This window comes from Anser cygnoides, chromosome 19 (genome assembly GCF_040182565.1).
Source record: "Anser cygnoides isolate HZ-2024a breed goose chromosome 19, Taihu_goose_T2T_genome, whole genome shotgun sequence".
Lineage (NCBI taxonomy): Eukaryota > Metazoa > Chordata > Aves > Anseriformes > Anatidae > Anser > Anser cygnoides.
In genome coordinates this window covers 1837696-2104449 of record NC_089891.1, presented here as the reverse complement: position 1 = coordinate 2104449, position 266754 = coordinate 1837696, and the positions used below count along the sequence as shown (strand labels likewise).

Genomic DNA, 266754 nt, shown 5'->3' with positions numbered 1-266754 from the left:
TGAGCTGTGCTGTGGCCAGGCACCATGGGCAATGTCCCTGTGGGCAGGGTTTGCCCAGCAGTGGGATATTGGGTTTATTGCAGAGCCCTTCTACATCTTCAGGGATGCAGGCTTTGCAGATGAAGCCGCTGCTGCTGGCAGAGCTCTGAAATACAAAGTGGCACTTGCAAATATCCTGCTGTCTCAGAAGTCACCCTTCCCTTCCTGGGATATTCAAGGAGAGAGGCTTAGCTGGTAGGGGTGAGGGCCAGTGTGTTGTATGTGCATACACAACCAGGGAGAAGTCATGTCAGAACAGATAAGAATAACTTCTGCTAATCAGCACTTTGCTATGAATTACCTGTTTTTTTTTCACTGATTAGAGAACAGCAAAAGGTGTTTATTTTTTTTTTTTAAATCAAAGAGTGAAAAGAAGAGGGTCACTTGAAAAGACAAATAAAATTCAAACAGGAAATAATTTATTTTCCAAGCTGGAGTGATAATCTGCTTTTGTTTGTTCTCAACAACAGCAACAAAAAGCCCAAACCCTAAACCACAAATTCCCTTTTCTGTTCCTTCCTTTTTAAAGAAGAAAAAGTGGAAAGAGGAACATGCGTATTTAAACCCATAGCAAAAAGTTCTTTGTTCTAAGCAAGTTCATTATGAAAAGTTTGGGATCAGGGTCCAACTCTGATCCTTGTAGTGTCACACAGCTGGGGGGTTTGGTTTTGTACGTACAAAAGATTTGGCAAACACCTGCTGATGAAATAACCAAAGTTGGATTTTCCAGACTATCTGACAAACTTGGTTTTGCCTTTTGTAGACAGGTTCAAATCAGTCCAAAGGTGTTTTTTGTGACTCTTGCAGCATCACACCTGAGCTGGCCTGTGGTCCGATGGGAAGACGGTGGGTAAGGTGCGTTTGGTGTTTCAGCCTGAGAACACTAACTTATGCTTGCTCCCTAAATGAGATAGATTATACCAAAAATGTGTCTCGGGGTTTTGTTTTGTGTTAGTTCATCAAGGTGCAAAGGCAGCTTGAGCTGATGTCCCCACTCTGTCAGAGGTCGTCATCTCATGGTCACCTCAGCTGAAGCTGCTGTGCAGGATGTGCTCCACTGGCAGTGAGCTGGGACATGGCGAAGGGGTCTGGGAATGCATGGTGAGTTAACTTCTCATCACCCATCATAGGCGGTCACCCTCCATCCTCTGGTCTTTCTCCAATGGCACCTTGTGGACAGGTGCTCCTTATCTTTACCCGTGCGACCCCCCCGAGGTTTTCCCCCCAGCACCACGAGCACCAGCGCTCCGTGGGTGCCTGCATCAGGCACCCGCACATCACAGCAGCTGGTTGAGAGCCACGTCTGCTGCCCCAGGGCCTCCGTGGCTCAGCGCTGGATGGAGGCAGAGCAGAACGGATGCCGGCAATGTCAATCAGGCTGTTCAGCGTCCAGTCAACATTTGGATAGCTTCAGGGATGGAGATGTTATCTACAGCATGAAGTAGAGAGCAGCACTAGCTAACGCTCAGCTGAGAAGGGGTTCTTGAGTGGGTGTTTCTCAGCTGGTGGCTGATAAGCAACACAGAGTGAATTAGCATCAGTAGGCAGGAGTGAGCCTGCCTGTGTTGGAGCCACTATTACACAGATTAAGATATGCCCCTGAACAATGGAAAACACAGGTGCCATCCTCTTGGCAGATGTGGGCAATCAAACCACCTCCTGTGCTCTAAGCAGGCCATCAGCAGGTTGTCTGAATGGACACATTGCTGTAGGACATCAGGAATGCTCCCACACTGTGACAGTCGTATCCTGAAGCATCCTGGGTGAAGGAAAAATACATTTGTTCCAAAATACTGTGTTGGTTCAGCCTGACTTTCCTTAGCTCTACGGGCACGTTGGGCAACAAGTCTGTTTGCAAAGCTCCCGTGGTCTATCGGAGGTGAGCAGAGGTCTGCTCAGGATCGGGGCTGCCTGCAGAACCCAGAGCCTGTGTCTGGGCTTGGTGAGCTAGGACAGAAGCGGCCCAGGCACCGGGGTGGCCACAGGTCATGGTGCCCGGGTGTGGGGACTTGCCCATAGGTGTGTGCAGCTCAGCACCTCTAATCCCTTCCTCATGCTCATCGAGTTGTTTGTTGGAAGTGCCCGGGCAAACCTTCCTCTTGTACTTTTGCTTCCTGGTAGACAAATGTGCAATGCCAGGGGTGGCATCTGCAGCGTCCCCTGCACGAGGCCAGCAGCTGGGGAATGACAGGGGGTGAGGAAACCCACAGGGACCTCAGGACTTGGGTGGTGGGGCCTGAACTGGGATGTTTCCAAGGGCTCTTTTACAAGGAGGTATGTCAGAGGTGCTCGCCTGCTCTCTCAGCTGTAAGGAGAAATAGCGGAGAGCAGAGTCAGGCTTCCTGGCAGCTCTGTCCTTGCATGCCATTACAGGGGGGAGGTGGGGGGAGGATAAACATGCCCAGGCTGTCTCCTCAGTTAGAGGTCACAGCCCCAGCAGCGCTGTCCCCTCCTGCATCTCGAGTTACCCTCAGCCCTGCACCCCGAGCTGGGCTCGCTGCCACCTGAACCTCTTGTGACGGCCGGCATCGTCCTCCGCTGGGAGAGACCTGGGCAGCGGGAGGGTCTGCCTGACCCAGAGGGGTTTCTCAAGATAATTCAGCAACTTTTCGGAGGAAAAAGGAGAAGCAGAAGAAAATCCAGGGCATGTCTTCTGCCAAGCTCCCTGCCCTGGTTCCCTTCTGGGGCTGCGAGCTCCTGGGCTGGCAGAGCAGGTGGTTTTTAGTGCTCGTGATTCGGCTTTGTGCTTTCAGGCAGTTGTGAAGTAGAACAGATTGGAAGTTTTCTGCAAATTTCACTCATTTCTGAAGGACTTTGGCCACTGCCAGTGACTGACTCACTGTTTGCCTCGGGACAGACCTTTGCTCAGGACAAGCAAGAGCAAAGGTGGGCAAGCGAAGCGCTGGTGGCTGCAGGAGGCTGTTTATCTCTCCTGGCAATGCCTGCTGCTCCAGTGTCCTTATCTTATTGCGCTAATTAATGATCAATTAAAAGTTAACAAGGCTCCCTGTGCCTGTACGAGGAACAGTTTTCCTGGCAGGGAAAATTTACTCGAGAAGAGTAACAGTGTGCTGCCAATGGAAAGCTGCACAGTGAGCCATACGTTCAGGCGTAGCACAAGTCCTACATGGGCCTATGGGCCTGTACCGGTCAGTGCTGACAGTGTGAGAAATGGGGTGGGCTTTTCTGTGCCAGTCCCACACCCTTCTTCCACCAGTGTTCACCTCTGTGCCCCCGTAGTCCCCTCTCCTCTCTGCAGACACCTCTGCCGCAGCCCTTGCAGAAAGCCCCGTGAAGGCTGAGGGGTTGCAGCCAGAGCAAACACATCTCGACTGAAATCCAAATCAAAACAAGCATGAAGAATATTTTGTGGTGTTTACCCAGCCCTTGGTGAACCCAAGCAGGGTCTGACGGTGTGAAATGTTCTAGGCAGCAATGGGCCAGCGCAATGCAGCGTATTTAGCCGGTGTTCCCACACGTGGAGAGGAGCATGGGCAGGGCCGCTCCGACCCCCTCCATGCTCACCAGGACGGGTCCTGCTTCTGGACGCGTCCCCTCTTCTGCACCAGCGCTCGTGTCTGCTCACCCCATGGCCGAAGGAATTCACTTCTTGCTGAATCAGTCTCCTGCTGGCTTAGGAAGCTGAATGGCTCACGGAAAGGTCCAGACCTGGCGTGGCTGGGGATCGTGCACCCTGGCAGGTTGTACAAACATTGTCATTGCTGCTGAGATGTGAGTTGGCTCAGCGCACCTTGCCCATGCTCTGATGGTTGCAGCGTCTTTCTAGGAGGGATCTGTGGCCTGCAGGCTGAGACATTGCTCCTGTAATCAGAAAACAGTAGATGGACCTGTCAGGAGTCCCAGGGCTCTGGGTCCTCTGCTCTCATGTCTACTGGGAGACCTCTGGTGACCATGGGCTCTGCCCTACCTCCCAGGAGTGGGCCATTGGGCTCTGCTCCTCTGCACCCATGGGTACCGGCCAGTTGCTGACTCATGGGAAAAAACAAGACCCTGAATCACTGGGGCTTTTCCTGTATAATGGCATGTTTTTTCCTGTTGTTGGTTTCTGTGTTGACTTACCATCAACTGTGGGCCAGGTTAAGCCACCTGAGAACAGGACACTTTTATGAGAGGCTCCTAGAAGAAACTGTAAAAATTCAGCCCATCGAGAGTTTTCCTTCCCAGGAACCCATCTGAAATGTCATCCTAAAGGTGTTTACATTTTTGCTGCTCTTTTATGGGTAGTTTTAATGGTGCACTGGGCACTTCCATCAGCAGGAAGCGACGGGGTAGCTCCAGCTTTGCCCAATCTCCAGCAGCCAGTCCACAGGAGATTGGGCAAGGGATAAAGGAAGAGATGTGTCCTGTCTCTGCATGCTACAAGAGCACCATCAGGACCCCTCTCTGCTGCAGCCTGGGTGACCGAGAGGTGTGTGGCTCCTCTGAGATGGGGCATAATGGAAGGGGCACAAACAATCTGGGTACGGGAGAGACTGAGCCATGGCAGAGAGTCCTCCTCTGTTTAACTTCACAGCCATCACAAAAGGAAGGATGTGCTAATCTTTGGTGGGAAGCCAACTTCTGCCCATCGTAAGGAGCCATCTGTGCTTTATCATATGGCTCGAGCCTGTGTGCAACCGCGATGCTTCCAGTAGTTGTGCCAGTCCCTCAGGCCAAAGACCGCCCAGACAGGGAGGGGTGAAGCCTTCAGAAACTGGAGGGATGCTGGTGTTTGTCCTGCTGTCTCTGCTTCCTCACTGAAGGAAAAGCAGGAGAGGCACTTGTCCTGAGCAGAACTGCTCGAGGAAAGATGCTTTGGTGAGGAACAGTGCCCAGGTAGAGATGTCTGTCTTTTACCTCAACTCTACTCTTTCCTGGTAGTCATCAGTAAAGGCATGACAGTTTTTGTGGGACCAAGCCGAAGCCCTCCTGCAGCCTTCCCATGCTGTCCTCTGCTCCTGGGGAGCTCAGGATCAATGACCTCTGTTGCAGTGAGTGAGCAGCCTGGTGGGCTGCATGCTGGGGACTGGAGCCAAATGGAGCCCCCGGTCCCCTTCCAGCTTGGCCTTGGAGGCTGGGCTGAGCGGTGGTGTCCCCCTTTCCACGGCCATTGGGGTTGGAGGATCAGGGAGGGCCAACGCTGCCCTCCATGTCCCCGTCCTCCAGCACGGAGCTCGGTGGCCGTGCGGACGTGTAGCTGGAGCTGTGCCGGAGGCGGGTGGCCGCAGGGCGCCTGCAGCCCGTAACTGATGCTCCGCGCTGACGGGCAGAGTGGGCGTGGGTAACGGCTGCTGGTCGGTGACCATAAACCATGGCGAAAAGCAGGCTGTGACACCTTTGTCTTTCTCGTTTTCTGTTAGGATGTGTTTACAAATATTTTAAGACAGTGGGAGAGATGCTTTCTGAACTCTCTCAATATGACTGGGGTGTCTGAACGTGCAAGCAGTGGGGCTCCGGTTAGCATGCACTGAGCCGCGTTAGTCACCCCAACGCCTTCGGATACCCCTGGTGCATGCAACCGTGCCAGGAAATCCTCATAGCTGTACTGCTCCCTCTGCCTGCTTATCTCTGCCTATCGATGCATCACTGCTGTAACACGCACACGTTTGACCTGGGTGTACGTATATACGGGTATGATATATCTGCTGTGATATAAACGACACATCCAGCACAGATGTGGGCAGGTGGGTGGGAGTTCACCCACCCACTGCAGATTTCTAAAATGTCTACGTACTTTGTATGGTTAAAAAAAAAAAAAAAAAAAGTTTAGATGTGTGTGGGTCTGTGTGTAGCGTGAATCTTTCTTACTTTAAGAGATCCACCCTGCCTGAGCGTGTTATTAAGTACAGCAAGCAGTGCAATACGGGCACGGTTTGGGTGTTGACTTATGGCCGTGCAGAGCAGGGAGGTGCACGTGCACACGCGTGCTCTCACTGCAGAGTTTCTCTTTCAATAGGCGCATGAAAAACAAAGCAAAACAAAACCTCTGCAGCCTGTTGCTCTGCCCACAGCCAGGCCATGCCAACACGTGCAGCCCCCAACCGTGAACGTTTTGCTCCGGTGTGCTCAGGTCCCCCCGCGGCGGGGTGAGGATGGGGGCTGCATTCACCCTGCGGCACCCGCTGCCCCCAGGGGCTGCCCCGCAGGAGCTGCCTCATCCTGAGGGTGCTGGGTTGTTCCCATGGGACGAGGGGAAGGTGAATTTGGGCTGCCAGTGGCTGGAGGGGACTGAGGAACTGGGAAATGACCTCCAAATAGAGGCTGCATCATTGCAGTGTGGGGTGCTAGAAAGAGGAGCTTCAGCTATTCCTCCCAAATTCTTTTTTTTTTTTTTCCAATTGTCATTGTTTTTTTTTTGTTTGTATGTTTTTTTTTTTTTTCTCTGGGGAATTTCAAAGCTTCATTTATGATGTTTTTTTTCATTTCTCCTCTGTGGTTTACATCCATCTTTCTTCTTTCCAGAGCTCTCCATCCCTGGCTTTAAAAAGCTCCAATATATAAAATCCCAAAGGTGATGGGCAATAGGAAAAAGATGCCTGACAGTGAGGAGATGGGAAGAGAAAAAGGAAAGAGTAAATCAACAAAGTAGTTTGTCATGTTGTAATGCACACCAAACAAATCTGGCATTGCTCGTTGTGATGTCCCTGTATAGGAAATGCCGGTCTGGGCTGCGAAGCAGAGGCTGACCCAACAGAAACGTGTCGGTGCCAGCAAGGGGACTCCAGTGAGCGAATTCTTCAGGACCACAAAATTAGGAGAGAGCAGGTGGTATCAGCATGCACTTTTACTTCTGCAGGCAACACCTTTCTATATCTGATGGTGTCAGCGATCCTTCTGTCCCATCGGGTGACACCGGCAGGTCTCCCCATGTCTCACCTGAGAGGATGATGCCCCTTGCCCCATCCTACAAGTGCAGATGATCCCACTGTGGAGGAAAGAGGATGCACGGTGCTGGACCCATCTGGCAAGCTCCTTGCTGACCTGCCATGAGGAGGAAGGACATAGCCAAGGCACGCAGGTGACAAACAGCAGATGCGACGGAACACCTCAGCATTAAGAGAGGCAAAGGGGACACTGCGGGCCAGGAGCATGACAGCAGCCTGCACCCACCTTGTGCGTTAGGGGTGAGAGGTAGACAGGGAAAAGCTGGTCCCGTCTGTGCTGGGAGAGGAGGCCCCCAGGGATGCTGAAAGGTGTCAGAAGGGTGATGTTGGAAGTGCCAAAGCTGTTTTGGTATGAACTGTGAGGAGCCCAGCTGGGAGCTGGAGGCTTCTGTATGATTGTCAGCAGCAGGGCTAAGTGCACCCAGGTGGGCTAAGTGCTGTAAATCACCTGAGATGAAGAAATTCCTGCCCAGGTATTTTGGGAAAGAGCCACGGGATCCCTCTTGTGGGGCCTTTTGGGAATGGGTGGGGAATAAATGGTGTTGAGATTGGAGGACAAGTGAAGGACCAACTTCACCGGGGGGAAAGGAGCTGGAGAGCTTTCACCTTAATTCACCTGCTGGGAAAATGCCAGCGCAAACACACCAACCTTTTCAACAGACCTGGGAACAAGGGGAAATGAGGGATTGGTGGTGCTGCCTGTAAGGGAGCTGGGGAAACATGGACCTGGTGCAGCGACCACAGGCTGGGTGGGAGAGCGCTGCCCACGGCCTGAGAAAGGTGTCATTGCCAGGCTGGGGGGTGGAGGACGGAGGCACAGGGTGCCTCCCTCTGTGGCTTTCTGGTGTGTTCATTGATGAGCTGGAGGAGAAGACATCCGAGTTATCCTCCCAGGTGAGGCTGAGCAGAGGAGGATGGTGACTGTGCTGGAGAATCATGATTTAAAGTGAACTGAGCTGACAACACTTTATTTTATTTTTATTTTATTTTTTTACCTACCCATAGGGTGCTGTTCAATGGAGACCAGCACCAAGTTTCTCCCTGGGGCAAAAGTGGCACCTACACTGGTGTGGCCAGGGAGGTGGTGGTTCTGCTGGGAAGGCAGTGGGGACGCTGGGGTCACGGGCTGGCTCCGAGCTGCTGGGTCCCCACAGGGAGTGAAAGGCCACCAGGCTTGGCCAGAGGAGTACCACAGGCATGAGGCAGCCGTGCCCACCCTCCTTCCTCCAAGAGCTGCCAACCGATGGACGCGGTGGTCTCCAAGGGGAGGTGTGATGTTCAGACCCAGCTGGAGAAGGCCGGCAGGGGATGTTGCCAGGAGCGCTCAGGCCAGGTAGGGTGAGCGGGCAGAGCTGCTCGTCGCGCTCGTGTGGGCATTGGTGTGGGATGGCTTCTGGGGTCTGGCCTGGGGTTAAGCAATAACCTGCCACCTTCTCTGCCTCACCCAGCGGGCTGGAAGCTGCAGCGGTGTTTCGAAAGCCCTGCTCGTGCTGCCTGAAACACTGCCGTAAGAGCAGTGCTGCTGCCTGGCTTATCAGCTCGCCGAGTGAATTGGAACAGAGTGGCTGTGATTAAAAAGCGCTATTTCCTGCTGTGTGCTATCGCTGGCAGAGCTGATAAGCTCGAGGATTTGATCTCATTCCAGAACTGTCACCTTGGCACCCCCGGGAGAGCTGTAATTTCTGGGAAGAATCTGCTGGGAGGTGTGGGCAGCGGAAACGTACAGCCCTTGGCTTGTGGGCACGCAGCACTTAAGATCTGGACAAAAAGCCATCCAGTGTGGTTTCAAGCAGCTGATCTCTTCCGCGAAACAGGCAGTCACTGGCCGTGCATGCAGCCCGTTGGCACGAGGCAGCTGCAGCACCCGAACCCATCTCCTCCTCAAAATGTCCTGCTCACAAGCAGTGGCCTCGACCAGCGGTGGCTTCTCCATTGCTGGCACTGCTGGGTGCGTGCCCAACACATTGAATGGTGGAATGGAAAGGAAAAGCTTGCTGATTTCTTATCATCTGCCTGCTCAAGCTTATCACAGTCATTTTGCTTGGATTTTCAAACCCATAATTAACCTGTAGGTGAGCAGTTTTCTCTCCTGTTGCTATTATCTTTATCAGATAAGGCCCTTGCAGGACATGCCATGAGGCTCCCCAGATGTGAAAAGTCCATGGCTCATTATTATTGTCTTGTACTTGCTTCTGTTTTCTTAGCACAGACTTTTTCAAGACCAAAAAAAAAAAAAGGTGTTGAAGATGACTTAGTTTGGACAAATCAAAAAGGCAAGGAGGTAAGGACCACAAAACTGGCAGTTTGCTTGGCTTCCCCAGTCCCCCAAATACCCCCATCCTCTTTATTTGTTAAAGAGAGAGGAAAATCAGAATCAGGCTGGAAAATAGAGACGTGACACAAACATATCAGTTTGGTCTGTGACCTGCTCCCTTATAAACTGGAAGAAAAGCATCCCTTGACTAAAACATTGGTGATTCGGACATCTGCCAATGGAGCTTTCCCTGCAGGCTGGGTGGTTTGGGAGGAGCAGTGCTCAGACAGCGTCCTTTTCTTTGTGCAAATACCTTTGCTTCCCTCAGAAACCCAGTTGGCTCGCTAGGTCTGTTATTATAGCAGCCACGTAATGATAGAAAATTAAAGTGGGGAAAACTAAACTGTCCCTGAATAGAAAACAGGGCAGGAGGAGAGGTGCCCAGAGCTCCCATTTGACAAGGGAAGCTGCTTTGTGCTTTCGCTGGGTGTGAAGCAGGAACCAAGACGGGAACCAGACAGCAATAGGGAGGAGAAGCAGCTCCATCCCCAGCAGCCTCAGCACCACTGCTGGAGGTGGGCGCTGGGCCCTGCTGCAGCTGCGAGCACCGGAGCGTGACGGCCAGCACAGAGCGAGTCCCACCAGCACGTCACGGCCCGCTGGGTGTGTAGCACTGTGCCCTGGGTGTGCAGCACCGTGCCCCCAGGTTGTGCAGCACCATGCCCGCCAGCAGCAAGCTGCTGCTGCTGGTGTGGTTTCATGTGCTGGCGGCTGTCCCAGCTCAAGAGACGCAGGCTGTGTGCTGTTCCCCCCGCAGGAAAGCCCCAGGCTGGGCAGCAAGTTCCCCTCTGGGCTGGAAAACCCCTCTTGAATTAGTGCTTCAGGTGAGCTCTTCGTATTTGTTTTAGCTGGAAAGATTTCTTCCACAGAAGGAGGATTCAGGGATTCAGAAAGCACTTTGTATCCTGAGCATGCACAGAACTGTATAGGCATGGCCCTTTATGGTGCTCCTACAATACCTGTAAATCCCCGAGGATGATGTTGTGGGACAAACGGCTGTTTTGTACTGGGTCTGTGCTGTTTGCCACACAAGTTCTCTCTCTTCTCCCTCTCTTTCTTTTGGTTGTTTCCTGTTGTTTGTTTGTTTGTTTGTTTGAGCTAAATGAATTTTGGGTCGGGATCCCAGTGGTGACGGCACTGAGGAGGTTGCTTGGTGTGCACGGCAGAAATGGGCCAAGGGGAATGCCAAGCTCATGGCATCCTTCTGCTGTAGCTGTGTGGTGAGAGAGGGTCTGTCTGCAATGAAAATATGTCAGGGGTGAAGGTTTGGGTCCTTCAGAGGCTGACTGAGAGGGAAGGAGTAAAAATGTCCAGCAGCAATGGGAGATCCTGGCCTTGAAAGGTGCCTGTGCAGCATCACCAAAGCAGGAGCACGTCCAGTGAAGGGGTGTAAGGAACCCGGTGCCAGCCTTTGCCCCTCCTGTGCTACTGCATGGGGATAATCCCTGTCACGGTGTCAGTGTGCTGGCTTCACCCCTCTCTTTGCTTTGCAGTTTTCATGGAAACAGTTTCTGCATGGACACTTCTGCCTGCAGCAGGGGTTCGAACTGCATGGACCTTCTGCTGCAGGGGGTACCTCCTGCTGTAGGACAGACGCAATGTGGTGTCAGGACATACAGACAGGCATGGGAAAGTAAGGTATTTAACAGCACTGCCCAAACCTCAGCCACAGCATGCTGAAGAAGCTCCTCCTGATCCTAGTAGGGAAAACCCTTTGCAAACAGGACCCCACATGCACATGCCCCTGCCATGCTGCCCATGGGGCCGCTGGCACCACCCCTGCCACGGCCACCAGGACACATCCATGGGTCCTTCATCAATAGGAGCAAGTGTGAACGAAGCCAAGAGAGGGGAAATGTGGGCGTTATCATCCAGTGCTGCATGTGGCTGCTGCTTCCCCGGAGCCTTCCTGCCTGTGGGGCCATGTGGGGCAGCGAGCCCCCACTGCGGGGATGCCTTGGCACCAGCGCAACCAGTAGGGACTGGAAGCAAATCACACCGACAGCCAGCCGAACGGCCGCCTCCTGCTTTTCCCTCCTGGTCAGGAAGGAAGTAGGTTATTTTTAAATCAGGGGCCCAGGTATGTAACTGTACCTAATGCTTTTTCTCATGTAAAAGAAGATGGGAAGTGATACGGTGTCGGCTGCTGTTCTCACGCTCCTTCTCGGAGCGCGTTCCCCCACCCCAATCCCTTACCCCAGAGAAGCTCAGGGCCTCAAGCATCACTGCAGGTGACACTTGGGGGCTGAGCACACCCAGCAGGGCCCCAGACATGAGCGGGGACAGCCCTGGTTGTGGCAGTCCCCAGCTGGACTGATGCAGACGTGCAAATGGGCTGCGGTCCTAGTGGAGCGTGGGGCCCCGCAGCAGCCCTGAGCAGCCTCACCTGGGGCCCCCCCCCCCTCACATGGCCTCATTTCAGCTCAGCCCGGCTGCTGTGGCCCCGCCACCGAGTCACGAGTGGTGACAACGTGACGCCCCGCTGAGCACAACCAGGCCTGCTCTGGCCGAGGATGCTGCCAATGCGATGACGAATTTCCCCGTGACCCCTTCCCCGGAGGGGCCGGGTGTCCCCTGCCCCGTCTGCGTCCCCACGTTGGCACCGGGCAGCCAGGGGCTGCTGTGGGCACCCGTCCCCACGGCCGGGGCTTTGTGCAAAAGCAGATGTGCACGGCGTGCTCGGGGCTGGAAGAGCTGGCAGGGGCACAAAACTTCGTGCTGGAGCTGGAAAAGCCTCCCGCTTGGACAGACTCCTCCTTGTCTCTGTAGCAACCCTGTTTATTTCCCGGCGCGGGGTGTGCAGCGTCAGGCACTCTCGCTGCCCGGGCTGGGAGGCAGCAACCTCCACACCAGGAGGCCCGAGCCCTGGCTAGGCTGTGCCCCAGCAGCCCAACCTGCACGGCTGGTTTTTGGGGATTAGGGCAGGGCAGGGCTGGAGCCCTCTTCCACCCGCTCCTGCACGTCCGGAGAGTGCCGGGTGAGAGCGACCCACGCGGTGACAGCTTTCTCCTTAAGGGGCTTCTGTCTGAAAGAGGAAGTTGTCTTGAAATAACTTCAGCGCTTCCCTTTTCACTTTGCAGACTTCGAAGCGTGCAGCCGCCCCGGCGCTGCCCCTGCACCCGCTGGGCAGAGCGGAGCCCCCGATGGCTGCCCCCGGACCCTGCTGTGCCCCTCCGTGCTGGATGCGACCCCAGGTGCACGCCTGATGCTCCTGCTGCCTGCCCCACCAAGCAGGTAGGGTCCGGACGAAGAGCATCGGGTGGCTGTGCGTGCACGAAACGCTGCTCTCACCCTCCTGCCCTGTCCCTCTGCTGCTCCTCTGGGAGACCCCTGCTGCTCTGCTGCTCCCTGAGGAGGTCTGCTGTGCTGTGCTTTTACTGGGCAGCTCTGTATATATCAGAGGTTGGAAATGTGCGTGTGTGTGTGTAAATGCAGCATCACCCTGGCATCTTCCCTGGAAGACCCTGGGAAGCGCTTGAATGGGGTTAGTGTGGTTTTCTTGCCTGGGGCGAGGAAGGGGAGGGGGGCACTGATGGTGCTGGTGAAGGGGAACGTGCTGCTTATCTGCAGGAAAGGAGGATTTGTGCGAGCTAGCCCTGCCAGCCAGCGTGATCCTGGTGGGAAACAGCATTTGCCCTGGAGTTTGTCCCCTGAGGCTGCCAGCACCCTGGGGCGGTCCTGGGTGGGCTTGGTGTTGGTGGTGCTCTCGCTCCGGCACTCATCCGAGCCCCCCCATACACCCTCCTGGCAGCCGCTCAGCCCAGATGGAGCAAGCAGCTTACATCACTGATCTGGGGCTGTTTCAGCGCTAGCTCATGCTTATTCATTTTGCTCTGTGCGAAACAGCTCCCTCCCAGTTGCGAGGACCGGAGCCGCTCCCGGCTGTCACCCGCTGGTGGCCGAGCTCTGGCTGCTGCTTGCGGGTGGCTCGCGCCCGTGCTGGCCGCTCGTGCAGTCGTGTGGCCTCCCACCTGCCCCTGCCCTTGGCCCGCTGCCTCGGCCCTCCCTTGGGGGCCCCGAGCGCTGCGGCGGTGACAATGGCAATCAGCAGTGATGGCAGTGGCGATAACGCGGAGAGCTCAGCAGCCCCGGCTGGAAAGGAAACTAAAAAGTGAAGTGCTGGGGGCTTGGGTTTCAAAAACAAAGCAGATGAGTGAGCTGCGTACATGACGCAGGTTTTAGCTCTTCCTTTGCATCCTCTGGCAGTCTCTTTTGGCTGCCTCTGAGGTACCAAGCCCGAGTGGCTGCACTGTGACCACTCGCCTCCCGGAGATGCTGTTGCCCTCCCAGGGGAGCTCGCTGGGTGTCCATCCAGCCCTGTGGCCACGTTTCTTTTGTGCCCCTTGGCTACGCCTGAAGGAAACAATTTCCTCTGGGCATCAAGGGCTGACTGATCACCTCTGAGACTTGCACAAGCTTTTCCATGGGTGCGTCTTGTGCTCTGGTCCTGCAATAAGTGCATGGCTTCCAAGACTCTCAACCAGTATCCAAGTTCCTCTGTGGATGGTCCAAATCCACGGGACATTACTCAGCCTTTACAGCTGAGCATCCAGAAGCATGTCCTACATCTGCAATGGTAGAAAATAAGTGTCAGTCTGGTGAAATATATGGCATGAATCTGTTCTAACTATGCAGCTTTCTCCCAGGTTTGATCGGAGGAAAGAGCTTGGTACCACAAAGCCTCTGGGCTGTCCCGGTGAGACCTGAGCTCGCTGCATCGCAGGGCTCTGCCCTGCAGCCCCTGCCTCCAGCCCTGAGGTGCTGGGGCTCCAGCAGCTGGCACTGGGCTATCCTGACATCAAGTGGTTTTGGGTTGCTATAAACTTCATCTGGGATTGTGCTTCCACCCCAGCACATCCAACAGGCTGTTGGGATGGGGGCAGCAACATCCCTCCCCAGCAGTCCCGAGTGCCCAGCCTCGGGGGGATTTGACACAGAGGAGCTCTGATAGTCACAAGAGATGACAGCTGCTCTTCTCTTTCGGAGAGAGCTGGCCCAAGGATCCTCTTGGCTTGGTTGTGCTCAGCCTTACCAATGCTGACCATGTCACCTACCCAGAAGCGGGGGCTCTCGGGACTTTCTTCCAGTTGCTTTCTTGGTGTTTGAGTTTTGCTGGTGCTAATGGCTGTGCTGAAGGCAGATGCCGTGTTGGCTGAGTCACGTTGTTCTATTTTGAAGTGTGACATGCCTTGAAGACAGCACCGTCCATCAAACGTGGTTTGGGCAGGAGCTCTCCAAGGGAGCTGCTGCTGTGAGCGAGCTGTGCCCCATGGGTTTGGGTTGTTCAGTCCGGAGTGGCCTTACTGGGGGATGTTTACGGTCCTGCCGAAAGCAGGGGGTTCTGCTGTTGGCTGTACCATGTAATTAAACCTCGTTGTTGGGCTTGCCCTCATGGTTCCTCATTATATGCTTTCCCCTTCCTTGCTCTCCATGTCAGCCCTGTGGCAGGAGGCTGTTCCCCGCTGCCAGGGCAATGCCAGGAGCACCCCGTAGCCCTGTCCTCCACCGACACTGGGGCAAGGTGCCATCCCCAACGTGCTGGTGTCACTCTGGCTCTGGTCACCCTGCCCTGGTGGCCCCCTAAAGCCCCGTGCAACTCTTCCACCCCCCTGCAGCCCCAGCAGCTGCTTGTGCTGCACCACAAGACTCTGAATGTGCCCTGAAACTGCTGCTAAAGCCCCAGATGTCTTAGTAAGGGGTCTTAGCAAATCTTTAGCAAGGATTTGCTGTCAACACGCAGCTGCTTTATCCCAGCTGGTGATACAGAGTGTGTCTGTAGGGTGAAGGGACTGTGCCGTGCATTTATTTCCCCCCTCAGGCTGACAGCACTTGCCTGGGCTGTTTGTGTGAGCAAACCTGGCAGCAGTTTTCAGAAAGCGTTTATTTTTTCCCTCCGATTGTTTTTCCAAAGCCGACTCCGGGAATGGAAAGAGAGATGCTAAATCTAAAAAGCTGATGCTTCCGGAAAACTCGTTTCTTCCCTTAGAAAGAATGAAACGTGACGTTGGCGAGGAAGTCTCCAAAGAGCCGTTAGTGTCCAGGAAGCCGCTCCACTTCCACACCAGCTTTAGCAAAGGGGTTTGGGGCTCTTTTCATCCTGACGGGCAGATGAATATCCGCAGTGGTGCGGGCTGTGAAAGCGTTTTGTTACTGAAGAGCGTCCCTCTCGCCCCCTCGCTCCGCGGGCGTGAGCCTCCTGGCAGGGACGCGCCTACCAGAGCAGCCGGCAAGGAACCGGTGCAGCACAGTGTTGCTGGAAAGCAGAGGCTGAGCTCGAGACGCCTTTCCTTGGCAGGGAGAGCCTGAGGGAGAGCATCTGGTTTCGTATCAGAGCTGCCTGAAACCACAAGCCCTGCCAGATTTTGGAGCTGAAACTGAAAATGGGTCCAGAAGGGATCGTGCGTGATTCCCCTGCTTCTTCTGCAGGTCTCCTCCGCCCCGGCAGCCTGCTTGAGTGGGGACAGAAATAAGGCTCCTCAACAGACTCTCCCAGGTGATTTTTATGTGTTTTCTTGAGTTTCATAATGAGAGTTTGGCTTACTTTTCTCTTTAAATGTGGCACATTGTGCTCAGGTGGTTGGTGTAAGGTGAAATGGAGCTTGCCCTCAGTGTTCATCCTTGGCCATGGGTCGGGTCCTTGCTGGGGCCTGGAGCTGTTGTTACCCGGATGGTAAGGGGGGGTGCAGGCTGGGTTTGTTCCACGTTCCTACCCAAGCTGTGCAGTGGGGCTGGAGGTCAGGATCTGGCCCTAAAAGCAGCCGCTCCCCTGGCAGGTGGACATGGTCTAAGAGGAGGGCACAACCAGGAGGGCAGAGCTGCTGACAGACAGAGCTGGAAGCTCTTGCCGTGGCATCGGGTTGTCCCAGTGTAGGTGGTGACCCTGGGTCCCAGAGGAGCAATCACGTGGCATTTTGGGGCTGTTGGCTGCACTCTGGGCAGCCCAGGGGTTGTGATGTCAAACAGGCAGGTCGTCTTGGGGGAAAAGTCCCGCTCGGAGCTGCCTCCAGCTCCCGCAGGAGAAAACCGCCTTTGGCTCATGTTCGATCCTTCTGCTCCAGCCACTCTCGTCGGAGCTGGAAGGAAACGCGGGTTGGGAGCCGCCCCAGCGTGAGCGCTGTGTAACGTTAGACTTTCAGAGGTGCTGCTTCCATAAGCGAGCTGGCCTGGAGCCACCTGCAGGGAGCAGGGGGAGGGCAGTGTGAGGGGTGGCGGGTGCTGCTCTGCCCCGCAGGACGTCTGCCACTGCACGGCACTGCGCCGTGGGCGCTCTCGTGCCTCCCCTCCAGCTCTGCGCCTGCCGACTCTCCCTTCGGGACGCCCCGGTGCAGCACAGCTCGCTCACTGCTGCCGATGGTATTTGCATGATCTTTCCTTGCTCTGGCTCCTTTGGGGTGTCTGCTGTAGGATCGGGAAGGGCTGGTGCCTGGTTGGTGGCTGGCGGTGGGATGGGGAGAAGGGAGAGGAGGAGCATGTCCAGGGAACAGCTTTCCATAACCTGCTCCTGGGCAATGCACGGGTTTTTCTTTGCAAGCGTCTGTTATTGAGCTGATAAACTGGCACAGGAAACCTCAGACATACCCGTGTAGTGAGTTTGTAACCAAATACAGGGCTTCAGAAGGCGTGGAGAGACAGTCTTTGGAGCGGGACTAAATATATCTCGGAGAGAGCAAGCGTGTGTGCATGAGCTGTGCTTACCCTGCTTTGTCACTGATGTCCTTGGGCAAGCTGGGAGAGGGGACATCCCCCAGGACTGGGCATGGTCAGCAGGTGTCCAGGCAGTGATGCTCAGGACCCCAGCCAAGGTGTGCTGGGCAGTGGAGGATGCTTGAGTGTGAGGGCAGGATGGAGGGACCGAGCTTCCCACCTGGCTTTGGGTTTTCTTCCACAGCTTTAGGTATTTCTGCGTCACTCCTTCTGTCTTGTGTTTCACATAGTCTAGGGGGTTGTGTTTTTAGCAATTTCTGCCAGCTTTTGACAGTCTGAGCAGCAAGTCTTTTGGGGAGCTCGTGAATCCCCGTGTGGAAGGCCGCCAGGGGACGGCCTCTTCCCTGAGTGTGGTGGGGGCTGAGACGACTCACATGGATGGACACTTTTCCATCCATCTGCCGTGGCATTTCCAACCCCACCCCAGGCAGTGCCCTCCAAAAGCTGCCTACCTGGGCTGCGGCCAGCAGAGGCTCTCTGGTGCCAGGGCAGTTCTTACGGTGGCTGGAGGGGACCACGGGATGTGGGGGCTTTGTTGCTGAATGGGCTGGGGGAGCTGTGCTGCTGCAGGGTGGGACATGGCCTCCTGGGGCCGAGCTCTGTGGAGGCACTTGGGTGCTTGCTGGCAGTATGTTGGCAGCTCTTCCAAAACCCCTGGCAGCCTTGGTGGTGGCACCATGACTGTGCCGCGCCGTGCTCCAAGGGTCCCTGCTCAGGGCTGCGAGGAGCCTGGTGGGCAGGGGGTGCTCCAGCCACAGGTAGCACAGTGCTGAGCCCGGACCCGGGCCCTTTGGGACCATAGGTGACATGTCCTGACACTCACAGGGGCACTAACCCATGTTATAACTGAAACAATCCATCCCGGGCTATCTCAGTGGTGCGCGGAGGGTGGGCTGATGGATGCTGAGGAACAGGCTCTGCTCACACTTTCTCTGCCACCCTGGTAGCTTAGAAAAGGAAGACATAAAGACCTTTAACCTGTGATCTTATCTGTGTGTTTCTGGGGTGAATTGTGCTTTCACTGCCAAGTTCTTCATTTTCATGAATATAGCCAGATGCTGCCCATAACTACCCCAGCTCCTGGGAGAGGTGGCTTTGGAGTCACGTAGGTTTTATCACTAAAAGCCTCATGGCTATTGAGAACTGAAAGGAGGAATGTGGCTTCCCTTCTTCGTTCCCTTTCTTTTATTTTTTTTTTCCTGTAAACGAAATAAAATACAGCTGATGCCTTGGGTATTTTAAGAATTGCAGAGAGGAAGCAGGGAACTGCAGCTCTGCAAAGAAGTGGGATGAGCGCAGAGAAGCCTCTGGTCTTGCTGAGCTGGCAGACAGCAAAATAACCAGTTACGGGATGAAATGTGTCTCGTGTCTGCTGCAGGGAAGAGAAGAGATGCATGGGGAGGAGGGGGACAGAAAGCGGAGGAGTGGTGTGGTTCAGGGAACTGAGCAGCTTCTGCCTCTCGCCAACACTTTTGCAGGGCCAGCGTTTACGCCCCATGCCGCCGTATTTCCCCTTGGCTCCGCTCTCATCTCCCCACCGTCGTGTGTGCTGGCTGGGGCCTCTGAGCCCTTCCTGTTTCGGGGTAGAAAGCTTGTGGTCACCAGTGAGCAGCGGGCTCCGACACACGCACGCAGAGCAGAAGCGAGCCCCGGCAGGGTTCAACGTGGGCTGCCAGTGCCGGAGCTCAGGATTGCTGCTTCGCTGCTAGCTCCTGCCTGCATTGCCTCCTCCTCCTCCTCCTCGCCATGAGCCTGCCGGGACCATCCCGTGCCCTGCGGTGACGCTGGGAGCTGGAAGGACACAAGGGAAGGTGAGTGCAGCCCGGAGAGAGGTTGGGGATGCTCCTTCCTTGCGTGGTCCCCCCGCTCCCAGCGCAGCAGGGAAGACGTGGGGCTGGCATGAGGTGGGAGGTATGTCCCCAGCCTTCTGGGCACGACTCCTGGAAAGCATGTAGCCCTCTCTCTTGCAGGCTTGAGGTAGTCCACCAGGCGTTTTTTTTCCCAGAAATGGGAAAAATATCCACCTGTATTGACACAGGGGCCAGCAGCAGCCCCCCGCTGCTGGGTCTTGGGATGTGGCACCGTTGTTGCTGAGGGCCCCCTGAGGTCCCCTTGGCCACCCTGGCTGAGAATGTTCCTGTGTGAGACGCTGGGCCAGCTTGGGAGAGGGGACCTGGGTCAGAGAGGGGCTGCAGCACATCTCAGACACATCTCTGTGCCAGCTCTCCCCACTCAGCACCAGGGCTCACAGCATGTGTGGATCAGGGCTTGATGGGCTGTCACCAGGGCCTTCAGCCCCATGGTCTGCGAACAGAAGGGGTGGAGACGACAAAGGGGCCTTGGCTCTGTGTCCCCTGCATGCATCCTTTCCAGGTGAGAAGTGGTCCCAGCATTGCACAGTGTGTCACATCTGGTCCCTGTTTGTGGCTGCCACGTCCTGGGAAGAGCCTGGCTGGCAGAGAGGTGTTGGGGGCAGAGCCGTGGGTGATGGGGACAGATCCTGTTGCAGCCTCGCACGGCTCTGGGGATCCCATTACTGTACACCATCTCCCACTACCCTGCACCAGCACTGGCATCTCCATGTCTGCAGTTGTGCACACTGCTAAAATGCTTTTTCACCCAAATCAGTGGCTCTAAGTGTGGCATTGGTGCTTGAGATGGTTCCTGTGTCCCCCAGGGACGCTTGGCTTCTAGTGGTGGCCAGCGACCCCCTCCTACCCACATGGCCTTCCCCAGGACAGGGGCTAGCATCTCCTTCCCAGGGCTCCGAAGGTCTTTGCTCCCTGCCAAGCTGAGCTCAGCTGGTGGTGCCATGGCCATCTGGCACAGACCAGCCTGGCTTCATTAATGTCACCTGGGCAGCAGCCTCCAGCTGTAACGGCTGAGGGACCAGGGACATGGCTTTGGCAGCCAAAAGCTCTTCTGAAGAATGGCCGAGCCAGTACACTGTGTCGATGGAGGCTGGCGTCTCCGGCATTCCCCGTCAGCTGTGTTTGCTTTGTGAAGGCGAACGGAGGTGTCTCCCTGCTGCTGCTCCAAGCAGCAGCCCGAGCTCTGGTCTGAGAGTGCTCTGCACAAGGCTGAATTAGCCCTGGTAGCAGCACAGCCTCCTGCAGCTTCAAAGCCATCCTCGCCGTGTCACTGGGCTCAGGTTTGTGCTTGTTGCTGCCAGGGAAGCCCTGGTGAAGCCCAGGAGGGGAGGTGGGCACTGTGCCCACCCACGGGCTGATGCCATCCCTCTCCTGCCATCTTCAGCCCCACCTCCCCTCCCTGGGGGGAACTGGGCTGACCGTGACCTTTCTCACCAGCCTGCTTCTACCCATCTCCTTTTGCGCCTTGTACAAAATTTGTCCTCCTGCTGCACTCTGAATATGCCAGGGAGTAGTTTGGGGAATTTTATGTTGAATTTTCTTGGGAGACTCGAGTCCTTGGAGCAGACAGGCGGGCTGCTGGCCCCATCTCAGGTCTTTGCAGACAGCGAGGAGTGCCAGCACTTCTTAAGCAAGCAGGTGACTGAGAAGCAAAGTTTCTAGGGCCCGGAGCAGCTCACACCACCCCGAGTTCTTTTCTAAATCTGGAAAGCGAGCACCGGTGCGCCGGTTCCCTCCCACGCGCGGGTAGGTAGGATGCGGATGTGGAAAACCACCGACACAATTAGCAGCCGCCTGCCTTTCGCTTCGGCAGACGCCTCTGCTGGCCCCGAAGAGCCCGGCATGCACCCAGCCCCCTGAGGGGGCTTTTTCCCCGCAGGAAATATCACTTTGAGAGCCACGGTGCCGACCAGCCCACCAGTGATGTAACGCAGCTGTGTGGTGCTGGGCAAGGAAAGGATTAGAGCATCGCTCGCTCCTGTAGCCAGTGGCTGGGGATGGTACCGCCATCGAGGAAATAAACAAGCCAAGAGGAAGCCCTGAGCATGATGACATCCCTGAAATAGAGCAGCACCAAGGCAGCCCTGAGGTGTTAGACCCTCCTTGGCAGCCTCCTCGTCCCCTCGCCGCCGCCCCAGCAGGATCTGGCTGTGCTGTCCCAGGAGGTGGCAGGGGATGGGGACGCAGGGGCTGGCACCAGGTCGGGTGCTAAGGGTGTGCCGCAGGAAGGAAAACCCTGCGGGCATTCCCGCCACTCACCCACAGGAAAGAAATGGTTTTCTGAGCTTGGTAGTCCCTCCCCTGCCCCACCACATGTCCTGGGTCTGCAGACCGGGGTGTTGGTCTCGGAGGAAACCACACATCCATCCCCGCAGCGATGTCCACGTGCTGCAGGGACGCGACTCCCAGGTCAGCATCAGCTGAGCTGGGGGGTTGGAAGTGCCCCCTGCTCCCTGCCCTGCAGCAAGCCATGCAAGGAGAGGCAGGGGTCTCCTGTCATTAGCCCCGGGGCCACAGCAGTCCCTGTCCTTGCCTCCCTTGTCCTCGCCGCCTTCAGTTGCTTGAGGCTGGGAGCTGCCCAGCGGGTGGTGGAAATCTGCAGTGGTGGCTTGGAGCCAGCCCCAGCCACAGAAATAAAGTCCAGGCGGCTCTGGGGTGGGTGCTGAAAGCTTCACTTTCTTCAGGAAGCTTTTAGTGAGCATCTAGGAGCAGCTGAGAGCAGGATGCTCTTAAGCACGAGTTGTGTGTGGCTGGGAGAGTTCTCGCAAGTGTTTGTCCATCTCCTGCTACACTCGATGGGTTGGGTGGGGGATATGTACAGATTTAGGGCCTAAATGGGCAGAGATAGTTCTTAAATCTGTAAATTAAATTGAGAGATTCCTAAATAGAGCAAAGACATGAGCAGGAGTGTGGGCTGATGGTCTGACTGTGCTTGGAGGGACCCAGAGGACTGACGGGGTCCCATGGGTGGGGAAAGGGCAGCTGCGGGGACGCTGCCTCGCTGTGGGCACTGGGTGGCCCTGTCACTGGCAGATCTCCCTTCCTTCCTCCTCCGCTTTCTTTTTCCTCTTTCTTTGGAGAGAACAATGCTCGATGGCAAGGGAAGCTGTCTGGCTCCGGGCTGGCTTCCCTCTGGAGCGTAACCGGCTCCTGGGCTTTCCTCAGGTTTTGTTTCTCTGGGTGCTAGATGGGGATGGGAGCAGACCAAGGCAACAAATTAGAAACCTCGTGGAAGTTCAGCTTCTCTTCTTTATTTATTTTTATTCCTTTTGGACTTCACATTTTGGGCTCAGTTTGCCTTAACCTGAACATTTCTTCATAAATCCTGGGGAGGAGAGGGCTCCTGGTGCTGCCCTGCCTGGCAATGCCCATCCGCGGGGGCTTCTTGCAGCAGGTCCCGAGTGCAGAGCTGGGTTCAGCTGAACCTTTCTGCCCCAGAAACCCCAACATGGGACATGCCCTTGGGACTCTGCCTCACGATGTGCTCTTGCCATCCCCGCTGCCAGCCCCAGCTGACCGTGTCCCATGGTTTCTGCAGGCAAGACACCGGACCCGAGGCCATGCCCGAGCAGAGTGAGCAGCAGCCTCGCACTCGCCCATCGTTGCAGCCGTGCCCGTGCCCTGCTGCAGCCCCAGCCCGGCCATGGAGAGCACAGGTGGGTGATGCTGCTGCACGAACCCTTCCCCACCCCATTCCCTCCACTGCCCCAACAGCCCCCAGTAAATACTTGTCTATCTAACGAGGATTGATTGTCGCTGGGCAGAGCGATATCATGGGACCCTGCACTTTGCAAGGCATTGGTAAACCCTGATGGGTGGTGGCAACTGAGACATGAAACACCCAAGGAATGGCCAAAAGATTTGCTGTAGGGTGCCACCAGGTCTGGTAACCAGTCACAGTCAGATTTTAAAGCAATCTCACATTTTGTTATCAGTATATCAATGCTGAAATGTTTTATTCCATTTACAAGCCACTGCTGGCTGTTGCTAGTGGGCTGAGAGCATTTTTAGATCAAAGTGCCCCGTGTTTGTGTTGGAAGGGGTGTTCTGATGCTTCGCTCCCCACCAAGAGACCTCAGCGTATCACGACTGCAGTCGCTTTGATTTACAAAAAGAGGACACAGTATTTATACCAACGCTCAGGAAAAACTTCCCGTAGTCATTAAAAATATACACAAATGAAAAGAATGGGAAGTTTCATGTAGTCCATTACAGTGTGTAATCCCTCAGTGCAAAAACAATGAACATAGTAGTGAAAATGAGGAGCTTTACCAAATCACTGCAGGGAAAACAAAAAGGAGAGAAAATACAGATTTCTAAAGTAAAACTTTGACATTTCCTCAAATAACACTTCCAAAATGAGAAAGATCCCATTTCAAAGGACACTTCTGTGCTGTAACCATACTGTGTGGGTATGATGGCATCAGTATGCTGGCCAAGATGGGATTTTCCCCATGCATACATACAGCTTTGGCAGCACACGATGAACAATTCTGAACCCAAACGTGTGGTTGTCTTCTAACACAGCCTAGACTGCAGTCACAGCAGTAAGTGCTCCTCTGCAGAAGTTTGGATTCCATGGATCCCCTGCCCGAACATCCCTAACGGGGTGTGCTTCCCTGGGTAAACAGGATATTTTGGCTGTTGGGCTGTGTGCTCAGGAATGGGTCATTCCCCATACTTTAAAGTTTGCATTTCCCAGTCCAGTTTCATCCAGGGCTTGTGCCTGGTGCCCCTGGTCACCATCCTGTTGGAACCTTGTCATTGCAGCCCTGGGCTCGGGGAGGGCACGACTGGCTTGTCGTGGGTCTGGCCATGCTGCCTGCATGGGAGCTGAGGCTGAGGAGGCTGCAAGGATGTTGGGGCGGGCTAAGGGCTCCTGCCTCCCTGCTGTGCATAACTGGCAGGGAGGCTGGCGGCCCTGGGGTGCCACTCGATGCTGCTGAGAGATGCATCAGGAAGAGCCAAAAATCATCTCTGGTTCTTGCATCAGACCTGTCCTGAGATGGGGCATGGGTCTGCATGGGACAAGGGGGCAGATGCTCAGAGCTGCCCCGTCTGCCACACGATCATGTCCCTGCCCGCAGAAACCTCAGGTTGTGGCTCGCTGGAGATGCCTCTTGCAGCTCCCGTGTGGCTGAGTTTCCGGCTGAGCTGTGAAATCCCCCCAGGATTTTTTCCTTGTAGCTCCCAACCAATCTCCCTCAGGAAAGGGGTTACTGTGAATACTGAGGTCCTGCCCTGGATCAGGCCATGTTCTGGCTGCTGCAGCCTATGGAAGGAGCACATCATCTGATAATAGCCGACTTTATATAACGAGTTTCTTACTACAAAGGAGCAAAAGTCCTTTTGTTATGGGGGAAGAGAACCCAGAGCAAGGAGGGCCACAAAGCCTGGCCATGGTAGAATAAAGGGATCCTGCATCTCCCATCCGATCCCCAGCATGCCTTCAGGCCTTCCACATTTGGCTTTTATTTCACAGCTGCAATGTCCCAGCGCTGACATGCGAGCTCCCTCCTGATGGCAAGTCCCCACCCCACAGACGAGTCATGCCCCAGATCAGCTCTGAGGTTTTCAGATTTATTTTTGGCCGAGAGCAGGATGCTGCTCAGCTCTGACGTGCACAAAGAGCGGGTGGCAGTCACCAGGCTCAGTTCTTGCCTCGGGGTGCTCAGGGCCCATGGGTGGCAACTGTGGGCTGGGAGAAGCTGTGAGAGCTGGGTGGTGGGTGAGGGTGAGGCCGAGTCCACGTGGTGCCAAAAAGCAGAGGTGTTTCTGCTCTTGCACAGTGCCAAGCTGTGGTTTTCTTCCTTTAGCTTGTATATTTAATGTGCGATTTTGTAATTCAGCAAAGGGAGAGGGATTCTGAAGAGCCTGCGCAGAGCAGTCCTCTGCAGAGCATCTGTGCCACCATGTCCCCCCAGGAGGGCTTTGCTCCCCGGTATGGCTCCATGGGCCACTAGTCCATGGGGTGGCACTTGTCCCCCTGGCTCCAGTGGCCCTGGGGAGGGCTCTGACCTGTTGCCATCAGGGCTCGGCCAGGTCTGAAGCCTGCTGCTATACCCATCCTGAGGGACATGCACCCAAACCAGAGCATCATTCCCCCTGGGTGCCCTGGGTGCCGGTGTCCCAGGGGTGCCACCCAGGCTGCTCACGTCCTCTTTGTCCCCACAGAGGTGGAGTCGGACATCCTGCGCCGTGTCCGCACACTGCTGCGAGAGCTGGACGGCCACCACCCCGCCTGCCAGCGCGACCGAGGTGAGGTCCTGGGGACAGCACTGCTGCCACCCGCACTGCGCACCGGGCGCTGCGTGGCCCCAGCCCCACACTGGTCCCCTCTCAGATGACACCAGGGGACACGAGGTGACCTCACGTTCCTCTGCCCCTTCCAACCTGCTCTTAGAGGTGCCAACTTGCAGGTGCCTCCATGCACCAACCCCGGTGTTTTCCATCCCTCCTCCACGTGGTTCCTCACCCTAACCTCAGGCAGGGGTCCAGCACTGGGGCAGGACACGAAATGTCAGAGCCTGGGGCTCTGTTCCCAGCTCTGACACCAGCTCACCCCACAGCCCCTTCCAGCTCGCTGATACCTGAGTTTCCCAGTCCCTCCCTGCAGGGCTATTGCTTTGCCATGCACGGCTCAGCTCCGTGCTAGGGAGCCAGCTGAGATCCCTGCGTCACCGTAGGGGAGAGTAAAACTCTACTTGACCCAGCAATTGGACTGCTACAGCCCTGAGGAACTTAATTGATTTTGAAAAATTGATTTTACTTGGAGCATGCAGGATATTTTACAGTTAATTAAATCTGATTTTTGTCTGGAATGAGCCTCGACAAGTCTGCAGGGCTGAAAAGCTTTGTGGTCCTTGCTCCAAGTGCTTGGGGTCAGCAGCCACACCATGGCTCAGGTGTTGCATGCTGGGACCAGCAGGAACCCCAGATCCCTGGGGCAGGCAGTGAAAGCAAGCAGGGAGGGAACAGAAAAGAGACTTGATGTCATTTAGTCCATTTCCATGCCTTGCTTTTCGCCAGCTCCCCAGTCCCAGGTTTTTTTTGGGATGCTTTCCCAAGCGTTTTTCAGTGCTTGACATCAATGCTGCATCCAGAGTGAGGGCAGCGTGTGACTTGTCCCTGCAGAGGGTCACTGATTGAAGCAGAGGGTGGAGAAGCCTGGGTGAGCTGTGAGAGTGATCCCAGCGGTGCTTTCTGCAGCAGCAGTGGCCAGGTCGCCCCATTCCTCCACCACACACGGCTCCCCACCCATTGCGGCTCTGCGGGGCAGCCTCACCTCTTGTTTTTCCCTTCTCAGGGATGCTGCGATGGACACTGCACAAAAAAATTGACCAGAATCCCAGTAACAGCTCCATCCTGGTCAGGATCTTGGTGAAAGAGCTGGAAAGGGTGAGTGTCACCTCACAACCATCCCTTGGGAGGGGGTCTCACCTCCCCTGCGGGACTGTCTCCATCCTGTGGCATCCCCGCCTTGACGATCCCCTGGGTAAGGGGTTTTTAGGGAGTTTAGGGTTTTTGGAGTCTGGCTGGGGACTGTAGCTCACAGCCACAGGCGGACAGTGTTTGCAGCTTGCAGACTGCACGGTGCAAAACACTTCCAGCCACCCCCAGGTCCCCCGCAACCCTCTGGGCCATCTGCAGCCTCAGGTACAGTGGAAATTTCTCCTCCCTGTCACTCGTTTCCTTCCGAGCGGTGTCAGATCAGAGCCATCCAGCCCCGTATCCTGTCCCGAGAGCATCTGACGGAAACTGGGCGATGCATTTTTTGATTCATTGACTTGTCTCACTTTCTGAACTCGGGTGAACCTTTTGTACCCGCAGCAACCTGCGGCAACCAGTTTTGTGGTTTGATGCGATGCGACGTGACGAGCTCACACCTTTTCTTTACGAGCACACCTCAGTTCTTCCGGTGCCGAGAGGAAGAGCCCACTTCCCCCAGTCCCCCCCGTGTGCGGGGACACATACCCTGCCCTCCCCGGGCAAGGAGCCCCCTGCATCCCTACTGTCAAGTGGCTTCTGCACGTCCAGGTAGACAGGAATGCCCACATCGCCCTTGGCTAGGGATGCAGGAATTCCCCTGGTGGGGCTGAGGTCTGCTTTCCCCTGCAAAAGCCATCTCAGCCCCTCCCTGCTATGCTTTTATCCCTACGTTGCTCTTATTTTCATGTGCCCAGGAGGGATGTCAGGCCTCCTGGTCTGTAATTCCCTTTGTCTCCCTGAAGCTCCTGGAAATCAGTGCCATGTTATTGTATTTTTTTCAGCCTGCTGGTACTGCAGCAGCTCTGAGCAGGCAGTAGCAACCACTGATAACAATTCAGCAATTTCAAGCTTGAGCTCCTCTGGGGCTCTGCCCAGAGATCAGCTGGGCTCAGCAATTCCGTATTACTCATTTCATTGATCGTTTCAAAAGCTTTGCTGCCATCGGTTCAATTTAACTCGGATCCATCAGCACATCTTCCCTGAAAAGAGGTGCAGGGGAGGCTCCCCAGGCACCAGCAGCAGCACGGTGAGGAGCTGCAAGCTCTGCAATGCCTTCCTGTCTGTCCAGCAGGGCCACAAGAGCGAGGGAGAGCATCCAGCCCGGGGCACCTTCATGCTGAAGCCCCATTTCCATTAGGGCAAAACAAAGCTAGATAAGGCATTGCCCCCTCCCTGGCAATGAGGATCTGTGAGGTTTTTGGGGTGGAAATCCCTTTGTGAGGTTTATCTGAGGCTGTTCCTGCTGCTGGAGCAGTGCTAGAGCCGGGCCAGGCTGTGGGCACGTCCTGCTGGCTTCCCACAGCCTGGGACGGGGATGCACGAGCAGCTCTCCTCCTGCTCTGGTTCCACACCCACCAAACACAACAGGGGTTTTTCCCAGAGGTTTTATATTTCCATGCGAATTTTCACATCAGAAAGGCACTCCCTGGTGAGCTCAGATAGAAACTTTTGTTCTCCCTCTCCCACCACGGGTGCTGCTCCTGCTCTTGATGGTCAATCACACACCCATAGCAGCCCATGGCCAACTCAGGCAGCCTGCCAGGCAGGACCTGTCCACCCCAGAGACACCCTGCCCACCCTGATAGCCCGGGAAGAGATCCCAGACCTCACCCTGGTGCTGGGAGCATCCTCCTGCACCCAGAGCATGCCAGGAGCCACGGTGGATGCCCCAGCACTGACCGTGCCTTTTGGTCCCGCAGGCGGAGCGAAGCGACTACCGACATTATATCATCCCCCTGCTGCACACGCTGATGTACACCCTGATAAAGGTAACTGCTCACGGGCTTCACTGGGACAGAATCCTGGGGAATCAGAAAAAGGCATGTCCACAGCCCTACGGTGGGTACTGCTGGAGGCTTCTAGACCATCGCAGTGCCTGGTTCTGCTTCATAGATTGCATTTCAACCCAGGCTGAATGTGGTGTAGCTCTGCACCCCCTTTCTTGGGGTCTGTTGGGGGGAGAGCACCCTTCGGGATCTTTGCCTGTGGCATCTCCTTACCTGCCCCTTTCTTGCCGCAGGCTCCCTGTACCTCCGACGAGCTCTGCAGCAGAGTGTATGACTTCTGCAAGAAGCTGCTCACCCTGCCCAAGCCTTTCTGCACCATTGGTTTGGACTACGCTGTCAGGCTGAAGATGGAAAAGACAGCACCGGGTACTGCTCTACCCCTGGGTTTGGGGGTTTTCCTTTGCCTAATGCAATGAGCCATGGCAGGGATTTCTGCATGGGGCTGGCCAAACACCTGGGGTCTTCAGGATATGCTTGGGTGGGAGGGTTCCCCTCTCCTGATTTCGGGTGGTTTCAGCAGAAAACCTCCTGCTGTTGGTGGAAGCACCTCTGAAATCACATGGGGTTCCTGGGAGTCTGAGCCCAACTGCATCACCCTGACCACTGCTCCCTGCTACCTCCGGAGCTCCAAGGTCCCTCCCAGCAGAGGTTTAACCCAGCTAAGAAAAGAACTTCTCTGGGGAGCACCAGGAGGCTCGTGAGAAGGTTGCACACTGTATTGGGTGCCTGAACACAGCGGGGTGGGTGTGGACCCTTGGGTTGTCCCCACCCCAGGGCCAGGTGAGGGTGAAGCACATCGCTCCCCACTCTGAAATGTGTCGTGCCCTTCGTATCCTTCATATCCTCCGTATCCAGCGCTATCCCCCGATGTGGCCCCATGGCTGTGCCTGGAGCCAGGCTCTTCCTCCTGCTCCTGGCCCCCTCCTGAGCTCATAATCCACTAAACAAAGGAAGGGAAATACAGGAAATTATCCCTGAATAGAAGGGCTTTTCTTTTTCTGTTGCACAGCCTATCTTTGTCCTTGGCTATTTTTAACCCGGGGCCTGGCTCTCGGCTCTCACCTCGGCTCCCCAGCACCGGGTGCCGGCCACCTTGGCAGACTCTCCACGGCCCAGATCCCGGCTGCGTTGTTCTGCCTCTGCTCTGACTCCTGCCTCTTTGTCTTCTCACCTTCACTAGGTATGCTCTACCAAAGAATGGTGATTTCCGAACAAAGTCTAAAAAGCGACCCGTACCCTTACCAGGAAAAGTGAGTAGCATCTCTTGAAAGGTGTTGTGACTTCTAGCTCTTTTATCGCCTCGTCGTTCTGTAGTGAGTCCGTCCCTTTCCTGCACCCTGGGTCACAGTTGGATGCAGACACTTTGCATACAGACTGCATGGCAGGAGGCAGTCGTGGGGGATGCAATGTGGTGGCATCCAAACAAGCTTTGTGCCGGGAGGAGCATGTTCCTCCCACCTGCCCCCGTTTATTTCCATGGGCCTGGCAGGCATGCAGGGAGGGTGTATCTGCTGTGACCCTTCTCTGTGTGGGCAGAGGTGTGAGCTGCATGCACCAGCCCCAGCGTCAGTAACAGGGAGTTCTCATCTAACCTCATCTCACCTCCTCATCTCCCTCTGTTCCCACCCACCCACCCCACGCAGGATTTTCATCTTCGCCGACCCGGAGCTGCTCTCCGAAGCCATCTGCAACGCGCTGGTCACCGACACGCAGGCGGCTCGGCTCTCCCAGAGCCCGCGGGCGTGCATGTGCTACGTGATCATCCACGCCATGCAGGCAGCCCTGGGCGAGGGCTGCGACCTCAGCGGCTTGAGGATGAGCCTTCAGGTAACCAGCAGCACCAGCACGGCACCACGTATGGTTTTCTAATGGTCCCACTCTTGCTGGGCACTTTGGAGCTTATGGCAAGTGGGGAAACTGCCCCTGGCACCTGGGTGCTGGTCTCCATCCCGAGTACCCCCAGTGTTACTTGCTGGGCTGGGCAAGGTGAGGTGGCTGGGCAAGCAGAGGTGGAGATAAACTAAAAACCCTTTGAAATATGAAATAACAGCTGCAGCAAAAGCCAGAGGTCTTGAATCTTCAGGTTTTCACAGCAAAGACGGGCTCTGGGGCTGAAACATGGGCTCACCTGTGAGCACATCTTCACAGGGTGCATTTGCCCCCTCCTGACATCCTACCTGTGGAGCTTCTCCTCTTTTCACACCTCTGGGCTTTAACAGCATCTCTGTGGCAGGACATGTCCATGAGTGAGGTTGAGCACTGGTTCCAGCAAGTGGTGGCGGCTGTCGAGTGTGCAGGAAGTGAAGCGAGTGTGGACCGTGGACAGCACGTGGAGAGGCTGGAGAAGATTTACTGTGCCCTCCTCGGCTCCTTGCCACCAGGTGAGGCCCCTGCCCTGCTGCCTGTCCCCACCATTGTCCTGTTGTCCATCCCCAGCCCCCTCTGCCCCAACTTCAGCAGCATCCATCATTGGGACCAGTCCTCGCAGCCCAGCTCTGAGCTGCAGCCCCATGTCGGGGATGGGATTCAGCAGGCAGGGCTCTGTCGTTTGCAAAGGGAGCTGTGGGAAGTCCCTGTCAGCCAGGGTGCTTGGTCTGCAGTGCTCTGCTGGCGTAAGGTACCTCCTGGCATGATCCAGACTGGGGACACACCACACCCCAAAACCTCGCACCAATGCGGAGGGCAGTGGTGCTGCCTCCTGCCCCCACGACAGCAACGCTCTGTCCCAGCGTGGTGACACCGGGGCCACACGGACTGTGACAAACATCCCCATGTGCCCTGGCTGTTCCTGGTGCGAGGTCCCTGTGTCCTCCTCATCTCCCCAGAAAAAGCCAGAGGCTGTCCCACAGCTCAGAGATAGGAGCAGCAGCCAGTGGTGCAGGGAGAGGAGCAGGACCATCTCCTTTCAGTCTCACTGCTTCTCGCAGAGCCCTAATGGGGTAGAAACAGCCAGTGGTGGTGAGGTCAGAGGGTCCCTTCATCTCAGCTGAGATCACCAGGGAAGCTCCTGCCACCTGGGTTGGAGGCTCAGTGCTAGAAAAGGTGTTCTTTATTCTGCAATCCCTCTGCTGTCTGCAGCAAAGCAAGATCGTTCAATTGCCTGTGCCTCAGTTTCCCCATCTTCACTTCTCCCTTCCCCCAGATGTGCAGGTGCTTTCTCCTGGCACTCAGAGGGCTGGGATGGCATCCTCAGGTCTGCCCAGGGGGTAACCAGGGTGGGAGAACACCCAGGGATATGGCAGCCAGTGGCTGAAGCAGAGCACCTGTGGGGGTTCGTGCATGGCCTGCTCCCATGTGTTAAGAGCACCCTTGTGTCCCCCAGGTGATGCTCCCCTGGGGAGGCTGCAGGGCATCCCTCTGCCCAACCCCAACATCAGCTTCCACCTCTGGAAGGAAGATGACCAGCTCTGTAAGTGGGGCGTCAGGGCTGGATCAGGGGAGCTGGGGGGAAAGGGGTGAAGGAGATGAGGGGGGCACCCCTGTGAGATACCCTCAGAGCACCTAACGTGAGTGATGCTGAGCTGTTCATGGTGGAGTGGGAAATGGGGCTGAAGGGGGGACTTGGGCCAGCTGTGGTTGGTGTGAGAAGAGGGAAGATGAGGCAGGACGAGGGCTCAGCCTGGGTCTGGCTACATTTCCCTCCCTGAGCTCCCTTCTGCCCACAGGGAAGGAGCTGGTGCTGTTCATCCGCCCGCTGTCGCAGAGCTGCGAGCCCGACCGCCTGAGCCAGGACCTGGACAACTTCGAGATCCAGGACATCATTTCGGAGTGCGAGTGCTGCGAGCAGACCCGCTTCTCTGTGCTCTCCACCGACAGTGGCATCGAGCGGGACCTGCCGCTAGCGGCCGAGGAGCCCTTCGCCCCTTGCAGCGCCGACACGGAGCAATCCCGGCTCCAGAGGAAGGGCGGCATTAAAAAGAAGCCATCCCCACTGGAGAGCATGGCGTTCCTGCAGACCGGCTGCAACGGCCCCGGGGCGAAGCCCGCAGCCAAGGCGCAGAAGAGGACAGGCGTCCCCGCCAAGCCCCCGGCCCCACTCCAGAGGCTGCACACTGCGCGCGTCGTGCTGCTGGGGGATGACCGGGTCCTGGGGCGTCTGGCCCAAGCCTACCACTCCTTGAGGTGCCTAGCTGGCGGCCACAGCACTGTTGCGTGGGGGAATGGGGTCGGGGCTTCGCTCTGTTGCAGCAGCCAGGGTGGCTGGGGATGGGGTTGGGCTCCAGCGCTGCCTGGGACAGGATGGGACCTGGGCATTTTGCACCCAAGTGTGTCCATCGTAGAATGAGTCACAGAATGGGTTGGGTTGGAAGGGACCTTCAAAGGTCATCCATCCACCCCCCCACCATAGGCAGGGGAATCTCACAAGGTTGCTCAAAGCCGCTTCCAACCCAGCTTTGAACACCTTCAGGGATGGTGCACCCACAGCGTCTCTGGGCAGCCTGTGCCAGGGCCTCACTGCCCTTATGATGAAAAAATATTGTCACTGGCTGCACTGCCCAAATGATGACATGGGGAGTTTTTCCCCTCTGTGCATGAAATGGGTTAAAAAAAAAAAAAAAAAAAAAAGACCAGAACAAAACAATAAAACAAGACAAGACGTTTTCCAATGTACAAGGGGAGAACCCTAAATGAAAGCTCCTGGCCCAGGCTGGGGCTGGGCTGCAGTGCAGAGCTGGACACAAAGGGGTGGCTGGTCCCAGCCCAGAGCCCACCCATGGGACACCCCTTACCCCATCATCTCCCCTGGGAGGATTTGAGAAGCTGGGGGCTTTCCTGCCGCCTGTTGCATTGGGCACAGGAGACAAATGAGGAGGATGCGTGCTTGTGTTGCAGAGCTGCTGTTGGGAGCCGTTTTCTTCCCCTTCACCCCTGAGACACGGCTATTTCTTCTTTCCATGTCAAGGAAGCGAGAAACACGGCGTGTGTTCCTGACTCCGAGGCTGAACCTGCAGTTCTACTACATCCCGGTCGTGACGGGGCAGTCGAGCGTGCCGACAGCCGTGGTGAGTCCGGTCCTCCTGCTGCCAGGAGCTGCTGTGTTTTCTGGAGGGGGTTCCCGGGTTTCACACCGGTGAATGCCTGGTTCCTAAAACAAGGAGGGTGGGAACCAAGGTGGGACAGCTGGGCTGGGTTTGCAGGCTGCCTTTGGGGATCCATCAGCCTGGGAGATGTTTGGGTCGCTCCAGCCACCCACAGGGGTGATAACTCACAGCCCAGACATAGTACTGAGTTCTGCCGTTATGCTCCAGCTGTGCCCAGCTTTAGGGGGATAAAAGGAGCTTTGGCAAAGGACTGGTGCTCATCTCACCTCCCAGGCTCTCAGAGGAAGCAGTTGCCTCTTTCTGAGGGCTTTGTCTGCTTGGTGGGGCCCCAGCTTTTGTTTTGCAAGTCACCACATTGCAGTTTATCTTGGGCAAACTTTGAGCTTTGAGACAGTCGTACTTATTACGATATTTGAAGGTGGCCCGGAGCTGGCTGTGGGTCCTAATGGATTTGCCATTATAAAAATTAGTATTTCTTCTTTTAATTATTCACTGATTTTCTGTTCTTGAGCACCTGCTGAGTGAGTGCTGCAGGAAATGTTTTGCCATCTTCTTTGGATCAAGCAGAAAAGCGGGTCACAAGTGGAGGGCTGCCTACGGGCAATTTGCTTCCCCTCTGCCTCCTAGCATGGTTTCCCCAGGAAAAGCCCCCGCTTCTGTGGCTTCAGGTATTTTGAGCTGTGGTTGTGCCCTGAGCTGTGCATTTCTCCCACAGACCCATGATGCTGCCAGCCCCGAGGAGCTCTGCGAGGTGGCCGGGTACCTGGGCAGAGCCGACCCCTGGTACGAGAGCAACATCAACACGCTGTGCCACATGATCCCCAAGCTGGCCACCATGGTACGAGGAAACCTCCCCACTTCCCCGGTGCTGCCCGAGCCTGGCCCCTTCCCCAAACCCCTGCGGCACCCAGGGATGAGCTCCTGCCTGCAGAGCCCTTATGAGCTCTGGGTGGAGGCTTTCGTCCTGCCGGGGATGGTGCAAGTGGCTGACTGCCCCAGCCCACAAGGCCCCATTTGCTGCGATGTTCTTTTTTGGTCAAGGGACAGGAAATGGCAGATTTCAAGAAAGCAAATGTAAATGAGGCATTTGCTGAAATACCCCAGCTATCATTTCCTGGCAGTTTGAGCCACCATTGATAGCCTGCAGAAAAGGCTGGCAGTTGGGTGCAAGCCTTCGCCTCTTCCATTGGCTTTGGCTAAGTTGTGGCAGAGCGGCCGAGCTCATTGCTCAGTAATTAGTAGGAAGGTGTGCGGGTTTGTGGCAGTGTTTTTGCGAAGCGAACGTGGCTGATCCACAACATGATTTTCCCCCAGCCTTCCTCTCCGAGCAAACATCTTGTGACTGATCTCTTCATCACCGACGTGATCGCCTACTACGTCCGCATGGGTGCCCAGCCCGTCTGCTTCCAGGTCTACACAGTGAAGGTGGGTGCCCCATCTCTGGTGCTGCCCCGTGGCCCTGCGAGGCTTGTTCCCCCTTGCTAGAAGTGCTCTGCAAAGCCACTGGGGTCTTTGGGCAGCTCTGAGCCTGGATCTCTGTGCCCTCCAGCCCTTCACCTCCTTGCCAGGCTCCCAGGTCTGGTGGCTCCATGTAGCACAGCTCAGCTGGAGTCAGTGATCCTGGGAAGGCTATTTCAGGATCGTGAAGGTCAGCAAAGCAAACCTTGAAATCACCCCCCACACCCTTAGGTTTCTTGCTCTGCTCGACATGGGTTTGCTCAGGAGCTCTGCGCCTCCTTATGCTTTGGGTGCTGTGGTCAAATAGGATTTTTCTGGGTGGCTTTGCTAAAACCTTACTATACCTTGTAGGGGCTTTGCAGGGTTTCCTGAAATGCTGTTTTTCTTTGTTTCCTGCAAGCTTTTCTCTGAAATGGTATCAGAGTGAGACCTGGCACTTGGTACGAGAGCAAAGAACTACTCTATTTGGTCATGAAATACCAACCCCCCATCTCTGGCAGTTTTCCCCCTTCATAGCTTAAGGTGACACCAATGCACATATCTCCTTTTAATCTGACTGTGGCCAACCCGGTGATCTATTGCACCAAAGGAGCAGACATTGCACGGGCAAACTGGCACATGGCTTGCAAAGAGCTGGAAGACCTTTGGGAATTACTGGTAGAGCATCACCCAGACTTGATCTAATAACATGTAGCTTGTAAACACCCGGAGTACCTGGTTCTCAGCTTGTGTGGTGGGGGATTTCGTTCTCTCTGAATTTTTTTCTACTCATTTCTCCTCCAAGACAGAAATCAAGAGCAAGTGAGAGAGTGGGTGACTCAAGCAGGGGAAGAGGAACTGACTCTAGATGTGGTTTTCAGATAGAGGCACCTAAACTACCCTGCTGTCATACAGGGTATGATTCCGCCTCATCTGGAAGCACTGAGCCTGCTTCACCTTTTTGGTTAAGAACACGCTGTTCCTCTTCAGCTGCAGAGAACTTTCCTGGAAGTGAGGGTCAAGCCCCACAAGAGCTGGATGTAAGCAGAAGCTCTCCAGGACATTATCTATATGTTTTCTCAAAACAAGCCCATGAAAAGAAAAATAACACATAGGTCTTAAGTGACCAGTTGATTTAGGTGTATCGGAGAGAAATTACATGCCTTGAAGCTAAGCCAGAGTCTGTGGTCAGGCTCCCCTTGACCTGGGTTGCCTCTGGGTGCATGGCTGGGGACAGACTCATCCGTGAGCGTGCAGTGACACCCAGTGGCAAGGGACACTGCCCATGGCTCTGCCCGCTGCCTTGTACCCTGGCAAGGTCTGCCGTGCTCCTGGGCTTCAGAAATCAAAAATCAGATCTCTCCATCCCATATTCCCCTGGCCGCCATGGGGAGGTCATAGATTCCCTTTCACACCTGGGTGCTCTGGAGAACCTTCTGATGTCACGACCCCAGTGTGATGTCACAGGGTGACTGAGGACAAGGCGTTCTTTCCTCTCTTTTAGGTTTTCTTCAATGACCCAGCACTGGAGCCAGCTGAGGACGTCTTCCTCACTGAGCTGTGTGCCCAGGTGCAGGACAGCATCTCCCACAGAGGTGTGTGTTTCCTCCCCATGGAGCTCCACAGATGGGGCTGCCACCCTGGTGGGGTCCCACCTGCCCCAGCTCCCTTCCACCCAGTCCTGAGCCTGCAGCAACCAAGGCCATGCCATGCGATCATGGGGCTGCATCCATCATTCCTCAATGAGCAGGAGGTTCCCTCAACCCCTCTGTCTCCCTCCTGGGCAGGTGATGTCAGCCTAAATGAGACATCTTGTGGTCACTGGCTCCTGGTCAATCAGGTTTTGTAGGGGAGGCTTTGGTTGGATCCAGGAACCTCTGAGGTTGGACCAACATTTTATTCTGGCTGAAGGAACAAGCTGATAGCTTTAAAAACATCCCCTTTTCCAGATGTTTTCCCTGTTAGAAATTCTGCTTCCTTGAGTTATCGCTGATGGGACAAGGGCGCTTGAAGGCTGGTCGCATCCGGCACCCCAGTGTCTGATCCAATGGACGCTGGCCACCGTGGTTGGGCACAGACCCTCTAGTGAGTCCGTGGATCTCACTCACTGGTCCTTTTGAGGGCACAGAGCCCAGCAGCTGTAGGCAAGGACTGGGGCTGGTGTGTCCACCCTCAGCTGCTCTGTGATGGAGGGGTGGCTTGTCCCACGGGAGGACCTCTCTCCTCTGGCTGCAGACGGGTGGGATGAGGGAATCCTCAGTCCTTCCTGGTTCCTCCCTTGCAGAGTTAAACCTGACCAAGAAGAAAACGACCCTGGAGGGCCCTGGCATAGATCTTGCAGTAACGTACAAGAAGGTAAGTGGGGCTCTGGGCAGCCCAACATGCCCCTGCCCACACACCTGGCACAGATCTCCCCAGAGCAGTGATCAGGCTCTCCTCCTGTCCCCTGGAACTGCACTCCAGGAGAGGACAGAGAGGTCCCGATGAACTTTAAAAGTCTGTTAGCTAACCCTATATTTGTGAAAAACTGTCCCAATGCCCCCCAGGTGCAACTCTCTGCGTGGCTGAATTAACAGAGCCTTTCCCGCAGGTTGTGGTGAGCGACCGGGCAAAGGAGGTGTCAGCGTCCCTGCGCTCTACAGGCCTCGTGATGAAGGCCATCCCTGCTGATGAGGCCGAAGGTGGGTTCCTCCGGCTTAGGAGCAGGTGAAGGGGGTTTGCTGAGTTTTCTGGTGCTCCACAGAAAAAATCCGACCACAGTACTTAGTGCCAATCGTGCCTGGGCTGTGGGGTTAAATCCGTGACGTACACATACTGGTGTCACCACGGCCTGTGGTCGTGTTTTCTCGTGAATGCCGTGTGTGGGGCTCCCTGTAACCCGGGGTTCTGCTTAACTATAATCTGGTCTTGGCAGCACCTTCCTCTTGCTGCAGCCTTCCTCTTTCACCTTGCCTGGAGCACAGCCTTTGAGGTTTCACCCTGAGCATGACCCCATGCAAAACCCTGCGTGTAGAGCTTGCTGAAGTCCCCCTCTTCTGCCAGCCAGCACATCCCATGGCCCTCTCCCAGGGGACCTGGTATGGGACGAGGCACCGTCTCCACTTGAAGCTGAGCTGAGATCGTACCACTGTTCAAGGCTAACACACTGCTTCTGTTGCAGATCTGTTGTGTCTGAATGTGAACATCACTGAAATCATTAAGATCAACAACTTGTCGGGACGATCCTTCTCAGTAAGTGGCTGTGGATGCACCTGGCCCTGGAGGGGTCGGCCTTAAGGAAAGTCCTTAGAGCAATGGGAAAGGGGGAACTCACCATGGGGAGGGGAAGGTTCTGGGGCCATCCTGCGCTGAGAGGGTTTTCCATGGAAAAGTCCAGTTTTTCAAGTCAAAGCCCCGAGTACTGTCCCTGCTGCTTGATACCACATCAAATCCTGTGGACACCCTGAAGGACTGAACTGTCACCGAAATTCTGTGACCCCAGTGACAAAGTGGAGAAAAAAGGCTTAGCCCCAGACATCATGGCCCTGCTTGGGTAGGGGAGGGGATCTGTAGTTCTGAGATCAACCCCATTAGCTCCACAGCTCCAGCAGCAGAGTCCTCTCCAGACCACTTGTGTCAACCACTTCGGGGCCCACCAGAACTGAGGCTGTTGGGGAAATGCTGTACCAAAGCATAAAAGGGAAGCAGGAACTTCAATGAATCTAATCAGCACCTCAGAGAGATGGATATGCAAGAGATAAGACTGAAAAGCAGGGCTCCTGTCCCTCTCGTTTTACATGAGATGAGACGCTGTCCTGTGGGGGTGTGTCCCTGCAGTTTGGGTTGCAATATTATTGTATTTCTGTGCCTTGGACGTTTGGGGTTGCCCTGGAGCCTTCGGTTTCTCAGCTGGTGTTTCCAGATAGCCAGTACTCTCTTGCTTATTTTCACCTGGCTTTTGAAAACACCATGGTGCTGTGGCCCATGCTGCCCACCAAGGTGCACCAAGGCCCAGGAGAACTGGCCACGTGTCCTGTGAGACACCCCAAGCCTTGCAACCTGTGCAGATTTTGCCAGTTTGCAAAGTCTGCCCTAGCAAGCTTTGGCCAGGTTGTGATGTCAGAAAGTGGAAGAGAGAGACACTTCTATCTTTAATCAGCTACCTTGAGTCACCTCTGAGGTTAAAACTGAAAGAGAAAGGCATCATTTGTCCCTTTCATACCCAGCATGCACACACCACCAGTCACCGTGTGGCACAGGGCAGGGAAGTGAAGCACTCACTGGGCTCCTCCTCCTTTCTCAATCCAGGCTGTGGCAAACAGGTTGAAAACACGCGATATCAAAATCAGGAGCACAGAGCAGAGGCCCTTCACGGTGTGCCTGGACAAGGACAGCAGAAGAACTTACAGGAATGTGATCAGGTGAGGATGCCCCACGTGCCAGGCTCTGCACATCTCACCCGTTACCTTGCATCCCTCCCAGGAAGAAGGGCTTCCAACGTGGAAGAGCTTTTCCCCATGGAATCCTAGTCCTAATGTGGTTATATTTGATAAAAGACCCATGGGTAAATCCATTGCTTTTCCAGGGAAAGCAGGGCAGAGTGGTGCTCTCCTACCTTTGCATTGTGGGGTGGTAGTGTGAAAAAAAAAAATGTTTCCTCCATTTTAAGTAAGGCTCTGTCATTAAGATGGTAGAAGGAAAGGTAGATCTGAGATCTTAGATCTTCTAAATTGTTTTGTGGAGCTGATGTTCTCTACACTGACTGCAGTCCTCACTGGGGTATCTCAAGCATATGAAAGTGTGGGGAGAGTTCAGCCCTGCTAAAAGGGCAGGGATTGCTGTGGCTATAGTGGTGGCAGTGACATATGATGTGCTGGAAGTGAACAGTCAGGGTCTGCGGTTCATGTTCCATAAGCCACGTGGAGCATAGGTAAAATGTGAGTTTCTGAGAACTGAAGTGAGCCAGGCTAAGGCCACTGGTTTTGTGGTTAAATGCTAATATACAGCAGCCCATCTTCCCAGCCAAAACCAGTCTGAAAGCACAAAAGCAGCTGTGTCTCAGCATGACAGCCCTCCTCTGCAGTCAGCAGAGAGACTTGAGGTTTAGTCTGAGCTCAGACTCCGGCCCTCAAGGGCAGGTTTGCACGAGCGGTGAATGTGTTCTTGTACTCTTGCAGTGTGGAAGTGTCGCCCTGCCTAGAGCCCAGCTACTGCTTGCAAAAAACAAGGACAATGAAATCCAGCGTGCATGAAGCAGAGGATGTGGGCCTTGTGAAATACATGCCCAAGTCTCTGCTGTTGCCCATCAACACGTTTGCAGGAGTCATCCAATGAAGCAAATGAGAAAAAGCTGATGTGAAAGATGTGACATCTGGGTCCTCAAAGAAGAGATGGAAAAAGAAAACACACTAAGAAGCCACCAACAGTGATTTTATGACCATAATGGTGTTTCTAGAGCTGCAAAGGCAGAGGTGGAGAGGGCTCACGGAGGACAGCTGCGTGCTGGTGAATGGCAGTGGTGACCACAGCCAAGGACCCCTGCCAAGGGGCAGAGCTTTCCTCAAGAGCTGAGACTTTCAACCTTTTGCACAAATCAGGAAAAACCTTTGAGCTTTTTCATTTCAGGAAAAGGACTGAGGAAAATGCAGCTCAGGTGATGGTGTGTGCTGTGTTGTGGATCAAAGAGCAGTTACTATTAGTAATATTTATTACTGTGGTGTCTCCTGGCCTGGCAGAGGATCAGGGCTTGTTTTGCTGGGTTCTGCACAGCAAACTTAATTCTGGCACAGGATGATGTATTTAGGCAAACCGGCAATGGCTCCCCTGACTCAGCCAGGAAACCTCACTGCAAGCCTGACCACAACCGGGAGCGTGTGTGCGTGTGTGTGAGACTTCCACTGCAGGAAGCCAGTGGGAAACCTGCTGTTGTTTCAGAGGGGCTATAGAAGATAACAACAGATGGTGTGAAACAGGGATGTGGGAAATCTAGTGCAATATTTGACGGTGCTGAACTGGACTAGAACTGCTCAGGCTGCCGAGGGTTTGCTCTGAGAAGCAACCTCCTGTGATCGATGGAGAAGCAGAACACCTGGGAGACTTCTCTGTTCCTTTCCTCTGCTGCTATCATGGTGTAGAAACCCTCCCCTCGTTTGCAGATGGGCTCCAACTAACCCACTTTTATGGATGGTCATGTCAGAGGCCTTGTCTTCATTCCAGCTTGTGGCTGACTGAAATAATGGAAGAAACGAGGTGTGTATTTATTGACTCTCTGAATGTGGTCTGAGGTATCTGGGGCGTCTCCAGGGAGTCTTCCAGAAATTTGTGTTGGAAGGGATTTGGGATCAGTCCTTCTATGACACTATCAGTTTTTACTCTCTTGGCTCCCAGATAAATCCTTACCTGGGTTGCCTTCACTCAGAGGTGCTTGCTTGGATCTCCTGCCCTAAGGAAGTGTCCTTCGGCTTTGTCTGTGTGCGTAGCAGCTCCTCCAGCTCTGCCTGTCACCCATGGGGAGTCCCTGGGGCCAGCTCTGCAATATGAGGTGATGCTGACCCAGCTGCTGTGGCACTGGCAAACCCCTCTGTTAGCCCCGATGGCTTGTGCCAGCTGGAGAAATGCTGGTGTGGGCTCAGTTTTTGTAGCCAACCAGAAGTCAAAGCTGTAGTTTGAGGCTGTGGTTGCCAAGGGCAGACACGAACCTCCTGAGGACAGCTCAGTTCTTCCTTGGGAAAGCTGCTGAAGGTGAGAGAAGAGCCAACTATGGCAGGGCGAGTCCCAGCCAGCAACGACACGGGGGATACTGGGAAATGCTCCCCCCGAGCCATTTCACCCACGCCTGGAGCAAGGTGCCCACCTCTATCCAGGTGTCCAGGTCTGGAGATCCTTCCTCTGACCTGCCCCACACCTGTGGGTTGTCCTCCTGACTATATCTCACTGAATCCCCCAGCTGATGTCCCTCATGCTCACCTTGGCACAGGAGGCGTTTTGCCTCCTGTTCCCAAGCTCAGGGTTTATTCACTCTCATTCTGAATGCCCCATGCAGACCCAAATTAGCACTGAAATACATTACTGCGAGTAAAGCAACACCAGAGCTGTGGGTGGGTGATGCGTTATTTAGCAGTGTAAAGAGCCTCCTGGTCCCCAAAAGTATTAAACTGCCAAACAAGCACAAACACCTGAAAGATCATGTTAGGCAACAGCAACATGACCATTTCCCCAGCCCCCCAGCCTCAGAATCCCCCTGCAGGAGTCACAAACCTGCAAGAAGATCTCAGCAACCGTGTTTGGCTCTTCAGTACTGTTTTTCACCTCCACTCACTCACAAATCAAGAATTGTTGCTGCCCACCAATGCCAGGCTTAGTCAGCAAGCATTTTGGCCCTGAAGGGAGCTGAATTTGGAGAGGAGGCTTGGGAACGAGTCAAGAAACATACGCTTGCACCAACAGTCTTCCTCTGTGAGCTGCTGCATATGCTAACTTTGGGCTTAAGGGGGTGGCCAGTGGCTCTTCACACCTCTGCTCCCTTGGGGCTTCTTTTTGGGGGGGTCACACATCCCTGGCATGCCTGGCTACTACTTACAAAGCCATGAGGCCATGCTTTGGGTTGGAGCTTGGTCTGCGGTGTCCAGAGTTGACTCTGTACCGTTGTAAATGATGTAGATGGATTATAAGTTATTTGTACAGGTGTCAGAGATGATCTGTATCAGAAGATGCGATCCTTTTAATGCCAATTGAAAAAATATATATATATATATATATAAAAGCACAGCAGAACTGGACAGAATTGTTGGTGTTTATTTTTTATATTTGCATGCAGCTGGGGTGAGTGAGGAAAAAGTTGGTAAAAACTACTAAAAAAGAATAAAAGGACATTTGGCCCTCTATGGCTGATGTCTTCTCCTCCCCACCCTGGGGCTACCTGCTGTGTAGGTAAACGCTTCATTTCCATAGTGCTCTTTTGTGAAGGGACAGGCAGAAATGGGAAAAATGCAGAAATTTGGAAGCAGGAGTCTGTATCCCCCATGCTGGCTGCCCCTCGACTCCCTGCTGTGCTGCCGCAGTCTGTCCCCACAGCCTGGCCCCCTCCAGCTCTGTTTCCCCCCCATTTGAAACACCACCCTTCTCCAAGCATCCTCCAGAGCCCTTGTACTGATCGCCACTGCTTGTTGATAAAGCGGAAAACAATTCATGAACTTGTGTCAATGAATTAGCTCTGCTGTGAAAAAGTCTTTCACGGGTTGTTTTAATCATCCCTTGAAATCGCGGGCAGCTAACGCGGCTCACAGAGCTCCTTAGCACAGGGGCAGCGTTGGGGTCTCCCCTGTGCCCCAGGAGCTGCCAGCTTTGGGACAGCTCCATCTTCTGCACAGGGCCTGGGCGAAATGCCTGGAGGAGCATGGCAGTGTCTCAAGGGGATAAGGGGGGACATAACTGCCTGGGGACTTTTGGGGCTGTGGCAGCTCTATCTTCATCTCTTTGCACGCCCAGCATGATGCTGAGCAGACGCAAAGCTGTCTCCAGTGGGACGATGGGTGACACTGAGCTGGCTTGCCTGGAGCCTGTGTGTGTCCTGGTGTGGTGGCCTGCTGTGTCACCCCGTGGTCCCAGCAGTGTCACGCTGAGGCTGGCCCCCAGCATGAATCACTGCCTCCTCCTCCTCCTCCTGCATAAACCCGGAGCAGCCTGGGCAGCCAGCAGCACTTGCAGGTGCCAGCTGCCTGAGCTCTGCATCCTGACCAACCTCCCCCTTCCATCACTGCCTTGGACAACCCCAAAACACCCGCTGGCTATAAACTATTCAACACTTTGTGAAAAGGATAAAAATCATCTCTTTTCCAAGAGCATTCTGCACCAAAATGAAAAACTTTGGAGGCAGAATGAACCCAGCAACAAGAAATCCCAGTATAGATCACTTCATGTATGGAAAGGAACCCCGCAGCTGACTGAGGGGCAGGAGGATGCTGTGCAGGCACCATTAACGGTGGATGGATGTGTCTTCATCGCATGGCCTCCCTGCACCACTGCTGCAAGGTGCCAGGAGTAAATCAGCCCTAACAGCAGTGTTCAAAGCCCCATCCATCCATAATTCATATCCCACTGGGGTGATTTCGGAAGCTCTCTGCTCAGGTAGCTCTTCCCCTTTTTGGCCGCACTGTGACCCCCCTACCCCTGCCTCCCTGGGGGTGCCGTCTCCTCCCCTTGCCTGTGTAGGACTAAATCTGTGTCCTAAACTGAACCTGCTGAATCCAGGAATGTCCTCAAGCTGCCTTACCTGTTCCCTTAAACTCAACAGCACACAGATTTCATCACCTTGGCAAGATTGCTTACAAATGAAAATTTGCTGGGCTGCACTCATGAAGAGATCTGGGTCAGAACTTGAATGGGGTTGGGGACAAACCCCAATCCTTAGGGGCCTTTCAGCTGTCATCAAAAGCTGTTGTTAGTTTAGTAGGTGCTTCCCGGGTCACAGGGCTACATCACCCCGTTGCAGAGGGATCCATTTTAGTGACATCTCCCTGAAGTTTTACAAACCGGCTGCAAAACCCAGAATATTTGTCTAAATACATATTTAATGTGTAACATGCAAGTGGCATCGTGATCTCTCACCCTGCTGTGTCCTGGATTTGGTAGAAAGTTGTGGATAATCTCTTTCTGTGCATACATTGATTACAGATTATCTGTACATCAAATGCTTTCAGTGTAATCAGCTCCCCTTTTTCTGGCACAAATCCACTAGGCCATGCAGAATAACCTACCAGAGTGACTAAAGATAGACTTGTCCTCGAGCCAAGAATAGCTGGAACTCTTCATTAAGTCGCTGCTTTCTCCCAGGAATTCAAACTCAAGTTGGGAACGATTTTAGTGTCAAGAATTTATCCCAGCCTTATTACCATACAATACCTCAGGAACTCTAATTACGTGCTAGTAGAGTACGTGGCTGCAGCGCTGTGTGAGCAGCACACCCCGGAGCCCTGCGCACAACCGCGAGACGGGTGCTGCAAAAATAGCTGCGATGGTTTAAAATGCTGTGGCTCCTTCGGCTGGAAGTGACGGCCTTCGTTTGGGGCCAATTAAGGGGATTGCATGTGCTCTGTCTGTCTGATTCCATGAAAAATCAGACAGTGTGGTTCAAGCACCACAGGGGGAGGAGAAGCCTTGCAAGGAGGGGTGGTGCCAACCATGTGGCACCCATGGGGGTGTCCCCAGAGCCCCGACCTCCCTGGTCGGAGGTGTTCAGAGTTGTTCAGCCACCACAGACACCAGCAGTGAGCATTTAAGGTATAGCCCAAGGCTTCGTTTCAGTGTAATAATAATAATTAGTGGTTTATTATTATTGTTAAACCAAATAGCACATCTTGTCCTGATTCAGGGAAGGATCGTATTTATACAGCTCGAAATATGTTCTGAATTGCCAACCATTATGGAGGTGAGTGAGGCAGAGGGTTCATTTGCTGAAGAAACAGCACCAGTTTGGTTAAATTAGTCTCCACTGCGCTTTATGCTATTTGTGTGTGAGGACTGTACAACACAGGTGACCCAGTTTCTTCTCTGGTGGTCACAGACTCTGCAAGCCCCAAGGGTAAGGAGGGGGATGGACTTGAACTGGTCCGTGTGAGACAGCTTCGCCCCGAGCCGGTCTTGCTGAAGTAAGAAGGTGCCAGGGCATTTGATGTCACTGGGAATATGATGCAGCCCAGAAGAACCAAACTGCCTTTGGGGAAAAGATGATGTATTTTCAGCCACGTCAGTTGTTATTTTTGCATCACTGTGCAACAATTGGCCAAAAAAAAAAAAAAAAAGGTGTTGAAACCTCTGTTTCTGTAAGTTTTATTTTTACACAGCAAATTGTAAGGCGAAAAGTGATTATAAAATAATGTTAGATTTTTACTGTTTGGCTACCTGACGGTGAACATTAGCACATTTCAGATGCTTGTATAGAAATCCTTTTTCTTTTTTAGCCCCCCTGGTGTTAGTCCAAGGCCTGGGCTGGGCTGTGCACTTCTCCTCTGAATTCAATTTGATTTAATTGTGCTCAGGTGGAAAACCATCATTAGTGCTGGGGAACGTGTTGTGCACAATGACAGTCTTTGTAGCTCGTGCAGTTCAAATTCCACATGGATCCATGCGCACATACTCTGTGAGACGTTTCAATGGGTCCAAGTAAAGCAGTTGTAGTAGGTGAGGCACCATTTGCCAACAAACGCCAAAGGTCTCTGCTTTTAGTGACACAATGTGCAGGAGCGGCAGGTAGTTCTGTTGTACGGCTGCTGCAGATGGATGGGAACCCAAGCAACCCACTGAACCAAACACTTTATCTTGCATTCTTTTATTTTTGTTCCCAAGTTACAAGGAAGCTACTGAAGTCACAGATTCTATCTTTCTGGCAGTTATTTTATGCCAGGATATTGAAAATCTTTCCTTCAACTCCCATCCATGTGCATCTCACGTCTGCAATTGATTTAAGCAGTGTGGCTCTCTCGGAATATGGAATCAGGTGAAGCTCAGTGGGCACCGATCTCTAAATGTTCATTTTTCTTGTGGAGCTGATTAGAATAGTGAGATCCTCTCCAGCATTCTCCAAAGGTATCTGTAATTCAACAGCAACCACAGCATGCTGCTTCATGGACTGTACTGAAACCCATCCAGATGAATTTACACCTATTTTTTGTAATGAGTCTTTTCCCTAAATTGTAGCTAGATATTGTCCATTTACAGTAAGTCCATTTAGGTGTAATTTAACAAGATCAGGTGAGTGATGTTTTTGAGAACTGTGGAGTTATTCTGCATGTTCTGCATCTTAAAAGTGAGAGCTCCTGAGCGGTCTTTTCTTCTGTGATGGAACTTAATGCCTCTAGGGCATGGTTTGTGGTGTCGTGGTTGCCCCTAGTAAAAGTGCTCCTCATTTTGGCCACCTTTGAAGTACAGGCAAGACATTACCAGTCTGATTTGAACTCTTGGGTGAATTATGATTGCAGCACGATACAGAAATTCTGTGCCTGTAAAATATGGGTCCCATTTACACACCTGAAAGTATCAGGCAGCTCCCGACCATTGCTGGGGTGAACACTCAGTAGTGCTAATGTAAGGAATAAAAAAGGATTCTGTCATGAAATATCTTGGCACTCTCAGCTTGACATCTGTACTGCTGCATTTATCAAGAGGGAGCCAAAGCAGAGGAATCTCTGCTCCGTCTCTGCTAACTTAGATTGTACATTTCTCTGTGAACGGATACAGTTTTTGTGCATGGTTTCTCCCTGGGGCCACTGGTTTTGCTGTGATATAAATTACTTTTCCGGCCAAAGGCAATTTTTTTTTTCACTTGAAATTGGGTGTGTTGACACCATAAAACTGTGAACCCAGACATACAGCTGAGTATGAGGCAACTTTAAAATTAAGCTTTGCTTCACCTTTAATATTTAGAAACCCTGCCTGAAGAAATCAAGCAACAGAAAAAGTAGTTATCTCATACTGACCTTATCAGTACAACAGACCGGGAAGTTGTTGGTACCAGGGCTTTGGTTTTGAAACTTTGAAAACATTTCTAGCTCTCATCAGGTTGAAAGGTCAGAACTACGGAGGTAATTATAACACTGAGAATAGTAGGCTTGTTCTAACACGGGTTTTTATCAGCAGCAAAAGGAATTTTGAGCCAGGAAACACAACCACGTGCTGAAATGATTTTAATAGTCAAAGCATGAACTGAGAAATGTGAACATGAATTTTTGACAAATCCTACAGAAAATAAGCTCATTAAAAAACTCCAGACCAGTTATTCTGACAAGACATGGATGCTGCCCTGAAGCATTAGGCATTCAGGTCCTCGGGACCGACCTGAGGAAGTGCTTTCTCGAGAGGTGACGAATTGAAATTCTAAGCTTCCTTTTATCATCAAGACGTGACCAATTAAGCTGGCAGTGAAGGGCCCTGCTCACATCACTTGGAAGCGTTTTTGAATACTCCGACTTTGTTGCATGTGCCTTAGAGGCACCTGCTGTTTGCTGCTACCTGCTCAGGTTGTTTGAGGGGCTTCAACAAACCTGGTCCAGCCCAGCTTTCTCCAAGCTGCAGTTTCATGCTCTTTGTACTTGCCAGCACCTGCCCAGGGTCTGGGAGGTTGTATTACTGTTTCCTGATACTGGATAATGTTCTACTCAAAAAATTACAATGAATGTGCACTTTCTGTTATGCAGGCACTTGATTTCCACAGAAGTAACTATGTACAGGGAAATACTTTGTGTTTTTAAGAAATATTCTGCTAGTGCCATGAAAGCGTTGCTGTTAGTGACGCTCTTCTTATGAAGACCAAGGTGAAAATCAGCTCAGGATCCATTAAAACTTCTTTGCTGTGGATTTGAGGATGTAGAGCCTCTTCTGTATTTTCTCTGCAAAATGGATTTGTACGTAATGATTGCATTCAATACAGCAGACCAAGTAGTGTGCATTAATTGGATCACAACTCTTTCTATGACTCTGGACTGCTAAATGTAATCCCACGTTTTTAGGGAGAACAAAGCAAGCACATAGAGTGCTTTAAATTTAAAGTGCAGACCACAGCAGATCTGGCTACTCATGGCAAAGGTAATCCTGTAGAAAATTTGGCTGAAGAACCGATTAAAATATTTACACGTTCATTTTCACTGCATTGTGGAGCAATCAAAACAAGGTGAGTCACTTCAGATCTGAGTTCATAATTGCAGCAACAGTGGATGCTCATCATTTAATGAGCTGAGGAACAATCAGCTGGTGGGCTATTCTTACTTTTGACATGAAATAACAAAATAACAAAATTCTGTGGCTATATATGTGCAGGAAAAAATTTATCTCTGAGCTCAGCCTTGCCTGCCTGAGTGGGAGCCTAAGTTAAAAATGACAGCACAGCTCCTGTACATAGACCAGAAAACTCAGGGTGTTCCTAGAGAATTCACTCGAATCACAAAACGCAGTCTTTCTCAAAAAAACACTGTTTCAGCTCCTGCCAGGGTTACACACAGGTTCATGGCCTTGTGGCTCGGTGCTGCTCCTGCCTGAGAGCTGCTCCTGCATTTTCAAACAGTGGCTGGAGCAAGGTGCTGCTGTGGTTCCCCTGCTCTGAGGCGCTGCTGCTGCCTTCCTCGCCCAGAGCAGCAGCTCCCACATCCTTGGCTCATGCACAGACTCTAGATTTTTGTCTCCTTTCTTTGCTGCTGGGTTTATACGCCACAGTTCGCCTCAGTGAATGAGGCACTGCCTCCCTTGCAAGTGTTCTCTTTTAAAGTACTGGGGTGGAACAAAGCTAAACAGCTCTGACTGCATGAAGCAGAACACAGTTCTGTGGTTTTTGCACTTGGGAGTTCCAAGATTTGGCTCAGTTTATAACAGTGGCAGCAAGGACTAGCTCAGCAGCCTGTTTCATTTGGCGGGAGCAGTTCGACAGGAGGATGCTGCAAGGTGCCAAGAGCAGGTACCGCAGTAAAGGTTTTTCTCTGCAGGGTGTGATATTCGGACCCATCCCTTATGTTGCCATGCTTCTATTTTGCTTACTGGCAGCTCATTTTACTGCAGCCTGGGCTGCTCCCTGAACCAGCGACTTCATGTGTTTTCCAAGGGTGAAGGAATCCCCTCCGTGAACCCAGCCTAACCTCTTGCCTTGGACCCTGCTCCTGGGGACATCAGTGCCAGCTGCAGGCATGTCCTGGCAGAGCAATGTGTCCTAGCAGAGGGCCTGTGCCCCCTCTGTGTGCTTTGGGCAAGGTGGTGCTTAGCTGGGTGCCATCGCAGAGGACTGCAGGTTGTGGATCCCAAATGGAGCAGTTGCTTCTGCTGTCAGAGTCCCAGTGAACGGCATTCAATCCAGCTGGTGGCTGGCACCACCAAACACGAACACAAAACAGTTTTCTTTCACATTTTTATCAGTGATTTGGACGACGGGGTGGAGGACACCCTTAGTAAGCTGGCAGACGACAACAAGTTGGGTGCAAGCGTTGATCTCCTTGAGGGTAAGAGGGCTCTGCAGAGGGATCTGGATAGGCTGGACCGGTGGGCTGAGGGCAGCTGTATGGCCTGCAACACGGGTAAGTGTGGGGTGCTGCATCTGGGTCACAGCCACCCCGTGCAGCGACATGGGCTCAAGGATATGGCTGGAAAAGGTGCCCAGCAGAAAGGTGCCCTGGGGATGCTGGTCTGCAGCCAGCTGCCCACGGGCCAGCAGCGTGCCCAGGTGGCCAAGAAGGCCAGCACCACCCCGGCTGGCCTCAGGACCAGCGTGGGCAGCGGGGCTGGGAAGGTCTTGTACCCTCGTGCACAGCACCGGTGAGCCCGCACTTCCAGCACCACATTCAGATTTGGGCCCCTCAGCACCAGAAGGGCACTGAGCTGCTCGGGCCTGGGCAGAGGAGAGCTGCAAAGCCACGAAGGGGCTGGCAGAGAGGAGCTGGGGGGAGCCACTGAGAGAATTGGGGCGGCTCGGTCTGGAGAGGAGGCTGAGGGCAGGCCTCACCGCCCAGTGCAGCTGCCTGAGAGGAGGCTGCAGGTGCGTGCCGGTCTCTTTTCTCAGGCAGCGAGTGATGGGAAGCGAGGCCATTGTCTCCTACATCGGATATCAGGAAGGATTTCTTCATGGACAGCATGGGCAAGCACTGGAAGGGGCTGCCCAGGGAGGCGGTGAGGTCCCCATCCCTGGCAGTATTTACAAGACATTGTGTAGTGCTGGGACACGGTAGGTCAGGCTGATGATTGACTTGACAACCTTGAGGGCCTTTTCCAACCGAGGTGGTTCCATGACAGTATGACCAATGTGAAGCCCTGCAAGCGGGAGGGTTTTAAGCCCATGCCGGTTCCCCACCGTCCCAGTACTGCCGGACTGGGAGAAGGCACTGGGGTGGTGACACCTGTCCTTGCGGCATCCCACAGAAGAGCTCGGTGGCGGGAGGAGAGGAGCAGCTCTCACAGCCACGATCCCCGTTCCAGTGGGTGCTGCCAACAAACCTTTGACTTCCAGACCACCGCGTATTTTTGAACGTTTTTTAAACACTTTGCTGTTCTATTTTTCCCCAGGGGGAAGTTACTCTTGATGGGAAGTGCAGCCGCCCATGCCCACCTCCTCGCCCTGCTTTTAGGGGCCCCGCTGAACCCCGCATCCCCCCGCAGCACGCCCCATGCCGGCTCTGCACCCCCACATCCCCATTCCTGGCAGGAACCCCAAGCCCGGGGGCTCCACCAGGCAGCACCTTCCAGCCCCACTGCTGTGACGGGGGGGGGGGGGGGGGCTACTTTTATTATTTTATCCTTTATTTATTTATTTTACGGGCTGTTTCCGAGGCGGGAAGGGGAGAGGGGGAGCGCACAAAGGACGGACTGGGTGGGGGCCGGGCCTACCCCGCGGCCTTGTGAGGGGGGAGAGCCCCTGAGCGGTGGGGCCGAGGAGCGGGGCCGGGCCTGGCCGGGCCGCAGGGGCCGGGCCGGGGCCGGGGGGGCGGCGGCGGCCGGCAGGGGGCGCGGCGGCCCCGGCGGAGCGGAGCGGAGCGGGGGGGAGCGGCGGGAGCCCCCCCCCGTCCCCGCCCGGCGGAGCGGAGCGGAGCGGGCAGGGCAGGGCCGGGCAGGGCCGCGCCGTGCTGCGGCATGGAGGGGACGCGGACCCCCCCCCGGTACGGATCGCTCGAGTCCACCCGCTGGCCGGAGCCAGGTGAGCTCCAAACTTTCCCCCGGGTGGCTCCGGTGCTGCCCCCGGCACCCCTCCGGTTCCCCCCCCGGGCTCGGGTACCGGAGCCCCGCGGGGCGCCCCGCAGCGGTACCGGCCCTAAGGGGAGCGGGGCTCGGGCTGGGGGAGCCCCCAGGGAGCCACCGGGCATGGGGCGGGGGAGGAACGGGGCAGGGACGGGGGGACGGGGTGCACGGGGAGGGAGGGGAGCAGTGGGGGAAGGAGGCTGCAGGGAGGGAAGGGGCGGCTGGGGGAGAAGGGATGGACAGCAGGGGCTGGAGGGACGGGAGGACGGAGGGGAGAGAGGGTGGAGGGACCGAGGGCTGGCTGGAGGGGAGGAAGGACGGAGGGACAGAGGGCTGGCTGGAGGGGACGAAGGGTGGAGGGAGGAATGAGCCCCCCACCCGGCTGGTGCTGCCCAGAGAGGTGCGGAGCCGCCCTGCTGTCAGGCCCGGCTGTGGGCACGGCTGTGACCGGCAGGCTGGGTGCCCACGCTGCCCTTCGCTGCCTTTTCCCGTTCTGACCAGTTCCTCCAGAATGAAATGGGGTGGTCCTGGGGTGGGGGGGAGGGTCTGTCCAGGGGGATCACCCAAATCATAGAACCTGGCCTTGGGGTGGGAGGTGATATCCCGCACATCTGGGCTGTGGGCACCCTGCAGAAAGGAGGCTGCTGCAGCCCTCCTGCCAGGGCATCCTTCCAGCTGTAGTCCTAACCTATGGACAGCACAACCTCTGCCCTTCCCCGTCCCTTTCTGCTCCCCGTTAGCCCCTTGCACCCCGCAGGACAGGGGCAAGCAGCTGCAAAGTCATGGAGGGAGGCATGGAGCAAACTCCAGCACCTTGCTTGATGCTGCTGTGGGGTTGTTGCCCGTGAAGCTGCTCGGCTCCATGGAGAGCTACCTGAAGTGTCCATCATTCTCCTTTGTGCCTTCCAGAGCAGCAATATTTATCCCCGCCATCTCCTCCTGCCTGAGAAGAGTGTCTGGGCGAGGGCGTGCAGGGGTCTGAGCTTGTCCTGCAGGACTGGTGTGCTTGGCCATGCACTGCAGGTTCTTGAGGTTCATGTCCCTCTGCCGGGCACCCCAGGGGACAAGCACTGTGCCACCTCTGTAAACGCTGCCCCAGAGACGGGCAGCACGTTGCGGTTGCTCTTGTTATCAAACTTGCAGAGCAAGAGCTGATGTTGGTGGGCTGAGTGCCTCCTGCCCATGCTGCTTTCTATGGCAGGGAAAAACCCACAGCTGACTTAAAGGCCTCTTGGGATGTGGCCCAGGTAAAGGGCCCTGACCCCCCTCCTTGGGGCACTGTCGATCAGCCGCCCAACTTTAATCATGAAATAAATCGTTCGCAACTCAACCCTGAACTGGCTGCTGCTGTGACTCATCCCAGACTTGCTGCTGGCTGTCTAAATGTTTTCACCAAAGCCATACGGAGTGAAAGTCTCCAGCTATTATACTCCTCGTTAACGATACTGTCTTCCCCTGGGCCATGCGTGATGATCAGAGCATCCCCAAGCTGTGATCAAAGCTTTCTCCCCTTACTTGGTTTCCCAGCTGGAAATGCTGCCTGTTGGGGCACTTTGCTTGGGCAGCGTGGGGCAGATTTCCTTGTGTGGGGCTGATTTCTGTGTGTGGGGCTGATTTCTGTGCCTGGTGCCGCTGCCGGACCAAAGGGGCGCTGGGCAGCGTGGCTGCACACATGGTCATCCCGCTGCGCCCCTGAAGGGACACTCAGACTGTGAGCTTGGACACACGTTTAATGAATGCCCCTGCCGTAGCCCCTCGCTGGTGCCAGGCACTTAGAAATGGGTGTTAGAAACCCATTCTCAGCTTTGGCAAAACCACCTCTGGGGACATCTTTGTCTCAGCTGTCTGCAGGACATGCTGGCTTTCAGTCCCTCGTGAGCTCTGAGTGTCCACGCTTCCATCTGCGGTGGCTTTATGGAGTCGCTGCCATCACACAGGCTGCACGGGGCCCCAGGCTGCGCGGGGAGCTGTGGTGTGGCCTGTGCCTGTAGCTGGGGGGATCAGGGTCTTGGGATCCCCCGCGTCTGCCTGGGGAAAGCATCTCCTGCACTAGCAGAGAAGATCCATGCAAATCCCATTCGTTTGTCACAGACTTACGTCATCACATGGAATCACAGAGGAATTTGTGTCAGGAGGGAACTCTGGACATCTGGAGTCCAACTCCCTGCTCAAAGCAGGCTTATTTAGGTCAGGTCACTCACAGCCTTGTCCAGAAGGAATCTTGGACCAAGGATCAGATCCCTTGACCTCTCCAGTCCCAGTTCTTGTTTCCTGAAAGGGAAACATTTTCCTGCTGTCTAACTGGAACCTCCCATGTTCCAGCTTGTGCTCACCATCTCTTACCTGATCTTTGCACACCTCCAAAAGGAGTCTGTGTCCCTCTTCTCTGCTTCCTCCCGTTAGGTAGCTGAGGACAGCCATGAGATCCCCCTTCACCTTTTCTCCTTCAGGTTGGGCAAACCTGCTTCTGTCAGCCTCTCCTTGCCCATCTTGTGCTCCTGTCCCTGCCCTTGTTCAGATGTTCATCTCTTGGCAAGACCGCCTGTGGTCCTGGGCAGATGCTGGTGGATGGAAGGGGTCTCCACCAGCAAGCTAATCCTATCAGCCTCCTATAGGGTAGGGTATCCTATCACTAGCCCTTGGGTTGCTGCCTGTATGGATTCACTGGTTTCTAGTGAGGGTTGATGGATGTTTCTCGTGCAGAAGATTAGCTCTGTTTCCCATTGCCCAGGTGTTCCTGCACCCCACAGTGTCTCCGGTCCTGCTTCCCAAGCCCTTGTTTTTTCTTGGTGCCAAACAACGTGAAGGATTGGCTGATGTTGGGCAGGGCCTCACCCTTATGAAAAAGCCCAGCAACAGCAGCTTTGGGTTTCTGATCCCGAGGACTTTCTCCATTCCTCACTGAAAATAGAACGGGTGGGGAGAAGGTGCTTGGGGCAGATTTTAAGGAGGCAGAGGGAAGAGTTGGGGGCTGGCGGAGGCCCGAATGGCAGAGGCAGAGGGTGATCCTGCCAGAGGGTTGTGGGCTTCATTTTGCAGGAGCTCTCACCTGGGGCTGCCCTCCCTCCTGAATTAAGCAGCTCCAGGCACACGACTCCCTGCTTAGAGCTCTTCTCCAGGACTTACTGCTCCAGTGAGATCTTCCCTGCCGTGCTGAGGACACGTCTTGCCTTAGGGACACAGAGTGCCCCGTCCCAACCACACCACCAAGGGGAGCTTCCAGCTCAAATCCTGCAACAATTGCTCTGCTGCATGGCGTAGACCTGTCCCTTGTCCCCACCCCACGAGTCACTCCTGACCTGCAGCCTCCGCTGTCCTACAGAAATGTGACCGCGGGGTGCATGAGGGCAGCTCCTCCTGCGCACCGTGTCCCCAGCCACGCTGAATTCCCTTGTTGCTGATTTGAACCCAGCCCGAGCCGAGCCAGCAGCTCTCTCACCGCTGTGGGCAGCTGCCTGTGGGCTGACATCGCCCAGCACTGCCTCCTCCTCCCTTCGTGTGCACAGGCGAGGGTTCATTCCCGCAGCTGGGACGGCTGCGGCTAATGAGGTTCTGGGATGAGAAGGGAGAAGGAGCGATGCTGACACCTGTTTCAAGCCATTGTGCTCACCGCTGTGGGTGGGAAGCAGCTGGCTGATGACCTGAGCCACGAACTTCTGCCACCAGTGATCAGAGCTGTGCTGGGGGGTTCCCCCACCCACCCAGGCCAGCAGTGACAGTCCCGCTCCGCCGGGCCCACCCCTGTGCTCCGAGCAGGGCTCAGATCTGTCCTTGGCTAATGAGAGCTGCAGTCAGCTCGTGTCTTTGTTTACTGGAGCATCTGTAAAACAATCAGCCTTGTCATTTCAGCCTGGTCACTGAAGGGACTCTTGGAGCAATGCAGCTTTTCCCTGACAGGCCTAGAGCCGCACCGAAGTGCAGGGAGCTGCCCCAGGGAGCGGCTGCCTACAGGTGCACGGCGGCCGTTCGGTCTGCACCCTGTGTGTGTTACCTGCTTGTCCGCTGCCTTCTGCAGGGAGGTGTGAGCAGGGCACACATACAGGGAGGTGTGAGCAGGGCACATACAGGGAGGTGTGAGCAGGGCACACATACAGGGAGGTGTGAGCAGGGCACATATACAGGGAGGTGTGAGCAGGGCACACATACAGGGAGGTGTGAGCAGGGCACATACAGGGAGGTGTGAGCAGGGCACACATACAGGGAGGTGTGAGCAGGGCACATACAGGGAGGTGTGAGCAGGGCACACCTTCAGGGAGGTGTGAGCAGGGCACACATACAGGGAGGTGTGAGCAGGGCACATACAGGGAGGTGTGAGCAGGGCACACCTTCAGGGAGGTGTGAGCAGGGCACATACAGGGAGGTGTGAGCCGGGCACGCATACAGGGAGGTGTGAGCAGGGCACATATACAGGGAGGTGTGAGCAGGGCACACATACAGGGAGGTGTGAGCAGGGCACATATACAGGGAGGTGTGAGCAGGGCACACCTTCAGGGAGGTGTGAGCAGGGCACATACAGGGAGGTGTGAGCAGGGCACACATACAGGGAGGTGTGAGCAGGGCACATATACAGGGAGGTGTGAGCAGGGCACACCTTCAGGGAGGTGTGAGCAGGGCACATACAGGGAGGTGTGAGCAGGGCACGCATACAGGGAGGTGCGAGCAGGGCACATACAGGGAGGTGTGAGCAGGGCACGCATACAGGGAGGTGTGAGCAGGGCACGCATACAGGGAGGTGTGAGCAGGGCACATACAGGGAGGTGTGAGCAGGGCACATACAGGGAGGTGTGAGCAGGGCACACATACAGGGAGGTGTGAGCAGGGCACATACAGGGAGGTGTGAGCAGGGCACACATACAGGGAGGTGTGAGCAGGGCACACATACAGGGAGGTGTGAGCAGGGCACATATACAGGGAGGTGTGAGCAGGGCACACATACAGAGAGGTGTGAGCAGGGCACATACAGGGAGGTGTGAGCAGGGCACACATACAGGGAGGTGTGAGCAGGGCACACATACAGGGAGGTGTGAGCAGGGCACACATACAGGGAGGTGTGAGCAGGGCACATACAGGGAGGTGTGAGCAGGGCACGCATACAGGGAGGTGCGAGCAGGGCACATATACAGGGAGGTGCGAGCAGGGCACATATACAGGGAGGTGTGAGCAGGGCACGCATACAGGGAGGTGTGAGCAGGGCACATACAGGGAGGTGTGAGCAGGGCACATATACAGGGAGGTGTGAGCAGGGCACACATACAGGGAGGTGTGAGCAGGGCACACATACAGGGAGGTGTGAGCAGGGCACATACAGGGAGGTGTGAGCAGGGCACACATACAGGGAGGTGTGAGCAGGGCACACATACAGGGAGGTGTGAGCAGGGCACACATACAGGGAGGTGTGAGCAGGGCACATACAGGGAGGTGTGAGCAGGGCACATACAGGGAGGTGTGAGCAGGGCACACATACAGGGACGTGTGAGCAGGGCACACATACAGGGAGGTGTGAGCAGGGCACATATACAGGGAGGTGTGAGCAGGGCACACATACAGGGAGGTGTGAGCCGGGCACGCATACAGAGAGGTGTGAGCAGGGCACACCTTCAGGGAGGTGTGAGCAGGGCACACATACAGGGAGGTGTGAGCAGGGCACACCTGCAGGGAGGTGTGAGCAGGGTGCATATACAGGGAGGTGTGAGCAGGGTGCACATACAGGGAGGTGTGAGCAGGGCGCATACAGGGAGGTGTGAGCAGGGCACACATACAGGGAGGTGTGAGCAGGGCACATACAGGGAGGTGTGAGCAGGGCACACATACAGGGAGGTGTGAGCAGGGCACGCATACAGGGAGGTGTGAGCAGGGCGCATACAGGGAGGTGTGAGCAGGGCACACATACAGGGAGGTGTGAGCAGGGCACATACAGGGAGGTGTGAGCAGGGCGCATACAGGGAGGTGTGAGCAGGGCACATACAGGGAGCTGTGAGCAGGGTGCATATACAGGGACGTGTGAGCAGGGCACACATACAGGGAGGTGTGAGCACTGCCACCAGCCCCCTGCCCGTGCCCGGGTGCAGCCGCGAGGCGCTGCGGGGTGGCAGTGCAGCGGGATGCTCGGGATGGGAGCTCAGCATCCCGGTCCCTTAGCAACCGAGGTCCTGTCCCCTAGCAACAGCAGCCCGGTCCTGTAGCAACCACATCCCTGGTCCCGTAGCAACCCCAGTCCGGTCCCTTAGCAACCCCTTCAGGCCGATGGAAACCAGGCCGGGGACTTGGGGGGGGGTCCTGGGCTTGTTTGCAGCAGAGGCAAGAGCTGATGGGAGGCAGCGCATCCAGCCCCACGCTGTGTCCAGCTCACGTATCCTTTGGTCTGTCCTGAGCAGGCGCTGTCTCCTAGGAGCATCCCAAGAGTTTAGGATGGGGAATGACTGAGGATTTGTCATGCTGGTGTTGGCTGAAAGTGGCCTGGATGGCTGCTGGAGAGGGAGGCATTCTCCGAGTAATCCTCATTAGTTTCTAAGCCTGAAAGGGAAGAGAACTGTTCCCCAAGCCAGTTATGCTAACCTAAACTATTCATATTTCCACTATTAAACCTTCTCCACCAGCAGCCTTGGAAACATGCCTCACTCTGGGAACAATTTCTCCAGCAGTTTTGGGGGCAGAGGACCAGTGAGTGCGGGGTGCTTTGCCTTGTGCCTTTGTACTGATCTCTTCCTGCCCTGCATGGGCGAAGTCGCAGGGCTGCAGAAAGGCAAAGTCTCGCAGCAGAGATGTGCACTGTGGAGATCCAAAGGAAGCACAATTTTCCCCTGATGTGTATGATTGTTAATGTTGTCTCATAGCCTGGCCTTGCTGTAGCTGCTGAGCCCCCCCCTCCCTGACCTGTGCTGCGTGTACATCGCAGGAGAGCCAGATTAGCCTGCGTGTGATGAATGCGCTGCTGCACGTCACTGATAACAAGCTCGGTGACATGATGCTGAGAGCCAGACTGGCAGGGAGCTGGGAGCTGGCCTCATCTATCCCTTAAAACAGGCTGGGGGTTGATGCAGGCTGTGCAGGCTCGCAGGCACTGCGTGAATCAGTGGGACATCGGTGGGACATGGGTGGAGGCAGAGCTGGTGGTCAGAGCAGGATGATGCCTGCTGGACTCTCATCCTGCCCATCCCTCAGCTTGCCACCGCACTCTTCTAAAATATGAGAGCCTCTTTTTCCCACAATTTGCTGTGATGTTTTTGCCTCTTGTCCTGAGTCAGTGACATCCCTTTCCTGACTGTTTCCCCAAGTGCTCTTTCCATGAACATGTCGGGCTGTTTCCTCTTGCAGCAGCAACCTGGAAAAGAGCTTAAAACTGCACATGCTTACTGGTGATGCTGTCTGGTGTTTGCAGGGGGTCTGGGAAACCCCATCGTCCTCAGCACCTTAAATGTCAGCTGCTGGCTGATGTGGCTCTGTTTTCCTTTACAGAGGATGAAATTGTTTCCATGGCCGACTCCACCACCACCATCGATGACATTGAAGGGGAGCTCTTCAAAATCGAGAGGATCAGGGAGATCCTGGTGAGGAGGGAGTCGGAGCTGCGATACATGTGAGTGCTGGGAGCCAGCCTATTTCTATGCAAACCGAGTTGATGGCATGGGTTTAACCAAGCTAAAACATGCCTGTGTTCCACCATGAGCACCCCATCTTCTCAGCAGGTTCATGCTCAGCTCTTGGGCTGGGATTGGGAAGGGACCCGAGGTTTGGTGGCTCATTGCTGCTCTCTGAAGATACTGCTTTGCCCCAGCGCGCAGATCTCTGGCTGTTGAACAGCCATGCGCCCACAGTTTACTGTCCCCACGCTGCAGCGTTATGCATCCTCCCAGCTCCGATGTGTCTTCGGTCCCTCATTCCCAGCACAGCCTTTGCAGCCAAATGTGGAGGGAAGGGTTTTCTCCAGGGCTCACAGCAATAGTCAGAACAGTTTTGGAGTAAAATTTTGGATGCCTTTCATATTTAAGGCAATCAATAGTCACTGTGCTGCAGTGACTGAGGGTGATGAGGAACATTCTCTCAGGATATATATTGGTATCTGCTATGGTGTGGGAGGAGAAGGACTGACTTACCCACACTCCAGGTTATTGGCACAATGGTCTCCACTGAGCTCTTCCCTTTTGGAGTATCAACACAGAGAATCTGGGTGCACAGAGTGCCAAGATCAAAGTGACCCTGACAAAAAGAATCACAGAATCATGAATAACCGGAGTTGGAAGGGACCCATAAGGATCATCGAGTCCAGCTCCTGTCTACCCAGCAATTCAGACCATATGACTAAGAGCACAGTCCAAATGCTTCTTAAACTCCGACAGGCTTGGTGCCCTGACAGTGTCCCTGGGGAGCCTGTTCCACTGCGCAACAACCCTCTCGGTGAAGAACCTCTTCCTGATATCCAGCCTGAACCTCCCCTGTCGCAGCTTGACACCATTCCCGCGGGTCCTATTGCTGGTCACTAAAGAGAACAGATCGGTGCCTGCCCTTCCACTCCCCCTCGTGAGGAAGCTGTAGGCCACGATGAGGTCTCCCCTCAGCCTCCTCTTTTCGAGGCTGAACAGGCCAAGTGACCTCAGCCGCTCCTCATACTTCTTCCCCTCTAGGCCCTTCACCATCTTTGTAGCCCTCCTCTGGACGCTCTCCAATAGTTTCACATCCTTTTTGTACTGTGGTGCCCAGAACTGCACACAGTACTCGAGGTGAGGCCGCACCAGCGCAGAGTAGAGCTGGACAATCACTCCCCTCAACCGACTAACGATGCCGTGCTCGATGCACCCTGGGGTACGGTTGGCCCTCCTGGCTGCCAGGGCACACTGCTGGCTCATATTCAACTTGCTGTCACCCACAACCCCCAGATCCCTCTCTGCGGGGCTGCTCTCCAGCGTCTCGTCGCCCAGTCTGTACGTATAGCCAGGGTTGCCCCGTCCCATGTGCATGACCCGGCACTTGCTTTTGTTAAACTTCATGTGGTTGGTGATCGCCCAGCTCTCCAATCTGTCCAGATCTCTCTGCAAGGCCTTTCCACCCTCAAAAGAGTCCACAACTCCAAGTTTAGTGTCATCAGCAAATTTTCTCAAAACACCTTCCAGTCCTACATCCAAATCGTTTATAAAAGCATTGAAGAGGACTGGCCCTAAAATGGAGCCCTGGGGGACCCCACAGGTGACAGGCTGCCCATTTACCACAACCCTTTGAGCCCTGCCCGTCAGCCAGTTATTCACCCATCGTGTGATGTTTTTGTCTAGCTGCATGCTGGACATTTTGTCCAGTAGGATCTTATGAGAAACTGTGTCGAGAGCTTTACCGAAAAGGCAGAAATAAAGCCAGTTTGACGAAGAGAGTTGGCCACAAGAGAAAAGCTCATGAAGCAAAGCTGCGACAAAGCTGCACAGCCCCTCTGGGGCCACTGGGGTCTGCAGTCCTGACTCTGGCTTAGCGGGCAGAGGCGACTGGGAGGCAGCCGAGAAAAAAAGCAAAGATCCAAGGGGCTGGAAGGCTCACTGCAGCGTGAGATAAACAGTCGGCGCTCCCAGCACAGCTCTGCATATCATGCATGCGGTCTCCAGCTTGCAAAGACCTGCATGCCATCAGCGAGAGGTAAAGCAGGGCGCTTGGCCAAGACACCTCTGAGCCAGGAACATGATGGGGGCCATGCCCTGGGTCAGCTCAGGGCTGCAGAAAGCCGGGTCAGACCCATGGAAATGGGGCTCCCAGCTCCCTGCACTGCCCTGGGGCAACCCTCAAAGTCCTGGTGTGGGCAAAGAGCGAACATGCCACGCACATGGAAGTGAGATGTTATTTGTCGGCCTCATTAAAATCTCAATGATCCAAATCAAAATTCAACAAGCAGTTATGATTTGAATTGCAATGATACTGGCATTCGTGGTCTGAATTGATTATGTTTTTTTATATCACTAACTTGCTATAGTCAGCCCAGTTCTGAACTCCCATGCTGTCAGGTCAGCCCAAAACCTGGGATTTTTTGATGGTAATTGCAAAAAAACTGTATTTACTGGGCTGCAGCACTTGACATGCTGCTGTTTTAATGTGTTTGGGTCTCTGCTGGTGCCTGCACCACAAGGATGACAGGAGCCTGGCAGTGCCCGTGTAAACCCGCTGCCTGCGGTAGCCATGAGCTGGGCTGTGGTCTCGTGGCTCAGATTTGGAGTGATGACCTCTGTGAGGGATCAGCACAGTTCGTCCCAAATCTATTGCTGAAAAGGATTTTTGGAAGTCATAAAAAGTGAAGTACTTAAATGCTTTCCATGGCAACCAGTACCTAAATCTCACAGGTGCTGTCAAAACTCACAGCTCTTGGTTTTCCTTATCCCGTTATTTGTTTTCTATGTCCTGGGGTGGGTACAGCTGCAAAATTCATCACTGGGAAGTTTTTGGAGGCACCACAATTGCATGTCTGAGCAGCTGGGAGTCACTGCTGGGGACAAGGGAACTCCCAGGTCTGGCTTCTGCACGACGGGTTTAGACAGGATGGGGATGTGGGGCTGCAGTGGGGATTTTTTCCCAATGGGAGGAAAAAATAGGATCAGTTGGACTGCAGGGCTCAGGGAGACGGACATCTCCGTTGGTGTGCCACCAAGCAGAGATGTGACTCGTCTAGTCAGTCCGTAGGGATCACTGTTTTCTTCTTGCTGGAGATGTCAACCTAAAACGTTCCAACATTTCTGAGATGTCTGTGCTGAGGAAAACAATGACACTCCCGGTATTTCTCCCTTTACAGGGCAAAAGAAAGGTCTGAATTTCCTACGAGAGGTGCAGCTTCGCACCTCAACTACTCCGTGCAGGAGTGACCTGCTCCAATCCCAGAGCCAGGCGGGGCAGCACAACCGTGGCTGATGCTGCAACGTTATCTCAGGTGGCAGAAATAATCCCAGCTCCAGCAGCAGCCTCCTGGCTGCTTGGCTTTGCAATCTCTCCCAAGTTTTATTGAAATGACAATTTTTATTAGTGCCCGTTCATTACTTTTATTATCAGTTTTCAAATGATTTAATTCGATTTTAATTTTAATATTTCAGTTATCATTTGACTCTTTATTTTAATTTTAATAAGTCTATCACCGGCAATCAGCCAGTTGCCCATGTGTCTTCTGCAGCCCTCCTGCTCATGCTCTTCACACAAGCTCAGGGCTCAGCCACCAAGGCACGAGGAGCAGGTGATACGAGGACAGACAGACCCCCCTCTTCTCCCCACACAGCTGCCAGCCGTTGGCATTGGTGGACCTGCTCAGTGCAGTCTGCAAACAAATGAAGACACTGTCAGATGGGGCAAGGGAATAACAGAGCCAAGAGGAAAGACTTCCTCCGCCTGGGATATTCTCCTCCTACAGCGATATCACACGGGGTCCCTCTTCATCAGTCTGTTCGTTTTCCTTTCTCTAATTAATATTTCTGGTGTCCTCGGCACAGCTGACAAAGCTGCAGCTTCGAGTAGCTCCAGTGTGACTCATATCAGACTGGGTGGACGGCGTGACTCAGTGGAAGGGCCAGCAGGATTACTGAAGGTGCAGGCAGGGCTTTTAATAACGAAGGAACATCTGTTCAAGGTGGCACCAGCTCGTGAGTCGACTGTGTATTATCTGTAGACACAAATCGTGTTTTAGGGTTTCTCATCACTCACAGATGTGGAGCTTCCTAAAAATCTCAGCTGAGCTCTTCCAGGATGGATGTTTTGCCATGCGCCCTGCACAGCATCCATGGGGCGAGTTCTCCTGCCTTCAGGTCTTGGATGACCTTGCGAAGCTCATGCTAAGATGCTGGGGTGCTTGGTAGGGTTCAGGAGGACATACAGAGTCTCTGTCAAGGTAAAAAAAACAAATGGGTTGTCAGATTCCTTGATTTCAAATGAGCCAGTGGCCCAAATCCCCTGATTAGGGATCTTTGCTTCCTGGGTGCCTCAGTGCCGAGGAGAAGCTGCTTTAGCAGCTGCCAGCTGGGCAGACAGTGCTGAGGCTCGGGATGCAACTTTGACTTTTCCCAGTCCTCCCAGTGAGGGATAATGTGAGAGGTGTTCAGGGAGGGCTCAGAGCAGGAGCAGAAGTGTCAGATGGGTCAGTCTCATCATGCTTTTGTTGGAGATGTGGCTGGCCTTGGCCAGCCCCAGGCTGATGCAGTGCTGGAGACTGGAGGGAGGCAGATGGGGCTTGGTGGCCCTTGCATCACTGCTCACTCTCCGTATGAGCTGCTGGCAGAAGGCAGGAGGACTTGGAGGAAAGGACCTCGAACAAAGCAAGGAGAGCTCTAATGCTAGAGGCTGCTGGCAGGAGAGTGGTGGGGAGCACAGCGACGAACCAGGGGCAGCACTTGGTTATTGGGGTTGTGACTTCTCTCACCTTCCGGTGTCACCTACCCAGGGAGATGCTCGAGGGTGGCTTGATTCATGGTAGAGGGAGGTCTCAGCCATGAGCACTGTCAGCTGTTGGGATTTCCTTCACCGTTGGAGAGTGCACAAAACCCTTCAAACTGAGGCATTAAAGTTCACTGTGGCCAGACATCATCATTCCTCGATCTTGTCTAAGTGGGGCTTCAGTGAGGGCACAAGCATGTGATTCTTTTTGTGATAATGAGTAAACTGGGTTAAGCCTTCCCCACTAGCTGCACTCACACTGGTGTACCTTTGGGGATGGCTGAGCATCCATGGTGCTTCCTCCTCCTCCCCGGGCATCACCACGCTGCCCCAGCACAGTGTGTGCCACCCTGCCGCTGACACCTGAGCTAAGCTTGGTGCCTCCTTGGGCTTGTCCTTCTTGGTGTATTGCTGCTGGTGTGAGATGATTTCATTGCCCACGGCTTCAGCAGGTACCTTTTCTCTTGTTGAAATGACCTTGCTCCTCAGCGGGCACCTGCAAAGTTTGCACACTTTTCCCCTGTGTTGTATTTCATTTTTCTGACTCTTTTTTTTCATTTCTGCAGAAAGCCAGTATTAAAGTGTCAGACTTTTTTCGGTGGTGGCAGTTTCCCTTTGCTTTTGGATTTTGCTATTTAAGGAATGTAATTTTTTTTTTGGAGAAGAAACACAGCTGCTATTGCATGTGCCAGGTTTTAATAAGGTATCATTGTCATTAGAGTGACAAAACTTTTGCTTTGCCAACAGCCGGTGACACAACCCATTTAGCTGCAAAAGCAGCTCTGAGATGAAGTGGCTGCCGATTCCCATGGGAAGGCAGGTAGATCTGCGCTCCCCACCATGGGCACTGAGGGCATGTGTTGGGTTTTGCTCTGGATGTTTTACACCTTTCCTCTCCCAGCGTTTCCCTCAGTGGTTTCATTCGTGTCTCTGCAGGATGGATGACATTCAGCTTTGCAAAGAAATCAGTCGGCTGAAAAAGGAGCTTCAAAAACTGATAGCCCTTCCAGGTAAGGCTTTGTAAAACTTCAAAGAGCTGCACCCTGCCTCTGCACTCAGCAGAAAGATTGCCATGAAATGCAAGAAGCTTTTCACCAGGTCCTCCCTTGAGATGCTGCTGCTGCATAAGCAGCAGGAACGTGGCTCCTTGGGTCTGACCCGAGGTCTTTCTCGGGACAGGGAGACCTCGTCCAGGCCTGGGCGGACAGCAGAGGAAACACAAGGGGAAGAAATATGAGGCCTCTGAGGAGCAGCATGGGCCTGGTAGAGGGGGAAGACAGGGAAGGGTTGAGTTAAGTTCCAGTGAATGGTGGGACCTGCCGCATCCACCGAGAACATGGCTTGGGTGAGTTGAGGGGAGAAGCAGGGGACATTGTGAGACCGCACCTTGGAGGCAGCGGGATGAGAGAGGCCTTCAGAGGCCTCAAGAGCATGGAAAGCAATGAATTGATGCTGTGACCATGTCAGAGATGTCTGTCAGCAGCAGGGCAGAGGGCAACATCTGCCAGGGCAGGGCTTCTGGTTGCAGCCAGGGTAAGGTGGGTGCTGGGTGTCCCTGTCACAGCCAGACCTGCCCTGCCCTTCTGTGGCCAAATCTCAGCTCTCTAAAGGATCCCCTTCAGCCAAAATACTTTAATGAAAGCACACACCAAACAACTCCAGGTTCGAATGAGAAAGAACAAGAAGGGCTTCCCCACACGCTATTGCCATCGCTGTTCATAAAGCTGTGATACCGCCCAGGACACCCCCATGCAGCCCCAGGAAGGGCTCTGGCTGTGTTTTCAGGACCAGGTGGGAGTCAGGTCCCTGCTTATTTGTACTCATGCGAGCCTTAAGATCCGGACCTCGGTTACTTCCACCACAGGTACCTCGCTGAAGATGCTGTGCTCACTGAGACCACGGAGTGGGTAGCAGGGGGCGATGCCTGGGTCCAGCTCTGCACATCTGCTTCCCAGAGCAGCTCAGCTCAGCGGGTCTGCGCCCGAGGTTATCCCCAAGCCAAGGGTGGCAGAGACCTTCTCTGCTGCCGTAGTGTCGCTATGCTGTGTGTGTTTGTGAAACACCAGCACACAGACTGAGGCAGGTTAGAGCCCAACTGCTGCTTAATATGCAGGTCTTGGTCAGATTAATACAACCTGGCCGCATCAGAGGGAGGTTCAGGCTGGGGGGGGGGGGGAAGATTCTGCCATGAAGACAGGAGCTGCATGAGAAATGTAGACCCACATCTCGTAGGGATTTTTAATTCAAACAGCTTCTAGTTTGTAAATTAAGGCTTGACTTAAATGCTAGTTTAGGAACAGAATTAAACTTGTTGTTTTCTGAAGATTGAGGAATGTGGCTGGCTTTCCTTCATATGCTTTGGTCTTTAATTTTCAAGTCTTTTCAGTGTTCCCAGATTCAGCTGAAGCAGGAATGCTGCTTACATGAAGGATGCTCTTTTTGCCTTCTTTATAACTTGGCTCAGATCAGGCTGTGCTGGAAAAATCCTGCAAATTGCTGGCTTTGTGAGACTGTAGCAGCAGATCACTCATAAAAATGGGTGTTGAGGTTTGGTTCAGAGAAGGATTCAAAGACGTCAGTGCTTACTCAGAGCTCAGCCAGACCTGTGGCATGAAATCTCACCAGACCAAACTGCCTTTAATAATTCAGAGAGATACCGTGGTCATGATGGACTCTGACATCAGCAGGTTGGAAAAAAAGGTGCAGCGTTTGTACAGTGGGTTAACTCTGACATGCTCTAACTCAGGAATGCAGACTGCTAACGAACTCCAACTAAGCCGATATGTTTGTGGCCAGCCTGATGTTTCTGATTTTAACAGCATCCTAATGACACCATAAAGTGCTTCAATTCCTACCAGACAGGTGGGAGCTGCTGCCAGAGGCTGTGGCCATGGCCCTGTGACTTTCCATTAACTCTTCATGGTGAAGGACCTGTGTCTGTGTCCCAGATCAGGTTTTTCTGCCGGGGAGCTCGAGCTCACTCCCTGCACAAAACCACAATTGGAGGAGAAGCCTTTGTTTTCTGGGGGTGTTCCCAACAACATGATGATAATGAATTCCTTCTACTCAGACCCCCACAGCAGCACCTTCCATCAGTACATAGCAGACTTTAAACTACAAATCAATACACAGTTTATGTAACTGCTGAGACCCCGCTGACAGGGTTCGCTCCATACTGTGAATTTTGCTGCATTTTTATTTAGCTGAAGGAAAACTGGAGATTGATCCATCGTGTGCTGGATTGATTTTGGAGCTGGCTGCTGAATTCAGAAATGGTGTTAAATAGCTGCAGCACAGACAGTCACAATTTCCTCCCAAGGTAGCTCTCCATTTAGATTTAACACTCCTCTATCATCTTATAGAATCATAGAGTGGTTTGGGTTGGAAGGAACCTTTAAAGGTCATCTAGCCCAATCCCCAAAGATCTCCACATATCCTGCTTGCCAGTATGTACCAATTTATATAGAACATGACATCACAGTGATGTGAGAGTTTCCTGGGTCTTCACTAACTCACTGCCCAAAGATACGTGGCACAAGTGCTTAAGTTAGGTCAGTCTGGGGGTGCAGGTGACAACCAGGGCTAGGACATTCAAAATAGCCTGGCAGACACTTGCGGTCATCCTTGTCATTGGGGGTGGATGGAGCCCATGTAAGCTGACAGTGTTTTTAAAGGTCAGATACACTGGGTAAGATCACAGGGACGGTGCTCAGCAGGGAATAAGGCTATGAAAAGCAGTGGATCGTGTTTGTTTTCATGTCTTTCTCTATATGGGATAGTGGTGCAACATGTTCCCAGAGCACATGGGCATTGTTGATAATTCCCCCCTTCTGTTTTTGAGTCACTTGGATCCCTGGCTGGTTTCTCAAGGACCTGGCTGAGTGGCAGCCGGGTGGGGTCTCTGCAGGCTAAGACCATAGTTGGGTGTGCTGACAGGGGAAATGTGGGCTAAGCACATCCTGGCAGAAGGATGACATCTCCATCTGACATTTCTGTGCACCTTGGGACCAGGTGCCCACCCTCTTCAGCACTGACCCCTAGAGAGCCATGCTGTCCCACCAGTGAAGCCACTTTGCTTGGGGACCCTTCCTCTGCCTTGTGAAGCTCCCAGTTGCATCTTGCAATGCTCATCCCCGTGGAATTCTGGGGAGAAGCCCAAAATCCAAAGTTTGATGACACCAGACCCAGGTGGTTTGAGATGAGGTTGTCGCTTATTTAGCAGCCTGTATCTGGGTCCAGGCACTTTGGGTTGTTTTTTTCCCCCACTCTCATATCTGCTCCCAAGTGTAGCAGAGCAAGCTTGGCCTTGGCACGGGAGGGATGACTACCGCTGGTATGTGAAATGTGCTCCTTGTGCTGCAGAGACCGAGAAGTCCAACGAGGAGAAGCAGAGGGAGGAGGAGCTGGTGCAGCAGATACACAAGCTTGTGGAAACTCGGGATTTTCTGGTGGATGATGTGGAGTTTGAGAGGCTCAGGTAGCTGGGTACAATTTATTCCTTGCAATGAGGACGGTGCAATCTGTCCTTAGATCGGCGTTATGCCTTGCCAGATGCCTCGCTGCTCATTTCCCAGGTGCTCACCAATCTCTTTATCACAGGGAGAGAGAAGAAGACAAGGAAATGGCAGAATTCCTGCAAAGTAAGCTCTCCAAAAGCTACCTCCAGAAAGCAAGTAGGTGGCCGATGAGTTTTATTCCTCCCATTGAACCTCCCTGCCAGTTTCTCCCTTCACTAAGCACTTTGTTCACAAGATTTCATTGCTCTTTGTAGGGCGAGCTTATCTGGAGGCCGTCTGTTGCTGGAGGAGGGTGTGGGGAAATGGCAACTTTGGGGTGCTGGTGTTTGAGATCATATTGTGGAAATATCACAAATCAGTAGAGATGCTGTGCTTCCATATACCCTCCTGGCACTTCTCAGCCACCATGTCCTATGAGAGCTGGGACAAGTGGGTGTCCTTTCATGGTTCATGTACTTCATCTGACCTTTTCTAACCATCCCCTTCCATTTCATCACACAGTTAGCTGAGGTCACAAGTCACGGTATCCATCCAGCCGTCCTCTCTTCATGGCCTCTGGTGGCAGGCCACCCTTCCCTGTGCCTCCATCACTGCTGGAGGAACACCTCCCCAGCGTGGTGGGCATCTCCTGCCTGGGGTCCCAGTGCCTCTGCGTGAGGAGGGACAGCACCACAGCCCTGAGAGGAGCTCTCGGAAGAAGCAATGGGCCTGTGCCCTTGTCAGCAAGCACACACGAACCCTAAAGGTAACAATGCCTCTCTCCATAGCTCCTGTCAAAGAGAAAAAAATGACTTCCAGGGGGCAGCAAACCTCCGCTCCGTATATGACCAAGACAGGCCTCACGCTGCTCAAGGAGTGCTGTGGCTTCACCTGCTCCATCATGTAGCCAGTCCCCAGCTCCTCTGCACAGGACATGACCGTGGTAGTGTACGCCTCCCGGGCTGGGTGACAGGGGTTCCTTGGGGTACTGGGGCTGCCCGTACAGGGTGGGTGAGCGCTGATATATGGGACACAGGGCTCCTGGCACAGCAGGAACGGGGTGCGAGGGACCACCAGGCTGCAGCCCTGCTCTATGGGGCAGTCACTGGGGAAAGATGCCAGAGCCCCACTGTGTCCTGAAAGGGGCTGGAAGGGAGGCAGCAGTGGTGATGGCTGGGAGGAGGCCGAGGAGATGGAGAGAAGCATGAAGGGAATAATGTGGTTGCAACCCATGGTTTCCTGTTTCTTTCCTTTTCTCCCCAGGTCTCCAGCCAGAGTCCACTATCTGCTGTCCTCCGAGAGTTTCAACCTCCCGTCATTATTCATGCTTCCCACTGCAGCACCGCCACTGAAGAGACTTTCCAAGTGGGCTGGTGCAAGCTTGAATGATGGCATGTCTCCTTGGTGCCACGTCAATGGTCGTCTCCTCCATGACATCAACAAACACTGAATCCCACCTGAGCTCAGCTTGGCAGAGGTGTGTGCAGCAGTGAGCCCACAACAAAGAGGTTCTGCACCTGCCAGAGTAATAAAACAAGCACTCGGAGCTAACCTTTGGAGAACATTGTGCTCCACCATCCAAGACACGCTGTTGCCACAGATCTCATCCTTGGCCTTGTACCAACTTGTGAGTCTCTGTGGGATGGTTCCTAAGGACTCTTTGTGGGGAATGTCTCTGGTCTGGGGTTTGTTGTGTTTGCCTTGATGTTGTTGCCAAGTCCCCTGTGGCTCTGGGTAGATCTGTGGGAAGTGGGAAGGGCAGTCCCCTGAGCCAGCTGAATGAAGGGCTAATTCTTGTAGTTCTTGTGATGTTTTCACCTGAGTGCAGCTGTAGTGTGTTGAACTACAGGCAGATGATCTGCTTTCCCCACCTCGCTATTACTGGGTTCAGTTTCAGCTCCAAGGAAAAAGAGGAAATTAGAGAAAAAGAGGAAAGGAGACAAAATCAGAAGAACAGAGCAACATGCAAAGGAAGATGAATCCAAACGGGAGACTAGAAATGTGGCAGGGAAGGTGGAAAGAGCAGGTGAGAGACACCCTCACTGCCAAGAGGGCACTCAGCCCTGCCCTCCAGCACCCATCCAGTGCCCCTGGTCTTGGCACCATGAGCTAAGTCCTGTGTGAAGGGCTCACAGCACCCCGAGGTCACCCAGTGTCTCAGTCCTGCTGTCCCTTCTGAGCATCCCCATGTGGAGACGGCACAGCCAGAGCTGCTACACCCACTGCAGCAGGACAGGGGCTCTCCTCAGGGAGTGTGAAGGCCTCTCACATCTCCAGCCCTGCCTGCCCTGTAGGGTGGTGTGGTTTCACTGGGTGGCCTAGGGTGGCTTCCCCTTCGGGTGGCTGCCCAGGAGCTTGGGCTGCCCTCTGGCCAGAGTGCTGAGGCCTTCAGCTCAGCCCTGCTGCAGCTTGCCGGTGGGCCTGGAGGTGGTGGGTGCCTCTGCCTGGCCCAGGGGCCAGCGTGCCCATGCCAGAGAGGTCACAGCCCACCTGTCTCTTCTCATTGCACCTGAAAGCACATTCATCCCTATAAAACCACGCAGGTGGGACACTTCCTGGTGCAATGTCACAAGCAGGTCCAAGTTCCTCCTGCATTTCTCTATCAGCACTGCCAGAAATCCCAGTTCTCTAACCTTTGAAAGGGGGTTTCCACTCATTTGTCCTTCCTGCACAATCTCCTCTCCATGTGGTTCTTACCAGCAGCAATGAAAGTCCACGAGCTCTTAAGCAATCCCTTTGCACACTCACAGGCTGGGGTGCAGGGCCCCAGCAGGCTGTCACGGTACCTGGCCGTCTCTAGCAAACTTGACCCCGCTTTGGTTCAGGTCTCCTCTGAGCTGACCTCAATGGTCTCAGTCTGAAGCCTGCTTACATTTTGTGCTGCTTATTGTTAACGACCTGCTGCATCCTACAACCACCCCTTGCTGGTTCCTGGTGTTCCCCTTGCTTTGGGGAGGCTCCACTGCAGGCTGGAGGGAGGATCACAGAGGAGTGAGTGGGTCGCAGGGAGCTTCCCTCTGCTTTGCCAGCCTGGTGTAACAGCACGAGGTGCCTCCGCACCGCAATACACGGCTGAGGCTGTTGCTCAAGCAGCAGTGACAGGCCAGCATCAGTAGCATCCAGCCTGGAGCTGGTGGGACAGATCGGGCCTCTCTTGCTCTCTGCTCTTCCAGACCCTGTCCCGTGGCTGCTGTGCCTGGCAGCGCTGCAGCCAGACGTGGAGCAATGTGGGTGCTCACTGAGACCCACGCAGACCCATGGCTCAGGGCCTACAAGACCCCTCTCACTGTGCTTGCCTTTCCCCGGCCTTGGGAAGGGTGAATTCCTGAGCCAGGATGTTTTGTTGGGCCAAGAGGGAGCCAAAGGCCGGGAAGGGCCCTTGATCCACTGCTTGGTTCCCAAATTCATCCCTACCTCCACACCTCCAGGCCCCAGGAGCCAGACTTCAGCTGCTGTGCAGTGCTTGGGCAGGCAGGGAGGATGGCCAGGAAGGAGACGGGGAGGATCCTGACCTGTTTTGCTCTGTGTTTGCCGGCTGTGTTTGTGTGGCTGGTTGTGGAAGACAGGCTGCTGTCCTGGTCATACAATCCTATTTGGCCTGTGTTTTACCTGATGGCAAAGGTGCGCAGCACACGGGAGCGACACTCGTTCATGTGCATTGATTTCAACCCAAACAAATAAATGTCTGTTGGAAGCTTGGCTTGTAAATATCTTCTCCTGCTTGGGGCCTTTGCAGACATACTTTAGGCAGTGTTGCAGCAGGGCAGTTGGAGTGGAACAGGAAGAAGGTCCCGAAAAATCAGGCTGGGTTTTGGAGCTCCCTGGTATTGCAGGACAGAGCATCCCATGCCGCAGCAGTAAGATATCTGACCCTTCCCTTTCTGGCTGGTGACCTACCATTTCACTGTTGGGTCAGGCTGAAAAGTCTTTGGAAAGGCAGGAGACTTCCTTTCTGGGTGAATATCCTCACATCTCTGTGAGCACTCAGAACTCTGCACTGGGTTAATATCCTTTAGCATGCGGAGCTCTGCACTGTTTTGGTGTATTTATTCATTTATTCACTGACACAGGTCTTCTGTCCTCGCCAAGCCTCAGTGGTACCATTTGTGGATGGGTTGTGGCACATCAAGGGTCTCCTACACGTGATGCTTGGCTCAGTGGATCTCTGAAGGGATCTGGCTGCACCAGCTCTCCTCCTGGCCCCCAGCTTGTTCCCTCCTGCCTCCCCCCCAAGGTGCTCTCTGGAAGAGGAGAGGGCCTGCAAACTGTAGGTTCTCATGGATTTTGGTGTTTCCTGTCCTCAGTGAGTCAAGAACAGGAGAAGCACCTCGTAGTGGCCGTGCTGGGGAGGTGGGAGAGGGGCTGGGTGCAGAGAGCAGGACAGCCTCTGTGCATCGCTGCAGATGCGTAGCACCAGGGAAGCTCAGGGTCACCCACGGACACGACGTGTGCTTTGGTGCCAGCGACTGCTGAGAGGGGGCCAGGCAGCTCCGGCACCCACACCCTCTCTTGGATCAGGCAGCTGAAAACCGTATGTGCAGAAACAATGCTCTAATTTGTGTTTAATGGCTTTCACGTCTGCCACCTGGCACCCACTGGTGCTTGGCACGCCAAGTCCTGGGTGAGTGCTAATTAGGGGGTTAGCAAGCCAGTAACATCTTCTGAAGTCGCGGCTGAAGACAGCAGTCGGTGCTAGCACGGGGCTGTGTCCCTGCCTCCTTGCAGAGTGCCTAAGGGGAGGCAGCAGTCTGCGGGTGAGAGCACCAGGAGGGGGCTGGAGGTGACAGTGCCCCTCCGTACGGCCGTGTCGGAGCACATCCCGTCCCTCGGGCTCATGGTGGCAGCAGGCACTTCTGCTGCTCGGGGGCACAAGCCCCTACAGTGGAGATCCCACCATCAGTGGTGGGACGGGAGCAGTGGGGACCAGTATCTCCAGCTGCTGCCCACGCTGATGGAATAGCAGGCTGCTCCAGGGGAAATGCTGACAGAGTCCAGATTAAACCAGTAACAACATTGCAATGTGCTGGGGATTTTCCATCAACAAGAGGCAAAACAGACTGTGAATGTAGCCAATACTTTAATCATCTCTTCTCTGTGCCAAGAGAAAGAAATCTAACAAAAAACAAAACAAAACAAAACAAAACAAAACTACCCAAGCCCAAAAAAATACAATGCAAACAAACCCAAACCCTGCAATTCCCCAAGAAAAGGCAGGCTATTAATACAAAAAATCTGTTTATTATACACAGCATCACAGAACTTAAACTCTGATACCTGATTAGGTAATTTTAGTCTCTGCTTCCATTTCCCACGGCATCGTGAGTCACGTTGCTTTTGCTTCACCCCCCACAAGAACGCGGATGGGGCTGGTAGGAGTGCGTCTCTGTGATGTTCAGCACACTGTGCTCGGGGAGCAGTTCCTGCCATCTCCTTCGCTGGTGCTGAGGTCCCCAAGCCAGCAGGATGACTCCAGCGGGAAGGAGAAGGGGAGCACAGGGGATGGTGCAGGGAACCCTGCCAGCACTGATGGTCCCCTCTGCGGAGCAGGACTTAGGACTAGTGCAGCTCCAGCCTGGCATCTTCTGAAATCTCAGAAGTACTGAGAGCAGAGCTTGTCTTTTTGCTAGTTTGGGAATGCCTTGGCTGGCTTTGCCTTGGTGTAGCTGAAAGGATTTCCTTCCCTTCCAGATCCTCAGGGAAAGAGCAGAGGAAGGATGAAATGAATTTCCCAGGCTGGAGCAGCCAGTGCCTGTCCCCCACACCCGTTTGTTCTCTGGTTCCCCTTCCAGGCAAGCTCATCCAAGGATCCCTTCATTCCAGCCGTGGCAGCATCAGTGCACACCTGAGGTACCACCTCGTGCCCCTAGCCCTGGGGGCACCATCTCTTGCCAGGGCTTCTTGAAGAGGTGTCTTTGGGGGCTCCTAGTCATGAGAGGAGAGGATCTCAGCTTATTTGGACCTCTGGCAGTCATCCAGGGCGCAATCACCTGGCCAGAGCCCCTCCAGCAGACCCATCTGTACAGAGACCAAGTCATTTGGGGCTGGAAAGTAAAAAGGTGCTGTTGTGGGGGTCACAAATCTCTGAGTGCTGCTGGCTAGGCAGACCATCAGGCGTGGCTCAAGCAGGCATCAAACCTCCTCTGGAGTGCTCAGGGAAATACCCTCCCGTCATGCCTCAGCTTTGTCCCACCACCCTGCTCATGACAAAAACATCCAGCAGGTCCCTGGGGATAACTCCTTTCCCCTGCTGTGCCCACAGGTGGGGATCCCTGGGCAGATTCCTCTCTCCTCTAGCTTGTCTGCAGCCCCTGTAGTGCACAGCCTGCCCTTGTCTCTTTACAGGAGCTTTCTCAGCCGTTCAGAAGATCACAGTCTGTGTCCGAGGAGCAACACCATCTCTCTGGCTCCATGGAGGAAGGAGAGGAGAGGAGGAGGGATCTGGTCAGATCGGTGCCTCTTGTTCTCTTTCTTTCCCGATGCTGAAGGTTCCTCCAAAGAGCTCAGCTCAGGCATCCAGATACAGGACAAGTCACTGAACATGCCAGCACTCAGTGTCCAAAGGACTTCAGGAGACCAGGTCCATCCACCTTTGCTCTCCAGATGCCCAGCCTGGAACCAGCCATACCAGCAGGCCACCACGTGCAGAGCGGCAGGCTCAGAGCTGCAGCCCCCCATTTTCCTGGGCACAACCTCTCCTCTTCCATGGCCAAGTGGTGGCCACGGGGGAAGGAGAGGGGACAGCTGAGTCACCTTTCAGTGTGGGTATAAATGCTCCTGGTCCCTTTGGCTGTATCACTGCCAAGAGGAGATGCAAGGACACAAGCACACAACTTCATCTCTGCTGGGATGAGTCATAAGCTGACTTTTCCAGTGCAGGCAGCAGCTTTTTACATTGTCACCAGTGCCTTTACGAGACATTTGCCAACCTCTGGGCCCCTTGAGGGCATCAGCGAGATGTGCTCTCCTGCTTGTTTTTATCTCTCCCTTTGGCTGCTGGGTGCTTGGCCTCGCAGAAGAGCAAGAAAGGCCAGGATGAGAGGCAGTGCAAGATGGGGAGCTGCTGCTGACCGTGGGCTGAAGGCTCTCAGATCCAGCCCTGGCAAGGAGAGCTGCTATCCAAGGAAGTTTCCAGCAGAGCAGATTGCCATGGTCCCCACGAGACCCAGCCTGGGGTGAGCACTGGATCTCCTCATGCAAACAAAAAGGAAGATGTTTGCTTCCCATTGAGAAATTGATTTTCATTGGCCTCAAGTGCTCTGCACTGCTGGCTTCCCAAGGCAAACCCCGCGGTCCCACCCAGGGTAAGGTTTCTGCTTGCTGGAGAGAGAGGCCTGGGCATGGCAGCAGGCAGGGGCTGCCCTGTTATGGGTTTGCAGGACTTGCAGGTTCCTTGCACTGCAGACCCACAGCCCCATTTACCAAAGCGAAGGCCTCCCATTGTGCTTACCCCACCTCTGCTCAATCCCTCCCTGAGCACCCCTCGGGACGCTCCAGTCCCTAAGTCGTGCTCCACTCTGCTGAGGTGACAAGTAACTGCCCCCTCCTTCTGGCTGGCCTGTGGGTGGGAAACCGACCTCTTCCTCCTCCGTCCTTCACCTTCTGGGGGGCCACGGGCCCGCCGTGCTGCTTCTGCTCCCAGGCTGGGCTTCTCTTTCCTCCTTGCACCCTGGGGTCAAGGACTGGGTACACATACACCAAGCAGAAGAGAGCCCAGACCACAGTGCTGGTTTCACGGTGACTTTGGTAGGACATTGATCTGGGCTCCTGCCACAGGAAGGACTCTGCAGACTTCAGCACAGTGGGGCTGTGTTAACAGCAGGGCTCTCAGTGCACCCATAGGCTCTGCAGCCTCTTCCCCCATCCCAGGGCTCTGGTTGCCTGTGCTCAAGGCCAGCCCTGGTGTGGGACAGCCATGTAACCTGGGATCAGACTGCTGGAAAAACAGATAAGGTGTGAGGTGATGTGTGGAACCTTCACTGGAGATTCCCCCACCTTGCCTGGGAGCTGCATTTACATTTAGGCCCTTGCCCTTGGTCTTTACCTTGCCTGTGCCTGGCTGATTCTCATCTCGACTTGCCAACTTGGCTTTCTGGCTTGATCTTGGACCTGCCTCATCTCAACAGACCAGCCTGTTAATCGCTGGCCTTCAGCTGTGAACCTCTCCTGCTTTTGCTCACCTGCCATGGGGCACCATCCTGTTGGTGAGATACTCTCCTGCCTGCCTTGCTGTCACCTTCACTGCTTCCCTTGAGGAGCAGCCCACTCTCCTGCTCTTGCTCCTCCCTGACAGTTATTATCCCCATTTTACAGAATGAACATAATAAAATCATTAAAGTGTGGGCACATCGTGGCTGCATAAAGTTGTAACATCTTTTACTTTTCCTTGCCAGCTGAAATGCAAACTGCCACTCACCTCCCACCGCTCCGGTGATCTGCTCAGAAGAACACAGGGCACGTCTTGGCCCACACTGCATTTACACGTCAAGGCTTCAGAAATAAATGAGCTCTCTTTTCACATATAGCAGCTGAGAAGCAATTACTACCCTTGCCTCTGCAATGGAGGCTTTCGCTGTTGTGTTTTCTTCTGCATGTTGCACAAGGGCATTTTCTGCAGCTGGATGGTAGCTCTCTAAGCTTCGCTTGGCCCCACATGGGGCTGAGCTCAAGAGGTTTGAGGGAAATTGGGTTCCTGTATTGATCCTGTCAGTGCACACAGTGAGCAGCCAAACGCTTCCTGCAATGCCTTTGGTTGGTTTGTCCTTCACCTGTAACTATTCTCCACATTTTTCCTAACAGAAGTGTGGGGATGAGTTCTGGCACATAGTGCATGGCTGTGCAGGGAAATCTACATCCATGCATGTGCTGAGTGTGGTGGCTCTGAAGTTCTCCTGAAGCACAGTCCCACATGCCACTGCGATGTCCCTCTTGCATATCTCAGAGCTTAAAGTGGGTGGTAGGTCCAAATGTGAACACTAATCCCTAGCAGAGCCTGTATGCCGATATCCCAGCCTGCTCTTGCTATCTTGCACATTTTGCTGGGACGCTGTATCCTGCAACCAGAATCCCATCTGCTGGACAAGGCACCGTATTGCCTCTGGGCTGAAGCTGTGTGATGGAGTTGATCCGATGGTTCCAACCCTCCCAAGAAATGGAGGCTTATTAAAACATAGAACTATTTTTAATAGTATGAAAAGGTCTCAGTGACTGTAGAGGAAAGAAGAGCCAGAAAGGTGTGAAGCTTCATTGGCATAACCTATGGTGGAGTCTACAAGATCCGTGGGGCCCTCTGTCCTCTTGCCCTCCCACCCTGCTGGGCCTTTGCTGGCAGACCAGGTCAAGGTGGCACGTCCCTTATAGTTCCGTAGCCTTAGCTGCTTGTTGGTGTTTCTGTATGTCCTTCCTTTTCACCTCCATAGAGATGTCTGTGAGGTCTTGGATAAACTGCTGAACCTAGAGTGAGGAGGAGAGATGGGAGAGCTCAGAGCTGGGGAGTCTCCCTGCAGGGATGGAAACAGCAGGCCCTTTGCTGGTCCTTTTGGAAGGCAAATTTCACTGACCAGGCTGAGCAGGAGGATAAGGCCTTTGCCTTGCTGGATCTGCACCACCAGAATGGGCTTTTGGGGGTGAGTCTGAGTTCAGGGCAGAGGTGAATGGATCAAACCTTGGACATGGTTGATCTGTATCCCCTGCCCTGGCCTGCCTGGCTCCCCCCCCCTTGTGCCCCACAGGGCCCACACCCTTCTGGGCCTCCATGGACAAGACAGGCCTTCCTGAGGTCCTCTGCCCAAGAGGTGAAAAGGGAGGAACCTGCTGGGCAGCTGGAATTCCCTGGGCTCTCCCCTCCCTTGGGCAGCTGAGGGTTATAGCTGCTCCTCTTTCTAGCCAGGGAGAAAGGGTCTGGGCTGGCTCTACCATGTCCAGCTGCATGTGGTTGTCATCCACTGGCACGTTCAGGCTTCTTTTCATCTGCTTGCTAATGCACTGGAAGAGGTTGAGGATGGCCATCCTGATGGTCCCCAGCTCCAGGGTTCTCTGGGTAGCTATGTTCTGGATGTGGGCCCAGCGAGACTCCTGAGGGAAGAGGAGATGTGCAGCATGTGGACATACCCCACAAAGATGCTGCTTTCTGGGGACCCTGACTTGGAGATCTCAACTTCCACACTCACCTGGTTTGCTAGGGAGATCATGAACTTGCTGGAGGTGGTTCAGCTTGGCATGATACAAGCTGATTGAGGAACCACCACAGCTGCTCCTTGCCCCAGGAGCTTCTCCATCTCAGCCAGCCCCTGCAGTCCTTGTCTGGTGGGTCTCACCCCATGTGCAGTCCCCACAGCAGGGCACACTGAGAGCAGCACACCCCACTGCCACCCTCCCAACCAGGCTCTGCCCCAAGGGACGCAATTCCTGGAGCCTGGGATATCCAGCAGGGGGATTTGGCGAGGCCCTCTCTGAGCGATGCAGGTGAAGCTGAGGGCCTTTCTGTGCTCTGAGAGGGGACTACACGTCAATGTGCCTCGTTACAGCCCCATTCACCACGAGTCAGGTTATTTTTGGACTGGGTAAGGAGGGAGGAGAGGGGATGAGCCCTGTTGGGCAGATGTTGTGTGAAGTATGAATACAAATAGTAATAAAACCCAGCAAACCCGATTTCATTCCAAGTCCTGAGCCACCAGCAGTGGAGGCCATGAGATGTGCCACACTGAAGCCCCACCGTGAGGATGCTACTGCAAGGAATGGTGACTGGAGGTGGGTATGGAGGTCAGGTAAACTTGAGCAGCACGTGGCAGAGCATGCTTGGGTTTTGTGCCAAGCAGAGCTCCCCAAAGGCTGGCTCGCTTTTCTCTGCTGGCTGAACTCAGTGTGAGTTCAAGCAAGGACTGAAAGATTGTGATGGTTTTGTGAGAGCCTTGTTATAACCCTTGATGTAACCTGCCCCAGACCTGGCCTGGCTGTCTTCAGTCTACAGCCCCCTGGAGGGATGAAGCCCCATTACTAGGGGCCTTGCCATGATCCTATGGCTTTGTGATGAGCCATCAGCTGCTCCTGACACAGCCAGGCCTTGGAGATCTTCCCCTGCCCACCCCATGTTTCCTCACCCAGGTGAGAACATCACTGTGAGCCTCATCAAAGCGCAGTTTGAGCTGAGCCAGCTCGTTGTTGTACTGCAGGATCTCTTCATCTTTCTCTTCGGTGTACTGGGCCAGGAGCTCCTTGGCTTGCTCAGACGCTTCCCTGCGCCCCCGTTCTGCCTGCAGCAGGTCTTTGTGCATTCTCACCAGCGTTTTGTAGTGCCAAATGACTGTCTGGATCTCCTCAAACTGCAGAACAAGGCTTAGTAAACTGCAGGGTTTAGTAACCTCCCTGCCCTCCCCTCACTGTGAGCAGCAACACATCCCTGGTACGAGAACTTCCCACCGTACCAGTCCCAGAACTGCCATATTCAAGGTGTGCTATTGCACCTCTCCCCTGGGTGATCAGTGCTCTGATAAAACACAAAGCACTCCTGCAACTGCCTGCACCGAGCCACCTGGACGTGGGCAGGGGCCAGCTGGGGTTTCAGGAGTATGGGCAGTGCATGGCGGGGTGCCCAGGCACCCCTGAAAGAGCAGTTCCCCTTTGCAGGCAACCTCTTCCCAGCCCATCTGAGGTCTCTGGGTTTGACAACTGCTATGATTTCCTTGGCTGTGTCTTATCTCCTTTAGGTCTGACGCCAATGGAAGCCCCCCCACCCCCCTGAAGCCATGAGCTATCTTCTTCATCGCCAAACTCACGTGCGAGGCCTTCACCACATCCTCCAGGTACTTGCTGAAGATGGAGTACTTCTGCACTCTGTCGCTGAGTTTCTGGTGCTTATTTTTCAGGGCTTCCAGTTCCTTCTTAGCTCTCAAAAGCTCACTCTGCTTTTGCATCTTCATCTCTCTTTCCCTGCTGGCTTTCTTTAGAGCTTGGATTCGCATCTTATCATTTTCCTGGTGATACATCCTCCACCAGCACACACACACATAGGGAAAGAAGGAGCTGGGTCACTCAACAGCACTGGCAGCAGTGAGCTCCCCAGAGGAGAGCCCAGTGCTGGGGCACCCCTGGGAGCACGCTCACCCCCAGTTTAACAGGGCCATCTCTCTAGCACTGACACTTTGGTCTTGGAGACATGGCACTACAATTTTCAGACCTACTGGTATCTGTCCTTGGGTGCCAAAAGTGGAGACAGGATGAGACCCTCCTGGGGGTTGCTCGGGGCCCTCAGGGCATCCCACTGGTGCACAATGAGCTGCCTCCTGCACTGACCCTTCCAGGGCTTTCCATGTCTGTGGTGCAAAGCCCTGAGCTGCCCTGGTTCCCCTGCCCCCCCAGACCTGTTCCTTGCACCTCCAGCCTTAATGGAGATGTGGGCAGACAGGGGTGTCCCCAGGCTCTCTTCCCAAGGGAGGGCAGGAGCTGGTGGCGAAGCCTGGGGTGGTGCTGGCTACGCTGAGAAGGGGCAGCTGTACCTGTAGGACCTTCCCAGATTTCTTCATGTAAGCTTTGAGCTGAGCCTCCTTGATCTGCAGGTCCCTCCACCGGCAGGCGATGGCTTCCATCCTCTCCCTGAAGGCCTGGTAGGGCCAGAGAGAGCATGGCAGGGCTCCTGTGCTGCAGCCACCCTCCAAGAGGCCACCAGCTGGCCCAGCCGTCACCAGGACCCTGCCACCCTTCTCACCTCCTCCTTCTCCTCCAGAGTCTTTTGCATCTGTTGGGCTTGTTTCTTCTTCTCCTGGAGGCAGATAAATGGACTCAGAGAGTCCTCCTCCGTCAGTCTGAGTTTCCTGCAGCAGAAGTTTTCTCTGAGGTGACACGCTGGGGGTTGGCCTGCCCTGACCTGTCACCGCTCCCCAGACCCATCTCAGGTCTGGCCCAGCAGCATGAGTCTCCCAGGACCAGAGGGGATCCCACGGAGGGAGCAAGGGGGTGTTACAGAGAGGAACAGAGTGGGGAGGGAGGCGCAAGGGAGAGCAAGGTGGTGGAGATGAGGAGGAGAGATGAGTTCACTGTTGTGGAGATAAGGGATGGGAGTGTGCCATGGGGGGACAGGAGGGGGGGAGGAGACAGGGGAAGAGGATTGGGCAGGGTGGAGGAGATCCCTCACTTCAGCAGGGTCAGGAGATGCTGCTTGTACTGCACGCTGAAGTAGGCCGGCAGGTCCTCACTGCCCCTGGCAGCCATTGCTCCAGCCACCAGCAGCTCTCTGGGAGCCCAGGGCCTCCTGGTGCAGCTCGGCCCCGAGGCACGCCAGGCACAGCCCTGCCGGCCCACGGGCTCAGCGGTGTGTAGGAGACACCCCCAGGTAGGGCATGGACCAGGGGGCTCCTGCCTCTGCTCCCCCTGGGCCTTCCCTTTCCCCGGCTGTGCTGGTGGCCACTGGCTGCCGGTGGCCGGTTGGCCCAGAACAGCTTCCAGGGGCAGTTGGAAGGTGCTCGGGCAGTTACATGGCAACCGAAGCGGGGCTTTTTGTTACAAACCTGGAATTATTGTCAGGCAAACATCATCCTGTGCTCACTATGGACCAGTAAGCTGGGGAAGGGCTGCCAGATCTGTCCCCTTTAAACAGCAAGAAGAGGGATGGTGCAGGTGGGGACCACTAGGGATCCTCCCTGGGAAGGTGCTCCCCACCTCCTGCCGCGCGGACTGGAGGAGCTGGTGGTCCCCAGCAGAGCACGGGACCCTGCAGGGCGAGCAACCAGGAAGGGAGTCCCAGCACACCCAGCTTCATGCGCTTGCTGCAGAAGTGACGGTGATCTGCTCCGTCACACAGAGCTGCAGAGCCGTGCATGTCCTCATCCTCCTGCGTCTGAGCTGTGCTCTCTGAAATAAAAAATAAAATAAAATAAAATAAAATAAAATAAAATAAAATAAAATAAAATTAAATTAAATTAAATTAAATTAAATTAAATTAAATTAAATTAAATTAAATTAAATTAAAAAAAAAATTGGGGGAGAGCAGTCTGAGGCAGGTGCTGGGCACTATGGTCAGTAACTGAGGCAGTTAAAGTTCATTATCATTATGCATAATTGGAGACAGACATTTCCAAGGGGAAGCACTGGCTGACTTCCCAGCCTCACTGAGAATCCCCCATACGTGACACTGTCACATGCATGACAGGCAGGCTCTGGGGAGCAGGCACTGCCACCAGCCACCCTCCTGCCTGAAGGCATGTCTAGCACCAAGGACTGCCCCGAGCCTTTGGACTCACGTATTTCATTGTTCCCTTGGAGCTGCTGGTCTTCCACAGCAAGAGGAAAAAGTGCAGCCCATTATGAAATCTGTGGGGTTTTACTTCCCCCGATAGGTGGCTGTGGGATCCTTGAGCTTCACTCTGATGAGCAGCGCTACAGCTGCTTGCATGTTTGTGCAGGAAGAAGTCCCACTGGGTTTTGTTCTTGCTGGTCAGCAGAAGCTGTAGTGAGTCCAAGGGGTTCACTCAAATGGTAGCTGGGCTGGGGAAATCTGGGGACCTCCCAGTGCTCCTGTGGCCAGGGAAAGCCCCTTCCCATGCATCCATTTCTCCACGTGTTGGCAGTGGGGAGCTGATGATTTCCTCTGCTTCTGCCTCCACCGCCCCATTTCGGCAGGCAGCAGAGCTGCTGGGGCGGGAGGTCTGTGCGCCTCGTTTGTACAGCTCCTGGTGACGGTCACTCCTTGTGGTGGGCTCCATCACCACAATACCATAATGACGGGCATAAAACATGTGCATTGTGGCAAACAGTTCTGACAGCAAGGCCTGGTCGACCCAAAATGTTATTCGGGGGTCACCTGCGGGCTGAGAAAGCTGGCTGAGTGCAGGACTGGTACATCCAGAAGATGTGGGGGGAGATGCCCCGTGTACCTCAGGTGATGTCTGCTGGGGTGAGCCCACATTGTGCACCCTCTCCTGAGCACCCAGCTGTCCCGGGGGGTGTCAGAATGGCCAGGGAAAGCTGCCCCCGTGCCAGCTGTGGGGTGGGAGCTCACACATTTCATCCAGAAGATGCCGGCCCTGTGCCTGTTCTGCAGGGGCTGTGATGGCCAATGCCTTGTCCTGTCCTGATGGGAAACCCTGAGAAGGTGTTTCACCGCAGTGGAAGTGCCTGCAGACAGCTTTTTTTTTTTTTTTTTTTCTGTTTTAATGTTCCTAATCACTGTTTGCCGCTTTTATCCTCACACCGAGGTTTTATCTTTGACAAACGCTTTCCTCCTCAATAGGCTATGCATTAAAAAAGAGTTTCTTCCTATTATGCTCTCCATAGCAACTGCATCAGCTTGCCATGAATAAATTACCCCTGACTTGACATCCCTTATTAGAATATAGAAAATGCCATTTCTGAGTCATAGCTACCCAGTAGGAACCTTCTCTCTTCATCCCTTAGGTACATCCCCCATTTTTTACACTTTGAAGGAAACTATTTTCTTTTTTCTTTTAAATCTGCTGTGCTCCTGAAGACCCTGGAGTTGAAGCTTGATGGAAAGCTGATGCAGACTTTCCCTTCTGGCCATCAGAAGCTCCCAGTACAAAACACTTTTGGTGATTCCTCCAAATCACACCAAGCTCTGTATCAACATGACTTTGAACGATCACATTTCTTCCCAGCACCTTTCCCCAGTTCTTAGGTCCCCAAGGGATGTGCCGAAGGGAGGAGATGACCCTCCAGGGAGATTGTCCCTATGCCTTGGGGACGCAGACACCTTGGAGATGCTCGAACATGGCTCTCCATCAAGTGCTCTGCCCTGGACAACTCCAATCAGCCAAAAGCACTTGAATTTTCCATGGGACTGTGTAACCACAGCCCAGGAGAGGGAGCACTTACTAAACAAGTGTGCAGTCCCCGCAGCATCCCAGTCCTGCCCCGTTCCCCTGCCTCAGGACAACTGCAGGCAGCCTTCCCGAGGGTGGCAGGAGTCCGGCCCTCGGGCACAGCCCTTCCTCGGCCCCTGCCCCGGCCATGTGCATGCAGCCGGTGCTGGTGGCAAGGCAGGATGAATTTGCTGATCTATAAGGGAAGGGGTGGGGGAGCCTGACTCACCGCGCAGCGCCTCTCCCCACGTCGCTGTGCTCCCCTGCTACCTTCTCTGAGTCATCTGGTGGATTTCGGCTTAACCCTGCAAAGCCAGGGCTGTCGGAGGTGCCCATCTCCCCTGGGAACATCAGTGCCTCTTCTACAGGCTGGGCTTTGCTCTGCAGAGCAGAGGTTCTCCATCCCTAGGGTTTGCGGGCACTGATTTGTCCCAATATCTGTATCTGCACCCCAACCCGGGGGCACCTTGGGGTGCACCTCCCACGCCACGGGCTGGGAGGAGGCGCAGGCTTGGGGGCTGATGCAAGGAGCAGCAGGAGACAGAGCTAAGAAGTGGTTTCCAAACAGCAAGCTCTGCACCTGCTTGCAAGCCAGCACACCCTAAAACTGACGTAGTCATTTCCAGGCACCTGCGAGACAGCGCAGGCTGATGGGAGAGCGCAGGGCAGCTCTGCTCTGCCGTCAGACAGATGTGTGGACATGGAAAACCCTTCCTGGCCGCTGTCTCTCCCACCTGGGGCAGGGTGACCTTTTCTGATGCAGTTTCAGCTTCCAGCATCCGTCCTGGCCCCAAACCGGCCTTTGTGGTGTCTGCAGGGCAGCCGCTGCGGGTGGCCCTCTGAAGGTGACAGCAAGTCAGGAGCACCAGCCTTGCCAATGGGGTTGTGTCATTGCAGGATATGTCCCTGTTACATCAGGGTTTTGCTGCTGGTTCCTGTGTGTTTATGTAGGGACTTCTAAGCCCTGAGCTCCTGGAGTCACAGGATTATACAAGACTATTCAATCTCCATGAAACAGAAGTTTCCAGTTAAAGAAACCCCCCTGGAAACTCACAACCCCAAAGGTTTCTGCGTGCATCAGGCTCTGCGGTCAGGGCAGCAATTTGTCCAGCTCCCCTCTTGCAATGTCATCTCTGTTCTCATTTAGCTGGGTTGCAAAACTTAAACGTACTGCTGACCCCACTAATGGAACTGCACCTGGGTGTGTAGGCTTCATAGGAGAGGGTTGTTCCACACCTCCCTGCTGTGCCTGCTGCTTCAGCTGCTGGTCCCATCCTGGCCTGGTTCGGCCTGTGCAGAGGATGCAGAGGGCAGCAAAGCCAGGAGATGAAGAATATTTGCTGTGAGCTCTCAGCACAAGAGAACAGCAGCCTGGATATTTGGGTGAAGAAGGGAGAAAGGGAACGCTGTTTCCTGCTGCAGAAGACCAATTCAACTCAGGCATCTGGGGATGTTTCCATTTTAAGACTTCATTTGCTGAACACATCTTTATCGCAAGTGAATGAGACCAAAAAGGACAGTTTGCTCGTTTGTGTACAGAGAGGTCCATGAATCAAAAAAATAAGGGCGATGCAGCAGGGATGAGAAGCAAACTATGACTCAGTGTCCAGACACCCCCGCGGCAGAAGCGATCGCTGGACCATGTTATGATGGGTTTATTCAGTTGCTGTGTGATGGGGAGGGTGTGATGCCTGGCAGAGCGGGCTGGCTCTGCTTCCATCCTCCAGATGTTGCCTCTTCTCCCAGGCAGGTGCTTCTGCCCCTTCCCAGGGGTTTCTGGGCAGCAAACTGCCCCTTACACTTGTTCAATTCAAGCTGGAGTCTGGGTGTGTCTGCAAATGGCAAGTTTTAAGGGTAATTATCCAAAGTCATGGTAGATGCCTTCAGTGGAGACATCCCCATGGGACAGGGCACCCCAAGGTCCGTTTGTAGCTGGCGAGGGGGTAAGCGCTGCCAGGGAATAACCCTTCTGATGCCCAGATCACCTTCTGGAAGCTTCCGCTTCTCTCCAAGACCTATCCAGGGCACCTGCCATGACAATTGACATACCCAACATGGCCACCTTGAGCACCCTGGCTGGGCCCTGCAGCCCCTCACTTGACCTGGTGCCTGCTTAATCATTGGGTTCAGCCCCAAAGTGCCCGAGTTCATCTTTTGTGATGCAAGTCATCTCCAACCCAGAAGCACCAAGAGCATGGTCGTTTCCCAGGGAAGCTCTGACAAGCACAGCCAGCATTGTGGCAGCATCAGGAACGCAGAGGGAACATCGCTGTGAAAAGAAAGGGTCTCCTTTGTGTCTTAGAAGAGTTTTGCCTGGGTGAGTCAAGTCCCAGCCACAGCATCAGCCTGAGGCAGTTCTCAGGCTGCCCAGCATGGGGACAGGGATGGTGAACAGATCCTGAATGTTCCTCTGGGCAGAGAGACCCACCATGAATCAGTCCCCCAGCTCCAACGCTCGGCTGTTCTCCAGCACACCAAATTGCTGCAGAGATAATGAATTTCCTGTGCTCTTCCATCAGTCAAGGCTGCCTCTCCTACCACAGCTGCAGGAAAGGTCTTGCCCTCTTTTCTTCCCCAGCAAAGGTTTGGTCACAGTTCCACGGGAGCTCAGACACACAGCAGGATAACTGCAAGGCCACAGGTTCTTGGATCTCTTGGGCTGGGTTCAGCTCTTGGGTAACCAAGAGGAGCCCAAAGCCCTTTCCCAAGCACTCAGCCCCGGCTTAATTCTTTCTCTGGGGCTTTGAAAACCTTTCTGCCAGGCCTGGTGGCACCAGCTGACACCTGACTCCACTGAGCCCCAGAGGAGACGTGGGCACAGGTGGGACTGCGGAGGGACCGGTGAGCACCCCTCAGGGCACAGAGGTGCTGGCAGGAGGAGGAATAGGGCCCTGGTGTGGGCAGAGCCCAGCGACAGCCACAGCGGGGTGCCTGGGTGTCTCAGCTGTACCGCAGCTCCTGACGAGGCCCAGAGCTGAGATACGTGAAGTCCCTCTGGGGATGCTCAAAGCGTGGATGGAGGCTCAGGCTCCTCGCAGCGTTCAGAGCCACCTGGCCCTCGGTGTTGCAGCATGGCTCAGACCCAGAAGCAGACCAGATCTGGCCTGAATCACATCACCTAAACCCAGATGTGCAGGGCAGGACGTTTCCCTGAGCCACGAGGCTCCGCTGGTGCTCGCAGTTGCTGAGGAGGGCACATTTTTGTGTGCAGCTGGGGCTCTTCTGAGTGCTGACAAAGCACGCTACGTGGTCAGCCAGCAAAGCCCTGTCTATGGTGTTGCCTCATCCTCCGTTGCAGCCCAGATAGGTCTGACTGTCCCACCATGCTGGACATAAACCCCAGGGGAGGATGCAGTGATATGGGAGCTGTTTGCAGGCTGGGGTCACCTCTGGGAAGGGGATGCTCAGGGCCTGATACCTGCCAGGAGAACAGGCTTTCCCCACAAATCCCTACAATGGTGCAGAAGCCTTCTCAGGTCCTTTCATGCTGCTCTGTATTTGTGCACCAGTTCACTAGTGCACTAGTGCACCAGTGCACTAGTTCCCTTCTCACTCCTCAACACAAATCCTGCTGAAATCAGTCCCGAGTGAATGACAGAAGGATTTCAGAATTAGACCCTGCAAATGCACAGTTTTGCCCGATTTTGTTTTTAGGCACTGCAGACTCCTCTTCATCCTGTGACCCCCCCGAGCACCTCCCTGCACACACACAGGCAGTGCTGCCATCCCCAGGCTGTGTCCATGCAGTCCACATCACCTCCAGACCTGCATTTCTCACCCTGAGTGCATGCAACCCCACAAAGCCCAAATGCACATATACTCGCGCATTACAGCTGCGCCACCCAAACCAGGAGGGAAAATATAGCCCAGAAACACAGGGCCAGCCCCAGCAGCCTCCTCTGAGCTATCTCTGCAACCAAACCAGGTTTTGATGGATGTGTTAAGCTGCCATAATCCGTCCGTGATTCTCCTGCAGACACAGCCCAGCCCCTCGCCCTCAGCTGCTCATTCCCAGCCCTTCACACCCCCACGCTGGCACAAGTGTCTGGGTAGCCCTGACCTGGAACCGACTGCCTGGAAAACAACATGGCCAAAGTAAAAGAGCAGCTCTAGAACCCACAGAGCATTTGCATGGATGAAGATTGTGCCCAGGAGTGGGGCAGTGCTTGCAGAAGGGCAGGAGATGGCTCGTGCCCCAGTGGCCGTGCTTCAGGCTGCTGCCTCCAGCCTGGAGATCTGCCCCGAGCAGGGCTGAAGCTGGGGCTGAGCTTCCCGTGTGCTCTTTGGACATGCCCCGCAGCCCAACATGCTGATACAGCTTGCAGCATCACTTCTTCCTTTCTTCTGGGTCATCAGGCCTGAAAAATGAGGACATGAGTTTCATTTGGAGTGAACTGATCCATTTAGAAACCATTTAATAATTCCTCCTGACTTGGTCCAATGTCACTCTGATGATGGGTTCGTGGTCCCTCTCCTTCTTCTGGCCAGGTTCGCTGCTTTTCATCATGCCCACTTTGAAGCATTCCCCATGAGCTTCCCCAGGCCCCCAAAATGAGTACATCCCATGTATCCACCTGGTCTTTAATCCTACCTCTTCTCTTCTGCCTGTTTTCTCTCCTCCCCTTTCATTAACTCTCTGGTCACGTCTGGATTTCTATGAGGATTAAAGCTAAAAAAAGAAACCACCAAACTCTTCTGCATTCCCTGCATCCCCCTCTGTTAGTTCTCCTTCCCCACTGAGCAGCGAGCTGAAGCTCTTCTTCATCTTCCTCCCTGCAGGTGTTCTTCCTCCTGCCTGCGGTGCCCCTGCACGCAGCAGCCTCTGCTCTTCCATCACATCCCCCTCGCTTTTCTACCCCTCCACGTTCAGATTTGCTCGTGTGCAGTTCTTCCCCAGTGTTTGAGGGCTTGTGCAGCCCTCCGGCACCTCTCCCAGCACATCCTTCCGTGCTGCGATCAGTTCCCCTGGTGCTGAGCTGAAGTCATGCTCAGCACTGCCACCTCTCCTGCCCTCCGTGCCCCCCAGGCCCCCTTCCAGGAGGGTCCCTGCGAGCTGATGCCTGCCTGTTTCTTTTCTGTCCGTACCCCACAGCTCTTGTCCTTGGGTTTTGTATCCTCACATTTCAGTTGAAATTTGCCCATGTACCTTTCCCCTGCTCAGCCCTTATTTAAGCTGAAAATGATGAGTGAAGAGCTCTGATTTGGATGTGGCTCCTATTTTTTTTTTTTCCACCCAAACTGGCCCCATCCACACCTTCTCCCTCTCAGCAAGGTGCAGCAGGGCTGGTACAGAGGACAGGGAAAGCTGTGTGCATCCAGCTCCTCACCACGCCGCCACAACAGTGAGGAGGTGATGCCATCCCCAGGCTCGGGGAAAAATAGCAGAGGCTTTGAGCAGCGAGGAGGAGACGGGAGCCGAGGCACACACCCAGGGGCGGTGGGCGCTGGGGGTGAGGAACCAGCTCTGGTTTCCACATCTGTCTCCTCCAGCACACAGCCCTGGGGCTCAGCACCCCCCAGAATCTCACACGTGCTCTGCAGAGGGAGCAGTGCTGGTCTGCGGCGACACACGGCTCCTCTTGCACCAGCTAGCCCAGGCTTGTGCCCTCCCAGCACGTACTGGTATGTCACTGGGAGCCCCGAATCTCCCAAATCTCTCTGCAGAGCCTCTGAGCACAGGTCCTGCCACGCTGCAGGTGGAGGTGTGCCCTGCAGGGCTTCGTGCTGCCCTGGGGGTGGAGAGGGAAGGTGGGCTGATGTGCCGCGGTCCAGAGCGCTCAGGGAACATGCGGCTGCCCAGGCTGAGCCAGAGGATGGGTTTTACACACAGATCTGGGCTCTCAGAGCCCGGCAGGGAAGAATGTGTCCCAGATTGGGCAATTTGGATATCTTCAACTTCTTCCATCGGGCTCTGAGCCAGATGGACGAAGCTCAGCTGAGGGGGCTGCTGGGCAAAGGCACCTCTGTCCTTCCCTTGGTGGAGCTGAGGAAACTGGGGGCAGAGCAGGACACGGGTCTGATAGAGGGCTGCAGCCCTCCCTGCCCTCCTGTCCCTTTCCTTCCCCTCCTCCACTTCTGCTGAGTCCCCAGACCTTGCTCTCCCCTTGCCAGGGACCTTGGCAGTGAGGTGGCCAGGCTGTCCCTGGGGTCTGGGAGGTCCCATGGAGGGGTTGGGGCCAACCCTATAAACCAAGGCTGACTCCCTGGGTACTGGGGTCTCTTCTTCCCCCTGGTTCCTCACCCCATATTGGAAGGTGATTTCTCCATCCCCTCCTCTCTTGCTCTTCAACCCCCATCCTGTCCCAAAAGCAGTTGCCACCAAAATCCACAATGCCATGAAAATTAACTGGTAAGGGGGAGCCAGGAGGATCCCATGGAGCTGGGAGCTCAGTGCGTGGTCTGTGGGGAGAGCCTCCCTGGGAAGGGATGGAGACCTCCTGTCTCAAAGAAGTTCACACCCCAAAGTACCTGCGTTTGTGTAACTAATTCCCTGTCTGAGGGCCGCACAGTGACACCCCTGCAGGGGCTGTCACAGGGAAGGACCCCCAGGGCGAGGTGATGGGCGTTTCCTCCGGTCTGGTCCTTTTTGCAAAGTGTACAGCTGGAAGTCTACTAAGGCAGTTTTATGGGAGCTCACGCTGAGAGCTCAGATTAATTAGCTGGCAGCACTGCTAATGAACTCTGTTGTGATGAGATGTGCTGGGAAATGCACAACTCGGAGGCCTTTGGGAAGGGGGGTCTGGTGGTGGGCACAGTCCCTCTCCAGCCAGGCTGTGTCCTCGTGCACAGTCGTATCTGTTCCCTCCACCTGGACAGCCGCAGCCACATCCCTCTCTTTGTCTCTCCTCCATCCCGTCCATCTCCTGAGATCCTGCAGCAACCAGCTCAGACAGCCTGGGAGCATTTCCCTGCTCGCTGGCCCTGCGGTGCAGTAGCTTGGAGGCCGGGCTGAGGCTGGGGCTGCTCCCACCACTCCTTGGGTGGCAGCAAAAGGGGTCTGGGAGCATGAAGGATTCCTCCAGGCTCCTGTCTTGTCCTCTGGAAACAGCTGGGAGCCGCCAGGAACTTCACATGTCCCATTTGCTCCCCTTTCCAGTCCAGGTCTCCATGGCGGGGACAAAGGACACCATCAGCTCCTGGGTAGAAACTCGTCTGACTTGCATTTAATAGCACCACTGGCCTGAGGTTTGCAGGCTGCTTTTTTCTCACCTCTAAATTCGCACCCCACTGGTGTTATCAAAGCAGCACTCCCTCCAGGGCCACCTTCTCTGTACAGATGTTTGGAAAAAGGCAAGTTTCATTTGCACCAACAGTTTTGTACTTCTGCCTCAGGATAGGAAAGATGCCAGAAAAGCCCCGGGAGCGAAGCGGCATGTCTGGTGCTGGCAGGCACACGGCCGTCCCTGCTCTCCTTCCCCTCGTCCCCCAGGCTGTGGGGCAGGGACATGCTCCATCAGCAGCCCAGGTCCGTGGGTTCTTGTCCCAGCTGAGCATCCGTGGGGTAGAGAGAGAGACTGCAGCTCTTGGGCAAGTAACCCCCAGCCCATCGAGCCTGGATGCTAGCTGACGGCGCAGGGCTGGTCTGGGCTCTGCGATGTGTTTCCTACTCTTCTGAGCCCCAGCAGCCTCAGGACTGGGGTCCCAAAGGGCTGTGAGGATGCCAAGCCTCCTCTGTTGGCCACCTCCACGTTTCAGATCCCCACACTCATAAATAAACCGGGGCCACATTTGGAACCATGGGGTAGGCCCCTGGCCAGGGGCTCCCCACAGCTCCCCGGCTCCTTCCCTCCTCGGCCGCTCTCCGCTGGGAGGACGGACGTGTCTGGGAGATGTGAGCGCTTGAAATCCTGCCCGAAAACAAAACATTTCCCATGCTAGGGAGCCAAAAGAGACAAAATGGCCAGTGCTGAGCGCTGGTCCTCAGCCTGACAGGAAGGGGAAGGCAGGGGAGCACCCAGCCTGGCCAGCACGCCAGAAGCCACGTGGATGCAGGCAACCTGGGGGAGCTGCGAGGAGGAACTGGTGCCCAGTCCGTGCTCAGTGTCCCATCCCGAGGCACATCCTCCACATCCCAGCTGCTCGTCGCAGGAGCTGCTCTGGTCCAAGCTGGGGACAGCAAGATTTCAGGGGGCAGTGACTCCCACCCCATGGCAAGCAAGGGATGAGGTGGCAACCCAGCTGCTGCCTGTGCTGGGGAAGGGCAAATATGTTGGGTGGCAGCAGGGCTGGGACAGGGGGTGGGCATGGACGTGCCTCAGAGCTGCTGCCACCACCCTGCAGGAGATGCTGAGCCCTGCCAGCAGGCAGGGATGTGCTCCAGACCCCCAGGTCTCACTGGAGTGGCATCCCAAGGAGCTGGCCACCACCATGAAGAGCCCTGGGAAGCACCATGGGCACCCCTGGAGGGGTCTGTGTCCCCTGGGGGGGGCTAAGTGAAGGCAAGGAGCTTCTGTCCCACAGAGTTCAGTGTGTCCCTTGAATCACAGCAAGGAAATTCAAACTATGCGCAGGGCAGAAGAGTTCAGAACAAGCCCAAGTCCCCAGCCAGCCATAAAAGTCTGACCAAGATGAGGCAATGCAAAAAACTCATAATTCGGGCAAGCAACAGACCCCAAGCGGAGCACAGCAGCTCGTGGGGATGGTGTCAGCTCATCTCTGCCTCCAGGGTGAGGCTGGGGTCTCCGACGGTGGGTCTGCGTCAGGTCCTGGTGGGAACTTCAGCTCCTGGGGCAGCGCAGACAGCGAGGATCTCTGGGCACTGCTCAGCACCACCAAGGTTAGGCTAAGGCAAACGGAAGAGTGGGGGCCTGACCTGCTCTGCTAAGCTCTGGAAGATGCCGAGATGCAGCCGGCATCTCCCCTACAACTTGTGCTGAGACCAGGAGGGATGTGGAGCCCTGGGCTGATGCTGTCTGCGTGCTGCTTTGGCTTCCAATCCCCAGGCTTGCTGGAGGGGCTACAGGGGACATATCTCTAGGACACCCTGATCTTGGTGAAGGCTCTCAGGAAGAGCAAGAGGTGGCAAAGAGCTTGGCAGACCCAAGCTGAGGAGCAGGGCTAGGCACCAAGGCAATCCAATGTTGAAATGAAATCCCTCAAGCCCTCTGAATCCTTCAAGCAAGCCACAAAGCTGGCCAGGGTGGGACCTGCCCAGGAGCAAAGGGCAAAGGAGCATATTTTGCGTTTCGCTACCCTTAAATAGGGAAGCAAGAGCTGCCTGGAGCCCCTGCCCCTGGTAGCAGAGCGACCTTCGGCCCTGCAGGAGGCTGCGCACGCCGGGTGCGACCTTGCAAGAGAAGGCTGAAGGAAACCAAGCCAACCTTTCTCCAGGCACACAGGCTGCCAGGGCCTGTCCGGGAGGTCAGAAGCAGGAGGCCAGGAATTCAGGAGAAGAATGTATTTGTTGTTTGCTTTTTGGGTAATGCGTTCTGGGTTGTGGCTAAATCCTTCTTCCAAAGTGCTGAGCCTGTTGTGAGAGCTGGGAGTGACCCACAGATGCACGCAGGGGAAAACCCACAGCACATTCCTGTCTCTCCTGGGCAGGCAGCTCCGTGCCCCTTCTGCTCAACTTTCCAAACCGGGAGGAAAATTGCTCCAGGGACGCTGGTTGGACCCATCAGCCCCAGGACGTGGGGTCCCAGCAGGTCCCAGCAGGTCCCAACAGGTCCCAGCAGGTCCCAGCATGTCCCCCATACCGGGAAGCAGCCCCCCAGCTGGAGCGGAGCCCATTCCTTCCCAAGACATCACACCCCCGAGCCCAAGCTCCTCAGATCCCACTTTCATCAAACTCCCACTGATACGGGGAGCCCACCTGGAGGCACGGAGCCCACTCCCCAAGTCTCAGCAGGTGCTGAGCCCCGGCACCTGCAAAACCAGCGCTGCTGGGGCTGGGAGCCTGCACCGAGGGTGAGCAGGGGCAGGATGCGCCAGACGGATATGTTTCTGAGTGGGAATGCTGCTTACAAGTGTGCACAAACGCTCTTGCTTCCCTGGGGACCCCAGCAGTGACATTTACTGCACTTCTTTGGAAGGGGCCCAGACAGGCAGGAGGATGGGATCCAGCACAAGGTCCCTGCAGGCAGGCTGCGGAGCTGCAAGGCCCCCGGGGAGGAGGAGAGCTGAGCCCACGTCCCACAGCCTCGCCTGCTGCTGGGTCATCCCCAGAGCAGGAGCCCAAAGGGATGTGAAACCTCTGTTTTGGAAGGGGATCATTCAAGGGGGCTTAGACCCAGCCATGAACCTGATGAGGCTGTTGTGCCCCGCCACGTCTGCAGGACACGGAGGGGGCCCTGTGCAGCTCTGGCTTCTCCACAGCACTTCTCGTCCTCACTGGGGGGTCCTGGTGGAGAGGGGAGCACATACCTGGGTTCAGGACCTGCTGCTGCAGTGCTGCCACCCCGCTTCTGGCACATCCTGCCACAAGCAACCAGGCTTGCGTTTGCAGCTGGCCTTTTACCAGGGACACCCGCCACAGGGTGCAGCCCCGCATCATCCCCGTGTCCCCCAGCAGGAGCAGGGCAGCCCCGCGGCTCCCACCCGCCTGTCCCGTGGAAGCACCGGGGGAACAGGCGCGCGGAGCGGCCGCTTCCCAGCACCGCTCGGGGCCGTGCTCCCCGCTCGCCTCGCGCTGCCAGGCCTCTCGCCGTAAATCAGAGGATTTCCTCAGCGCAGCACTCCTGCTGCCAGACCACAGCTCTCGCCTTTGTCTCTCCTTCCCGACTTCCTCCCTCCCGTTCTCTTTGCCTTTGCTCCAGAGTCGAACCCCCTTTTTGTCAGGATGCGTTGGCAGAGCCCCGGCCCGTCGCTGCGTGTGTTTACTTGGCCCCACATGGGACATGAAGGCAGGGGCCAAATCCTTGCCCACCAGCATGGAGAGCTGGCTCTGAGCAAGCAGCTCCAGCAACAGTGGCTAAATTGTCCAGTTTTGGCTTCCATCCCCACAAATTTTTCACCTCCTGTGGTTTTGAGGCATTTGGGGCATCCTCCATGTCCAGCATGGTGTGTCTGCAGTGCCAGGGGAGGGTGCTGGTCTCTGCCCTGCTGCCGGGCAGGACGGACAGACAGACAGACAGCAGGGAGGGCTGGGGATCACAGATCTGCCCCACACCTTGGGTGGTAAAGGAGCGATGTAGGGTGCAATCCCAAAGTCATTTGGAGTAAAGTCAAGGGGTTTGCAGCCCCACAGCAATGCTGGAGCCCACGGTGCTCCCACCAAGTGGGAAGGATCCCAGGGCAGGGGTATCATCCTGGGCATTGAGGGACAGGGCAGTGAGGGAGAGGGCAGTGAGGGACAGGGGGACAGTCCTGTATCCCAGCCAGGGCCTGCAGAGACAGAGAGGGACAGGGAGATGAGGCACAAAATGGAGGGCAACAGAGGCAAGCTCCTCTGTGCCCAACCATGGCCTGAAGCTGTCCGCTGAATACGCAACGCATCTCCCCTGGGACTACCGGGGGCTGTCCTGCAGCTCACAGTACCTGTCCTGTGTCCTCCTGGGGCCGGGGCAAAGAGAGGTGGCACTGGGTCCTTCGGTGACAAGCCAGCCTTCCCTGGGGCCTCAGGGGAAGTTAGCTGGGGCTGCGCAGGGCTGAACCCGAGACACTTCAGTCTGCGGGGAGTGAACTTCCCTCCCTGCCTCCATGCTGGGAGGAAGGGAGTTCATCATGAAACAGCTCGGGCAGCAATCCTCGCTGAGGAGCCTTACCCAGAACCTGCCCCGGCATGGCAGCACATGAGACATCAGAGCAAATACTCGCTCCTGGCGCCGTGCGTTGCGCAAAGAGCCGCGGTCAGCCCTGGCAGGACCTGGCCGTGCCCGGACACCGCCCGCCCCAGGGGTCTGTCGCTGGGGACAGGAACCGGAGTCAGGAAGGCGATGGATGCTGCTCGAGGGGTGTGAGGAGGAAATCAGGAGCTGAAAATCTCTATCAGCCCCGAGCCTACTACTTCGTTAGCAGCGAGGCATGCAGATAAGGACAGACACGGCTCCAGGAGCTCCTCTGCAGGACAGCAGCTCCATCGGGCCGGGCTCTGCTGGCTGCACGGTGCCACGGCAGGGACCCAGTGCCACCATGTGCCCAGGTCGGTGGCGAAGGTGCCGTGACAGCAGCCAACCAACCTGCTGACTGAGATCCCTCCCATGAGAAGGAACAGGGAGAGATGTCTCCTGGCACTGCATTTTGTTTTCCTCCCTGGAGAAGGCTCTGACACAGCGTGACAGGAACCAGAAACCTGGCTCCTCGCCGCTCGCTCTGCCCAGTTCCAGTCCGGCAACAGGCGCCGTGCTCAGCAGAGGGGTTCAGCTCGTCCATCCACCCCTGCTCACTGACCAGTGACGTCCCAGCTGGGAGGTGGCTCGCAGGTGCCCTGGATTTCCATGCTTTGTCCTCTTGCGGTGGGTCGGCCCAGACTGGCACTCTGACCCAGGTCACACTATGCAGCATCCGAAGTGTCCGTGAGGGCGGCTGCTGCCGTCTTCCCATCCCCTAGGGCTGCAGGTGCCTGGCCCCCCTGCCCAGCTCACCGCTGTTCCTTGGGGGCTGACAAAAAGGGCCTCTCCTTCGCTGCAGCTCTGCAGTCCGCGTAAAGCCCAGGTGGCAACAGCCCAAGGCGCTGAGGAGGGGCCCTGTGCAGTGAGTTGGGTGGTCATGGTGGTGGGACCCTTCAGCAGAAGGGAAAATCCACCACGGGCTCCAGAACTGCTTCAGACTGCTGGAAGGCTGACAAGATGGAAAAAAAGGAGATGCAGGCAGAGGGAGTGCTAGGTTTTCGCTATTAAATTGCAAAGCAAAGCGAAACAGTCAGTGTTTCCACTCCATTTGGTGTCCTGCTCATTTGGCATTGCAAACTGAGACGAAAAATAGGGTTTTTTTTGCTGCAAGACTTTTCACACAATCCCATTTAGAGAACACTGGTGATATTGCACTGGTTGAAAGATAGCCGTCCTGGATGCCCTTCCTCAGGAGGTGGCTGCTGAGTGGCCTGTGCCATGGTCCCTTCCTTGTGCTCCTGTGGTCCCCAGAGGCTCCACACATGTAATTGAGGAAGACTGAAGAGCATCTTCTTACCTCCCTGGTACTTGCTGTCCTCTGCTGGGCGCTTGTGGTGCCATTTCCCAATTTGTGTGTGCAGTTTGGGGGCCCAGGAGCAGCCCTGACAAGCTGGAGAAGGCTGTGAGGTGGCTGGGGACCTGGAGCACAGGGCCCATGAGGACAGGCTGGGAGAACTGACTTTGTCCAGCCCAGAGAAGAGAAGGCGGAGGGGGATTTACAGCTAGCATCCATCTCCATCCATGCAGATATCCTGAACGCAGACTTCAGCCAGCTGAACTGTGTTGACCCCACTCAGAGCTGGGGTTGGACCAGAGGCCCTCTGGACATCAAGTCTTGTATTTAAAGAGGACTAGCCATGGGGCCTTGCTCAGGGCAGCACTAAAAGGACTTGGCTGCCTACCCACCTCCGTGGCCTGCGAGACTCAGAGAGCCCAGCTCTGTGGGAGGCACAGCGGGGTCCTCCCCGGGAGCTGCCACCAACAGCCCTGGGGTGGGAGAGCCCAGAGTGCCCGGGGACCTGGGCCCAACTCCCCCGGTCAGAGTCTGGCTAGACAGAGCTGCATCTCCAGACAAGATTCTGGTCCTGAGACTGGAAAAATAGTTGAATCTGTTCATGTAACTTGTCCTAGAGGAAAGGGATCAGCACCCAGGAGGCCCACTTGGCAGTTGCCTAGCTACTGGGCTATAGGAATGCTGTAGGAAGGGCTATAGGAAGGCTGTAGGAAGGTTGTAGGAAGGCTATAGGAAGGGTAGGAAGGGCTCTTCCTCAGTTTCCCAGTGGCATCGCCTAGTGCCTGTGCAGCTGCCCTTTGGTGTCTGTGGCACACTGGCTTGCTCAAACAAAGAAGGGGACAAGGCTGTCACCCAGCCTTGCCTGGAGGTTGTCCTCAGACAGAAGAGGACTTGAACCTTGAGCCTTATCTGCTTCCGAAACAGCTTTTAACCAGAAGAGGCATCAACACCAGACTCCAGGGGTCCAGGCTGCGGGGACAGAGGGCTGTCAGGCAGAGAAGGAACAGGCAGAGACTGCACAAGGGGGGTGGTGAGGAGGGTTGCATCCTCCCATCCTGCTCCCACCTGGGCTCTTCCTGCCTCCCTGCAGAGCACCACATCCTGCACGGCCCCGTCCCTCACCGGGAGGCTCACTCCCATTACAGCCCGGGCAGCCCAGCTCGTAGCAGCCTTTGGGCTCAGCTTTGCTCCCTGGGGATGCCCACGGATGGGCACCAACCCCAAGGGGCTGGGACGGTCCCTGCCCGCGCATGTCCCACGCGCTGGAGGTCGGCTGCTACCTCTGGTTGCAGGATTGAAGCCCCGATGCGCAGCTTCGTGGTGGGAACCACTTTTAGCCAGCAAATGGCTCTTTGCAGATGCAGAGAGACAGGAAACATCTGGATTGTCATAGCTGGCAGGTTCTCCGTAAACACAGGATACGTTCATTAAACAGCCGATTTCCCTTCCCCGCCTGCGGTGGGTGCCAAGAAGGCCCTTGCTGAGGTGGGGCGAGCCCCAGTGTGGTCTCCCCTTCAGCACCACACACCTCCTCCAAGGGCGGGGGGCAGGTTTGGGGGTGACAGGGCTTGGGGTGCCCCCAGTGACCCAGCTCTCAGCCCCACCGCACCCAGAATTTGGCAAGGTTTGGCTCTGCAGATGTCACCTGGGGGGTCATGGTTGGTGATGTGCTGTGGGTGACCACCAGGGCAGATGGCCACAGGTCCCCATTGCTCCTGCGTGGCCTCATCTCTTGGTGGCCCACACACCAAACCCCCAGCACTGCCTGGTTAGTACAGACTTTCCAAAAAGGAGGGCAGATTCTGATGCAACCACCCACAGTCCAGCCTGAAACACCACCTCAGGAGACGGCACGGTGTTGGCTTCCTTCTCTGGTCTTGTTTTGGTCTTTGAGGGAGCAGAAAAGGATTCCACGCCGAGCACTGTAACAGCTCCAGCAAGACCCAGCAGAGAGTTACTGCCATCTTTAATACCACCTGGGAATCCATCAGTGGGGAGAATTTTTTATGGAAACTTTATGGTTAGGGGGCGAAGGGATCAGGGAGTTGAACCTGGAAGTTTTAGTGAACTTTTCATGTTTCAGCCTCTGCTTTCCCCAGTGTTCCTGTAAGTTGTGCAAATGGCTGAAAGGACTCTTGAAGGAATCATTCAGGACAAAGCAAGGCTGGTGCATGCATCAAGCACGGCACTGTGGTACCACACCTTTGCCTTCCCTGGGTCAGGTTTCCCCCACGCTCCCTCGCAGCGGTCCCTGAGGATGCTCCAAATCGGATCTCCTGGCTCTGGAGGGTCTGCAGAGGGGAGATGCAGCATAGGGGTGGCTGCCTGGCAGGTACGGTTCGCCCTCTTTGGAGATAAATGGAGGACTCTTAGTGCTAAGCTAAATTAACCTTGAAAAATTCATGTCACAACTGACTGCAGCAATTAGTTGCTTTTAATGAGCTGCTTCACCCAGGCTGATGTGCGAAGGTCCTGGAGGAAATCAGCATTTTCTGCACATGCCCCGACGGCTGGTGGCTGATAGGAACTGGCAGCCCCCTCCCGCTTCCCGGTCAGGAATTCCCACGTTTCAGCTTTTGCACACAGGTTTGTAAGCACAAGCTCTGCGATGAAGGCTCCTGAGTCTTCATTGCTGGTGCAGCAGTGATTTTCAGGAGAAAGGTAAAGACATTAATTTATTAACAGATGCTAGGGAAGGACAAAGCGTGGCAGCATTTAGTGTCAGATCCCACCTACTGCACTGTCCCGGGGTCTCTGTCCTGCTGAGGCGTTTCTCTCTGCTGGCCAGCCCAGCTGAGGCACTGAAACAAAGCAGTAGCCTTGGTTCTGGAGGTAGGAGAGGCACCAGGTGTTGCTGGCTCTGTCTGGGGGCCCTGCAGAAGACATCTGCCTAACCCATTGCCCTTGCTTCCATTCCTGTGCTCTGCTCTCCCCCAGCAAGAGGAATGCAATGCACGGGAATGCTTTAGGGCCATGCAATGGTTTGGGGTTCCCTGGGGAAGCCAAGCTGTCCTGCCACCCTCCCAGGGGGCCATCACGTTGGGTGAGCTGCAAGCACCTCCAACCTTCCTCCATCCTGCAGGGGTCGGTGCCCCAGCATTGCCTTTTCGGGGAATTCATGAGCCCACACAGCTCCTGGCGAAGCTCCATGGCTCGTCTAAACCCGCTTGCAGGATCAGGAGCCGCTCTGACAGCTGCTGGACCAGATGTCTGGCTCGTCTTCCCCCGCCTGGCTCTGCAGGTCGCTGCTCCCACGTTGCATCTCCCTGCCTGCTCTCGGCACCCCGTTAGGGGCCCCGTGTGGCCCCTGAAGTTCACCACTATCTCCCGCAGACTCGCTTGGAGGCATGGCTCCTCTGAACCAAACCCTCTGTCCGAACCTGCCTTGGCTCCAGTCCCTGCCCCGAGTCCTGGTGCTCGGTGTTGGGCTCAGACACGCAGCAGCAGTGCTGCTAGGTGCCACGTGTGCCTTGGAGCTGCGAGATTTGCTCTCACAAAAGCACTGCATAACCCCCAACCTTACATTTAGCTGTTCACAGGTCCGGGTTGGAATAAAACATTTTCTAGAAATTCCTCTGAATATGGTGTAAAGTAAATACGAATAAATCTAACATGGAATTCTTTTAAGTGTAACCACGCCTGGTGCATGCCCTCTGTTTGGCATACAGACTCCCAGTTTTCTGTTTTAAAAGTTATAACCCCATAAAATATCTCCTGTACCAAAGATAAAAAACAGATTAATATCTACCCATTAGCCACTGGAAGAACACCAATGTTTTCTTTTATTTTTCCTGGTGCAGCTCAGAGAAGCCCCTGCTCATGCCTGCACCTAGGACAGTGGGTCCAGTGCGAGCTGGAAACTCACCTCAACACCTCGCAGCAGCAGCATTCTCTATCCCTACCAGACACTCCATGAGCAGAGGGGATGCGAGTGTGTAAGGTGTGTAGAAGAAAGCTTTTCACAAGCAGCAAGACTGTCCCCATCCCCAGGGTGTACATCCCCAGGGGTCAGGAGGCCACTGCAGCACAGCCCGAGGGTGAAAGCACCACATTCTGGGGGGAGCTGCTTCCTAAAATCACCATCTAGCTGCTGTCTGATAACCTTGGAAGTAGTGGCACCAAACCCAGATTCCTCAAGCATGGGGCAAACCTGGATGTAATTGAGCCTTGGAATCTGCTGCGGTGTCAGATTTTGGTGCCAGAAGTGTCAGAGAAACAAGAAGAGCCGTGGCAGGATGTTGTATGTTTTTGCTGTGATTCAGCAAGCCGCATGCAAAAAAAAAAAAAAAAAAAAGAAAAAATCTGTGCAACAACTTGAGATTCACCAAGCCAAACTCCAACCCGCTTGTTTCTCAAAAGCTTTGTCATTTCCTGGACGGTGTCATTAGAGGGGACTGAAGTGTTCAAGACTTGCTCCAAATGTGGCAGATGTTGCAATTGCAACGCACCCTGGAGCTCTTTCTAAGTACGCACGTGCTTTGCAAGCAGAGCACTCCAAAAAAGGGCAAATCCTTCTAGGTTCAGCGTTATTTGCTCAGATCTACTTTCAGGGAGTTGATTACCACACCTGGGCTGGAGCACCCAGGTCTGAATATCACCGATATCCCCCACCAAGACCTGGAGACACCTCTGCCCCTGTGCCTCGACATCCCCAGACCTACGTTTCTCCTGTCCCGAAGTGCTCCTGGACTGGGAACAAGCAGCTCTGGGTCAAGCCAAGGCTTGGTCCGGCACAGTCCCGGCAGGCCTGGCTTGCCGTAAGTCTAGGGAGGAGCCGGGACTGGCGGAGACCTGCTGGTGCCTTACACATGCACACACACGGGGAACGACTCCACCAAAGAAACCCCTGCCCCGTATCCCCACGGTGTCAGAGCCGGCCCCAAGGTTCTGGGCTACAAATCCCTTCTCCAGCCTCCTGGGGTGCAGAACAGTGGGGACCCCCCCGTCCCATCCCCACCTCGGCTCCACCAGCCCCACTGCTCAGACCCTACGGGCCCCCCGAGAGCCCAGGACAGGGCTCTGTCCCCAAATAACCTGCGGGGTGCCGGTCCTCTTCTGTGGCTTTTCGGTGTCTGGCAAGGGGGCTGAGCACGCTGAAGGTTTTCTCTTGGTGGCAGCCCAAGCGTGGGTCTCTCCCCCTTCACACATTTTCTTGCAAGAATAAAATTCTTTTTTTTTGGCATTTTAATGTCTCTGTTGAGACTAGTAGGAAGTGGTCAGCATGTTCTAGCTGACTGGAGACAGCAAACAGGCGGGCAGAGAGACAGCAGGACAGTTTAAGCCTCTGTGATAGAAGTGTTTGCTGCAAACACTAGCAAAGCAATTCCCCCTTACTTAAGTTCTTTTTTTTCTGGATTTTGCATTTTACTGCAAGAAAATAATATCGATTCGGAGTCGCTTTCTTTTAAACCAAACTGGAAACATTTATTTTCATATTAAATAATCCAGGTGAACTTCCCCCGCTTTAACTCTTCTCTGAAGACACAATTAATAGCAAATGACAGAAACAGTCTTTCCTGTAAAATTGGAATAAAGAAACAAAACATTGTCTTTAGAATTGTTTGTGTTGTCAAAACTGGAATAATTAAACCCAAATGGAAGTGAAATGTATCTATGATGAGAAAACTGTTACGGGAATCAGATAAAAGATTTAGAGGCCAAGTTTGAAACCCCGCGTTCATCTCGACGGATCTGTGACCGGAGCTGGTACGTGGCTGCCTGCCAGCAGGCTCGTGCAGCCCCCAAAATCCCAGGGCCCCATCTAAATCCAAGCCATAAACATTTGGGGGAAATATCCGTTCTGTTTTCTGAAGAGCCCGGTGCACTGGTGAATGTTGAACAGACACTAATGACAATAAATATGGCTTTATCTATGATTTAGACTTAAAGCTCCTGGAGGCAGAGCGCATTTCCTATTCAGGGAGTTTAGGACTAGGAAAAGGCAGTAAAACCCTTTGTTTGACCTCCTGTATATGCTCATTTTGACCCGTATTCAGCCTGCAGCTTCTCTCCTGGGTAAATCACAACCTCAGCAATGTCTGCAGAGCGGGGGACACCCCGAGGTGGAGCATCTGCCCCTGGTCCAGCTGGCTGTGACCAAGCCCCATGTCCTGGGGTATCCACCAGGGCTTCAGCAACCAGCAGAGCCTTCCCCAGGGCTGCCCCATGACCTGGGGACAAGACCCGCGCCAAGGCTTGCTCCATGGACTCCTCATTAGCGAGGTGGAGCTCGTTATCAGTGGGTCCAGCCCAGCAGGAGGTATGAGGAGCATCCAGCTGGGACGGGTGCAGCCCCATGGGGTGGGTGTCTGCCTGGTGGCACCCTGTGACTCAGGGGCTTGCAGCATCTCGACTGATACAACGGAGAGGATGAAAGGTGAATCTCGGGTGAATTCCTCCCACAGCAAATTTGTACCGAGCTGGAGACCCACCTGCTCCATCCATCAGGAGTGAGCCCCTCCTAAGCAGCCTCCTCTTGCTTTGCCCCAGGCTCTTCCACTCCTGTTTCTGGTTGGAGCAGCCCTCATCCAGGCACCAGGACATAGATCCAGCTATGAATACGTGTGTTTGCCCTGGGATTATCTGAAGACTTCTAGCCCAAGTCTCCTGGAAGCCTGAAGGACCACAAGACTTCTCCTCTCCTTGGCGCACCCCCAGGGCAGGCAGCTCCATGATGTGCTTCTTTGTCTCTGCTGCACATCCCTGTCTGCCTTCCTGACGGTCACCCATGCCTGATCCAGCGGGATCTCATCTGCCTGGTGTATCTGGCACGGGTCCCTGCTTTCTGGAGCAGGCTCCTGCTCTGACATCGCTCTGGAGGGACCAGGGCTGTGAAGGTTTTTGGCCCCTTGCAGGTGGGGGCAGGGAACAGGCAAAGCTTCTGCTCCTGGCACAGCACAAACCTTATGCAGGTTTAGTTCCCTGCATGACTCCAGAGGCCATGAGCACTGCTAAGGCTCTGCTGAAGCTGATTTCTCTGCCGACACAGAGGAAAACCTGAGGAGGTCACCCCCAAAACTGCAGAGATGGCTTCAGGGCCACCCTGGTGCATGCAGGAGGCTGGGTGCTGCTCCAGGTGGCTGTCCATGTCTGTTCCTGCTGCCGCTGGGTGCAGAGCACGGCCTGTGACATCCCAGACGGAGCAGGACTGGTCCCCACTGATGTGACAGCTCCAACAGCAACAGCTGAGTGGCACAGGGATGGTCACAGCAGGAAGCAGCACGGGGCTGAAGGTCTGCAGTGACCCGTTGTCCGTCCCTGGGGAGCCTGGTGTGGCATAGCAGGAAGAAGGGAAAGCTCGCAAAGGAGCTGCAGGGATGTCTGACCCCACAGAGGCCCCAAGCAAAGAGAGCGGGATGGGATGGGGTGGGGTGAGATGGAATAGGGTGGGGTAGGACAGGGTGGGATGGGATCATGTGTGATGTCCCAGGAGCACGCTGGGGACATCAACAAAGGGCTATGGCTGTGCCTGGGATACGCAGCTGGAGATAAGCCCCCTCCGGTATGCTGACTCCAGATAACTCCCACCATGCGTGCTCGATCAGCATCTCCTCCTGCCTGCAGAGCCCCAAGCACATTCCTCAGGGTTTAATCAGCCGGGTGATGGGGGCAGGTTCCCAGGGCAGGGAGGAGAGGAGAGGAGAGGAGAGGAGAGGAGAGGAGAGGAGAGGAGAGGAGAGGAGAGGAGAGGAGAGGAGAGGAGAGGAGAGGAGAGGAGAGGAGAGGAGAGGAGAGGAGAGGAGAGGAGAGGAGAGGAGAGGAGAGGAGAGGAGAGGAGAGGAGAGGAGAGGAGAGGAGAGGAGAGGAGAGGAGAGGAGAGGAGAGGAGAGGAGAGGAGAGGAGAGGAGAGGAGAGGAGAGGAGAGGAGAGGAGAGGAGAGGAGAGGAGAGGAGAGGAAGATGACTGCTCTGGGAGCAGAGGAGCCAAGCTGTTTTAGGTACTCTGCATGGCCCTGGTTGGGTTATTTATAAGGTCTGAGGTCAGGATCTCTGGATCGAAACGCGCTCATTTCTGCTGCATGTGCTAAGGGCTCCAGGGCTCCAGGGCCCTGAGATCAGCTTCCAAATACAGCCCGGTCCCCGCAGGCACCGAGCCACCCCGCCGGCCCAGATCACGTCCCTGCTGCTCCCCGGGCTCGTACACACGCTGCCCGCTCCCCCTCGCCCAGGAGAAGGCAGGTGTGGGGTGAGACGAAGCAGAACACAAACATCGCGTTCATGCTGGCTGGTGCTAATCAAAAGCTGATGCTGCACAGCCCGGCCTGCAAACATTGCTGGGGATCTGTGGGAAAAATGGGAGCCGCACGGCAATTCGCGCCCCAGCTGCTGCCTTATCTGCTGGAAACGTTATCTCGTGCAAACTGGAGCTGGAGCTATTTTATTTTCAGCTGAGTAAAAATGTGTCAGTTTTATATTTATATATGAGGCCACAATCCCATGGGAAATTAATTTGCCCAACGGCAGAAATTCTGTCATCATGGGCATCAGTCAGTCTGGGAATGGGGATCTCCAAACCAGGGCTTGAAATTGGGGGAACAGCTTAAAATAATAAGCACGGGAGGATGCAGAATAGTGAGCAATTTATGTGTTCCTTCCTAAATGTAAATGTATTTAAGGTGCATTTTGTCCCCACAGCCACCCCAGGCATCCATAGCAAACTGGGAACCTCCCTGGGGACACCCTCGGCTGCGCAACCCTGGGCACATCCCTGCAGAAAAGGGTGCAAGGCACAGCAAAGCCAAATCCTCACCTCTGCACGGGGCTGGGGGCAACCCAGTCCCCAAACCCTGCCTCCCTCCCTAGACGTTCACTGGGTGCAGAATATCCCTTGTTATATCCCCCCAGCCCACCAGCGGCCGTGGAGCCCCTGCAATTTGCCAACCTGGACAGAAAGACGGACGGACAGTGCCATGGCTGCCAAGTCACATAGAGGCATTTGCTGCCCAGACTGGGTGGCCGATGAAAGAGCCGTGGGGATGAGCAGGACATTTTGAGGATTTTCTCCTTGTTCTTGTCCTTGAGACAGCAAAGAACATGGGCTGTCGTGGAGGGAAGGGAAGGGAAGGGAAGGGAAGGGAAGGGAAGGGAAGGGGGAAGGGAAGGGAAGGGAAGGGAAGGGAAGGGAAGGGAAGGGAAGGGAAGGGAAGGGAAGGGAAGGGAAGGGAAGGGAAGGGGGAAGGGAAGGGAAGGGAAGGGAAGGGAAGGGGGAAGGGAAGGGAAGGGAAGGGAAGGGAAGGGAAGGGAAGGGAAGGGAAGGGAAGGGAAGGGAAGGGAAGGGAAGGGAAGGGAAGGGAAGGGAAGGGGGAAGGGAAGGGAAGGGAAGGGAAGGGAAGGGAAGGGAAGGGAAGGGAAGGGAAACACCAGTTCTGTGACAAAAATGGGAAAGACAACTTCTCCCCAGCCTCATGTCCCCATTCTGTGGCTTTGTACCTGTTCTCCCCAGCCTAAGCCCAATTTTTATATCTAAAAAGCCACCTCCAAGCACAAGACCTCCCTTCCTCAACAGCTGTGCAACCTCAATCATTTTCTCTAGCCACCTCTTCCCTTTTCACCCATCCTTAAACCCAAACACTCGCTAAGGGAGGGAGGGGGGCGGGTAAACCATCCCACCCTTCACTGGGGCTCCCAGTCCCAGTCCAGCTGGGACTGCTGGGATCAGCTGATGGATGGGAACAGGACCCATTCCCTTTGGACCCCATCACTGCCTTCCTCCACTTTCCTGCTTTGGCAGTTCTTTCTTCAAATCCACAAACTTCCTTTAAGCCTGCAAATGTTGCTGGGAGCTTTTATCCTTCCCTCTCTGCTCCATCCCGCATTGTGAGCCTGTATTTACAGACCTCACTGCGGCCGTGCAGAGTGCACAGGCTGGGCTCGGGCACTATTATCTAGCCAGTTAATAATGCAGCTGAATCCCTGAGGTTTAATGAATAAATCCAGGCTGTTTTCTCATGGAGACACTCCCACCATTGAGAGTACCCAAAGTGAGTCGGCGGCAGCCTGATTTATAGCCAAAAACACCACGGCCACGCCAAATGCTTTTTCTTCCCTTGTTTTTTTTTAAGGGGGAAGCCATTCTCAGGGATTGGCACAGAGGGAGATGCTCCTGCAAATAGCGGGGTTTGGTCAGACCCAGAAGTTCGAGTTTCACACGGTAAATGGAGACCGGCAGCAGCGCAATCCCGAGCAGCTCCAAGGCTGACGTAAGAGCAGCCCCGGAGCTGGCTTGCTCACCACATACCTAATTTTCCCATATAAGGCCAAGGAGAGCAATAACTCTCCTGGCAAGCAGATCAATAAAAACAGATGGTGGGCTTACAATTAGAGATTAAGCACATACCAATCCAGAACAAACAGGCCATAAATCATACGTGAAGGAGGGTATTTATAGTTTAGATCACATTCCTTAATTAATTCAAAATGGCCCAGAAAAGAAAATAATACAAAACTGCTCTTTTCTGCTTTGTTCTTGCCTTGGTTTTGCAAAGCTGCATTCTTTTCCTGGTGGGGGGCAGAAGGGGACGGGGCAGCCATGGGAGCTACAGCTGTGGGAGGAACCCGGCTGATGGCAAGAGGGCTGCAGAGCAGCACAGAGTGTGCAGGGAGAGGGCTGGAGCACAGCCGAGCCCTGAATTTACCTGCACACCCCAGGTTTGTGATGCACAACCCATACATGCACCTCAGAGCCAGGTCGAATTACTGGTGGGACACAGTGATGGATCCGTGGGAGGAGGCTGCAGCAGCTCCAGAGGCATTTCCATGATGGGCATGCTCTCAAGCCATAAGTAGGGATCTCCTGAAGGACAGTACAAGAGATCATCCATTAGTACAAGTCCCGCTAGCAGGGCTTTTGATCTTAATAGCAATTAATGAGCCCATTTTGCATTTCATTTCAATAGTTTTATACAGAAATTAGTCCACTAAACTAACTTGCACTACAAAATGATAACAAACACCTTGCTCTGGAGGGGAGTGCTAAGCTGGAGGCAAACAAACAGGACAGAGAAGAAATGCCAGCCAAAAGGGTATCAGCTCTGAAAATATACCTGCAGATGAAGGGTCCCAGGCTTTCTGAAGCACCTCTGTGATCCAGTCCAGACCTCCAGGATAGTTTGCAATTATTAATTTTAATGTGAATGAGGTGCCCAAAACCCTGCAGCAGTCCAGGCTTCAGCAGCCATGTCCTGCAACTTGTGCTCTTAGCTCCAAAATGACGCAGCTATCTCAGAAGTCTCCTGTGCACCCTCCTCCAATGTGCAGGGGCTGCCGGGGGCACTGTGCCCATTCCACCATGCAAATGATGGCTTTGCAGATTGCACAGGCGCCAAGATATTTGCGTTCTTGCCACAGCTCTGCATTTCATGGGTTTTGTGGGGGTTTTGTGGACTCGAAGACACAAGATGTGATCCCAGCCATGACACCTTCTCAAGATAGCCGTCATGCAGGCATTGACTGACAAGCAAGCCTAATCAGCATGCAGAAGAGCTCATCAGCTGCCCGCTATCAAAACCAATCTGATGACAGCCGAGGATGGTGTCATAAATCAGGAGTCCCGATCAGGAGGCTGTGGTGGGGCTCTGCACGCTGCCTGTGGGACGTGGGCCCAGCCCTGTGACCGCCCAGTGCATTGCCAGACAAGTGGGGACTGGGTGGGGGTGGGTGGCAGGTGACATCAGGGGCCACTGGAGGTGACACTGTTGGTCACATAATTGTCGGTCTGGGTGGGCTGCACAGACAAGAGGTTCCATCACAGGGCAGGGGGTGGATCCCCAAAGCATCACTGGGGGCTGTTTCATGGGCAGCCCAGCTGCAAGGACCATGATCTTCACCAGGCAATAATTAATTTACCAGCATTATAGAACTGTAGAATGTCCTGAGTTTGGAGGGACCCACAAGGATTATTGAGTATAACTCCTGGCTCCACACAGCACCACCCAGAAACAAACGCTTATGTCTGAGAGCGTTGTCCAAACACTTCCTGAACTCCGGCAGGCTCGGTGTTGTGACCTCTACCCTGGGGAGCCTGTCCAAGTGCCCGACCACCTCTGGGTGCAGAACCTTTCCCTAACCCCCAGCCTGACCCTCCCCTGTCCCAGCTCCATGCCGTTCCCTCGGGTCCTGTCGCTGTCCCCAGAGAGCAGAGCTCAGCGCCTGCCCCTCCGCTCCCTGTGAGGGAGCTGCAGGCCGCCATGAGGCCTCCCCTCGGCCTGCTCTGCTCTGGGCTGAACAAACCCAGGGACCTCAGCTGCTCCTCATACGTCTTCCCCTCTAGACCCCTCACCATCTTTGTAGACCTCCTTTGGAAGCTCTCCAAGAGTTTTGTGTCGTTCTTACATCGGGGTGCCCAGAACTGCACCCAGCACTCGAGGCGAGGCCGCAGCAGGCCGAGCAGAGTGGGACGACCCCTTCCCTCAGCCGGCTGCAGTGCCCTGAGGCACCCCAGGACATGGTCAGCCCTTCAGGCTGCCAGAGCCTGCTGATGGCTCAGATTTGACTTGCCATCAGCCACAATTCCCAGGTCCCGTTCTGGGGGCTGCTCTCCAGCCTCTCACCCCCCAGGCTGTACGTACAGCCGGGGCTGCCCCATCCCAGGTGCAGAATCCGGCACTTGCTCTTGTTAAACTTCATGTTGTTGGTGATTGCCCAGCCCTCTTATTTGTCATGATTTCTCTGCAAGGCCCCTCTTCCCTCAAGGGAGCCAACAGCTCCTCTTAATTTACATCCGTAAACTTACCTAATAAACATTCAAGTCCTGTGTCCAGATCATTTATAAGGCTGTAACCCGTGTACCACCCAGTCCATGAGCTGGCATCACTTTCTGGGGCTCTGTTCCAGCCAAGACAGGACCCATAACTACCACCAGTGTCCTGGTTCAGGCACCATTTGCTGCTTGCAGGGCGTTCGACCCCCGTGTGTCTCCAGCTTCCCCATCAGCACAGCCACCACTGCACATCTCACACACACCTCAGCTCCAGTGATATCTTTGTCCATGAAATACACCAAAAGATGCCTTTGTGTTTCTGCTGGATGGATGTGGAAGGAAACAGCCCCTTAAAAACTCTTTTTGGGGAAATGGTTTAACATTGTTTTTGCTCTTACCAAACCAAAAAAAAAATGTTTTTGCCCCTCTTCTGTACCCTGAACCATGTCTCCAACATTTCCATTCTTCTGTCCAAAGTAAAAATATGTTGATATTTTTTACACAGAGCGTTCACAAAATTTTGACCTACCAGAGGAGATTTTTCCCCTGACCAGCTGGAACAGTTCCCTGCATCCACTGGAGTCAGGTGTTCAGAGGCACAAAGTCCTTTTAGCCCTGAAGGAAACGCAGACCCTGGTTGTGCTTGGTGCTGGGAACCGCCTCTGACAGATGACCTGAGGAAGACCATGAAGCATTTTATAACAGGAAAGAAATGCCACAGGAGGTGCCCATAATTTAGCAGGGTGCCACACCCAGGAGCTGGACCAGGTTTGCTGAGACCCGGCAGAAATGGGTCTGCCTATTAGGAGATGTCCATAGGATCTGCCTGGGGTGATCAGAGGGATGGTGCCCCCCAGCTCTTCGCAAGCTGCTGCCATCCCAGCCCCGGTCCTGCTGCCTGAAGAGGTGGGGAACTGCAGAGCGAGGAGCTGTCGGCAATCCCCTCCAGGCAATATTTGGCAATTCCTGGCACTGGGGATGCAGACGGGCATGGCGCACAGTGACTGTATCTCCTCCTGCACCCCTGGAGCAAATGGGGCTGTGGTGCTGCTTCTGTGCTGGACTTGTTCCCTGCAAGCAGGTGAACGTCCCCAGTTTCAGCCCCCTCCACCTCCACAGAAGTCCCCTGTGTGGCTTTCACATGGGCAAACCACAGATGGAAATGCCTCCCGTCCCATCTCCATTAGTCACAGCTTTTGGGCAGTATCCACCATTTTGGGCATCTGCAGCTCACAGGCCCAGCCCAACACTTCCCCTGGGGACTTCTGGCAAGGAAAGGATGTTCTCAGTGGTGTCCTGGTCCCACAGCAGGTGGGATGGCTCGTGCTGGGACAGATCCAGACCACAGTGGAGAAAACAAATGCCCAGAGCTGTTGTTTTTGCCCATGACTCTTCCTGCTGTGACAGTCATCCCAGTGGCACATGATATCCCTGAACCTTTGCAGGATCTCAGCTATATTCACAGTCCCAACAGCAAGGTCCACTCTATCCTGGGGTGCAGCAGATCCTATCTGTCTGCTTTCATCTGCTATTAAATCACTCCAGGAATCCTCCTCTAGCAGTTAGGCAGCCTCCTCCTCCCTTCTGGAAAACAACAAAAAAGCTGTTTTGTCAGTAAATGCGATAAAAATCTTCCCTTCATCTAGATTCAAGGAGAAGCTAATCAAAATATTTTCACAAACCTCACAATACTGCACTTGCCAGGGTTTTTGTGGTGTCCTGATTGCAGCAGGTTCCCCTCGAGCATTGCCCCAGCCCAGGAAAGGAAAAACTGCAGCCCCCAGTGCCCAGGGACATCTCCCATTGTCCCCATGGCCATGTCCCCAAGCTCACCGTCACCATGAGGTGCAACTGTCGAGCAGCCAAAAGCCTTGCCCACCTGTGGGTGCAGGGCTGGGGAACAAGTTCACTCGCTCATCTGGCTGAGCTAGAGCAATTAAAAGAAAAGCAGGTTAAAACCTGCCGTTCTGCACAGCACCGGACAGGAGACAGCGTCTCAGGTGAACCCAGCCGTGGTCTGCCCGGTCCCATGCTGCCCACCCAGCTGTGGCTCTGCTCTTGCACATCCCTTGCCCTGCTGTGCCCCTGCCCATCCTGCCTGAGGCGTGTGGGTACCAGCAGCCAGCCCCTGCCTGGGTGGGTGTTGAAATTGTGCATTGCAGCATCCCATGGGTTGGCGCCCGGGCGTTTCTTCCACCTCTGTTCACACGGTGAGATTCAGAGTGATGCAAAGAGGCACGTCTCAGCCAGTGCCGCTGAAAGTTAGTATTCCCTGTGTCCCAGGTTGTGAGCAAGCTCGTGTAACAGACCCACAATCATATCAGGCTCAGATGACTGGGCAATGCCCAAGGGACACCCTTGTCACATGGATCTGCTTGTCCTCCCTGGGCTACCAGCCTCCCTGCAGTGCAGCAGCTCTGCTGCCATCCCCTCTGCTCCCACCATACCCAGCAGCTCTACATCCACCTCTCCTCCTCCCACCAAACCCAGCAGCTCTCTGTCCATCCTGCTTCATCCATAGCCAGCATCCCACCCCAGATGCTATGCTCCATCCATCCCACCTTGTCCTACCCACACATTCAGCTACTGTCTCCAGCTGTGGTTGTTGCCAGAGACTTCCCTGGATGAAATGCCCCTGGTGGCCCTTTCTTCTCAGATTTGCAGAAGGTCTTAGTAGTTTTCTGGGTCACCCCTTGCAGAATCGAAGGCAGGCTGCCTCCTGCAGCACCCTCAGGGCAAACATCATTGTCCACAGGCAGACACAACCAGAGAAGTTCACCAAGCTGCGGCAGGATGACTGAGATGAGACCGAGATCTTGGCGTGCTTTTATTGACAGCTCACACACCTCCATGTCCCCTTGGCACCAGGTTCTGATAACATCACCAGCAGACGGGAGCTGCCTTCCCTGGTACCGCTGTGCGCTTTCACTGTGCAGACTGCTACCTGCCTCCTCACTTTGCATCCGTTTATGAGGCTGCGGTAAAGAGGATGGGATGTTATGTTTCCATTTCCACCTTTCACTGCAATTTGCTTAAATGTATTAGCACCGACGTGTGGCCCAGCCCCTGCCTGGCCAGGTGAGCCACATCCGCCAGAAATGCATTTCATTTGCATCCTCTGTAGCTGTGGTGGATCTGGGAAGGCTGCTTTAAACACACAAGAATAAGGATCTATGACAAAGTCATATTTTTCGTTTGTTTTTCTAAACAGTATAAAGAAATCTGTGCTGCTTTGCTCCTGGAGATAATACACTTTTCCTGTGTATTGTTACAGGCTATTTTCCTTCATGTACTCTATTTTTGGCACATGCAATAAGCCTTAACATCCTCCCCTATCTCTACGTTCACTGGAGTCCAGTTTGAAACATTTCTGCCCTTTATCTTTGCTTTTCCAGTGCTGAAGCGATACCACATATCCTTTAGACTTTATTTTTGTCTTATGAATCACCAACCTTTAACCAGGATCCTAGTGGCTATAAAGAACCCCTGTTAAACAACAAACAGAGCAGGGGCAATACCGCAGCGACTCCCCGCAGTCTCCTCTCCAGCAGTAGCTCTGGCAGTAGTTTGCATCCTGCCGGAGTCTAGACAAGCCTGTTTGATCCAGCAGAGAAGTATTAGTTCAAGCTCTGGACTTTGCTCCCACACATTTTTATCAAACACTCTCGAGGTGCATTTGAAACCTCTAAATCTTCCCCTGTTAACAGCCCATTTGCAGATGGAAAAGGTATTTCTGCAGTCTTGCGGGGGCCATTTGTCAAGCAGGATTCACTAATATTGGCTTCCTGTAAACAAAGGTGTGAAATATTTGTGCCAGTTTCTCCTCCTATGGAAATTTTGATGCTCCAGCACCACACTGCTCTCTGGGTTCACCTGTGGCAGAGATGGGTATTGGTGTCCTGGGGTCTCACTGACTGACGGCCTGGGGAGGCATTTGGAAAATACCCAACTCTTGGGCAGCTCAGCTCTGCCATCATTCCTGCTGGAAATTGTGAGCTTCACCACCAAAGCCTTGTCCAGGGGTGGCAGGGGACTTTCCCTCCATGCAGACTTGAAGAGAGACCCCTGGGGGCTGCTCTTGCTGTTCCTTGCATGCTGAGCTTGTTGGGGTCCCTGGTTCCTAGGTGGGAACCTCTGCGCATGGGGTTCCTGCCCCGCACCAGGCAGGTGGGCCACTGGCGTCTTCACGGTCCAGGAGATGTCCTCCAAGCTTGCACCCCTTTGCAGTTTTGTGCTTGTCTTGTGTCTCCTGGGGAATAAGACATTTACCATACTGCATGGGCAGGCTGAGCTTCGTGCCTGTTGCACACCTGTGTGATCCAAGCCATTGGGCTGGCAACGTGGTTCCCAACACCGCTCACACTCTGAGGCTCTCCGTACCCCATCCTTCTACATCTTTTTGTAATAAACTCTCACTCAGGCCCTTTATTTCCATTATAGTTTATTTATTCCATCATCTTTGTGTTTTTTTGTTTGTTTGTTTGTTTTTGTGTTTTATTTATTTATTTTATTTTTGATTGAGACTTAGCCCAGTAGTTCCGGCTGCTTCAGAGTGCCAAAGACCCATGAATCGCACCCCTCTACTGCTTCTTTCCAACTCAAAACATCCCCTGTATAAAGTGAAATGCCCCCAACCCCAGTAAAAATGGTTTTATTTTGCTACGCAGCCCCCTGGTGCTGCCAGCCACCCAAACGGCAGTGAGGTCATTGTATCCTAAAGGAGAGCTCTTTGCTTGTGAGCTCACTCCTGTTTTTCCAAGCCTACCTGCCAGAGCCCTGCTAATGCATACAACGTAAAAATACTTGGCATAAGTCACCTCTCCCAGAATTTTTCCCCTTGAAAGCAGTGGAAATATTCCTCCTACATACGCAGTGCATCGGGTCTGGGTGTGAGTGGAGAGTTGTGTCAGCCGCTTTCCCGCGGTGATCAGTGCACACCTCCACCCCTGTGTGGGCGTCCAGAGTGATGTGATGCCTGGCTCTTCTCTTAGCCCTTCTCTGGGGACAAGCTGAGGCCCCGCTGGGCTTTTCCAGCTCCTTGCAAAGAGATGGGTGTTTCTCTGGCTGGGAGAAGGCATCTTCAGGCTCCTCCTCTACAGCCCTGGCCTCCTCTCCCTCCAGCTAGCAGTTGTTCTGCTAAGGAGTCTTTGCCCCTTGCACTTCTTGCTTACTTGCAAGAAATTGCGTATTTTTCTGTTTGTATCTACTTTTATGCTTAGATTGCACAACTCCTCCTCCACGGGGATGAGTCTTTGATGGCAAATCTAATGTTTCCCACGTGCCTACGTGTGTGCCTTTCAGTTCACTGCTTTGGAGTCTAACTTACAGACAAAAAATGTCCTGATTGCGGACAGCCTGCTGGTCTGCTTGTCCTCCTCACTGCTGATCACATCCCCAAGGATTTCCCAAGCTAGAAGATGCACTGTCTGTGCTGACACAGCCCTAAAAAGCAACAGGGTCCCAAGTAAATCCTAGATGTGTATGAGCTTTGTTTGTTGTGTCCCGGGTGGCCTAGGGGCAGAGATGGCAGAGCTTTCTGCCTTGGGTCCCCGTCCCTGCAGTGCTGGGGCCGCACTCAGTGCCAGGCTGGCACGAGCCCCACAGCTGGAGGGCTCGGTGTGGACCAGGTTTGTTTGCTTACCCAAAGCCAGCTCTGGGATTTTCACCCCTGGTCTCTGTTGCAGTTTGGTGTTGTGCTGAGGACTTGGTTTGCCTCCTTGCCAAATGGCACGACTGGCTCTCAGCTGCAGCCTGGTCCTCACCTCCTTGCATCTGCTGCTCTGACAGCATCTCCCCTGGTCTCATTCACCTGCTGAGCTAGGGATACCTGAGACTGCTCCAATAGCTTCGTTGTTGACTTTCACTGAGTTACACGAAAGCCGTGAAGTGTCAAGTGCTGAAACCTCGCTGCCCCACCTCTCCCTCGCCAGTGGCCTCCATAGGCTGCAGCTGCAGAGGGAAGCACTGCTAAAAGTGCTTCCCGCTGAGCTGGGAAGGGACCTCTGGGTCCATCTAGTCCAACCCCCTGCTCAAGCAGGGGCACCCAGAGCAGGGTGCCCAGGACCAAGCCCAGATGGCTTGTGGAGATCTCTGAGGAGGCATTATTAAACTGCTCCACTCTTACTCCAAGTGCTTACTTAGACCCCAGTGGAGGCTCAGCAGCCCAGGCTCACCAGGGCTGTGGCAGAGACCTGCTTTGGTCTGCTGGCTCTGCTCTGATGCATCCAGAGAGCACCTCCAGCAGCTCTGGGCACCATTTCTCCACCATGCAGTCCCACATGAGGAGCGAGGCTCTGTGCATGGGTCTCTCTGCACCACAAACACAGCAGGAGCAGCCTGGCAGCCACAGGGCTGGGTGAGCATCCCAGGCCTGCTGGGGTGCAGTGCTCATAATGTGGACATCCCTACAGCAATGCTGGTCTGTCCCACCCACTCGTGGGGCTCGGACCCAACACCTCCATGCCCCTTGGCCACAGCTGCAGAGCAGAGGGCGTCCAGACCTTGCCCTGCACACTTCAGAGCACAGCAGATCAGCTGGACCTGCTCCAGCAGCATCGCTGCCCCTTGGCAGAGGGTTTCGGTGCAGATTCCCAGACTCGCGATGAAATCACCCATCAAAAGGCAAGCAGCGGTGCTCCCGCCAGACATCTGCTGTGGGCTGCTGGGGAAGGAGCTGGGAAAATAAACACATCGTCCTGCACACGTCTCCTGTGGCTGGGAGGATGAAACCAAACCCATCCTCATGGCCCCAGCTATGAGCTAGGTCGCCTCAGCTCCTGGGCCATCAAACACACACGTGTCCCCAGTTAGCAGGTAAGAGATTCACCTCCTGGGCAGGGACTTCCAAGGCCACAGGCAGAACCTGCCTGGCCAAATTTTGAATGTATCCAAAACAGGAGGTTGTCAAGGGCTGAGTAGGAGCAGGATGGGGAATGAGAGAGGAAATCAGGAGAAATACCTGGTGAGAATGGCCAAAAAAAACACAGAGCACAGGGAGATGAAGTGGAGAAAGGAAAAAAAAAATTAAAAAAAAAGAAAAATAGAAAAAAAAAAAAAAGAAGGGTGAAGGAGTTACAAGATCTGACCCAGCACCACGCAGATGCCCCTCCTGGTGGCAAGGCCCAGGGCAGGTGAGACAGCTCCCCACTGCCTGTGCCTAGTCCCTTGGCATGGAGAGCCCAGGACAGCACCGCAGCAGGATGCAGGCAGGGGGCTTGTGCCTGCCTTGGCACGGCTCCTGGCAGCACCAGGGCCTGGAGCACGGTCACTGCCCCCTGCAGCCACTGTCACAGCAGTGACGTGACCAGCGAAGGCTCAGCCCCAGCGTGGACTCCCATGGGATGCTTTCTGCCAGGACACTGGGGAGGTGGTGGGGTCTGTGAGCAGAGGGATGGAGACAGCACAGGGCAAACCCCAGGAATAAAGAGCAAAACACTTCCTGGGGTGCTCCTTCCCGATGAAAATGGCGTTGCTCCTCTCATCCCAGCATAGCATTCGGGCTCCAGCTCTGTCCCTTCCCTCTCCTCTGCCCAAAGGCCACCCAGCTCCTAGCGCCCACCACATCCCACGATGTCTCTTTGTTCCAGGAAGAGTTTCAGCTTCTGGAAGACACGAGTCGGCTCCTTAATGTATTACAACGTAACAAGCTTGGACAAAGCAGCTTCAAGTTTCCCCCCGGGGGGATTCAGCGAAAGCTGTGATTTATCACGTTCTGCATGCAGCACTTCCCCAGGCCGAGCGCCAGCCCCGAACCATGCTAAAAATGTTCCTCCTGCCGTGGTCGCTGACCTGAGTGTGACTCAGTGAGCGGGGGGAGGACAGCAGCTTCTCGCAGGGGTTTTATCCCTTCGTGCAGGAACCCTTTGGAAATATTCATCGCCCCTCTGAGGCACTGGAACACCGCTGCTACTTCAGAGGAAAAAAGGAGTTAAGGATGATAAAGTGATCGTGCGTGCTCACGCTGGCATGGGTCCAGGAATTATGGGGGCCCCAATTCTGAAGAAAGAGATGAGTTTCGAGGAATTTGCTGCCATTCCCAAAGGTCTTCCAGTAATGGAGTACTCCCAACAAGGCAGAGAGCAAGAATCCAGTCGTGTTTGCAAACCAGAGAGTTGTCTGAAATCCCTGCCATCGCTTCCAGATATTTTTCTTGCTGATCCTGTACTTGTTGCAGAGCTCCCAGGATGCACTTGTGATCACAGCGAAATGTGCTAATTACTAACCGGGAACTGGTTATGTTTAGGATCATGAATTTATGCTGCAGGGTCCTTTCAAGTTAACTGTAACAGCCTCGATTAATCCTTTATTTACAGTGAGCCAACCCGAGTGGAAACAAGCAGAGGAGAAGAGGAGCTGGGACTCTCGGGTTCAGTTCCTTGCTCTTCAGCTCAGTCCCCGACCCTAGACACTGCTTGGCAGAAGAAGGCAGGCCTGGTGGTGAAGATACTAAACCGGGCTTTAGGAGATCTGCAGCCAATTCCTGGCTTTGTGGCAGATTCTCTGATGACTTTAAGTGAGTCTCCTAAGCCACCATCCCAGTCCCAGGGCACGCAGCAGGAGCAGGTGCGTGCAGCATCTCCAGCGTCGGGATGATGTCTCCTGTTGGGTGAGGTGAACGCTCTGCATCCCTGGCAGTAGGGTGGGGGGCCCGTGCCCAGCCAAGGAGCTCAGCACCGAGTGCCCACTGCGTGCCCACCCCCAGCACGGATGCCCTTTGGTTGAACATCCCATGCCCTGGCCACAGGAGGCAGAGCAGCACTGAGCTGCTGGAGCTCTCCCAGGGCTGCCACAAGGAGGAGACAATGTGGGTTTATGGCTACCTGGGTGGCGCATTCCCAGTGCCCAAGCAGCGGTTGGTACTGGTGAGAAGGTCTCGGCCATCTCCAGCTGCACAACCACAAATCCGTGTGTTCTGCCTCGGTCCCAGCCCATGCTGGAGCTGCAGCGTGCAAGCAGATCAGCCAGCAGCCTCGTCCCACATTAAAGCTGCTGCAAGTAAAACCAGAAAATACAGTTGTCTCGCCAGCAACCGACAAGGCAACGGCCAAACCAGCCAAGCGGGATAGAAACCGGTCAGGTAGCACCGCTCAGCCCAGTTAGGCTGGGCTGGGAGCAAGGCAACGGGCAGGTTTAGGAACCACTCATCAGGCTCCTTCCAGATGCCTCCGTTTGCACACCCAAAAGCCACTTTCGAAGGCATCAACTATGGACAAGGAGGAATGTGGGCGACCTCTCACTGCTGGCCCCAGTGGAACCGACCGCAGCCCTGGGGACACGGAAAGGCAAGGTTTCTCCATCTGAGAGCTGCCTGAGGTGGTGGTTAGATGTGATGGAGGAGTGGGTTTGGCTTGCTGGGCTGCACAATGAGGGGTAGGAGGAATCCACTATGCCCTAGATAAGGAGTGGGGCGCACACAGGAGTGTTGGTGTAGATGGCATCACTCGCAGGGCCTGCTCAAGCTCCACTTGGCTAAAGACCTCTTCCCCTTTTGGTGGGTGGTGACTTGACTTCAATTATTTGTTCCTTCAGCTCTTCTGTGGTGAATTCTGCAATAGGAGCAATGCCATCGGAGACATTCCTCCTGGACTGGAGTTCTGGAGAACTCAGAAACACCCCTCAGAATGGAGGGGGGCTGCCATCCTCTGCTACAGGAGCTAAGGGCCCCTGGTTGAGATAGCAGAAGCCAACCATGGGACAAATGCATGTGTGGTTCATCCTCTGAGGGCTGGTGGATCTGGGAAACTCCTTGCCAAAGGAAGCTGTGGCTGAAGAAGGTCTTCATGGATTCAAGGAGACACTGAATAGATGCTTGAGAAAGAGATCTGGTGAGATTTGCTAAACCAACAAACCACAGGAGGCTCAGGAAATCTTGCATGTTGAAAGAATCTGGAGGCTGGGAGAGTATCTATGGAACCAACTGCATCTGCTCAACCTAATCTTACTCTTCCCTGTTCACTTATGGCTGCTGTTTCTATTGGATTTCACCCGAGGGTTGGGTGTCAGCTCCTCCAGCAACTATGAAATCCTCTTCTTTTCCCTAAAGGGGGTCTTCAGAAAGGAAAAATTATGTGATTATGGAAGATGACCAAGGGAGAGAGAAATCAAATGATAAAAACTCTTAAACTGGGGACATGGGGTGGGGGACCCCAAGCTAAGCAGCCCCCAGGCTACATACCACCCTGAAAGGCTCTGCTTGGAGATGTGGTGGGAGAGGGATGGAAATAGGTCCCACTGTCAGTGAGATTGCTCTGTGAAGCTGTCTACTGCTCCAGGGAAAGGTCAGCTTGGCTGGGGCCGCAGAGGCAGAGTCACAGAATCACAGAATCATCTAGGTTGGAAGAGAACTCGGGTCCAATGGCACAGTGGGTGTGAGTAAGAAGGTGCAAAGAGCTGCCAGAACCTCATCAAGAGGCTCTGGAGGAGCCAGACCATTGCTGAAGACAAGCAAAGGGCAAAACAGATATTTGGTCCGAACCAATAGGAGGTTCAGGAGCTAAAAATCCTCCCATGTCTTCAATTATACCAGCAAAAAAAAAGGCACCTTGGACCTTCTTTATCTCAACTAAACACGTGGCAAGATCATGTCAAAAATATCTTCCCAGCCTGCCTGTGTCCTCCTGCAGAGATGGGTGTGCAAGGAGCCCCAGCCAGGCCCCAGCAGCAGGGCTGGGAGGCGTGAGCCCCGACCCCAAGCTCACTCCCTGCTGCGGGGAGCGTGCAGGGCTCGGCTGAGCCCTGTCCCGAGAACCTCCAGCACAGTGGCAGGGACCTCGGACAGGGAGCTGAAGCTCCACCAAAGTGGGCCTGCAAGCATCCAAGATGTGTTGGATGTGAACTCTTTCATCCTTAATTTATTTTGTCAGTGTGTGCCCGTGGCTTAATGGGAACCACCCATGAAAATCCCTCCTTCCCCTTTAATCGTTAGGGGGCTACTCAACGAAGAGTGTTGTGACCTGTAATGTATTACAGCAAAAAAAATCCCACGCATCTGGACACAATCAGCCCCATGCAGCCATCAAGGTGGGGAGTGGGACCCACTTGTCCCAGTGCCCTGGGCAGGAGCAGCACTGAAGGATCCGTACAGCAAAGGGGTAGAAGGGGCAAATCCCAGACTCGGGTCCGCAGCCTTTCCCCAGACAGTCTGCCAGGACATCAAGCAGTCAGAAACAGGAGTTTAATTTCCAGTTCAGCAGAAAATGAGGGCAAATCTGCCAGGTTACAGCCAAAGAAACCCCACCATCACTGTGTTTCCATGAGGCCATTTCTCTCGCACCAGTGCCCGATGGAGACGCAGGAGCTCAGCCTTCATTTCCAGCCCCAGAGCAATGACAGCACCGTGAGATGCTGGGCCGGGTGCAGGATGTACACACAGACATGGGGGCCCTGACCCAGGTGGTTTGGGAGGGTTTCTTTTTCTCCTTGAGGGATAATTTCACCTCTTGGTGTTTTTTGTTTTTACAAAAATCTGTAACTTGGAACATTTTCTGTAAAAGGAATCAAAAGCAAAAAATCCTGGTTTGGGGACAAAGCTATTTCCAGTGGAAAAGATTTTGCTCTGCTCATTCCTGGAGAAAATTGCAGACACAGCGTAACTGGAGGGAACGTGCTGATGGGGAGCAATGGGGAGAAGGGTGGGAGGTGGAAATATCTCCATCCAGCTGCAAATACCCTCAACCAGGGATCCTGGCTCCACCTCTGTGGCCACGTCCTGGACCAGAAGGATGCTGGAGCGAGCTGTGCTCCTTGGTCCCGTGGTGACTCAGTCTCCTGCCCTCTGCTGCTGGAGCTGGGAAAGCTCTCGAGAGCCGGCCCCCAGGCCTGCAGAGGAAATCAGCCCTGTCCAGTCACCTGGAGCTTGCTGACAGATGATTTACTTTTCTGACTTGGCTGCCACTGAGGGACCATCGGCTGCTGTGTGGTGTCCTGGCTGGGGGCTGACCTGCAGGAGAGCAGCTCTGCAGAGAGGGACCTGGCTCCTGGTGGACAGCAGGCAGAGCGGGAGGGAGGCAGCAATGTGCCCTTGTGGCCCAGAAGGCCGAGGGGATGCTGGGCTGCATTCGGAAGAGTGTTGCCAGCAGCTCAAGGGAGGCGATCCTCCCCAGCTGCTCGGCCCTGCTGAGGCCACACGTGGAGCATTGTGCCCAGTTCTGGGCTCCCCAGCACCAGAGGGACATAGAAGTACCGGAGAGAGTTCGGAGGAGGGCTCCTAAGATGATGAGAGGACTGGAGCGCCTGTCGCACAAGGACAGGCTGAGGGAACTGGGCCTGTTTAGCCTGGAGAAGAGGAGACCTCTCAGTAACGTATATATAAACACCTGAGGGGAGGGTGTCGAGAGGATGGGGCCAGTCTCTTTTCAGTTGTGCCCAGCGACAGGACGAGAGGCAGCGGGCACAAACTGAAGCACAGGAGGTTCCGGCTCAATGTGAGGGGGCACTTCTTTACTGGGAGGGTGACAGAGCACTACAACAGGCTGCCCAGAGAGGATGTGGAGTCTCCTTCTCTGGAGATGTTCAAAACCCGCCTGGGTGCCATCCTGCGCAAGGTGCTCTAGGTGATCCAGCTCAGCAGGGGGTTGGGCTGGATGATCTTCAGAGGTCCCTTCCAATCCTGCCCATTCGGGGATTCTGTGCCTCTGTGACCCTGCAGGCCTGGCTAGGAGGAGGCCGACACTGTCACTGAAGCATGGGGCCTGGAGGCCTCAACCACCAGCCAAGAGATGGGCCAGGGCGAAGCCGGCAGGGCCAGGCCGTGCTCAGGCTGAGGGGTCCCATCCTGGGAGCCGAGCACAGCTGGGGGGCTCAGCTGGGGGGGGGGGTCCATGGCACGGGGTTGGGGATGGAGCAGCCGGGCCGGGGGAGGCTGCAGACAGATGCTGGTGGGTGGCCACCGTAACACTGGGAACCCACGGAGGTTCCAGCGCAGCGTATCCAGGACCCCTCTTGCCCGGGTGGTCTTGCTAACCACAGGCACTCAAATAATCACCAGTTCAGCGTAAAAATAAACAGGAGCATCTCGACTATCTGGGCCTTCAGGGCGTACCCGATTCTCATTTTGAAGATGGTTTCTTCAAAGGGCTTTTTGCTGGGAGAGAGGAGAGGACCGTGGCACCACGGTGTTTCCCTGCAGAGTGGGTGATCGTCCTGGCACAGGTCAGCAGGGCAAGGGGCTGTCACCACCCACACACTGTCCTCGGCACAGAGCATCTCCCGATGTGTTCGTGGTGCTCAGTCCCTGCTGTCACCCCGGGATGATCCTGGAGGGGCTGGCGGTGCCGAGCCGCAGGTTGCAGCTGGCCCAGCCCCGCTTACCCCCAGAGGCCACCTCGGAGGCGAAGCGATGGTGGGGCTGATAGGGACGTGCTGAGCGAGCAGAGTCAGGGTGCGGGGCAGGTGGTGTCCTGCTCTGACTCATCCCCAGCCAGGCTCATATCGATGTTCCACCAAGGCTACACAGCCGAGCTCGCCGCAGTCACTGCTGGCACCGGAGAAGGGCAGGATTCAGCCCTGTGGTCCTGTCCTGGGGATGAAATGCAGCCTGGATCCAGCTGTTCCTTCTGCCACTGCGTGTGCCAAGCCAGAGAGGAGCCACCAGCTCCTCTCCCTCCCAGCCCAGGAACGGGGCTGGAGCACGCTATAAAACATACACAAACATTTGCCTTCAAGGCTTTCTACCCTTTACCCACCCGCCCTGAAATTACCACCATGAAAACAACTTTTTCCAGCAGCAGAATTGCAGCTGGAGCAAAGCAGCATCCCTCAGAGCAGCCTCCGGAGCTGCGCTGCTTCACTCAGGCCGGCAGCACGGCCGTGGGGCCCTGTTTCTGGCGGGCAGCGGGGCTCTGCACTGCAGCAGAAAGGCTGGTAGTCAGGTCCAGTGGGCACCTGGGGAAAGGCAAAAAAAGAAACAAAATCATTGTCCTGCAAAGGTATCCTGCACAAATGTGCAGGCTGCCGATGTGTGCTCCCAGCTATGGGATGAGGGGAAGGACTGCTTAGATGCATCCAGCAGCACAGCGTGTGTGTGAGAGGGAGAGATTTCTCATTAAAAGCAATCTTTTCCAAGTTACTTTGCCCTGAGATATCAGGTTTAAAAGATTTCATAGAAAAGGGAGAACTGAAAATCTTGAGGCAGCTTTGGCAGTCATAACAAACGTATATGTTACATGCACAGAACGGAATTAAGCTGGAGTTACGGGGAAGCTCAGATATCAGCAGTCTGGGGTGAATAATATTACAAGTTCATTGCTATTAACCTAAGCCCAAACATTAGAAATCCAGGAAATTCGGAGCTGAGGTTAAGCGTCAGGGAATTTCAGGCATGCCAGGAATGCAACGATCCGGCACAGAACACCTGTAGTGCAACCAGGGAGGGGAGAAATGAGGGGGGTTACATCTAACCCAGCCCAAGTGGGCGCGCGGCTCCCTGGTGTCACCGCAGAGCAGCAAAAGCACCTCCAGCTATGCAGAGAAAAGAGCGGGGGGGGGCATGGTTGTGAATTAACAAATGCATTTGCACACAGCTCCCGTGCATGATTTCGGGTGGTTTAGCCTGCCTGCACATGTTCCTCCCGCTACACGTGCAGGCTTTGGTTATCCTTAAGCAGAAGTCAGGATGTTTTAAAAGAACCAGAGAGCCAGGGGACTAAAAAGAGGGAAAATTGAATTTTTGTGCCTATGAAGGGAAGGTTGGAAATGTGAGCAGCTTGGCTGAGTTTGCAGAGAGCCAAACCAAAGCACGTGGCTTCAGACTGGGTAGATCCGCGCCCTTTCCCTCCCACTTTCCAGCCAGGGGTGCTGCCTGGATGCTTCTGCAGCAGGGGCACGTCTGGCCACTGCAGTGTTGGCAAAGCGGGGACCAGCCCAGTAAAAACCAGTGGGAACCAGGGCCAGGCAGCTCGCTTGGGAGGCTGAGACTGGAGGCTGGTTGGGAATGGGAAATCCCAGCTCTGCTCTGGACTCCTGCTGAGCTGCTTATTGCGGGGCACTGCCAAAACGCGTCGGGACCCCACAGTGATGCCAGAAGGGCCCGGTCGGGGCTGCAGACACAGCACCCGCCAGCAGCGCGCGATGAGGGGGCTTCGCTCGAGGCCACCTCTCCCTTCCAGCTGTCACTCGCTGTTTGCATCCAGGGCCTGCACCCGTGCAGCACCGCAGGAAGCCTTGGACTTGCGATTAATCCCCTGCGACAGCTCGCGGCAGGACGCAGGAGCGTTAACCCCTCTGGTGCTGGCGGCAGGCGCGCAGGGGTTAAGCAGGCAGAGCCATGCAGCGGTTAATCAGATCGGAATCCGGTTTAATTGCAGGTTGCCGTCAATCCTTGATGCCTGCTCTTACAAAGTGATGGAAAATGACAAATATTTATCCCTGCTGTGGCAGCAGCCCTTTATCTTCCCACACTGTCATCAGGCTTTTCCAGCCCGGCTTTCGGTAGGGAGCGTGTGAGCAGATACTATATAAGGGTAAAAGCTGGTTTGGGCAGCTGTCAGCGTTTGCATTCGCTGCATTCCTGGGAGGAGAGGCTGGGGGAGGAGGTGTGAGGTGAGAGGTAGCTCCTGGGCACCCAGGTGCTGCTGGAAGGGGACCCGCAGGTCCAGGGAGCAGAGCAGCATCAGCACCCTTGGTGGGCACAAAATGAGGGGTACGTGGGACCCTGGCCAGAGGAAAGGGGGTGCACCTGGTGTTAGGTGCCCCTCTGCAGCCCTTTTAGCTGCCTCCTTTGGAGAACCTGGGCTGGGAGCTGTGAAAGCATCTCCTGCTGAGCAGGACCTGCCTGGCCATCAGCAGATTATGGCTATTCGAAGCTCCCAGGAAAAGGGTTGTTTCCAAAAAAAAAAAAAAAAAGAAGAAGAAGAAGAAGAAGAAGAAGAAGAAGAAGAGTGGAGGATTATTTGAAATCTCTCCCTTCACCAGATGCCTTTGAGGCAGGGCATTTTTAAGTACTGGAAACAAATAAATCGGGTGCTCCTGCTAGGCTGCCGAGCGGTCCTTTGGCTGTGACACAGCTCATCAGCCTTGTGCTGCTCGTGCATTACCTTGCTACCGTGGGCAGCGATATGATCCCGAGCGGGTTTGTCTCCCAGACATCCTGCAATATCTCACCTCCCGTCAGGCGCTGCTTTCTTTCCTCCACAGCGATCTCGGTTTTGGGTGGCCGCCAGCGTTAAATGCTACCAGAAGGGCTGGCGGGCGCTCAGCCCGGACTCGCTGCAGGTCCCGGTCGGCTGGGGGTGAGGGCTGGCTTCGTGGGGACCCCGACAGAGAATTTACATTAAAAGGGGAGGAAAGAGGGGAAAGAACCCTACAGAAAAATGAAATTCCTGACAAGGATGTGTTTATTAAACCCCTCCATCAACCGCACCTCCTGTAGTGAACCGATAGCCCCGTCCCCTGCAGCACGGGCTGCCGCTGTTGAAAGCAGCCCTGTTAATTGCATGGACATGCTGATGGCTTGGTTATCCCACGTGTGCTCAAGCTGGGGGATAGGGGGCTCTTTATGCATCCTGAAATAGTGGCTTTGCCCCCTGGGGTCACTTCATTCCCCAGCTGAACTTGGGGGATGTCCTTCAATCGCCTCAGCTCTTCTCAGCTCTTCCGTCCTCTTTGGTGGCTGCACCACGCAGAGCCATCGTTCCTCCGTGAGCACTATTTAAACACAATGCCTGTGAGAGCACTCTCCCTCTGTGCTGACTTCCACGTGATTTTACCCTGAAAAATCTCTGAACTCAACCAAGCTCTCCTGGAGGCACAGCAGCCACGGTGGAGGTTGTCTGAGCAGAAAAAAAATGCAAAAAAGGGTTATTTTATTTCTCCCAGAATAAGGTTTAGTTTCCCCCCCAGTGATGAGACCTGTTGGTGCTGGAATAATAACACACATATAAAATCACAGCTAAGGAAGAATAAATAAATAAAGCAATGGAAACAAAATAAATAAAAAGAGCTACTTTTTAAAAAAAAAAAAGAGATGAGGATTCGATCAGCCTCCTCAAACCCTAGGGTGTAAATACAACACCCTCGGGGATGCCCCGTGTTTCCAGGCGGCATGGAGCTGGCTGGGCTCACCAGGCCGGTGCAGTTGGGTTACGGGGACACTTTTAAGCCGGTTGCAGATGGCTGAGTGCGGGTGGTTGCAACCGCTGCTGTGCTGCCGTGCCACGAGTTGCACCAGGGGCTGCGCCCGCTCGGCTGAACCCAGCAGGGTTCCTCCTGCAGCGAGAGCAGGCCTTCCTGCGGTGCCTTCCAGCAAAGTCAAACAAGACCAAGGTTAACATCCAGGATAATTAATAGCTGCGTGTTTGTTTTACAAACAACCTTTTCAGATGCTCAGACCAATCTCATCCATCTTAAACAGATGAGAAAAGGCACAAGTCCAATTAAATATAAAATCATCGCATCATTTGCAAATCACCTTTATCTTCTTCCTGAGGCTCTATAAAGGATTGCCACTGTGGTGCTTGGCCTCTCTCTGCACTGGTGAGCTGGGAGCAATTTCTGAGGAATGCCCATTAGCCCCTGGTTTCTCTGTGCCCCGACACAAGCTGCACCCACACCAAGGTGGGAAATGGGAACGCTGCCTGCAGGGGAGCAGGACGATGATCATGGGAACGGGCAACGATCACAGGAATGAAGAGATGATGACGGGAACGGGGCAATGATCACGGGAATGGGGCAGTGATCACAGGAAGAAGGAGATGGTCATGGGAATAGGAAGAGGACTGTGGAAATGGGGAGATGATCGAGGGAACAAGGTGATGCTCCTGGGAAGGAAATGGGGAGATGATCAGAGGAACAAGGCGATTCTCCTGGCAATGGAGTGACGGCCACGTTGGAAGAGCCCTACATACTGTGATGCTCTGCCCTTTCAGCCCCTGATGCCCCAGGGGACCAGGCCCCCAGCCGTGGTGTTTTGTACCTCTGGGCACCCTTTCTGTGGTACCCAAACCCCTCAGGCCCTTCCCTCTGCTTGTCTGCTGCCCTTCCTCTGCAGTACCACATTTTCTGAGCTCACAACAGGGCCGCTCAGAGGGTGGGCAAGCAAGGGGGGTGGTTTAAAACTCAAACCAAGACTGCACACAAGCTGAGTTTCCCCTGCTGAGGTGGACACGTGCCTTGGGTGCTCTGCTCCAGCCCTTTGCTGATGCTGAGCCCTCCCGTAGGGCATGGGGCAGGCTGGGTCTGTCCCCATTCATCCCAGGCACGTGGCTTTGGGCCCCCTGAAGCCTGCACCACACCTGCACCACAGGGACAAGCCGCAACAGTGATCACCCCGGCCTTAACGGTGCTGTGCAGACTCGTTTTCCCTCTGGGGCCAGGGGAAATGCTGGTGCCCAGCAGATGCTGGAGCTGACCTCCAGCAGGGCAATGTTCTGCGCAGCCCTGCCAGGGGCTAACTGCTCCTGGCCCTGCTCATCCTCACCCACCCGAGGGATTTCGGAGCAGGGACTGGTTCCCCCATCCCTTCTGCCCAGCGCAGGGAAGGGGTTGGCACATGGCCGAACGGTTCCCAAGTCAATGACCAGCTGATAGCTGAGTATTGGCTCGCTAATTAAACCGGTAGGGTTCAGTCAGTCATTAAATCGGATGGAATTAAATTGAATTAGATCGTGGCTGGGGGCTAGCATCCCAGGGTGAGCCTGGCTGCCAGGGCTGCGCTGGGAGCTCCCTGCACAGCGTATCCGACAGAGCCGGCATGCTGGAGGGCTGAGGTTTCCTGCAGTACGGATGTGATGGAGGATTGCCAACTGCTTCACCCGGCAGGAACATCCCCCGGGAATAACGCATCTCCCAGCCCGTGCTCTGGGCTTGGCTGCTGGGTTTCCAGGGGAGGGGGCTTCCCCGCTGGCCCTGAGCCTCCTGCTGGGAAGCCAAAGATGAAACAGGCACGGAGGAGGACTGTGAGGACCAGCTGGATTGTAAAGGCCAGGTCTTTGAACACGATATGATAAAAACAAACTGCACACTATAATGATAATGGAAGGAGAGCGCCTTTTCCCCCTTTCAGGCACCTTGTGCCTTGCAGTGGTGAACTGGCCGAGGACAGGGATCCTTCCTGCCTGTAGGACCCAGAAGCAACGCATCAGCATGACCAGAAAGGACTACTTGCAGCAGAAGATGTAACCTCCAGAAACTGGGTCTGCCTCAGCCCCTGCTGGACGCAGGAGGTGAGGGTGGCTGGGATGTGCTCCCCTGGCCCTGCCTCTGTGAGGTTCTGGTGAGGGAGCTGGGCAGCACGTCCTGCCCGCCCTGGGGCTCCTGTTTGACAGCAGAAGCCGCGGTTTGCACCCTGCAAGAAGCACTTACACGTCCATGCTGTAGCACTGCTCCCTTGCCCGCAAGGGGTGAAACCCTTGAGGCCGCCCAGGGGTGCCTGGGGCCACGCTCCCAGCTGGGCTGTCCCCAGGCACAGCCCCAAGCCTCCGGGATGGCAAAGGCACCGCCGAGCCAAGGTTGCTCCTGCAGCCTGACAGACAACAGCAGCAGGAGCCGCTGAGCAGGACGAGCATCTCCTGACTGCCCGTCCCCAACACCCGCACGTATTTGGGTCCTTTCACGGACACCTCGGTGCTGGCCCAGAGGGAGAGAATAATTTATTTGAAGACAGGAGAAAGGCCAGGGTGCCAGGACGCTCATGCGAGCAGGCGGCAGCTCCGCTATAAAAGGCCCCGCGATCGCCTTCCAGACTGGTGATTCAACAAATGCAAAAGTAATATTCAAGCTGCCTGCTGTGCCAACTGCTGGCTGTCGGCGGCAATAAAAATGCCATAAATCAGCTCCAATTAAAGGCAGGAGGCTCCGGCTGAAGCCGGGAAACTCCCCGACATGCCGAAATCGCCGAGGCAAACCCTGCACGCCGTTACTTGCCGCTTGCAGTGGGCGATGGTGCAGCGCTGCAGCTCTTTGGGTTTTTCAGGGTTAGGAGAGTCGGAAGAGACCATGCCTGAAGAGAAGGCAGGATTTGGGAATGCTTTCTGGGAATGCTTTTCCACGGTTTTCCAAGGAGATGCAAGCTCCTGGGGTCAGGTCTGGAGGAGGTGAAGTTGCTGCTAGCTGCCGAGAGTGCTGACGGCCCCATGGGACCTCCTGGCGCGCCCGCCGGCCCCAAGGAGCCCACACCCCCTGGCACAGCAGGGAGGCTGCCCAAGAGCAATATTCATCTCTGAAACAGGCCCAAGGCTCTCAAGCAGCCGTCAAATCTCTCCTTGGCAGGTCCGTCAGCTGCCTTCCCCACCTTGCTTTTCAGCCGTTTGCTCCTCAGAGTGGGCCCTGGAGAGTTTTTCTCCTCCGGGGTGCGCTGGGACATCTGACAAGCCTGAGGGGGCGGGTGGGAGGCCGGGTGCGGAGCTGGGACATGCGAGGGCAGGCTCGGTTTCCAGCATGGGTCCCATCCTGCCTGCCCGCCCTGCCCCTGCCTGAAGCCCAGGGGTGCCCATGCAGCCAAGGGCAGCCCCATCCCGATGTCCCCATGACTCTCGGCATCTCACCTGCCCCATCACGGCCACGAGGTCACCACGAGCCCTGCACGGAAAGGCCGCTTTTGTCCTGACTCTGATCCTCCACTTCCACGGAGGAGGGCTTTCACTGGGGGCGCTGGATGTGCCCCAATATGAACTTTTTACTTTTCTGTGTGTTTGTTTGTTTCTTTCTTTGGTGATCTTTTTTAGGGGTAAAAAGGAATGGTTTTAGTTGAATCTTGTCCAGAAAAAAAGCACTTGGAATGGAAGTTCTGGTCCCAGCAGCAGGATTTGTCCCCTTCAGAGCGGCCATGGGCCATCTTCTACCCCCCAGCTCCGTTCCCCCACAAGGGTTTCAGTACCGTGAATTATTTCAGGGGCAGCCCCCTGACTTCTGCCCAGCTCTTGGCCAGCCCAAACCTTGAGCCATGCGGGGAAATCACGTTCCTTGGCAGCACTTCCATATGTGACAGATCTTAAAACCATTGCTGGGTTTGCCCAGCTACAGTTGTGCACTTGTTTCATATCAGAAAATGTGCTGGCACCGTGGGTGGAGGGGTAGGTAGGACAGGGGATGGACAACCAGGGGATAAATAAGATTTCCAGCTGGGGTAGCCAAGGTGGCTGCTGTACAGGTGCAAAGGCAGGAGCCCTGCCTATGGGCAATGGAGACAGTGCATGCTGCAAACAAACGCACGCTACATCCGAAATATGCAGAGGGGAATCTTCCTCATCCTGTGAGAGCTGTGTGGCGTGTTCATCCTGCTGGCGGCCGAGCACCTAACCTTGCACTTGTGCTGGGTTCTGGATGAGGCAGATCTCCCCTGCTCAATGTGCCCTTCACAAGCGGATCTCTGGGAAAACACCACCATTTCCTTTATGGGTTTTGAAATCTACAAAGTGATGGCTGGGTTGGAGTGCTTGATCTTCTGAGGTCCGTTCCAGCTTGAAGTGCCCTATGGCCCTATGATGCCTGAGAAGTCTTCCTTCTGGCCTTTCCACTATCTAACGGCTGAATCATTTTCCCTTAAAAACAGTACAGCTAATGAGAAGTGTTTCTGCGATGCAAACTGTTATAAACTGGGAGGAATCACAGGCTCCCAGCCGGCCGGCCATGCAGGGGCAGCTCCCCAGACCTGCAGCACGCGGCTTTCCTGGGGACAATTTCCGATCCCAGGGCGTGGTGAGCCAGGCGGGGGAGGAAAGATCTCGCAGACAAGTTCCTGCTTCGAGGGGAACGGGAGGTTCAGATTTCGGGCTGTTTTTCACAGAGGCTTGTGAATGAGCTCTCCTTTTCCTTGAGGGAAGAGAAACGCATGCCAAACCCTGTGCAGAGGGTGGAAGGCATGGCTATGAAAATCCTGTTCTACCTTCCCAGCCTCTGCTCCTTGCCAGGGCGTTGGATGGAGGAAAAGGGAAGGAAGAGGGAAAGCAAGGAGCAGGCCAACACAGGTCCTGGTGCATGGCCGGGTCTCGCTCCTTGCAGGGTCGCAACAGGTTGATCCAAGCCAGATCTCATCCCACGTCCTCCGCATTGTCCCTTCGCGGTGCAGAGGCCAGCTGCCTTTCTGCGGAGCATCCCGCGTCCAGCACAACCCTCAGCACACAGCCCGCGGTGGGCAGGGGCTCGCAGGGAGGGAACGCAGACCTTTTGCTCTGCTGCTCGGATCTTGACTCAGCTGCTGCAGAGGTGGCTATTTTTGCTGATCTGACATCAGGTTCACAGCAGCCTGCCCAACGATCTGTTGTGCAATCCCCCTTTGTGAGTAAGAAGCAGACTTTCCATTCCTGATTTAGCTAACTTTTTAAACTATCCAGGGCTAAAATATATGATGGGTGAGACAATGAAGCTCATATTTGGTTCTGATCCCTGCGAGGCCCGGGAGAACACCTCCTGTTTCAGAACGTTTCCTATTGACATAGGAGATAAAAAAAAGGCATGGTCCTGGAGGACAGCACGCTTCAAGAAATAAGTGTAACCTCATGTTACTGTAATTTATTACATCTCGGAAGGCTTTGAAACTCAAGCATTAAGCATGAGGCTTAAATTTCCAATTCTTTTCAAGCTTCTGCCATAGAAATGTTTACTATACAGTCATTTTATTGTGGAATAATTTTTCTTTTATTCCTACACTTCTCTGTTTTGATCCCATGCAACAAAGCAGCCAGTTTTTTACATGAGCAATTCTGCCTTTCCCTCATGCCTTCTTTCTGAAGGTGTCAAAGCACATTATACATCAAAAGTGCTCTCACCTCTGAAATGGCCAAGGTGAGAATGAAACCTCTTCCTTTCCATGGTGAGCGAGGGCAGGGGAAGGCACCGTGCTGCCCGGAGTCACAGCAAGCCAGGATTTGAATTAGAAACCAGATCCACATGAATGTCGTCCACATGTCCCCTTGTCGCCACTAAGCACAGGCCAGGCCTGTGCATACAAAGCTCCTGTATTTAAATACTTCATTCCAGCTCGGTAATGTTTGGTGCTTGAAGTTACCGAGAACGATTTGACCCAGAAAGACGCTGAAATGTCCTGCTTAGCAGAGACACGGGCTCCTGAGGGAGGCCAGAGCTGGCTCTGTAAATCTTGGAGATGCGCCCAAAACCTGCCGCAGTCAGAAAGCAGGGCAGGCAGGGAGGGCGCCAGCCTCTGCAGGAAGCGAAGACGTCAAATAGTCCAGGGACGAGGGTTGTTTGGCTTATTTGTGGATGCCGGTAGGGACACGGGACCGAGCAAACAGCTGTTGCACGTCGGTTATGTGTTTTCTCCTTGCAGAAGTTTGTTTCCCCAGCAATGTCCAGAGCAGTGCTGGGATGTAAGCACCCATCTCCCGTAATGGAAATTAGTTTCTCGGTACATGCCAACAGCAGTAAAACGTCTACATTAAAAGTGAGTGAAAAGCATTTTTCCCTAAATCCTCCACATTGTCTCAAAAATCTCTAGCATTCCCTTAGACTTAAGTGGTATTTGTTTACCTGCTTTGGTTCCAGCTCTGGAAACACCCTGGGCGACATGCTTGGCTTTAAGTACGTGAATGCCCTAGTAGCAACAGTATCATTAGTCTCATGTTTAAAGGTAGGGAAGCAATTTTAGGATTAGGAAATAGCTGAGTTCCTATTTCAAACAAAAGCCCTTTAAAAATGTGTTTTGGTTTTTTTTTTCCCTGCTCTTTCCAGTCTCCCGAGGAAGATAAAAATATCATCTTTCCCTCCATGGGTTAAAAACATTCAGTGGATTTGGGGAATTCCTTCCTAACACTGGTCTGGATAAAAATAATTGTGTGATAAAAATAATAACTTAATGCTATAACCCTGACATGCTCCATGTGGCATCTATGGGATCCTCAAAGATTTTCCGTGGAAATCATTTTCTAAAAGAAACTAAAGTCTTCAGTGGCTCGTCACTAGAAAAGTGTTTTCTGCGTGATGCTTCTGTTTTTCCTTTACAAGATGTTGGATGCCTAAAAATGGAAGTTCTGTGACTGAAGCAGCAGGACGTGTGGGTGCTGCGTGTCCAGCGCCTCCCATGCTGCGGCCCGAGCTGCCCCGAAGGCGGTCGGCAGCGGCACACACCGCCCCGAAACGTGCTGCCGTGTGAGCGTGCGGCTTTTCCACAGGGAGCAAAGCACCCATTGGGATGCTCCATTGCAAAGAGGGGCTGGCACTGCTCGGTGAACGCCGGCCAAGCATCTCGTGGAGGCCTGCTGGCCGAGCAAGGGAGGGTGGCAGGTCCCGTGAGGTGCCACACACCAAATGCCTGTGTGGGCGCAACGCGACGTCCGCACGGCGCTGGCCTGTGGCTGCGCGGGGCGGCTCGCCACGCAGCTCCGCCGTGCTGGCCTCGGGAGTGGCAAGGCAAAAAACAGCTGGGGAGTAACCAGTTCAGCCTTTCGGCTTTCATCTACCTGCGTTTGCGAGTCAACACCCTTATTTTTCTGTGAAACAGGATGTACGAGACCTCCCACTGGAATGGTAATTAAGAGGGAGACTTTCATATAAATCCAGGTGCCAGGAGTTGCGCAGGAACTGATTTGTGTGCTGAGATGAGCAGAGATGACCGAATGATTTCTAGCTCTGTGCCAAGAGCCTGGCTCCCCGTGGCTCCCCTTATTGCCTCCCTTTCTGAACTGAGCAGTGAGCCCCCAAACGCTAAGCTGTACCGAAACGGCACGTGCTGCTCTGGAACATTTCCACAGCCATGCTTCCTAACCGCGGGAGACACCCTTCCTCCCCTCCCCGCTTGCTGCCCTGGTCAGGAGGATCTGCCACAAATCCCCTCCACCCAAATAGCTCCAATTCCTGAGCCACCCGCATTTGCATTTGGCCTGGGCGGAGAAGCGGACCTGCAGCTTGGGCGATGGAAACCCTCGGTGCCGCCAGCTACCTGCTGGCACGCGGGGCTGGCCGAGCTGCTGGGAGCAGAGCCTGTGCCCTTTTCCGGGCGGTTTAACGCACCACGTGCAACCCCAAAGAGCTCTCAGGAAAGGCTTGGCAAAAAATCGTGGTTTTGAGGTTCTCCATCTCGCAATCGCAGGGCCCATCCCAGAGCCAGCAGCCCCGAAGGCCACCGGCAGCGGTCACCGAAGGCTTTGGGAGCCCCCGGCCGTGGGTGCTGTCCCAGGGACACTGCCAGCAGCTTTTGTTTCCTGCCACAATTTTCGGCTCACCCGCTTCATTTGGAAAAGCCTTGGCAAGCGGGTGCGGGCAAAAATACCCCTCAGGGTTAGGTTTAAGGAGCCGGACGGCAGAGCCGGGAGCTGAGGGGAGTCCCAGAGGATTCTGTGACAGAGGAGTCGGGGACCCACGAAGGCTGGAAAAGCCCTCCGAGATGTTTTAAACTAGAAGAGGTTTGGGTTAGGCTTTAGGTGTAAATTGTTCACTGCGAGGGCGGTGAGGCGCTGGGGGGGCTGTGCAGAGGAGCCCGGCGGTGCCGACCCCGGCTGTGTGGGACCCGGCCCTCCTGAGGGGGAGGCGCGCGCCCGCCCCGCGCTGCGGCACCGCGCCCCCCCCCCCCCTCCGCTGCAGCGTCGGGAGCGCGCCGCGCCCCCCGCCGGGCGTGCTGCAGCGCGGGGCGGGGCGCCGCCGTGACAGACGCGTCGTGTGCCCAGTGAGAAGCGCGCCGCGAGCCGAGCGGCCAATCAGCACCGGGGAGGCGGTGCGAAGCGGGGAGGCGGGGCTTGGAGGGTAAGCGTGTGGAGGTTGCTATGGCCGTAACCGCGGAGCGGCCGCGCGGCGGACCAATGGGCGGCGGCGCTGCGCCGGACGGACGCGCGCGGCGCCCAATGGGAGCGCGGCGGCGGCGGGGGGCGGCGGCGGCGGCGGCGGGCGGGGGGCGGCGGGCTCGGTGTGGCGCTAAAGGCGCGCGGCGGGCGGGGGCGGGGCGGCGCGGGGCTGAGCGGCGGCGGCGGCGGGTGGCGCTGCTCAGGTGAGGGCGAGGCGGGGGCCGAGGGGGTCGGCGGCGGCCCCCGGGCTCCGGAGGGGGGCCCCGAGCTCCCGAGGCGGCCCCGGGGGTTCGGGGCTGAGGCGGCGGCGGCGGGGCCGCCACACAAAGCCCCCGTTGTGCGGGCCGCGCCCCGCTGAGGGCAGGGGAAGGGGCGGGCGGCGGTGGCCATTTTCTGCCGCCCGCAGCCCCCGGCCGCGCTCCCCCCGATCGTGGCCGACGGGGCCGGGCCCTGCGCGGGGGGCGCTGCCCGGGGTGGGGGGGGAGTGGGCGGCCGGGCCCCGCCGCTTTGTTCCGCCGAGCCCGGCGGGTTCCCGAATATTTTTTTTTTCCGTTTTTTTTTTTTTTTCTCCTCTCTTTTTCCCCTTCTCCGGGGAGCGCCGGGTGCCTGCGCGATAAATGTGCGCGGCTGCGTGCTGCGGCTGGGCGCTATTGTGAGGGGAAGAGCCCCGCGAAGGGCAGGGCAGGGCGGGCGGCGGCCGGGGGGGGCTGCAATTAAACACGGGGGGTGGGGAGAAATGATGGGGGGGGGCTGCAATTAAACACTGGGGGGAGTGATGGGGGAGGTCTGCAATTAAAACCCGGGGGGAAAAATGATGTGGGGGGCTCTGTGCGATTAAAAAACGAGGAGGGAAAATGCTGGGGGGGGGGGGGGCTCTGCAATTAAAAACCCAAAGGGGTAATTGCTGTGGGGGGGGTTCCGTGCGATTAAAACCCTGGGGGAGATGCGCACAGAGGCAGCCCCGATCCCCTGGACGTACCGCAGAAATGCTGCGGGGCCAGGCCGTGCCTCGCTTCAGCCCCCTGCCCGCAGCACCAGCGTCGCCGCTCCGGTTGTCACCCGCGGTGTCCCACCTCCAGGTCCCGCCGCAGCGCCCTGCAGAAGGACCAGAAGGACGGGGGCCGGGCGGTGAGACCCCCGGCTGGGGCTGGGAACAAAGCCATCCCCAGAGAGCTGTCCCCGCGAAGGGGAGCAGCCCTGGGCAAGTGCTGCTTGGTCTCCGCTGGACCATCAGTGGTAATCCAGCACAGGGGAGGCGAGCGGCTTTGTGAGCTGGGGTAGGAGGCTCAGGTATTACAGTGGTGGGCTTCTCGAGCTAAACGTAGCGTTCCTTGAGTAATTTCTAGTTGTTCCTGGCCAAGAAGCCCCTTTATTGCTTATGGGGTCCCTTTAGCGTTTTCATTTTTCTCCACCGGACTTTTCTCTCAGAGGCTCCTCTGAAATACTTTAAATGTTGAGTCATCACCTCTTGATTTGAATTAAGCAGTCTGTAGTAAACGGTCTGCTCCTCAGACCTCTGGAGGATTCAATGACTTCATGCTTACTTTACATTAAAGTTGGACAACGTAACAATCCTCCTTGCCATAGATGGAGACGCAACTATTGTATTTAATTACACGTTCTTCTGAGGGCGGGCGTGTTGCAAAACATCCAACAGCGCGCATACCGTAGCATGAAAGATGACCAACACAGTTTGCGAAATCTTCCTTGCTTTTGAAGCTAACCTCTAGGTTACCTGCTGGAAGAGGTTACCATTTGCTAATGGGACATTCTCCAGCAGAAAAGATCTAGTGTGTGAATAAGCAAGATCTTTAATGACCTGGGCAGAAGGTGTCTGGCTCGACCTTGTTGCTCTCGGGGCGGTTACAGATAAAAACTGCCGAGTCTGGGAGTCCTGGATGTGACGGTGTTATTAAGGAAGGATGCGGTGGCCTCTTCCTGATAGGTGCAGATTGGTAAAATGAGTGTGCGGGAGCCCTTGTCAGCAGCTTTTCATTCACCTTCAAATTACCTGTGAAGCTGCTGGAAAATCTAACTTTGGTAGTCTTTGTGCCTCGAGGTAAACCTGGGAGCTAGAGATGTTTTTTGGAACATGGCAATGCCAGTGTTCACAACTGCCAGCAGAAGCAGGCTGTAAAGGTACAAAGTCTTATGTCTTCAGGAGGAATATGAGCAAGGCTTAGCTAGGTGGAAGGCTTGCGGAACCCCCAGGTGTCAATGAAGTTCTCATCTGTAGCTGGAAGTTGGCTTTTACAAAGTAAATGTTCTGTTATCTCACATGCTGTAGGTTGCTGTGGTTAGCTCTGCGCTGAACACTCTGATATTCACTGTTTAGTGGAATTTAGTGTGCTGACTGGCTAGCTTATGTTAAAATTGCTCCTCTTCTTTATTTAAGCACAGAAGACAAGCATGTATTTTTCTTTTTTTTTACAGTTTCCACTTTTATTGCAACGTACGCCAGCTAGGAAGAGATGGCTAGGTTCAGTTTATACTGCTTTTTCTGCAGTGGGTCTGGGGGTCATATATGGAAGACCACTTTCATGTATACAGCGGTTTGATTGTTCTGAAGGCCCCTGTGTGTGCAGGGGCTCTCAGGTGCACAGCACCTTCTTCATACCATGGAAGACCTCCACAGTACATAGTCATCCGAGGGGAGATGCAGGTGTTGATGACGGGGCGTTTAATTGAGGGCATAGTTCCATTCCTCCGTAAGAACCCGGTGTGTAACGTGCTTCTTGCTTTTCTCCTTTCTAATTTGCAGGGTAACTGGTAGCGGACACCTTCACTTCCCACAATGGCACAGAGATCGGGACAGGAAGATCCGGAGAGATACCTCTTTGTGGACAGGGCTGTAATTTACAACCCTGCCACCCAGGCTGATTGGACTGCTAAAAAGTTGGTGTGGATTCCTTCGGAGCGCCACGGTTTTGAGGCAGCCAGCATCAAGGAGGAAAAGGGGGATGAAGTGTTGGTTGAACTGGCAGAGAATGGAAAGAAAGCACTAGTGAATAAAGATGATATTCAGAAGATGAATCCCCCCAAGTTCTCTAAAGTGGAAGACATGGCAGAATTAACCTGTTTAAATGAAGCCTCTGTATTGCATAATTTAAAGGATCGGTATTACTCTGGGCTCATCTATGTAAGTACTAATTACTAGATTCATTACGGTTGCTAATTCAGCTAAAGCTTATCTGATTCCCATTCCTTTACTTATTTGAAATGGAGGAAGTGGGTCTTGGCTCTGATTTTGATAACGTAAATACTTTGTGTCCTTTGCATTTAGATTAGTCCAGGGTCTTTTTCTGTGCTGTGTACAGGTCAGGAACTCTGTTGTCATAAAACAAATAATAAAAAATTCTCCGATGGAAATAATTCTGCAAGCATCTTTCAAAAATAGAATGCTAAATGGCAACTCTGGGTGCTTAGCTCATGCCGCTCGTTAGAGTGCTTGCCTCAGACATGCTTAACTGATACAGTGAATAGTATCAAATGGCTTGTTTGAACTGAGGGCAGATTACAAAACCTAACTTTGCTGAATTACTGCTGTTTAATTGCTCATATGAATAAGCATGTATCTTGTTTTAACTTGCTGTGCATTAAAAATGCTAATAAGAGGCTATGCTATTACTTAAAAGTTGAAGTTGGAAAGTGCTAGGAATGCAAAATGTCTCTTTGGAATCTAATATCAACTTAGTGGGCCAGGAAAGAATGTGTTCAAGTGCTTAAAATAAACCAATAAGATAAAGCTTTCTTTTTCAGTGGTTTTGAAGCGCTCGTTGGAACATCTGGTTTACTGCTATCGTTCTATCGAGTCAGAAATCACAAAGCCATTGATGCTGCTTTTGACCCCGTTCCTTCCTTGAACAATGTTGAATGAGTGTCTGTGGCATACAGTTAAGAGTAGCTCCTTGTCTCTTGGCAAACCGCTTGCATAGTGACTTGTTGAGTCAGAGTATCGCTGAGAGCTTCAAGTAGACTTTCTGTCTTAAAAGAAGCTGCAACATCTGCTTAAATACTTGGCTCATTTTAATAAACACTTGTCCTAAAGCTTAAATCCATCTTATTTAGTACCTCTAGTTAGTTGGCTTGTTTCCCCTTCCATCTAGGTACTAGTCGGGTATGTCTTTTGCTTGACCTTTGGTAATATTTGGGCGTAATAAAAAATCATACGCGATTTCAAAATATTCTTCATACCTGTGCTTTTGTGTTAGTTTCCTGTGTGGGCTTTTGTTTTTTAGTATTTCAAGGTCTTCCACCGAGAACCTTACAGCGCAGCTCAGCAAAAAATACTTCTGGAAACCTCCCTGCAAGCTTATAAGTAAACTAAATGGCTAATTAGCGAGGACTGGATTGAAAATTAAAAGTAAACAAGTTGATAGGTCAAGTCGTGAGTGTACGTGTGAATCATAGCACTAGCTATGAAATGCTAGTTACGATAGTTGTGTCAGTGTAACAAGAGTTAAAAGTTGCAGACCTTAAATGCCAAAGCAAGCCTTAATCTAAGGACTCCATACAGGAAGCGTAGCCACAGATGCTTCTGGAGGATGCTGCTGAGAACCGGTCACTCTTCTGTATATGCAGGTGTTACCCTGCTGGGACACTTTGGACCACTGACAAGTTAAAGCACTCTCTGTCTTGGAGGGAGGCTGGCTTATCGTGTATGTGGAGTTTCAGTGATCTCATACAGGTGGCTCACCTCTCTTTCCCCCCACTCCGCTTCCCAAAAAGGTGCTCTCTGTTTTCACGCTCTAAGTGCTTAGGCAGGCTCTAAAACTTGGTTCCTTGGCACCGACCGGCGGCTGTCACGTAGGAGGATTACTGCATCAGTATGTTACTCATGACCTCCCCGCCCCCAGGCTGGAAGAAGTTGGTTGGGATCAAGAAGCTAATGGACTTGTTGGCCTTAACTGGAGGTCTGAGTTCCAGCAGTGCTGCTGGAGGATGCTGCTATTACCAAGAATAGTTATGGCTTGTTTGAAGTAAAAACCCCACTTACTTTGGGGGTGCATGTGTAGGGGAAATCAGTTGTGAGCACTGTTAGAGTAGAAGCTGAATATTGGCAAAGATCAATAGGCCAGAGAGAAAGTTCATCGGCAGTTGGAGCTGATGGCAGTTTTAGCACAGTTCCCGTTCTTCTGTCCATCGGAGATCCCTGAACTCCTTCAGCCTTGAACTATTGCTGCTGCTGAGAGCACACCCAGCAGCGGTGGCTGCTGCCTATGTAACCTCCTGATGTACGCTTGGTACGGAGAGCCAGAGCTAACGGAGCTGGTGAAGTGGATTTTGGCCAGATATCCACAGCAAGGGGCAGCTGAAGGCATGTTTGTGTTTCCAGATAACGGTAATAACCAGACTGAAATCTTGCATTTTGGTGCTGGTCTTGAACAGTTAAGGTATAGAAACCGCATCAGATTCACCATCTCCTAATTCTTAATAGGTAGCTCACAACGTTGCCTTTCTAGGAAGTAGAAGGTGTCAACTGAAGTAGGCGCACGTTTTCTTTCAGTCCCTAGAAAGGAAACAGGAGCTGGGGAATTTGGCCAGCTGTCTAGTCATCTGTCTGCAATCTACCTCGTCAAGATGAGACTGCTGGAGGACCGGGAGGACTGACTAAAGCTAGCTCGTGCCAGTCGGCATGGCCCAACTGGTGGTGCTCATCTCATCGAGGAGAGTTTCACGTGACATCTGACGAGGGCTGGTGAGGAGCTCCTGGCACTTCTGATATCTGTCGCGTGCCGTGACCATGGCCTCCGAGTTGTGTTAGTAGTGTGCTGGGGGAGATGAATACAAATGGAGAACGGGAAGACCAGTGGCTTGCTGAAGGTTGTACATGCTTGGTTCTTTCTTTATTTCTCGTCTCCTCATGACAGCACAGAGGATGAAAGGAAGCAGGACTTGTACAGGAACTGCTGGGAAGAAAGGTTGGAGTATCAATGTTGGTGATCGCAGTTTTGCTTAGGAGATGAAATAACGTCATTTCTTGCTCCGTTTTTAACATCACCTACTCAGTTTCTTGCTGTAAGGTTTATTTTCAGCATAGCTGAAGAATCTTAAAACATCTTTCCTAGAGAAGGTGTATTATTTCGGCAAATTATTCTGAAGTATACTATATATCATCACCCTGAGGAGGGGGCAGGTCTGTCCTTATAGCCTATTGTGCTTGGACTTTGTCCTTCTCAGCCTGCTGATGACTAAGCACAATCCAGCCCAATCTCCCAAGTGATCTGTGCTCGTGCTCATGTTTAAGAGGTTTGGTCGTCGTGAAGTGTGAGTGTTGGTTCTATGGAGGCACAGCCCTCCAGCACACTTCTTCATTCCTGCTGCATTTGGTGGCAGTTTTCACTCTGGTTATTGCTACAATAACCAGGGTGAAAACTGCCACCAAACGAATTTTTCCAGACTTTGTGCTAGGGATATCAGCATTTCTTACGGCAAGGATGTATCACTTGAATCACCGATATTCTTCAGTGTATAATTAGCAATATTCTTCAGAGCAGTCAGAATCTGGGGGTATTGGAAAGGTTCCCAGGAGGACTGCCGAAAGGCTGGGGGTTATTCTGAATGTTTGGCATTAATATGCTTTGCTCAGGCTAGTCTTGTGGTCGTTCTTCAATATCCTTATGCCTGCTGAGCTGAGGTCTAGATGCCTTTCTGGGAGTGTTGCTGTAAGAAGCGGGGGTCAGAAGTTCTGGTTCATCCACTCAAGCTACAGACCTTGGGGACCATCTTTATTTTTACAAGACCTGCATGTGAGATGCCCCTGTGAAGGCTTCTAGGTATCAGCCCTAGATTGTAGTTTGTGGTGAAGTTGCGTCAGGTAGACAGGATCTTTAAATCAGACAACAAAATGGAGGCATCCCCTGGATTTTAAGGGTCCATCAGCCACGGATGCTGTGATGTTCTCCGGACCGCTTGCTTTAATGCTCTGTGGCAAGCTGCGAGGTTGCTCGCCTCGTCACTGCGTCATGAGGTTCTGGGTTCCTTGTGGGCCAGCTTCTGAACTCACAGCCCAACCGTGGGCGTGAACGTAGGAGATGGGTGCTGGGCTGGGGGCTGTCACTCGTGGCTCGGGTGGTGTGGTGTCACTTGGCTATTCTGGGGCCGGGGGGGTGAAGTCTGGCTGAAGCAGTGGCTTTGGGAGCTGTAGCTGTCGCCTCCAGCTGAATCCACGGGGAGAAGGGGGACATTAGAAACAGGCCTCTTGTTTTGGTGGGAAGGGATGGGGCTGGTGGTGGGGGGGTGTCACCAAGAAGGGAGGGTTTTGTCGGAAAGCAAAGCGCTGGGGGAGAGACGCTGCACCTCACGGTCCGGAGGGGCAGAAACTTTGCTGCTTTGATGGCGAGCTACAAATGAGGTCTGAAGGCTGCAAAGGAGCCTCTGGTGTAGGAGGAAGCATTTTCTCCATCTTGCTTTTCTCTGAGCATTTTGCTATCAGCAACATCACAGTCTATTCAGAAAGGTTATACATAGACATGTCAGTTATGTTCAAAATTAGGTTTCTGTGTGAAGTTTACTACCCAATTTGACTCATAGGGCTGATCTGAAGGAAAGAACTGAGGGAATATATATTTATTTTTTTTTACTGTTTTCTTCTCTCTGCACTTGGAAGAGAAAGAACTTGGCTTGATGGCTACTTACTGTGCGACTGAATCATTTGCTTTCACTTCAGAGCAATTTTTTTCTTCTAAACTGAATTGAAGTACATTTCAAGGGATGCTACACGGCTCCTAGGACTCTGAAACACAGAGGTCAGGAGTGTTGCTGGTCGCTAAGTGATGTCTCGGTGCTTTGTTAGGCAGCGTTTTAGATATAACTTTCTTAGTATCTTGAATTACGTCACTTCAGCGTTTCAGTTGGTCGAAATGCAACTGGCTGCCGAGATCAGGAATGTAAATACCTCATTTCTGCTAAATGGAAGGTGAGTTGTTCTCAATGTTGCAGATACTGGCAGCGATTGAAAAGGAAGAGCTAACGACTTACTATTTCTAAGATGGGGGGAGGAGGTAGGTGAAACTAAAGCTCCGCTTTTGTGTCAGTTCTTCCATTTTGATGGAAAATGGAAGGGTCTTCCTTGTCTTTTTAAGCATATTTTAAGCGTTCCTGTGTTGATACATGCTGTGTGAATGGAAAAAGAGAGCCTCGTGCCCATGTTGTGAACAAGCATTTTGTTAAAGCAAAATGGGTTTCGTTCTAAATACACCTGCAAACACGAATAGCATGGCTCCTGCATGGGCTTGGCACAGCTTCCTGCTTTTCCAGGAGAGCAGAAAGCTGAGGGTAATGTTTGAGCACACGACTGTATTTTAATGGTCTTGACGGATAAATGCAGTCTAATATCTGAAAAGCTCCTGGAAAGGTGGCTGAGTGTCTACCCAGGGGCTTTGTAAAAGTTCCAGAGTTTGATTTTGTGGTCTGATTGAAGGAAGATGCGACAGGACCAAAAGTATTGCGCTTGTGCAGTCAGAGGTTCCTGTCCCTGTACCCACTAAGGTGGGATGAAGGCGCACTACTCACTTAAACACGGAGTCTGATGAACTCAGTATCTTTTAGGCTTTATAAAAACCTATTTGGAAATATGTTGCTCCCTGTGTTCCATCCTAGTCCCAGCTCTCCTGGACGAGGAAGTCATTGCCCACAGTTGACTCCAGGGCTTTGGGATGCCCCCGTAAGTCAGTGCAATAACTGCTGAACAGCTTCCTGACCTTGTTCAGCCAAAAGGATTAAAATTAATAGAAGTCCTCCAGCGCTTGACTCCTCTTTAACCCGTGTCAGTATCTGTCTCACCTCTTGCACTGGTGTCACTGGGGGATGTTCCCTGGGTGCTGGCAGTCAGGGAGCCCGTGGCCGAGATGCAAAGAGCCCAGACCTAGCCCTGGGAAGGCTCAGCTGGGGACATGTGGCCGAGGCGCTGCAGGTGAGGTCGAGTTAGAGGTGAGCGGTTTTGCTGCCGTTTGAAGAAGAGCAGAAGGCTTGGGGAGCGGTGCTGAGGAAAGGGTTAGGTTCAACTCTGAAACCCTCCACGCTTGAACTATGGATTTTTACCACCCACCCCTCAGTTTTATTTTAGCAAAGACTCTTCCAAAAGGGTTGGAAAGTGTTCGTGTGGCTCTGAGAGCCTGTAGAACTCTACAGGGAGAGCAGTAATTAGCAGCATGTGCCCACTGGTTTTTGCCTACCAGCAACGAAGAAAATGTGCTTGCTGCTGTGCAGTTGCAAATACTTCAGCAGATATTTTTGATAATTACCACTATTATTTCTGTAATTGGTATGTAGCCCTGTGCTACTTCCATTTTTTTGCTGTACTTTCTATTTTATTGAGGCAGAAGGGGGGGGGAGGGTGAGAATTACGCTGCAGCCCCCAGTTCCAGGGTCTGCTGTGGGTGGAAGGTCTCATAAAACTGCACTTGAGGAGCAGCCTGTAACTGGTTTCTTCTCTTAAGCTCCTGTTCCTGTGAGGCCAGAACATAACCTAGAACAATCTGTGTTATTATATAAGCCTCTAATTGCTTTAATTTTTGTGCTGGTCCAGCTGGGAGTGCTTCACGGTACCGAATATTGCAGACTGGTAGTAACAGAGCCTGCAAGAATGTGGGTTTGTAACTTGCCTCAGCTTCTCCTCAGCACAAACCAGTTGCTGGCTCTGGTACCTCATATAATGCAGCAGAAACACCAGGGCTCAAATTGTAAGTGCTGCTTAAACTTCAGACCTTGTTTTTAGGTTAATTCTGACTTTTGGAACGTGATCAAGTTGAAAGAGTTCAGTGTAGCTTTCCCTTTGCTAGAAAAATCTGAGGGATTTCTAGGGGATATATTAATATCCCTTTTTGCCCCCGGGCAAGAAGAGATACAAAGAAGTGCGTGTTCTTGTCAGATATTCTCTGCTTCTATTAAAAACGGTGGCTTAGCAGCCTGAAAAGGTGCAATAATTTGGTTCCTGGTCTCTTGTTTAAGCGCCCAGCTGAAGGAACGCGCGGTGTTGAGGACACCCCCTCAGGCCACACGTCTGCATCAGCGCTCCCAGGTAGCCCGTGCCAGCCTTCTGCAGGGCAGTCAGGCTCCAGAAGGCCGTACAGAAGCCTTGTGAAGGGATATTAATACCCCTCTGGCCCGGGTGCAGCCCGGGATCATGTTTGCCCTCGTAGCGGCTGGTGTGGCTGAAGCAGCCGCGCTGTCGCGCACGGCGTCAGCCTCGGGGAGGGGGAGCTGCCGGAGCGGGAGCGTAGCCCGCACTGCTGGTTTAAACTTTGTTCTGTCTTTGAACAGATAACCCAGAGCCTGTAAACGTGACAGCACAGTACTGGTGAATGCCCTGTCTGCTGGGCCAGCTGTAGAAATCACCTGTAGAGAAGTCTCTTCCGCAGTTTGGGCTGCGCTTTTGCTTTAATGGCTCCTGGATGGGTTGTGCTCCGTCCCTTTCTCATCGCCCTGAAGCACAGGACTTGCACTTCAGCTGCCCTCAGTAGCATCCCGTGGCTGTCGTCCCCAGCCTTTGTCGCAGCTGAGGCTCCCACTGCCCTACAGCGTCCCCTCACCCTTGCTGGCATCCCTGACCCTACTCGTTGGGTGCCCTCAGGGCTGACTTAGTTTTTTTAGCCATGTGGGCCTGTTTGTACGGAGATGGCTGGGGTAGTTCTGGGGTTCCAGGTTGCTGACGGTGCTGGGGAGCACAGGCTTGGGGTGGTGATGGTGGTGTGGGGCTGGAGCAACCATGTGGCCTCCCCAGCCCTGTGGGGAGGAGCACGGTATCTGGCAGGGCTGCTGCTGGGCATGGTGGAGAAGGAAGGTGTTCTTCCTAGGCTACAGCCTTCGGCTTTCCTCCCCTGCGAGGCTGAAGAGCTGCCTCCCCTTCTGTGCAGCTTGAATTTAAGCTGGGGAGCTATATCATTGGGGTAGGGGGCGGTACGTGGGAAAACCGTGCCAAATTCGGAGGCTTTAGTGGGGCTTGGAGTGTGACAGGCACCTCCATAACATTAGGAGGTGAAACTAGGCAAGAATGATGTTATGGCAATGCAACTTCCCGGTCTGGAGAATGGGCTGTACGATCACGTACATGGGGTGCAGTTCTTCTTTTCCAGATAAGAAACTAGAGGTCCATAGGTCCATGCTGCAGTTAACTAGCTGTAGGAGATGCCTAGGTGCTTATTCCAGCTTGATTATACACGTAGCCATAGAGTAAGTCTGGCATTTCCTATATTCGAAGAACTGCAGGTAAATGTTGAGTCTGGATGCTCTCTGCTGAACTGATTGTTACAAAGTCAAAACAATGACCTGCATCTTGCAGATGCACTCTGAAATGACTCTTCAAAGAGGCTTTTTGGTGTTGCAGCAGAAGCTGCCAACCTAACGGCTGCAACAGCGTACTCCTTGGCGCAAGAGCTGCGGCCCACATGCGTGCATCTCTTTCTCGGGCTGCTTGCTGCTAGCAACATGCTGTCGTTTTCAAACGGGCCTCTGCAAGGAAGCTGAACTCTGCAGTCTGGGATAGCTTACCAAGATCTAAATTACTAAATGATATACTACTGGATAAAAGCTTGTAAGCATCTGGAAATATTCAAATGCAACAATTAGTGTCCTGAAGGAGAGTTTGTATAACAAAGCTCTGTCAGAGCGCTGCTTTACTATTTGTCTCTGGAGCCTTGCCTGGAGCGCGCGCATTCCAACGTGCCGAGCTGCTGCTGGTTGATGTTGTCTGCATCCTGTCCCTCTGCAAAGCAGAAGTGCCTTTCAAACTGTTAGCTTGTTTGCAGCTGATTGCCTGATCTTGAGCTGAAGAAGGATCAGTATATGTACCTACCCTGTCTGCTGAAACCTCCCGTCTGGTTCTTTGTCCAGACTGGCTGCTTTTCGGTGCTTGATTCTCACTGCAACTCAGGTTCCTGGCAGTCCAGGCAGAGTTCAGGTCCTGTAGGGCAGGGAGGAGGCTCAGGGCATCGCTGCCCCACCTGTGTGTCAGAGCTTTGGGCACCTGTAAGCAGCTGCCTGGTGGAATTCAGTAGGCAGGGTGTTTTTTTCTGTGGCTGGTCACCTTCTCAAGGTGTTTTAAACAATCTCAACTTTCTCATGCCTTCAGCTTGCATGCGGAAAGCCCATACCTTCTCTTTTCACGTTCTCAAACTTACTGTCTTATAACAATGCCCTGTGAAACTTGCAGTTACAAAATAGCTGGATAAAATACTTGGTGCCGTTTATCTCCCTCCCAATTAAATTTGACTCAATAAAAGCAACACCCTCCCTTCTCCCACTGTGCTTATATTGCCTAGCAAACCAAGAAAGCTGTCTTGCCTTCTGGAATAGATGACAGGAAATTTGGGACCCTTGTGGGAGATCTTGGTTCCATCTTGAATGAATGAAGGCTTTATCATATAGTGATGTTTTGACAAAAGTGTGACTCTAAATTCTGCAGGGAAACGGCTGGAGAGTGAACTGAGTGACAAATATGCAGGAAATCAGGATGCTGGAGTTAAAGGTGCTGCATGTGAAAGAGCTTTGTCATGGTAAAGACTTTAGTGGTCAGCGGTAAAAGCCTGTCATCTGGACCTCAAATAAACAAACCTCAGCATTGATGAAACTCTCAAATTGTTCATTTGCTTATTGCAATTGCTCCAGGTTCACTGATCCATCCAGTTACTGCACTGGGAGATAACCCAGAAGCCTTTCTAGACTAGATATCGTCCACAGAGCTCTGAAGAGTTGTTGAGCTTGCTGTTATAAAACACGTCCTCTATGCACCTGAACAGTGATAACGCTCCCTGTGATGGAGAAACAGAAGAAGCTAAAGCAAGCAGGGGAGAGGAGTCTTCAGATGGGTGTTCCTTCCTCTAGCGCTTCATATTTTTTCAAGCACTTTAAAAATTTTTGTTCGTTTTTATTTACAAGGTCGCTTTGTTCACATCTGGGGCAGGGCAGTGATACTGGAAAACTTCCTTAGGAATATAAAAGGACCAAAGCAACTAATAACGCTTCAGATGACTTTGGAGAGAACAGGGGTGTGACTGGAAGCCCCTGTAATGCAGCGAGCGCGGATCACACAGCTCAACCATCGGTTACTGTCCGAGAGCCGGCAGCCTCGGCAGGATGTAGCCCGCCGAGGTGAACTGCCAGCCTGCGAAGCTGGGTAGGGAAAAAGCAGAGCAGGGCTCAGAAGTGCTGCGGGGTGAAAGGGTCTGGAGTCCTCCTGGAGGAGGGAGGACCCCTGGCTCCTGGGAATTCGTGCTGCTGTGGTGGCCAGAGGATGTGCTGGGACAGAAGTGGAAGCAGGCTTTAGCTGCATGAATTCTGTTGCTCATGACCAGGCCTCATCTGTCGGCAGCAGTAAGCGAGCCTTTGTCATCAGGTGAGGCTGTAGTGCAGAAATAGGGCACGGCTGCTGCGCAGTGAGCTGGAGCTGGTGATCGCAGGGTGGCTTGCTGAATGTGTGCCTCTTCTAGCTATCCTTATCTGAAGGCTAGAGTGAAAATCAGGCTTGTGATTTTTCTGATGTCTTCAAGCCGCTGGTGCTACTTGTCGTTGAATGTGGGTGACCTCACCTGAGCCCAGCAGGGAGGCTGGCTGCCTGGGAATAGGCTCCGTATCGATCGGTTCCCCAGTCAGTTGTACCAGGCTATCAAAGCAGCCGTCCTGCCTTCCTTCGCCCTTATGATATCACCAGCAGCCATGAATGAGACCGGTCAGGAAGCTCATTCCATTACCAACCAATCCATTTTTGACACTTGCTCTCCATAAAGAGAAGTTGCCAGCCCCGTGAGTTACTGCAAGAGCAGCAGAGCTGGCAGGAGGGGCGATGGTAGGATGGTGTGCTTGGGAGGGAGGCCAGGGAGGAACTGCCCTCCCCAGCAGGCCCATGCTTACCTTGAGTTAATGACTGATAAGTTGTTCTTTGTGCTTGGGTCAGTTGACCTGATAACATCTGTTCCCTTTCTCTTGAGAAATAGATGTTATTACCCAAGATGTTTGGCTGGGTAAGGTGCTGCGGTGCTTATCATCCAGCAGATCTGACCACAGCAGAGAGATTCCTTTCCAGTAAGGGCATTTGACGTAAGATCAAATTCTTGTTCTTTATTGATAGCTCCTGACTCAACTCAGATCACCTTCTGTCTCTCTTTCCAGGATCCCTTTATGTGCAGAAAGAACAGGTTCCTTTTCTTCCAGATAAAATCATATGAATATATTATAAAAATAAATAGGGAATTTAAAATTCCTTGTTCGTACAAATGTACCAGAAAGAAAGATTCACAAATCAACAAATATAGGAAGAGTCTTGAGTTACGGCTCGGTGTTGTGTAGGCTCCCAGCAGCTGGTGATGCTGCCTGGCTGACTCTGTTCCTCCCTCCTCCGAGACTGCAAGGCAGGAGGAGAAAGTCTTTGTGGCTCCCAGAAGGATGCTCGCTGCTTCTGTCAAAAGAAAGCTGGTCTCTTGCTAACACTCCTCTGGTAGTAAAGATGTGAATGATATTAATGGCTAAAGTAACATACTGCCGTAACTTGCTCAATTTTTCCTTTCGTTTAAAAGAAAAAAAAAAACGCGTAATGGATTGAGAAGAGATGGGAGCCACTCTAGTGCTTTGGGTGCCTTGGTTCAGGGCGACACCATGACTTAACTAGTTTTTGGTATGGTGCGAGGCTGTCTTGCTGAGATCTTACCTTTGATACGTAGTAAAGCCCACGCAGCTGGACCAGATTCAGCTGTATCTCCTAGTTGACAAAATGAGTGGTTTGTTATGTTTTTCTTCCATCCCTCTAAACATAATAAATACCAGCAGCTTTATAGGTATATGTGTGTACATACCGCACACACGATAACTTCTGTAGAGCAGAGATTGAACTGTTCTCGAGTTATCTTTAATACTTAATTCTTACAGAAATGTGGTGCTCTATGTATCGCTTGCAACGCGTGCTGAATTTTATAAAAATTGATTTTTTTGTGCGTGCAGACAGAAATCCCTCAATAAGATGACATTACTCTTTGAAGTCAAAACTTGTTCTTTAATCTCTTGACGATAGAGCACTCCTGATAATGTTAAAGTTGATACTGAACAGAAAGCAGGTTATGAAACGCTGCCCGCAGTGCCAGCTGCCAGGCTATCCATCACCTGGGAGAGGGAAGTGGAAGGGATGATGTCTCCAGGAGGAGGTTGCTTTGGGATTGAAAGAGACCGAGCAGAAACGAGATGCAATAATAACAGGAAAAAAGTAGGATAGCAGAAATAATAGGCTTTTTCCTTATCTAAGTTACTTACTAGAATAATTACTTCTTAGTGCAAATAACTAGGGTTTGCTACTTGCAGAAGGCCTCTGTTCTCTGCTCTTATCGACCACTGGTAGTCCCAGCTGAAATTTTTTATGAAGAATATGTCGTCCTTCTACTTTTTGAAGTCTGGTTTTCCACACGTTATATTTCAATTTAATGTATATTTCTTTAACATTATGAAAAATTTTAAGGTATTTAGTAGTTGGCTTCTTTTTTCCCTCCTCCATACAATGTGATACAGAAAATGTCTGGCCCCTGTTGTAAGCTCTTTATCTTTGTTTAATTTAACAATTCATACAGGAAGATTATTGGATAAATCAAGAATATTGATTCCTCCAAATATGAAAACTGTGAACAGGCATTTTACTGAAAGAGTTGAACATCAAAAGATGTCCGTACTCCTGGAACATTACAGGTGGAAGGGAGATTTAAATAACAGTATGAAAGAGGTCATATGCTCTATTTCATACTTATTCACATTTATTATCTTTAAATTACTCTTTATGCAGGTAAAGAGCCTTTTAAGGGACCTAGAAACCAATAATTTGAATATAGCATGTATTAAAGTTGGTTAACAAAAGGGACCTTAATTCTGATGTAAGATAATTATTATAACCTGTGGAAAAGTGTCTTGCTCTTTATGGTTTTATTTCAGTACTGTGGTTACTAACAGAACCCTTTTTTTCTTTCTTTTTAAGACCTATTCAGGGCTGTTCTGCGTAGTTATAAATCCTTACAAGAACCTTCCGATTTATTCAGAAAACATCATCGAGATGTACAGGGGGAAGAAGCGCCATGAAATGCCACCGCACATTTATGCGATATCAGAATCTGCGTACAGATGCATGCTGCAAGGTAAGACTGGTAGATGTTAATTAGTTGATTGCTCTGAACTTAATGTACCTAAAACCCACGAGCTTTGTTTTCCAGCTGTGTAGTAGCTTCTAACACAATCAGAATTTCTTGTAGTATTCGAAGGAAAAGAAAATGCTTTCTATCTAGAACCTTAACGTTTCAGAATAGGAATGATTTGGAGCCTGACCCCCGTTGGCATGCTCCTCCGGCTTCCTGAGGCACAGGAGCAAAGTGATGCTAATAGGAAGTGTACTGTGCCAGCTGGGGGCACTGGAAGTTGTAAGAGAAATTCTTTCTCCTACAAGGAAAAGAGATAAGATTGATGTCAAGAGTTGTTAGTGTGCTGTCTTTGAAGTTTGAATGAAGTAAGAACGAAAAAGTGTGACTGGAAAAGGGAAAGCTTAAGTCTTAACAGCTTGTTTCTATACTGCTGTAAAAATGTTGACATTCTGGCCCCGACAGAACTAATCTGAAGTGACAATGAAACGGTGTGTTTTGAGTTCAAAGAAAGGTCAGTCAAATGCCTAGTGCCAAAGATTTTTTTTCCTCCAAGCGCTATGGATTTCGTCCATAGTAGAATAGTGTAACGTTATGGTGGGCACACGCTTTGGGTTGAAACTGAGAATTCTGATACTTACATGAATGTGTTGAAACAAAAACACGCTGGTCTTGTGCAGGTGCTGTTCTGATACGGTGTGTGGTGGAAACACAGCTAACACGGTCCCATATCGGTTCGTAGTTTGCTCTGGGGATGGCTGTCTGTGCTCGGGCTACCTTCCTGAGCTGAAAACATCTGCATACAGAATCTAGAAAAACATGTGTAATGAAGAGGCAGGCCTGAAAAATCTCCTGTGTTGTGCTGTAGGCCCATTACAGGCATCCTGGGAGTGGGTTAAAAGCTGCTTTGCCCAGACAAACTAAGAAAACTGCTTCTGCTACCAGCTTAACAAACCATTAATATGTAGCAGTTTTTAGACAGATATTTCCTGTCTTTAAATAAATCGTGTTAAGCCTTTGTTTCTTTAGTTGTGCCCCTGTTTGTAGGGCTGCTTAATAATAAACTGTCAGTTGTTTTTTTTGCTGGGTGCTGAGCACTTTTTCATCCTAGAAACAATTCTGCCATCACCACTGAGAGGGGAGATAAGGGGGCACGGGCAAGCAAGAGAACAGCAGCAAGCTGGGGTGGCCCAGACTTGTCATGCTTCTTAACGAATATTTTGGGCTGGGTTTTACATTACGCTGGGGGAGAAAAATGATGGCCTCTTGACCAGAACAACCTAACAGCTCAGATCAGAGGATCCCTAAAAGTACACATTTGTGACAGAACAGAACAAACTTAAAGATCATCTTAATGAGTTTGTTCACAGAAGTCTCAAAATTCAGTGGTTTGTGGATAAGGGCTTCCCAAACCAAAAGCACAGTGTCTTTTAAATTGACTTGCGCTGTACTAGATCAGATCTGTTTCAAGAACTTGCGCTGTCAGTAGTTATCAAACTTTAGATCCTCTCTCTTTGTTCACAGACCATGCTAGTACTGACTTATATCTCTGGAGATCTTGCCACGTGATATCTGGAGATCTTGCTATGTGTACAAATTTTACTGGTTTTGGAAGGTGAAGCAAAACTTTTTTTGCATACCTTGGGTTACAATCTTGTTTTCTTTCCACACTGATATATAGGATTTTGTTTTGTATCATCTCTATTCACATCTTTCTGCGCTTGCTTTCTTTTTGATTTTGGTAATGTGAATTGTTTTCACTTGAAAAAATGAGAACGTAGATTGGAATAAAAATAGCTGGAAACAATGCAACAGAAGCGTTTTATTATAGAATAATTTCTTCAAGGTTAACTAAATCTGTGTTTCTGGTGTCCTTCACCTGTTTGGAGCTGTTCCCTTTTTATTTTAGAAAGCGACTGAGATCAGCCAGGGAACTTTCCGTTGATGGCTTGCCTTCACAATTGCTTTGCTAAGGATAAGTAAAAGCTCTGGAATAGACGTGAGCAGTTCTGCACTTGGCAAATATGTTACTTAGCAAACTGTTCTTGCCTGAGCGGGTTAGTGTGGAAGAAGGGACCTCCAGAGGAGGGGGAAAAAGAATGCCTCTGATTTTTTCTAATGGACTTGGTGAAACTGTTCACAGACACTGCTTTACTTTGGAGGAAGGTGGGGCGCAGAGTTCTTCTGGACATGTTTGCCTGAAGTATGAGACACATTGCTGATTATATTGGTGATTTCCCTGGCTTCGTGTATTCTTGCGAAGCAGCGATGGGTGATGATGAGACTGCCTGGGGAATATTTAAAGTGGGATAAGTGGGAAGAGAGGTGTGGCACCACCATGCTCACTATTGGTCCTTCATTGCTTGCAGAGACTCTTGATGGGAGCTGGTGCAGAGGAACACAGCAGCACTTGAGGGAACAGGATTTAAGTCTTCAGATAATGGGAAAACTACACTTGTAATTATAACAGTGGAGGTTATTTGGAGCATCAAATAATACTTGTCTTAACAGTAGGAGATTATTACAATATTCAACTTAATTTCTGTCTATCATTTGCAGCACAAGGTCAAGTACTGAGTGTGCCTATAATTTGGTAGGGAGAGCTGGATTTTCCCTGCCAGCCAAGGATTTAACACAATACAGTGTCCTTCATCTTCTAATTTTTCCTTATCTTTTGCTAGACTCTCCTAAATGAATGAAACAGGAAAAAAAAATGTGTAGGAAACTTGGCTAGTAGAAATAAGTGTCTAACCAAGAACTAGTTGTTTTAATCACAGTGCTTCAGATTAAGTCATCAGCAGTCTCTGCTAACAAAGCTGTATTTGAAGCATAATCCTTGACAAAGATGCTTTTTCTGGGAAGTTACGAACATAAGTGGTTACAAAACTTTTTCTACAGTTCGCATCCATGTTAGTGCACGTAATTGCTTTGGGAGATGGGATGGTAGAGGGAGAGCGGGTTGGGGATTCAGTTCTTATTCCAGTTAGATTGCAAATCATTATTTTGCTACTGTAGCATATTTTAGTTTCTTTTGATATGGGCGACTACTGTGTTTCCAGTATTTGACTTCTAGAACTTAATTATTAGGATTCAGAACTGAGATTGAAACCATAGGAATGCAGTTTCTTTAGATAATATGACCATACCCTTACAGAAGTACTTTAACCATTAATTTAGTTGTTGGCTGCGTTTTCCTGGCCTGCTCAGTGGTATTTTGTTCAGTATAAAATCATGTTTACTTTCCTTCTAATCATAACTACTAATTTTGTAGGTGTTTGAGATGTGTTTACACTGATTACCAGGATAGCTGGACCTGAGCTCTGTGTCTAAACACCCTGACTTTTTAAAAGGCAATTTCTCTGTGCTGGTAGTCAAGGGCAGAAAGTAAACGTGCTCCTGCTGGGGCGGTTAAGGCTTTCATGCCTTTAATTCAGAGCCCAGATGATTAGAGATGAACTTCAAGTTTCTGCTAATCTGAACCTTGGTATGTTTAAGACAATATTAGGGCTTACCCTAAAGCAGAAAGCTTTATTTTGTTTGTGAAAACAAAAAGGCTGTTGGTCAGCAGAAACAGAACTGATGCATCTGAATAGTTACTCATCTGAAATGGTGCTGGGAATGCTCCATTTTGTCAAACTAGTGATACAAAGCTAGTCTGAAAGGGCTGTATGGGAGCTCTGCTGGCTGCCAGTCATCAAACTGCTGCTCTGTTCTTGTCCCCTGGAAGAATTTCTGCCGAGGACCTTCAGCACTGCAGGCATCCCAGGTCAGCTCTCATCTTGCCCTTCAGCGGGGAGGAGAATGGGCTGGAATCTGTTCTGGTATTTGTTAAGCAGGGAGGACAAAGGGTGGGGAGGGGAAGGAGCCAGAGAAACAGAATGTATTCAGGAAGCCCAGTTTCTCGTTTCTGAGAGCAAATAGTGTTCTGTGGGGAGATGTATCGCATTAGTGTAAGCTGTCACAAGAAGGAATGGGGTAGAAAACTGTTTTTAATGGCTGTGTTGCAGGTGGGCAGCTCAGTGGTGGTGCAGCCATGATGCGCGAAGGATTTGAGACGAGCTTTGCAAAGAAAAGCAAACCTCTGGTGACTGCTTCATCTCCTAAGCACTGACTGCTCTGCAAGCAAGCCTTGCAGTAACGATTGTGTGAACAGTCTGTTAGTACCAAGCAAGACTTTGGGTGCATTCTGATTATGACAGTCAGGATTTCCCTACTGGAAAGGGCTCATTACCTAGTGTCCTGACCTCAGAAGGTAACATGCGATGTAGCTTTACATACTGGGTTTCCCCTTTCTTTCCCCTAGTAATTATTTTTCAAAGTAGTGTGGTAGTAGGCTAAGTGTTGCTTCGCAGGTGGTTTAGTGGATTTCTCCTGTGCTTTCTCTTCATTTTCCTAATGTTATGTTGGAGCAGTGAGTGCACATAACCCAGGGGCTTGTAGGCACACTGGAATTGTTTAGCCCTAGACAGAAATCCTGTGCATTTATGCATAGGGTTGGAGTAGGCACGTTTCACAAAAGAATCCCAGACAGAGCTTTTCAAAGCTGCTGGACAGTTGACATGGTCATAAGGAACTGGTGTCCTAATCCCTGTGACAACATTGACCTTAATTCTGTTTGGTAATACAATTTGCAAGACTTGCTGATGTTCTTCTGTACTGCTAAAAATGACAGGCAATGAGAAGCAAACATTTTGACAGGGACTCGGATTTTCACTAAAAATCTGATGTCGTATGTCTGAGCGTTCCCTTAGGACTGTCTTTTTTTTCTGACTGACAATGGAGGCTTGACCTGATCACGTGAAAGCAGCGCTAACGTAAGTAGTAAAAGCACTAGAGAAAACTTGGCTTTCTCTTCTCCCCCTGTACTTCTAGAGGAAGCGTGGCATTGTTTTATTGGGTCTTTTTATTCATTGACTCTTAAAAATGCTTCGGAGGAAATACTAAGGGAAATTTGTTTGCTTTCGGTTGCCAAAGACCAGCTTGCCTACTGATATTACTCTTGTATAATTATACTTAGTCTCTCCTTTTTATCCTGTTTCCCCGAGGACGTCTTGATGAGCACTAAATTAGCGCTGATATTTTAGGACTGCCTTTAATCCTGTTCCAGGGAAGGTTTATCGGAAACTGCGTAATACGTGAAGTGAACACTCGGTGTTGGACAAGCTGGCACTGCCTGCAGGTGCAGTGTTCTGCTCTGTACAGCACCAGATTGACTTACATTTCTAGTTAATCTTGACTGAAGTCCTTCCTTTGGGGAACTGTTTCTTTTTTTTTAATGGAAGAAAATAATGTAAACTAAAATAAAGGGTGGCAACCCTCTTCTGTGAAGGACTACTAAATATTCAAATGGCAGGGGAAAAGATCACTATGAGATTGAAGAGCCTGGGAGCCATGACTAGCATTCTCATGTGAAGGGCACATAAAACCTGTTATATGTGCAATTAATATTCTTGGCATTTTCATAATAAATATTCTGATTTATCAGAAGATTCCCCAAAGCTTTTTAACAAGTCACAAGGTGCAGGGTGGCAGTCTCAGAAGAACCATCTGCTTGGTAAATGCAATGTGAAGGATTTGGAGGTCTCCTCATTGTTACGCTCATTTGTGTTTTCATTTTGTCTAATCAGGCTGGCACGGAATACAAATGCTTAGGTGACAAAGCAATCTTGGTTTTCCTGTTATTGTATGCCAATAGGGATGTGACACACAATGGTTTTAATGGCTGGAAGGAGGGAAGGAGAATCTTAAAGGAAGAAATCAAGTAGAATAACTGAAATCCATCATGCTGAAACTGTCTTCCGCCTCATTATTTCTGAAGTTGAAGCAAAATGAGAAATGCTTGTCAGCTGAACCCATTGAGCAGTACTTCATCTTTCTCCCCACTCTTCTGTTCCTTGGTGCCTGTCTACCTCAGTGACTCTGAGGTTATTGATAGCTTCATGCCTTATTAGACCATCTCTGAATGATATCAATAGCAATTATTTATTGAACAAACTCAGCTGAGCTTAGTTTCTAGGATGAGACTGTCACCACAGTCTTGTTTTTTTGTCAGTGTTGTTACTGTTTGAGAAGCTTTCAGTAGGGTAGTACTTGGGACAGCAGTTCTTAACCTTTGTCTTTGTGTCAGAATGTGTTTGGAGCCCTGCTCTAATTGGTGTTCAACTTCAGGGTTACAAACGTAATTAGGCATAATGGTATTTACAATAAACTACTCTTTTCTTAACCCTCAGTTGCTTAGAAGTATTACTTGGAGTGGTTAACTTAATTTGTGTGTGCGCAACTTCAAGAAGTAACTTTTGCATACTTAAAAATGAGAGAGGAGTGACAAAGCTTACGTGAGTGTTCTTAGTTTCTTCTATTCTTCGTTTCTTCAGTGCCTGGTGGCTTCCCCCCCTTCGGAGGTTGCGGCAGGTTAGCCAGCTCCACGGTCCTTTTAGTCTATCATCCGACCAAATGATGGTAACTTGACAATGTACTGTGCAAGCTGACCTCATAAGTGATTTGTGACTCTGCTAGCCTATAGACAGGAATTCAAGACCAAGTGCATATAACTTATGAAATCATTCATGCGATGAATCATTTCGTGCCTGTTCCTCAACCAGCACCCTCTGTTAGAGCCCTATTCCACAGTTCTACTTCAGTTTAAACTCCACCTATTTCTGGGTAGTTGTGAAATAAAAAAAAAAAAATCCTTTCTGCTTGTCTATTTGGTTTTATCCTTTAGATGCCATACTTACTCCTTGTGCAAAACTCATAAATGCGTTCTGATCTTGAGCACGTTGCGGTGTAACAGCGCTGCTAGCCGGTGCGTGGCTTTGCACGGTCGCTGGTTTTTGTCACTCACGTCTGCGTTCCCCTGGAGCGTTGAACTAAGAGTTTAGCTCCACTGTAACTGCTACCAAGCTCAACTGCAGGAGCTCCTTTTTCCTCCACCCTCCTAGTACTTAATTTCCTCGCTGTGTTCTGGTGAAGAAACAAGTAGGAGCAAATGGAGAGAAGTGGTGTGAGGGGCTGGTGGTGTGCTGCTCTTCGTCGTCAGTACTCCAAGGCTCACGTCACCAACACGGTTATCAACGTGTATCTCAGTGCAAGCTTCTGCTGCTTTCCTAGCTTCCTTAACTAGGAGCAATGGTATCATCTAGGATCCTTTGCTTGTCTGCCCCTGATGCTTTCAGGTATTTGGCTGCCTAGATACTCCTGGCAGCCTTGGTGCGTTTTCCTCAGTGGCTCAGAGTTGCAAGGTGGCGTGCATCTCTCTAGGCTGCAGTTTCAAAGAGCGAGCGAGGTGTTTTGCATGTGAATGGAAGGAAGCTCATGGCTTTCCAAACACTGGGGGCATTAGGATTCTTTTTATTCCAGGGCTTTTTTTTTTTTTAGCAGGGTGGTGGTAAGGCCATCAGCTGGTGTGTAGAAGGAAAATTCAGAAGAGAAAGCAAAGCAAAGTGATCCTAGCTTTGTCTTTGCTAGTAAGGAGCTTGGGGAAGTTCTCAGGCTGGGAAGTTTTTCTGTTTTTTGTTTTAGGAAGATGATGTCAGAATCATTCTGAAGTTGCAGGGTTAGTAAACAGAAAAATGATGGCAGCGCACTGCAGGAACCAGGTTCTCCATCTCGGAGATAGCCTCGCTGACCTGCGGCTGCACACAAACACGTGGCACACAGCTGCCGTGGTACCGAAGCACCCGGACGGTAGCCACGGGTCACCATCTCTTGGAGATTCCTTTTCAGATCCAGGAACCTGAAGAGCAGTACGTGTCATCTGCCAAACGTGTTGGTGGAAGCTGCTCCAAAGTACAAACCTAGCCTTTGCAGGAAGATATACGTACACGTGGTTATACGTGTATAAAGGCCCAGTCTGGCTTGTCTCAGGAGTCATTGTGCCTCTCAAATGCACTGACCTGTGAGTGGGTCTGCATGGACAAGAGGTCATCTAACACCACCTTATGTGGCTTTTCAGAAGGAGCTTGCTAATGATCCTTACAACAGGCTCTTGGGTAACTGCAACGTGGGGAAAGGCCATAGCACACCGAAAGGACTGGCTGAAGACCACCCAGTCCTATTCATTCTTTCCTGCTTTTTATGGCTTGGCAGGGTCGCTGCTGAAAATCCCACGGAACATATGCTTTTGTTCATGCTCCTTACAATTTTTTTTTCCTCTGGAAAAAGAAGGGGTTCCGTGATGAACCTTGGCTTACATTTATTTTTGGGGTAGCAAAAACAAGAGCCCAGTGTGAAGGACTGTATCTCAGAGCTTACAGCAGTCAAGTGGCACCCGGGATGTATTGCGAGGCATAAGCTTACCTTAGTAGTGTTGGAGCTGTTACTGCTTTAGTAGGAGCTCTTGGATGAACCAGAGCTGTAGCAATCTAAATTCATTGGTCAGCAATAATTACATCTCAGGTGGAGAATGGGATCAAACCAGGGAATGCTGTGCCCTAAACTTGAATACACTTGTATCTTCGGTGCTTTGTGCAGCTCTGGCCTTTCCCTGTCTTGGGAGGAGAGGAAATAAGACGGGAAAACATTCAAAGAACAACACGAGTTATCAAAATTGCATTCAGCATGGGAATGATAACTGAGGTCAGAAATAACAAGTCTAAATCTGAAATGGCACAGGGAGAGGGAACCGTGATCATGCCTCCCACCCATCTCTTCCTATGCAAGAACAAAGGGTCATTAATTGAAATTCACCAGCGACATGTACAAAACAACAAAAGCAATTTTTTAACAGCGTAGCTAAACCGTGGTAGTGTGTGCCTCAAGATACAGTGGCTGCTGAAAACCTATGCTTGTCAAAAAAGCAACTTGAAGAATTCATAAACTTAAAGCCTGAGGTTGACGGATCAGGAAGCTGCAGGAGGAATTGCTGGCTACTGGGAAAGTGTTCTGGGGAAACATCCTTACCTGTTAATTTTGGTTGTACATCCCTGCTTCTACCTGTTGTTGGAGTGCGATACTGATTCGGTCCTGGTATATCTGGCTAAATCAGGAAGCTTACCTGAAACCTGCATGCAGAAGTGCCCAAGGTTGGGGTGTAACAGCCCGCGCCTGCCTAACGCTGGTGGCTCTGGAGCATGGTGGGTGAGCGAGTGCCCCATTGAGCAGTGCCTGGGGTGGCAGGAGGCTGCTCGCAGCTGGCTCCAAGAGCTGGCGAGGCTGTCAGAAGCTGTAGTGCGGTTCTTAGTTTAATGCGATGGCACGGAGCTCAGTTACTTGTTCCTGGGGTCTTTCCGTAAGTATTATTTCTCACTACACTGAAGTGTTAAACTGGCCATGAAGAGGCAACTGGTGAAATGGCATTTTCTTTTCTTTAAATAGTTCTTCGTGATTGCATTCAACATCTCAAAGGAAATAGATCTAAAAGATTAGGTTGTTCTTTTTGCCTTTACAAAACCATAGGAAACGTCTTTAGTGTGGGGATGAAATCAGAGTTGTCAAAAATTATTTCAGTGTTATCAGTTTTTCTTTATCCTTGTTTTTTTCACTTCCCTTTCTTATTGAAGACTAATGCTGGAAGAAGCAGCATTAGGTGCTGGAACTGGGAGGAGAAAAGCTGTAGCTGAAGGGGAAATGCTGTTCTTTCCTGCCCTTCATAGGGGTGCACCAGGAGACTTCTTCCCCCCTTCGTCATGCATCAGATTGTTAGGTGGAAGCGGTATTAAGCAACATAAGCAGCATTCAAAGTTATTTTGTGACCGGTTCATGAGCATTTCTGATAGGGAAGTATTTTTTTTTTTTAACTTATCAGCAGATACAGAAGACTATCGGATGATCCTCTATTCTTCCAGAAGCAGCTGTTTGCATCAGGTCTGTGTGCTCGAGGGGGAGAGAGCAAGGGAAGGTTTCGAGGCTTTGCCCCCAGTGACTACCATAAGGAACACGCGTTGCTCGTGTGCAGTCAGTAGTCAAGGGAGAAGTGCCTGCACACGTGCATGTGAGTAAAAGCTCTTTTGGCCATAAAGAAATGAGCATCTTGGCAGTTGTTTCATCTGAAGGCAGGATTTAGATCGTGAAACTTCAAGTTGCTGAGGTGAAGAAGTTTGAGAACTTGCAGGTGATGTAGGTGGCGGGGGGGGTAAGTGTAGTGTTTGTCTTCAGCTTCTGGCTTTCTTTAAAAACTATCAAAACCTAGGCTTCAAGGAAATCTGTTTAGAATACAAGAAGGCAGCATTAACTCGTGTCCTTTGAGGAAAGGATGCCGATGTTTGGCATTAAAGACTACCCACCCACCCCTTACAATGTTAATTGGTGACAAAAGCAACGAATCGCTGCAGAACACTGGTGGGTGGTTGCCCTCTACCCTTCTGTACCTAGAAGATACCCTTTAAGCACCGCAGTAAGCACCGCAGTGCTGGGGTCTCAAGCTCTCAAGCTATTGTCTCTTGAAATTCCTTATGGGACAGTAACAGTGGCTCTTACAAGTTCCTTAGGACAGTGTTTTGGAATTTGGTAGTGTTTGGTGATTCAGAGGTACAACTCAAGTCCATTGCTGGAGAATGGAGATGTGGGAGGCCTGTGCACCAGGTCTGAGACTTCGGATGGTTTCAGTGAAACACATTCCTCAAGGGGCTGAGGACAAAAAGCCAAACCGCTGGCCACGTGGTGTTCAAGTCACAAAGCCTGGCTATGTCCTGTGATCATACTTGCTGTTTTTCTGAACTCGTGGAGTTCAGGCAGAATGAAATAGCTTAGGAAGAGCCCACTGGAGTGTGTGTTGGTTCGTAGCCAGTTTTGCTAAGTGGTTTGTGCCTGCTTAATTGTTTGGGAGGGAGAGGAGCAGAAGTAAATTAGCGAGCCTAAATGACAGATATGACTGCTCGAGGACCTCCTTGAATCATTGTTTCGGTTGACAATGTAACCTTTGTCTAGACAAAATTGTACTACATGGGAAACAACAATTTAAGCAGGGTTGATGGAGATTAGAAACCACTGCTATGCTGAGTACTCTACAGCCTAAATAAACCTTTTCCAGCTTGTGGTTGCCAACTACTACTAATCTTAGGTTACTTCTAAGCAGTATGCAAATATAACTGAAAAGTGAGCACAGGGATGGCCTGAGTCGGAGATTTAGGAGTTGCTCATTTCTACTGGGAAAGCTCGTTGGGAGCCACAAATCAGGCTGGGAACTGCTCATCTGTATCATCTGAGGAGCAATAAGCATAAACAAGTCCTTGCAGCTCTAGCTGGGGCAGTTCAGGAACTTGCTGCCTTACAGATCGTTAGTGCCCTTCAGCGAAGCTGCGTTAAACCCGTGTGTGAGAACCAGTCGTCGGCTTTGCTGGGGGTTCAGCGACAGGAGTTGCTCTGGCTGGCCCGACGGGCTCACTGCCACGGCGCTGGGAGCGCTGTCCCAGCTGAATTCGGGTGGTGCTGTGCCACCGGTACCGGCAGGGCCTTCCCCTGGGCCCTCCCGCAGCGCGATCAGCCCGCGGCACTGCGCCGCGTCCCTCGCCTTCCTCCGCGCTGAAGGCCGGTGCGCGTTCTCCGCTCGCCTCCTGACCTGCCGCAGCTGCCCTGTTCAAAAGCCCGAATAAACCTGGCGTTACCTTACAGGTCGGGGGGGTTTGCAAGCATTATAAACCCATAGCTGCTTGAATGGCTTTGTTGGGGAAGGAACATCTTCTTTCTTTTCACAGACATAGCAAATCTGCTCTCATTTCTAAGCTGGGCCTACCGAGCTTCTCTTGCAGTGCTAAATAAAGCAAGGGAAGGACTGACAGCGAAGGCACAATGTTTGAGCTTCTTCAGACTTAGAAATTGATTTTTATTTTTTCTGTCTAGTCCTCACTATCTGGTGTATAATGGAGAATCAACCCACGGTTTCATTAAGTGGGCAGGACGTAGTCTGACAGCTATTTGTTTTCTCCTTTTATGCTGATTAAGCCCTGGCTAGCAAGTCTGAAAACAAATGCCACGGTTTTTCTTTAGGAATTTGGGTAATTTCAAGCTAACGTTGCCAATGCCTAACACTCAACTTCTAAAATAGCTTCAATTCATAGCTTGCTTCATTCTTCCAGGATTTGATGATGCTGTGTTAGGTTGGCTGCTTGTGCGGCAGCCTGGGCTATCTGGGGTGAGGAATAATGAGTGTGGTCATGAACTCTGCTGCAGACGTGCGAGAAATACTTGTATGCAGCGTACGGTTTGCCATAAACAAGTTGTAGGGTAAACCATGGCTGGGGTTTGACTGACCTCTACCATGCTTCATTTAATAATAATTAACTTGAGGTACTTAGCAGTCAGTCAGCAAGCAAAACTGAAGCGTGGCTGGTGTGATTTATCTCAGACCTCACCTCTTCTAGAGCAGGGGATAGAACCACAGTTCTTCATGGCTTTTTTTTTTGAACTTCACAAATTGCAGGAACCTATGTGGTCTCTTCATCAGTGTGCCTGTCCCCGTAGTGATGAGGTGCTTTCTCAGCCCTTCACGAAAGGTTTGGATCTATTTGGAGCATGCCTTGGCGTAAGTGTATGAAGAACACAAGAGGCCGGACAGTTACTGGTCTGTCAAAAGTGGTTTGTGGCGGTTCCCTGCGACAGCTGCCTGGCTTGTAGGCAGAGGAAACGTAGCAGACACAGTCTCCCTGTCTTGTATCATGTTGTGTGGGAAAGAGTAGGTAAACAGCCATGGTTGGGAATTAGTAATTGATTTAAGTACAACAGTGCTGTTCGCTCCTGTCTTTGAAGTGGACGGCACTGGGCTGGAGGACGAGGTAGGGTGTAATTCTTTGTGGACTGGTGTCTGAGCCACTCTGGGGCTTTCCAGTGAGTTGTGTGGAAAAAGTAGGAGTGCTGATGAAACTAAACTATTAAGTACAATTATTCTAAATCTTTTAAAGCCACTGGGTAACAATGAGGAGTGGGAGTGCATCTGAATTTGATCTTCTGGTATAAACTGCAGCATTACACATTTTAGGACAATTAAGAGAAACTTGCAGAAATTCTTACTAGTTTCAAAGCAATTTGACTTAAAAGTAAGAACTTTCAAAATATGAATAAGCCAATGGTGACAAGAAAGAAAAAGGTAAATGCAGTTTCAGGGTGCAATAAGGGAGATACTTTTTCCCCTAAAGATAAAGGTGCCGGTGCCCTTGATCACTTTTAATCTCCAGCAGTTCCTCCCAGCTTGTAGAAGGTTAGTGCAACTGTCCTAGTTGCCTTTCTTGAAGATGGCTGTGGTATATCCCTGTGTCACCTGAACCTCCTGAAGAGAGAGAGTAACCTCCCAGTGACGTGGTCCAGCACCCTTAGCACTGGTGGATGCGTCCCGTCGGGTCCTTCGGGCATGTGTAGGCTCAGGTTCCTGAAGTTGGTAAGGGCTGATTAAATTTAGGTGCTATAGCTTGTAGCATCAGCTTCATAGTGTTAGCAAATTACATGCTTTCTAAAACATTCACTTGCATGCTTAATGGGTTATTGTTGGCAAAATACTGGGTTCCTATAAACTGCCTTTGTCTTTGTGGAGTTGCAGAATGTACACCGAAGAACGATGACTAAGCTGTACGTAGCAAAGGCTATTGCACAACTAAAGGTAGAGGTGAAATGTAGGATAAGCAGTGCTATGGCAGGAATCTCATGGGGAGCGTAAGTGTCGGGTATATTTGGTCTGCAGTAAGGTAGGTCCTCAGCAAACCAACTTGTGCCTGTCAGTCTTCCTGTTATGCTCTGGAGATGTTTGTTGCAAGTCGCTTCGTAGTGTTAAGTGTTTGATAGTTTATGGAGTAACTAGGCAACATTTTAAAGATCAACACAAAATATAAAGGCATGCTTCATCTCTGTAACCAGATCTTTTTCCATGCTTATCAGTCCAGTGGGACTCTTTTTGATTTTAAAAAAGTTATTCAAAGCTTGAAGTCCGAGAATGGCAAATTGTCAGACCACCTGTCTCCTTTATAATTTTGTGTGGCTTTTGTGACGCAATCCTGTGAATACTCTGCAGCAAAATCTGTGCTGATGGGAAGGTCCCTTTCCTGGAGGCAGTGACCCATTTTCACTACAGTTGTCAGGAATTCAACTTTTAAATCTCTTTGAATTGACTGATATTTGAGCCTGTTAACCTACAGCAGAGGACAAATATCTACAGAGCTTCCAAGCCCAACAACATCCACAACAAACAAGGGAATTAGTGAGGTTATCAAGCTTGTCTAGGTTTGGCTATTACACTTGAATATTAAGTGCTGTCTAAAAATAAAGCCCTCTGTTCCCCCTACACCACCACCCCTTTTTGGGAAGATAACAATTTGTCCCATTGGAATAAATCACAGAAGTCCCCCTCTCCTCCCCGCCAAACAAAGCAGCAGCCTTGTTAGCTATGCCTGCTACAGAGCCGAGGCTGCTCACTACGGGGCAGGTATTTGATGCTGTGGAGAAATAAACGGGGAGGCGTGTCAGAACGGGTGACCTGGAGGAGTCTTGGGCTTGGCGTTGGGGGATGACCCTCGGTGTAACCGCAGTTACAGTGCCCCCTAACCTCCTGCTGTTCCTGCTGGTGGAGGGAGGGGTGTGTTGCTCCCCATAGCTCTGTCTTTAACCTGTCTTAGGAAAGCAGGTTAAAACTTTTGTGTTTGTCCTTTTTCTAACTAACCTTTTTATCTTGGCACGCTTTTTTCCCATGTTCCTACCGAGGTGTTCTTAACCTCGATGCTCGTCAGTGGAGAGGGAGGCGCCGGTCTCTGCTCCCTGGTGACCATGACGGGACGCAGGGGAGCGGCACAGCGCTGTGCTGGGGGCTTCGGACTGGGCCTTGGGAAAAACTCACTTTCTGTCAGGGTGGCCAAACACTGGGGCAGGCGTCCTAGCGAGGTGCCTGATGCCCCATGCCATCAGTGAGGGCTTTGGGGCAATTCCCTTGTTAATACCTGAACTTCTGGTTAGCCCTGAAGAGGGCAGGCAGGTGGACCAGACGGTCTTTGTAGGCCCTTTCCAGCTGAACTGTTCTCGTCTAAATAACGACCAGAGGCAGAAGGGAAGGCGCTTATAGAAAGCGTGGGGTGGTTCTGAGGAGGTGAATGTTTGTATGAAAGCCACTGGATTTCACGGTGACAGTATATCATATCAAAGTAATGAGCTACATGAAATCTGAAAGCAGATAATACAGCTGTGGAACTGTTCTGATAAGCGTGTGGTTTTGGTAACATGGTAGCTCACAAACTGGGCTTTTTAGTAGGGCTTTTGTCGTTCACTATGTGGGGTAGCCCCGAATGATTCTTCATTCATTCCGCATCAAATTGAGATGGTGGATCCAGGTGGTGGCTATATTTTGATGTAGTAAAGGGTAACCAGAGCAAAGGCAGTTGTAGAGGGCGGGCATCTGTTTACCTGCAGGCTGCTCTGTGGTAACATTTCTGTGCCTACAGCGCTACTGCCTTTAGTTTTGTTAGGAAAAATGAAGACAGATTCATCCTTTTCTGTGTGATTATCTTCTAACAATTTATGAATGACTGTAGTATGACCAAAGCAGAACCAAGTCAAGCTTTTAAGAAAAGCTGCTTTGTTAAAATACAGCCATTCCTTTGTAGGCGGGCTCTATAGCTTTGAGCTATGACTTTTCTGAACATCCTGCCTGAACCAATTACCCAACAAATGTACGTAATGGTACATCTGGAACCTTCCCCAGAGTTAACGGGGGTTTTGTTAGGTCTGGTCTGTTATGGGGGAAACATTCTTCTATGGTTTGGAGGGAGGGAAGAGGAGGAGTAAAACATGCTTGTATTCTAACAGTCAAAGCTTATTTTACATATTTGCATGGTGATGTAAACACCAGGATCTGTTCTTACGAGATACTCAAGCAGGAAAGCGTGGCGACTCTTGCAGCCAGCTTTGTTTGAGGAGCTGCCAGCTGTCCCCATAGGAGCGTACTCTGGGGAGATGTGAAGTAGGTTTAAGGAGAGTATAGGAGAAAAATAGCTTTCAGAGCAGCAATTCTTCTTGTCTTTGTTTTCCGGTAATTCTCCTTGGCCTCTCTTTGAAGACTTGGAAGCGCTCAGCGCTGCCCGGCATGCCTTCCCTGCTGCGGCAGCCTGCACCGGTGAGGTAGCTCTCGGCCGGGGAGCAGCAGGTGGTAGCACAGCAGCTGGCTCCTGCCTTGGGGCGTGAGGCTTTGCTCCGGGTGGGGGAGAGAGGAGAGCAAATGATGAAAGGTGCTTCAGTGCCTGATACCTCCAGGTTCTAAATGGGTTAGTGGGTAGCTTAAGCTGATGTAGGGATTAGCTGTTCCCAAAAGAAAGGCCATACATCACCACATCTCACTTATGCTGGCTACTCTTTTTTTTTCCCCTTTTATATAATTTTTCTGATAGGATTAGTTTTCTGCTGGTGTGAGTCCCTGATCTGTTGACCACAGGCCAGGCGACCACCCTCACCAGCTCGGAGGATGCAGCAGGAACACGTGCTTGGGATTGAGGAGATGACACCTTTGGGAGGCAGAAGCCATCGGCTTGGGGACTGTCTGCAGCTCACCCAAGCCAGGGAACGTGCTTTTGTGGGGGCTTTAGAGTGACCGGAGCGTGGGCTGCTGCTGGAAGGGGGGATTCTCTGGCTTTTTGTACGTGAATTCCAGTGACAGTGTGGCAGTGCTATAAACTGGATGCTCAGGGTGCTGAGCTGGTTGAAAATGAAACTTCATTAGCCAGATCAGCTGCTGGTGCTAGCGGGGTTTGCATCTGTGCAGTTGGTCCCTGCTTCAAAGGGGGGAATGGGATGGAAAAACAGGGCAGGGGAGGCAGAGACACCAGTGGCAGCTCAAGTTGATCAACAGCCCTGGGGAACTTTAGGCTAAGGCTATTGTCAGATGGTGTTTCCTTTGTGCTCCCTAATTCTTCCTTTTAAAAGAACGCATTGCTCTGTAGAAAGCTTATTTCACAAGCAGAAAATTGAACTTTTTTATTCTTAGACTGCACAATTTTGGGACTTTTTTTCCAAATTTACATTGCACAGGTGTACTATAATATTTTTAATGTTAATCTTTGTAATTTGAAGACCTTGAGAGATATTTACATCCCAGCTGTATCCCTCCAAAGTGAAGCAACAGGTTCCAATGGGACTTCCTTGTTCCTTTAATAACGAAGGGTTGGTCTTAGGGTTGCGTTGAATGGAGGTAAGAGGGGGTGCAGAGGCCTGGGCTGCTGCCACTCGCTTGTCTCTGTGCCTGTATTTGTCTGAGCCAAACTGAGCGGCTGTGTCGGGCGAGCACCTCCAAGCAGCGAGCTGGGATGCCTTAGCGTGTGGCCGTGCCTGCTTGGGGACAGGGCTGTGCTGGCGCGGCAGGAAGGCACATGGGGTGCCCTTTGCCTGGGAGACCTGAAGCTGCTCGGTTGTCCCAGCCTTCGGATGAAATGTCCTGGGTCCCGTGGGGGTACCCTGCAGCACGTTTGTGCTGGTGCGAGAAATGGTGTTACTGAAGCTGTCTTAGAGGTGCTTCCCCCCGCCCAAACGGTCTGCTAGAGCACGTGCTGGAAGTGTAAAGCACTCGTCGTGACTGCCCGGAGTACCAACCATCGCGGACCGAAGCATCCTCACCTGCTTCTGTGGAGCAAGAGAGACGACTAATGCCGTGCTCACCCATACTCGTCATGAGACTGACTGACTTGTATTTCCTAGGTCAGTTGCTATGAAGGTTGGCAACGCAGATAGTCTAATCTGTTCTGCTTTTTACTCCTGAAACTTGCTTATAAACCCCAAGGGATTTGTTGGTCTAGTCTTTACGTGTTTCTGCAGCTGTCTCGTGTGGCGTGTTATCTCATGAAGGCCCAGTTAGTTCTGGGACTGTTTTTAAGAATCTCAATGCTTATGTGGAGATGTGTTTTCATAATATTTTCATGTTTCCATGAACAACCACCTCAAAATTCTGTGGCATTTAAAAAAAAATTAAAGCTATTAAAATTATTGCAAGGGTTGGCAGATTATTTTTTTTAAGACTCAGACACATTCTGTCATAATAATCTGTTTAATGGGCTCACTGTTGCACTTCAAGTTGAAATTGAATCAAAAAAGCAGTCTTTTAAAAATATTGAGATGTGCGTCTAACGTGAGAAACGCAGTTCTTCTCCCCTGTCCCAGATGATGAGTGTCCCTGCGGTGACCGATAAGGGTTGAGTTCTTCTGGGACACAGGCTAGCAGATGTGGCCAGTGCTCTGGGGATGCTTTAGGAAAGGGCCCAGCTGCTCTGAAAACAGACCCCAAAAAGACCCCAAATTGTTTTGTCTGGGGGAGGAAAAAATCAAAGCAAACAAACCGTAAATCACTCTTCCCTGTTAGTCCCTTTGCCAGAATCTTGTTCAGAATGAATCCAGGGCAATGGGCGCTTCTCCTCTGGGACACGAGTCAGCCAGCACTTGACGAAGCGGCGTCCTGAGCCCTCCGGCTGCACCGCCGTCACTGCAGTTGTGTGCTGGATCTGGCCGTTAGCACGAGTGATCAGAACTCGAAGCTCGTGGTTGTCTGTCTTTCTTTACTTCCACCTTCATGGCTTGTGACTTTCAGAGTCCAGATGGAGACAGTAAAACAAATTTGCAGTAACAAATTGGAATATCCGCTAACTTCCTCCAGACCTGTGCCAATTCAGGCTCCTCGACATAGAGAATGGAAAAGGTTTTCTGCACTTGCTGAAGTTCCTGGTAATGATAAAATACCTACAGCTGTCTGGACTTTCAGACACGCTTCAGGACAAATTGGGTTGGAAAACTCATTTATACAGTGCCTTGCATGTTGTGGAGCACAAGCTTTGTGTGGTGAACTGACAGGCAAAATGTGGGATCATACAGAGCACTAACACATGCTGCTGCTTTCTATTGAACTACTTTTGTTTTTAAGGCAAATGTTATCTGTATTCTTAGCATTTTAAGAAGTAATAAACTAAAGAGCTGATGTTTAGAAGAGGTTTTATTATTTGACAAATTGCATTGCCCTGGATGCAGTGACAAAAGTGCAGAAAAGTTATTCCTGAGGAGTCAAAAGGGACAATTGAATCGTCACTTTAGAAAATGTCTCTGAATATTAAAGCAAGAAATACCAGCTTTGCACTCATGGTACCAACTTGGCATTTGTTCAGCAGTTTCTTCTAAAAGAAGAAATAACTTGCGTTGCCCTATGTTATCTTGATTTTGCTGGCATACAGTGTTGCCTGTGAAGTTTGAGTCAGAGTCAGTCAGGTTAGCTACGAGTCAGGGTTAGCTACCCCTGGAATCGGGTCAGGGTCAGAAAGTTGCTTGCTTTTCTAGCTTGCCCTGACAGCTGGCTGCATGGTGCGCCTGAGTACTGGAGTTCTGTGCTTCGTCTCCTGCTGCTACCAAGAAGTAATTTCTGACTGGGCTTGCAGGACCAGCTGCCCTAAATCAAAGCCAGAAGAACGAAAACCTCTCAGGCTATGCTCTTAGTATTTCTGCTGTCGTACTCCCCCTGCTTTTGCTTACTGTCAGCTTTTAGTTCCTGCACTCCGAGGCTTTGTCCTTCCTTTTTGGTGAGTCTGGGCAGAGCTGCTGTGCATCACACAGGTGGGGGAGGTCCGGTACCATCCCCGCAGCCTCGCTGGGAATACTTTGAATCTCACTTCTTTCCCACTTTCACTTACGTGACTTGTGCTCCCTGCTGAAGCATCACCCCAGACCGTTTGAATGTTAGTTGTCTGTGCAGTGGCTCAGAGGGATCGCTGGTGTATTTCATGCCACTTCTGAACAAGCAGGTACGAGGGGTTCAAAGTACAGCCCTGTGCATGTTTTAACGCTTTCACTGGGAAAGCACCTTATACTTTCCTTCATACTTGACATTAAAATGAAGCCTAAAGCTTGCCAGTGGTGCAGTCCACAAGCGCCCGCTTTAGCTAGCTGTAACAACATGCAGTAGCATCTCCCTGCTTTGAAAGTCCTTGAATTCACGTCCTTCAAACTTTCTGTTCACAGTCTAATTGAAAGTGCAATGTTTTGCTGAGACTAGGTCTTTTTTTGCCCTGTCTGCTTTTTTTAGGTGCTTTGTCTATACAAAGGTAGCTGTTTGATCTAATGCAGTTTGGAGCTAGAAGAGGGGTCTCAGCTCTCCCTCCCACCAGCTGAAGTTTTGGGGCGGTTGTGTCCCGATGTGTTTTAGGGCACGGAGTCAGCCGGCCACAAATCGGACCAAAACCCAGCACGGTCCAGGCCGCACTCCTGCTCACCCCGGGGCTGCCTGATGCTGACCTGAGCACTGGCACAGCTGGAGGAGGAAACCAGGACGCGACGGCCCCTTCACAGCCCCTCTATTTGCCGAGCACCCGCTGCCTTTGCCCGTCTCAGCCCCAACCCCGGCTTCGTCCCTGCATCAGCAGCCCTGCCGGGCTGTGCCGAAACTCCCCTGCTGCTGCGGGCCTGCTCTGGGGCCACACCAGCACTTCTCAAATCCCAGGGGCTCGGCGGGCAGCGTCAGGGAGGGAAACGCAGGTCACTTGCTGGCTTTTACACGCTGGCGAGGGCTGAAATTCTACTTCAGCACCGATATTACACAACAGTGTTACGAGCTCAGCTCGCTTCGTGAGTAGGGTGACTGCAAAGCTCTGCAGTAGCTTACAGCGCGGGTTAGCAATAGCTTCTCTGGACCCAGTTAGAAGTGATGTAAAAATGGTTTGCATTACTGTGCTTACCTGAAGTGATGATAAATATGTTGAGGCTGTATGTATGAACATAGATCTGTTTCAGAGCTGTTGAGCATGTTGGAGAGAGGCCTTGTAGCAACTGAAGCTATTCGTTGTATTGGGACTGGAATCTGTGTCGTAGAAGGAATTCTGGTCATCGTGTTGCCTCTTGCTCCCTTCCTGTGCTCCATCACAGCTCATGTTCGAGGAAAACGGGTGGTGGGCAGCGGGGAGTCTGATACGTGGACCCAAGATTTACATTTCAACAAGTCAAAGCTTGATTTTACTCATTGTAATGCAATCTGTTACAAATGACCGATTGGGAAACAAAGTGTGTGAAGTCCTTAGTTTGCAGGAGGCAATTGTGCTCTTCTTGGTGTAAGTGACAAATAGCTGAAAACATAAAAGCAGCAAGAACTTTGTGATGCAAATTTATGAAAAAAAGTTGAACTCATCGAAAACTCGGGCTCAAGCAGGGGAAGAGGGCACCTCTATCTGAGATGTTTTACTTTCTGCAGGTATACTTGAATGTTTTGATTATATAACTTTTAATATGTAGTGTATGATGAAATATGTTCTGTAAATATCCTGTAATTATGAAATACCTCTTCTAGGGTATAACTGACCTTCAGGCATTCTTTTCAAAGGTCATAAGCGCAGCAGTGGGAGTCACAAAAGTGCTGAGCCACACCGTGTTGGGGAGTTAACTCTGTTCAGTGTTTCCCTGGATGTCCTTTTGACGAGCCTGTAATGAATAAGCTAGATCATGGAAGCACTTCAGGCGTGCATGTTAATTAAAAAGAATGAAAAGCACTAGAGGAAAGCTCTTGCTTGCTTGAGATGTTCATCCTATTTCCAAGTAGTCATTTCTGGTCATTAGTATTGTGTACATGAAACTGTTTTGCCTCTTGCTTAATGCTTAGTATTTGAAATTCTTTATTCAATGAATTTCAGATGAGACAGAATAAAAGATGTAAGGTCAGCTTTGTCTGAAAATGTTTAAAAAGTACTGTGCATTATTATGAAACTTAATAGAAGATTTTTGTTTCATGACGTGGCAGAACTTCTGTGAATGTCTAAGGTGGTGTTTGTTGGGGGTTGTGTGTGAGAGCTTAAATAATTAAGCAATATTATTAAAACTAGTCTGAGAGTGCCCTTAGAATTGTTAAGCTAAAAAGCTAAATTATCTAAATATTCCTTCCAAAGAAACTGTCTTGTAAATTAAGGGATAACAGACACAGAACTATAACCGTGTTCATTCTTGTTTTTGCAGACCGTGAGGACCAATCAATTCTCTGCACGTAAGTAAATGCTTTTTTCTTTTGGGCATTTTGGGAAATTCTTGTTGTCAAAGGGGAAGGTCTCAAGTTCCAGGGGGTCTCTGGTACAGCTGTGGTAGTCCCAGTCCTGTCTTTAATCTTGTCAGGCAGTGACTAATGGTTAATGATGTAGCATGAAGTCATGTTTTATGTAGGGAAACACTCTTTTAATAATGTAATTCACCTTATTGAAGGCTTTATAGGCTTATGTGGCATTTAAGAACTGTAGTTTAAAAATGTCAGTTGAGATCTGAATCAGAAATAATCTTTAAAATGTACGTATCTGTCTGAAATGCTGTATTATATCTACTCTGTGTGTAGCCCCTCAGGGGGACGTGAATCAAAGTTGGTCTAGAAACGCTGCTGAGCAGCAGCGTAGCCTTGGATCTGCTTCAGACAGGAGAGCTCTGAACAAGCTGCCACTCGGTTTCCTTCCTGCCTCCTCCGTGTGTGCCTGAGTTTGCCCCCACCCAGGAGCAGATTTCTTGCTTCAGCTGAAGCTTCCTGGGGATCTGGAAATGAAGTGGTGTGCGAGTCAGAGCAGCCGAAGTGCGTGTTCTAGTTCGTGCCACCGCTGAGCCCGTCTGTCTTTGGGCTACTGTTGGAAGGGGCGAGCCAATTTGCTCCCCCCTCCCATGCAACCTGTGTGTTTCTGCTGCCTGGGAAGTTAGCCCTGGGAGCTGGCACTCAGCGTAAGCCAGTTTGGGGAGCTAAGCTAGCAGAAAACCGACCTTAGCACAGAACGCGGCTTTTTAATGGTAGGGTTCTCCAGGCCTGCACCCTGTGCGAAGCGCAGAGTTGGGGAAGTGTCCGTGTTGATGGCAGCCTGGTGGCTAGGCTGCTTCATGAGAACCCACCCGGAGTACTGCGCTTAGCTCGGGGACCCTGCTGTAAGAAAGACATGGACCTGTTCAAGTGAGTCCAGAGGCCACGAGGACGCTCAGAGGGCTGGAGTACCTCTCCTGTGGAGCCAGGCTGAGGGAGCTGGGGCTGTTCAGCCTGGAGAAGAGAAGATCCCGGGGAGACCTCACGGCAGCCTGTCAGTGCCTGAAGGGGGCTGCAGGAAAGCTGGGGAAGGACTCTGTCAGGGGGTGTGGTGGTAGGACAAGGGGTAGTGGCTTTAACTGAAAGAGGGGAGATTTAGATTAGATATGAGGAAGAAATTCGTTACCATGAAGGTGTGAGGCTCTGCCCAAGGCTGCCCCAGGAGCTGTGGGTGCCCCATCCCTGGCAGTGCCCAAGGCCAGGCAGGATGGGGCTGGGGGCAGCCTGGGCTGCTGGGAGGTGTCCCTGCCCATGGCAGGGGCTGGAATTAGATGGACTTTAAGGTCTCTTCCAACCCAAACCATTCGGTGTTACAAAACCACTCCATGGCTCAGTTCTGGAACTGTTTGCAATTAGCAGCCTTGGATATAACTTGGATGTGCTTGATTATCTGAGGGTAAGGGAAGGCGTGGTAGCTTGGCTGTATGATCAGCCGACCATGCTGTGTGCCAGCGTACAGCAGCTGCACTGAGGCCATAGCGTGAGAGGATGCCAGCTTCCTGAAATAGCTCCGTGGTTAGGTTGGGTGCTGGGAGGAGACCTAGGTTCAGTTTCTGCCTTGGTGTGAAGGGATTCAAATCTTCATCTCCTACTTCCTACAGACGTGCCTTAACTATCAGATTGTAGACAAGACTGAAGATGGACCCTCTCAAGCTACGCTTTTTTTCACTATAGGTATTACGAATACAAGGTGTTTAGGGCTGGGGGATACAGAAGCAAGTACAATTCTGTAGTAAGATCAAGGTTCACCCAGCTAACACAGCCGTGTCTAGGTCTCTGGTCCCTGCCCCTAGTAGAACTTGTGGCTTTGTGTTAACTACTTTCTGTGCAATGTACAAAACAGCTCTGAAAGCGGGGATAACATCCCAGAGTGAAAAAGGCCTTGTCCTCTGAGTTTGTGGATGCTGCACTAGCATGTGCTTGCCTCAGGTGAACTCTGCTGAAGTAGCTTCATGTTTTTTCTGTGTCTGCATGAACTTTGTACTCTTCAACATGGTCAGCCAAGGTCAGAGTGGCAATGCTACAGGATTTAGTGAAGACCTGATGTGTTTGTAGATCAGAAAAAGGCTTTAAGATATATTGTTTTCAGTTTTGTTATTACCTCACCTGTAGGGTTAATGTAAGCTCTCAATCCTTCTGGACTGAAAAGGCAGTTGAATCCTGTTTTATATCTGGTGCAGCACTTCAACATGGAATATTTTGGAGCTTGTGACAAGTTCCATGTCTTGGCTACCAGGCAGTTGGTAAGCTGCTTAGTTGTACATCCATTTGCAGAGAGAAACACAGACGGTGAGGAGGGGACACGCTTTCTTATGGCCAGACCTCAGGAGAGGGTGACCACATCACTTCTGAAGCCTGGAGTTGCTGGGGACTGCTCTGAAAGCCGTTATAAGATCCTCAGAGATGGTCCCACTTCTGCTGGATGTCAAGTATTTGTTAACGGATTTACTATTCCATCTAAAATCCCAGAAGCAAGAAGCAATGGACAGTAGATCTCATAAGGATTTCAACACTGTTCTGGAATCATATTGCAAAATGTAGTATTGAAACTGTTACTACCATGACTCTGGACAAGTTTTGCTACCTATAATTTGCTGTCTTGGATGTACCAATGTTAAGGACTAAACTTAGCAGAAGTGTGGCAGTGTCTGACACAAGCTGAGTTTCTGAGCAACAAATTCCAGGCTCTGTTGGCTGCCTTGTTGCTTTAACTTGCATTTTCTCATTGAAGTACTTACGCAGCAGCATGAAGAACCACTTACTGTGTATTACAAAGAAATACAAATTTCTTCAGTGATGTGGACAGATCTGTGCCCTCAGCATTATGAATGGTAAGGTACCTTATCTCCAAACTTGACCTCTAGGACCAAATAACATCCAGTCTAGGTCTTGCCTTGTGAGAATGTGAAGGCACATCAGTTGTTAGGCTCCAAGGGTTCTGCTCTTGAAGTTGACCACCTCAGCTTTACCGGCCCAGGAGTCTTTGCTGATGCGACACTGCTATCACCACTTGGATGCTGACTGTAGAAAAGCATCGTAGGTATTACCACATTGCTCTTCAGGTTAACTTTTCTCTTGAAACACAGATGTCTTGGTGCTTCTCTCCAAATTGGATACAGACCTAAAAAGCAGCACATCAAAAGCAACTGTATTCTCTTGTGCAGTTCTTTTGAACAAATTGGTTATGGAGACAGCTGCCTACTGTTCCTAAGGAGGCTTCTCCATGGGCTTCATGGCAGAGCCATATTCTTTTGTCAGGTTTGCATTATAAACTCATTACTTGACACCTGGTCAGCTGGGATGTTAAATGACCTCCAGCAAGGCTGTGGCGAACTTGTTTGTGTAGTAGACCAAAAGGATGTCTAACGCACTTTGCTCAAGGGTGAGCTAGTGTCCAGGACTCCTCTCTATTGCATTGTTGCTTCTGTGGTGAAAAGGCAAACTGGACACTTTCCTTCCACGCCACTGGTTTTACAGGTCTTAGACTAAGGCAGGAATAAATAAGGTGGAAGGAGTGTGTCTTAACTGCACTGGAGGTGGTTTCAGAAACTTCTTTGGCAGTTCATAAAAGGTTTGATGTCTTCTAATCCCAGACTTGTTGTCTCAGGACGTCATTCATCTGATTGACCCCGATCTTCAGTAGAGCTGAAAGCCTTCAGAATACTTTTTCTCTTCCCCAGTAGGAGTAACTCAGAGGAGTAATTCAAGCTAGCTGTGAGAAAGAAGACATCACAGAATCATAGAATGGTTTGTGTTGGAAGGAACCCTAACGCCCATCTAATTCCAGCCCCTGTCATGGGCGGCAGGGTCTCCTCCCAGCAGCCCAGGCTGCCCCCAGCCCCATCCAGTCTGGCCTTGGGCACTGCCAGGGACGGGGCACCCACAGCTCCTCAGGGCAGCCTGTGCCAGTGCTTCACGCTCTCTGAGTAAGGAATTTCTTCCTCATATCTAATCTAAATCTCCCCTCCTTAAGCTTAAAGCCATTACCCCCTGTCCTATCCCCACACCCCCTGACACAGAGTCCCTCCCCAGCTTTCCTGCAGCCCCCTTCAGGCCCTGGCAGGCCGCTGTGAGGTCTCCCCGGAGCCTTCTCTTCCCCAGGCTGAACAGCCCTCAATTTGTGCATGCAGGTGAGTGGGGAGTTCCAGCGTGCCTGCCACGCTCAGCTCTCCCATTGCCTTGGCTGTAACTGCCTTTCTGTACATCCTGGAGAGGGATCTCTCCTACTACTCAGTGAAGGTCTGCCTGGTTAACATCTTCACTGATCTCTTCCTACCTCTAGTTGATCAAGTTTCCCGTTTTTACAACTTGCCGAGAATCACCTTTAATTTAGTTTTCCCAAGAGAATTGTGCTGAAGAACAGCCTGTCTCACTGAAACGCTCATCTAAATGCAGCGTGTGGAATAAGCTAGGCTGATGGAGAGTTCTGCAGGCAGGCCTCTCATTACGTCCCGCTGTTCTGGAGGTAATGGGATTACTTGAAGGTTTCCTGTCCCAACCTAATCACCTGCTGACATTCCCTGAGGGAGCTTGGGGTCTGTCATGCCCAAAAGATGAGTTTTGCATAAACTGGTGTGATGTTAAAATTACTAATCTCTTCTCAAAGTTGAACTTAACACCAGGAATGGAAAAAAACTACTGCTGCTTTCTCTGGATGCTTGTGTCAGCAGAACATCATGTCCTTTACCTGGCGTGGAGGCTGCCTGTTCAGGAGGGTGTTACTCACCGCCAGCTGGTGTGGCTGTCACTCAGTTCTCCCATCCAGACTTGCTGACATAGATGAATTTTTGGTCTTTGTGTGGAAACAAGAGTTGCCTTCGAACATAAAACAATGCGCCGCCTTCTCTTCCTCTTTTTTTGTTACTTTGTTCTCTCTCCCTTCTTGTCATTCACTTGCCCGTTCTCCATCTTTAAGGAACCAAATGCAGACAGTGGTCCCAGTAACTTCATGTTCCTTCTAGCCTGTAAGTACCCTGTAAGCCGGTATTAACCCCGCATCCATAAGAAATCAATTACAGAAAAGTGCTAACTTTACACTCTGCGCACACCGAAATGACAAAATAGACAGCGAGATAAGATGTGAAATTGTAATGAGAAGCTGTGCAGGCTTTTCTCTTTGAGAAGCTGCGTCTGCTGGACTCTCGGTAAGATCTGTTGTTTGTCTTTGATTACTGTTCTCTGTTAAATAGGAGCGCGTGTCAGGCTGCTGGAGGCTGATGATCAAGATGAAGAAACTTTTGTTACGGCGTATTAGGAATATGAGAAATACCCAAACATCTCCTGGGTTTGTTGTCTTTAGCTGCAAGGTGACTTCTGGAAATTCAAACATGCAAACAAACATGCCGTACTGCACTTTTTTAAGCAAATAGATTCTAAATTTGAGAATCTTACTACAAGCTTATGGTATTCTCAAAACTGAGACTGGGTTTGATAAACAGTCATTTAGCAGATGCTTGCAGCCATACAAGGATATCTAATCTGAATTGGCTTCAGTAGGAGTGGTGGGGCGTGGAGGGAATAGAGGCTGCTTATTAAAGGACAGCAGCAGCAAATACCAAGCATTTTTGTATACAACCTCTGGCCAGAGTCCAACTTGTAACATTCCCTAGACAACTGGTGTTGAGATGATGAGAAGCATCTAGAGGGGAATGGAGAGGCTGTAAAGCAGCCTTGTGAATAGTAAAGCCAATTAATACTCCTCTGTGCTAGCCCAAACTATCACTTAGACCTCTTCGTTACAGAAAATTAGCCAAGTAATTAAAGCGTTCTTTTAATTACAGGTCTCGGCTGTAAATATCTGTTTATAACTGGCAGAAGACTTGCTCAGTTGCATCTGGGAATAAGTCCCTTCTGTTCTTCGCAGCCGTTGTTGTGAGGAGGACAAAGGCCTCTTGTTGGGGCTCTCACTTGCGCAGTTACTTTCTCCTACAAACAACTTAAGTGCACGCATCCGTGGTTTGGTGCCTAAGTGGCCACTTGGTGTGAATCGAAGCAGTGCTGCCTGCAGAACTGAGCAGCAGGTCGGCTTCCTGGGTCTCGTGGAATCAGTCCCCAAGGGGAACTTGCCCAGGTGCCAAGGTGGTGGTGCCGTGTCTCCTCCTGCCGGGTGCTCAGCTCCTACAGGGCCTCCTGCCCCCAGGTTAGCTTCTCGTCCCAGGGCCTCCTGCTGATCAGGAGTGACAAAGACTGATCCTCCTGGGGCAAGGGAAAGGTCCGAGTCCCTGCATGGAAAAGTACTAGCTTGTTTGGTTCGTTTTCGGTATTTTAAATCACTGAGAGGTGATCTGTAATAGGGTAGATTAGACAAACTCAATCGGATCACCCCGGTGTGTTGCAGATGCTTGTCTTCACAAACCTTGTTCCTGTGCAGTAGGGACTGTGTGCATGGGCAACAAGACGAGGAACAGTCTTTCGCAATTTCAAAGCTTTCTTTGTACCTGTTTGTGTCCTTCTGTCCTATGTGAGTGCCAGAGCTACATCTCAGGTCCTGCATAGCCCCTGCTCTGCCGGGGAAATCAGTGACTCCCTGGGCTGGTGCTAGATGGGCGCCAGCCCTCACAGTGGGACGTCAGCAACTTTAAACTACTGCGAGTGTCCAGACAACAGAAGTCGCCACTGCAGGAAGAGGCGGTGGTGTAGCCTAGTGCTGCGCCTGTACAAGATGTGTAGCTGGCAGTAAGAGGAGCGACCGTTTCAGTGCTGTTTTCCTTTAGAACAGTGCTTCTGTTAGGATAGGTCTTCCACAGGCAGGCGTTTGACCTGCTGATACAACAGAAGTTGCCCCTATAGGTGAGCCGCGTGGGAAGAGCACACCGCTCTCCTGGAAGTCAGACCTCGCCTCCCATGCCTGGACGTTGCCTCTTTGCTTTGTGACCTGCGAGTCATCTCCCACTGTGCTGGTTTTGCATGTTTTCAGATGGTAATCTGCTCAGCAGAGGAAATGCCTCTTACTTCTATGCGAGATTTAGGTTAGAGTAGCTTGGGGAAAAAAAAGGTGCAGCTGGTTGAGAAGTCAGTTGGTAATTCTTGCTAACCAAATTGTAGCTGAGATGAATTTGCCTGAAGAATACTTTCCTTTATTGAAAATGACACTGTAGGTTCACATCCAGTGAATTTAAAATCATGTAGAAACTTTAAAGTGTTCTTGCTAGCTAAGGTTTTCCTACTTTACATGTGCTTGAAGCTTATTCAAAGCAGAAGCTTTGCTGGTGTGGGGACTAGTGCTTTAACTCCAGATAATGCAAAAATTTACCTGTGACCCTCAGACTTCGTTTGACCCATCTCTAACGTAGTTTGTACGAAGGGAGAGAGCTTTGTTAGTTAATGGAATAACCTCACACATCCAACTTGAGCCTAGTGCTAAAGATGGCTTGCTTGGCTGATTCCACCTGGTGTGCCTGGCATATTCCATAGATGGAGTTGAGATTTGATTTCAGTCTCCATTTTTTTTCTGCTAGTAATGGAATTGAAACCAAAAGAAGGGGTGAAATTATGACCTTACTGCAATCATCAGCAAAGTTGCCATTGACTGAAGTAAGGCTAGGATCTCAGCCAAGGGTTTTCAGTGTTTAATTTATGGTAACATATTAATTGAGTTGTATTAAAACAAGGTTTTGAAAAAGTTAATCTTTAGCTTCGTGATATCATTTCCATTCCATAAATATTGTACATTGTGTTACTAGAAGTTTACCTTTTTTGGGCAGGTTGGTAGAGGTAGAAGATCTTAATTTATTTTTTATAACTCGTGTTTGCCCTCCTGGGAAAGAATTAGAGCATGCAGATGTCCTTATTTCTATAAATGAAGAGGACTTTATCCTAAATCTTCTAATTCTTTTAGAGTATATGGCAGCAAAGCTATCTAGCTCTGTATCCTGCAGGAAATATTTGGCATACTTGTAAGCTCCAGGGAGAGGAGAACTAGGATGATAGCATCCATTAGTATTGCTTTTGAATGAGAACTTGCATAAAGACCTCTAAAAATCTCTACTAGATTTAAGGACTTTTAGCAAAAGGAATGTATTGCAAGCTTTTGACCTTCCCGTGCCACACGAAGCTGTGCTGGTGTGTATGCCAGAAAAGCCTCTTGATTAGTGAACTCCTCTAAAGCTGGGTGCTGCCCTTTAGGAGGCTAACATCTGGAGTGTATTTACTGTGCATTTTCTTTTCACTGGATGTGTCAGGGTAGGTTTTCATCTTTAAAATTTAATAAACTGTTTCTGTAACTTAACAGAAAAGATTATTTATCTAGTTTTAAAGTCACAGCTAGCAATGTGTTCCCAAGCTCTGATGACAATAAGAACAAATTGTATTGGTTTAAAATGTAAATGTATGTTTTGTTGTACTTATTTCCTTACTTCTGTTACTTGCTGGAGTAGTTTTAGCATTAAAAGTATTTTAATATACACTTAAAAACAGGCAATACTGCTTTTATTATCACTTGTAGTCATAAATTATGTTAATATGAGCATTACACTAAAGGGGAAACTAGAAGTAAAGACAAATTGGGAAGCAAGAATGGGCATTGGAGGTATATTTTCTGCTTATTGATCTTCACATTTGTCTGTTACAATTTTCTATGTAACAGACATAGGGGCCTGGTAGAAATGGGATTTTTCACTGAATTAAAAAAAAAAGTGTTTCCCCTTGTAGCGGTCCCAAAGTACACCCAGTTTGTGTAGCATATTGATGGTATCTTGGCAAAAAGGAAGCCCAGTTATTCATTAGCTAATTCTTGGAGTAGTTGTCTTTGTAACCAGCTCTTCAGGTTATACATTCCACGTTTATTTTCCATGCATCGAGCAAAGCTGGTGTAGCCAACACGTTTTGAGGGGCCTGCCTTCTGCTCCTGCAAGCTTTTCAATAGTCAAGTATTTGTGACTTCTGCATTTTTCTTCTTGTGTTCTGTTCCGATTATATCCGTTTTCTTGTGAGGAAAACCAGAACAAAAATGGTTTGACAGGACGAGGTGGGTGCTTCCGAGATGCCACCAGTAAAATCCGGTGCCCTGGGTAACCTCTGGTATGGCAGACCGCGGTGCGGTAACTGAGGCTGGGATCACATCCCATAACCTGTCTGCACAACCGTTCCGTTCAGTGCTCTCAGTTAGGTGTCTTCCACAAAACCTGCTCACTGTTCTGCCAGGTCAAACACATCAAACACCACCAGAAATTCATGCCTAAAGTAGGGGCTGCTAGGAACTAAGCACCTAAATAAGTGCAGGCGAGCTGCAAAACTGGCACACGGCGTGGTGGGGGAAGGCATTAGGAAGACTGCAAAAGAATGTGCTTAAATTCCCCCCAGCAAATTCACACTTCTGTTTCAGAATCGTAGCTGAGAGCTTTGGAAGCACATGCAGTGTATCCTTGCCACTTTTCTGGAGTAGTTGGTTTCTGAACGCTAACTTGAACAACCGTTGAACGACACAAGAACTTCCACTCTTCCAACGTAGCCCCACATAATGAAATGCTTTTTAGTTTCGTGTACTTAGCGCTGCCAGTGGTGGTGTCCATCTCGTGCGGAATGGGCTTCTTCAGCACGGCTGAAATGCTGTTGAATCATGGCGAAGTCGGGCCTGGCAGTCCCCTTGCGTGGATTTATTTAATGGACTGTATTTAACCAGGTCTAGGTTAAAAAGGCTTGTGCCGTCATTTGTGGTCACTGTGACAGATGTGGCCAGACCTCTGCCTGTACCATCGAGGCAGCTCCTTGCTCTGAGTTTGGGATGCCCCTTACGCAAATCTGGCACTAAATTCTGTCCAACAATCTGCTTTCAATCTGCCTCTGTCTTAATGTTCCACATCTGCTGTCCCTATCGATCTGTGTGCTGTGCCACTGCCCTAACTCACTTGGTGCTGAAGCTGCAGCCCCGTGGCTGTAAATGTATTTGGGGCTCGCTAAGAGCGAGGTGAGCAGTGCAGAGAGGCTGGATGTTTAAAATGTTTTACTGGGCTTTGGAACTGGCTTCTAGAGATGCTAAGCGTTTCCATCAGCCCAGTAATCCTCATAACCGGGTCCTGGAATATAAGATACACTAACTGTTTAATAATTGAAATATATATGTATCCGCACTGTGAAAAAAAATCTGTCTCAGTCTTTGTGATCAAGGCAAAGAACAAGTCTGTTTCTCATTACTTACGGTAATGTATGAATCCAGGCATACAGTCAGAAGCTTTTAATCAAACTAATGTTATATATTGTATCAACATCCTAATGCTGAGGAGATCTTTAGGATGTAGAAGGTATTTTAAACAAATACTTTGCAGTTCCCTGCCACACCACTGCTTTTGGATTTAGATGGTTACTGGGGTTCTGTTGCGTAGTCTAAGCCATAAATGGAATGAAGTGAGGTTGTTTTAAACAAAGAATTGATATACTGTTGAAAATTAACTTTGAGGAAAATGTTTAAAATGTTTTGCAGAGGTGAATCTGGTGCCGGGAAGACTGAAAACACTAAGAAGGTTATTCAATACCTTGCTCATGTTGCTTCCTCCCATAAAGGAAGAAAGGACCATAATATTCCTGTAAGTTGGGAAATCTTTTGTTTTTTTCTATTCTTTTGGTAAACTGCTGTCTTCTCTTGGAGAAAAACAAAACAAAACAAAAAACCTTTTGAATCAGAGATAAGCTGTAATATAATCCCTGTAACTTTGATCAACTATTATTTTCTCTTTATTAGTGGCTAAAATGAGTGGTTATGTCAAAAATTCTAGTTAATGTTAACTGTTTAACTGCTTTTTTGAGATTATGGGCTTTATGCAAGAATTGTAACTAGAAACAGTATCAAAACTTTGCTACGTCTACTTCGTTTTCAAAAAAAACTTCATCAACTCTGGTGATTACTAGTGGATTTATTTCCCATTACATGCAGCTTTTAGTACTAGCACATGTGAACAGAATTTCTTTCAAAACTTAACTGGGGGAAAACCATCAAGTTTAAAAATTGCCATAGACCTTCCGTATCTAGAAATCAGCAGCTAATAAAAAGCTTGGCTTTATTGCATTACCAACAGGAGGGTATATGTTTTTAAGTTGGAGAATCTTGATTTTTTTTTTTGTAGCAAATCGCTAACTCTGATCTATGCAGAGCTTTATTCAAATTTGCTGCTAATCTCTCCCAGAATTTGCACTGAATTTTTAGCAATTCGCAAAACATGAATGGGTTTAAATATCTGTTACTATGAGGACTTGGAACACTTAGCAGCGGAGTATTTATTTATCTTTACTACAAGGAAGAAGCTAGCTCCAGTCAATGCTGCTGTATGCCTGCTTTTCTCCAGGAGTACCGCAGGCATCTGTGGTGGTTGGAAGCTTTCAGGCTGCATCTTCTGACCTAGCAGAGATGTCTGTAACTTTTCTTGTGTATGGCACGTAGCATTAAGGTGCTCAGTGGAATCATAGACTTGTTGAGTGTCAGGACTCAAACTCCTGGAGAAACCGGAGATGACTTTTGACCAATTTGTGAAGAAAAGAAAACCGAGAATTTGAAGGGGGAGAGGAAGAAAATTGCTCTGCAGGCAGACTTGGAGGAATCTAGCTGAACGTATGGAGGGAACATGAGTCTTCACTCTAACTGAAAGCAAATAACATGACCCTATGTATTACTTGTCGAAAGTGTTGCTTGTTTGTTACACAGCGGAGAGGAAAATTAGTCTTTCTCAATGTATATCATGCAGTCTGAATGGGCTGCAGGTTGTGCCTACATCAGTCGCAGGCCTTAAAAAGAAGTTTCTTGCAATGGAGTGTCAGCAGCATTGGGCATGTGTGCATGGCATTGCATGGTATGTTGGGAGGGGACGGGGCTCCGCAGAAAGCTGTTCAGAACGTTATCCATCAGACTTGATTTTCTGCGTAGGTTCTGGTTCGTGGATATTACTGGTTTTCCGCTGCATAACTTGCAACAAAACCAGCAGCACCTTCTTCAATTTCTACATGAGTAAGATTGCCCACAGCTTTCTGGGGGAAAGTGAATTACGCAGTGTGGGTTTGTAGCAACTACTCTTAAAGCAACTACTCTTAAATAGTCTACTGATAGAATATCTTAGGATATTAGATATCCTAGATACCTAATTAGATATCTCAGGATGCCTCCATTTGAAAGAGTTCCAGAAGTCTCTCATCCAGGTGCTTTTCAGAATGGGTCTCCCTTCAAAGCTAGATTACGTTGCTCAAGACCTGGGCTGAGCAGAAGATTTTGAAAAACTCAAGGGATGAAGTTTATACGACCCGTCCAGGAGCCTAACCACTTGAAGCCCTCTTTCTGAATGCCTAAAAAGCACTGGATATTTCTTTGGCCTTTTTTGTGCTGCATTTCCGCAAGCACTTGGTGCCAGTACGCTAGCTAAGAGAAGCACCTCTTCCTGAGCGTTGTCAGCACGATTCCTGTGGCTGCTCGCTGGGCCTGGGAGCTGATGCAGGCTCGGGCTGCTGTTCTCAAAGTCAGCCTGGCTTTAACTGAAACGCGTTTTCTCCATTGTGCTTATTTTGTGGCTGATACGAGGTGAGGGGACGGGGAGAGAGGAAAGTTGGGGTAGAAAACATCAGGGAGGGGAAGGATGAGTTGCCTTTTTAATGCAGCGTTGTCAAATTCACTTTAAACCCCTGGTTGAGCTGCAACTTAATTCTGTACTTAGCAGTGCCATCAAATAGGGTAGTGGTGCTTATCTCAAGAGTTTAGGAGATGGTTGTTGCAATCGGCTGCTTTGTGAGCCATTGATGACTGGCATGATGGAGACTGGAAGAGTTTTATTCTTTGTAAAAGGCAGCTTAGGCACAAAAAGGAACGGGTTAGTGTCCTGAATGAAAGTTCGGTGCTCTGCTCACGCACTTCATTCACTGCAGTGCCACGGTAAGCACTGAGTTAAGCAAATAAGTACGGAAAAATGCAGATTGTTTAACCAAACCAGCTTTGAAAATACAAAGGAGTCTTTCCTTTTTCTGTATCAATTTGTTTTTATTTATGGCAGACAAAGAATGTCCAACCTCCACAACTAACACTGAAAAGCTAAGTAGTGCCAGAACTGGAGTTAGATGTGCAGTCCTTGTTCCTTTTTACATATTCACCAGCAGGCTGTAGAGGGCTGGTGGTGATCTGTAACACCGTGCTGTACAGCATTCCTCTTCTGCTAAATAGGCTTGTTAGACTGCTAGTCAGGGATTTATTTTTATCCATCCTGATAAATAATTATTGCTGACATGCATTAATGATACTTCTAAATGCTGCATGGATTTTTTTCAGAAGCATTTTGCACGCTGATGAATGAATAATTATTTTCCCAACACTGTTCTGAAGGCTAGGGTGGATTTTATGCCTGTTTTGCCTGACAGACAGACGGTTGTAAAGCTGTTAGAAAAAATGTAGCTGACAGTTCGACACCTCAGGCCGTGGCCAGAGTAGCACTGGTGTTCTGCCATGTCCCAGCTGCTCACCAAGTGCGTTTTTGGGAAGGGCAGGTTGTGAAACGCTTGGCTTATGCAAGGAGCATCACGCAGGAGCTGTGCCTGTTCCGTGGAGGACAACGTTGCCACCTGGGGCATTCAGCTGCTCGTCCGAGAGTTTTTCTTCCCAACAGTGCTCTCTCCTCTCCTGCTAGCTAGTAGCTGTGTGCCCGCAGATGAGTCCCGCTGAGTCCCTAGCATGTCGCACTCAGGCAGGGTGCTGTGGGAAGGCAGTCATTAATGCACTGTAACCACGGAGAGAGGAAATACCGTGCTGAACAGCCTTGAAACTGCAGCCTCCCAACTTGAGCGTTGGAGTCCGTAGCCCCGCTGTCTCTCTCGTTCTCTGCCCAAGGTACTGTCCTGGGCGCTGTGCTAGGCAGCGAGGGTGGGAGGTGATGTAGAAGAGAAGCAGTGTTATTGGGGGGCTTGGCAGAGCGAGGTGAGGCTAGGCTAGCCCCTGAAATTAGGAAGAGAGGCTAGGCTTTCTAGAGGCAGCTGTACTTGCACCCGGTTATGAGCATAGGCTTATCTACAGATTGAAGGCGGGAGGAAAGTGAGCCTGAATCCTCGCCCAGGGCATGCTTGGTTGAGCTTGGGAAAGGGCACGTGTACAATCCCCTTAGTGTGGAGCAAGGGAGAGAAGCTGGAAGGCGTTTGTTTAAATCACGGAAAGCTTTAGCTTCACATCCCACAAGTCTGAGCTCTGAAGAACTTGGGTGAGCAGGATGTTAAGAACTTTGCAGGTAAAGCTGAGTGTTTCGCTGGCAGAGAGCGTATCATGGTTTATTCCGTGGTTATGGTGCTGCGTGTGGAGCAGTCTTACAAAGATGAGCACTGTGCCGTGGCTTTGGCATCTCAGACCAAAGGTAACCTCGCTGGTGTTATTTGGTCTGCTCAGCTGCCCCCTGTTCCTGGGCCACAGGCAGCACTGCCTTCGCTCTCAGTTGTCCTTCTGTAGGCCCAGGAGGTGGGGAGGAAGTATGTTTGGAGGAAGAGAACAAGGACAGGTAACTGCTGAGTTTGGGGAGGAGGCTGATCCCTCTGGAGAGGGGCTTGGGCAGGTTAAGCAAGGAGACGTGGAGGAAAACGAGTTCTCACGGGCTCATCACTCGCCTGCATACTGAGGTGGTAATAAGAAAGGAATGAAATTGTGGTATTAAGGAACGCGTTACAGAGCTGCTTTAGCGTGGTTACATAGCAAGCCTTAATTCCGGCCCTTGGGTTCTGCTTCAGTTTGCAAACAGGTTTTGGATAGGGAGGAAAGTCAGTGCAAAATAGAAGAACAGCACCGAAATGCACACCTGACCTGGCACAAGGAGAAGTGCTCTCTGTCGCTTGCTGCCCGGGGTGGTCACTAACCGGTGTGTGCTACCGGCCGACTGAGGCTGGGGAATGGTCTGTGCTTGTAGACTGCGGGGGGGCCTGGACCCTCCTCGTGGTCTCCAGGTGAGAGCAGCAGGTAACAGACGGACTGCCAAGACTCAAAGCAAGTAGCTAAGTTCTATGAAAACTCTATCCAGCCATCACTGACTCCGTTTGCACTCATCCGAACCAGAGCTAGACAATACCAAGATGAAAAGAATTAGACTTTTATTTTCTTTCCCCTGCACCAAAGCCCTCCCACCCCACAAAACCTCTATTTTCATGAAAATCCAGCTTGCACGATGGTGCTGCTTTAAGTTTCAGAAACGACTATAAATACTTTCAGGTTTGTGACTGCATTTATTTGCCCCTGCAGCTGAAATGCTAAATGGTTTAATTCCTTTTATTAAATTCAAAGAGATGAAACTGGTTTTGAAGCGCTGGATCTTGGGTAGGCCAGTTCAGGCTGAAGCTTCTCATAGGGAGGATTTCCCAGATGCGCTTTAACTGCCCTGATTTAAATGCAGAGGAGTTGAACGTTGGTCTGGTGATGCTCAGCTCTACTCCTGGTGAGGGCAGAAATGGAGACCCCGAGGGAGCAGTGATCTGCTCTGAACATGGGTAAATGAAATGCCTCCTAGGTGTACCAATCCTCTTCCACTGAGTGCAGCACTAGTCTCCTGCTGGAACAGCTAACCTTATTTTTAGATACCTTAGTTGTTTTCCAAGCGGGTATGATTCAGCTCTGCTAAATTCACCCCGCTTAGCTGAACGAGCCAAACCGTTGCCAGCTGCTTTGAGGACCTCTCTCCAATTCTGTTACTTTGTGCTAAAACAGTTCTAAAGCTTTAGAATAATAGGCATTGAGGAAGTGTGCATCTGGCTTGGTATGAAAATCTCTTCCCCATATTTCACGGCATTTTCCCCATAGGCTCTGTGATGTGAAGCTCAAGATTGGAAAGCTTGCGGACAGAGTAATGGAAGTAATGACGGGATTTAAAATCTGAGCACTTGTGCAGAAACTCTGCAGAGTTGAATTTTGGGGGCTTTTATTATCTTTATTTATCTTCCATCCCACTTGGTGTTTTGTACCCTTCTTCCTGGCAAACTTTGTAGGTTTTCAGTTTAAGATCTTGCTTCTTATGTGGATGGTCACTCCTGAAAGAAAGAAACAAGACCTCTCTATTGTAGGCTTTGCAGTTGTGAAGTACATGTTGTACAGCACAGAAAGAAAACCTCAGGCTCCTTCAGGATGGCTTTCCTCCTAGGTTCTGTCATAACCTGCTTGGTATTTTTGAAGAATAATGATCATCTTATCCATACCAAACCACCTTGCAAGGGCTAAGACTGGAGAAAGTTACTTAGTGTTGTGGGTTTCTTTGTTAGTTGGCAAAAATGTGGAAAACCGTGTGAAACTAATAATGCTGTCGCCCTTTTTCCTTGTTACTCAAGGTCCATCTGTCATCTTGCATTTTATTTGGAATTAGTTCTTTGCATAAACACAGGTTTTAGCATTTTGCGCATGCAATGACAAGTGAATAACTTTCTAAAATTAAATAAGTTTCTGTGAAGTGAGTTTATAGTTAAGCTAAACCTACTGACATTAATAATTTGGGATGTAACTTTTAGCTGGAATGCTTGCTTGCTAACATATGCGTTTGTTTGTTTGCAATGAACAGCCCGAATCACCTAAACCCGTGAAACATCAGGCAAGTGTTTTTCTTTATGCTTCTAAAGTTTTGTAGGTCAACTTAATACATTATTTCTACTATTTTCTATCCATTTGTATTTACCTGTACAAGCTTTCCCACGTGCTTTATTCAGCTAATAGTAAATTTAGTAACTGTTTAATGGCTTCGTTGAGAGAATGGACAGAGGCTCCTCGGCACCACCAAGCACTCCCACCCACCGGCGGGGGCTCTCCTCCTCTTAGCTGAACTCCTCTAGCAGGCTCTGCGTCAACGTGCTGCTGAGAGTACAAAACTTTTTAATGCTAAATAACCAATGCTAAATAACTACTAAATAAATGGCAAGGATCATTGGAAGTGACAAAATACTTCTGGTTAACGTGTGATTTTGCCTGAATGTTTTTATAGCTGCTTGGGTAACCAGAGAAAGACTTGATTCTCGAGCGCGTAAGGCTCACCTGCAATCGGGCATCTCCCCTGACCTACTGAGGTGATGCTCATTCCCTGTTGCTGCCTGAGTTAGCGTTTCCTTGTTGGAGCTTGAGCTGCCCTTAGCTCCAGCCAGCCCACGAGCGAGCAGCTAACGCTGCCTGCTCCCCAGTGCCTACCCCGCAGGCAGCAGGAATCGCAGCGCTGCCGGGGCCTGAAGGGGCACAAAGAGGAGGGCTGGGTGGAAGCTGAGGGTAAGACCGTGGAAAGTGATGAGCGATTTGCTCCCACATGTTATGCAAGGTACACGCTCCAGTCTCTAACCTGAGGTGGTAAGTGATGCCTTTTTGTCACGGGCACAAGCCTTTAAATAGAGAGAGAGCTTTGCAAGAGCTCCGTGTGGTGTGACCAAGGCCTGGTAACTCAAGAAGCTGCCACGAGTCAGTTCAGCTGATTGTATTCCCCCCCTTGCGTTTTCTGAAAGCTGGCTGTGGTGCAACTTGGAGGGGGGAGGAAAGAAGCTGTGGTTTATTGGAGACCCAAGTCCCATGGACAGCTGTGATGCCTTTGCTAGTGTGTGGTAACTTGCTAAGCCTGTGTAACCCAATCATGTGTCTGAGCCCCCATGGTCTCATTTTCAGAAGTTACAGACATTCTTAGTATTTAACCTAATCCTTCGTCCATCCAAACCTCAGACAGTTCTAAGTTTTTCTGTTGTTTTTTTGCTAAAGAATTTCTCCGTTCCAAAAATAAATGGAAGAGTTGAGTTTAACCCTCCTTTTGCTTAGAATTAGCCTGCCAGGGTTGAGATACACTGCTTGTTGCCAAACACTTGAAATGTGTCAGTGGAAACATGCTAATCCAGAAGTGTTGATATTGCATAAACCATAATCATTAACATTTCTGTTTCAATGTCATTTTGAACTACAGAGTGGATCCCTGTTGTATGTGAGTAGCATGTAGTTTCCCTGCCTCACCCAGGCTTCACAACGAACCGAGTCACTGGGATGCTGGTTTTTCTGAAACTGAGACAATAAGCCCTCCTTATCTTGACGTTGCCCTGCATGAAATGTTGCATGACTTCACTTTTTCCACAATATTGCGATACTGCTTTTTCCAAGTTCTGCTTAGATGCCTATGCTGGAGGTATGCCTACAGGCCAAACTTAAACTCTTTCCAAAGCACTAAATGCTTCTAAAAAGATTTTTGAGTGTAAAGCAATCTATCTAGAGATGAAAACTATGAAACAGGTTTCAAAATTTCCACTGCTATTCTTCTCTGAAGCTGTTCTGCACTGCGTGAGAGGTTTGCTCTTAGATGGCCACGAGAAGTCTGCTTGTGAACGACAACTGCAGCGGCTCGCTAGGCTGTGATCGCTGTTTGTCCTCGCTGTTTTCACCCACGTCTGAGGACACAACTGAATGTTTTCTTCAGATCCCACGGGATGCACGTAGATGTGCTCTTAAGAACTCCGCATTCAGTTGCAGAACTTGAGTACAATTGTTTTATGACTTGCTGCAGAAGTTCCCGTGCACGAAGCTGCATTACTGTTGCGGTGCACAGAGGCACTTCAGAGCATGGACGTTGCGTGCCTGGAGCGCGCTGCTCGCGTGCAGCACCGTGACGCTCTTCAGTGGAGCTGGATTTTGAAGTCAGTGTGCTTTCTTTTCCAGAATAGCTAGAATTTGAAATGTAAGCTGGGACGTGCTTGCTGCGTTTAATATACGTAATGTGGTTTATTTCAAGCTGTGTACAGCACGGTAAGCAAGCTTCCCACTTCTGGTTTGGTGTCTGAACAGGAGCTGGTCGTGTGGCTGGGAGAGGGGACGGGCGGAGTGGTGTCAGCGAATGCTTTTCCACTACCTGCTGCCTTTACGCAGCAGCCGGTTAGGCTATGAATTGCAGATGTCCACGTAGCAGCGATAAGTGATCTAGCGTTCTTCCAGTTGTGATTTATTTTTTTAGAGTCCTTAGGAGCTCTTTTAAATAGATAATGGTGGTAGACCTAACCTGAGGTGTGTAGGCATGCCTGCGGTGTGTGGCCTGACTAGCGGTTTGTTCAGGGCTGAGATGAACACAGCCATTTCTTCTTTAGTTACTGCAGAGTTCAGAGAATTTGTAGTCCCAAAGGGAATACGTTTGGATGTAGACAAGCTTTGGGCAGATAGCCTGAGGTCCCATTAGAGAATGAGCAGCCATTCCTTCACAGAAGGACTTGAAATATATTTGAATATAAAAATAAAAGCCTCTTTCAGGTGTTAACTAGTGACTTTTTAAAATTCCTATGTAAGAATTGACCTCGTGGAAGTCTCAAGAGACTTGCTTCCATTCTTAATTGCTCAGTGTGCGGTCTTCATCCATGCTATAAATAACTGGAAAAAGCAGGTTTAAGAACACAAACTTCAGTTTTTAAAACTACATTCCAGAGACATACAGCTTCATTTTTTTTTCTTAAACCATCCTTCAGAGCAGGAAAGCAATATCATATTTTCCTATGTGCATACATGCCTCTTGGGCTCATGGAAGCAGCACAGACGGTTTTTGTTACCAGACCTCTTCATGGACAGCAATTGTAGAAGCTGTTGTGCAATTTCCTTAAGATAAGTACTTTGATTTCCACATCCATTGGCTTGAACTTAAGGAAGCATTAAAAAAAAATGCATTAAAGCTGCTGAGCAATTTTGGTTGAATTGGGCAATTTGAAAATGATCTTTGTGTTCGGCGTTGCTGGGTTCCCGTTATGCCATTGTGGCGTACTTCTCAGGTGCATTCACTTTAGGTCAGATGTTGCAATAACATCAATGTAAAGCTGATGGAAAATGAGCACTTTGCTGATTTAAAAGTCGATATGAGAAATACGAGTACGTTGTCAAATCACTAACGAGATGGTATATGAGTCACCTTGCACTAAAATCTTAAAAATTAAATTTAATTTTATTTCTCTCGAGCATTTGAAGTCTGTGCCTACTTTCATTAGCCCTAAATGTGAATTTTGTTTTTCCACGTTCAGTGATTTATGACATCCATTGACTCCTGTTCGGTCACCTCTGTGTGTGTACGTATGTGTGTGTGCGCTCTTAAATGACAACACAAAACACATTCTTCACTGGTTGGAAGAGACTATCGGCAGATCTAGCAGTGGGGGGAAGGATGGTAACCTCCTTCTGAAGACGGTATCACTGCCACAACCTGGGTAAAATGACTGTCAGGAAGAAGCAGATTATAGGAAGCCTTCATCACGCGAGCACTGTGTTTATGTCCATTTGCTTTTCTGTTTGTATGGTTTTTAGGGGGAGCTGGAGCGTCAGCTTCTTCAGGCAAATCCCATTCTGGAATCCTTCGGGAATGCAAAGACGGTGAAAAACGACAACTCCTCCCGCTTTGTGAGTTACTCCTTTTCTATTTACAGTCTGTAAATCTTGATTACTGTTCATGGAGAAACTCCTTTTTAGGAGTTTAAGTAGTATCAGAAATTTTCTTTGCTCTTTCCTCAGTGGCTTCAGGTTCTGTTATAAGGCTTTCTGCGTTGTGTTGCAGTCACTGAAGATGCATCCTCATTGGCTTTTGGCAAAACTTGCTTTAATTTTATCTAGTTTCCAACCTCCACTATCCTTGAAATGATAATAGCATTAGTAACATAATGAATGCAACTATGCTGTCAATATAAACTATGGTTTGCGTACGCAAATTACTGCTGTATATCTATAAAGGATGAAGGAATACAGCATCTCTAGGATTTGGCTAAATATGTAGCCTTCCTGTCAATAGCTGTGACTGTATCAATTGGTTTAGAGAGAACATCCTCAATTAAAATAAAGCACCAGACTTGCATATAAAAACACTTCTAAATCTCGATGTGCTTCTGACCACTTTGCTGAAGAGAAGCCAGAAAGTGTGACTTACCTTCAAGGTGTAGGGCATCCTCACGCAGCAGGTTGAGTTTTGTTGGGTCAGTGCCTCGTTTTATTGGTAGGTAACTCTTTGTGCGTTCCATTGTTCTGAAACCAGTAGTGGAATTTGGGGTGAATAACTATTTACCACTTTTTTAAAAATTTCCCTTAAGGAAAAAAGCAGTCTCCTGTTTTCAGGGGAAAGAGGTTTTTAGTACTGCTTTATAACTGTGTGGGAGGCATTAAGTCTTTTTTTTTTTTTTTTTTGCAAGAACTGAACTAAAATTTACAGAACAAATGAAAGATTTCTTGGCTGCCTTGACGTTTCAACGGTTGCTTGGATTTATTTGTATGAATTCAGCTCAAGCGATAAGGACTCTGGAAAGTTGCATGATTAAATCCTTCAGATTTATCAATCAAGGAGGGAGAGCAGAGTACTGTAGAAATTCAACTTCAGTAACTTTTTATAGCCACATTACTTAAACTACTGGCTGATGCTCGTATAAGTTGCATTAGGATTCATAATATCAACAGGTTTCACTGTGCAATAATTCTTTGTTCCATTTCTCAAATCCATCAAAGCTTGTACTAATTTAATGAAGATACTTTTTTCCTGCAAGATGTTAGCATCTGCTCTGTGTTATGTTGAAGCCTGCATTGCCATCATGAACATAATCACTCAGATGGCTCCAGCTCTATTTTTATAAAGGAGCAAGTATAATGCATTCCAGATGGTGTCGTCTTTATGCAAATAAAAAAAAAATCTGACTTAAAAAACGTCTTCCCACAAAGTGAGAACTGCTGTTGTTCAGCACACACAGGCTTAACAGTCTTTACTGTGCAGCATGAAGAGGCCAGGCTGTCCCCTGTTTGCTGATAATGCCAGGTAATACTGAAATAAGGCTAGTGTTCGGTCACTTTTTCCCCTCACCTCTACAAAATGCATGTATTTCCTGTGTTTCAGGAAATAAAGCCTGGAGTTTGCAGTGGATAGGAAAGTTAGTTCTGGAATATGGACCTAACAAGACAAATGCTGCTTCCCTTCCTACGTGGTTTTAAAAAAGCCGTGTACTTCAGTGCTGTAACGGTAGCGTAAACAGGATCCTGTTGGAGACTAATGGTGGTCATCTAGCTGAGAGATTAAAGACTTCAGAGCAAGGTTTTCCTGTGCTCGTTGAAAGGGCATATTCATATTTCACTCTCAGGAAGATAAACTAGATCAGTGAGCTCTCTAGTATCGGCTTCAGTGGTGACTGAGCTTGGAGGCTGAGAAGGTCCCCGTCCCCTGGTGGGCATCTGCCTCAACTGGCTGTGTTGCCTCTGTTTGTTTCATTCCTGGGGCTGGGGGCTTGGCAACAGAAATGTAATAACTTTGAAGTGTGAAATAGAGTAGAGCACTTCTGAATTATACCAGGCTAGACCTTATGTAGTGCTTCATGCTTGCTCTCACACAAAACGTGACAACCCAAGCCATGTCATTCGAAGAAGCATCTCTGTGACCCGTTGTGTGAAAAGCTGTCAGCTGCCTCGCTGGACATGCGGGTACTGACACGTGTGGTATATCTAGTTTATTGGCTGAATTTCAGCAAAACAACGGTTTTATCTGTGTAACAGTTCCAAATATAGCTTTCTGGATGGTTACTGAACAAAAAATATGGTGCTTTAGTTCGAAGCTGAGCTTAGAGCATTCTGTTTCTTCATACCCAGAAATCTGTGTTCAAGTGCCTGGTCTCTTACGGGGGGTGCTTGCAAACAAGCCCCGATCTTTCCAGCAGTCATTTTAGCACCACTGACTTTCCAACCAAACTGCACGTTAAGCAGTAGGGTTGTAAGCACTGAAGCCAATTTGAAGTATTCCAACAGTTCTCCTAAAACTTGGAGAAATCCCTGAGCTGAGGGTGTGCAACTGAGTCAGAGCAGTCGCTTTGCTCTGAGGCCGAGTCGAGGTAAGGCTGGCTTGGGGGTTCCTTTCTCTGGGTGCCCTGGCCTGGCTGGGGAGAGAAGCACAGTCAGGCTTGTACACACAAACCTTTTTGACATGAATGGGTTTTATCAGGGAACCAAGAGGTCAGGGGTGTTCTGGTAAGTGATGGTTTGAATGATTGCGGTAACTTGTTCAGGTGTTGTAATTCTGCAGCGTGGCAGCGTACTGTGGAAACACTTAGTGGGTCAGGCCATTGCTGGAATACATCTATTCTCCACACTAGTAGAGCAGAATATTTAATATGGAAATCAGTAGTACATTCCCTGAGCGAAAGGGATCCGCCAAACAGGAATTCTCTTTAACATACTAATAGCAATAATCTGTCAGACTTGAGATATGGGAGGACCTGGATAATGATTTCAAGAAAGCTTTCAAAAGGGCTCCACGGAAGATATTAGTAGGTGACTTTGTGCAGATATCATCAAAAGAAGCATTCAGCTGGCTGTTAGCAAATTGCTGTGATACTCCCTGAGCTCCAAAACCTGTTTCTATGTAGATAAGACTATAGAAATTGGATGTGATGAAAACAGAGATCCTGGTGTGGTTGCAGAGTATTCCCACTGGTTTCTTCAGACACTTGCATCCAGGGAAATACCAGTTTCATGAGCACAGAGACTAGAAGTGGTCCAAATCCAAGCCAGAACCAGTGGGGACCGTTTGTGGCAAGCGACAAACCAGGCTGGGGAACTGAAGTGGCTTGAAACTGATTTGTTTGAACTCTGAGACCCAGTACGATGTGTTCACTTGCAACCAGTTTCTTCCCAAAAGCCAGCGTGTGGGGGAAGTATGCTCTGTATTTTCTCCTTTGTGGGGAAAAGGAGATGTGTGTGGAAGAAAGGGGTGTATTGTCTCTCTAGGTCCCTTCTTTACAACCGCTAGACAAGAGACCGTGGAGGTAGCAGACAGCCTGGTCCTAGGACAGGGAGTAGGATTGTGATGGCTGGGGTAGGCAGCATATGGAGATTTGGGATTGTTGCAGGTAGAGCAAATGTGGGCATGCCTGAGGATGTTGGTGTTCTATAGAAATGTGCACACTGAAAATTTCAGCATTGCTCTACTCACACTTAACGTGTTCTGTCATTGTGAGAGTCCTGGTGCATCAGTCTTCAGAAAGTGTTTGAATGCAGGGTAACGTGTTCCACTGACGGGACGAGTACGCTGAATGGAGAAGTTTTCACTTGAACTTGTGTGAAATGCTTATTACCCAACGTGCAGGTTGCATTGTTTTCATACAGACAGCTGAGTTGTCGTAATGAAAAAATAAGTACTTACAGAAATCTTTTTTTCTTTGCAGGGCAAGTTCATTAGGATTAACTTTGATGTTACTGGTTATATTGTCGGGGCCAACATTGAGACATGTATCCTCCTTCATGCTACGTCAGTGTGAAATGCAAGTTTCAAATGTTTTTTAACCCTTGATTTTGTTGGAATGTGGTGAAAGGTTACCATATTTCTGGATTCCTTTGACAATGTCTCTCCTCCTTTGTTTCAAAACAAGTGCTTGAATGTCATGAAGCCGGCATGCTTCCTCAGGCTTAAAAATTGGATATACCAACGCTTAGCACTCTGAAGTCTGCTGGAATTTTAGGCTAGACTTAAAAACAGGGAAAGGAATTCCTTGTCAAAGGAATTATTTCAAGCGTGCTTGTTCTATGTATGTTATCTTTCTGAGGGGACACCAGAAAAACCCCACTTTCCTACCTGGAACCACTGTACTGTGCCAAAGGTTGCCCCTCAGTGCTGCAAGAGCAGCTCTCTGCTGGGATGGAGATGGTGCTCAGCAATGAGTGACAGCGCTGGAGGTGCTGTCCTGCCGGTCACCTTCTGGTTTTGCAGGGCTTCTGGATACCGGGGAGGTTCGGCAACACAAGGCCTACTACCAATTAACGCTGAAGCCTAATTCAGTTGTAGTTTTAAGGTCCATTTTTATGTGTGATTGCATAAGAACAAGTAAAAACACTTATCCTGAAAGCCTTCTCTAAAGTTGTTTTCTAAGGATGTGTAAACTTTTCTAGTCTGTTTAGCTGCTTCTCTGTGGGGAATAGAAACAGGGTGGCCATAAAGTTATGAAATGAAGAGCCTTGGTAAACAATATCTTGTGAGTATTAATCATAAACATTGATGCAACTAAGCTTTCATTCTGTGCCTGTGAGTTACACTGCTTCATTTTAAGGATAGTGTGTGTGTTTGGTACTGTCATAAAATATAATTTCCCAATAAGGCTGGGAAAAACCTGCAGTTATTCAAAATATGCTTTAATGTTGAACAACTTTTTTTTCAATTTGGTGCTTAGTACAGGAACGAGGGCAGTTCTTGCTTTTATGAAAGTTTTGAATAGTTTTGCCCAGAGGTTTATGAAAACAGGAGGATTTATCTTTTAGGGAATTCTTTCTTCATCGCAGGAACTTGCCCTTGTGTCACTTCAAATAGTGGTCCCACATTTGTTTTACAATATGGAATATCAAGACATGAAAATTTAAGTAACACAGCAGCTTGTTGCAGCTTACTGGACACTATCAGCTGCACAAATTCGAGTTTGGAAACTTTTTAAAGGCAATGAAGAATAGTCTGTTTAAAAAAATATATATATACTTGAAAGAAATGCTGAATGTACTAGAAAGAGTACTTTAGTGTTCAGCAGCTGCTGGGTTTTTGGTACTTTGAGTAGGACTCAAGTCCTAATAGAAGAATGATTGAAAAAGAATGAGACCAGCTCCCCCTCCCACTTAGGTCTCAGTGATCCCTTACAGACATCAGCTGCGTGTGGCGGGGAAATGTAGACAGCATCCAAGAAACGAGTTTGCTGGAATTAAATGTGGGCTTCTATCTGTCTGAATTTGAAACCCCTCATTTCAAGTTACTGAAAGTTTGTATTGGATGTAGTCCCGTCATTAGTATTAAAGTTCCTTTTGGTCCTTACGTAATTATATAGCCTGCTTTGAGTTCCGTGTGCACTGGATGGCTTTTTTACCAAAAATTCTAGAACATCCTTGACTAGCAGTAATCAGACTTGTTGGAGAAGTCTCGCGCTGTTCGTCAGGCTAAAGATGAGCGGACGTTTCATATCTTCTATCAGTTGCTAGCCGGAGCAGGAGAGCACCTCAAGTGTAAGTTAAGAATCTCACTGTTTAAATCTGTTGCATTTGTGTGCTGAGTTTGTTATTCTAGTGTTAACACAGTTGAGTTTGAACTGTTGTTTGGTCTTGAAACAGCGAGTTTTAGAAGAAGAAAGAAATGAAAAGCCAGGTGGCTTATTTTGAAGTAACTTCTGTGTTTTGTCAAGTATGCTGTCAAACAACTGTTGCATTTCAAGCAAACGGCTGCTACATGACAAAGTCCTGTTTGGGCAGCCTGGTGTCCTCGGTCTCTGGCCAGGAATCGCTGGATTGAAACGGCAGTGTGCTCCCAGCTGATTAATAACAAATCTGGTTGGCAGTGACAGCCGTACCCACACCGGGCAGTGCCTTCAAACTAGGGAGAATAGCAGCCATTTCGTCAATACATAATGAAACTTTCATGAGGCTTTCTTCACCCTTTGCAGTACTGTGCTGGTTATCTTCTACCCTTTTCTCCTGGTAACTGGGGATTCCTGCTAGGCTGTGATAAGTGAAACTATTTGAAGGTACAGACTTCAGAGAGTTGACCCACTTTTTGTCCTGTGTTAAATAAACTTGCGTTTAGCATCCTTGATCTGTTTATCATCAATACCCAGCTCCACTTCTGCTTGTGTCTGTTACCTTCCAATAGAGGTGCTTGTTTTAGGGTACTTGAAACAGGGATTTATGATTATGCTAGACCTGAGTCAGGTAATGTTCTTTTTGCAGGCATAATGCATTAAAGAGCTAATGTAGGATGCTTCAGATAGGTGTTCTGGGAATCTGGCTTCAGCTTTTAGGGTATACTTATCTTTTTAGTTTTAAAAGAATGAATTACTAAGCTGGTATAATGGCTTGTAGCCATAGTTGAGGAACTGATTTTGTAAAGCATAGGCTGTGTGTTTAGTGAAAACAATGTACAGGTGGGTGTGAACAGCAGTTCCTTAGCTTGTTGTTCTTTCTCTTCTCCTTTACCCCCAATACAGCTGACCTGCTGCTTGAAGGATTTAACAATTACAGATTTTTATCTAATGGCTACATCCCTATTCCTGGGCAACAAGACAAGGATAACTTTCAGGAGACTATGGAAGCAATGCATATCATGGGATTTTCACATGACGAGATCTTGTGTAAGTTAAGCCTCTTGGATTGTTAAAGTGTACTTTTTGTCCCGTGCACATGTGTGTACACACTTGCTAATTTAATGTCACCAAATTTAATGTTGTTTCGGTGTCTTGACAGCCTGCAACAAGTGTTTGCTTAATGTAAGCTTAGAGTTGAGTTAAAGACATTTGCCTAAAATGTGTGGTACAAACTTATTTCCTTTCTGAACTTGTGCTTCAAGTTTGAAAGGAAAATGATGTAAGTAACAGAAGAAAAATTTGCTAAGTTGAACTCTCTTCAATTAAACTGGTGCATATGTCTTTCGTTAACACAGCAATGCTGAAAGTGGTGTCTTCAGTGCTACAGTTTGGGAATATTTCCTTTAAGAAGGAGAGAAATACCGATCAAGCCTCTATGCCGGAGAATACTGGTAAGTTGGTCACGCTTGTATGGCTTCCTTTAACTTGAGCTGCAGTTTTCTTCCTATCGTTTGTTTAGTGCATATCTTTGGGTACAGAGCAGCCTTCTGAGCTTCCTTGTTAAAGTTTCCTGGCAAAAAGGCGCCATGATTGCGATGGTAGTAGCCAACAGGCAGTTATTAAAACTCTCATCTTCCATTCTCATAAAGCAGACAAATTCAGGTATCCATCAACGGAATTTATGCTGTTTGCGTTGCTTCTAAACTTTAAGTATTTCAGTTGTAGTCCTGTTTATTGCTATCTACAAAGACTTAAGCACTAGGAAAAAGTGCATGCTTAAATCCGTTTGTTTTCTTTGGTTCCTGACAGCAGTTTTCTTGCCAACGATAAGAACCCTGGAGCCAAGCACAACTTCCATAGTGAAATGGCTGAATGTAAGAATGCTATATTTCAGAAAATCTGATTTCTGAAGTGGTATGGTAGTGTGACTAAAATTTATCAGTACCCTAAATGCAATGCAATCAGCGTTTTGAGGAGTTCTTTCTTCACTAAAATAGCTGATGAAGCAGTTCTCAGATCTTGAATTTAGTACTTCAGTTTTGGCCTTTTAAAGGCTGTCATGGAAAGTCAGCTTTGAGAACGGACCTCAGTGCATGGAGCAGTAGGAATCATTCATGAGACCTGCTGCACACGCACGAATCAAATTCTTGTCTGTCTTGTTTCATAATTGCCCTAAATTGCTGTGTGCGCGTACTGCTTGGAGTGTCCAAAACTTTTGTGATTTCCCAGGGCAGTGGCCTGCTGCCCAAAGTACTCCAGCAAGCAGGTATGGATTAAAGCTCGACAATCACTGACTGGACACTTGGCTGGCAGTTGGCATTTGGGGTTTTGCAGGGAGAAAGAAAGGTTGGGTGGGTGGTTGGGTTTTGGGGCTTTTAGTGTCAGCTGAGGCAGCTCAGAGGAGTATGTTTCCATTTAAAAGGTGAAATGTACGAAAGATATAAATGCCTCTCACTTTCTGACTATCTTCACTTTTGTTTTATTACTGTTGGTTTTGGGCATAGAATTCTAAAGCATATCTATATCCAATAGTGTGCTATTGAATAATTTTAATACCGAATATAGAATTTTGAATAAAAAAGTGAAGATGCTGAAAAGATAAAATTGCAGCTAAAGCATGTTGCTGTTCTCCTGCATTTTAAAACTATTTTACTAGGTTATCTGGTGATATTTTTTTACTGTACCGTTTTAAAGACACGGAATGAAACTGATCTTCATCTGCTTGTCATCTGTATTGTCACACCTCACTGATGGGTTTCCCTAATATACTACAGCGAAATAAGTGTCATGACAGTGACAAGTTTAGAGGTGTCTGAAATAGGGCAGATTTGTCTCCCCATAGACAGGAAGGAATTTGTGTGGGTAGTAAAGGTGTGAATCCAAACAACGTGGATTAAAAAAAAAAAAGGAATAGTTAAAGAACCATTTCAAGTATAAACATAAGAGATAGCAAACAGTTCATATAGCAGTCCTGGAGGAAGGGGAGAGAGAAGCTGTTTTTACAGAACCAATTCACACTTGCCAGGTTTAGAAGCCTTTCTTCCAAAAGGTTCATAAGCAATTTCATAAGGTTTGTACTTCAACTGTAACAGAAGCTTCTCCAGCATCTTTGCCTTATCCAGAAAGTATAAGTCGGATAGCCAGGGCTTGCTACAATCAGTGGACAATTAAGTGGACATTCCTCAGCTGTAAGTGAACAAGATGAGTTGTATGTTGGTTTTGGTACAACATTGATCAAGATGAAGAAAAAAAAGAAACAATCCTACATGTCAGTAATAGAAAAGTTGCACAGAGCGCTTTTAAATGATTTAACTGAAGGAGGGAAACCGGGTGATGCTACTTCACTCACTTGGTGTTGTCTCTGCTGTTGGTGCAGCCCGGGATATGGCTGCTGTTCTGGCCTGCAATTGCACACGCTGCCGGCTCATGTGGAGCTTCTCATCCACCAGCACCCCCAGGTCCTTCTCCTCAGGGCTGCTCTCAATCCATTCTGCACCCAGCCTGTGTTTGTGCTTGGGATTGCCCTGACCCAGACCCAGGGCCTTGCCCTTGGCCTTGCTGAACCTCACGAGTGCCGCACAGGCCCACCTCTCAGCCTGCCCAGGCCCCTCAGGACAGCAGCCCTTCCCTCCAGCGCATCGACTGCACCACACAGCTCAGTGGCATCGGCAGACTTGCTGCGGGTGCGCTCAGTTCCCCTGTCCACGTCCCTGACAAAGATGTTAAACAGTGCCGGTCCCAGTGCTGGCCCCTGAGGAACACCGCTTGTCGCTGATCTCCACCTGCACACTGAGCCACTGACCGCGACTCTGAGTGCAACCATCCGGCTAATTGCTTACCCACCGAGTGCTCCATCCGTCACCTCCATGCAGCTCCAATTTAGAGACAAGGATGTCATGGGGGACAGTGTCAAATGCCTTGCACAGGTCCAGGAAGGTGATGTCAGTTGCTTTTCCCTTATCCGCCAATGCTGTAACCCTGTTGCAGCAGGCCACCAAATTTGTCAGGCACGGTCTGCCCTTAGTGAAGTCAAGTTGGCTGTCACCGGTATGGCTTCACTAAGGGCAGATTGTGCCTGACAAGTGCTCATGTAGGTAGCTAAAGTGAAAGGAATACTCAATTTGTGATGCCATGTTAACTTCACTGATGCAGCTATGTTTTGATGTCTGAACCATTCTAATGAATGTATAGCAGACAGAACTGCAGACTTTAAAATCAAGTAGTAGCATTTTGAATACCGTACAAAAACATCCTCTGCTTTTATGTTGGTATTATCTTTTTTTAATGTAGGTTTATAAAAAAATATTTTTATTTCAACAGTAAAACAATGAGCTGCCAAACTAGAAAACTAAGAGGTTGAAATACTTACTGAGTAGAGTGTGGAGAGCTTCCTGCTAAAGGGCAACACTTACCCAGACCTAAAAATATCTTTAGCGTCACTTTCATTTTTAGAAATTTGGAATCATAAGCACCTAGCCTATTGGAAAGGTTATTTGAAAAAAGGGGTTGATGCAGCGAGAATATCTGATGAGGGTGTGGGTAATGCATAATTTCAAACAGTGAACCAGGACACCAGGAGAATTCAAGCTGTCTAAAAGTGAGCTGCTGTATGCATTATTCTAAGCAATTTAAAACGTGGGTTTATAATATTTTGTATAAACAATGTATTTTGCTGTAGTCTACAATACAAGCATTCATAGCATTATGCTGCCATACCTGCCTAAACTGAAGCACAGGTTTTTAAGCAACCTTTAACGTGATGGAGTTGATGTGTGACACCATGCTGTGCTTTTTTTTTTTGGAGGTGAGAAAATGTTCCCATTAAAGTAATGAAATGAAGGCCTGTGTGTGGGCAATAGACTGCTGCATGACCTCCTTGTAACTTTGTGAAATGTAGCATTTTCCGCATTCCCTTAAGGAAGTTCAGTGAGTACTTCTGTAGAGACTTGCATCAACTTTTGGGATGAAGTCCCACAGACACAGGCTTTGCAGTAGGGTAGGTCTGTCCACAAGAGAAGCGCATCTTCCTGACAGCTATTTTGAATAGCTGTTAAATTTTTCAGTTGGTTCATGAATGCCTTTGTCAGTAGCCTGTTTCACCCATGTTGCTAGCTGCTGTGGAGGATTTAAGCACTTACATTTATTACTTCAATCTCCAGTTGCACAGAAACTCTGCCATCTACTGGGAATGAACGTGATGGAGTTCACCCGGGCCATACTGACACCACGCATCAAAGTCGGCAGAGATTACGTTCAGAAAGCCCAGACCAAAGAACAAGTAAGTTGTGGTGCTATGAAGATGAAACTGTACCTCATCCTGATTCCTTCTTAATAAGGAAAGGTGGCATTAAATGCATACTGGCACCAACTTTGCTGTCCTCATTAAACATCCTTTAAGTGGTAAAAGTCAGTGGTAGAGTAGAAGAAACTTCCTTTTCCTTGGCCTTCTGTTGGTTTTATCCTTTCATGTAGTTATACATACCAAATGCATAGAGCTTTTGTTTTTATGGTACTGTTTAGAAAACGCATCAACATAACATCAAACTGCATACTATTTCAGCTGCTTGTTTTCTTTCCCCAGTGGTATTAACGCCATTGAACTTCTGTTGTTGCTCAGTTATTTTTGATAACATCCATGTCCGTGTTCTTTTGATGACTTTTCCAGAGTAAATAAACTTTCCTGTTTGGATTTACAGGCAGACTTTGCAGTGGAAGCTTTGGCAAAGGCCACCTATGAACGCCTCTTCCGCTGGCTTGTTCACCGCATTAACAAAGCTTTGGACAGGACCAAACGACAGGGAGCGTCTTTTATTGGAATTCTGGATATTGCTGGGTTTGAGATCTTTGAGGTACTTTAAAACACTGATCAGATTTTTCTTTTCCTCCCCATGTTGTTGTGCGTTCAGGATTAACTGTAGAGCTACTAAACACATGCATGTTCCAAGGCTGCAGAAGGGTTTTGGGGTTTGTAGCACATGAATGCTTTGACAACCCTGAATTATAGTGCCAAAAAATCAAACAGTAAACCATTCTCTGATATGTGATGTTTCTACAACAATTATGTTTCCCTATTACGTGCTAGTTCAGTATAGGTACCAGGGAACATAAGAGACTTTGAATAACCCGTTTTCCAATTTTCTTTACAATGTACTTGAATGTTGCAGGGCTTTCAGGGGATTTCCTTACAAGGTCAAATTTTTGACTTCCAAATGTGTGGTAAATCCTGTCACTGAATTATTCTTGCTTATTAATGTTATTTTTGTAGTTGAACTCCTTTGAGCAACTCTGCATTAACTACACCAATGAGAAGCTTCAGCAGTTATTCAACCACACGATGTTTATCCTGGAGCAAGAGGAGTACCAACGAGAGGGTATAGAGTGGAATTTCATTGACTTTGGACTGGATCTGCAGCCTTGCATTGACTTGATCGAAAGACCTGTGAGTTTGTGCATTAATAATACTCTAAGGAGAAGAGGTTCATCTCAAGGGTTTGTCTTGCAAATTGTAGGACTGTACAGAGATTTCTTGCAAAGCTATCGTGGAAACAGTTAACTTGAATGCTGAATTCCAAGGCCTAAAATGCCACGTATTAATAAAAAGTATTTATCCTTAAGGGGTTTTGACCCGATGTTAGGGTGAAACACTCTGCTAAAGATATTAAGCAACTATTTTTATACCTTTTCCCTTGCACTAATGAAGTCTAGTCCTTTCACTTTCATATTAAACCATGGCAGTGCATTATAGGAGCTTTAGGGTGGTGACTTAGTAAGAAAGCTTTTCAAGACTTAAGGTAAAACTTATAATTTGAAATCAATGGAAAAAAATCTGAAACTCCATTTAGGATAAACTTTCTTGCAAATCTGCCTTTTGAATAGGACAGTAATATTTTAAAGGTGGTGTTATCGCTGCACTTTGATATTCTGGCTGCTCAATATACAGAAGCTGAATAAGACTTCAAAGCAGTAGGAACAGCTGGTTTCAGGAAGGGACTTGGAGGACTGAGGATCATAGTTCCTGCAAGGTTCTCTTTGCATGTCAGAAGTATGCTGTCAAAGTTATTTTATGACTCTGTTTAATTAAAACTAGAGCATTGCAGTTACTGCTCTGTACGTTCATCTGTGTGTACTCTAGAGTACCTAGAGTCGGCAGTGCCAATGATGCTGTGCATCCTGAAGAGCAGAACAGACACACTCTGGCATTGGTGGTTTTTTGTTTGGTTGTTTTCTTCTGTTGCATTAACAAAAGGGAAATCTTATTTCAGTTATCAAAATGTTGCATTTTGAGAGTGGAGCTTAAAGTTCTGTCTCCTTGGAAGGTAAAATCTCTGCCAAAAAGACTGGAGGCTTCAGAATGGGGGTGTTCTCAATATGCAGATGTTTTAAGTGAATATTCTAAAATGCATTGAAGTACTTTTTTTTAAAGGAAATGTCAGTATGGTCTTAATTGTTCAGCAAATGAAGTATGTGATGCTATGTAGTAGGCAAAATATAAACATCTTCAAATGTTTAATTTCTGAGTTCATTAGGAACTTAGGAAATACAAATCTTTATGGACTATTTTTCCATTCTGTTCTTGTGTATATCAGTCTGTCTTCCCTGAGGAAAATGATTGTCAAACAATTCTACAGCTGTACAATGCAAGTGTTGCTTGTTCCCTACTTCATTCTAAGAATAAACAAACCCTCTAATGGAGTAGTGTATAAAACTGCTGGCTGCTGAAGTTAAGCCTGCTGAATCCCTCTGGATGCTGCTACTGCATATCAACACAAGGCTTGGCAAGGGAAGGCTTGGTGGCTGCCACAGTAGTATCAAGTGGCTGGGAGGGATAATTGTCTTCAGTTTTGCCAACATTAAAGCATGACAGTAACTACTGTGGAAATCTGGGTGAGCTGCTGCATAGGTATGTGCTGTAGAAATGTTTGGAAGGGAACTCTGGAGGTCATCTATTCCAGTCTCGTCTGAAAGCAAGGCTTCAGGCAGTACTAGGTCAGCTCTATCGGAGTCCATATACATTGGAATGAATTTGTTTGAACCAGTCATAATGCCTTCATGGAACTGAATTCCCCCACAGTTTGCTTTAATTTATATCATACTAGGATCAATTTTTTATTGTGGCATTCAATTACGTGTTTTGAATACAAAATATTATGAAATATATGCATATTAAATAGTAACACAAATAAAATCCATCTGAATTTCAGGCAAATCCTCCTGGTGTGTTAGCATTACTGGATGAAGAATGCTGGTTCCCTAAAGCTACTGACAAAACATTTGTGGAAAAATTGGTCCAAGAGCAAGGAACCCACTCCAAATTCCAAAAGCCAAGACAGCTCAAGGACAAAGCAGACTTCTGCATTATTCATTATGCAGGGAAGGTAAGAGTTAAATATTAGATACTTGGTTAGAAACGTTGGTTTAAGGAAAGTGTTATGAAGTACATAGCTACCAAATTTAGAAGTACTTGTGCAAGAAGGTGGCCTGGTTTTATTTTCTTGGACATAAGGGAGTGCCCTGGTGGAACTCTTGTTACCAAATAGCAGACAGAAATGAAAAATATTAATATTAAATAAATATTTCAATTCACTGAAATTTTGTTGTCAGGCCTTAGAGGTGAGTTTCTTCAGGGCTTACTAGAGTAGTCTATTCTGAGTATCTGTTCCCAAGTTGATAATGCATAAGCAGGGCTATGTCAGTACCATCGTGTTCAACTTTATTCCCTCAGTTCAACACAAGACTGTTCCCTTCTATAGCTAAGCTGATACCCTTTCACCTTTACTGTTAATTCAACCTTTATTTTTCTGCTGAGGGGCAGAGCTTGGATGCAAGGTAAACTGGTCCATGAAGCAGCCATGTAATCCTTGTCAGCATTTTGTAGACATTTCATGATCACCAAGTCTATTCTGTAGGGTCACACTATGTAACCAGTTTCATAAATAGCCATACTTAATCCTAGTACCATTTCTTGCCCTGATTTAGAAGAAACTGACTGTGAATTGTACTATCTTTTAATTTAAAATATTAATGGTATCTATTCATTAATGTTTGGTGGCACCAACTAGATAATTGTAGCAAAAAGTAAAATAAATGTGTTGCATCAATATTTAAAATAATAACTTAGAAATAGTCAATCACTGTTGCTACAGTTAATAGTAAATTGGCTGTGAAACAAAAGATTGCCTTTAGATAATCAAAATGAAGTAAAATATCTTTGTACCCAAGTACAAAGAAGTAGTTGTTTGGCAGCAGCCAGCCATTCTTCAGAACATTGCAGGCACTTCTGTGATACTGGCCCTGCATTCATTGTGTTACCGTCTTCTGACAGAAGGTGCTTTTCAGTTACCAATCTGAGTGTGTATTTCCTTCAAAAGTGAAAGCCTTGTAAAATATCTTCCTGTAAGAAAGACTAAGATGCTCTCAGCTGGTTTTAGATGGTGGGAGTATTTGTATTTGGCTTGCCTTCCAAAGTCCTTATTTAGAAGTAGCTACCTTTTGGTCTGGTTGAAGCAAAACCATGCTACCCAGAGGTTCTGTTAGATTTTTATTTTTTAGAGCTCTCTTTTGCATTGTGATGAAGTCCATGTTGGTAGCATGGAGTTTGCAACTGCTGAGCTATAGTTTCATGGCAAAACCACAGAACTGGTTCTTTCAAAAGATAAGATCTTTCCTTGTTTTGTTTATAGAACAAAATGTTTAGGTAGATCTGCTATAGTGAAACTAAAAATTTATTTTTTCAGCATGTTCTTAGTTTAACCTAGGCATTTATGTACAATAATTAAGGTCTGTGTTGGAGTTCTTTCTACATCTTCACAGCAAACAGCAAAGCCTTATTTTGTTACTGCTGCTAAGCTGAGAAATGTATGCTAGCTACTAGTAAGCAAAAAGTCAGATTAAGTTTAAATTGAATTCATTATTATTTACTTTTACTCTTTCAAGAGAACAATACATTTTAGTGGTACTTTGAAGTGCTCTGAGGAGAGACAACTAACTTCTGGCAAGCGAATATTAAAAAGAATGGGAGAAAAGTTATCAGTATACTGTTTTGAAAGCTTATTTTTAAAGCTAGAAAATCTAAAATTAAGAAAATCTAAAATTAAGGCTGGTAGTATATTGTGACCGTTTGCAATTTGTCTGCTCTACAGGTAGACTACAAGGCAGATGAGTGGTTGATGAAGAACATGGACCCCCTGAATGACAACGTGGCTACACTCTTGCACCAGTCTTCTGACAAATTTGTTGCAGAACTTTGGAAAGATGGTAAGAGGTCATGCTCTGAGTACAGAAGTTGTTAGAGATTTCTCCTTGCTGGATTAGTTCTCTTTTTTTGTGCCTGTTCTGTCCTCACTTCCACCTCTTCATTGTAAATATCTACAGTGTTTTCTCTATGGTTTAGTACCAAAAGTACAAGAGGGAAGCTGCGTTGCTCTTACGGCCCTTTGCACATATACCATTTCTGAGTAGCTGCTTCTCACATTCATTATTTGAACTGATAACTCACCTACTACTTGTTAACCTGTGTCAAATTTTATCTGTAGAATTATGTCTAAAACTCCTGACTTGCTGCATTGAAGTCCTGAATATAAACAGCTGCATCTTACATGAGCAGCACAGTGCAGGGGTGGGTGATACCCTGGAAAACTTATTTCCTGAAATAAAACTCATTAACAGCCAAACCAGTGCTTAGATATTCCATATTAAAATCAAATGCAATATTTTTCCTACTAAACTGCACGTTGCTGTTTAACTGGTTTAACCTGCACGTCAACTTAAAGTATTTCTCGCCATTTTTTCCCAAAATGCTCCAAGAAGCAGAAATAGCCAAATAACTACTAAGCAGGGACTCTTATAGTTTTTAACATCACAGTATATTAATAACAGTATATTTACATGTCATAGTGCATAAAGCCTGTACTTTCTTACTCCAGGAAAAATTCCAGCTTGTGATATAGGTGTTGCTGTAGGTTAATTCAGAGTTTCCATCTTCTCAGGAGTACTTACTTGGCTCAGCTGCAGAGAGGTGTTATAATGAATATATTAAGAACTTTTTGGTTGGGGATCTGCTCCTTCCCTTTTGAGTACATGTGTAGAAATGAAAGTGGTTTGGTCCAAACATTCAAAACCTGCTTCCACAGATAATTGAAATGTGCATGGAATATGTTACGGCCTAATAGCCTTTGTAGCACAGTTAAGTCTGCTTGCAATTGATAAACCTGTTCTGTATACTAACTGAAGTGTCTTGTGTGTCTGCTCTTCTGTCTTTCTGTTTTTGCTGTTTCTCTGCCTTAGAGATTCAGAATATTCAGAGAGCCTGTTTCTATGACAATATTACTGGTCTTCATGATCCACCAGGTGAATGGATATAAAAACCATAGGCCTACTAAAGGCAGGGCTGTTGTATCTACAGGAAAACCATTTTTGCTTGTAGGCTTGCATGAACTTTTTCATTTCATGCTAAATTTAGGTATACCTCCACAAGGCAAATGTTCTGAGTGCATACCTATTCAGTTGCTGCTGCATACATATAGCATCTATATTATGCATTGCATTTAAGCATTGCAGATGAAAAGGTTTGTTGCTTCCTAGTTCCAGAATTGCTTCTTAAATGATAATTCTGGTAGCTCCAAGTATTTGAGACAATGCATAAGCTTTATAACACTATCAAGCTTCTTTCTGCAGTCCAACATTGACAAAACTCTGGATGGTTTAGAATGTAGGTATGGCTTTTGAGAAGGGGAGGTAAAGAATCTATGAAAACTATCAGAAATGCTGCAGTTTTATTAGTGGAGTAAATAAAATAAATTTCTCCTTGACTTACTGGAGTTGTTCTATTTTAAAAACATGTTTAATATTTCCCCTCATAGAAATTGCATGTTTTTTTAAGGTATTAAAATTAAACCACTTACTTAGATATTTTGAAGAAGCTTTAGATATTTTTATCCAACCTCTTCATCCTTCCCTTCTTCCTCTCCAAGTTTTGAAATGTGTGTGTGAAACTTGTGCCTTCAAACTTTGCAATTTTTACTTGAAGCCTGCTGTTCTTGATATACTACATACTTTAGGCTACAAGTGGTGTTTACTTAAAAAATAAAAAAATAAAAAAAATTACCGGAGAGTGAGTTGAGAAGTTTTAGCCAATAGGTAATTTCATTCATGCTGTTCAGTGACTGCTCTTAACCTACAGGGAAGACATATTAACTTTAATATTGATTATTTCAATATAAATAACCTTAATATAGTTGGAGGACAGAGGGGAGCAAAAGAAAAGACACACAAATTAATTTTGATTTATTCACAACATTTTAAAACTGTACCTGGTCTTAGAGATGCCAGATAAAACTGAATGGTGTCCAGTTGTTAGTGGTGTCTGTTGGGTGCGTGTTAAGTTGTTACATTCATCTTCTGTAAGATTGATTCCCAGTAATTTCTATCCCCCTTCTTCTGTAGAACTCAATTCTGCTCCAAAATAAATATTTGGGATATGCTCTTATGAACAACTTGCTACCAACTTATTCTTCTAACTCTAATAAGCCGCATAGATTCTTGCATTTAAAACTATGTGTGGAGGATCTGGGCTCTGCTCTGTGCTACATGAGACTTGCAAGTGGTTATCCAAACTTATTGCCCTGTATTTTTCTGCTTTTAATCTTCCTGTTTTGTATAGATTTTTGAAAGCCATATGCATACGAGTATGAAATAAAAAATACTGTCACTTTCTGATTCTTTATATACGAAACTAATTCTGGTAGTGTTTCCCTTTGCTTTGGTGTAACTGAATGTGAAGATAACATTACAAAAACTTAAATTACGTAATAATAAAAATTAAATTACATAATCTCTTGATTTCATGGAGAACCAATGCATGTTGTATGTTTATTCAGTACTAAGAAGTACCAGCTATTATTAAGACGTAAGCCATGTTTTTCCATGTTTAAGCAAGCTGTTCAAATAACTGTTGACATGCACATAGAATCACAGTCTTGTTCATGTTTTTGGCCTAAGGGTCTTAATGATGACAGTCAGATTTGTAATGTGGGCTGCTAAAGAAGCAGCCAGGGAGATCCTTACCCAAAATGTTTCAAAATCAAAGAAAACCTTTCTCTATTCTGATGCTTTATGGCAGCTCTGAAGTGCATGGGTGTGCAGTTTTCCTGTTTTGAAACCCCTCTTTTGGTGAGGGAGGTCTCCGCAGTTGTATATAAAACTTGAAAGAATTATTCAAAATCTCTGAATAGCAAAAGTCTGGCAAATACTTTTTCCCCTCTTGTCACTGAAATAATACTATTTCCAACTCTTCTGTAGATCATTGCCTTCAAACAAATTTGAGCATTCAGTAAAACTCGTACTTAACCTATATGATTGTCATAAGTGACTCTTCATTTTAAAAAAATATGAACAGATAACTAATTCCAAATGTTCAACTCAGAAATATTTTGTATGGTAAGAATTCGAAGAATTGCCAGTTTCTAGGCAACTGTTTTTCTTAAAAGTTCACTTAAAGAAAATGGCTTTACTGGTCATGTGGAACTGCAAGTAAAGAGCTGGATATTTTAGTAGGTTCCTACTAAAGCTACACTACTCTGCTGTATAAGTTTGTGGCTTCTGGTTCCACTGCTTCTGCACAGCGTCCCTAATACCTGCTGACTGCCTTGCCTACTGATGGCATCTTCTGTCATTTGTTCCACAAAGCTTTTGCTGCTGCACTATTGCTCTTCTTTCTGTGCATCTTTATACCAGACAAATATTAAGGTTCACTTAATTATTTTCTCTTGTCCTTCCCAGTGGATCGTATTGTCGGTCTGGATCAGGTCACTGGAATAACAGAGACTGCTTTTGGCTCTGCATACAAGACCAAGAAGGGCATGTTTCGTACTGTTGGGCAACTGTACAAAGAGTCTCTCACCAAGCTGATGGCAACGCTCCGAAACACTAATCCCAATTTTGTTCGCTGCATCATTCCAAATCATGAAAAGAGGGTATGTGCTACAGACTACTCCTTGAATTCTTTCTCCTTCTTAATAAGAGTATTTATGTGCACTTTAAATTATGCATGCTGTCTGGGTATTCCCTTTGAAATGAGAAGGCAGGTGTTGCAAAGCTTTCACGCTGACCAATATGCTTTGTGCTACCTGATCTAGTAGTTGCTTTGGGTAACTTGATCTAGTGGAAGGTGTCCCTGCCCATGGCAGCAGGGTTGGAACTAGATGGTCCTTAATGTCCTTTCCAGCCCAAACCATTCTATGAATATCTTCTCAGTATTCCCAAATGCACCCCCGATTTAGACAGTTGATTTTATAGAGAGTATCTTGAAAAATTAAACTGCAGTTTTTCATGATTGCAAATTAAAAGTTTAAAAATCGTGTTTTTGTTTGTCCAGGCTGGAAAATTGGATCCACACCTAGTTCTAGATCAGCTTCGTTGCAATGGTGTTTTGGAAGGAATAAGGATTTGTCGACAAGGATTTCCAAACAGGATAGTCTTCCAGGAATTTAGACAGAGGTAACAATGTGCATAGTCTCTTGAGGTTTTTATTTTTGAGATGAAGTTTCTTGTTCAATTATTGGAAGGAGAAAAAAAACCACACAAGTAGAACAAAATCCATATCAGTGTGTGATGTCTTGAAGTGGTTTGAACTCAAAGCAGTTAAATGCTTAGTTTATCCTAAAGAGAATAAGGAAGGGAAAGCAACCTAAAATGGGCTTCTGGAAAAACTTTCTGGAGGAACTTCTTAGTCATGCACTTGGTGATAATACCTGTATGGGTTTATAAAAATATTGATTACTGGTAAATATAAAGACTCTTTTTTGACTTCAAGGTACGAGATCCTTACTCCCAATGCAATTCCAAAAGGTTTTATGGATGGTAAGCAAGCCTGTGAGCGAATGGTAAGTATTTATGCCTAAATATTGTTAAAACACTGAAAAGTTGAAACAAAAAATGTCCTTTTCTTGACAAAAAAGCCATATACTTGTCTATCCATGTAGATCAGAGCCTTAGAGCTGGACCCCAACTTATACAGAATTGGACAGAGCAAGATATTTTTCCGAGCTGGTGTCTTGGCACACTTAGAAGAAGAACGAGATCTGAAGATCACAGACATTATCATCTTCTTCCAGGCAGTCTGCAGAGGATACCTGGCTAGAAAGTATGTGTGCTTTTATGACTGGATCCGCTTGTGATCACAAGTCTCTTTGATAGGTAGCTTGGCTTCAAAACTTCTATCTAAAGAGAGATTTTTCTTAAGAAAGTATGTTGCCTGAAATATTGTAGTTGTGTCCAAGGCAAAGAGGTAAGTCTTCACCTACTAATTCTAATCAGACTTTGTACCTTCATTCCATAACAATATCTGCTTTTCTAGGTCTTGGCTTTATGACACATGGAGCTGTTTACTTAAATATGGCTAATGATGGCAAAAAATCTCTCCTGCTCAATCATAAGTTCTCAGAAGTACTCTGGAAAACTATTTTTATGAAACTAAGGAGGAGTTCGCTGTCTAATCCATCCTGATTTTTATCTCTTTGAGGAAAAAGTCTGTTAATAAATAGCATTTGGAAAATGGAATCCAGCCCTTGCCTATCCCCTTTACTTAAGGAGTTAAGTGATTGACTTAGGTCAATATAGTCATTAAAACTTTAAAAAAAAAAAAAAAAAAAAAAAAAAGTCTGCAAGTGCTCTAGGGTTGGGTAACCTTTGTAAAAAAAAAACAAACAAAAAAACACAGATGGGTGCATATGATGTTTTTAACATGAAATGTTTTGCTCTTTCTGTCTTCAGGGCCTTTGCGAAGAAACAGCAGCAACTGAGTGCACTGAAAATCCTGCAGAGGAATTGTGCTGCATATTTAAAGCTTAGGCATTGGCAGTGGTGGAGAGTCTTCACAAAGGTTTGTTATATTCTGTTACTTTCTTTGACTTTTGTAAATAGGTGAATGTGGTTTCTCACTTGTTCATTTCAAAACTTTGCAGGTGAAGCCTCTTCTTCAGGTGACTCGTCAAGAAGAAGAACTTCAAGCCAAGGATGAAGAACTAATGAAGGTGAAAGAAAAACAGACAAAAGTAGAAGCAGAACTTGAGGAAATGGAAAGGAAACATCAACAGGTTTGTGCTGCAGATCAGCTTTTAGTATGTGAAATGTGTTGCACTATCTCCTGTGTTGAGGGAGGCATGTAGGAGAGACCTCTGATCAAAATACTGCTTTTATCAGATGAGTTAACTGCCTTCACACTTGGCTGAAAACAGGAAAATAAAAGCTGAGCATTCCTTCAGGAACGTGGAAATACTATATTAAAGGAAAAAAAAAAAGGCAAAATAATAGTTCTGTTAGTGTTCCCTGGCTTTGAAAGAACCTCACTAGCAGCAGCATTTTTCTCTTCAGTTATGCTTTCAGGGTGGGATATTTCCGTGCTGTGTCACGGGGACATAGGAAAAAATTTTTGACAGTTATTGGGCAAAACATAAATGAATTTATAGTAAGTAAGACTGGTACCAATCTGAAGAACAGCTGAAAATGTGTCAATAGAGACAGATACGTATTTGTCACTGTGGTAGCTGAGACATGATAGAACTGTGATGGATATCTAGAATGGGAAAATTTTAATTCCTATTCTTGAGTTTACATAGCAAGAGGTAGTGTTTCAGTTCTATTCCAGTGACTGCAAGAGCCAGCCTCCCTCCAGCTACCTGGAGGTAGCTGCTCTGCTACTGTGCAAGGATGAGGGGTGCTTCCAGCAAACAGGCACTTCCCTCACCTTTTTGTTGCTTGTAGAACAGTGCAAGTGGGGCAGGTGCACTGGTGGGGTCTGCTCCTTAAAATGGGAGGGGCAGTTGAGTGATTGTTGCTGTAGCCCTATTCCTGGAGTTGGGGTCTTCTGGACTGCTGATAAAGCCCTGTGCTAAGTTTTCACTTTGGGTGTGAACCAGGTAGTCTAGAATTGGAGCAGAACTTAGTCTTTAGATAACTTTGTAGTTGTCACATGTGTGTAGTCTCACAAGAGACTTCAAAACATCAAGTTTTTACTGCTTTACAACTTTGTACTACTTGTCTAATATTTGCAGCTTCTAGAAGAGAAAAACATTCTTGCAGAGCAGCTGCAGGCTGAGACAGAGCTCTTTGCAGAAGCTGAGGAGATGAGGGCTCGCTTGGCTGCCAAAAAACAAGAGCTGGAAGAAATTCTCCATGACTTGGAGTCCAGGGTTGAGGAGGAGGAAGAAAGAAATCAAATACTGCAGAATGAGAAAAAGAAAATGCAGGGCCATATTCAGGTATGCCTCTTGGTATCTGGAAATGGAAAAGCATGCAAACAAAACAGTTAAGGGTAGGAAAGCTTACCACCTCCACAGCAAGGAGGAAGTCAGTTCCTTAGCACCACATATGGAATAAAATTAATTTGAATTTTTTCTTTTATCTTACTGTGTTCAGTGTGTTTAGATTTCTGTGGGCTCCAAAGGTGTGAGGATGAGGAAAGAAAAAGCAGAAAAGTCAAAATGCACTGTTCTATCTATTGCATATGCAGATAGAGGACTAAAGGCAGCAAGCACTTCTGAGTGGGCAGGAACCAGGAATAGCTGCATGGGTCTTACCTGCTTTTTTCTAGAGACTGATGGGATAATATCAGTTACAATACCGGTTGTGGATGCCCCATCCCTGGAGGTGTTCGGGACCACATTGGATGAGGCCCTGGGCATCCAAGGGTGCCATCCCTGCCCATGGCAGAAGGGGTGGAACTAGGTGATCTTTAAGGTCCCTTCTAACCCAAGCTGTTCTGTGATTCTATAAGAAAATGTTTTTTGATTAAATCCAGTGATTATCATGAAGAATATTCCTCCTTTGAATTTTTATGAAACAACTTCATCTCCTTTGAGTGAGTTGTTTTTTGTGAAGACTTCAGATGCTTCCCTTTGAACACCTGGAGACCTTAAAATCCTTATGGGTTGTGGGGATCCATAACTTAACTGTCTTTCAAAATACTCAAAGTACTTGATAAATCCCACATCCCACAGCTTGTGATGACTTTTAATAAGTATTGATGAATGAAGAGAAGCACAATAAATTATTACTTTTCTGCTAGTATTTAAGTATTTGTGCCAATCTCCGAACAATTTCAGTTATAATGTTGAGCTCTAGACTACAGGAATTCAGTCTCCTGATTTCAGTGTGAGTCTCTTCCCAGACGATTACAGTTATACCCAAGGCCCTATTCAGATGCAGTGTGCTAGGAAGTATTTGACATAAAACCCAATCTAACTTGTCATTAGGTAGTGCTGGGTCTATTTTCCCTCTGTGATGGATTTTTATTTTATGTGCAAAATCAGGAAGGTGAAAGATTGTAGTGGAATGAGTATATGTTTCCTAGAGAGCATGCTTCAGCCAAATCTAAAATACAGAGTACAAAAAAAAATTCCATGTGTGTCACATGGCCCTTAATTTCATAACCAGTTTGTTAGATTCATTTACAATATCAATAAAATAAAAGTATTTTTTAGTTTTATTTAGGGCAACTGGCTCTTTAAAATAATACTTTTCCACCCAGCAAAAGAAATAAAATGTTGACACGTAGGTAACCTGGAAAATGCACACATGCACTTGCCTTTCTTCCCAGGACCTAGAGGAACAGCTTGATGAGGAGGAGGGAGCTAGACAGAAGTTGCAGCTTGAAAAAGTGACAGCTGAAGCTAAAATCAAGAAGATGGAAGAAGAGATCCTACTGTTGGAGGACCAAAATTCCAAATTTTTGAAGGTGAGACCAGTATGCATGGGTAGAGATTCTGCTCATAAGTGTTAGTAATGCAAGTGATGGTTCTCAAAACGTTTGAAGCTGCTGCTGTCTTACCATTAGAGTTCGTACCTTGAAGACTTGGTGGGGTTTGAACAGGTCGAAGCTGAGAGACTTGGAGTTTTTCAGAAATGACCTTTAAAAGGGTGGCGTTTGCCATGTGTTCTTAATGGTTTCATGAGTCTTCTAATCTAAGAGCTTTAAACATTGTTTGTCATAGCTACGGTTGTTCTTTGTTAGCCATACAGATGCTACCATTGTTTTCTCTGATCTATACAGATGCTCTTGGATGACAAGTGAAAGTGACCTGGTTTTGCAAAAGCGCGCAGTAAATGCTGTACAAAAACAAGACCTTCCATGCCTTAAATTCCAAATCTCTCATTCTTGGGAAAACAAATGTTCATGTTTCTACACTATTCAAATTGATCCCTAAGATTGATGGGTCAGTCACATGAAATAAAACGTATTAATACACTGTATGTGAGACCTCTATATGGATTTCATACATTCAGTTATTTGTGCTGTTTAGAGACTCTTTGAGTCATCTTTTAGAAGTTATTCTCTACACACACCCCTGCCCTTTCTCCTAACTAGGAAAAGAAGCTGATGGAGGATCGAATTGCTGAATGTACTTCTCAGCTGGCTGAAGAAGAAGAAAAGGCCAAAAACTTGGCCAAACTCAAGAACAAACAAGAGATGATGATCACCGATCTAGAAGGTTTGTTCTTACTACATTTGCCTATTAACAACTGGGAGGTGACACCAGAGAGGAATGGATCGCCTGTCACAGCATTTGCAGTATCTGTCCCATTCTGCTAAACATACCCTTACATGTGGATACCTTAATAGCTGTTATTTGTTATCTATCTTGTCAGAAACTGTGCTTTTTCAAGGCTTGTTGCATCTGGCTGCTCCATCTTACTCTTCTTTAACTTGTTTTTCAGTTTTGAGATTGTTTCAGTTAGATGCATTCTGAAATTCATGATGTTGCAGGAATTTTTTTTAGTAACAAAGTAAAACATCTGCCTTGTGACATTGCTACACTTTTCTAAATAGCATATTAGGCAAACATATTTCTGAAATAGTGTTACTAGCCAAAGCATACTAGAAGCCTAAGCAAATCTGAATTGTTTTGTTTATCAAAAATAGTTCAATTTCTCTGTCTGTTTGTTCTGGATTGTTTAGCTATGTTGTCACAGGCTAAACCTGCCCTATATGTAACCCTTCTTGATTTAAAAAAAAAAAAAAAGTGGTACATAGCTATTACACAATGTGAAGAAACTGCCAAGTCCAAGCTGCAAAATATAAGGCAAAATTGCTCTTCGTGTCCTAATTTGGAAATAGTTTTTCACCAACTTTATTATGGCATGTCTTACTACATCTTTTAAAATGGATGTGCTTATGGGAAGAATAGCGAAGCTTAATTTTCTGTTATAAGTAGGTATTGAACTAATAGGGATAGTAGGGGATTGATGTGCCTTTTCTTTAAAAATCATTCAGAGACCATAAGGTGAGCATAAGTAAAGCTTGTTAACTGGAAAAAAAATGCTTGAGTAGTTGTTTACTCAAATTAAGATTAATGTTTTTGAAGATATTTGACAGATGGGTTTGGTTATGGTGCCATTCCAAGACATTTTGGATGACCAAAAAAATGGAAATTAAAGCTTAACTATAAGGCATGCAATTTATTGGCTAGTGAAACACTGTAGAATAATATTTACTGTTGGAGATAGTTCAAGAAGCCTTAAAGCTTTCTCTGCTAGGGTCTTGGCACTGTTAGGCACTGAAATTCGGACCAAAAAATAATTCAATTTACTGTGAGCTTTCTCAATTACAAAGTTGGGTCTTGTGACAGTGTTCTATCTAAAGCTCCTGAGAACTGTAATGTGAAAACAGAAGGGAAAGTGCAATTTTTTTGGTCAAGAATTGTTTAGAGAGACTATTAGTCTTTTTTCTGGAAAATCCTAAATTGCCCTGGGTGGCACTAAGAGATGATTCTTGAGCATGGCTCTCTTTCTATATAGAAGATGAGGTCTTAATCCAGGATGTAAAAGAAGTCTGTACACAGAAGACCCACAAAATATTGACTAAGTCTAATAATTTATGATAACGTATGTAGAATTGTGCTAATGCTATGCTAAGAACTAGTGATTTGGCAAAACCTTCCTGTCAGTTCAGTTTATTAACACACCTAGCCATTAGCAAACTGCTAAACAATGCAGCTAGGAACTATCTTGCTCAGACAACAGGCAGATAAACTAAATGCATTGTATTGCTATGGCACCGATCAGTGGATGTCTTTCACAAAGAAGTGCCTCAGGGCAGGAGTATATCAGCTTGAAAAGCAAATTACTCTAAGGGTCACAAACCTTGCTAAATACCAATGCGATGTGACTTAATGGCACAGATGTTTCCAAAAACTGTGATTGTCCAAGTTTTCTTAAATCTGTATTATTTTCCAGTAGACCTTTTGGAGTCTTGCCTAGCCCTTCAAAAACTATGCAAACTGTCATTTTTTCCAAGCCTTAGTTGATCTTCGTTTTTGAACCCGTATGTCTGTTATCATCTGTCCTAACAGCTCAAGCTGCCCTTCTCTTAGATCCCATTCCTATTTTCTGTCAAGATTGGGTTGTTTCTGTTCCCCTCAAACTTTCCTTCCTCTAGAGTTGCTGACTTTTTTCTTAACTTTCTATGCCATAAAGCTCTGCTTCGTTATTTCATTTTTGCCTGTCAGCCTTCCAGTTACAGACTGGAGAAAGAATTGACACAGTATAAACTAAACTTCCACGCTTCCTTCCACCCTGTTCCCCTGCCCATGAACTGTCTGAGGGTAATTGGAAGAAAAAAAACCACAACACTGATAAATCTTTGTCACTTTCCTAGAGCGCTTAAAAAAGGAGGAGAAGACCCGTCAAGAATTGGAAAAAGCTAAAAGAAAACTTGATGGTGAAACAACAGACCTACAGGACCAAATAGCTGAGCTGCAAGCCCAGATTGAAGAACTGAAGATCCAGCTGGCCAAGAAAGAAGAAGAGCTGCAGGCTGCTCTTGCCAGGTCAGAGCACCATAGGGCTTATGACTACAGAAAAGTGGTGGAAAGCTACTCTACCAGACTGCTTTTCAGTTGTATAGAACTGGGGATATTAACACAAGCCAGTTCACACTTGTGCTAGGGCATCTGTAGCCATCCATGTGCTGTGAGTGGACATGGCAAAAAGGGAATTTAGTATTTTATCTGTGTCCTTGCTCTACAAAGCAGACAAAAAATTGTATACTTGTGAAACTAGCATTGGATCTTTATAAGCTTTTTAGTCTCCAGATTCAGGCTTAAGAGGGAAAAACATGAGATTGTTAGTGAGTTGTCTTAATGGTCAGAGTATTTCCAGTGATTGGGATAAATTATCAAGACTTGTGCAGTAGCCTTGCTGTCACACAAAAAATAGAAAGGGTGTTTATATTATATTGAATAATGATCTGTTATTTTGCAGAAAGAGAAAATTCTACAAACAGGGTACATTTTTGGAACAGTGTTTAGTGGCATTTACAAAACTGGAATACTTGGATGTTAACTTGAAAGGTTGATGATTCTTATAGTGCATCTTGAGGCATTGTGCTTGTCAAGACATTAAGAAAACTACTACTGCACTACCTAAAAAGTTTTACAAAGTCTATTTTTTCTAAACTATCATTTGTGTATATAATTAAAGCCAGACTGTTATGAGAATAGATCTGAGGCTAAGAATTATTAACTGCTGTGCCCCTGTTTAACAGAGGTGATGAAGAAGCAGTTCAGAAGAACAATGCACTGAAAGTGATAAGAGAGTTGCAGGCTCAAATTGCAGAACTCCAGGAGGATCTTGAATCTGAGAAAGCATCACGCAACAAGGCAGAAAAGCAGAAGAGAGATCTAAGTGAAGAGTTGGAGGCTTTAAAAACTGAATTGGAAGATACCTTGGATACCACTGCAGCACAGCAAGAGTTGAGGTAGGGTCATACACCTGTGTAAGGCACTAATAAAAAATAGTCTTTAATTTACCAAAGACTAAAATGTCGATTTTTTTTTTTTTTGATAATCCTTGATGCTTGCTCTAGGACAAAGCGTGAGCAGGAGGTGGCTGAGTTGAAGAAGGCAATTGAAGAGGAAACCAAGAACCATGAAGCACAGATCCAGGAAATCAGGCAGAGACATGCTACTGCCTTGGAAGAGCTCTCTGAACAGCTCGAACAGGCCAAAAGAGTAAGCAGAAAATGAATTACAGAAATGTATTGTTCTGCCTCAGGATTTTACACAAGTAATGTAACTGTTCCAGTCCCTTCCACTGACATCTGCGGAGCTAAGTTGTCTTTCTCTTTCCATATGTTACTATTGTAATTGAATCAAATACATCACACATGTAACTATTAGATAGTCTTGGCATCTGTCTGAAAAGTCTTCATTAGACTTGGAAACAGTGCACCTAGAGATAAAAGTCACCTGGGAATTATCCAGCTGGCCACATGCTTATTTGGTGAAAAGCAGCTCTCAGCATGAGAGAATAGCAGAATGCTTCCAAATATGGTAATTGTAGCATCAGGACTCACAAATAACCAAGTTGAGTGAAGGTAGTGTAATCCAGATACTCTTAACTTAGCACTTGTCCTGTGAACTCCAGTGCTAGATATCTGTGGAGCGTCTTGCCTATTTGGACAGCTGTAATGTCTTCTCTGGTAACCAGAGCAGGTAGGAGGAGGCACCACCTTGTTATTGCACTCAGGCTATACTAGTAGGAATAATGCTGTCTGAGTGTCTTGTTCCAATACTGACAGAAAAAATAAATCTGTAGGCAGTTATAGTAATGGTTGTTCACAAATTTATTTGTGGACAATTCATATACTGTAGTAATATTTTTATGTAGGGAGTACATGTTCTATGTAGGGACTTCCTTAAAATACTGAGAAATATAGCAGTTAATGCTGGTGAGAATCACATTTTCTCACCTGAAGATCTCATGCATATACTCTCTTCTTGTTCATTAAATGCTGTCAATAACAGTATGAAAAGATGGAAAAATACGCCACAATTTTAAACAAAGGTCCTCTGGGATAATGTCAGTTTTGGTGATATAGTAAGAACAGGACTTAAAGTAATTGGCATAAGAGATATTTCAAAAGATCTTTGACAAATGTCAGAGCAGTGGTAAAAAGCGCTTTGTTATGCACTTCCAAGCTGCTATGCCTACTAAAATCAGGGCAGCTTTAGTTAATATCTTCCCCTTTATTTCTGTGAGATGAGCCATGCTGATCTGTTAATGGGCACATTCCTTCCTACTTACAGTGCTACTCCGTCATTTTACAGCACTGATGTCCCAGTTCTTGTCATGGAAGTGTCTTCTGGTGCTCGCTGATACCTGTGGTGTTTGCAGGTGGATTAACTTGCATTAACTTGTCTTTGGCTAACATACACAGAATCTCACATGGCAACGCTTTAAACACTCTACTTGCAACGTGCCAAGCTCTTGTTTTATCTTCGAACTTGTAAACCAGATTTGCTGGACTGAATATATTTTTTAGCAGGAGACGTTATTGATGTGTAACAGTGTTGAATTTTTCTTTTTGTCTTTCCTAGTTCAAAGCAAATCTTGAAAAAAACAAGCAAGGCCTAGAGTCTGACAACAAGGAGTTGGCCTGTGAAGTGAAGGTATTGCAGCAGGTCAAGGCAGAGTCTGAGCATAAGAGGAAGAAGCTTGATGCTCAGGTACAAGAACTAACTGCTAAGGTCACTGAAGGTGAAAGACTGAGGGTGGAGCTGGCGGAGAAAGCTAACAAGCTGCAGGTAAGGCTTTATGGAAGTCCTAAACTGCTGAAAAATAGGCAAGAAAGTATAAGCCTCAAACGTATACAGAAATAACTAGGAGAAACATCTTTCAAAGATGCAGTTACGTTTACGGGAGCTGGGCTTGTAGTTGCCATGGGAGGTGACCTCAGTCATGCACTTGTGTGTACTCGAGGGCCCTTAAAGTGGTGGTGTGCATCTGAAGCAGACAGCCCAAAAAGAAAAAAAATGAAAAGAAAGAAAATGAGCAAAAAGGAGCCAAGACTGGCCTTTTGAGCTATGGCAATGAGTACTTTAACTCAACCTAAAGCACTTCAGAAAGGGGATGGCCCAGTTCTTCTCAGAGGAAGATTCCATGCAGTCTCTCACAGTATCCCATAAGTAGCATAGCCTAAAATAACAAGAGTTGGCACCTGGCAGTAACCTTTGCGCTGATGCTTTGAACCCAGCTGCCACCCTGATAATCCCTGAATCCATGATCCCGTAAGGTATATGGCCCTATAATTAAAGATAGCATTTAACTCTGAATGCAGATATTGGCATGCAGATATTAGAACGACATGCTCTGCTAAATGGCATGCCTGCCATGTTATACCACTGAAGTTCAGGTTTGACTTCCAACTTTGTTTCTAGTCAATCTTCTATATTTTTAGCTAGTGGTATCTATCTCTCTGCTGGGATCTAATGCTGTCTTGCCATGCTTGGGATTTGTTGTTGAGCTTTGTTTTCTGAAGCTCCAGCTCCCAATGGGATGTAGGATTTGCTGTGAAGTCGGCTGCATGGTGTTACCTTTGTACTGCTTGCTTTGCAGAATGAATTGGATAATGTCTCAAGTCTCCTGGAGGAAGCAGAGAAGAAAGGCATCAAGTTTGCCAAGGATGCAGCTAGTTTGGAATCGCAGCTTCAGGATACACAGGTGTGTATGCAGTGCAGCTTGAAATTTGCTCTCAGGCTTTGTTCCTCATTGAAATGCTAACTGCATGGCAGAAAATACACTTTCTTTCATGGTTCTGAAAGTCCCCTGGGTAGAATCTGTATTTCCCATTGAAGTCTAGTGAAATGTGATGTATAATGACTTTTCAGTTACGTGTGGAGCCAATTTTGCAGTATATAAGATTCTGTACTTGATAGACTGTAGCCTTTCAGTTTCCCTTTTATTTTTGTCTGTGGAAGATAAGTATTAAGTCAGGAAAAACCTTTTGAAGCAGAATGTTATAATGTAAGTAAATAAGGTCCTTGGGGTATATGAAAGGTATGAGAGACAATACTGTTGTTTACTTGCAGCTTAAGTTCTTAAAACTACCAGTGTTTTTTTATTTTAAATATTGCAGCTTTATTCATGTAGTCATTGCTCAAATATACTTCTGCCATGTATAAAAACGCTGATGGTGATTCCTAGAATAATGCTAATCATAATTATTAGCATAGAGATCTGTGAGGAACAGGGTTGGGGGGAGGTTGTTATAGCTTTCATTAATTTCTGTTATGACAGAAGTTCACATTGCCAAATTACAACTGTCTTTAAACTGACCTGTACGTTTATGCAATACAGAGAAACTTGGAAGCATACTTGCAGGATTTACTGCTGTATTTTCTTCCTAGGTGATTTTAAAATAGGTACTCTGATTTGTCCTAAAGAAGATAAGTAAATTTTGAAAGTGACTTCTGTGTTCGTTCATTCTTTTAAAAAAAAAAAATATAATCTGTGAACTTCTAGAATGCAGTGGTATGGATTCCCTAATCAAAAATGTCTTATTAAAGTTTGTTTGCCCAGAACAAATGATGAATACTTTCTTGGAAAGCCAGACTGCAGGTGCTTTTCATAAGCATGTCTCTGTACAAAAATACTGCAAGAAAATAATTAAACCTGAAACTCTTATGGAGTAGTAGAGGGTGGTATTCTAAGGCCAGGATCAACCAAACTGAGTTTTGAATATGCTTGTTCATGTAACAGGAGCTTCTTCAGGAAGAAACCCGCCAGAAACTCAACCTGAGCAGTAGGATTAGGCAGCTGGAAGAGGAGAAGAACAACCTGCAAGAGCAGCAGGAAGAGGAGGAAGAGGCCAGAAAGAACTTGGAAAAACAAATGTTAGCCTTGCAGTCGCAGGTAAGTGGTTGTAAATGGCAGGACTTCTGCAAGGCCTGTAGGTTCCAGGTGAGATGGAACAGGTGCCCCAAACCTCTTGGAAAAATGTCATCTTAAGTTGCTAAGCTGCAGTCCATCATATCTGAAAAGCTGTGGTGGTCAGGTGAAGCCCCAGAGAAAGCCAACCATATCATGGGCTGCATCAAAAAGCAGCATGGACAGCAGGTTGAGGGAGGGGATTGTCTCCGTCTACTCCACCATTTAGACCCCACCTGTAGAGCTGCATTCAGCTCTGGGGCTCCAGCATAAGAAGCACTGTGGAGCAGGTCTGGAGGAGGGTCACGAGGATGATCAGAGAGGGCTGGAGCATGTCTCCTATGAAGAGAGAGGCTGTGAGAGAGCTGGGGTGGTTCAGCCTGGAGAAGAGAAGGCTCCGGGGAGACCTCGCAGCGGTCTTCCAGTGCCTAAAGGGGGCTGCAGGAAAGCTGGGGAGAGATCTTGTCAGGGAGTGGAGTGATAGGACAGGGGGTAATGGATTTAAGCTTAAAAAAAAAAAAGGGGGGGGGGGAAGGTTTAGATTAGATACAAGGAAGAGATTATTTACTCAGAGGGTGGTGAGGCCCTGGCCCAGGCTGCCCTGAAGAGCTGTGGGTGCCCCATCCTTGGCAGTGCCAAGGCCAGGCTGAATGGGATGGGGGGCAGCCTGGTGTTGGTCTAGTGGAAGGTGTCCCTGCCCATGGCAGGGCAGTTGGAACTAAATGATCTTTAAAGATCTCTTTCCACTCAAGCTACTCTATGATTCTATGATTTAACTTCCAGAAATACTGGACTGGAATTCTGAATAAAATTTCCTGTGGTCTTCCTCCATTTGCAGTAATGAGTAGCACAACTAACTGTAACGGGAAGAACTTCATGTTGTTTAATATGCTGCTAGTTCACAATTCTTGTGCTGCTTTAACTGGTGATGATAGCTGTTTCTGGTTTTGTACTTTGGACCTGATGCTCTTGTTTGATGCTTTTGTTTCCTTCTCATGATGTACTAAGTATCTTTTTCTTTTGATAAACTTCAGTTAGCTGATGCTAAGAAAAAGGTAGATGACGACTTGGGAACCATTGAAGGCTTGGAGGAAAATAAGAAGAAATTACTGAAAGATATGGAATCCTTAAGCCAGCGCCTAGAAGAGAAGGCAATGGCTTATGACAAACTCGAAAAGACAAAGAACCGCCTGCAGCAAGAGCTGGATGACTTGATGGTGGATCTAGATCATCAGCGCCAGATTGTCTCTAATTTGGAGAAAAAGCAGAAGAAGTTTGATCAGGTAATCTTGTTTCCTGTCATCTTGCTACTTTGTATGACTTTTTAAAATGACATCTTGTTTATATAGTTACTACATAAATGAGTACTGTAAATAGAAGGATCCAGCTAGAAGAGTTCTGTTACGGGTAAATTTGACGTGCACAGTTTGGCCCTTGCTATGAGAAGGCACTTATGATTTCAGTGAGCTAAATTCCATGTTTGAGTCTTGTTAGATTAAGAAATAAGCTTTTTATGTACAAAAAAGAAACTATATTAAGAACAAAATCTTGACTTAAAAAGCATTATTGTAATTCCTTGTAATAGACTAAGAAAGGATGTGAAGACCAAAATAATGTAAAACTTACATAGTCTTGAATAGTAGCTTCCTTTCCTCATCTCATCCCAGAACAGCTTTAGTTGTTTCCTTACCAGCACTTTGATAAAGTCGTGAGAGGCCAGTGAACTTCTGAAGGCCAGTTAAACTTTGAGCATTAACCATTTGATTGACTAAAACACAAGGTGGAAAGGACCTGGTTATAATATTTGAGATAAATTAATTTATTTCCTATGTTCAGATGCTGGCAGAAGAGAAGAATATTTCTGCCAGATATGCAGAGGAAAGAGATCGTGCTGAAGCAGAGGCAAGGGAGAAGGAAACCAAAGCGCTGTCTCTGGCTCGAGCCTTGGAAGAAGCCCTTGAAGCTAAGGAAGAATTTGAGAGACAGAACAAACAGTTGCGTGCAGATATGGAGGACTTAATGAGCTCTAAAGATGATGTGGGCAAAAATGTAAGTACTTTCCCACACCTTATTTTTGTTATACACTGCATGGGGAGTAACACAGTAAAACTCTCTCATTAGAGAAGTATGTTTGACGCTAAATTAGAGACACTAAATTAGAATTTCCATTTTTTGAAGCTGATATGCAACCCAAGGTACTGGAGAGGTGAACACTTAAAATATGGGGTTGGGGTAATCATTCAGGCTTAATTAACATTATCTCTTGAAAAGATGTGAAGGATGTGCAGAGCAGAAGTTGCTGGCCAAATGACTTGTGGCACTGGAGCTAGATTTAAGAGCTTGTCTCACTACTACTTTTTCTTTGTCGCATTGACTATGTCACGCTGCACAGCTCATCTGTCTAATAATCTGCATAGGTTTTTGCTGGGTTCTCTAATACAGACTTAAAAAAGCTGCTCTGCCTGTTCTGATTTGGTGTCAGAACACAAAGCATAGTGTACTGTGTTCATGTAATGCTTTATTTCGCTGTAGTAAGTGCTTTTGTTGAGATACCTGAAGGAGAGGGTCCGATAAATGTTTGTGGCTTAGGTCCATGAGCTGGAGAAATCCAAGCGGACTTTAGAGCAACAAGTTGAAGAGATGAGAACTCAGCTTGAAGAACTGGAAGATGAACTGCAGGCCACAGAAGATGCTAAGCTTCGTTTGGAGGTGAACATGCAAGCTATGAAAGCCCAGTTTGAGAGAGATCTGCAAGCCAGAGATGAGCAGAATGAAGAGAAAAAGAGGATGCTGGTTAAACAAGTATGTCTATTTTACTACACTTCATAGAGGGAAGGGTGTGAGGTTCTTTTGCAAAAGCTCTGGCTTTGGTGATAACTTTCTACTAGAAAAATAAAACTATTTGCTTAAAGATCCCATCCTATAGAAGTCCCTAGCATTGGTCTTCACAAATGATAAAATGTCTTGTTGAAGACTGGCCACTGTCGACTGTTAGTCTTCTACTGAGGGACCTTGCAAGGCAACTGGATTCTGGTCTCCTAACCAAAAGCACTCAATGTGCAAGCAGAGTCTTTGCTATTGCTGCACAGGTGTATTCCAAGGTCACTGGTATGTTATTTGCACTCTCAAGCCCATCCTGTTTGGTGTAGAGTAACAAATCCATGGATCCTGAGATAGACTGAAGGACTGTAAGTGAACTGCTTCCTAAATGACAACCCTGGAAAAGATTTCAGATTTTCCAGACTTAAAAACTCTAGAAACACGAAGCAGATCCAAAGACTTAAGAAATGCCTTTAAAATTTCATATTTTAAGAGATGTTTCTAATTAAATGCTTCTAAAGCTTTGTAGAGAAAAACAACAGTATTTCAATATTCATCACAAGAAAACAAGAACTTAGTTACTGAAAAACTAGGAATTATCAATGTAAAGATCTTGTAGAAAGAAACACAAGCCTTGGAAGGCTTTTGAAGTTTTACAGTGCAAAATGCCATTAACTGGCATGGGATGAGAACAGAACCCTTGACCTAACATGAGAAAGGAAGCTTAATTCAGGGGTGAAAAGTACGTTCTTTCACGTTGGTAACCTGTGTAATAATGACATTTCTCACAAGTCTTATTTTTGCGTAAGTTTGGCTTAGTTCTTGTTGGCTAGCTGCTTAGCTACTTTGCTTTTCTGTTTTGTTTTGGAAAAAAAATAGTGTATAGAATGCTAGTAGCACTGCTGTTTCTAAGAGAATGACTTCATTTTTTTACGGGAGGAAAATGAGGTGATTCTACTTCTTATTTTCCTTTTAGTGGTTCAATCATAACTAGTGACGTCTGCCCCAGAGTGAAACCTAAATGTGGATAGAAGCACTGGGCAAAGAGCTGATCGCTAAATAGCTAAACAGATGAAATGAGAATGCTTCAGACACTGAGTTATTGTCACAGTTTTCTCTTTTGTCAGTTCGGAGGTCTGTGCTTCCAATTTGTGGATTTGTTTTTGCCATCTGCAGTGTCTTCCCCTGTAGATTGCCTTCTGCATTCTCTTGGTCACTCATTACTCAATCAAGTAATGCTCATTCGGCTCTACAAAGGCCTTTTGGATTTTCAGACCATTTGTTAAGATTTCGTGTTTGTTCCATTCCTGGGATGGAGCCTAAGTGTCTTGATTTCACAGGTGCGAGAGCTGGAGGCAGAACTGGAAGATGAGCGCAAGCAGAGGGCTCTTGCTGTGGCAGCCAAGAAGAAAATGGAGATGGATCTGAAAGACCTGGAAGGTCAGATAGAAGCTGCAAATAAGGCTCGAGATGAAGCAATCAAACAGCTACGTAAGCTCCAGGTAAGTACAGCTAATCAACTGAGCTGCTTTGTCCCCTGGTGGCAATCTGTCAAGGGTGATGCCTTCAAACTGCAAACATATCTAATGGAAAGCAAGAGGGGTATCTGACTCCACTGTGCTGGCATGTGTCAGAGTATCTGGCCTGAACTCATCATCTGTTCAAAATTCCTCTCATCCTTTTGTTGCTAAGGAGTTAAGGTTGTCCCCAGTGTATTGTTATTCAATAGTCAACTTTTTGTTTCAACACTTTGCATAAAGATTTACTGAATATTGCTTTACAGACTGCATTTCTTACATTGTGTGTCTTTGAATTTATTGATTTGGGCTCAGCTCTTCCTGACTACTTCTTCCTCAAGATGAACATGTTAAGGCATTTTCAGCCAAAATGCTTTAGAGAAAAAGGAGTAACTTTCAGTTGCTTTAAAAAAATCTGCAAGAAGCCCATTCTTTTCTGTTTGGCAAGAGAACGCAGCCCATGTGTTGAGGATTTATTTTCCATTCCCAGGAAAATATTCAGCATTTGGTAGAGTTCAGTTTTGCCAAAGGCTTTCAGTGCCATGACCCAAAGGTGCGGGAGTGTGAGGTCATGGCAAGACCATGTAAGGCATATGGCAAATTAAATTGCCTTTCTGCCCTGTCCTCTCTATTTCTTGGCAATCCAACCAAGTGAAGACAGTTCTGGAACTGAGTCCAGGCTCAGGATGAGGAGGAGAGGCTAGGTTAAAGCAAGAGGTGCTGGTCCATAAACAGTATCATATTCCTCTACCCCAAAAGAACAGGTCAGATAGAGAGCTGAGCTGTGTACACTTTCATAAAAATCAAATCACTTAATGATCAGATTAAAATCACTTAAAATAAGTGATTTTGTGCTCAGTGGCATTCCAGAGATGTAAGTACAACTTAAATGCAGTTTCTCTCCAACTTTCATACTCTTTTAGCATCTTAAGTCAAACTTGTGAAAATTCATACGCACTGAGATCTTAGCAGTGTGTATTAATTGGAAGCTAAGCATGTGCTACTAGGTTATATGTACAAAATGGTGAATTGCTACTTCTGGACTGAGAATAACATCTTAGCTTGCATACTTGCAATAAGCTTTTTCAGTCAATTAAAGTATATAGATTTTTTTTTCCAAGTCATTCCAAGCTTCCCCTTGGAATTCCAACTTCCACGAGTTTCATGCTTGATTTCAATTGAGCAGCTCTTTATTTGAGCTCTTTTCTCTACAAGAAATATACCAAATAAATGAGGTAAAGCCCTATAATGAGATTTCTGACAAAGAATGAGTGATACAGAGATGAGAAAATGAAGTTTTACTATAAAAGTAACTGAAAAACACATTTAAGTGGAATGAAGGTACTTTGAGGGGGGGAGCCTTTCCTCTTAGGAGATGAAAAGCTACAGAGCTACTAATCTCATGGTTGTCCTAATGCAACATGGCTGTGGTTTTCTTCTAACTACAGGCTCAAATGAAAGACTACCAGCGGGAGCTGGAAGAAGCCCGTGCATCCAGAGATGAGATCTTTGCACAGTCCAAAGAGAGTGAAAAGAAGCTCAAAGGTCTCGAGGCAGAAATACTCCAGCTCCAAGAGGTGAGATTGAAATCCATGACATTTTTTTCTTGATAGAGTAAGAGGAAGATTAGGAGGGGAGAACAAAAAAAAGTAAAAATCTATACTGGTAAGCTGAAGAGAAATAAGAGACAGGAGACCTTTCTCTTCCAATCCCATCACCCTGCTTCCTGCACCAGATCTTCAGTGAGCTTATGGCTAAAAAGGAATCGTTGCAGTAGCCTCCACTTCATTTCTTTGACTGGTCCACATGAAGGCTTTTCTACTGCTTAAATAGACTTGATACCTCACAAAATGTGCAAGGTGGTTCAAAAGTCTATGAAGGGTGTGGTGTACAGTGTCAGTACTGAAACTGATGACTGGAAATATTAAAACCTGAGAATCTCTCCTCAGTGGCCATTTAATTCTGCAGAGCTTGTCACTGTCATCTTGGTTCTTCATCCCTCCCCTACAGGCATGTGTTCCCTCACTGTTGGCAATTTGTGTAAGAGCTCTAAGACTTGCTCTGCATCACTTATCCATCGTTATCTCCTTGTTCTGCCACAAGGTCAAACATTAGCAAAATTTCCTTATATGAAAGACTTTGCCTCTTTTTTTGTGTATGTCCTGTATTAGCTACAAACTGAAGTTCAAAGCAATCACAGATTTCACTACTTTCAGCCTTTACAGGTGGCCTACAACTTACTGGAGCTTCTTCATGTGTTATTCTCTTTTGTGGACTTCAAATTTGTCAGTCTTGCACTTGCAATGCATTTAGTTGTGCTTCTTAGCAAGTGCCTGGGTGTTTCTTCCACACGATACAGTTGATAATATAAGATTCAGTGCTGGTTATACTACTGTGCTCTAATTTTCCGTATTTTTCTTACTTTCATGCTATGTACTCTGGAGGTGTAAGACCCTAAATGACTAAATTCAGTGCTCATTTTACATTATGTTTATTATATTTATTAGAGCATGTGACAATGTTTTCTTCTTATTGTTTAGGACTTGAATGTCACTAACTACTTTCTGCAAGGAACACACTTGTGATATAGTATGAATAATACTGAAGTGGTTTTAGAAAGGATGAGTGAAGCATTATCTTAAATATTGTCAGTGTTCACCGTTAGGGGACAGGAAAAGTAAATCCATTGCAGTCATATGGCAGTTAAGGGGGAAGAAACTTCATGATGATGTGGCTGGTTGTTACCAGCTAGCTGCAACAGCTGCTGCTTCTGCTTATCTATTAGAAGACTTCAGGGATATTGCATCTCCCAGAAGTTGCTGGGAGGCTAAATTGATTAAGTGTTGCAGGATTTCTGAGATGTATAACAAGTCCTTCCTGAAACCTTTGCAGGAGTTTGCTGCGTCTGAAAGAGCCCGTCGTCATGCTGAGCAAGAAAGGGATGAGTTGGCTGATGAGATTGCAAACAGTGCTTCAGGAAAGTGAGTCATCAAATGTATGAATGGCGCATCTGAAGAACTGTGGGCACCAGCAGCTGTGGTTCTCAATAGCCTGCTTGCAAATTCTGTATTAATCTGTGCTTATGAAAAACTCCCTTGTTATGAAGGGAATTGTCAAATTGCTTCTTGTGACACTTGCGATGCCTAGATTATCAGAAGCAAACTGGCCAGTTGCTGTGTATCAAATCTGAATGTGTCTTGACCCAAATACTTCCTTTCTAGGTCAGCGCTGCTGGATGAGAAGCGCCGGCTGGAAGCTCGTATTGCACAGTTGGAGGAAGAGCTCGAGGAAGAGCAGAGCAATATGGAGCTTCTCAATGAGCGCTTCCGAAAGACCACGCTGCAGGTGAATCTGTGGTGTTGTTGGCCATTGCTGTCGGGACATGTTGTGCTTCAACGTGTGGTTAAGTGTGGGCTCTGACTAGCACCAAATGATCTATTTTCCTTCTCCTCTGAAAGGTTGACACACTTAATTCTGAGCTAGCTGGAGAGCGGAGTGCTGCCCAGAAGAGTGAAAACGCACGGCAGCAGCTGGAAAGGCAGAACAAAGAGCTGAAAGCCAAGCTTCAGGAACTGGAGGGATCTGTGAAGTCGAAGTTCAAGGCAACAATTTCTACTCTAGAAGCCAAGATTGTTCAGCTAGAAGAACAGCTTGAACAGGAAGCAAAGTAAGGAAAAAAAAATCTGTTTGCCTTGTTTGCTCTGTCAGTAGAATGTCTGAAACCTCTGTGCCTTAAGTTATTGTAGGGCTGAGATGCAAGCTTAAAATGCAAGCATTAGGTTTCATTATTTAGAAACCTACTGTCCAAGGGACAAACTTCAATGAGATAGTTGAAAAGTGACTGAGGTTGAAACTTTCAGAATCTGTGCTCTTTAACTGAAACTCCTGAATTAATTCTTGAAGTTAACCAGGTGCTTGTGCTGACTGGTAGGCTCAGGATCCACGGGGTGCTGAAGAAGTTTCTTGAGATAAAACATCCCCTTGGGATACTGGTCTCTTTGGCTTGACAGCTTAGATTAGTTGAGACATTCTGAAAAGAAGGACCACAAAGATGCTGGAGGGGCATCTCTCCTGTGAGGAAAGGCTGAGAGCTGGGGCTGCTCAGTCTGGAGGAGGAGGCTCAGGGTGCTCTGATCAACGTGTGCAAATACCTTAGGGGGGAGAATGCAGAGAAGAGGGATCCAGGCTCTTGTCAGTGGTGCTCAGGGACAGGATGAGAGGCATTGGGCACGAACTGAAACGGAGGAGGTTCCATCTGAACATCAGGAGGCACTTCTGGCTGGGGGTGACCAAGCCCTGGCACAGCCTGCCCAGAGAGGTGGTGCAGTCTCCTCCCTGGAGATCTTCAAAAGCTGCCAGGACGTGGTGCTGGGCAAGCAGCTCTGGGTGGCCCTGCTGGAGCAGGGGGTTGCACCAGGTGACCTCCAGAGGTCCCTCCTAGCCTCAGCCATTCTGTGAGATGACACCAGTGCTCTGCAGGTCTGCTTTCCCCAGTGAGTGCTCCCACATCTGTTCTTTCCATCTCAGTCCTTGGAGGGCCGTTTTTTGCTAGCTCATCCTAGAAAGATTGAAAGGAGACTTGTACCACCATCTCCGTTCCTTCTGGCTCTGGCAGAGGACCATGTTATTGGTCAGCAATAATCCTAAAGCTGCTCTGCTGAAACGTTGTGAAGAAGCATTTTGCTGTCCCTCCTTCTAGCCTGCAAACCATACTTGTACTGCCTCAGTGCTAGTACTTTGCTTTTAAAGCTGCCTCCCAGCTAAGCCCCAGGATATTAAAACTGAAGTCAGTGCTGTTAACGGTGATGGGCTTGTTAAGAGGGCTTAAGCCTCAGTTGCACAACGAGGCAAGAGCTGGTCTGGAAAGAACCTTCCAGAGGCTTCCAGCCTCCATGTACTGAAACAAATTGTGGCTTTTCTTTATTCTAGGGAAAGAGCAGCTGCTAACAAATTGGTGCGCCGCACAGAGAAGAAATTGAAGGAAGTCTTCATGCAGGTGGAAGATGAACGTCGACATGCAGATCAGTACAAGGAGCAGGTAGGTGGAGTGGCTTAGCTTTGGAGGTTTGTTTCTCAGAAAAGACAGAAAACTTTGAGCAGAAAAGCACTGTTAAGAAGTGCTTTAATGAAATGATCTGAGGGAATCCTAGTCTTGATGACTAAACTGCTAGAGTAGTTCCTTATTGGCTCCCAGCAGTCAAAACCTCCTTGTGTTAACTCTGTTGTGGCGATCTGTTACGCACCCTGGTCTCCTGGACCCAGGAGCTCTACAGTGTTTCCAGGGATCCAGACTGGAGTCTGCAGTGAGGCGGCGTATCCAGCAGGGGTGGCTGGGGAGACAGGGTGTTAGCTCACCTCTTCGACCTCTCAAGTTGCAGGGTTGCAGCTGCTGAATTTGATCCCGATGACCTGGTTTTGTATTTTAGATGGAAAAGGCAAATGCCAGAATGAAGCAGCTCAAGCGCCAGCTGGAGGAGGCTGAAGAGGAAGCTACACGTGCAAATGCTTCCCGACGTAAGCTTCAGCGTGAGCTGGACGATGCCACTGAGGCCAACGAGGGCCTGAGCCGGGAAGTCAGCACCCTGAAAAACAGGCTAAGGTGAGTGGTGCTGGCACCAGCAGGCAGGGGTTTATCTGGGCCCCTCTGTGCCCATAATGCGTCTCCTGACCATCCAGCTGTGGAACTCCAGAAGCAGACCCAGGGGATGGGTCCAACTGGAGTCTGCTGGGAATGGCTGCCTGAGCCTGATGATACCAAGGAAGTGGCCAGGCCACAAGAATGTTCCTGACAGCTCCTGAGCCTGAGCTCTTTGGAGCTGAAATTGGCAGGTTCCCCTGGGGCTGGTGGTTCAGTCCAGCTGTGGGTAAACATGGCAGAGATGAGACAGGTCTGTCAGGCTTTGCCGGTGGCAAGCACTGATTCCCTTTTTGCTGGCCCACCCTGCGGGAGTGTTTCAGCACCTTTTTTGAGAGCAGGTCTTTGAGATCAACATTTGTAGAGAGTACAGAAGGGGTCAAAGGAGGTGGTGCTAGCGCAGGACAAAAACCATCGTGAGATGCAGAGAGCAGCTGAGGAGGCAGGAGGATGCAGTGCAGCACTTCACAAGCGAGCAGTCGGTATTTTTTTCAAAGAACCTGCCCTGTTTAGTACTTGGTCAGTGCTCGGTGCTCACACAGACGATATTTTTAGTTACTTGGGAATTCCTAAATTAAAGTGGTATAAACTAAGAAATCCTGGAGTACCGGCATGTGTTTGACTGCAGCATGATGACCCCTGTCAGAGAGGGGTGGTTTCAAAACACCTCTCATGGAACTCGTGGTGTGACGTTCCCTTGCAGCGCAGCAGGGAGCTCTTTCGGGGCACCACCAGCACCGTGGTGCTGGCTGTGAGCGGGAGGTGATGTCTGCAGCCGCGTTCTGCTTGTTGTTTGCAGGAGGGGGGGCCCCATCACCTTCTCCTCGAGCCGATCTGGGAGGCGCCAGCTGCACATCGAAGGAGCCTCCTTAGAGCTCTCAGATGACGACGCGGAGAGCAAAGGCAGTGACGTGAACGAAGCGCAGCCAGCCCCTGCTGAGTAGAGCCCCTCACACCATTTGCATGCAGAGACCTTTTACACAGTAGTCGGCAGAACGAGGAGGACTTTCCTGACCACCAAACTGCCTTGTGGCCCTAAATCTGCCTTACAAAATGTCGGCATGCTACAAGGTTACTTATCATAGGTCAACTATGTCTTAAGGCTCTCCAGCCTCACCATACTGTACCCTGCTTCAGATATAGGTACAACTGCTTTTTTATATATAGTAAACAAAATGGGATCGTCTCTGTTCAGTGCATCTATTTTCCAGATACTCATTGTAAAGCCATTTTATAAAGCATCATGTGAAGGATGAAACTTTTTTTTATCAATACAGAAACTTCATTCCCAGAGGGTAGGTGGTTGGGACAGGCCCATTGTCATGACTATGCATGCTTTGTTGTACAGACAACATCCTTCCATTTCTTCTGTGCTCAGATGGCCTCGGCTGTGTTGAGTCTGTTGGATCATTGAAGACCAAACTGCACCTGCATCTTTTTCTCCTAATTGTTGTGATCAGCACACAATCAGTGAGTGAACTGTGAAAAGGCGTTGGGAAGTGTTAGAGGGAAATGTAGGGATGAATGAGTAGTGTCCATTTTTTAACCTGCAATATCATTTTGAAGTGTTCTCAGCACCTGCTTCATCAGTTAGTGTTCATGCAGTACAGGCAAACTGAAATAGCGTCACCGTTCCTCTCTGTACAGTACTTCTGCGTTTGTAGTGTCCTGCTATTGACATGCCCAACAGATCTGTATATATATTAAGGCTAGTATAATGTGAACACCAGTGGAAAATAAGCATACAACACAGGCAAAATAATTTATTAACTTATGGCTGAGTAGTCGTCAGGACATGGAGCCAAGAGGCTGCACAGTGAGACCGTGGCCAGCCTGGTGTCACCGATGGAGCCGGGCCGAGGGCAGCAGCGCCGCCTGTGCGGGGCTCCCGCGGAGTCTGTGGTTTACAGGGGCTCGGAGATGGATGTTGCCTGCCTACGAGTTAACATGCCAGTGGATGTGAATCCTTTTTTTTGTTGTTGTTGTTGTTTTTTTATTTTGAACAGTATTACAGCGAGTAGTTAGCATTCTTTTTGTTTAAATAGCTGAAAAACTGACATTACAGAAAGTGCCTTAGACACTACAGTACTAAGACAATGTTACATATAATTTGCCTATATAACAATGATTTAATGTATTAATTTTGACTGTGCTTCATATCATGTACCTCTCTAGTCCAAGTGGTATTATTGATATTAGTGACAATGAATCAGTGTTAACTAGGAAACTTCCTCTGCCACATGCTCAAAAAACATGGATTTCCTTTTTTTGGTTAAAAGCTTTAACATCTGTCGCAAAGGTTTTGTTGTGTGTGTTTGGATATTTTTAATCAAACTGGCTGTTGACCACCAGGCATCTGACTGCAAATATCTTGTTTTCTTGTATACCCATATTTCTAGACAATGATTTTTGTAAGACAATAAATTTATTCATTATAGATGTGGCCGCCTGCTCTGTTTACTTACAGGAAGAGCTATCTCCTGAGGCTGGCATAGACCTTAATAAATGAGAATATGACTGGAAGCTGCCTTTTCCCTTTTTAGTGTTTTGTGGTTTTTCTGTTTGCTTTGGCTTTTTTTTTTCCTTAAATACAGTGTAAATTACCAGTCAGGCCTGAGCCTTTGCCCTTGAACCTTAATGGCAGTGCGGAGCTGGAGCACAGAGGGAGCTTCGACCCTACCTGCTCATTTTCTACACCATGGCACAGGCACAACACCTTCCTCTGAGCTCCATTGTGGTTTGGAACAAGCTTTGCTCTCTTTATTTTACTTTTTCTTTAACAGATGAAGTTTCTGTCGAAGTGTGGTGTGGTGTCAGGCCTGGGGTGGTGGCAGGAGGGAGCAGGCTGCAGGCAGAGGTGCTGGGGGCTGCAGCAGGCGGGGCTGATCTCTGCAACCTGGTCAGGGCTGAGAGGGCTGAGGGCAGGCTGCAGGCTGGGTCTGCCGGAGGTGCAGAAACCAGGGCAGGGGCTGGGCCCCTGTTCCATGAAGGGGAGCTGGGGGTGTTTGGGAACGTGTGAGTGCCCCTGGGGGCAAACCCCTCTCTGACGGTTCCAGCTGGGAGGGGCTGAGGCTGGAGCTGTTCTCAGGGCTCTGGCCTCAGGTCCCCCCTGGGGGCTGCTGGCTCCCTGCTCCTGCGCCTCCATCAGGGCCGTGCCTGCTGCTGCTCGTCCTGCCGGCAGGGAAGGGCTTTGCCACCCTCCGCAGTCTTCTCAGCGCTGCACGGTTGTGCCTTTGTCCGCCCCATCGTCCACGTGTGTGACTGCCACAGCTGCCTCCCTGCAGCGTGCAGGGCACCCAGGCTCCATGCGCGAGCAGTGCGTGGGGTTTGGGGTTTTCTAAGGGATGGCTGGGGGTGACTGCCTGCGACAAAGGGGTCTGGGTCTGTCCCTGTGCCTCAAGGGGGCGGGTGCCTCTCCCCACCTCCACCCATGGGGCACAGGGCAGGGACTGGGGCTGCTGGTACCAGCCGGGAGCAAGAGCAGTGCCTCTGGGGCCAGTGCAGGGCTGGCCTGGGCAGCAGCAGGAGGGCCTGGGGCTCTGGGGGGGGGGGGGGGGGGTCCCAGGAGCACCTGGGCTGGAGCTGAGCCCATGCCTGTGAGAGCAGCTGTGCCCGTGGGGTGCTGCTGCTGGAGGCAGCGCTGGCACAGCCCTGGCAGGGGTGCACGGAGCCAAAATCGCTGGAGGCTGCAGCTGGAGGCCTCAGCCACATCCCCAGGCTCAGCTACAAGACAAAATACAGCCACTGCCACCTTTTCTGCAAAATCCACAGATTCCACGTTAAAAGAACTTTATTTTCGGAAGATTACTTGCTCAGCTTAGTCATTTTGCTGTTTTTAAACTGCATCAATATCTGTGTCACCTCGGTGGTATGGTACACTGTCCTATTGAAACATGCCATATAGATTTTGAATAAATAAAGCTACAAAGCCCAAGTTATGTACAAAGATCTTAGGCAAAGGTATTATGTTTACAAACCTATGTACAATAAAACAAATGTAAACAGTCAAATGCAGCAGAGGATGCACAGGAAAGGAGGATCATACAAGCCCTAACAGCAAGGGGTGATCCCACCGCCCTTCTGCTGGGGGCAATGTTTTTTTTCTCAGCGCTTGTAAATAAACCAATGTAGAGCTGCAGAGCCAACGGAATGTGATGGACCAAACTGGGAAGAAGATCTTTTTAACCTACTGATCAAACCCCAGCTGGGCTTGCTGGTTCATTTTGAAATCCACCAACTCTGAGGCACATAGACAGAGAACTCGCACAAATACATTGCTTGAAAGACCCACAAGGTACACAGTCGCCCAAAACTGTCACAGAAGCCTGCAGGTGACACTGTGAAATCCAGTCATATATTACACAGATCTGAACATGGTTTTGATGGTTATGGGGTCCTGGGAGGGGGCATGGCATGGGCAGTGCGGCCCATTGGCTTAGCGGCTTCCTAACGAGCTCAGCGTCTCGGTGCGGAGAGGCGGGGAAGGCTCGCTGCGCAGGGTGGCTTCCCGGGGCTGGGGGCACTGGGGTGCAGGCACCCCGCAGACCTCAGCTCATGACAGCAGCCACACGTTGCTGACCTGCCCCAGGTCCCGTGCCAAGGCTCCAGCCCCATTCCCGCTGCTGGATTGGGCTCAGGGTTGTGACAGTGCCTGACAGGTGCTGGGCCTGGGCCGGGTGACCCCAGGGCTGCTGCCACCCCCCTCCTTGCTCCCCCCCACAGCCCAGCCCCAGCCGAGGCGCAGCCCCCCCGCTGCTCGGGCTGCACAGGCAGGGCTGCAGCTGCTCTTGTCCTCCCTCCCCTTCCTGCTCCGGGGCAAGGCCAGAGGCAGACACCCACCAGCTGCACCCTGCACAGCCGTTATTTATTAATCTGCAGTAACTCAGTTACAGACCCAGACCTGATCCCCAGCTGCAGATGTCTTGCCCCCTCCCTCACCTTACCCCGTGTCTGCCTTGAGGGGTTTGAGCCTGCTGGGGAGGAGAGCAGCTGCGTGGTTAAGTGGCAGGATCGTGGAGGGGACGGGCAGCGAGAAGTGTGGCCTTTCAGAAAAGCAGCGAATGTTTTTGTCACACCAAACCTAAGTTAGAGAAGAGATAAAGTGACAGGTCAAGGAGCACCTGGCCAAGGTTTTGCAGCCCCTGCAACAGAGCACGACGTGGCTCAGCTTGTGCGACGCGGCGTGGGGCCAAGTCAGAACATGTCCACTACAGCAACAGGAGAAAGTTAACTATCAACAAGACACGAGGGGCTGTGAGCACAGGGCCTCCTCCAGCAGCAGCCAGGCAGGGACTGCTGCACACAACGGGGCAGGTCGTGTTCCAGCGGGGTGGGAATGGGGAGGAAACTGAAGCAGTTCGTCTCTTGGTGGGCTGAGAAAAGCATCCGCAAGTCCGAACACCACCTCGCGCTGACTCATACGCTCAGGGGGAGCATGCCAGGTGCTGATGAAGGTCTGGAGGCTCCCAGTCCAGGGGAACCTTGATCAAAGCCATTTACTGCCCTGAGAGGAAACAAGAGACAGGCAGGTGAGTGACAAGCAACCCCGGGAGCTGGTCCCGCTCACCTCACCCACCACCAGGAGCTGGAAGACAGACCCACCTCCTTCCTCCTCAGACACCTCACAGCACCCTCCCCGAGACACAAGGCAGACGGGGCAGCGGCTGCAGGGGGAGCCGAGGGGCCCCAGCCTCGGGGGCACAGCCACACTGTAGGCCTGGTCCCCCTGCAGCTCCCCTTCCCCGCGGGCTGCAGCCGCTGCCAGGCCCAGCAGGGCACGGCCGGGGGCAGCTGCAGGGCCAGCTCCAGCCAAGCCCCCGGGGTCCGACACGTGGCTCTGGGCAAGCTCTTCCTAGTAAAGCAGCTGGGGAAGCGTGTACGTACACACGGGTGTCCGCACAGCTCCGGGACAGCCGCACAGCGGAGAAGGGCTCTGCAAGCGCCGGCTGCAGACACTGCAGCACAGCAGAGGCTGGGGGGCAGCAGGGGCTCCCCTGCGAACCGCCAAACCCCCAGGAGCCCCGGGCTCGCCCCCTCCCAGAGCTGCTGTGGGAGGTAAAGCACGCAGAGCCCGCTCCCTGCGGGCTGGGAGAGGGGCACCTGGCTACGACAGCTTCTCGCTCCCTACATGGCTGACACTGACATCTTCTCTAATCAGGCTCAACTCACAGCACCCGGAGCGCACCCCCGCTGCTCACCATCGCCACAGCCTCAAGGCCAAGGAGCAGTTCTTTCCCTCCCTCCCTCTGCCAGGACAGCTCACCCACCCACCGGCTGCCCCGGAGCGAGCACCTCGCCCCCGCGCGCTGCCAGCCGAAAGTGGGAACAAAAAGAAGCTGGAGGGCTCCAGGAGCAGTCAGAAGCAGCTGACCGGGAGCTGTCTGCTCTGAGGCCTCGGGCTGCACCCAGGGCAGCGCTCAGAGGAGCGCGGCCTGACGGCCTGCCAGCAGCTCGCATGAGCAGGGCCTCAGGGCTGCGACAGACTCACGACTGGCCCCAGGACAGACGGCTGCGGGTTCCGCACAGCGCTGGTCCCGTGCTGCTCACACTCACCGCTGACCCTACACCTCCCGGGTCTGGGATGTACAGACCCTGCCAACAAACCCAGAAGCCGCTGCCATTGTGCTGGACAATTACAAAACCCTTCCAGAAGAGCAGATGAAGAGCTCAGCTGCACACTCGCGAGCAAGGTCAGATTCCCACGGTAACCCGGGGCTGTGCTGCTTCCCACACCAGTGCTAAAGCACGGAGAAAACACCTTTTCCATCTCCTCCCCACTAAGCTTGAAATTTCAAGCCCCATTGGAGTATTACTTTGATACATTTAAGAGACGAGTGCCTCCAGGACTGCCTGCAGCAAAACGCTGCTGGAGGAGGCTTAGGGGCAGACGCGTTTTGCTAACTGATTTGAGCGAAGGGGCAGGAAGCCAACCTCCTCCCAACATGACTCTGCAAATTACTTATCAGCTAGAAAGCTGCTCTGCCAACTAGGACAGGGGAGAAACAAAAAAACAAACAGGATTAAAACATGGTAGTTTGCTTCCTTTTGAACAGAAAACTGACGTTCAATCGCAGCAGCATGGAAGGGTCACGTCTGGCGAGTCACATTAAACCCAGGCTCTGCAGGTTTGTCGTGTTTCCCTGGGCAAAACTCGGAGCCCTTCTCGCGACAGACAGACGCTGCCCCACGAGTGCCCTTGCCCCACGTGCTGCGCCCTGCCTGGGCTGAAGTGGGACAGAAGTGACGGCCGTGCCCTCGCAAGGCAGCGATCGGCTGTGCCGTGGCACGAGGCCGAGGGCAGCGCACGCAGCAGGGGCCGCATCCCCACAGGGCTCCAGCTGCACTCGCTGCCCGCGGCCGCCCCGCACTGCCCGAGGGACGCATTTGAATTAAATCCCGACACGTGGCATTTGTGCATGGCACTACACCAGGGACCAGCCAAGCCAAGCAGCCTTCGCTTCTGATATTGCTACTTTTGGGGCACTGGCTGCTCCTAAACAGGGTTTCACCCCGTGGGGAAGTACTCAGCCGCAGCCACCCCCACCCAACAGACCTGTCCGTGCAGGCAGCTTCACCTCTGAGGGATGCCACGCACGTCTAGCCCTGCCCAGCTCCTGCTCTGAGGCACGTTTGGCAGCGCGGGCCCTTTTCAGTCTCCCAGAGGTACACAGACAAGGCCAGAAGCCACGAAGCCATCGGGCACTCCGCACAGACGCCACACAGCTGGGACGTGACCCAACCTAAAGCACCAGCATCACAAATTATCCCACGACGCCTCAGACAAAAGGGAGAACGATCCCCATCTCAGAGCCGGGGGCAGCAAGGGGATGAACGCTGCAGACCCGGCGCTGTGCGGCACCCCCCGTGCCGGGGCAGAGGCCTGTGGGCACCCCCAGCCTGCCCGGGCGCTGCCCGCAGCTCCTGCCCTCGCGGAGCGCCCCGCTGCCTGCACCGCAGCCTGATGCGCTGGGGAAAGGCCAGGGACTCCCTTCTGAGTCCTGACCTCACTCTCCGAAGTGAAACCACCGGTGGAGCACGTCGATCGCTCCAGAGGGACCATGGCCCTGTAACCTATCTTTACAGAAAAGCTGTTTTAGGCAGGCGTGATGTGGATTTGCTGGCAGCAGCGCCGTGAGAAGTGGTGAGCATGAGGACAGCGGTCACGTGAAGAGGTGCCAGCACTGCGCAAGATGGGGAGTGCTCCCAGCACTACGATGCACAAGGGAGACAAGCAGGCTTTCTGATGAAGATGGAGAAGATTAAAACCTTGTTTAGAAGCTTTGTGAGGTTTCCCCGTGATTTGCTAATTAAAAGAATATCAAGACAGAGCAGAGCTCATTTGCGGCAGCAGCTTCTCCCCGGCTCAGCTCCCAGTGAACCCGCACTGTTCATTGTGTACTGCTCGCCCAGACTTGCCCTCGGTGCAGAAACAAAGATCAAGAAGCAGCTTTGATTCGCAGGAAGCCAGATCAGTAAGTGGGGCACAGGAAAAGGCTTCAAACAGTAGCAGCAAACGGGGGGATGCTGAAGGCTGGCCTTATGGCTGAGTTTATAGATGTTTTAGCAGCCATGGACTTCTGTTGTTAACAAAAATGCACAAAAGAAAGAAATTAGCGTTACTGCAGTTAGAAACAAAGGAAAATAAAGTTAAGTGGAGCAATTCTTTAAGAAAAGAAAACAACTGTAGTGTGGTGGATGACTACTGACCAACGAGAACAACCTGGGAAGGGAGGTCTTGTGCTCAGTCTCTGGGGCCAAAACCCTCCCGTTGTGGCACACCCAGAGCCGGGAGGAGCACGCACATCGCTCCACGCTCGCCGCTCCATCCAGGCTGGCACGCACACGGGGTGACCACACGCAGAGCTGGTGCTGCCGGGCAGCCTGGGGACCTGCCCTGGGTGATAAATCCTGGCCAGGCCGCTCGCTTCCTGCTGCCGCCACTTTCCCCGCTCGCTCGGACCCGACCCAACCCAACACGCTCTGCAGCGCCCACCCTGCGCTCCTGCTCAGGGCTCCTCACAAGTCAGGCTCTGGCGCTTCCAGCGGAGCTGAAGCCACCGGTCCCTGCTGGGCACGTCCCCCGCAGCTGCTTCTGACGGGCCCTGCCTGCCTGTCCTGGCAGCAGCATGAACCTCGTGCCCATTTCCAACTGCTCCCTCTGCCCTGTGATTACTTAAGGCAGGCTTTTACTCACTGATCTGTATTTCGAGCTGTACTTTGCATTTAGCACAATGTCTCTGAGACTCCCTCGACCCGTAAGCATCACACAGAACCTCACCAGAAGATTGTCTCGCAGCTGAACAACCCAGCCTGAAGAGTACACTGATGTGGTCAAAGCACACTTGGAGCCCAGCTTATCAAGGAAGCAAGAGCAGAAGGTTCCCAGACAGACGAGTGCTTTACACCAGCTCCCTGACCCTCCCGAGTGCACCAGCAGCACAAGGAGGCACAACAACACGCAGAGCGGAGAAGCAGGCAGGAGGATGGGGTAGACTGAGCTGGCGGGGAGCTGTGCTCCAGATGGGGCAGGGCACTGACCCTGCACACTCCCTCAGGAGCAGGATGAGCCCTGGGGTCCTGCTCCCGCTGCTGGCAGGGCAAGGGGCTCACAGCCCTGCTCCCCTCCTCCCCCCTGCTCCGCAGCGCCCTGCGCAGCACCTCGGTGCCTGCTTGCTTTGCCACGGCCACAGCTACGGCAGCTGAACGTCAGCCAGCCAATGTCCAACGCAGCGCTGAAGGAAAAACATGACCAAAGGGCAAAATTCACCAAGTTTCAAAATGAAGATTTCACCAAGGTTTCAAAATTCACTAAGTTAGCAGCGCTACTTCGCCCCGTATCTCTGATGCGTCCGGTTCAGTCAGAAGCATGCAGGTATTTGAAAAAATATTAAACCAAGAAAGCAAGCAGCACTCAGTCTTATAGTTGCAACTGGTCACAGCACCAGAGAAGTTTATCTAAAGTAAGGAGAAACAGAGATTATAGCCTCAGGCTTTGCTCATTGCCTATTAGTTCGTAGCGCCAGGAGAACTACGTCATGCAGTTAGCACAACCACCAACGCTGCACCTCCAAGCACCAGAGTTAAAACGCATGCAGCTTATCATGTAAATGAATTCATTTACCCATGACCAAGGTGGGGAATATGACCTTTTCACGCCTAGTGGAGAAAAATTGAAACAGTTTATGCACACAATACAGACATTCTTGGGCATAACCCTGGATGCAAGGAACGGGGAAAAGCAGGGGTGCTGAACCAACCCTCGCCTGCCCTCTGCTCTGTGACCCCTGTGTAAGGACGCTGCTCTGCACGGGCAGGGGGGGATCCCCCTCCAGTGACCACCAGCACCCCCACCACGCTCCAGTGCTGAAGTGCATGACCCAAATAAAAGCTTGGAGCACTGCAGAGCACCTTACAGGACGTGGATTTGCTCAGCTGCACCTAATGTACCCACATTTAAGAAGGCTCCCTCTTTTCCTGGGATTTTTTTTTTTTAAATAAGGAAGACCAGGGAACAGCAAGACCCTCAGTTCCTTTCAGTATTAGACCCTCAGTTCCTCAGTATTACAATCAGGGCCGGGGACATCAAGCAGAGGTGCTTTCCACGTTTAAACTTTAGCTTGCTTTTTTTAAAAGAAAAAAAAAATCATAGCCCAGCAGATTCACAGAAATGCCCTAAGAATAAACACCGACTGCAATGACTCTGACGTGCCGGAAGGCAGGCAGAGGAGCAGGGTAGAGGCAAACAAGCAGTTCATGCCCCAAGGAGCAAACACCCAGTCTTGGCTCACCGCTGTCCCTGCTCAGCTGTTCTAGTGCCAGGCCTCTGCGGAACCCATCAAGGTCAGAACCATTTTATTCCCCAACTGGATCGAAGTTCATAACAATTAAGAACAATTACAAGAAGCGAGCAGCTATTGGAGACCGTTCTCAGGTGCTGTTCTGCTAGGTCCTGGTGTCTGCACAGAAAGATCATGTTCCTAAAGGAACGAGTCTGGAGGAAACTGATATTATGCTAGACTTGGTAGAGCGTAGAAAAAGGAAAAAAACAGTAGGTAAGTCCTGCCTCCTCCAACTCTCCAGCAAAGCTCACTTGCAAGCCCAGCTATCCTCCAAACGTCCCCCGGAGCGATGCTGAGGTGACTGCTCCTATCCCTGCTCCCACCACGCCAGCTCCTGCACCTTGAGCCGCCTGCTCAGCTCCACTCAGCAAGCAGAGAGCAGGCATTTGAGGAGAGATGGAGGTTCATCGAACATTTTAACCAACAAAATGGCAAAGGAAAGTAAATGGAAGCGTAACGACGTGACTGAATTACCTCTGTCACAATCCCACCACCCAACAACTGGCTGTTCATAAGGCAGCGGCTGCAGATTGGACCGGGTCTACGAGCACGCGTGGCTGATTCAGGCTCCAGCGACAATTTGGGGCGGGGAGGAGAGTACAGGGGCTGGAGAGAAAGGAGGAGAAGAGGGGAGAAGAAAGGGCACTCCTCAGCTCAGCCCCTCGTGCCCAGCCGCCGTGACGTGCAAGGGACCGCACGGCGGGGCCGGCCTCGCCGCCGTGAGGGCTCTGCCCGGCTTACCGGTGCGGACACAATTATTCAGGCTTTACACGGGAACTGCGGCGGCGTGTATGCAGCACAGACACCGCATCCACCCCCAGGGCACCAGAGAGGCGGGAAGGCAAAGCGAGGGCAGCTGCGAGGGGAAGGGGCAAGCCCCTGACCCCAGCAGCACATACGAGAGGAGGGGAGAGACAGGACAGCAGGGCTCAGCAAGGGTCTCACAACGTGCGGGCGTGCGCATCAGTCATTTCCACGCGCTCCTCTAGCCTGCTAACATCCTCCAAGTCTGCTGTAGAAGCGCTCTACCAATAGGCTGCCTTCCTAAGCCTTTTTCAGCTACAACCTGCTCTGAGCTGCAGGCAGCCAGCCCAGGTAACAAATGTGATGACAATCTGGATAATTAAAAGTGACCCCCCCCTCCTCCCCCCATGCAGCAATCAGCTTATTTGTCACACCACACCTCAATATAGCCACGCTGCCTGCTAAGAGCAGCTCTAATCTCTCCCTAGCACTATCCCGACAGCTTGCACACGAAATGAAGCCTGGGTTGCAAGCGTAAGCACTGCTGTGGGGGTGTGTGGACCCCGGTCAGCCTCCCAGTATGCAGACAACCCTGAAGTCTGTCCGATTTGCAAATGATGATGACCTTGTTAAGTATCTGAACACTTCCTTTCCAAAAGCAACCAAAAATGGTTGCTGTGAGAACTCTGTATGCCAGTTTCTAAGCATCAGCTTGCCCTGCTACCCACATAGCAACGTGATTCAGCTCACAGGAGAAGGATTGCAGAAGCCCAGCTTGACTGTTCTCTATATGGCACTCTTTAGGTTGCTAACAGCTCATTTAATGCTCTAAAATAAATCCTAGATTGAGGGTGTGCTGAATATCAGCATTAAAACTGCACTGGCTTGGGGTTTAACAAGGAAGACTGGCACCACGGAGGGAGCACGGAGGGTGTTTTGCCCGGTGACACCAAGCCCGGGTTTCAGTATCACCGAGTAGCCCCAGAGGAGCGCTCGGCTGCGCCTCCTGCCCTGCAGCGCTGCTCATCCAACCACAGGGACGGGGACGTCCTCCTGCTGAGCCACTTCCCCATACGAGGGGAAGTCATGTGAGAGTGGTTTTTCCTGTGAAAGCAGTTTCTGGCCTCCCGGCTGATGCACAACACAGGCCGGGACGAGTACAGCTGCCCCTTCCATCAGCCAGAATTACACAATCAGTGACATTTTCTTTTCCACTAATAGAGGGGGAAGTAAGGAGGGCCCCACCCTCCAAGCAAGCCTGTGCTGCCCACACTAAGCTGTTCGTACCGAGGGAACCTCCAGATATGTGGTTAAGGCACTCCCCACGCACCAGTAGCTATGGCAACTCCACCACTATTTCCTTGAGATCCTTTTGAAGGCCACGGTCTCCCCACCAGCTGGGAGATGAGGCAGCAGAGGGGCAGAACTGGCGCTGACATCCTACCAGCTGAGAGGTCACACACTTGCTTTGCTCTTCGCCTTACCTAAGCCTACATTATTCTTGCTTCTCTGTCCCCTTGAGAATTTGGCTCCACAAATCATTTGTCTTATTGGATGAAAGCTGTGGTGGGCTAAAAACAGGCCAACCCACCCCCCCGGCTTCACGTAGCATCCTGAAACATGCTCCCCCTCTTTAGTGTAAAAATAAACCCTGACTTACCCTTTGTCAAAGAAGGAAGTATGTCCTGGATGAGGGTACTTCGCACCATTGCTGTTTATCATGCTGCTGTTAACATTCCCTGAAATATAGGATTTCCGCGATGCCTGGTCCTTTGCAAAATTTCTGCAAGCAGCTAATTTGGATTCTAAGGCCTGTGAAAGGAGAAAAAAAGTAAGATTAAGAAAAATATTTTACTGCTCAAGTTCAGGCTTTGACATGACCACAGATGACCGTGATCTGTGTGATCACCCCAGTGTAATCATCTTTGGCAAAAACTGAACTAAATGGGAACAAAGCTCTCATTTTCTCTCTGTCATCCATCCACAATTGAAACCCACACAATGAGATGCTGATGCTGACTGCCAGGCACATTTTGCTTCCATCAGGGCTAGGATTTTAGAACATATCAACTCTCATTTAGGTACAGAAAGTAAGAAGGTAACTTGGCAGAAGTTACTGAAACCTCTTGCTTTAAGAACTTGAGCGAGGCTGGTGTAAACTAACCGGAGGACTCAGAGAGAACCAAAAGCAGAATCGTCAGGTTTTGGGAGTGACTGCACATTTGGAAAATTGGAATTTTTCCCAGGACAATGTCTTCTGGCATTTCTTTCTTAATCATTGTCTGAAAAACATGGCTAGTTTCTTAATCCTCCCTGATAATCTTCAGCAGAAGAGGTGCTACTGACACAGCATAAGACAGCAGAAACAAAGGCAGCTAAGCCCATCCTCAGGGTTTCTACCTCATCTCTACTATTTCCAAGCTAGCCTGGCAAGATCTTTTTCCCCCTGTGCAAGGTAACAGACCTGCCTCATCCACCGACTCCTGGCAGGAAGGAGACCCAAACCCTGATTCTCTCCTCCACTTCAGTACGTTCCCTGCCCTTTCTGCCATTTATCACAAACCGAGGTTTAACTTGGTAAGACTCTCTCTGGTCCAGCAGAAAATCCTTGCAATTATTTGCTATATCCACCCTGCACGTGTATGAATTCCCACACTCGCAGGCACATGGAGACAAAATTTCAACTCAATAGTACATGGGGCTTTGTCAGATTCCATGTAGTAAAGTACTCCATTAATACCTTACTGATGTACTAACAGAAATAAGGGAACGCTAACATCTTCTAGAAACCCCTTTAATCTTCTTTAGTGATTTTATATAAAGATACCTATCTATCTCTTGGTCTCAAAGCATCTTTCTATTGGAAGTATCAAGTGTGATCTGCATCAAGTAATTTGCTGTCTCACAAGCAAGCAAGAAAGCTGAAGGGAACTTCTTGGAGAGAAAGGGAGTCTGAGGCATGGGACGAGGTATCCTGCGTGTAGCCAGCCCAAAGAAATCCTGAACATCCTATAATTATTACTAAACAAATGCATGAGCTGGAATTTTGCATCACTGGAAGAGCGTGTGTTTAAGAGTAGGCTGGGAAAGAAGCATGCTTATTTGGCATTTCCTGTCCTTGCAGAGTAATCACACAGGATTGTGATTAAGCTCCCTAAATCCCCTGCAGACTCTTACTCACAACGATCCCATTTTAAACATGCCACTCCATAACCCTGAGTCGTCCTGTTGCCCTTTCAAACCAGCTTTGAGCTCACCGGCTCCAAATGTAAGCAAAGATGTCATTTTTAGCTCAAACTTTGCTAAAACAACCATCTTGACTGCAGCTATTTCTGTTTTCAGCGTTAACCACAAGGGACAGAGGAAAGCCAGCCCTGGAGGCCAGGCACCGAGGCTACCCATGCTTCCACTCACATCACTAACCACTGTGGCACTTAAAACAAGCTTCTCGTAACTCAAAAGTCACGTCTTCATTCAACTGGAAAGCCTGGCATCCTAAGCAACACCGTAACAGATGTTTAAACCACTTCTTCCCTGCTTAGAGTTGTAATCCCTTTAAAGGCTCACACATTTCACTTCCCGTTTAACTACACATGGGAACATTTGGCTTTCTCCTGATTTATTTTTTCCCTTTCTTACCCAAAGGGCTCTTTTTTAAAATTTATTTATTTCATTTTTCAGCAACACTTGCAGATCTCCTCAGGCACAAGAAGAAACACTGACAGTCCGATTTCAGCTCACCTGCTGTGACATAAAACAACTATGCAATGGGCACCCCAAGTCTAAGGTTCAGTTCTGAGTCCTGGTCTCATTACAGAGAAAGCTGCGGGACTCATTTGAAATATGCACAAGTGCCCAGTGATGTCTAGCCCCATGTACCAAAAGGCTTGAAGATTGTTTTTACTCCAAGTATGAATTTCATCAACAAAGCTGGCATCAGAACTTCAGCAACCTGCTCTACAAATCAAGATTTAAAAAAAAAATATATTATTACATACTAAACACTAGATGTGGATGATTTGGAAGAGACACATTGGAAACTACGGCATGAACTCAACCTGGGCCACAGCCCTCTATAATTTGCTTACAAGGATGAGAGCTCAGTGACAGCAGCACAGAACTAGAGACACTTCAGGACAGAGCACTCACCCCCACTTTCCGTAAGAGATCTCCCACAATGTTGAGTGCAGATATTCTAGCTGAAGGAGTAAGAGGGCTGGTACCAAATCCGTTTGGAATAGCTGCAAACAAACATTTTATTACGTGAGTTGCTATGTGACTTGCTCCTCCACAGTTCAATTTTTTAAATAACTTCAGTATCAAAGGGTAAATCCAAAATCCTACTGCAGGCTCTTCATACTGTTACTCCACAGTAACACAGGCTGCACAATCACTAGCCACGGAAAGAATAAAAAGCTTAATTCCTGTCCACTGCCTCCTTTTCCATTAGACCTACATGCAGAGTTCATGCACTCCCCATCTGCAAGGCTTCTGCCTGCAATCTATCTAATGCAACCAGAGCTTCCCCTGGAATCTACTCTAATTTAGAAAATAAATGTCTTAATCCTTGTGATTGTCCAGAGCCTTCCAGATGGGAAGAGGACTGGACTAACATCCTGCTGCCTCACAGAGAAAACAGCACCCCTGAAAGCAACTGTGGTAACAAAGGCAGTCTAGACTGTCACAATTACTACCCACCATCTACCCACCACTGCTACCCTGCACTTAAGCTGAAATATCAGTCACTGCACTGCCCTGCAACCCCAAACGTGCTCTACTGCAGCGTACAATCCCCACCACCCCAAAGCAATAGCTCAGCTTCTGAATCTTTCTTTTCCGTAAGATTTGCTCATGATACTCAGTAAGTAGGCCTGATGCTGGCCCACGATTTAAAAATGTAATTTTTAAATTACATTTATGTAATGCCCGTTGGATCCACATGTACCACGTTTACTTAAACATGCGGATCATATACCACATGATCCACATGTTTACTTAAAGTTCACTAACAAGGACCTGGTCTGAAACTATTTTTGACAAGCAGAGCATAATCCCAAACAACTAGGCACAGCTTCTAGGAATTCTACCTTTTGGGGAAGGAAAACTATTTTCTGATCCTTTTCCAACAGGTGTAGCTGGCAAGGAGAGAGACGCCTGGACAGCTGAATCCATCTTTTCACAGTCTAGAGTCGGAGAACTAGGTGCAGACTTTCGGGTGACTTCTTGTTGCCTTTCCCGTACCGCGAGCTCTTGCCGTAAGTCTGAAGTTGGAAGAAGGAAAATACAAAACACACACATTATATTAGCAACAGATTTCTCTAACATGCTAATCGTTTTTTGAGAGGGGAAGGGGGAATACTTTGCAACAACCAAACACTAATTCGCTGTTGCTGGCTTTCTCCAGCAAAGAGCCCCGTCTCAAATCAGACAGCTCGATACCAGCACCTCCCATTACAGCTGGATGTAAAGAGGCAGCAGAGATCCCCCAGCCCAGAGAGCTGCGTGACCCCAGAGGGCACAGCAGGTGACTTGACCTCAGCATTCTTCCCCACTTGTAGGTTGGTTCCATGGAAAGCGTGCTTCGAAATACTTAGCTGGTTACAAATGCCTGCTGAACTGCATTCAGCTCCTGCTCAAATAGAAGCTGGGAAAACAGATTAATGACCTAGTCTTGTGTTTCTAATTCCTCATGTTATTTTTCCAGTTAATAATTCACAGGACTGCACACCAGCCAGAGACAGTCAAAGGGCTGTACCCAGTGTTTCTTGACTCCTCAGCAAATGAAAGAGCAGGCTGAAGAAGCCAGCAGTCCAAACGAAAGAGAATCATAGAATACTCTGAGCTGGAAGTGACCCACACGGATCATCAAGTCTGTTGTACAATATGGCTTTTAAGTTATCCTGAATTTTTAGGAAAGATTTTGAGGGAAACAGCACAACTGAAATGAAATCCGATTTGGATTCCTCGAAGAGTATTTGTGGCTGTTCAATCAGAAATGTTATATCTGATTTTGATACCATATCTGTTCTTTCAGTGGCTAGCATTCCTGCTTGCTTACATGGGAATAACGTGCAACTTTGCTATTCCAACAAACGCTAAAAAATTTCCAAAGAACTCATCCAAGACAGAGGACGTCTCATTTGACGATTCTTCCAATGTTCTAGAAGATAATCCCCTAGGTTTTGCTGTTTTCTCCAGTATTATTGCCCTAACCCTAGACTACAATACATACTTATCTTCAGAAAATTCTTAATCTCCCTTCTCACATTTATTATAAAAAAAAACTGTTTTCAATACTGGCTTTCAATTTGTGGGGCACAAACTTACTTCAAAGAGGCTCACAAAGAACACCAACAAAAAAATCCCAGCCTATTGTCAAGTGTATGGCCTTGCAGTCAGATCGTGGTCTTCATTGAGGAATTGTTTTACAGCGCTTCACTTTGGAATGAACGTTGAAAAACACTGAACTACTGCGATGGCAGGCTTATGAGCAGATTGCCCCATTAGAGAAGTCGTGTTCCCCAACCATTAAAAAAATAGAATACCAATAAAAAAAAGTTTCCCCCATGTCCTCAATGTGAAACACACCAGGGAATTCCCAACTCTTGATTATAACCCAGAAGACTATCTTAAACATCTCTGATCCTACAGGTCTAACCACAGTCTTTACTGGAGTATCTTTAATAAGCCAGGTGATTTCCAACAGATTTAGAAAGTATACAGTAGAAAGAATTTAAAAAGATAGTTGTTCGCCATTAATCATGCATTTCCCTGTCATCTCCTGTACTTTCCCTTCCTATACAAGGCACAAAACCACAGACAGTGGGATCTTTTGGAACACAGTTCTCAACTCCATTAGATCTGTGGAACACAGTTTTTGTCTACTCACTTTGGTTAAAAATCCTGAACGAATCTGATATTAATTTGGCCCTACATGCAGATTTTTTTTAGCTACAGTGGACATACAAAGAATAGAGAATATACTGTTAGTAAGCAAATCCCAATGCTTACATTACAATACCAGTTTGAGTGTCATTATGTGAGCCTTTCTATAAACACGAGCTTTGGTTGCTACATGTCTGTTATCAAGCCAACTATGTACCAAGACACAGAAGTAATCAAGAAAGCCGTACCTCTCGCTTCATCCTTTAATCTCTGTACAGAAACTAGCAATGATTCCTTGTCATCCAGTTCACTTTCTAAAAACGCATTTCTCTCAATGGCCTGGTTCAGCCTTTGTTCAAAGTCCTCCAATGAAACTATTGTTGCCCTAGAAACAAAATCCAGAATATTAGGTTCTTCGGCTCAACTAACATAAAAGCGTATTCAAAAACATACCAGAGGAAAAATGTTAGCAGGGTCTACATTCAAGTTAGTCATCTGAAAGCTATGGAAATGCTTCTCCGAAAGGACTAAAACTCCAGAGAAGCCAGGGAGTGAGATGAAAAGAACATGATAGCATCTGGCTCTCTGAAATGTACCAAAGAGCTGGAAAAGAGCCAGTCTAGCGCACCTCGCTCCATTCTTCCCAAGCCATTCTGCAAAGCCGTATATTTTATCAGTGAATCACCTCAGGAGGAACAGGCAACAGCCCAGAAAGCAGGGCACTGGGATATTCGTTCCATGATTTCAGTGGGACAACTCATATGTGTCAAAAGCTAGTCATGAGGTTAAGAGCCTTGTGGAAACTGGGCCTCAGCTCTTAGATCTTTTTGCCAGATAGCCGGAGGCTCATTCCTGGTCCCACTGAATCAATGGCAAAATTCCCATTCAGCAAAACGGAAGCATGATCGACTCCAAAACTGGGCGTTTCTAACAGCAGCCTGTTCATTTTGTGCACTTATACAGGCCACATATGTTCCCTACAGTCATTAAGCTGTTATGCAAGGAACAGGAGACTCCTTTGGCCTGTTCAATTTAAAAGGGACTATGTAAAGCACTGGCTTCTTACTTCAAAGGGGCTTTGAGCTACAAGGATCACAAATACAAGTCACCCAGCTGGTAGTATCAAAACCAGCGCACTGGCCTGGCTTGCTCTGAGCCTGCTTGTGCTGCTCAGTTCTCACATGAGCATGAAGCATTTTAGGTTTTGCCACAAGCTTTTCTTGATGTAATATAACACTACCAGCTGATGGAGGTGAACTCCGGGAGTAAAGTTGCACTGTACAAAGAATCAAGCACCATTTTTTTAAACCATGTGCTTTTTTTTTTTTTCCTCTTTAAAGAAATAATGAAGTGATGAATCTGAGTAACAAAGAAAAGATCTAGTGAATACTTTAAGGAAATCAGAGGACTGCAGCCTTCACCTCTTTGCACGTTCCAAGTCATCGTTGGCCTGTTCCAGCTCCCTCACATACTTATGTAGCTGATCTTTAATGGCCCTTGTCTGGCTCAGGTCATCCTCTAACAACGACACTTGCTTGTAGCTTTGTGCATACTGGTGCTCCAGTTTCTCCTGAAAGAAAGAGAAGTAGCGAGATAAACATCAGTAGCATACACCCTCCAAATTATCAGTGGTAAAACGGGACAAACAAAGTGAAATACTAGCTGCAGTCTGCTGATCTGGGATTGCTGGTAACGCACAACAAAAAGCATGAAGGCAGAAGGAACATACTCCGAACATCAAAACTGGACACAGGATAAAATGACAAACACCGCATTGTGCGCTGACTTCTCATCACCACCCAGCTGGCTGCTCAGAGATGCATCCCTGCATCTGTTCCTAACAGCCTGCAGTGACAGCTGCTCTGAAGCCTCAAACATCTAGAAAAACAGAGAGAAATCTAACTGCACAGCCTCCCCTTCAGTGCCCCTCTCCCCTGACAATAGCCACACTGTTACCAGAATGCATCTGACATCTCCATTACCAAAAATTAGAGCAGCTGAAATCTGTTACAAAACCTCCAGGTCCACAAGCTTATCTTTGAGAAACTGGAAGAATCAAGTCCCAGACATGCTCTCATCAGCTCTAAGGGTACAGACAGGGTCTTATGGAAAAACTACTGACCTTAAAAAACATGTACTGGCCTTACAGACATAACCGGGACTGGATATGCGAACAAGTAATCCCCCAAACCCTATTTCCGTTAGGTACGTTTTCCAACCCTTGCCTTCACTAAACTAATCCGAAGTTACCAGAAAAGATACTTTTGAAGAACCCAAAAGAGGCAAGAATTTGTTAACACAGAAGCATCAATTAAAAGGCATCATCTGCACACACAGATCCTTATGCAATTCCTGTCTCCACAGATATGGCTGTTAAGAATTAGGAAAAATCGCTCAAAGATGTGCACAAATCACCCATCTTCAGCTTTCTTTAAGGTCTCGTAAAACCAAGGAGACATTCTGGCAAAAAAAAAAAAAAGATTGCAAAGAAAGATGACAACGCAGTGGTCTGACAAAACATACTTGTGTTGTCCACCCTGTTGCTATGCTGATGTTGCCTGGGTAAATAATAAAGCTACCACTTGGCAAAGCCTAGAGAATTCAAATAAACAAGCACAAACTCAATGACAAGAGTTTAATGATGTGAACAAGAAAAATTCCTCTAGAAATTTCTCTGGTAGGTTGCTGCCTTATTTGGAGCACATACTGGAGATCCTCAAGACAGGATCTTAAACAGATGACTCCTTTACTTCATTTGGATATTCAGTGACCAAGAACAGAAAAGACAAACTAAAATGATATCCAAGACACATCTGTAGGAGAGGCAATGCCATTACACACAAGACCTACCTTTAATGTTTCCACTTCATATTTCAGTCTTTGGTTATCTGCTTGCAAATCCCTATTCCTCTGCTCAGCTTGCACTAGCTGTGCCTCCAACTCAGCCTCTAATTCTCTGCTTCCCTCCTGAAATTCAGCCAGCTCTTCGCGAGCTTCCTGGAAGCTGTAAGGAGACAATTTAATCAGTTGAAAATGCAGCATCTCTCAAGTTAAAACAAAGTCCACGGCTCTTTAAAAACAAACAGCTGAAAAAACGCGAGTTTTAAAGTACTTAAGCTTCATCCACAGACCTCTGCAGGGGAAAATGAAAAAATGGGGAAATAAAGAAATTACATTAAGTTTAGCTATAAAAGGAAATTCACTCCCTCACATCAAACAAACAGCTACATTAAATACATGTGCAAATACAACCTGTATCAAGGCTGTTTCCAGGAATCAGGGAACCTGATGAATACTTTGTACTCCCCTAGCTTTCACCCTAGCAGACTTGACAGAGTCAGTAAATAAAGTGAGCTTTTAACCTGCTTCTGGTCAAGCACCGTAACAGAACGAGTTACCGTATCTCTGCACTACCTGGAAATTTAAGGTTGCTGAAAAGCATTAAGCTTTGAACCTTAGGGTTACTAAGCACTTTGGAAGGAAGCCAGCACTTACTAACCTTGTACCACTGCAAGGTATTAAATTGCTAAAAGTAGCCACTCCGCATACTTCACTTATTAATTTTTCATCGTTACTATACGTCATAGCTCAGCTCCTAGCAAGCTGCAGGGAAAACTAACAAAGCTTTAGGAAACTACATACCCACTGGCATCAGGGGGAGACTTTTCTGCCACCCAAGAACAGCCCGGGAAACCCCCCACGTGAAGGACAGGCCCCTTCACATGCCCACTCCCATCCCCATTCCCAGGAAAAAAAAAACAAAACCAAGGCCAAACAGAAAAGCAGCTTGCACATTGGGCTCTTTGGGCTTGAGAGAGGTTTCACTTCTATTGCACACAAGTAACACTGAACGCAAGAAAAGCTTTCCAAAGAGAACAAAAGCTGGGAGCCTCCAGTCACTTTTTGTAACCAAAAAGCCTCGTGCCCCCTTAAAACATGCAGTGGCACAAACACAGGCTGGACTACGAAGTACAGTGCATTTCAATAAATCGCAGCAGCCACCAAATCAGTCACTTTTTATACCAGTAACTAAACTGCAAGAAGCCCAAGGGACCAGCAATGATATCACAAAGCCCAAAGGCAGCTACTTGCAATAAAACATCAAGTTACTACTCAAGGCAGCGCTCTAATTATACAAAGATGCACGTGATAGCAAAAGGGGCCCTCCTCTTGCTCAAACATGCCCAAAACATAGCCTTGAGTTCCTGGCATGGTAGCACTAAGGAACACTCCGCTTCCACAAGGCTGGTAACATAAAAGCTGGATTTAAAGCTGGAAATAAAGACAGCTTTTTTTAACAAACACCTAATACTCATTTTGGTAAAACCTTGCAGAGAATCAGATTAAGCCACATTCCGATCATCAAGAACTGTCTGCAAATCTACAACAGTACCTTTGCTTGTACTTCAAGGAAAGCTCTTTCCAATACGCAGTTTCCTCCTTTGGACTTGAAAAAGTTGGGATTTCTTCACTGTCCATGATCAGTACGTCCTGCAGGGCACAAACACAAGGACGTGCTCAAGATAGGCAGACAGGCAGACCGCCCCGAAACTGCTGCTGGGTGCTGGGCTTCGTGGCACGGCCTGGCAGCGGCATCCAGGCTTGGCACTGGCCAGCAGGACGCTAACGATCCCCAGCGACCATCACTCGGCAGATACCTGCCGCAAGTAATGAAATATCATCCGCCTTCAGGAAAGGCTTGTGCAGCAGCCTGAAATGAGACCAAAAGCGTCGGCTGCGTGCTGTAGCTGTCACTGAAGCATTAGCTAATGCCACGTGCTCGTTTAGGACCACCGCTGGTAAGGATGCTGAAGTTTACAGCTACCACAGTTCCCACTTCCATTTGGAAAATGTTCTCAGAGGTTCTGCCTGCTGCCGCCGGCACCGCGATGCACGCTGCCATTCCTGTTAGGGCAGCAGAGGCACGAAACGAGCGAGCCCAAACGCTCTGAGGTCAACAGCCAACGAGCCGTGCTGTGGGCGTTAAAACTCGGTTTACTCTCCCCAGGTTGAGCCCAAGCTAATTTCTGCTTCCGTACTGATGAGGCAGGTAACAGCGGCCACCCCGACACTCGCTGTGCCCTCCCCAGCCACCCCAGGGCAGCTCTCCCCAAACCCCGTGCCCCCCCCCCAGGCCAGCAGCTCCTGCCTGCCGGGGGTGTCACCGGGCGGGTGCCAGCCGCTATCTGCGGCGCGGGAGTAGCCCCCGGGGTGTCACGCAGCCACTTGGGAGCTCTCACTCGAGGCAGTCATTTCTCTCCCCCCGCTCCAACAGCCAAGACTCAAGCTTGGTTATAAATTCCCAGAAAGGAAAGGAATAAGCTGAAACCAACCTCTTCGCTATGGCAGAGGCTTCAGCCAGCGCTCGTTCCCAGCTCATGCTGGCAGATTAACCCGCCTTTCCCTCTCTGACAGGCGTCAATAGCCAGCGCTGTCCCCCCAGGCCTAACCGTGTCACGCTGACACGTCCCGCATCGCCGTGACCCACATTCCAGACGCCCAGAAGTGGGACAGAACACCCCAGCGCTCTCACCAGAGGGCAGACGGGCTCATTCCCCAGCCCGGTACTTAGCTCACAGAGCGAGGCACAGCCAGCACAGCCGCTCTTCGGCTGGGACCACAGCTGCCACCACCCAGGGCACGGGACTGAACTCACCCTGTGGGTGCTCAGCACCCCAGAAGCGCCCCGACTGCCTCCCCGTACTTCCTGCACCTCTCGGCGCTGTCAGATCCAAGCTGCCCGTCACCGGCCAGGCCCCCACGCTGCCCGACACCTGACCGTGTCTCCTTTCCTGCGCTGCCCTGAGCTGAATAAAGCACCCGTGTGGGGCACCGCCAGCCCTCCCGGCACGCATCCATGCAGTCCTGCTGTACCTCCAGACGAAAATGTCTTTGGCGTACGCGCTTCAGCTGCCGCACCTGTGGGCAAGGCAGTTTAATGGCAACCCAGGAACAAACGGTGCAAAGTGCCTGCTTACGGTGGATGCGGAGCCCGTGAGTCACCTCCCAAGCCGTCAGGGCTTCACAGCCGGCAGCAAGGCGAGCAGACAGCTGCTGTGGCTCAGGCACACGTCAGGCAGCTCCTGGACTGCACGCGCAGATTTGGGGGGGGAAGAGAAAGCGACGAGCAGTTTGCCTCGGTTACCGCTGCGTGCTGTCCGTAACACCAGTCCCACACGGATCACGTTGAAACCGCTTCAGTAAGAGTCTCCTGACCTTCCCCTCAGCCTCTCCAAGCGTGCCAGCCGAGGGCCTACAGCAGCAAGCAGCACATTTTCCCCAAAATAACACAGGCATAGCACTGAACGGGGTCAGCTCCCAGAGCTCCAGAGGAGCTGATCTGAGGAGGTAACCCGCCAGGCAGCCCCACGTCAGCGAAATCCAGGATGCGTTGAGAAGAGAGCTAGCACGAGGAAGCGCCTTGCGTCATTTCCTAGAAGCGGGCACCACAAGGCGCGCCTGGGCCCGGGACTGCTTCCTACCGGGAGGCTGGGGAGGGCTGCCTGGGCCCCACACCGCTGAACCTGGGGGTTTTCCACCCCTCGTCCAAGCACCGCTTCCCTGGAGACACCGAAGGCAGGAGACTCGCCCTGCGGTGCCTCAAAGCCGTCAGCGCCCCTCGTCCTTCACCAGTGGGGTGTCGGAGAGGGACAGCGCCGACCTCCCCAGGCCTGTCCGCGGCCCCTGGCACAGTTTTTAGGCGGTGGCAGCTCGCGCCCACCCGTGCCCGCGGTCCTTCCTCGTGCCCAGCTGCCAGCCCTGATTTTTCACCTGCCTCCTGTGCTGCGGAAACACCTCCGCCAGACACCGACACACTAAGCTCTGACATCCACATCCCGGTACGCGTGCACGAAGCTGTACCACTCGCTTTCTCTCACGTGCGTGGGGGACGAGAGCGAGACAGGAGCGCACACAGCACACAAACGCGGCGGTTCGCGGCCAGAACACTGCTTTGAGCGTCAGGAGAGGCAGGCAGCTCCCACGCCTGCCACCGCTCCCCATTCCCTGGGTTCACCAGGGCACAAGCGCCCAGCCTGAGGCATCTGACGCGTGGGACGGCGTCACCCACGGCGTGCCGAGGGTTGCACAAGGAGCGCTTTGCTGCAGCGCGTCGCCGGCTGCCCCGGCTCGGGGCTGAGCCGCAGCACGACAAGCCCTTCCCATCCCTGGGCTCCGCGCAGACGTGGCGCTGCCAGAATCGAGCCTTTGACAAAGAACACTGAGGCTTTGAGGACACGGACAAGACAATGCAGCAGCGTCTTCCAGGGGAAATGAGAGCAGGCTTATGCCGCTGCCCGCTCGGAATTCATGACAGCACAGCTCGGCATTCACGCAGCGCCCTGGGAAAACTCAGTTGCGCGGGCATAGCTCCAGGTCCGAGCAGCCCTAAAACAAGAGCTGCGTTCAAAGCGCCGTGGCTCCTTTCAAGCCCCCAGTACACAGCAGCGGGACGGAGTAACTCTCCTCTTAAAATGGAACAGCTTTTCTATGCTGTGATTGCACACAAAAAAAAAAACACACACACATAAAACTGCAGCTTGTAGGTTATGAACTTCTCTAACTGCGTCTTTTTTCTCTTCTTTTTCTTTTTTAAAATGGGACAAATGTGGTTTCCTCACCTCCAGAAGCATCCCGCCAAGTGGGACGCTCAGCATTTTCTGAACCCCACATTCAGCAGAAGGAACTGAACTAACAGGCACGCGGCACTTTCCTCAAGTGCGTTAATGGACCTTGCATTCAAGGCCAAACCGAAATCTTCACGGAGCCACCCCTCAGCTGAGCCATTAAAACACAAACACAGCACCTTAAAAAAAAGCTGCCCTGGCTCCCCATGTGACTGGAGGCTGCAGCTAGGGCTCGGATCAGATGTCAGAGCACAACACGACGCTCGACATCCAGCGCAGCGCTTGGACTCCTCTCCGCCTCTTCCCACAGCTCAGAAGCCGCTGCTCCGCTCTCAGGAGGCAGCTCAGCGACACTTCTCGGCTCACCAAAAGCTACAGAAGCACATCCAAGGCGATTCGGAGCCTTGCTCAGATGCAGCTGCGATCGCCCAACACTTCCAGGGAGCAATCACGGAGAAGAGGCGCAGCAACGGCACTGAAGGCACCAAGCCGTGGCGCGAGGCGTCCCACATCCACGCTTTGTTTGCTGACCCACCACCAAAGGTGGCACAACCGCCAAGCGACCTTTGGAACTGAGCAAATAGCCACTTAAAATAGGACTTGGCAGAGAAATCCTGCCAAGGTCACATCCAGCCTCCAGTTCCCCGGGCTGTCGGAGCCCCAGAGGGGCCGGGTGCCTGCCCCTTGGTGCTGGAAACGGCTCTGCCAGGAAGCATCGCTGGGGCCCGGCGGGCAAACCCAGGCCCTCCACCTCCTCCCATCTCAGGAAAGCAGAAGAAAACTTGTTTCTGCCATTTCTGGTTGTCAAATCACAGGAACCAAGAGGTAACCCCCGAGCTGGCGAAATTCTGGATTTGTTTATTTTATCTCAAACCCAATTTTGGGCTCAAAGCATGGCTGGGCACCTGAGCACTCCAGAGAAAAAAACAAAAACAAAACAAAAAAACCATAAATTTGCGTTGTCTTTCACTTATTAGAATATGGAAAACAAACAAACAAAAGCCGTGGATTAGGTTTCTGCAATCAATTTGTGCTTGTTTTTCTCATCCTGAAATAGGAGCTGGAGGCATTTTCATACGCGTGTTGGAAGGCTGCCTGCTCCCATCACTGCTTCGGAAAGCGAACCTCTGTCTTTTCCTGCAGTACTATTTTTGAACTGAATGTTCTCCGGTGAACCACAACAAATGCCTCCTTGCCTCTTCCAACAGCAGCATACGAGCTTTCGGGAGGAAAAAAGAAGTCAGAGAGCACGGCGTCAGCACAGCGCTCCCTCCCCGGCCGTAACCATAAATCCTGCCCTTCCAAGGCAGGCAGCGCAGCAGGCAGGAGAGAACCAAACCAACCTGCAGGATCCTTGAGCCAGGCTCAGGCTAAAAGCCTCCGGAACAGCCAGACACCGTACAGTAAAGCCTTCTCATCCTGACAGCCTCTGTGGAATCAGCCTTATTAATGTAATACAGCAAGCCCGTTTTGCATGCGTGGCCAAGGCTTGCACGCCTAGCAAACAGGGTACCTGCTCGGGGAGAGAGGGACGTGCACCCCCCCACCAAAAAAAAAAAAAAGAGCAAAACCAAACCAACCTTGCCACATTAGCCAGCTCTGCGACGCAAGCAGGGAAAACAGAAGGAAGGCACTAATATGGGAAGCCTCTTTTCAGAAATGCAGCTACAACTACCAAAGGCATCAGAATTTTCCTGTTAAAACCATCGTTTCCTTCACACACCTGGCAGCTTAAGACAACCTGCCTCTACTTGCTCCCAGCAGCACCACCGAAGCACCTCCTGCTCAGAGGCAACAGCCTCATCTGAGAGTTTAAGGCAAACACAAAGAGCCTGTGACAGAGGCCGGCACACAGGTCCCTTGAGCCTCTCCCCATTATCTCAGCAATTAATGCCATCCCAGTGACGAAATTCCCTGGAAAGGCGGTGGCCAGAGGGCTGAGATGCTTTTGGACACTGCCAAGCGAGTGACTGGGAAGCTTCAAGGGAGGAGCGCTTAGCGCAGGTTTCTCCTAAGGTGGGGGAATCCTCTGTTGCCTTTTAAATCCCTTACAATCCGGCGGTGCCAGGGAGGGAAAACCTTTCTGAAAAAGGCCACCCAGCCACAAGCTGGCCATAAGCAGGGGGACTCGGGTCCCTTCAGCAAACACTTAACGAGATGAAAGTTTTGAAGAAATCCCCGAACTGTGCTCTGATCGGGGCTGTGAAGCTCAGCGGGCTGTACCAGCAGAAGGCCCCTCTGGGGCTACAGCCGTACGGAGGAAGCCACGCTTTGATGGGAGCGTCTCCTTCTGCCCCGGGGTGAGCACAATAATACAGTGGTGAAAACGCACTTTGCTTGAGCACACTTCAATTTTATCTCGATTACGTTTGCAGGGACACAAACATCAAAACACCGTACGGATCTCCTTTTTTAGTCCAACTTCCCCCACTTCTCAAAAATAACAGAGAGATTGAAGGAATAAGGATCAGTTTGCTCCCGTGCTTCTTGGTAGCCTAATGCCAGCCACCTCCAGTGACAACTCTCCTCGTGGCACCAAGGTCACGGACATCACCAGCCTCACATTCCCTTTCTCTCCACTTTTCCTTTCCCTTCTCTTTCCCTCCCCTGCAACGGAGGTGTTATCTCACACATCTGCGGCTCCATGCGATGAGGAAAGGAGGGTTTTACCCCCAGGAGGTGGGGAGGAAGCTAAATCCGTGTGCCTCTGGATATACACCTTCACCTTTGCACTCTTGGTAACGCGCAGGATCAAACTTCTGCACACCAAAAGGTGGACGCCTGGGCTCTGGCTGCACACACACAACACGGACACAGCCCGGCCAGGTCTTGTTCTGAGCGCGGGACAGAGCCGAGGCAGCCCTGACGCCAAAGCCCCAGCCCAAACCCCAGAGCACTCACCCCCACCCGTCACACCCCTTACAGCCGCACCTACCCGGCGCTGCCAGCCAGCACGTCTGTGCAGTCCCACCGCTGCTGCGCCACATTTAAATACAAACAAATAAATATCAAAGCCTCCCGGCTGCTTTTCTGCCCCAAGACGGCTCCTTCCTGGGCCGGTTACCAATATCTAACAAAACACTGACCTTGCCAAGGCCGCTTACCCTCTGTGGCGTCCAGGAATTTTTACGCCAAGTAAAAATCGCTCGAACATCCAAGGAGCTGCGCCATGTCACTTATTTAACCGTCACTTCGAGCTCCGCGGGCCCATAAAGCAGCTCTCTGCCCTCACGACCGTGCCCGGGCGGTTTCAGAGGGCGCAGCCAAGCCCTGAGTCACCGAGCGCAGCCCGGGGAGAGCACCGAGGGGAGCCGTGTGGGCGCGGGCAGCTCCCCGCCTCGCTACCGCGGGGAGATGCTCGCGGGAGGGCACGTAACCCAGGGCCCGGTGCTGCCTTCTCGCTCCCGTCAGCGCGCTCGGCCTTCACGGCTCGGCTGCCGCGATTTGGGTCAGAGCCGTCAGACGCCGGGGAGAGCGGGGCGGGGGGGGGCTGCTCGTGTCGGTAGGGCACGGGGCCCGCCGCGCCGCGGGAGGGAGGCTCGCTGACTGGCAGACACCTGAGGGAGACCTCCCCGAGGCGAGGACCCGCCGGGCAGCCCCGGGCCGTTTCTGCCGGAGCAACGAGCCGGGCGGCGGCCGGGAGCGCGAGGCCCCCCGGGGGCGCGGCGAGGACGCGCCCCGTGCCCCGGCTCCGTTACGGGGCTGCCCCAGGGCCCGCTGCCCCCACGCCACGGCAGCCCCGGGCAGGCCGCGGCCCTGGAGACCGGCCGCGGTGCCCCCGAGCCGTGGCGGCGCTTTGGGGCCCAAAGCCAGGAGCGGGGCGCTTCGCCCCCCCCCCGACCCCGCGCCGTCCCCTCAGGGTGCTGGGGGGGGGGGGGGGGGGGCAGAGGCTCGCGCAGGGCGGTGGCCGCGCAGCCCGGCCGGTCGCGACAGACGTGCGCTCCCTCCAATAGCAGACAGCGGAGCCGCTCCGCCGGCCAATAGCGCTCGCGGGGGGGCGGGACGTGCCCCGTTGTCAGTTGGCAGCCAATCGGCGGGGCCGCGCGGGGCGCCCCAGGCTCCCGGACTCCCCCCCCCCCGCAGCCCGGCCGAACCCCGCAGCCCCCTCCCGGCTCCCCCGCACCCCCCGGCCCTTGGCCCGGCCCGGCCCGGCCCCGCCGCTCACCGGGGCGCATCGCCCGCCGCAGCCTCCCGGCCTCGGAACCGCCTGATCCGGGCACCGCGGGGCGGGGCCACGTTATTACGCGAGGCGGGGGGGCGGGGCGAGGCGGGGGAGGAGCTACGAGGTGAGGGGCGGGGCTACGATGCCAGTGGGCGGGGCTGCGGGGCGAGGGGCGGGGCTACGAGGCGAGGGGCGGGGCTACGAGGCGGCGGGGGCGGGGCGTCCTGAGGCCACGCCCCCCGGGGCCGGCGGCGCGGGGTTGGCCGAATTCCCCACTTTTCGGGGCAGAAACGGCCGCGGGCAGGGCGGCGAAGCCCTGGAGCCCGGGCCCGGTGCCCGGCGTGTGCTCGTGCACCCCCCGCGGCCCCCGAGCCCGGCTGCTGCGGGCAGCCCCCGCGCCCCATCGCCCCCCGCCTGCAATGGGGCGCCGCCGTCCCCTGAACCCCGA

The 266754-nt window shown here is 50.2% G+C and overlaps 5 protein-coding genes across 25 annotated transcripts; 3 read left to right on the top strand and 2 right to left on the bottom strand.

Moving 5' to 3' along the window:
- The first annotated feature begins 11878 nt into the window (after positions 1 to 11878).
- PIK3R6 (phosphoinositide-3-kinase regulatory subunit 6) lies at positions 11879 to 42300 on the top strand. Of its 6 annotated transcripts, XM_066979986.1 has the most exons (23): positions 11879 to 12214; positions 12318 to 12471; positions 15664 to 15730; positions 18420 to 18752; positions 22351 to 22468; positions 24987 to 25070; positions 26119 to 26210; positions 28001 to 28069; positions 28321 to 28453; positions 29268 to 29337; positions 29731 to 29914; positions 30321 to 30468; positions 31410 to 31496; positions 31753 to 32209; positions 32991 to 33090; positions 33845 to 33967; positions 34444 to 34554; positions 36071 to 36161; positions 36851 to 36921; positions 37157 to 37247; positions 37727 to 37797; positions 38854 to 38966; positions 39723 to 42300. In XM_066979986.1, the coding sequence occupies exons 5-23, from the start codon at positions 22456 to 22458 to the stop codon at positions 39877 to 39879; spliced, it is 2265 nt and encodes a 754-aa protein (XP_066836087.1). In that variant the 5' UTR covers positions 11879 to 12214; positions 12318 to 12471; positions 15664 to 15730; positions 18420 to 18752; positions 22351 to 22455; the 3' UTR covers positions 39880 to 42300. The 6 variants fall into 6 exon arrangements, with proteins under 6 accessions (XP_066836087.1, XP_047931928.2, XP_047931930.2 ...); XM_048075971.2 differs by lacking the exon at positions 15664 to 15730; XM_048075973.2 differs by lacking the exon at positions 18420 to 18752.
- Positions 42301 to 51034: 8734 nt separating this feature from the next.
- Positions 51035 to 71819, top strand: LOC106046723 (bMERB domain-containing protein 1-like). 5 transcript variants are annotated; one of them, XR_010825830.1, is made up of 7 exons: positions 51035 to 51205; positions 58702 to 58822; positions 64561 to 64634; positions 67987 to 68101; positions 68224 to 68297; positions 68643 to 68886; positions 69384 to 71819. XR_010825830.1 is itself a non-coding variant. In XM_066979993.1 (7 exons), exons 1-6 carry the CDS (start codon positions 51142 to 51144, stop codon positions 69025 to 69027), a joined length of 567 nt encoding a protein of 188 aa, XP_066836094.1. In that variant the 5' UTR covers positions 51039 to 51141; the 3' UTR covers positions 69028 to 69060; positions 69384 to 71819. The 5 variants fall into 5 exon arrangements, 4 of the variants coding, with proteins under 4 accessions (XP_066836094.1, XP_066836093.1, XP_066836091.1 ...); XM_066979993.1 differs by lacking the exon at positions 68643 to 68886 and adding an exon at positions 68909 to 69060 and having other exon boundaries at positions 51039 to 51205; XM_066979992.1 differs by lacking the exon at positions 68643 to 68886 and adding an exon at positions 68909 to 69068 and having other exon boundaries at positions 51039 to 51205.
- Positions 71820 to 77051: 5232 nt separating this feature from the next.
- Positions 77052 to 81378, bottom strand: CCDC42 (coiled-coil domain containing 42). 2 transcript variants are annotated; one of them, XM_048075979.2, is made up of 7 exons: positions 81247 to 81378; positions 80821 to 80926; positions 80612 to 80716; positions 79892 to 80089; positions 79217 to 79438; positions 78033 to 78191; positions 77058 to 77570 (listed from the first exon to the last, which is right to left on the bottom strand). In XM_048075979.2, exons 1-7 carry the CDS (start codon positions 81321 to 81323, stop codon positions 77472 to 77474), a joined length of 966 nt encoding a protein of 321 aa, XP_047931936.2. In that variant the 5' UTR covers positions 81324 to 81378; the 3' UTR covers positions 77058 to 77471. The 2 variants fall into 2 exon arrangements, with proteins under 2 accessions (XP_066836090.1, XP_047931936.2); XM_066979989.1 differs by lacking the exon at positions 78033 to 78191 and having other exon boundaries at positions 77052 to 77570.
- A 54044-nt stretch (positions 81379 to 135422) lies between these two features.
- Positions 135423 to 238489, top strand: MYH10 (myosin heavy chain 10). 4 transcript variants are annotated; one of them, XM_066980318.1, is made up of 43 exons: positions 135423 to 135554; positions 138113 to 138490; positions 151298 to 151454; positions 173322 to 173349; positions 183830 to 183932; positions 189891 to 189920; positions 193619 to 193711; positions 197497 to 197560; positions 199211 to 199309; positions 200284 to 200427; positions 200736 to 200831; positions 204540 to 204658; positions 205077 to 205229; positions 205646 to 205819; positions 207582 to 207755; positions 209520 to 209634; positions 210664 to 210726; positions 213157 to 213350; positions 213752 to 213873; positions 214190 to 214259; positions 214359 to 214519; positions 215149 to 215257; positions 215340 to 215471; positions 216429 to 216635; positions 217973 to 218110; positions 218741 to 218864; positions 221030 to 221201; positions 221918 to 222130; positions 222239 to 222383; positions 223752 to 223958; positions 224770 to 224874; positions 225913 to 226065; positions 227115 to 227363; positions 227917 to 228129; positions 228670 to 228882; positions 230241 to 230402; positions 231866 to 231994; positions 233310 to 233398; positions 233639 to 233762; positions 233876 to 234084; positions 235347 to 235455; positions 235844 to 236016; positions 236852 to 238489. In XM_066980318.1, the coding sequence occupies exons 2-43, from the start codon at positions 138146 to 138148 to the stop codon at positions 236994 to 236996; spliced, it is 6024 nt and encodes a 2007-aa protein (XP_066836419.1). In that variant the 5' UTR covers positions 135423 to 135554; positions 138113 to 138145; the 3' UTR covers positions 236997 to 238489. The 4 variants fall into 4 exon arrangements, with proteins under 4 accessions (XP_066836419.1, XP_066836420.1, XP_066836421.1 ...); XM_066980319.1 differs by lacking the exon at positions 189891 to 189920; XM_066980320.1 differs by lacking the exon at positions 210664 to 210726.
- On the bottom strand, positions 238020 to 266440 carry NDEL1 (nudE neurodevelopment protein 1 like 1). 8 transcript variants are annotated; one of them, XR_010825954.1, is made up of 11 exons: positions 266310 to 266440; positions 258913 to 259010; positions 257370 to 257523; positions 255941 to 256089; positions 254768 to 254904; positions 252722 to 252895; positions 251784 to 251875; positions 249295 to 249446; positions 247365 to 247496; positions 246173 to 246207; positions 238020 to 241555 (listed from the first exon to the last, which is right to left on the bottom strand). XR_010825954.1 is itself a non-coding variant. In XM_066980322.1 (10 exons), the coding sequence occupies exons 2-9, from the start codon at positions 258996 to 258998 to the stop codon at positions 247400 to 247402; spliced, it is 1041 nt and encodes a 346-aa protein (XP_066836423.1). In that variant the 5' UTR covers positions 258999 to 259010; positions 266310 to 266440; the 3' UTR covers positions 238020 to 241555; positions 247365 to 247399. The 8 variants fall into 8 exon arrangements, 7 of the variants coding, with proteins under 7 accessions (XP_066836423.1, XP_066836426.1, XP_047931831.1 ...); XM_066980322.1 differs by lacking the exon at positions 246173 to 246207; XM_066980325.1 differs by lacking the exon at positions 247365 to 247496.
- Positions 266441 to 266754: the final 314 nt, after the last annotated feature.

Bases quoted from the DNA above. Each gene is read 5' to 3' on its own strand.
- PIK3R6 (XM_048075970.2), top strand. The intron at 34,555-36,070 runs GTGGGTGCCCCA...CCTCTCTTTTAG, and splicing joins TCCAGGTCTACACAGTGAAG to GTTTTCTTCAATGACCCAGC. The intron at 37,248-37,726 runs GTGGGTTCCTCC...CTTCTGTTGCAG, and splicing joins CCCTGCTGATGAGGCCGAAG to ATCTGTTGTGTCTGAATGTG.
- LOC106046723 (XM_066979993.1), top strand. From the start codon at position 51,142: ATGGAGGGGACGCGGACCCCCCCCCGGTACGGATCGCTCGAGTCCACC. The intron at 58,823-64,560 runs GTGAGTGCTGGG...GTGTCTCTGCAG, and splicing joins GAGTCGGAGCTGCGATACAT to GATGGATGACATTCAGCTTT. The intron at 68,298-68,908 runs GTAGGTGGCCGA...CTCTCTCCATAG, and splicing joins AAGCTACCTCCAGAAAGCAA to CTCCTGTCAAAGAGAAAAAA.
- CCDC42 (XM_048075979.2), bottom strand. From the start codon at position 81,323: ATGGCTGCCAGGGGCAGTGAGGACCTGCCGGCCTACTTCAGCGTGCAG. The intron at 80,927-81,246 runs GTGAGGGATCTC...CTTCTGCTGCAG, and splicing joins CATCTCCTGACCCTGCTGAA to GAAACTCAGACTGACGGAGG. The intron at 79,439-79,891 runs GTGAGTTTGGCG...CTTGTTCTGCAG, and splicing joins ATGTGGTGAAGGCCTCGCAC to TTTGAGGAGATCCAGACAGT.
- MYH10 (XM_066980318.1), top strand. From the start codon at position 138,146: ATGGCACAGAGATCGGGACAGGAAGATCCGGAGAGATACCTCTTTGTG. The intron at 207,756-209,519 runs GTAAGAGTTAAA...TCTGCTCTACAG, and splicing joins TTATTCATTATGCAGGGAAG to GTAGACTACAAGGCAGATGA. The intron at 214,520-215,148 runs GTATGTGTGCTT...TTCTGTCTTCAG, and splicing joins AGAGGATACCTGGCTAGAAA to GGCCTTTGCGAAGAAACAGC.
- NDEL1 (XM_066980322.1), bottom strand. From the start codon at position 258,998: ATGGACAGTGAAGAAATCCCAACTTTTTCAAGTCCAAAGGAGGAAACT. The intron at 257,524-258,912 runs GTACTGTTGTAG...GTCTCCTTACAG, and splicing joins TCCTTGAAGTACAAGCAAAG to CTTCCAGGAAGCTCGCGAAG. The intron at 256,090-257,369 runs GTAGGTCTTGTG...TCTTTCTTTCAG, and splicing joins ATGAAGTGGAAACATTAAAG to GAGAAACTGGAGCACCAGTA.